Source organism: Elephas maximus, chromosome 22, assembly GCF_024166365.1.
Source record: "Elephas maximus indicus isolate mEleMax1 chromosome 22, mEleMax1 primary haplotype, whole genome shotgun sequence".
NCBI classification, from domain to species: Eukaryota; Metazoa; Chordata; class Mammalia; order Proboscidea; family Elephantidae; genus Elephas; species Elephas maximus.
In genome coordinates, this window is record NC_064840.1 from 22,291,011 (window position 1) to 22,576,064 (window position 285,054).

Below are 285,054 nucleotides of genomic sequence, written 5' to 3' on the forward strand. Positions count from 1 at the left end.
TATTCTGACCATAAGGCCATAAAAGTAGAAATAAATAACAGAAAAAGGAGGGAAAGGAAATCAAACACTTGGAAACTGAACGATACCATGTTCAAAAACGACTGGGTTATAGAACATACTAAGTATGGAATTAAGAAATTCACAGAATCCAATTGAGAATGAAAACACTTCCTCTCATAAAATTTGGGACACAGCTAAAGCAGTGCTCAGAAGTCAATTTATATCAATAAATGCACACATCCAAGAAGAAGAAAGGGCCAAAATCAAAGAATTATCCCTACACCTTGAACAAATAGAAAGAGAGCAACAAAAGAAATCCTCAGTCAACAGAAGAAACCAAATAATAAAAATTAGGGCAGACTTAAATGAAATAGAGAACAGAAAAACAATTGAAGGAGTTCATAAGACCAAAACCTTCTTCTTTGAAAAAATTAACAAAATTGATAAATTATTGGCCACACTGACAAAGGAAAAACAAGATGGGAGGCAAAAAACCCAAACAAAAAGTGAGATGGGCTCTATCAAAAGAGACACAACTGAAATTAAAAGAATCATGAAAAATTGTACTCTAACAAATTTGAAAACCTAGAAGAAATGGATGAATTTCTAGAAACACACTACCTAGCTAAACTAACACAGAGGTAGAAAAACTAAATAAACCTGTAACAAAAGAAGAGATTGAAAAGGTAATTTAAATACTCCCAACAACAACAACAACAAAAAGCCCTGGCCCTGGGCTGCTTCTCTGGAGAGTTCTACCAAACTTTCAGAGAAGAGTTAACACCACTACTACTAAAAGCACTTCAGAGCATAGAAAAGGATGGAATACTGCCAAACTCATTCTATGAAACCAGCATGACTCTGATACCAAAACCAGGTAAAGACACCACAAAAAAAGGAAAATTACAGACATAAAACCCTCATGAACTTAGACGCAAAAAACCTCAACAAAATTCTTGCCAAAAGAATTCAACAACATATCAAAAAAATAATTCACCCTGACCAAGTGGGATTCGTACTAGGTATGCCGGAATGGTTCAACATTAGAAAAACAGCTATTGTAATCCATCATGTAAATGAAAGACAAGAACCCCATGATCTTATCAACTGATGCAGAAAAGGCATTTGACAAAGTCCAACACCCATTCATGATAAAAAGCACTTGGCAAAATAGGATTAGAAGGGAAATTCCTCAACATAATAAAAGACGTTTATAAACAGCCAACATCATTCTAAATGGTGAGAGTCCCAAAGCATTCTCCTGGAGAATGGGAGCCAAACAAGGATGCCCTTTAAACCTCTCTTAATCAACATTGTGCTGGAGGTCCTAGCCAGAGGAATTAGGCTAGATAAACAAATAAATAAAGTGCATCCAGATTGGTAAGGAAGAAATAAAAGCATCTCTATTTGCAGATGATATGATCTTATACACAGAAAACTCCAAGGAATCCTCAAGAAAACTGCTGAAACTAATAGACGAGTTCAGCAGCATATCAGGATTCAAAACAAACATACAAAAAACAGTTGGATTCCTCTATACCGACAAAGAGAACATCAAAGAGGCAACCACCAAATCAATATCATTTACATTAACCCCCAAGAAGATAAAATACTTAGGAATAAATCTTACCAGAGACATTAAAGACCTATACAAAGAAAACTACAAGACACTACTGCAAGAAACAAAAAGAGACCTGCGGTGGTGGTTGTTGTTGTTAGGTGCTGTCCCGTTGGTTCCGACACATAGCGACCCTATGAACAGCAAAACAAAATGCTGTCTGGTCCTGCACCGTCCTTCTAATGGTTGTTTTGCTTGAGCTCATTGTTGCAGCCACTGTGTCAGTCCACCTCATTGAGGGTCTTCCTCTTTTCTACTGACCCTGTACTTTGCCAACAATGATGTCCTTCTCCAGGGACTGAATCCTCCTGACAACAAGTCCAAAGATGTAAGACGCAGCCTCACCATCCTCGCTTCTAAGAAGCATTCTGGTTGGACTTCTTCCAAGACAGATCTCTTCGTTCTTTTGGCAGTCCATGGTATATTCAATATTCTTCACCAACAGCATAATTCAAAGACGTCGATTCTTCTTCGGTCTTCCTTATTCATTGTCCAGCTTTCACATGCATATTGATGCGATTGAAAATACCAAGGCTTGGGTCAGGTGCACCTTAGTCTTCAAGGTGACATCTTTGCTTTTCAACACTTTAAAGAGGTCCTTTGGAGCAGATTTGCCCAATGCAATGCATTGTTTGATTTCTTGACTGCTGCATCCATGGCTGTTGATTGTGGATCTAAGTAAAAGGAAACCCTTGACAACTTCAATATTTTCTCCTTTTATCGTGATGTTGCTCATTGGTCCAGTTGTGAGGATTTTTGTTTTTTTTATTTTGAGGCGCGATCCATACCGAAGGCTGTGGTGTTTGATCTTCATTAGTAAGTGCTTCAAGTCCTCTTCACTTTCAGCAAGCAAGGTTGTATTACCTGCATAACACAGGTTGATAACGAGTCTTCCACCAATCCTGATGCCCCGTTCTTCTCCATATACTCCAGCTTCTCCGGTTATTTGCTCAGCATACAGGTTGAATAGGTAAGGTGAAAGAATACAACCCTGAAGCACACCTTTCCTGACTTTAAACCACTCAGTATCCCCTTGTTCTCTCCGAACAACTGCCTTTTGATCTATGTAAAGGTTCCTCATGAGCACAATTAAGTGTTCTGGAATTCCCATTCTTTGCAATGTTATCCATAGTTTGTTATGATCCACACAGTCAAATGCCTTTGCATAGTCAATAAAACACAGGTAAATACTGTTCTGGTATTGTCTGTTTGCAGCCAGGATCCCTCTGACATCAGCAATGATATCCCTGGTTCCACATCCTCTTTTGAAACCAGCCATGATTTCTGGTACTTCCCTGTCGATATACTGCTGCAGCCGTTTTTAAATGATCTTCGGCAAAATGTTGCTTGCTGTGATGTTAATGATATTGTTCTATAATTTCCACTTTGGGTTGGATCACGTTTCTTGGGAATAGGCATAAATATGGATCTCTTCCAGTTATTTGGCCAGGAAACAGTCTTCCACTGGTCACTAGACGAGTGAGCACCTCCAGCACAGCACTAGAAAGAGACCTACATAAGTGGAAAAACATATCTTGCTCATGGATAGGAAGACGTAACATTGTAAAAATGTCTATTCTAGCAAAAGCCATCTCTGTATACAATGCAATTCCAACCCAAATTTCAAGGGCTTTTTTTAGTGAGGTGGAGAAACAAATCACCAACTTCATATGGGAGGGAAAGAGGCCCCGGGATAAGTAAATCATTCCTGAAAAAGAAGAACAAAGTGGGAGGCCTTACACTACCTGATTTTAGAACCTATTATACAGCCACGGTAGTCAAAATAGCCTATTACTGGTATAACAACAGATACATAGACCAGTGGAACCGAATGGAGAATCCAGACATAAAACCATCTACCTAAGAGCAGCTGATGTTTGACAAAGGCCCAAAGTCAGTTAAATGGGGAAAATACAGCCTATTTAAATACGGTGCTGGCATAACTGGATATCCATCTGCAGAAAAATGAAAGAAGACCCATACCTCACACCATGGACGAACATGCCCACTTGGTCTGGTCCACCTGGCCCCTCAAGCTCACACTGACCAGGACAAACTTTCACCGCGGAGTAGAATTTTCTAGTCCTGCCTCAGCCTTTACACTCCTGACAGAAGGCAACAACTTCCTGCACTTCCAGGCCTCATCCCCTTCCACTGTAAAAGGAGCAGGTCATTCTAAACCATTGCCTCCAGCTTCCTAAAGACCTGAAACCCGTTGCTGTCCAGTCAATTCCAACTCATAGCGACCCTAAAGGACAGAGTAGAAATGCCCCATGGAGTTTCCAAGGAGCAGCTGGTGGATTTAAACTGCTGATCCTTTGGTTAGCAGCCAATCTCTTAAACACTGGGCCATCAGGGCTCCCCCAGGCACCTGGAAATTCAGCAGCACTCAGTGTGTGAGAACTAAGGGAGAGCCCACCCTGATGGGGTCTCAGTGGGAACTCAGAGAGTGGTCAGAGGGTATTTACAGGGACAAGTGTCAGCATAGCGCTGTATGAGGCAGGTCTTTCAAGGTCCAGAAATGGACCACATCTGTGAGATAACAGCACAAGTCTTGATAGTAAACTTTCATCTGATAAGCGAGCTGTTTCTCCAAATGGACAAGCATTTAGCTGGATAATTGGTGTTCAATACTTTAAGGAAAAATTTGGAAATTTGTGGTTAATTTGCTCATTATTCTTCATGGAACAAGTTGTTCTCTTTATTATCCAATCCACAAAGTTCTTTCCCGCCTGCAGGGGGCAACGTTGTCATAAAACTAAGGTTGCATTTCAGCTCCTGAGGGAAATGAGGCCTGAACTCACCTCCTTCAGGACAAGCTGTGGAACTGCAGCAAGAGGGGCAGAGGCTTCTTCCTTCTTCTGAGGGGACACTGGGGGTGGACGTGGGGCCTCACAGAGGGTCCCTTCCTTGCCATGTCCCTCCAGATGGGGCCACAGTGGCTACTCTGGAACCCACCCAGAGCAACACCATTCAAACTGGAGGGTACAACAAAGGGCAGGACCCTCAGCCTCAGACTCATGACTCCCCCAGCGGGACCCTTGGTGTGGGAGAGATGCCATCTTTGAAGACACCAGGCCATGTGTGTTTATTTCTGTAGACACTCAGTGGCCCTCAGGGCTCTTTATCAACTCTGATTCCAGCTGGAAAACCTGACCTCAGGGACTCAGGCTGTTGGGGCTGGAACCCTCAAACCCCACTTTGTCAAGAGACTGGTCGTCTTTACTCCTTAGAGAAGGGCCTCCTGGGAGGGATGAGGGAGGGGCTGATGCTGCAGACATGGTCCTCAAACTCCTTTGCTCCCCACCCTCTAAAAGAATTTTCAAACACTATGCACCCCCTTGTACATTTTGAGGATGACAACTAAACATTTCCAACAGTTTCTGAAATATTCACATCACCCTGACACATATTCAATGGAGGATGAATGTTATAACTATTTGATACCTTTTTTAAAAATTCTCTTTAGAAATTCTTTTCTGCATTGGAAACTTTACACTTCTCCTTCAATGTTGTTCTCATTCCACATTCCTACTGACTTTTATTTGGTCATATATATTTATAGAAGTCCCTAGGCGGTGCAAACAGTTAAGCACTTGGCTATTAACTAAAAGTCTGGCAGTTCAAATCCACCCAGAGTTCCCTCAGAAGAAAGGCCTGGCAATCTACTTCTGAAAGGCCACAGGCATTGAAAAACCTATGGAGAAGTTCTGCTCTGAAACACATGAAGTCGGAGTCGGAATCAACTCAACAACAACTGGTTGTTGTCGGTTGTAGGGATTTTTATACATGACAGTCTTTCATTCATTATGCGGTCATAGTACTCTCATTAAGATGTATATAAATTTAAATTGTAAAGTGGTTTTATTTACTAATACGGGTTAAAAGTTTTTCTTTCTTGTTGATTCTTATTATACTAATTATTAGTGTTCATCAGCACAGGATTTCCAAAACAGTGGGGAAATTCTTTTTTTTTTTTTTATTGTGCTTTAAATGAAAGTTTACAAATCAAGACAGTCTCTTGCACAAAAATTTATATACACCTTGTTATATACTCCTAGTTCCTCTCCCCCTAATGAGATAGCACACTCCTCCTCTCCACCGTCTGTTTTCGAGTCCATTCAGCAAGCTTCTGACCCTCTCTACCTTCCCATCTACGCTCCAGACAGGAGCTGCCCACATAGTCTCATGTGTCTACTTCAGCCAAGAAGTTCACTCCTCGCCAGTATCATTTTCTATCCTATAGTCCAGTCCAATCCCTGTCTGAAGAGTTGGCTTCGGGAATGGTTCCTGTCTTGGTCTAACAGAAGGTCCGGGGACCATGACTTCTGGGATCTTCTTAGTTTCAGTCAGCCCACTAAGTCTGGTCTTTTTATGAGAATTTGAGGTCTGCATCCCAGTGCTCTCCTGCTCCTGCAGGGGTTCTCTGTTGTGTTCCCTGTCAGGGTAGTCAATGGTTATAGCCGGGCACAATCCAGTTCTTTGGTCTCAGGCTAATGTAGTCTCTGATTTATGAGGCCCTTTCTGTCTCTTTTTTTCTGTCTCTTGGGCTCATAATTACCTTGTGTCTTTGGTGTTCTTCATTCTCCTTTGCTCCAGGTGGGTTGAGACCAATTGATGCATCTTAGATGGCCGCTTCCTAGCATTTAAGACCCCAGATGCCACTCACCAAAGTGGGATGCAGAATGTGTTCGTAATAGGTTTTATTATGCCAGTTGACCTAGATATCCCCTGAAACCATGGTCCCCCGACCTCCGCCCCTGCTACTCTGGCTTCAAAGCATTCGGTTTATTCAGGAAACTTCTTTGCTTTTGGTTTAGTCCAGTTGTGCTGACCTCTCCTGCATCATGTATCATCTTTCTCTTCACCTAAAATAGTTCTTGTCTACTATCTAATTAGTGAATACCCTTCACCCTCCCTCCCTCCTCACCCCCGTAACCATCAAAGAATATTTTCTTCTGTGTTTAAACTATTTCTTGAGTTCTTATAATAGTGGTCTCATACAATATTTGTCCTTTTGCAACTGACTAATTTCACTCAGCATAATGCCTTCCAGGTTCCTCCACGTTATGAAATGCTTCACGGATTCACCACTGTTCTTTATTGATGTGTAGTATTCCATTGTGTGAATGTACCATAATTTATTTATCCATTCATCCATTGATGGGCACCTTGGTTGCTTCCATGTTTTTGCTATTGTAAACAGTGCTGCAATGAACATGGTGTGCATATATCTGTTCGTGTAAAGGCTCTTATTTCTCTAGGATGTATTCCAAGGAGTAGGATTTTTGGATGGTATGACAGTGGGGAAATTCTTGAAGCAAGTCTTGTTAGTAAGCTTTGATAAGATAAGCAAGTTATTTGCCCAGAATAGTAAAAGGTTTATCTGAACAATTGGTTTCCAGAATGTTCCTAAAGCAGAGGGTGACATTATTTCTTGGTTTACACTCTTATTCTCCTGGGCAAGAATATTGTGGGATTAATAATTAAGTCCTGTTGACACAGCTGGTCTCAGTCCTCAGGACCAACAAATATTCATGACATGACGAAACGTGGCAATGAAAAACAAAATTTATTAAGTCCATAGGGGGATACAGACATGGACCCCTCCGCCTGCAAGAATAAGGGATATTGGGTTCCAGGACCCACTCTGCAGGAGCTTGTTTCCGTTTTGATAGATAGGACCATGTTGTGTTGTGTTCCCTGTCAGGGCAGTCAATGGTTATACCTGGGCACAATCCAGTTCTTTTGGTCTCAGGCTAATGTAGTCTCTGATTTATGAGGCCCTTTCTGTCTCTTGGGCTCATAATTACCTTGTATCTTTGGTGTTCTTCATTCTCCTTTGCTCCAGGTGGGTTGAGACCAATTGATGGATTGGGGTGGATTTCATGAGAGAACAGACTCCTCAGGTCTTGTGGACTTTTTTGAAAGCAGAATTGGAAGCTACCTGACTTTCAGAGGATTTGTGTGGTGGACATTGTGATCTGCCGCCAGACTCTGCTTCTGGAATGGACTTGTTGCCCCATCTGCTGGGTGAGTTGCTTGCAGACAGCTTGCCCTCATCTGTGAGCCCCCTCCAGGATGACCCTGCCAAGCCCATGCCCCTACCCCAGCTCTCTCTCAATGCCTGATCAATAGTGGTACAAAGCCCAGTCCCTTGGCCCCACTTGGGACAGCTCTGAAGGGCCATCCAATGACCAGAGCCCCAGTCAGTCGGCTGAGGCCTCCTTGAGCCTGCATCACAGCTCGGGTCCTCCTTCACCCCAACCATCCATCTGTGCCATCCCTTGCACAGTACGATCCCAAGATTCCCCCCATTAAGCCTCCTCCACTCTGACTCCCTCTCAGAGCCTGCTTCCCGGTGACCCATCTGCAGAGACGGGTTATCTAGTCTTTGTCATCTACTTTCTCAATTTCTGGGAAATACACCAAAAAGCTTTGATCAGAGCTTAGTAATTCAATCTGTCACGCCTTTACGAAGAGGCCCCTTGTACAAACTGATAGATTTTTTAAGGTTTGGAAAAACTGTTGTTGTTGTTAGTTGCCATTGAGTTGATTCCAATTCACGGCGCCCCCAGGTGTTACACAGTAGAACTGTGCTCCACAGGGCTTTCTTGGCTGTAATCTTAACGAAAGCATACCACCAGGCCTTTCTTCCATAGCAACACTGGCTGGGTTTAAACCACCAGCCTTTAGGTTAGCAGCTGAGCACAAGCCATTTGCACAACACAGAGGCCTTTGGGAAAATTAAAGTATCGGTAATGTCAGCGCAAACGGCCCTGGTGGCTCAGTGGTTAAGCTCTCGGCTGCTAAAGGAAAGGTCAGCGATCCGAACCTACAAGCCACTACTCCGAGCAAAGATGAGGCAATCTGCCCCAGTAAAGATAACAGCCTCAAAAACCGTATGAGGTAGTTCTACTCTGTCCTATAGGGTCACTATGAGTTGGATTCAACTCGATGGCAGTGGATTTTAATCTCAGTGCACCTTTACCAATATGACATTTTTTTTGATGTAGTGCTTTTATCTTATCTTGCGCTTTAAATATATTTCTTATAAAATATCTTGGGACTGCAGATTTGAATCATTCAATCTGTGGAAAACTCAAACCGTGTAATCTGATTGGTAAATCCAGTTCTCACTGTCAAAGCAAGTAGCCTCTTCAGACAATGCTTTTCAGAAACCTTCTGACCCCATGTCCAGACAAACACGTTAATGAGCATCTTGAGAAATATCATAAAACCAACGAAAATTAAGGGAGATATCTTTTAAGTCCAAATTAAGATGATATAGATCTTATGTAATAATTTATCTGTTTTTATAACTTTATAAATATGTGATATTTATCATTTAATATACAATATCTGATGAAATGAAACCATTCGCTGTCAGGTAGATTCCAACTCCTAGTGCTCCCTTGTGTGTCAGAGTAGAAATGTGCTCCACAAGGTTTTCAATGATTTTTCTGAAGTAGGTTGCCTGGCCTTTCTTCTAAGTCACCTCTGGGTAGATTCGAACCACCAACCTTTTGGTTAGCAGCTGAGCATGTTAACCGTTTGCACCACCCAGGAAACCCTGCACTGCAGTAGCTACTGCTACACCATGTATAATTGTAAATAAATGTGAGGACGTGTGCCCATCTCTGGTGTTAGGCTTTTAGGAACAATTAAATAAGAATAGAATATAAATCTCATTACTTTTGCTAGCCATCACGACGGAACACTTGCTATGCATGTAATATAGGAGAAGGGATCACCTACTAAGAACCCATCAGGTCAGAGATAAACAGAGCTGAGTGTTACCAGGCAGAGCACGTAGGAGCTCTGGCTGAGTACAAAGCCCAGCTCCATACCTGCCACAGGTAAGATGGAGGTGCACCCTTCTCAGGTGTAAATAGAAGACTTTTGGAACCAAAAACCAAACCCGTTGGACTCATGTGCCCCAGTGTGTGTCACAGCAGAACCGCGCTCCATAGGGTTTCAATGGCTGATTTCAGGAGTAGATTGCCAAGCCTTTTTTCTGAGGCGCCTCTGGGTGAACTTGAACCTCCAGCCTTTCAGCTAGCAGACAAGCTGGTTAACTGTTCACACCACTCTGTGACTCCAGACTTTTGGAAACAGCTGGGTAAACGGGATTCTGCTGTGTAAAGGCAAACCCACCTAGTCAGGTAAGGCAGAAGCGGCTTGGCACTGCTCACACCCATGCCCACTCCAGCGGCCATAGGCTCCCTGGGTGCATGCGGAGGGGAGCGAGGCCCTGCAGAGGACGAATCCCCAGTGCTGGGGATAACAGGTTTCCTGGAGTTCTAGGCTGGGTGGGTTTGGACCACCAAACTTTAGGTTAGCAGTGGAGCACAAACCATTTGTGCCACCCAGGGACTTTTGGGAAAATTAAGGTATTGGTAATGTCAGTGCAAGGAGTCCTGGTGGTTCAGTGGTTAAGGTCTCAGCTGCTAACCAAAATGTCGGTGGTTCAAACCCACCAGCCGCTATGTTGCTTTAAGTGTCAAATTTAAGGAAACTCCAAAAAACTCAGTCATCAACATAAATACTATTTAAATCAATATTTTTTTCATCAAAATTAGTACCAAAAATCCATGATGAACAAAATACCAAATAAAGTCAGAATAGGACCTGCACTTGCCAGGCTCACCTCCCTCACCTCACCCCAGGCCTGACCCTGGTTCCAGCGGTGAGGCAGCTTCAGTGAGGATACAGACTTGCAATCTGGCCCTGTATCCCCTTCCTGCTTCTACCCCTGAAGGCCTCGCTCTTCTGAGCTCCAGCCTTTTCTGTGCTGGAGTCTCCCTCTACTGCTGGTCTCAGCTGCCCCTACCGGACTCACCCTTCTACTGCAGTCCAGGGGCCTGGGTTGGGGGACCTAAGGGTAAAAAAAAAAAAAGGGGTAAAAAGGCTGAAATGCTCAAAATTACAGCCTCCATTTCGAACTGTGCTCACCCTGTGGAGGAAAACTGGGGAAAGGAGCTGGACCCCCAGGATCACCTGAGGAACCAGGGCCATCAGTGTTCCTGGGACCCCTCCAAGGGGTCTCAGGAGCTGTAGAGTCAGGCCTGGACTCTGAGAAATTCCAGAACCTGTGTCATATCCCCAAACCAATGCTTTGTTCCCTCTGCCTCAGACCTCCCAGGTCCCAGCAGAGAGAAGCACAAGATGAGAAGGATCAGCCAACTTGAATTTGGGCATGATGGGAAGGGAGAACTGGGGAGACCTAGGGATGGGAGAAAGGAGTTCGAGATGGCTGTAGGTAGAGACTCAAGCCTGAGGGATGAAAAGGCCATGGGGGAGAAAGGGGCTGGGGGCTGATCAGAAAGAGGACTAGGGTAGGAGTCTGACACGGGGATCAGCCCGGAACAGGCACACAAGACTGGACAGGGTCACATCCCTCTGCTCCAGGAGAGAAGGGCAAGAGAGGACCCAGAGGGCTCTGTAGAGAAGGATGGCCCCCAAGGAGGAAGTCTGCCAAGCAGATAGCTGGACTCAGACTCCTGGCCTGAATCCAGCCCTGGGCACATCTCAGGTGGGAAGGGTGGGCAGCTAGGCCTGGGTGGGCTGGAACTTCAGCTGCACCAGCTGGGGCAGCCCAGCTATCCAAAGCCCCAGGGTCCAGATAGACTCATATTTCCAACTTCGGTCCCATGGGAGGATGTGGTTGGTGGTCTGGGTCAGTATCTGCCCAGAGGTCATGCCAGGTGCAGGGGATGGGAGGGAAGCAGCTAGGAACAGCTTTGTTTAGGGACAGCCTCTTCTTCTCCCCAAGACATGGGGCTGTCCCTGGGGAAACCTTGGGTTCTGGGCCCTGGGCAGTGGAGTGTCACAGCAAACTTGAGGTGCTGGGGTGGGACCACTTTCAGCCTGGACCCCCCACAGCCCTAATTTGTGAGGAAGGCATGGGCCAAGCTCCCCATAGGGAGAAGCTGGGCTGGACCAGGGGCCTGCCCGGCTCCTCCCCACCCTGTATAACTACTGTCTGGGCTCCCATACCACATTCCTGTTCAATTACTTGCCCATCTCCCTACTAATTGTCAGCACTCCAAGGTCAGGCATATGAGGCTTTTATCTGTGTAATACAGTCCTCAGCACCAGGCCTAAAAATTGTGCAAACAATGTTTGTGGGATGGACAGATACAGCTGGATCTGTACAAGTTGGGTCTAACCATCGAATCATGATCACCATCATCAACTTCATTGTTTTCCTCCTCCCCCTTCTCTCATCATCATCACGGTCAAGAACTGGGAAGGGTCTGAGGTTTTATCTTACTTGCAAGCTAACAAGGCAACCTGCCACAGTTTCATGGATATTGGCAGAAGACATAAGACTCCTAGGTCAGAGACAAAAAACCCACTGTCGTATAGTCGTTTCCACTCATAACAACCCTTTAGGACAGAGTGCAACTGCCCCATAAGGTTTCCAAGGAACGGTTGGTGGATTCCAACTGCCAACCTTTTGTTTATCAGCCAGGCTCTTAATCACTACATCACCAGGGGTCAGAGAAAAAGGGGAGTTTATTACTCACAGCAATAGCAGTAGACAGAAGATCAGCATTTTCTTTCATCGGTTCCCCCAAGTCTTAATTCCAACAGCATTTTGCAAAAAGGGCCAGGTGACATCTGCATACCTGAGCTTAGATAGATAGATAGATCCAAACCCCAACTCATAGGGACACTATAGGACGGGGTAGAATTGCCCGACAGAGTTTCCAAGGAGCAGCCTGGCGGATTTGAACTTCCAACCACTTGGTTAGCAGCCGTAGCACTTAACCACTAAGCCACCAGGGTCTAGATAGATAACTGCCGTCAAGTCAACTCCAACTCATGATGACCTTAGGAATGAAATGCTGCCCGGTCCTGCATCATCCTTATGAGCGCCAGTACGTTTGAGTCTGTGGTTGTGGCTATTGTTCCCATTCATCTCACTGAAGGTCTCCCTCACCTTTGCTGGCCCTCTACTTCACCAAATACAATGTCATCCTCCAGCGATTGGTCCCTCCTAATGATGTGTTCAAAGCAAGCCAGTCAGACAGTGTTCTATTTTGATCCACAGGGTTTTCACTGGCTGATTTTCTAAAGGAGGTCACCAGGCCTTTCTTCCTAGTCTGTCTTAGTCTAGATAGACCAAGTTTCTGTTCAGACCAGGTTTCTACTGAAGCCTGTCCACCGTGGGTCACCCTGCATTCTTTGAAATACTGGTGTCATAGCTTCCAGAATTACAGCAACCCATGGGCCACCACTGGCAGATATGGGATGGACACTTGAGCTTAGGAAACCCAATTCTTTTATACTGCACTGTAAGCATGCACCACCTTTGGAATACACTACCTCTACCTTGTAGGCAGTTCGCTATACAAATATCCTTGAAAAGAGAGTCCAGAACAAAGGCAGTCAGTGCCTCTGCTCACAAGACATGCACACATGCAGAGCCCCATGGAAAATCATCTCCCAGCAACCATTATCTATGCAAATAAAATGAAGTCCCATGAAAATGACAGATTTCTACCAAATTTGGCAGGAAAGCTAGAGTCTGACTCAAAACTTGGACTAAGCAACTCTTCAAGGGACATCCCAGAAAATTCTATTCGATAGGCTCTGGATTGTCCCTGGAAACCCTGGTGGCGTAGTGGTTAAGTGCTATGGCTGCTAACCAAAGGATCGGCAGTTTGAATCCACCAGGTGCTCCTTGAAAACTCTGTGGGGCAGTTCTACTCTGTCCTTTAGGGTCGCTATGAGTCGGAATCGACTCGACGGCACTGGGTTTGGTTTTTTTTTGGGGGGGGGTTGTCCCTTTAGAATTTCTGAGACAGTACAATGAGATGATACCCAGCTACCACCACTGACTGCTGTCAGGGATCACAACAGAGGGTCCCAGACAGAGCTGAAGAAAAATGTAGAACAAAATTCTGACTCACAAAAAAAGACCAGATTTACTGGTCTGACAGAGGCTGGAGAAACCTCGAGAGTATGGCTCCCACACACTCTAACTCAGTAATGAAGTCACTTCTGAGGTTCACCATTCAGCAAAAGATTAGACAGGCCCATAAAACAAAACAGAAACCCTGGTGGCGTAGTGGTTAAAAGCTACGGCTGCTAACCAAAAGATTAGCATTTCGAATCCATCAGGTGCTCCTTGGAAACTCCGTGGGGCAGTTCTACTCTGTCCTATAGGGCCACTAGGAGTCGGAATTGACTCGACGGCAATGGGTTTGGTTTTCAAGGTTTATAAAACAATACGACATTAAATGAGCACACCAGCCCAGGGACAAGGACAAGAAGGCAGGAGAAGACATGAAAGCTGGTAATGGGGAACCCAAAGTTGAGAAGGGGAGAGGATTGACACTTCATGGGCTTGGCAACCAATATCACAAAACAGTATGTGTACTAATTGTTTAATGAGAAAGGAATTTGCTCTGTAAACCTTCATTGAAAGCACAACAAAAAAATAACATTTAAGAAATATTGCTCAGACAGAAAATCAAGAGCGCTAGGTGGGTTGCAGATCAGGAATCGAGCAGATGTATTAAAGATCTTGTGGCGGAAAAAGCATGTGGAAAACCAAGAGGACTCATAACCTGCTACTTCTTTCATGAGTAACTCTACGATGTGCTCCAACGTGAGGTGGCAGCAGGACTTAACAAGGGCTAATGATTTTCCTGGAATCCCAAGATTGCACAAACATTTAAGAGCTAGACTACTATTCAGATGGCTGGCAGTTCAAGTCTACCCAGAGGGACCTTGGAAGAAAGGCCTGACAATCTGCTTCTGAAAAATCAGCCATTGAAAACCCTATGGAATTCACTTCTACTCTGAAACACATGGGGTCGCTATGAGTTGGAATTAATTCAATGGTAAACGGTTTGGTTTAGGTTTTTTTGTTTTCGGTGATTTTCCTAGCCAAATGTAGTGAGCCAGCAGGTGGTAGTAATAATGACAGTAATAATGATGAAACAAGACTAATATCACCACAAAAGCGTGCAGCTTTTTATGTCCATGATCTCAGGATGCCACCAGCCTTCACCACAGTCTTACAAGGTAGCAGAGCAGGGGCCTTCATCACCAAGGTCTGGGACCCTGGGGATCTTCTCAGACATTTACACCTGTGCTATCAGAGGCATCAGAAAGGATGGAATGGGGGGAGGTAAGAGACACTATGATCCCAGGGGACAATCAAAGCAGAAGAAACCTTGACCCAATGAGAGTGGTGTCAGCGTCAACTAAATGTACTCCGGCCTAAATAAAAAAAAACGGAAAATAACAAATGTTGCCAGGCTGTAGAGAAATTGGAACTCTCATCCATTGCCAGTGGGAATGTAAAATGGTGCAGCCACTGTGGAAAACAGTTTGGCAGTTTCTCAAAAAGTTGAACATAGAGCTACCACAAGACTCAGCAATTCCACTCCTCACTATATACCCAAGAAAGTTGAAAGCAGTGACAGAAGCAGACAGGTTCTACAATGTTCACCGTAATACTATTCACAGTAGCCCAAAGGTGGAAACAGCCAAAATGTCCAACAGAGGAATGGATAAACAAAATGTGGTCCATTCATACAATGGAATACTGCTCAGCTATAAAAAAAGAAATGGAGTTCTTATACATGCCACAACACAGAAGAACTTTACAAACATTCCGACTCAGAGTGACCCTATAGCACAGAGTAGAACTGCCCCATAGGGTTTCCAGAGAGTGGCTGGTGAATTCCAACTGCTGACTTTTTGGTTAGAAGCCAAGTTCTTAACTGCTATGCCACCAGGGCTCAACATGGCTGTCAGTTTGTAGTACTGTGGTGGCTTGCATGTTGCTGTGATACTGAAAGCTTTGCTTGCATGTTGCTGTGACACTAGGAGCTTTGCCACTGGTATTTCAAATACTAGCAGGGTCACCCTTGGTGGCCAGGTTTCAGCTGAGCTTCCAGAAAGACAGACTAGGAAGAAGAACCTGGCAGTCTACTTCTGAAAAAGTTGGACAGTGAAAACTTTATGAATAGCAGCAGAACATTGTTTGATATAGTGCCAAAAGATAAGCCCCTCAGGTCAGAAGGCACTCAAAATACCACTGGGGAAAAGCTGCCTCCTCAAAGTAGAGTCAACCTTAATGACATGGATAGAATCAAGCTTTCAAGACCTTCATTGGCTGACGTGACTTGACTCGAAATGAGAAGAAAAAGCTGCAAACATCCATTAATAATCAGAACGTGGTATGTGAAAAGTATCAACCTAGGAAAATTGGAAGTTGTCAAAAATGAAGTGGACCACATAAAGATCAATATCCTAGGCATTAGTAAGCTGAAGTGGGCTGGTATTGGCCATTTTGAATCAGACAGTCATATGGTTTACTATGCCACGAATGACAAACTGAAGAGGAATGGCATCGCGTTCATCATCAAAAAGAACATTTCAAGATCTATCCTGAAGTGCAACGTTGTCAGTGATAGGATAATATCCACACACTTACAAGGAAGACCAGTTAATGCAACTATTACTCAAATATACCCACAAACAACTAATGCCAAAGATGAAGAAATTGAAGACTTTAACCAGCTTCTGCTGTCTGAAATTAATCAAACATGCAATCAATAAGCCCGAAAACAACCAAACCCATTGCTGTTGAGTCAAATCCGACTCATAGCAACCCTGTAGGACAGAGTAGAACTGTCCCATAAAGTTTCCAAGGAGCGCCTGGTGGATTCGAACTGCCGACCTTTTGATTAGCAGCTGTAGCACTTAACCACTACGCCACCAAGGCTTCCATGTAATCAATATGCATTGATAATTTGTGGTAATTAGAATGCGAAAGTTGGAAACAAAGAAGACAGATCGGTAGTTGGAAAATATGGCCTTGGTGAGAGAAGCGACAATGAAGATCGTGTGATAGAATTTTGCAAGACTAACTTATTCAATGCAAATACTTTTTTTCGACAACATAAATAGTAACTATACATGTGGGCCTTACCAGATGGAATACAGAGGAATCAAATCCACTACATCTCTGAAAAGTGACCATGTAGAAGCTCAATATCATTAGCCAGAACAAGGCCAAGGGCCGACTGCGGAACAGACCATCAATTGCTCATATGCAAGTTCAAGTTGAAGCTGAAGAAAATTAAAACAAGTCTGCAAGAATCAAAACACAACCTTGAGTATATCCCACCTGAATTTAGAGACCATCTCAAGAATAGATTTGAGGGATTGAACAATAATGACTGAAGACCAGATGAGTTGTGGAATGACATCAAGGACATCATACATGAAGAAAGCAAAAGGTCATTAAAAAGACAGAAAATACCAAAACGGAAGTCAGAAAAGACTCTGAAACTTGCTCTTGAACGTAGGGTAGCTAAAGCGAAAGAAAGAAATGATGAAGTAAAAGAGCTGAACACAAGACACAAAGAGCGGCTTGAGAAGACAAACTAAAGAATTATAATGAAATGTGCAAAGACCTGGAGTTAGAAAACCAAAAGTGAAGAACATGCTTGGCATTTCTCAAGCTGAAAGAACTGAAGAAAAAATTCAAGCCTCGAGTTGAAATATTGAAGGATTCTACAGGGAAAATGTTAAATGACACAGGAAGCATAAAAGAACAGAAGGAAAACAGAGTCACTGTACCAAAAAGAACTGGTCAATGTTCAACCATTTCATGAGGTAGTAAAACAGAGGGTCCCAGACAGTCAGGTGATGGTTGTCAGCCCCTGCCTTGTTCAGAGTGTGACCCCTGCTACAACCAGATACCTATAACTACACCAATCACCCCTGCCCTTCTAAGACTGTAGGACAGAGCCTGTACCACACACTTGATGACCATCTCCCTGGACACCTGAGCTGAATCCATGCCAGAAAAGTGAATGGGCTCCTAGGCTCATACATCTGCTAACAGCTCTAGCCATCTGGTGACAGGAGTTAGAGCTTCAAAGGTGAAAATAATCAAGCCACTTCACTCAAGCAGCCTATTTGGGCATATCAAAACAAAACAAAGCAAGAAGCTAGGATACAGTAAGCAAGCATAAAATAAACTAATACAATAAATTATAGATGGCTCCAAGGCAACAGTCAATATCAAATCACATAAAGAAGCATACCATCATCATTTCAACAAGCTTTCAAAACAAGGAACCAAGGGATCTTCTGGATGAAGGTGCCTTCCTGGAATTACCAGATGCAGAATATAAAAGATTAATATACAGAACAATTCAAGACATCAGGAAGGAGATCAGGCAAAACACAGAACAAGCCAAGGAACACATAGATCAAGCAGTTGAAGAAATTAAAAACGTTACTCAAGAAAACAACGAAAAATTTAATAAGCTGCAAGAATCCATACAGAGACAGAAATCAGAAATTCAGAATATTAACCATAAAATTACATAATTAGACAACTCGATAGAAAGTCAGAGGAGTAGAACTGAGCAAGTGGAAGGCAGAATTAGTGAGATTAAACATAAAACACTTGGCACCAATGTATTTGAAGAAAAATCAGATAAAAGAATTTTTTTTAAATGAAGAAATCCTAAGAATCATGTGGGACTGTATCAAAAGAAATAACCTATGAGTGATTATAGTACCAGCATAGGGAGGGATAACAGAAAATACAGAAAGAATTGTTGAAGATTTCCTGGCAGAAAACTTGCCGGATATCGTGAAAGATCAGAAGCTATCTAAGATACTACATTAGGTAAATCTCAAAAGAAAGTCACCAAGACATATTATAATCAAACTTGCCAAAACCAAAGATAAAGAGAGAATTTTAAGAGCAGCTAGGGATAAACGAAAGTCACCTACAAAGGAGAGTCAATAAGAATAAGCTCGGACTACTCAGCAGAAACCATGCGGACAAGAAGGCAATGGGGTGACTTATATAAAGCATTAAAGGAAAAAAATTGCAAGTCAAGAATCATATATCCAGGAAAACTCCCTCTTAAATATGAAGGTGAAATTAGGACATCTCCAGACAAACAGAGGATTAGGGAATTCATAAAAACTAAACCAAAACTCCAAGAAATACTAAAGGGAGTTCTCTGGTTAGAAAATCAATGTCAGATATCAACCCAAGACTATAACGCAGGACAGAAGAATCAGATATCAACCCAGATAGGTAAACCAAAAAATAAATCAAGATTTAAAAAATGCTCAAAACAGGGAAACAGCAATGTCATTATGTAAAAGAAGAAGACATTAAAACAATAGAGACTAAGAAATGTAGCCGTAGATCTTTCATATGGAGAGGAAGACATGGCAATATAAAGAAATAGAAGTTAGGTTTAAACTTAGAAAAATCAGGGTAGATATTAAGGTACCACAAAGAGACTAACGATCCTACTTATCAAAATAAAATACAAGAAAAAATAAAGGCTCAGCAGAAACAAAATTGACAACAACGAGTAAGAGGAAAAGACAATACATAAAGATAAACTAATCAGCACAAAATAGTAAGTGGGAAAAAGAAACTGTCAACAACACACAAAAAAAGACATCAGAATGACAGCACTAAACCTATCCATAATTACCCTGAATGTAAATGGACTAGATGCACTGATAAAAAGGCAGAGAGTGGCAGAATGGATTAAAAAAACACGGTCCATCTATATGCTGCCTACAAAAGACACACCTTAGACTGAGAGACACAAACTAAAACTCAAAGGATGGAAAAAAATATAGCAAGCAAACAACAATAAAAGAAGAGCAGGAGTGGCAATATTAATTTCTGACAAAATAGACTTTAAAGTTAAATCCACCACAAAAGACCAGGAAGGACACTATATAATGATTAAAGAGACAATATACCAGGAGGATATAAGTATATTAAAATATTTAGGTACCCAATTACAGGGCCATAAGATACATAAAAGAAGCTCTACCAGTATTGAAAAGTGAGATAGGCAGCTCCACAATTACAGTAGGAGACTTTAACACGCCACTTTCGGTGAAGGACAGAACATCCAGAAAGAAACTCAGTAAAGACTTGGAAGATCTAAATGCCACAATCAACCAACTTGACCTCATAGACATATACGGAACACTCCACCCAACAGCAAACAAGTATACTTTCTTTTCCAACACACATGGAACATTCTCTAGAATAGACCACGTATTATGTCACAAAGCAAGCCTTAGCAGAATCCAAAATATAGAAATATTACAAAGCATCTTCTCTGACATAAGGCCATAAAAGTAGAAATCAATAACAGAAAAAGCAGGGAAAAGAAATCAAACACTTGAAAACTGAACATACCCTGCTCGAAAACAACTGGGTTATAGGAGACATTAAGGATGGAATAAAGAAATTCATGGAATCCAGTGAGAATGAAAACACTTCCTATCAGAACCTTTGGGACACAGCTAAAGCAGTGCTCAGAGGTCTATTATATGTCAATAAATGCATACATACAAAAAGAAGGGCCAAAATCAAAGAATTATTCCTATAACTTGAACAAACAGAATGAGAGCAACAAAAGAAACCCTCAGGCACCAGAAGAAAGCAAGTAATAAATATTAGAGCAGAATTAAATAAAATAGAGGACAGAAAAACAATTGAAAGTGTTAACGATAACAAAAGCTGATTTTTTGAAAAAAATAACAAAATTGATAAATCATGGGCCAACCTCAAAAAAGAAAAACAGAAGAGGAAGCAAATAACCTGAATAAGAAATGAGATGGGCGATATCACAACGGACCCAACTGAAATGAAAAGAATCCTATCAGATTACTATGAAAAATTGTATTCTAACAAAGTTGAAAACCTAGAAGAAATGAATGAATTTCTAGAAACACACTACCTACCTAACCTAACACAAACAGAGGTAGAACAACTAAATAAACCCATATCCAAAGACGAGATTGAAAAAGTAATTTAAAAACTCCCAATAAAACAAAAAAAAAGCCCTGGCCCAGACAGCTTCACTGGAGGGTTCTACCAAACTTGCAGAGAAGAGTTAACACCACTACTACTAAAGGTATTTCAAAGCATAGAAAAGGGTGGAATACTCCCAAACTCATTCTATGAAGCCAGCATATCCCTGACACCAAAACGAGGTAAAGAAACCACAAAAAAAAGAAAATTACAGACTTGTATCCCTAATGAACTTAGATGCAAAAACTCTCAACAAAATTCTAGCTGAAAGAATTCAACAATTTATAAAAAAAATAATTCACCATGACCAAGTGGGATTCATACCAGGTATGCAGGGATGATTCAATATTAGAAAAACAATTAATGTAATGCATCATATAAATAAAAGACAAGAACCACATGATCTTATCGATTGATGCAGAGAAGGAATTTGACAAAGTTCAACGTCCATTCATGATAAAAACTCTCAGCAAAATAGGGATAGAAAGGAAATTCCTCAACATAATAAAGGGCATTTATATAAAACCAACAGCCAACATCATCCTAAATGGAGAGAGTCTGAAGCATTCCCCTTGAGATCGGGAACCAGACAAGGATAACCTTTATCACCACTCTTATCCAACATTGTGCTGGAGGTCCTAGCCAGCAAAATTAGGCTAGATAAAGAAATAAAGGGCATCCAGATTGGTAAGAAAGAAGTAAAGGTATCTCTACCTGCAGATGATATGATCTTATACACAGAAAACCCTAAGGAATCCTCAAGAAAACTACCGAAACTAATAGAAGGGTTCAGCAGAGTATCAGCACACAAGATAAACACACAAAAATCAGTTGGATTCCTCTACACCAACAAAGAGAACGTCGAAGAGGAAATCACCAAATCAATAGTATTTACAATAGCCCCCAAAAGATAAAATTCTTAGGAATAAATCTTACCACAGACATAAAAGACCTATACAAAAAAAACTACAAGACACTACTGCAAGAAACCAAAAGAGACCAACATAAGTGGAAAAACATACCTTGCTCATGAATAGGAAGACTTAACATTGTAAAAATGTCTATTCTACCAAAAGCCATCTGTAGATACAATGCAATTCCAATCCAAATTCCAACGACATTTTTTAATGAGATGGAGAAACAAATCACCAACTTCATATGGGAGAGAAAGAGGTCTTGGATAAGTAAAGCATTACTGAAAAAGAAGAACAAAGTGGGAGGCCTCACACTACCTGATTTTAGAACCTATTATACAGTCACAGTAGTCAAAACAGCCTGGTACTGGTACAACAGCAGATACATAGACCAATGGAACAGAATTGAGAATCCAGACATAAATCCATCCACATATGAACAGCAGATATTTGCCAAAAGCCCAAAATCAGCTAAACGGGAAAAAGACAGTCTATTTAACAAATGGTGCTGCTATAACTGGATATCCATCTGTAAAAAAAATGAAACAAGACCCATACCTCACTTCATGCACAAAAACTAACTCAAAATGGATCAAAGACCTAAATATAAAATCTAAAACGATAAAGGCCATGGAAGAAAAAATAGGGACAACACTAGGAGCCCTAACACCAAAAAAACCCACTGAGTCGAGTCAATTCTGACTCATAGCGATCCTATAGGTCTGAACAGGACTGCCGTATAGAGTTTCCAAGGGGCGCCTGGTGGATTCGAACTGCCAGCCTCTTGGTTAGCAGCTGTAGCACTTAACCACTACACCACCAGCGTTTTCAGGAGCCCTAATACGCGGCATAAACCATATACAAAACATTACTAACAATGCGCAAACACTGGAGGAGAAACTAGGTAACTGGGAGCTCCTAAAATTCAAACACCTATACTCATCCAAAGACTTCACCAAAAGAGTAAAAAGATTACCTACAGACTGGGAAAAAGTTTTCAGCTATGACATTTCCAGTCAGCATCAGATGTCCAAAATCTACATGATACTGCAAAAACTCAACTGCAAAAAGACAAATAACCTGATTAAAAAATAGGCAAAAGATATGAACAGGCACTTCACTAAAGAAAACATTCAGGTAGCTAACAGATACATGAGGAAATACTCATGATCATTAGCCATTAGAGAAATGCAAATCAAAACTACAATGAGATTCCATCTCACTCCGAAAAGGCTGGCATTAATCCCCAAAACACAAAATAATAAATGTTGGAGAGGTCATAGAGAGACGGAAACACTTACGCACTGCTGGTGGGAATGTAAAATGGTACAGCCACTTTGGAAATAGATTTGGCACTTCCTCAAATAGCTAGAAATAGAACTACCATATGATCCAGCAATCCCACTCCTTGGAATATATCCTACAGAAATAAGAGCCTTTACACGAACAGATATATGCACACCCATGTTCACTGTAGCACTGTTTACAATAGCAAAAACATGGAAGCAACCAAGGTGTCCATCAATGAATGAATGGATAAATAAATTATGGTATATTCACACAATGGAATACCACGCATCTATAAAAAACAACGATGAATCAGTGAAATATTTCATAACATGGAGGAATCTGAAAGGCATTATGCTGAGTGAAATTAGTCAGTTGCAAAAGGACAAATATTATAGGAGACCACTATTTAAGAACTCGAGAAATAGTTTAAACACAGAGGAAAATATTCTTTGATGGTTATGAGAGTGGGGAGGGAGGGAGGGAGAGGGGTATTCACTAATTAGATAGTAGACAAGAACTAATTTACGTGAAGGGAAAGACAACACACAATACAGGAGAGGTCAGCACAACTGGACTAAACCAAAAGCAAAGAAGTTTCCTCAATAAATCAAACGCTTTGAAAGCCAGAGTAGCAGGAGTGGGGCTTTGGGGACCATAGTTTCAGGGGACATCTAGGTCAATTGGCATAAAAAAAACTATTAGGAAAACATTCTGCATCCCACTTTGGAGAGTGGCGTCTCGGGTCTTAAACATTAGCAAGTGGCCATCTAAGATGCATCAATTGGTCTCAACCCACCTGGAGCAAATTAGAACGAAGAACACCAAAGACACAAGGTAATTATGAGCCCAAGAGACAGAAAGTGCCACATAAACCAGAGACTACATCACCCTGAGACCAGAAGAACTAGATGGTGCCCGGCTACAACCAATAACTGCCCTGACAGGGAACACAACAGAGAACTTCTGAAGGAGCAGGAGAGCAGAGGGATGCAGACCTCAAATTCTCGTAAAAAGAGCAAACTTACTGGTCTGACTGAGACTTAGAGGACCCCGGAGGTGATGGTCCCCAGACCTCCTGTTGGCCCAAGACAGGAACCATTCCCAAGGCCAACTCTTCAGAGAGGGATTGGACTATAGGACAGAAAATGATACTGGTAAGGAATGAGCTTCTTGGCTCAAGTAGACACATGAGACTGTGGGCAGTTCCTGTCTGGAGGGGAGATGAGAAGGCTGAGGGGGACAGAAGCTGGCTGAATGGACATGAAAACAGAGAGTAGAGCGAAGGGTGTGCTGTCTCATTAGGGAGAGAGCAACTAGGAGTGTATAGCAAGGCGTATGTAAATTTTTGTATGAGAGACTGACTTGACTTGTAAACTTTCACTTAAAGCACAATAAAAATTTAAAAAAAAAAGAGATTTTCCAGGATTATCCTACCTATTGTCATTACACCTCAGGGCTAAGTTGATGTGTCCTTGTGAGCTCAGCTTCAGCTGGGTCATGATCTCTATGCTCAAGGTCAGGGAATAATGACTCCAATATTGTTTCCTAAATGGACCACACTCTCCAAACAACCTTGGCCCTGCATTCGTCTTCTCTGTTTTCCCACCTGCAAAACCAGAACACTGGACCCAACCTAAAGTATTAGGAGGTCAGAAAGGGAGCCCACTAGGTGTCTTGCTTGGCGACAGTGGTGGTTCAGTGGTAGAATTCTTGTCTTCCTTGCAGGAGACCAGGGTTCAATTCCCAGCCCATGTACCTCATATGCAACAACCACCATCTGTCAGTGGAGATTTTCATGTGGCTAAGCTGCTGAACAGCTTTCAGGGGAGCTTCCACTCTATGACAGACTAGGAAGAAAGGCATGGTGATCTGGTTCCAAAAACCAGCCATTAAAAAAAATCCCATGGATCACAAAGCTCCAATCCCATTGTGCATGGGGTAGTCATGAGTCCAGCCAAACTGTCATTTCAATTAGTCCTCATTACCTCCCTGCCACAGAGGAACCATCTGCCCATTTTGCGATACGGAAATTGAGATCTAGAGAGGGCCAGCTGATTCCAAAGTTTATGATCTCACCAGGGCTCCTTGGATGAGGTGTGAGACTCACTCTCTGAGGAGCTCTTGCCTGGCTGAGAAGCTGAGAATCTAAGGACCAGGGGGGAACCTGCAGGCTTGGCAAACCAGCCTGGAATGTGGGGTGTGAGGGGGCCACCTGGGGGGCTGGTGAGAACAGAAGCCCGCAGCTAAGCCCCGGGTCACTGAACTCAGGCCCTTTGTGCACCCTGTTCCACCCGACTTCTGGCAGCTCTCCATTGCCCCCTCAGGGACCTGCAGCAAGCCGGTGGGCGGGCTGCAGCAAGGCAGTTGAGTCCTGGATTCCCACCACAGGGGAGCTGTTGGTAGATTCCCCCTGGGAGAGACCCCAGGGTTACAGCCATGGGCCCCGGAGTGAGCCGGGCACAGGGAGCGGAGACCAGAGCCACGCAGGCCAAAGGGGCCACGCAGGCTGGGGCGCACGGGACACCGCTGGTTCTCCTCTCCAAGCCCCAGGGATTTCTGACCCTGAGGGCGGATGAGGCCCGGGCCAGACCGGGGGGACCGCAGGCGGCACTGGCCGCTGCTGCTGCTGCTGCTGCTCCTGGGCCTGGGTCCCCTTGGCCTGCGGCCCCCGACTGCAACCCCGCGGAGCAGTGCCCCGGGCCCCCGAGCCCCGGCAGGGGGCAGTCGGTCCCGCTTGAGCAGTCTGTGGGGCAGGTAAGGGCCTGGAGTGTCGTGGAGGTGGGGGCCCACCGGCTTAGCCAGGGAGGGGTGATCAAGGATGGCGGCCGAACCGGGAAGAGCTGACCTGGGGAAGCTGCCTAGCTGGGAAGGGATGACCCGGGGAAACAGTGAGCCGGGAAGCCGTGACCGTGACCGAGGGCGGCAGCGGGGCTGAGAAGGAGTAACTGGCTGCGGGGGAGGGGGTTGGAGAGGAGGCGGGGGGTAGGCGGGGAAGCTGCCTGGCCAGAGAGGGATGGAAAGGAAGGGTCAGCTGGGAGAAGGGGCTGGGAGACCCTGTCTTTATTTAAAATATTCGTATTTTGTTCATCGCTGATATTTTTGCACTAATGCTTGATTTTTAAATACTGCGTTAAACTATTATTTATCTTGATTGCTGGGATTTGGCGCCCGCTTACTTTACAGCTGGAAACCCTGGTGGCGTAGTGGTTAAGTGCTATGGCTGCTAACCAAAAGGTCAGTAGTTTGAATCCACCAGGCGCTCCTTGGAAACTCTACGGAGCCATTCTACTCTGTCCTGAAAGGTCGCTATGAGTCGGAATCGACTCGACGGCAGTGGGTTTGGTTTTTGTTTTTTGTTTTTACTTTACATCTAGTGCCTCCGTCGCCTCGCCCTGGTCGGCGCTGTTCCGGGAGGCAGGGGCTGGAGGCCGGGGGGACGTCCGGGGTGGGGCCGCTGTAGCCCAGGGTGCCAGGCCCTGCTCTCGGTCAATGCCCACCCGTTTCCCCCAGCGCCGTGCCCTCAGGTGCAGGGCCACCTCCGAGCACCTGGCCGCCGGCTTCGCCTACACTGCTGGGCGATCTTTCGGGTCCCCGGGCCCACGCACTGAGCCAAGGCCGTCTCCTGGGCCCCAGGGGCAGGCGCCGTCCTGGGGAAGAGGGGCTGGGGAGGTCACGTTGCCCCTGACGAGCTGTGGGCCCAGAGCAGCCCGTTCCTCTGTGTGGCGCGTCGGGACCCTCTGATGACAATCCGCGACATGACAGCTGCGTGCCTGGCTGGCGCTCGTCATTCTAGGGGTTAGAGCCTCGTCACCGGCCCCGCAAGTCCGGTTCCGCTGCCTCCCCGAGGCTCAGAGAGGTGAGGCCACCTGCCCCAGGTCACACCGCTCGCGGGCGCAGGTCCGGAACCGGAGGAGAACGCTGTGACCGCACAGGGTATCCGGTGTTTTAACAAAACGACCCCAGAGAAGGAGGGTGCAGGGCCCCCGGGAAAGAGTAGGACTGTCGGCCCACCACCACCCCCTTCCGGGGGGCGCCGGTTCTTGGCTCAGCCGCTTAAGTCCTTACCGGGCCAGGCCAGGGGGGTACCGAGAGGGCGGAACCGAACCAAGAGACCACCGTGCGGCTGCAGAGACAGACACGTGATGCAGCAGTTAAGAGCTCAGCTGCTAACCAAAAGGTCTGCAGTTTGAATCCACCAGCCTCTCCTTGGAAACCCTATGCTACAGTTCTGCTTCGTCCTGTAGGGTCGCTGTAAGTCAGAGCCGGCTAGAAGGGAAAGGGTTGTTTTTGTTGTTGTTGTTGTTGTTTTTGTCGGGGAGGGGCGCTCAGCTCTGTGGGCGAGATGCCCCCCTGGGACTCACAGATCAGAGACTCTGACTAGTGATGGGGCTCCCAGGTGCCCTGAAAGAGACACCGTCTGAGTTGCGAGGCGGGCACGGGACGCTGGGCCAGCGAGGCAGGGAGCTGGTGGGGGAGGCGGGAGGAGGTTGGGCGGAAGGCAGAGGGTCCTGCGACCGGGCCTTTATCCTGGGGTCCACTATGTTTTCTTGTGGACATTTTGAAAAATACAGAACATTGTATTATAAAGCAAAAATTTAAATCTGGTGGAATCCCACCAGCCAGAGACACACCATTTAATATTTTCTGACAGGCTTTGAAATATACTTTAAAAAAAAAAAAATTGGGAGCGTCCGTATATTCAATATTGCCGGAGGGATTTAAGCAAAAGAATATCTGTTTTGGAAAAATGGCTGTGGACCTAAGGCGGGGTTAGAGGGGCCCAAGCCAGGGAGTCAGAGAGAGGCAGCTGCTGCGGTACAGGTAATGGGGCCTGGAGCAAAGCCTGGGCCTGGGGTGCGGAGGAGGGCAGGTATGCAGGGGACCCTGTACCAAGGGCTCCTATGACATTGGCAGGTAAATGTGAAGTGGAGGAAAGGACTTGGACTATCTATAGGAGTTTAAAATGTACGACTATTTTAGCTAGATGCATTGATTCATAAAATGTTTATGTATTTAAATTACGAAAATCCACTTCTAGGATTTATGGGGGGGCAGATCAAATATTATTTAGGGTGAGAAAAAAACGTAAATAACCTAAATATTTGCAGGAAGGTGTGATAAAATACAATATGGCACGTCTAAGGAATCTTACACAAACCTTCAAACTTAGGTTTCTGAAGCATCTGTAATAATATAGAAAAATCTATTTTTAAAAAGGATACAACATGGGATATACAGATGCTTTCAAATTTGTTTTAAAAGTACGTTTCAAAGCCTGTCACAAAATATTGAATGGTGTGTTTCTAGCTGGTGAAGTTCCACCTGACGTTAATTTTTGCTTTAATGTTCTGTATTTTTTTAAATGTCCACAAGAAAACGTATTTCATTTTTGACTTCTAAAATAATTTTTAATTTTGAAAATAGACAGTGGCAATGGCTGTACATCATAGTGACTATGAGTGATGTCACTGAGTTTTACTCTTCAAAATGGTTAAAATGGCAAGTTTCGTTACATATATTTTACCAAGAAAGTAATTGATATGAGAGTAACACGTGCTTGTTGTTAAAAGAAAATCTTAAGCACAGGAGTAATAATAAAAAAAAAATTATTTTTTACTTTTTTTGAGTAGATACAGTAAAAAGTGCATGTTTCCATTTACCGTAACCCCATGTCTTCCCCAGAGATGGTGACTGTTGGCAGGTTGTCTGTACACTTCCAGACCTTGTCCTATGTGTGTGTGCCCCCAAACATACACACACACACACACACAGAGTATATAGTTAGTGTTGAGATACTTTTTTTCGTAAATGGATTCATACTCTACGTATTCTCCTGCAACTGGCTTTTTAAATAATATGTTGTCAACATTTTCTATGTCAATCTATATGGTCCCACCACAATCTCATAACAGCTTTATAAGAGTTCAAATTTGAATGAGTCAGAATTTATTTAACCATTTCGTTGCTAATGGATGTTTAGGTTGTTTCCATTTAAAAATTCCATTTACGAGCGATGCTGCAGTGAGGATCTCTGCGTATGGTGTAAGTATATAAGATGTGCTTATAAAAAAAAAAAATTTTTTTTTTTTAATGTATTGCCATAGGTGAGATGCCTGAAAGCAGATTTGTTGGGTCGGAGGCAATACGCTTTTGGAATTTTCCTAGGTAGTATCCAATTACTTTCCCAAAAGGCTGTTCCGGTCTCCGCTCACTACAATGAATAATAGCGTCCTTTCCCCTGCATCCTTCCCAATCCTGTGATTCCGTTGGTCTGTTTTTATGTTGCCCACCTGATGAGCAAAAAATAGAATGTTTGTTGTTTTATTGTTTAGAATTTGAACATTGGTGAAACTTATTTTCCTTCCATATTTTTATTGACTAATTTTGTTTCTTCTGTGAATTGACTGGTCATAATTTTGGCCATGTTTTCCACTCAGTTGCATGTATTTTCTAACAGACTCATAGAAATTTTTGATATATTTTGGATATTAACCCCTCATCTAGTATATAAGTTGTGAATGTTTTTCCCTAGCCTATTTTTTTTTATTATATGCATTTGATTTATGAGATCTTTCGCCATAAAGCTGTTTTTAATTTCTATGTGTCGGATTGGTTTAGTGTTTTCTTTATGGTTTCTGTGATTCATGGTATGCTTTATGTCAATATGGTAAAATCATTTTTCTCTATTTTAATCTGGTTCTTTTGTTGTTTTGATTTTTTTTTTAATCCACCTAGAGTTTATTTTTGTGTAAGTAAGAATCTGACTGTATTTTCCAAATGGAGAGCTAATGGACACACATTTGTTAAAGATAAATGAAACTTTTTTCAAATACTAAATTATTGATTCGATTCATCATACTCTCTGTGGTTCCACTGATCTATTCCTGTCTCAATTCCATGCTGTTTTAATTACTTTAGCTTTATAACCTGTTTTGACATTTAATAAGGAAAGACCCACCATTATTACTCTTTTTCAAAATATTCACATCTATTCTCTGCCATTATTCTCACTTCTGGACTTTAGTTTACTTCACTAACTTTCAAAAATCATTCTTTTGGTGTCATGTGTGTGATTTTGTGGAATATATAGATATATAGATTATTTTGAGAAGAGCTGACATCTTTATGATGTTCGGGATTTCCATCCAGGAACATGGTACACCTCTCCATTCACTCGCCTTAGTCAGGTTGTTTTGTATTTTATTCTGGTAAATGTGGCAAATTTTTACCTGTACTAAGTTTATTCCTAGGATTTTTAACATCACTTTACGGCAGTTGTGACTTTTTCCCCCATTTCGTGTTCCAAATGGTTACTTCTGGTGTAGAAGGGAAACCTGTTGACTTTTATATGTTGCCCTTGTGTCCAGTCACTTTACTGAATTCTTGTTTTTGTTCCAATAGTTCTTCAGCTCACTCTCTTGGGCTTTTTTTAAAAGTAGACTATCACATCATCTGCAAAGAACAATTTTCTCTCTTTTTTCCTAATACTTATACCTCTTTTTTTTTTTTTTACTTCATCTTATTTCATCAGCTAGATTATTCAGAATACGTGTAATAAATAAAAATGAGAGGGGACAGCCTTGCCTTGTTTCTGATTCTTAAATGTTTTACCTTTAAGTGTGGAGGTTACTGTAAGTTTCTGGGAGATGCTCTTTGTTGAGTTAAAGATGTTTCCTTCATTTATTAGCTTACTAATAGCCTGAATGTTTACTTCCTTTAAATCAAAAATAAGTGATGCATTCCTATTACTATCACATTACATTTTGTTTCAAAAACCCTATGTGCATATCATAAACACAACGATAGCCAAATGGTCCTGCTGCTAAGGAGGAAAGCACTGGCCTCGACTGGATAGGTTATCTTTCAATTGAAATAAACTGTACAGCATTGGTGGTATAGTGGTGAGCACAACTACCTTCCAAGCAGTTCACCTGGGTTTGATTCACAGCCAGCACAGTGGGCTGACACTTGGAAACCCTGGTGGCGTAGTAGTTAAGAGCTATGGCAGCTAACCAAAAGATCGGCAGTTCAAATCTACCAGGCACTCCTTGGAAACTCTACAGGCGGTTCTGCTGTGTCCTATAGGGTAGCTATGAGTCAGAACTGACCCAAAGGCAAAAGGTTTGGTTTTGGTTTTTAAGTTGTTTTTAGCTGCCATCAAGTTGATGCCCAACTCCTGGTGACCTCAAGCACAACAGGATCAGATGGTTGTGATCCACAGGGTTTTCACTGGCTAATTTTTGGAAGTATGTTGCCAGGCCTTTCTCCCTAGTCTACCTTAGTCTGAAAAGCTCCACTGAAACCTGTTTAGCATCAGAGCAACAAGCAAGCCTCCACTGACAGAAAGGTGTTAGCTGCACATGAGGTGCATTGGCTGGGACTCAAACCTGGGGCTCCTGCATGGAAGATCTCCCATCGATCCACCACTTTCAGTGTTCTTGCCGCTGCTGCTGTTGTCATTAGTTGCTGTTGAGTCAGTTCCAACTCATAGCGACATAATGTATAACAGAACAAAACATTGCCCAGTCCTGCATCATCTCCATGATCTTTGCTATGTTTGAGCCCATTAACTATATTGGGAGATAAAAGCAGATTGGCAACAATGAGGATTCTTGCAGTCATAAACTCTTAGACTCTAATTGGGGTGTTTTCCTAATTATTTTAATGGTCTTCTTATGCTATGGTAGAATGTCTGGGAGAGGGTGAGTCAAAGAGGGCGAAGCATTCTAGGCTAACTCCAGAGGTGGAGAGACGTCTGCTAAAGTGAAGATACTGGAGGGGGGCAAGTTTGCAGGGAAATGTGATAAGTTTAGTTTGGGCCTGTTGGATTTGAGGTATCCGTAGGCTATTCAAGTAGAAGCATGTGAATTTAGAGCCAAGCAGAGAGGTCAAGGCTAAGTAGGGACCCGAGATGCCTTGGGCACTCGTCGTAGTGTGCGGTGTGGGTCAGATGTAGGGAGAACAGAAAGAGTACAGGGCAGCAGAATCCAGGGCAGTGGTCTAGAAGTCAACATGGGATGGGGGAAAAGGAAGTCAAAGGAGAAGGAGAGTGTGGGGTCTCAGACACCAAGGAGAAGAGCGTCTCTGGAATGAGTGGCCGACCATAGTGTTGCATCCTACAGAAAAGTCAGCTACATGGGGATGGGGAGGGACCTCAGCTTGACCATGATGGGGGCTTTGTTGACCTTGACTTGAGAGGTTTCAAGGAGAAATGGGAGTGAGAGTCGGGGGACACCCACAATGTCCCAGCACGTGAAGTAGTGCCTGAGCACTAAATGGGTGCTCAGTCGCCATTGTTGGATGGATGGATGGACGGGAGGACGGATGGATGGATGGATGGATGGATGGATGGATGGATGGATGGATGGATGGATGGATGGATGGATGGATGGATGGATGGATGGATGGATGGATGGATGGATGGATGGATGGATGGATGGATGGATGGATGGATGGATGGATGGATGGATGGATGGATGGATGGATGGATGGATGGATGGATGGATGGATGGATGGATGGATGGATGGATGGATGGATGGATGGATGGATGGATGGATGGATGGATGGATGGATGGATGGATGGATGGATGGATGGATGGATGGATGGATGGACGGACGGATGGATGGACAGATGGATGGATGGGTGGACAGATGAACGGATGGATGGACAGGTGGGTGGTGGATGGATAGATGAATAGACAGACGGATGGATGGATGGATGGATGTTTGGACAGAAACATGAGAGATCAGAGAAGGCTTCATGAAGGAGGTGAGACTGGGTTGAGTCTTGATAAATGGAGGCAATAGAGGGAGAACCATGATTTAGAAATGACCCAGTGTCCACAGGCCCAGGGAGGAAGACAGCCTGGCTGGACCATGGGAGCTTGTGGGGGAGGAGGACTGATACAGGAAAAGCTGAACAGGACAGAGCCCCAGCATGCTCCCACCCAAGAGAAATAGTCCATCAGGTGTTTGTGTGGAACACCTACTATGTGCAGTGACACCATCCACACTGAGGATTCAGCGGTGACTGGGGCAGACTTGGTGTCTGCCTCACAGAGGGGGTTGGGCGGGGAATCAAGGCCAAGGATGGGCAGAGGGTCAGGTGGGTCTTGCCCTCACCTCTGGGGCTGGCCACCTGCCTGTACTCCCCCACGCCCCCTCCTGCAGCCTGCATTGGTCATGCCCTGCAGGTTCCCACTCTGGCCTGGCCCCCGGGGGGCAGGCCCCAGGTGCTGGTCCCACCAGTTTTGGTCTGAACCTCAGCCATGGTGGTATGTCTTCGGCAGCGGGACACAGCTTACTGTCCTAGGTAAGTGGCTCTCATAACTTTTCCTAACCCCTCCCACCCCTCCTGTCTCCAGAAAGTCGTTTTTCACTCTCAAAGGCTTCTTGTCACCTGCCCTCCCTAGCCTAAGGGCCTATCCCTTTACCTTTCTCCATGGGCCTAGCGGAGGCGGGTTTGTCTTGGGGTTCCCAGCAGGAGAAGCCCCGATAGCAGGAACAACTCCTTCAGAGTCTGACAGCCAGGGCCAGCCTGGGCTGGGGAGCTTGGCCTCAAGAATGGGCATTTCTGCCCCCCTTCCAGAACAGACCCCATGTGGGGGCCAGAGGCTGGTCTGACCAGGGCACTGGGTGGCTTTAGAGACAGCCCTGAGCCCCTGAGTCTGGGCGGAGGTCTGGATGCTCACCAAGTCCAGGAGGGGCTGCACAGGAGGCCCAAGGGCAAGGCTGGGGCTGTGACCCCAGCTCCAGGGTGCCGGAGGTCAGCCCAAGGGGAGACCGATGGGGGGTGAGGAGGGGGCCTGGCCCCTTCTAGGTCAAGGCTGTCTGGGGCCGTGACTGGGCCGTGGGGACAGGGGCCACAGAGACAAAGTGAAACCAGGTGAGGTGACCAGACACTGTCCCTCCCAGTGCGGTGGTCAGAAATTAGCAGGGCTGGAAGCCAAGACTCACAGGTCCTACTGGGCAGAGACCCATTTGGCCCAGAGCCCTTTAGACTCTGATGCCAGATGTCTCCTCTGTCCGTTGGTTTTACCCCCTGCCACGGAGCAAATTAGGGGGGTTCAGTGAATTTCTGACTGTCAGGTAAATCAGGGGTAGTTGGGACTTCTGAGGTGGGTGTGGGGCAGCTGTGCCTCATAGTTTGTGGGTGAATCACAAGAACACATTCCAGTTGAAGGGTCCTGCAGTCAGCCCAGTGGGGAGAGGGTGAGATGGGCAAAGCCTAAGGAGCCCCTTGGGGCTTTGGCCAGGAGGAGCCCACCCTGCTCCCCAGGACAGCTGAGTGAACCACCTGGCTGGGAAAGAGCCTGGGCCCTGCGGGTGAGAAAAGGGCCCTCAAGCACCAGGTGGAGGCTTGGGGCTTCTACACATACCATGGGGCTGTCCCACCAGCCTGAGGGGAGCCCCAGTTCACAGGGCAAGACAGAGGGTGCCCCAAGAACGCAACAAGGAAGCATCTGGTTTTCAAGGAAGTTGTCAGCTTCTGTAACACCCCAACCTAGGGCTGGGGCTGAGGGCACAGGAGCACAGCCAGATTCCAAATTCAGACTCCAGAGATGGAGGTACAGCTGCCCTGGACACACAGGAAACTGAGACCACCAGAGGGGAAGGATTCGACAGGTCACTGGGAGGAGGTGACTCGGAAAGGGTTTCTAGGAGGGGCTGGGTACCTGCTCTCCGGGGTGCCCGAATGGAAAGAGGGGAGGGGAGGGGCAAACACAGCTCTGCTGTGAGCATCCCAGACCTATGGCTGGGGGCAACAGTGCTCCCAACAATGCTGAATCGTCCCTGCTCCTCACACCACTGCCTCTACCTACCAGGTCACCTCAAGGCTTCACCCTCAATCACTCTGTTCCCACCATCCTCTGAGGAGCTCCAAGCCAACAAGGCCACACTGGTCTGTCTCATAAATGACTTCTACCCGGGCACCGTGGTTGTGGCCTGGAAGGAAGACGGCAAAACCATCACCCAGGGAGTGCAGACCACCAAGCCCTCCAAACAGAGCAACAACAACTATGCTGCCAGCAGCTACTTGACCCTGACGCCTGCCCAGTGGAGGTCTCATAACAGCTATAGCTGCCAGGTCACGCATGAGGGGAGCACCGTGGAGAAGAAGGTGGCCCCTGCAGAGTGTGCTTAGGGCCCTGAGCATCCCTACTCAGGAGGACCCAGAGGAGCTGGACCCTGGGTACTGGGTCCCCCATCCAGACATCCATCCTCCAACTTTCTACTGTGTTCCTGATCCCCTTCTGTCATCAGCTCAGACCTGGGTGGACCCCACACCCTCCCGATTTCCACTTCTTCTCAATAAAGATCTGACGTTTATCATCTGATGTGTCCAACGTGCATCTGTGTCTGGTCGCGTCTCTGGGAAGGTTCTCCACTCCAGGGGCAGGGCAGTTCCTGTGTGGAAGCCCCATCCACCATAACCCCCATCAAATATGCAGGGAAGTGAGGGGAGCTCAGTGTGCTGGGGGAACCTTGACCACAGTAGGGATTGTCCCTGCCCTGCCTCCCAGTGCCACCCTGGGACTCTGTCCTTGTCCACCCAGAAAGAGGGACTGAGGGAGGGGCAGATGGAGGGGGCCAACCCTGAGTATTACATCAGGGAGAAATGAGGAGGTTTCCAGTCCTCCCGGGTGGGCTGGAGACAGGCCATGGAGGAAGAAACCCCTCGAGATGAGACCAGGGTCTGAGCGTGAGATGAGGTTCAATTTCTTGGTTTCATCAAGGGAACCAGGTGGACAGCATTTAGCTAGGAATAGTCCATGGTTTTCCCAACACCTGGGAGCATGGGAATTATTTGGAGAATTTCACATACACACCCATCTCTTAAAATCTCAGAATGTGTAGTAGCTAAGTAAAGGCACGAGTCCTGAGATAGGGAAACAGTTTAACGTTATGTAACCCAGCCTTCCCAAATCATGTTGACCCTCTCCCCACCATAAGAAGTCCCACTAACGCTCTGCCAGACAACGGTATCCAGAGACAATATCTGGGGGGAAATGGGGATGAAGCTAAGGCACACGCATGTCCTCTGTCTAGTTCTGATATGTGGGGTCAGGTCAGCTCAGCCTGGGGCTGGGAATGTCCATCATGAATTTTCAGTGAGTATCGTCAGTTTTGGGTATAGAATTAGAGGCAGTTTTATGGTTGTGGATTATTGATGATCACACAATTTGGGGAGTAGACATGGGTAAAACTGGGGTAAGTGAGAAAATGCAAGGTCCCAGGGACATAATAGGTTTGTGAAGATTTTCCCTGGAAGGGTGCATCAGTGAAATTCAGGATTAGAGTCAGGGTCAGGTCAAACTGGATCAGGGCAGGGGGGGAGTGTGGTGTCAGGGCTATAGCAAGGTCAGACTGCTACAGTGATGACTCCCCTGCCCCCTGCCCTCTGCCCTGACCCCCCACCCCGGGGTTATCCAGGTTTTTTTTCTTTTTTAATAAACTTTATTTTTTAGATCAGTTTTTAGGTTTATAGAAAAATTAGAAAGAACAGGAAATGCCCATATATCCCCCTAACAACTAGCTTGCATTAGTGTGGTACATTTGTTACTATTGATGATCATATACTGATACATTATTAGTAGCCAAAGTCCACAGTTTACATCAGGGTTCATTCTCTGTGTTGTACATTCCTATAGGTTTTGACAAACGCATAACGTCGTGTGTCCACCACTATATTATCATATAGAATAGTTTCACTTTTCTTAAAATGCCCTTAGATCCACCTGTCCATCCCTTCCTCCTCTGCCTAAATCGCTCAGCTTTGTTACCATATCTAGAGTTTTGCCTTTGTCAGAATGCCACGCGCATGGGATCATACAGTGCTCGCCTTTTTCAAACTGGTTTCTCTCACTTAGCAATACACGTTAAATGGTTCTCTGTATCTTTTCATGGCTTCACAACTGAATTGTTTTTATCACTGAGTGGTAATCCATTGCATAGATGGAACACAGCTTGTCTGTACATTCATCTATGGAAGGATGATTAAGGATAAATCTGCCATAAACATTCATGTGCCAGTTTTTGTGTGAACAGTTTTCAATTCATTTGGGTAAATACCTAGGAGCACAATTGCTGAATCATACAGTAAATCTGCACTGTTAGAAATTGCCAGACTGTCTTCCAACCGGCTTTTTGCATTCCCATCAGCAATGAGTGAGTGCCCTGTTGCTATACACCCTAGCCAGCTTTTTTTTTTTTTTGCTGTTGTCAGTGTTATGGATTTTAGCCATTGTAATAGATGTGTAGTGCTATCTCACTATTGTTTTGATTTGCAATTCACTAATGAATTCTTGAGCATCTTTTCCTATGCCTATTTGCTGTTTGTATATCTTCTTTGGTGAAATGTCTGCTTTGATCTTTTGTCCATGTTTTAATTGGGTCATTTGTTTACTTATTGTTGAGTTTTAAAGTTCTTTGTATGTCTTTGATACAAGTCCTTTCTCAGATATGTATTACACAAAGATTTTATCCTAGTCCGTAGCTTGTTTTTTCATTTTCTTAACAGTGTCTTTTGTAGAGTAGAAGTTTTTAATTTCAATGAAGTACAGCTTATCGGTATTTTCTTTTATTGATCATGCTTTTGGTGTTGTATCACAAACTCCTCATTGAATGCACCAGCTCCTAGATTTTCTCCTATGTCATCTTCTAGAATGTATATATTTAAAAAAAAAAAAAACCCATTGCCATCAAGTCAATTCTGACTCACAGTGAACCTATAGAATGTATATACTATTTAACATTTCAATCGGTGATCCACTTTGAGCTCATTTTTGTGAAAGGTGTAAGATCTGTGTCTAGATTCATTTTTTGCACATAGATGTCCAGTTGTTCTAGCGCCAGTTATTGAAAAGACTGAGCTCAGTCTCCCTCATTGTGCCCCAAACATCCAGGAATGTTGGGTGAACTCCATGCGCTGGGGGATCTGTGACCACACCATAGATTGTCCTCACCATTGCCACCCTGAGATTCTGTTCTTGTCCACCCAGGAAGGAGAGAGGCTGAGGGAGAGGACGGCTGGATGGGAGGACACTGAGTATCTCACTGGGGAGAAATGAGAAGCGTCCCAGGGGCCTTGAATGCACTGGAGACAGCCCATGGGAAGAAGGAGCCCCTTGAGGCAGAACCAGGATATGAACACAAGGCTCAATGTCCTGGTTTTATCAAGGATCTCAGACCCAAGAACATTTACCTGGTAAAGGGTCAGTGGTTTTCCATCATCAGGAGCATTGGAAATATTTGGGAAATTCCACATACCCGTGCATTTCATACGTTTTCACAATGTATATTAGTTAAATAAAAGCACTGACAAGTCCCACAATAGAGAAACAGTTTAATACAATCTTACCCACATGTCCCAAATCATTTCGCCACACTCCGCCCACCTTAGAAAGCCCCACTACTGTTCTGCTTCACCAAGAATTTTCAGGGACAATATTTGGGGGAAACTGGGGGTGAAGCTGAGGCACACATGCGCCCTCTGTTTACGATCAGCTGGGCATGGGGTCAGGTCAACTCAGCATGGGGCTGGGATCTCCATCACGAAGAGTCCTGGTGTGTAACATTAGGGACAAGTTTGTGGATGGAGCTTGGTGATGGTCATGCAGATTGGGGAGGGGACATGGGTGAAATTGGGGTATGTGAGAAAGTGCATGGTCCCAGGCACATAATGGCCCTCTGGTGATCGTCCTTCAGAGACGGTGTCAGAGTAAAATTCAGGATTAGAGTCAGGGTCAGGTCATCACAAGCCAGCTCAGGGGGGAGCGTGGTCTAAGGCTGCCGACGGGTCAGGCTTCCACTCTGACGCAGCCTCCCCTGCCTCCCAGACCCCGCTGTAGATTATATTGATTTTTCTTTTTTAAGAGACTCTAATTTTTAGAGCAGCTTCAGGTTTACAGAAAGAACAGACAGTTCCCATATATCCCCTCTAACAGCTAGCTAGCATTGCCTTACATTTGTTAATTTTGAGGACATTGATTGAAACATTATTACAGACTAAAATCTATAGCTTACATTAAGGTTCACTGTGCTGTACAGTCCTGTGGGTTTCAAAGAAGACATAATGCCAGGTGTCCAACATTACATTATCATACAGAAAAATGCCCGTTACCCATCTCTTCTTGAATCCTTGCCAAGCACTGATCCCTTTACTAGCTCTACAGTTTTGCTTTTTCCATAGTGTCTCATACTTGGAGTCTTACAGTATGTAGATTTTCAGAGTGGCCTCTTGCACTAAGCGAGATGCATTTAACGTCCCTCCATATCTTTTTGTGGCTTTATTGTTTGGTCCTTTTTCTCACTGAATAATATCCCATTGTGTGGATATACCACAGCTCGTGTATTCTTTCACCTATTGCGTCTGGTTCTTGGCAATTTTGGATACAACTGTTGTAAGTATTCGTTTACAGGTTTTTCTGTGCACATAGCTTTCAATTCATTTGGATAAATATCTAGAATCGCAGTTGCTGAGTCTTATGGTAAGCCTATGTTTAGCTTTGTAAGAAATTGCCGAACCATCTTCCAAAGTGACATTTTGCATTCCACATGGCCATGAGTGAGAGGTCTTATTGTTCCACAACCTCACCACCAATTGATGTTGTCAGTCGTATGGATTTTAGTCTTTTTTAGTAGGTGTGTAGTGACTTCTCATTGTTTTAATTTGCAATTTCCTAATAACATATGATGTGGGGCACCTTTTCATGTGCTTACTTGTCATCTACATATCTTCTTTGCTGAGGTGTCCATTTAGATCCTTAGCCCATTTTCTAATTTGTTCTTTGATGTTATTATGTTTTAAGAGTTCATGTTATATCTTGGATAAATGTCCTTTATCAGATCTGTGTTTTATAATGATTTTCTCCCAGTCCTCAGCTTACTAGTACCTTTCACATAGCAGAGTATTTAATTTCAGCGAAGTCCAAATTATCAATTTCTTTTTCTATGGATCATCCTTTTGGATTTGGATCTAAAACTTCGCCATTAAATGCTCCACTGCCTAGATTTTCTTCCATTCTCTTCTAGAAGTTTTATAGTTTTGCATTTAACTTTCAGATTGTTCATCCTTTTGAGTTCATTTTTGTGAAAGGTGTAAGGTCCGTGTCTGTTGTTGTTGTGTGTCATCCATTTGATCCCGACTCCTAGTGACCAAAAAAAAAAAAAAAATTTTTTTTTTTCCTAGTGACCCCATATAGAACTGCCTCATAGAGTTTCCGAGGCTGTAATCCCTACAGAAGCAGATCAGCAGGTCTTGTCTCCTACAGAGACACTGGTGGGTTTGAACACTTGACCTTTCAGTTAGCAGCCAAGCTCTTAACAATTGCACCACCAGGGTTTCATTTTTTGCATGTGTATGTCCAGTTCTTCCCACTCCACATGTACAAGGAACTATCCTTTCTCCATTGAATTCCCTTATTCCCTTGTCAAAGTTCAGTTGACTGTATTTGTGTGGGTGTTTTCTGGGCTCTCTATTCAGTTCCATTGACCTATTTGGCTGAGGCTATATTTTACTGATGATGTGACTGTCCATTCTTCAGAGACACTAGAAGCCACTTCAGGTTGCCTCTGGTTCTCCTTAAATCTCCTGAGTTCCCAGAGGACCTCAATGGTTTCTGCTCCTTAGGGTGAAAAGATGTTTCAGGCTCAACTTGGACCTTATCTGCTTCAGGCCTACAATCGGCCATTTATCCTGGGTGCCCTGATTCCATGTAGTAGGAGGTGGTTGTTTGATGTTTGATCAGGGTACTAGCTCACATCTCTCCTGAAAAAAAGATATTACCAGACCCTCCTAAAGGTGAAGTGATATTTTACCCTGCATGGTCACAGGGGATATTTCCTAGGTTTCCCTTAAAGAATGAAGCTAAAATCCTGGCCAGATCTACCCCAAAATGAGGATACACCCCACAGACTAGGGCTGAGATGCCTGAAGTCAGAGTTGGGGCTGTTAGATGCTTCCAATGGCCAGGGCAGCCCAAGGCAAACTGACCATCCCTGGGGAAATGGGGGTACACCTGTGGACACCCTCTGCCCTCACCCCATGCCTCATTAAGAGTTAGTTTTGGAAATCTGTATAGAAGAAACATCCTGTCCTCTTTCATGGAACTTCCCTCCTTAGCTGGGTAAATGCCCCCAAGACCTCATTCCTATTCCTGGTTGATGGTCAGTAGGAAATCCAGATCCAAGACATTGACTTCCTCCGAGAGCTTCACTTACCAAGAACGTGCTATACACATGGGGCCACTTGCCCTTTCTCTGCTGAGTGGGCAGGTGGGCATGTGGACTGACTGCTGAGCAGATGCCAGCCTGGGGTGGGGGCCAAGGCCTCCCCATCACAGCTGCAGGTGGGCTGGGTGTTGGGAGGGGACATCACAGGGAGGGTTTTTGTACGAGCCTATCTCACAGGGTAATGTATTCGGCAGAGGGACCCAGCTGACTGTCCTAGGTAAGTCTCTTCTCATCCTCTTCTTCTCCACTTCCCTGAAGTTTGGGCAATTTTCTGCTGTTTCTGATTTTTCTGTTTTTCTTGATCTTATCTCTGCCTATGATCAGGGTCTCTCTCAGGAGCCAGTAACAAGGGACCTCGGTCTCTTCCTCTATCTGTTCAGCCTCTCTTCTTGCATCCAGCTTCACCTCCGACCATCAGCCCTCCACCTCTTACCCCACAGGATTGAAGTGTACCTGATGACACTGGGCTTTGTCTTTTTCTCTCAGGGACCTGTTGGGTCCTAAGGTTTGCTCTCCTCCCCCATCTGGGCTTCTCTTATTCCCCTTTTGTCTTTGGGGTTCACTTGGGTCCCCTTTCTCACGGAGGCAAAGGGAACAAGAATTCCTTGAGAGAGTGACTGCCTGGGAGACTCCAGAAGGACCCAGAAAGCTCAGGGCCAAGGATGGGAATGACAGTCATAGGCTCAGGTTCAGATTCCACGGGATGGTGGGACTCAGAGCCCAGGGCCTTGGGACATAGCAGGAGGTGGAGCGGTACCCCCAGACATCATAAGGCTTCCCTGAACAGAGCCTTGAACCACTCAGGACTCAGGGTACCAGGCAGCAGAAAGGACAGAAGAGAGGCTCTGTACCACAGGTCCCAGTGAAGGTCATCCGGGATGGAGTGTGTTGGGGAAGGTGGACCCTAGTCACTCAAAAACGCAAGTCAGTGAAGGCATGGACAGAAGATTCCATGGAATGAAACCACAGATGTAATCAAAAAATCAGAAGGGACCCCCAAAACTGACTCTGAAGATTAAGGGAGACTCCAGGCAGACAGGCTTTCTCTGATCCTGAAACCCCTTCCTTTATGAAGACCCTTTGGGAGAGATAGATTTGGGTGAAAACAGACATCTCGGGGCATATGGCTCAGAAACTCCCAAGACCTACATCAGGTCAGAAACATTTCCAGAATGGACCCCACAGGAGAGTCAGAGAGTACACCTCACCCACTCAGGGATAGACAGACCCAAAACAGACACAGTCGGTATGTCAGAAGGAGGAAGGGAAGGGGTCAGGGTCAGACTTCCGTTGTGGCAGGAGGGGAGATGGGTCTCAGGAACGTAATGGGATGGTGCCAAGGCTCAGGGCCACCAGGTAAGATGAGAATTGTTTAAGGAAGAACTCACACCCACCTCCAGCTTAACTTGCATCCACAGGCTCATCATGGACCCAGCTCCTGAACCCAGATCTGCACCTGGGTCTGGGGAACCCATTTCTCATTCACACCCTGAGGTCAGTGTTCCCCCACTGTGAACACCAGGCCTCTGATCTCCTGCCCCTCTCCCACCCCTGCAGATCAGCCCAAGGCCTCGCCCTCAGTCACTCTGTTCCCGCCGTCTTCTGAAGAGCTCCAGGACAACAAGGCCACACTGGTGTGTCTCATAAGTGACTTCTACCCGGGCACCGTGGTTGTGGCCTGGAAGGAAGACGGCAAAACCATCACCCAGGGAGTGCAGACCACCAAGCCCTCCAAACAGAGCAACAACAAGTATGCTGCCAGCAGCTACTTGACCCTGACGCCTGCCCAGTGGAAGTCTCATAACAGCTACAGCTGCCAGGTCACGCATGAGGGGAGCACCGTGGAGAAGAAGGTGGCCCCTGCAGAGTGTGCTTAGGGCCCTGAACTCCCCTACCCAGGAGGGCCCAGAGGGGCTGGACTCTGGGTAGGGGTTCTCCCATCCACACACCCCTTCTCCATCTTCCACTGTGTCCCTAAACCCATGCCCTGCATCAGCTTAGACTTGATGGACCCCACAACCTCCCTATGTCCAGTTCTCAATAAATATCTGATGTTATCAACGGATGCGTACACTGCTTGCTTGTGTCTGGTCGCATCTGGGAAGTGTTCCCACTTCAGAAGCAGGGACAGTTCTTCCCTTCCTCCCACCCCCAAATATGCAGAGAACAGGGATGAGCTCCCTTTGCTCGGGGAACCGTGAACACAGCAGATGCAGCCCTAGTATGCAGTCTTTGTCACCCAAGAAGGAGAGGAGCTGAGGGACAGACAGTGAGACCCTGAGTACTGCATCAGGGAGAAAGGAGGAGGGTGCCAGGGGCCTTGAGTGCGCTAGAGACAGGTCATGGAAGGAAAGATCCCATTGAGCCAAGAACAAGTCTGAACATGAAATGAGGTTCAATGTCCTGGTTCTATCAAGGGACCCCCGTGGACAGCGTTTACCTAGGGAGGTGTCAGTGGTTTTCCCAACACCAGGGTGCACTGGAAACATTTGGAAAATTCCACATACTCATAAATCCCTGAAATTTTCACACCATGTCTTAGCTACATAAAGACACTGGTAAGTGTCGCAGTAGAGAAACAGCTTCATATTGTGTAACCCAACATATCCCAAATCACGTTGCCCCTTTTCCCCACTTAGGAGTTCCTCCTAACGCTCTGCTTGACAAAGGATTCCCAGGGACAATATTTGGGGAAACTGGGGATGAAGCTGAGGCACACGTGTGTCCTCTGTTTAAGATCAGCTGGGCTTGGAGTCAGGCCAGCTCAACATGGGGCTGGGATATCCATCAGGAAGAGTCTTGGTGTGTAACTTAGGGACAGATTTATGGATGGAGCTTGGTGTTGGTCATGCAGATTAGGGAGGGGACATGGGTGAAATTGGGGTAAGTGAGAAAGTGCATGGTCCCAGGCACATAATGGCCCTCTGGTGATTCTTCTTCAGAGGGGATGTCAGAGTAAAATTCAGGATTAGAGTCAGGATCAGGTCATCATAAGCCAGCTTTGGGGAGAGTGTGGTCTCAGGCTGCCGACGGGTCAGACTTCCACATTGACGCAGCCTCCACTGTCTCCCAGACCCCACTGTGGATTATATTGATCTTTTTTTTTAATAAACTTAAATTTTTAGAGCAGTTTCAGGTTTACAGAAAAATTGTACAGAAAGAACAGAGAGTTTCCCATATATCCCCTCTAACAGCTTTTTTTTTTTTTTTTTAACAGCTAGCTTGCATTTGTTAGTTTCGATGGACATTATTACTGACTAAAGTCTACAGCTTACATTAGGGTTCATTCTTTGTGTCGTACAGTACAGTCCTGTAGGTTTTGCAGAATGCATAATGTCAGGTGTCCAACATTACATTGTCATACGGAATAGCTTTACTTTTTTTAAAATGCCTTTCCATCCACCTATTCATTCTTTCCTCCTCTGCCTGAATCCCTGGGAACCACTCCCCTTTGTTGCTGTGTTTCGAGTTTTGCCTTTGCCAAAATGTCATGCACTTGGAATCAAACAGTGTGTGCCTTTTTCAGACTGGTTTCTTTCACATCCAATATGCATTTAATGTTTTTCCATGCCTTTTTGTGGCTTGACAACTCAATTCTTTTGATCACTGAGTGATAATCCATTGTATGGATGTAACACAGCTTGTTTACTAATTCACCTGCTGAAGGACGTCTTGTTGCTTCACCTGGATAAAGTTGCTATACATTCATGGGCTGGTTTTTGTGTGAACATAAGTTCTACTAAATTCATTTGGGTAAATAGCCAGGAGCACAACTGATGAATCGTATAGTAAACTTACATTTTACTTTGTAAGAAATTGTCACATGGCCCTTCAAGTGGCTTTTTCATTCCCTTCAGCAATGAATGTGAGCTCCTGTTGCTACACATCCTAGCCAGCATTTGGTGTTGTCAGTGTTAGGGATTTCAGCTGTTGTAATGGTTGTGTAGGGCTATCTCATTGTTGTTTGATTTTGCAGCTCCTTAATGGCATATACTTTGGGCCATCTTTTCATATGCTTATTTGTCATCTGTATATCTTCTTTGGTGAGGTGCCTGTTCAGATTCTTTGCCCATTTTTTAATTGGGTTGTTTATTTACTTATGCTTAGTTTTAAGAGTTTTTTTTTATATCTTGGTTAAAATTCCTTTATCAGATGTGTCTTTTGCAAAGATTTTATCTTAATCTGTGGCTTGTTTTTTTCATTCTCTTGACAGTATCTTTTGTAGAGGAGAAATTTTTAATTTCAGTGAATTACAACTTAACAGTGTTTTCATTTATGAATCATGCTTTCAGTGTTGCATCACGAACTCCTCATCGAATGCACCATCACCTAGATTTTCTCCTGTGTAACCTCCTAGAGTTGTATAGTATTTCATTTAACATTTAGATTGGTGGTCCATTTGGAGTTCGGTTTTGTGAAAGGTGCAAAATCTGTTTATTTTTGCACATGTTTGTCCAGTTGTTTCAGCACTGTTTCTTCAAAAGGTTATCATTTCTCTGTTGAATTCACCTACTCCTTTGTCAAAGGACAGTTGACAATACTTGTGTGGGTCTATTTCTGGACTATTTATTCTGTCCCATTCACCTACCTGGCTGAGATTCTATTTTATTGATGATATGAATGTCTCATTTTTTGAGACTGAGACCCTCTTTATGTATGTCCTGGGTCCTCCTGACCTCCTGAGACCCCAGAGGACTTTGATAGATTCCTGCTTTCTGTGGTGACAAGCTGTTCCAGACTCATTTTGTACCTTGCCTACTTCAGGCCAGAAATTGTCCATTTACCCTTGGTGCCCTGATTCTCTGTCATGGGAGATGGTATTTGGACACCACAATCAAGGTGCCAGCTCACATTTCACCTTTGACCAACACACTAAGACAGACACTCAAGACACTCAACCAATCTTCAGGCCGTATTATAGCCTTTGTAGTGACAGGGAATATTTTCTAGGTCTTTCTGGAGGAATGACACTGGCATTTCCTACTGGGAATACAGGCCAGGTCCTCCCTAAACAGAGGGCATGCCCAGAGGGATGGGGCTGAGATGCCAGAGTCACAGCTTCCAATGACCATCGCACCCCAAGACAACCTGCACATCCCTGGAGAGACTGGGGTAAACCTGTGGAAACCCTCTGCCCTCACCTCATGTCTCATCAAGGGTTAAAGTTATGTGAACTTAATATAGAGAGACATCCTGCTCTGTTCCATGGAGTTTCACTCCTCAGTGTGATTAAAAATAAAAAAAAATTTTTTTTTTTTTAAGTGCCCCCTAAAAACTCATTCCTATTCCCGAGTATTCGTCTATCGGACACCAACTTCCTCCAGGAGCCTCGTTTTCCAGGGTTGTGTTTGTGCACACAGAGTCACCTGCTTCATCTCTGTTGGGTGGGCAGGTGGGCATGTGGCCTCACTGCTGAGCAGATGCCAGCCTAGGATGGGGGCCAAGACTTCCCCATCACAGCTGCAGGTGGGTTGGGAGAGGGGAGGCTGGGACTGGGGCATCACAGAGAGGGTTTTTGTACGAGCCTATGTCACGGTGTTGGGTGTTCGGCGGAGGGACCCAGCTGACCATCCTAGGTGAGTCTCTTCCTATCCCCTGTTTCCCTGCTTCCCCAGTGTTCTGAGCAATTCTGTGCTATTTTGGCAATGTTCGGTGTTTTATCTCTGCCTAGGGTCAGAGACTCACTCAGAAGCTGGTCTCAGCAAACCCTGGCCTCTTCCCCTCCCTTTTCGGACCCCTGTTGTGCCTCCAGCTGTCACCAGCAGCCCTTCACTTCTGACCCCACAGGCAGACCTCATCCTTCTCTCTGAGGGGCATGCTGGGCCCTAAGATTTGTTCTGTCCTGTCTTCCCCCAATGGGCTTCTTTTAGTCCCCTCAGCCTGTGGAAGATCCTTGGGGTCCTTGTATCAGAGAAAAAATGGAATGAGTGGCCACTGAGAGGTGACCACCTAGAGACTCTAGAGGACCTGTAACTCTCAGGGTAGAGGCTGGGGACCATAAGTCAGAGGCTCAGGGCTGGGTTCCCCTGGACTATGGAACATATGGAATGTGACAGGAGGTGGAGGGATCCACCAACCAGCATGGGCCTGCCCTGCGCAGAGCCCCGAACCACCTCTGACTTGGTGGGAGACAGGACAGAGGAGAAGGCTTCAGACACCAAAACTGAGGGAGGGTTATCAGGGACAGCATATGAGGGGGGCAGTGAATCCTGGGTCTCTGCAGGAGACATTGGCTCAAACGCACAAGGCACTAAAGGAAAAGGCAACAGATGCCATGGAAAGAAATTACAGATATGGCCAAGAAGTCAGACGGGAACCCCCAAACTAACTCTGCAGTATAAGACAGACCCCAGACAGACTTCCCCTGATCTGCAAACTTCTTCTCTTATGAAACACCCTTCAGGAGAGACAGATTAGGGGAAAACAGCACATGCACCAGGGTCCACTGAGAACCTGCATCAGGTTACAAATGTTCCCAGAGCGGATCCCACAGGACAGCCAGAGAGTTTACATGACCCGCTCAGGGACAGACAGAACCCAGACAGATCTCGTCAGAATGTCTGGAAGACCCTGGGCAGGGGTCAGAGACAGACTTCTGGGTGGGGGAGGGGGGAGGCCATGGGAGATAGATTTGGGGAAGGTGATGAGAAGGTGTCTAGGCTCAGGGCCCCCAGGTGAGATGGGAGTGGTTTGAGCAAAACTCCACACCCACCTCTACACAGACGTGGATCCTCCAGCTCATCATGGACCCAGCTCCTGAACCCAGATCTGCACTTGGGTCTGGGGAACGCATATCTCACTCGCACTCTGAGGTCAAAGTCTCCCCACTGTGGACACCAGGCCTCTGATCTCCTGCCCCTCTCCCACCCCTGCAGATCAGCCCAAGGCCTTGCCCTCAGTCACTCTGTTCCCGCCGTCTTCTGAAGAGCTCCAGGACAACAAGGCCACACTGGTGTGTCTCATAAGTGACTTCCACCCAGGCACCGTGGTTGTGGCCTGGAAGGAAGATGGTAACGCCATCACCCAGGGAGTGCAGACCACCAAGCCCTTCAAACAGAGCAACAAGTATGCTGCCAGCAGCTACTTGACCCTGACGCCTGCCCAGTGGAAGTCTCATAACAGCTACAGCTGCCAGGTCACACACGAGGGGAGCACCGTGGAGAAGAAGGTGGCCCCTGCAGAGTGTGCTTAGGGACCTGAGCTTCCGTACCCAGGAGGGCCCAGAGGGGCTAGACTCTGGGTAGGGATTCTCCCATCCACACACCCCTTCTCCCACAACTCCCCACAGTGTCCCTACACCCCCACCCTGCGTCAGCTCAGACCTGGGTGGACCCTACAACCTCCCCGTGTCTATTTCTTCTCAGTAAAGATCTGACGTTATCATCCAATGTGTCCGATGATCATCTGTGTATGATTGCATCTCTGGGGAGGGTCCCCACTCTAGGGGAAGGGGAGCTCCTGGGTGGAACCCCCGTCTCCTGACGTCCTCCCCGCACAACACACAGGGAACCAGGATGAGCTCCATATTCTGAGGGAACCTTGACCACAGCAGGTACACAGTCCTGTCCACCCAGGAAGGAGAGGGACCAAGGAAGAGGAATGCAGTAGGGTTGAACCCTGAATATCACACTGGGGAGAAAATGAAGAGAGTCCCAGGGGCCCAGGAGGAGGCTGGAGACAGGCAATGGGAGGAAAGAGACCCTTGAGCTGAGACCAAGGTCTGAGCACGAGATTAGGTCCCACTTTCAGGTTCTGGATGAGGGGCCCAGGCAGGAGAGCATTTACTAGGGAAGAGGTCAGTGGCTGTGCCTCACCAGGGAGTCGTGGCAAGGTTGGGGAAATGCCACATAGACATGGGAATTTCTCAGATTTTCAGAACGCATATTAGCCAAGTAGAGCGACTGAAAGTTCTGCAGCAGTTTCACATTGTGTCACCCAGCTTTTCCCCGATACTGTTGGCCATCTTGTCCCCCTTAGAAAGTTCTAGAATATCCTGAAACACTGGTGTTCCATGGACACTCACTGGTGGGGGAGCCTGGAGTGAGGCTGAGGATCTGACTTTTATCATCCTACGCGTACAATGCCTGTCTATGTCTGGTCGCATCTGGGAAGTATCCCCACTCCAGGGGAAGGGGCAACTCTTGCCTTCCTCCCACACTCCAACATGCAGGGAACAAGGATGAGCTCCATGTGCTAGGGGAACCATGAGCACAGCAGGGATTGTCCCTGCCTGTGCAGACCTGCTTTGCAGTCTTTGTCACCCAAGAAGGAGAGGAGCTGAGGGACAGACAGTGAGACCCTGAGTACTGCATCAGGGAGAAAAGAGGAGGGTCTCAGGGGCCGTGAATGCTCTAGAGACAGGTTATGGAAGGAAGGAGTGCCACTGAGCCAAGACAAGGTCTGAGCACGAGACGAGGTTCAATTTCCTGGTTCCCTCAAGGGACTCAGGTGGACAGCATTTACCTGAGGAAGTGTCGGTGGTTTTCCCAACACCAGGGTGCACTGGAAATACCTGGAAAATTCCACATAGTCATGAATCCCTGAAATTTTCACACCATATCCTAGCTACATAAAGACACTGATAAGTGTTGCGGTAGAGAAACAGCTCATATTACGTAACCCAACACATCCCAAATCATGTTGCCCCTTTTCCCCCACTTAGGAGTTCCTCCTAATGCCCTGCTTCACAAAGCATTCCCCGGGGACAATATTTGGGGAAACTGGGGATGAAGCTGAGGTACACATGTGCCCTCTGTTTAAGATCAGCTGGGCATGGGGTCAGGTCAGCTCAGCAAGGGGCTGAGATCCCCATCATGAAGAGTCTTGATGTGTAACTTTAGGGACAGATTTATGGATGGAGCTTGGTGATGGTCATGCAGATTGAGGAAGGGACTTGGGTGAAATTGGGGTATGTGAGAAAGTGCATAGTCCCAGGCACATAATGGCCCTCTGGTGATTCTTCTTCAGAGGGGATGTCAGAGTAAAATTCAGGGTTAGAGTCAAGGGTGAGGTCATTCCAGGCCAGCTCAGGGAGGAGTGTGGTCTCAGGCTGCCAACGGGTCAGGCTTCCACATTGACGCAGCCTCCCCTGCCTCCCAGACCCCACTGTAGATTATATTGATTTTTCTTTTTTAGTAGACTTTAATTTTTAGAGCAGCTCCAGGTTTACAGAAAAATTGTGCAGAAAGAACAGAGAGTTTCCATATATCACCTCTAAGAGCTAGCTTGCATTATCTTACATTTGTTAATTTTGAGGACATTGATTGATGCGTTATTACTGACTAAAATCTATAGCTTACATTAAGGTTCACTGATTGTGCTGTACAGTCCTGTGGATTTCGAACAATGCGTATTGTCAGGTGTCTAACATTACATTATCATACAGAAAAATGCCCTATGCTCTACGGATTCACCCCTTACCCCTCTCTTCCTGAATCCTTGGCAACCACTCATCTTTTTCCTATATCTAGAGTTTTGCTTTTTCCATAATATCTTATGCTTGGAGCCATACAGTATGTAGATTTTCAGAGTGGCCTCTTGCACTAAGCAAGACACATTTAACATTCCTCCATATCTTTTTGTGGCTTTATTGTTCGATTCTTTTTATCACTGAATAATATCCCATCGTGTGGATATACCACAGCTCGTGTATTCTTTCACCTGTTGCTTCTGATTCTTGGCAATTTTGGATATAACTGTTGTAAGTATTCGTTTACAGGTTTTTCTGTGCACATAGCTTTCAATTCATTTGGATAAATATCTAGAATCGCAGGTGCTGAGTCTTATGGTAAGCCTATGTTTAGCTTTGTAAGAAATTGCCGAACCATCTTCCAAAGTGACTGTACCATTTTGCATTCCACATGGCCATGAGTGAGAGGTCTTGTTGTTCCACAACCTCACCACCAATTGATGTTGTCACTCTTATGGATTTTAGTCTTTTCAGTAGGTGTGTAGTGGCATCTCATTGTTTTAATTTGCAATTTCCTAATAACATATGATGTGGGGCACCTTTTCATATGCTTACTTGTCATCTACATATCTTCTTTGCTGAGGTGTCCATTTAGATCCTTAGCCCATTTTCTAATTTGTTATTTGATGTTATTTGGTGTTACGAGTTCATGTTATATCTTGGATAAATGTCCTTTATCAGATCTGTGTTTTATAATGATTTTCTCCCAGTCTTCAGCTTATCTTTTCATTCACTTACTAGTACCTTTCACATAGAAGAGTATTTAATTTCAGCGAAGTCCGAATTATCAATTTCTTTTTCTATGGATCATCCTTTTGGATTTGGATCTAAAACTTCACCATCAAATGCTCCACTGCCTAGATTTTCTTCCATTCTCTTCTAGAAGTTTTATAGTTTTGCATTTAACTTTCAGATTGTTCATCCTTTTGAGTTCATTTTTGTGAAAGGTGTAAGGTCCGTGTCTGTTGTTGTTGTGTGTCATCCATTTGATCCCGACTCCTAGTGACCCCATAGGACACAGTAGAACTGCCTCATAGAGTTTCCTAGGCTGTAATCCCTACAGAAGCAGATCGGCAGTTCTTGTCTTCTGCAGAGACACGGGTGGGTTGAAACACCTGACCTTTCAGTTAGCAGCCAAGCTCTTAACAATTGCACCACCAGGGTTTCATTTTTTGCATGTGTATGTCCAGTTCTTCCCACTCCACATGTACAAGGAACTATCCTTTCTCCACTGAATTCCCTTATTCCCTTGTCAAAGTTCAGTTGACTGTATTTGTGTGGGTGTTTTCTGGGCTCTCTATTCAGTTCCATTGACCTATTTGGCTGAGGCTATATTTTACTGATGATGTGACTGTCCATTCTTCAGAGACACTAGAAGCCACTTCAGGTTGCCTCTGGTTCTCCTTAAATCTCCTGAGTTCCCAGAGGACCTCAATGGTTTCTGCTCCTTAGGGTGAAAAGATGTTTCAGGCTCAACTTGGACCTTATCTGCTTCAGGCCTACAATCGGCCATTTATCCTGGGTGCCCTGATTCCATGTAGTAGGAGGTGGTTGTTTGATGTTTGATCAGGGTACTAGCTCACATCTCTCCTGAAAAAAAGATATTATCAGACCCTCCTGAAGGTGAAGTGATATTTTACCCTGCGTGGTCACAGGGGATATTTCCTAGGTTTCCCTTAAGGAATGAAGCTAGAATCCTGGCCAGATCTACCCCAAAATGAGGATACACCCCACAGACTAGGGCTGAGATGCCTGAAGTCAGAGTTGGGACTGTCAGATGCTTCCAATGGCCAGGGCAGCCCAAGGCAAACTGACCATCTCTGGGATGTACACCCTCTGCCCTCACCCCATGTCTCATCGAGTTAGTTTTGAAAATCTATATAGAAGAAACATCCTGTCCCCTTTCATGGAACTTCCCTCCTTAGCTGGGTAAATGCCCCCAAGACCTCATTCCTATTCCTGGTTGATGGTCAGTGGGAAAACCAGATCCAAGACATTGACTTCCTCCGAGAGCTTCACTTACCAGGAACGTGCTGTGCACATGGGGCCACTTGCCCTTTCTCTGCTGAGTGGGCGGCTGGGCGTGTGGACTGACTGCTGAGCAGATGCCAGCCTGGGGTAGGGGCCAAGGCTTCCCCCATCACAGCTGCAGGTGGGCTGGGTGTTGGGAGGGGACATCACAGGGAGGGTTTTTGTACGAGCCTATCTCAGAATGTATTGTGTTCGGTGGACGGACCCTGCTGACTGTCCTAGGTAAGTCTCTTCTCATCCCCTTCTTCTCTACTTCCCCGAAGTTTGACCAATATTCTGCTGTTTTTGATTTTTTCTTTTTTTTCTTGATCTTATCTCTGCCTGTCATCAGAGTCTCTCTCAGGAGCCAGTCATAAGGGACCACTTTCAGAACACATATTAGCCAAGGACAGTGACTGAAAGTTCTGCAGTACAAAAACAGTTTCACGTTGTGTCACTCAGCATTTCCCAGATCATGTTTACCATCTTGTCCACCATATGAAGTTCTAGCATATTCTGAAACACTGGTGTTCCATGGACACTGGTGAGCAGTGTGAGGTGAGGCTGAGACACAGAGGCACCCTCTGTATAGGACCGGTCCGATGTGGGGTCAGGTCAGGCTCTGGGTTAATCCTCACATAGTGCTGGGATCTGGGTCATGAAGAGTCCTGGCATCTAAATCAGGTTAATGCAGAGTTATGGGCAAGTTTATGAATGGAGCTTGGGGATGGTCACAAAGCATGAGGGGAAGACAAGGATGAAATTGGAGGAAATGAAAAAGTGAGCCATCCCAGGCCCACTATGGGCCCCTGATGATGTCACTTAAGGATGCTCCAGAGCAGACTCAAGATCTGGGTCAGAGCTGGTCAGACGGGGCCAGGGCAGGGGAGTGTGGCTTTGGGGCTACAAGCAACATCATGTTTCCACAGTGACACAGCCCCCCCGCCAGACACCACTGAGATTATATAGAGTTTTCTTTTTTAACAAACTTTATTATTTAAACCAGTTTTAGGTTTACAGAAAAGGTGTGCAGAAAGAACAAAGAGTTCCCATATATCCCCTCTAACAGCTAGCTTTCATTATTATGGTACATTTGTTACTATTGGTGAACATATATTCATTCATTATTAGTAACCAAAGTCCACAGTTTACATTAGGTTCCCTCTTTGTGTTGTACAGCTCTACGGGTTTTGACAAATAATATCATGCATCCATCATTGGAATTGTTTTACTGCCATAAAAATGACCTGTGCTAGACCTACATCATCCTGAGACCAGAAGAACTAGTTGGTGCCCGGCCACAATCGATGACTGCCCTGACAGGGAGCACAACAGAGAACTCCTGAGGGAACAGGAGATCAGTGGCATGCAGACCCCAAATTCTCATAAAAAGACCATACTTAATGATCTGACTGAGACTAGAGGAATTCCGGTGGCCATGGTCCCCAGACCTTCTGTTGGCACAGGACAGGAACCATCCCCAAAGACAACTCATCAGACATGAAAGGGACTGGTCAGCGGGTTGGAGAGAGATGCTGATGAAGAGTGAGCTAATTATATCAGGTGGACACTTGAGATTGTGTTGGCAACTCTTGTCTGGAGAGGGGATGGGAAGATAGAGAGAGAGGGAAGCTGGCAAAATTGTCACGAAAGGAGAGACTGAAAGGGCTGACTCAATCGGGGGAGAGCAAGTGGGAGTACGGAGTAAGATGTATGTAAACTTATATGTGACAGACTGATTGGATTTGTAAACGTTCACTTGAAACTTAATAAAAGTTAATTAAAAAAAAAAGGAGAATGAAGAACACCAAGGTCACACGATAACTATGAGCCCAAGAGACAGAAAGGGCCACATGAACCAGAGACTTACATTATCCTGAGACCAGAACAACTAAGTGGTGCCCGGCCACAACCGATGACTGCCCTGACAGGAAGCACAACAGAGAACCCCTGAGGGAGCAGGAGATCAGTGGGATGCAGACCCCAAATTCTCATAAAAAGACCAGACTTAATGGTCTGACTGAGACTAGAAGAATCCTGGTGGTCATGGTCCCCAAACCTTCTGCTGGCCCAGGACACGAACCATTCCCAAAGACAACTCATCAGACATGGAAGGGACTGGACAATGGGTTGGAGAGAGATGCTGATGAAGAGTGAGCTACTTGTATCAGGTGGACACTTGAGACTGTGTCGGCATCTCCTGTCTGGAGGGGAGACAGGAGGGTAGAGAGGGTTAGAAACTGGCAAGATTGTCACGAAAGGAGAGACTGGAAGGAGGGAGCGGGCTCACTCATTGGGGGAGAGTAAGTGGGAGTACGGAGTAAGGTGTATATAAGCTTATATGTGACAGACTGACTTGATTTGTAAACTTTCATTTAAAGCACAATAAAAACTATTTAAAAAAAAAAAATGACCTGTGCTGCATTTATTCACTAACCCCTTTGCCTGAATCCTTGGCAACCACTCATCTTTTTTCCTATCTCTATAGTTTCACCTTTTCCAGAATACAGTCATAACCTGCATAACTTCCATTCAGGCAATGTCTGACTGCAAATATGTTCATGGTCCAATAAAGTTATAATAACCAAAAAAAAACAAACCTAGTGCCGTCCAGTCGATTCCGACTCATAGGGTCACTATGAGTCGGAATCGACTCGAAGGCAGTGGGTTTGGTTTGGTTTTTGGTTAGTAACCCTATAAAAAAAAAAAAAAAACTAGTGCCATCGACTATAGGACAGAGTAAAACTGCCCCACAGAGTTTCCAAGGAGCCCCTGCTAAATTCGAACTGCCGACCCTTTGGTTAGCAGCCGTAGCACTTAACCACACGCCACCAGGGTTTCCGTAAAGTTATAATAGAATTCAGAAATCACAGTCAGAGAAAAGGATGTAGCAGATATAACCTGAAATGAAAGAAAAAAAATCTCCATGCTGTTATAGGATTGGCTCCACTGAAAGCTACAAGGCCAACAAAAATGGGAGAGGCACCTAGATCAGATATGGAGAAACTGCTAATGGATTGAAGACCAAACACAAAAGCAAATCTGTCTCAGGACTTTGACGGTCACTGCCAAGGCACGAAACTTGTTCGAGATGCTTAAAAAAAAAAAAGGACCAGACTACGACATCGAGTTTAGTGCTAGCCCTGGGTGGTTCATGCACTTCAAACATTCTCTATCCCATAGGGTTGCTATGAGTTGGAATCGACTCGACGGCAGTAGGTAGTGGGTTGGGTTAATGTGAAAGTGAGTGGTGAGTCTGCTAGTGCTCATGCAAAGGCAGCCTCAGAATTTGGTGAAACCTTAGATAAATTAGGTGTTTGCACATTCAAATCACATAATATCCTATCTCACAGAAGGTATTGTGGATATTAAGTGAGGCTTGACTGTACTTAGATTCATTTAGCTTTTTCACAATGGGTTCTTAGCCATATGCATTTGGGTTCCTCCATATCTTTCCAGAGGAGCTTTGGTGGTACATACAGTTAAGTGTTCACCTGATAAGAGCAGTTCCTAGAGAGAAAAGCCTAGAGATCTGCTTCCATAAGGATTACACAATAGAAAAACCTTAGGGCAGTTGTACTCTGTCACATGGCATCACTATGAGATGAAATCATCTTGATGCCACCCAATAGCATGTTTTTCAATAGCTTGTTAGCTCATTCTTGTTATCACTGAGTAATACTCCATTCTATGGATATACCACAGCTTGTTGCTTTTTTCACCTATTGAAGGATATCTTGGTTGCTTCCAATTTTTGGCAATTATGGATAAATCTGCTATAAACATTCACTTGCAGGTTTTTGTGTGAACATAAGCTTTCAATTCATTTGTGTAAATACCTAGGAGAGCAATTCCTGGATCATAAGTTAAGACCAAAAAGGATGTCAGAAGGGGCTCTGAAGCTTGCTCTTGAACACTGAGTAGCTAAAGCAAAAGGAAGAAATGATGAAGTGGAAGAACTGAACAGAAGATTTCAAAGTTCAGCTGGAGTCAGGGCCAAGATGCCGGAGTAGTCAGATGCTTCCTGTGGTCCCTCTTACAACAAAGACTCAAAAAAAACAAGTGAACTGATTATATATGACAATCTAGGAGCCTTAAACATAGAAGGCAAAGTTGAGGAATCAGACTGAGTGTCAGGGCATGGAAGAGACAGTTCAGAAGCAGCGAGGACTTGCCGGACTTGACTTGGTAGGAACTAGCATCCTGCAGGCTGGATCTGCTGGTGTAAGCGCAGTGAGACAAACAGTGGTGTTCAGGACACGTTTTCCACATCAGGAGAGACTGAGAGGCAGAGAGTCCACTCAGAGGTCCAGAATCACCGAAAAAGATAAGGACATGTGTCTAATCTACCGCACAGACCAAAACACACCCCTTTAGGGAAAAAAACTCTCTCCCACTTTCCTAACCCCTCCCTGCTCTGCACCCGGTCCTGAGCTAGCTTCAGTGATAGCCACTTTCCCTGGGTTGGAATTAGGACCTGTCATGCCCCATGAGCCATTCTCCCAGCCTTGGAGAAGGAACAAATTAACAAACAGAGAAAAAATAACCTGCCTGCTCTCCTAAACTGGGAACTCAGGGCAGACACAGCTCCTTTGCCTAGACACAGGCATAAGGGATCAATGGACTTTGAATGCCTTTCGCCCCTGCATACACCCATGTGGACCTGTTTCAACAGCATAGGCCCTCATTAGCACAGTACAACAGGATATACACCTGAAGTCTAACTTCAACTGTTTCAGCTATATGCTGGAGAGGCAAATTCATGACATTTGATACCACTCTGCCTATTAAGCAGGGTTCTTACCTACCCACAGCAGGGGCCTGAGGACTGGTGCCTCCACCCATGGCACAAAGCCACTGGCAACTGGGGTCCAATGATAAATTGTGCCTCCCAGTCCTTACAGCCAACAGCATTGGGTGCCCATAGTCTGGCTGCAAAACTCATCCACCTACCCACTCTAGGGAACAGGGACATGCTTTCCTTGCAGACACTCAGGGGCAGTTGTCAGCCTCCTGCTTTTCTCAGTGGGTGACCTCCTACTGCAGCCAGATACCTGTGCCTACACCAACCACCCCTGCTTGTCTAAGACTGTAGGTGAGAGCCTGCACCACACACTTCGTGACTGACCAGCTGGACACCTGAACTGAATCCATACAAGAAAAAGTAAACAGACTCCTGGACTCATATACCTAGTAACAGCTCTAACCACCTGGTGACAGGATGTTAGAGCTTCAAAGACAGAAATAATCAAGCTACCTCACTCAGGCGGCCTATATGGGCATATGAAAACAAAACAAAACAAGAAGCTAGAACACAGCAAGCAAACATAAATAAATATAATAACTTATTTATGGCACAGAGACCACAGTCAATATCAAATCACATAAAGGGGCAGACCATGATGGCTTCATCAAGCTCCCAAAACAAAGAATCAAGAAATCTTCCAGATGAAGGTAACTTCCTGGAATTACCAGAGGTAGAATACAAAACATTAATATACAGAACTCTTCAAGAGATCAGGAAGGAGATCATGTGAAACTCAGAACAAGCCAAGCAACACACAGACAAGGCATTAGAGGGACTTAAGAAGATTACAGAAGAGCATACAGACAAATTTAAGAGGCCGCAAGAATACATAGACAGACATCAAACAGAAATCCAGAAGCTTAACAATAAAATTTCAGAATTACAAAACTCAATAGAAAGTCATAGGAGTAAAATTGAGGAAATGGAAGTCAGAATTAGTGAGATAGAAGGTAAAGCACTAGACACCAGACACCAAAGTATTTGACGAAAAATCAGATAAAAGAATTTTAAAAATGAAGAAACCCTAAGAATTATGTGGAACTCTATTAAGAGGAATAACCTATGTGTGATTGGAGTACCAGAAGAGGGGAGGATAAAAGAAAATGCAGAGAGAATTGTTGAGGATTTATTGGCAGAAAACTTCCCTGATATCATGAAAGATAAGACGATATCTATCCAGGGCCTTCATCGAAACCCACACAATGTACACCCCAAAAGAAATTCACCAAGACATATTATAATCAAACTTGCCAAAACCAAAGATAAAGAGAGAATTTTAAGAGCAGCTAGGGATAAAAGTTACCTACAAAGGAGAGTCAGTAAGACTAAGCTTGGACTACTCAGCAGAAACATGCAGGCAACAAAGCAATGGGATGACATATATAAAGCCTTGAAGGAAAAAAATTGCCAGCCAAGAATTATATATCCAACAAAACTTTCTCTCAAATATGAAGGCGAAATTAGGACAGTTCCAGATAGACAGAAGTTTAGGGAATTTGCAAATATCAAACCAAAATTACAAGAAATATTAAAGGAAGTCCTCTGGTTAGAAAATCAATAACATCAGATTACAACCCAAGATTCAAACACAGGACAGAACAACCAGATATCAACCCACATAGAAAAATCACACACATACACAAAAAGTCAAAGCTCAAACACTCAAAACAGGGAAACAGAGATGTCATTATGTAAAAGATGACAACATTGAATCAAAACAGAAGGACTAAAAAATGTAGTCATAGGTCTTTCATATGGAGAGGCAGTCAAGATTTGTTTAAACTTAGAAAATTAGGGGTAAATATTAAGATAACCACAAAGGAAACTAACAATCCTACACATCAAGAAAAAAAAAAATACAAAAGGAACACAATGAAAAAAAGGAAGAGAAATATATATATATAAAGAAAAATGACTCAGTACAGAAAATTAAGTGGAAAAAAGAAGCTGTCAACAACACACACCAAAAAAAAAGACATCAAAATGACAGCAATAAACTCATACCTATCCATAATTATGCTGAATGTAAATGAACTAAATGCACCAATAAAGAGACAGAGAGTGGAAGAATGGATTAAAAAACATTATCTATACGCTGCCTACCAGAGACACACCCTTAGACTTAAAGCCACAAAAAACTAAAACTCAGAGGATGAAAAAAACATATATCAAGCAAACAACAATCAAAAAAGAGCAAGAATGGCACTATTAATTTCTGACAAAATAGGCTTTAAAGTAAAATCCACCACAAAGGATAAGAAATTGAAAAAATAATTTAAAAACTCCCAACAAATAAAAGCCCTGGCCCTGACATCTTCACTGGAGAATTCTACCAAACTTTCAGAAAAGAGTTAACACCACTACTACTAAAAGTATTTCAGAGCATAGAAAAGGATGGAATACTCCCAAACTCATTCTATGAAGCCAGTATGACCCTGATACCAAAACTAAACCCATTCCTAAAGCCAACTCTTCAGACAAAGATTAGACTGGACTATAAGACATAAAATGATACTGGTGAGGAGTGTGATTCTTAGCCCAAGTAGACACATAAGACTATGTGGTCAGCTCTTGTCTGGAGGTGAGATGAGAAGGCAAAGGGGGACAGGAGCTGGATGAATGGACACGGGAAATACAGAGTGGAGAGGAGGAGTGTGCTGTCACATTATAGGGAGAGCAACTTGGGTCACATAACAATGTGGGTATACGTTTTTGTATGAGAAACTGACTCAAATTGTAAACCCTCACTTAAAGCACAATTAAAAAAAAAAAAAAGAAGAAAAGCTCAGCTCGAGAAGACAAAATAAAGTATTATAATGACAGGTGCAAAGACCTAGAGATAGAAAAGCAAAAGGGAAGAACACGCTTGGCATTTCTCAAGCTGAAAGAACTGAAGAAAAATTCAAGCCCCGATTTGCGATATTGAAGGATTCTACGAGGAAAATAATAAATGATGCAGGAAGCATCAAAAGAAGATGGAAAGAATGTACAGTCACTATACCAAAAGAAATCGGTCTATGCTCTATGATTTCAAGAGGTAGCATAAGATCAGGAACCAATGGTACTGAAGGAAAGAACCCAAGCTGCACTGGAGGCATCAGCAAAAAACAAGGCTCCAGGAATTGACAGGACATCAATTGAGATGTTTCAAGAAACAGATGCAGCACTGGAAGCGCTCACTCTTCTATGCCATGAAATTTGGAACACAGCTACCTGGCCAACCTACTGAAAGAGGTCTGTATTTATGCCTATTCCACATAAATATGGTGATCCAACTGAATGCAGAAATTATCGAACAATATTATTAATACCACACACAAGAAAAATTTTGCTGAAGATCATTCAAAAGTGACTGCAGCAGTATATTGACAGGGAACTGCCAGAAATTCAAAGCAGATTCGTAAGATAGACGATGTGGAACCAGGGATATCATTGCTGATATCAGAGGGACCCTGGCTGAAAGCAGAGCATACCAGAAAGATGTTTACCTGTGTTTTATTGACTATGCAAAGGCATTAGACTGTGTGGATCATAATAAATTATGGATAACATTGCAAAGAATGGGAATTCCAGAACACTTAATTGTGCTCAGGAGAACCTGTACATAGATCAAGAGGCAGTCGTTCAAACAGAACAAGGGGATACTGCGTGGTTTGAAGTCAGGAAAGGTGTGTGTCAGGGTTGTATCTTTTCACCATACCTATTAAATCTGTATGCGGAGCAAATAATCCAAGAAACTGGACTATATGAAGAACGGGCATCAGGGCTGGAGGAAGATTCATTCGATAACCCATGATATGCAGAAGACACAACCTTCCTTGCTGAAAGTGAAGAGAACTTGAAGCACTTAGTGATTAAGATCAAAGACCACAGCCTTCAGTATGGATTACACCTCAACATAAAGAAAACAAAAATCCTCACAACTGGATCAATAAGTAACATCATGACAACGGAGGAAAGATTGAAGTTGTCAAGGATTTCATTTTACTTGGATTCACAGTCAACACCCATGGAAGTAGCAGTCAAGAAATCAAAAGACAAACTGCATTAAGCAAATCCACCACAAAAGATCCGTTTAAAGTGCTGAAAAGCAAAGATGTCACCTTGAAGACTGAGGTGTGCCTGACCCAATCCAAGGTGTTTTCAATCACCGCATATGCATGCAAAAGCTGGACAACGAAAGAAGACCAAAGAAGGTCTTCAGGGTGATGGTGAAGAATATCGAATATACCATGGACTGCAAAAAGAACAAACAAATCTGTCTTGGAAGAAGTACAACCAGAATGCTCCTTAGAAGCAAGGATAGTGAGACTACATCTCACATACTTTGGACATATTATCAGGAGGGATCAGTCCCTGGAGAAGGACACCATGCTTGGTAAAGTAAGGGCTGGCAAAAAAAAGGAAGTCCCTCAACAAAACGGACTGACACAGTGGCTGCAAGAATGGGCTCAAGCATAACCATGGTTGTGAGAAAGGCACAGGACCAGGCAGTGTTTCGTTCTGTTTACATAAGATGGGTATGAGTCGTAATGAATTTGACGGCACCTAACAACGACAACAACAACATAGTAAGCCTATGATTAGTTTTGTAAGAACCTGCCAAACTGTCTTCCAAAATGGCTACACCATTTTGCATTCCCACCAGTGACGAACGAGAGTTCTTATTGCTCCACATCCTAGCCAGCACTTGATGTTTTCAGTGTTTTGGATTTTATCCCTTTTAACCGGTGTATAGTAGTATCTCGATGAGCCTTGGTGGCGCAGTGGTTAAAGTGCAGTGCTGCTCTGCTGCTAGCCGAAATGTAGGCAGTTTGATCCAGCACTCTGTAGGAGAGAGATGTGGCAGCCTGCTTCCATAAAGATTACAGCCTTGGAAACCTTATGGAGCAGCTCTACTCTGTCCTATAGGGTCACTGTGAGTCGGACTCAACTCGACAGTAGTGTTAGTAGTGTCTCATTGCTGTTTTAGTTTGCAATTCCCTAAAGACATATGAAAGGAGCCCTGGTGGCACAAAGGTTAAATTCTTAGATGCTCACTGAAAGGTTGGCAGTTCGAACCCACCCGGCAGCTCCGTGGGAGAAAGTTCTGGTGATCTGCTTATAAGATTATAGCCAAGAAAACTCTATGGGCAATTCTACTCTGTCACTTGGGCTTGCTATGACTCGAAATCGACTACCAGACTAACCCCACTGCCACAGAGTCAATTCCTACTAATAGAGACCCCATAGAGTTTCCGAGGCTATAAATCTCTATGAAAGGAAACTGCCACATCTTTCTCCCACGGAACTGCTGGTGGTTTCGAACCACTGACTTTTTGGTTAGCAGTCAATAGCTTTAACCACTGTGCCACCAGGGTTTCTTGGGAATCGATTAGATGGCACCTAATAACAACAATGGCATATGATGTTGAGCATCTTTTCATGTGCTTACTGTCATGTGTATATTTTCTTTGATAAGGTGTCTGTTCAGACATTTTGCCCATTTTGTAACCGGATTTTTTTTTTATATTGTTGAGTTTTAAGACTTCTTTTTATACTTTGATACAAGGCCTTTATCACATATATGTGTTGCAAAGATTTTCTCCTAGTCTGAGGCTTGTCTTCTCATTCTTTGAACAGTAGTTTTCCCAGAGCAGAAGTTTTTCATTTCAATGAAGTCCATCTTATCAATTTTTTCTTTTATGGATCATGTTTCTACTGTTCTATCTTAAACTCAACACCAAACACACCATCACCTAGATTTTCCCCTATGTTATCTTCTAGAATTTGTATAATTTAATTTAGCATTTAGGTCAGTGATTCATTATAGTTCACTTTTGTGTAAGGTCTGTGTCCAGATTCATTTTTTCCATGTGGATGTCCAGTTGTTCTGGCACCATTTGTTGAAAGAACTATCTTTTCTGCATTGATTTTCCTTACTCCTTTGTGTGGGTCTATTTATGGGCTTTCTATTCTGTTCCATTGACATATTTGGCTTAGGTTATATTTTATTGATGATGTGAATGCTCCATCTCTTCAGGCAGCTCTGAGTCCTCCCGAAACCTTCCAAGATCCCAGAGGACCTCCATGGGTCCCTGTTTTCTAGGATGACCAGACATCCAGATTTATCTTGTCCCTTGCCTGCTTCAGGCCTGGAATCAGCCATTTACCCTCAATGCCATGAGTCCACATAGTGAGAGGTGGTATTTGGAGACCACAATTGGGATGCTAGTTCACATCTCTTCTTCGAACAGACATTACCAGACCTACCCATATTTTAGCCTGAGTGGACACAGGAAATATTTCCAGATCTCCCTGGAGAAATGAGGCTGGCATTTCCTTATTGGGACCACTGTCCAGGTCCACCCCAAACAGAAGACACACTCAGAGAGATGAGACTGAGATGCTTGGAGTCAGAGTTGGGATTGTTGGATGCTTCCCAAGGCCAGTGAACCCCAAGGTTCCTGGGGGAATTGGGGAACTCCTACAGATGCCCTCTGCTGTCACCCCATGTCTCAAAAAAAAAAAAATTTTTTTTTTAGGGTTAATTTTGTCAAATCGATATAGAAGAAGTATGTTGTTTCCTCCCATGGAACTTCACTTCTTACTGTGATAAACACGCTTCAATGAACTCTTCCTATTCACGGGCAATGGTGAATGGGAAAACCAGATCTAAAACACCAGCTTCCTTCAGAAGCCTTGCTATGCACACAGGGTCACCTGCCCAGTCTCAACTGGGTGGACATGTGGCCTCACTGCTGAGCAGATGACAGCATGGAGTAGGGGTCCAGTCATCCCCATCACAGCTGCTGGTGGGCCTGGCGGGGATGTAGTGGGAACATCACAGAGGGGGGTTTTGTATAAACCCACATCACAGTGTTAGGTGTTCAGCAGAAGGACCCAATTGACCATCCTAGGTGAGTTTTTTCTTCCTGCCTGTTTCCTTGATTCCCCAATGTTTTAGGCAATTTTCTGGTGTTTTTGCTCTATTTCTGTGTTTTATCTGTGCCTGGGGTCAGATATTCACCCAGAAGCTGATCTCAGCAAACTCTGGCCTCTTCTCCTCTCTTTCAGGCCCCTCTCTGAGCCTCCAGCTCATCACTATCAGTCCTTTGTCTCTAATCCACAGGTGACTCTCAACCTCGTCCTTCTCTCTCAGGTGCCTGTTGGGTCCTAAGATTTGTTCTGTGCTGTTCTTCTCCATTTGGGCTCCTCTTGTTCCCTTTTTGTGTATGAGAGTCACTTGGGGTCCTGGTCACAATGGAAAGAGGGATCAAGAAGCCACTGAGAGGCTGACCACCTATGAAACTTGAGGGATTGGGAATGCTCAGGGCCAAGGCTGGGAACAACAGGTCAGAGAATCCAACTGGGTTCCCTGGACTGTAAGATTCAGGGTACAGGGCCTGGGGACATGGCAGGTACTGGAAGGTACCATGACTACTGTGGAGCTTCCCTCCACAGAGCCCTGAGCCTCCTGGAATGTAGGGAGGCAGGCAGGAGGGAGGACAGAGGAGAAGGTTCTGGACCCTGGACTGAGGGAGGATCATCAGGGACAGGGTATGAGGTGGATGGAGAACCTGGTTCTCTGCAGAAGACACTCACTTGAACACTTGAGTCTCTGAGGGTATAGACAGCAGATTCCATGGTGTGAAACCACAGATATAACCAAGTAGTCACAGGGAACTTCCAAAACTGACTCTGTAGAATAAGAAAGGCCCCAGGCTGACAGACTTACTCAGATCAGCAAACCCCTTGCCCTGTTTAAAAAAAAAAAAAAACACCTTGAGGATAGACAGATTTATTGAAAACAGATTCCACAAAGCACACAGCCTAGAGCCCCCGGAGAACCTGCATCAGGTCAGAAATGTCCCCAGAGTGGACCCTACAGGAGAGTCAGAGAGTTCACATTACTGTTACCACCATTTCTTGAGTTAGAGCTGTCTGCTACAAACAGCCAATTCTTGAGAAAGGGGTGAGGTGGGTAGCAAGAGCTTTATTATATAAAAGACAGAAGGGAATGATCTCCTCCTAAACCTGTTTCCCCGAACTGGAGGCCAGCTGGAGGCTTTATAGGAAAGAGGACATGGGTTTTAGGAACTTGTGGAATGTCCATTCTCCTTCTGTGTGGTCAGAGTGGTCACACCTCAGACATGTTGATATTTCCATGTTTTTATCCCATCAGCCCAGGGGGCAACTGGCACCATCCTGGTTTCTGGTCACAAGACGGGTACATTGTCCTTTCTGACAGACTTAGGTTGATATCACTTGTTTTTCCATGGTCCTAGAGGAAACATTGGTTAACTTTTAACTTTTAGAGGAACTAAACAGAAAAATCATACTTGGAGATGGAGACAGGCTAGGAAAGGGAAAGTGGTACAGGTTCTGGTCAAGATATGGCTGAGCAACCTGTTCCATTGCCTCTTTGGGGACAGACAGACACCCAGAAAAGCCCCATCGGGGTGTCAGGAGGAGGCAGGACAGAGGTCAGGTTCAGACTTTGGGGAAGGAAGATGGATTTCAGGAAGGTGATGGGCAGCTGTCCAGGCTCAGGGCCCCCAGGTGAGATTGGAGTTGTCTGAGAAACACCCAGACCCACCTCCAGCCTGATGTGCACCCTCAGGCTCATCACAGTCCTAGCTCTTGGACCCTGGTCTGCACCTGGGTCTGGGGAATCTGTAAACTACTCACACACTGAGGTCAGGGTCTGCCCACTGTGGATGCCAGGCCTCTGACCTCTTGCCCCTCCGCCACCCCTACAGGTCAACCCAAGGCCTTGTCCTCTGTCACTCTGTTCCCACCATCCTTTGAGGAGCTCCAAGCCAACAAGGCCACACTGGTTTGTCTCATAAACGACTTCTACCTGGGTACCATGATGGTGACCAGAAGGAAGATGAAACACCCAATTAAAAGAAGCTCTGCCCCAGATGGCTTCAATGGAGAATTCTACCAAACATTCAGAGAAGGCCTTAAACTAGTGCTACTCACGCTATTTCAGAACAATAGAAAAGGAAGGAATACTTCCAAATTCATTCTATGAAGCCAACATAACCCTGATACCAAAATCAGGCAAAGACACCACAAAAAAAGAAAATTACAGACCAATATCTCTCATGAATATAGATGCAAAAATTCTCAACAAAATTCTAGCCAGTAGAATTCGGCATCATATTTAAAAAAATAATACACCACAACCAACTGGGATTCATAGCAGCTGTGCAAGGATGGTTCAAAACTTCAAAATCAATCGATGTAATCCACCACACAAATAAAATAAAAGAAACACATGATCATCTCAATCAATGCAGAAAAGGCATTCAACAAAGTCCAACACCCATTCCTGATTAAAAACTCTCAATAAAATAGGTCTAGAAGGGAAATTCCTCAAGAAAATAAAGGACACCTCTACAAAACCAAAAGCCAACATCATTCATAATGGAGAGAGGCTGAAAACTTTCCCCTTGAGAAAAGGAACACGTCAAGGACAGCCTTTATCATCACTGCTATTTAACATTGTGCTGGAAGTCCTAGGTAGAGCAATAAGGCAAAAAAAGAAATAAAGGGCATCCAAATTGGTAATGAAAAAGTAAAACTGCCCATTTGCAGATGATATGATACTTGTAATGGATTGAATTGTGTTCCCCAAAAATATGTGCCAGCTTGGTTAGGCCATGTGTGGTAGTCCTCCATTTTGTGATTTTCCTATGTGTTATAAATCATAATCTCTGCCTGTGGTTAAAAAGAATTGGGGTGGGATGTAACACACTTACCAGGTCACATCCCTGATCCAATATAAAGGGAGTTTTGCTAGGGTGTGGCCTGCATCACCTTTTATCTCTCAAGAGATAAAAGGAAAGGGAAGCAAGCAGAGAATTGGGGACCTCATACCACCAAGAAAGCAGCACCAGGAGGAGAGCACATCCTTTGGACCTGAGGTTCCTGCGCTGAGATGTTCCCAGACCAAGGGAAGGCTGATGGCAAGGACCTTCCTCCAGAGCCAACAGAGATAGAAAGTCTTACCCTGGAACCGGTGCCCTGAATCCGGGCTTCTAGCCTACTGGACTGTGAGATAATAAACGTCTCTTTGTTAAAGCCATCCACTTGTGGTATTTCTGTTACAGCAGCACTAGATGACTAAGACAATACTATAAACAGAAAACCCAAAAGATTCCATAAGAAAACTACTGGAAATAATAGATTCAGCAGAGTAGCAGGATACAAGATAAACATACAAAATCAGTTGGATTCCTACACAACAATAAAGAGAATGATAAAAAGGAAATAACGAAAACAATACCATTTATAATAAAAATAGCCCCTAAAAAATGAAATACTTAGGAATAAATCTAACCAGGGATGTAAAAGACCTATACAAAGAAAACTACAAAACACTACTGCATTTTATTGATTAATCAGTAGATAAGAACTGCTTTAGGTGAAGGGAAAGACAACACTCAATACATGGAAGGTCAGCTCAATTGGACTGGACCAAAAGCAAAGAAGTTTCCGGGATAAAATGAATGCTTCAAAGGTCAGCGGAGCAAGTGCGGGGGTCTGGGGAACATGGTTTGCGGGGACTTCTAAGTCAATTGGCAAAATAATTCTATTATGAAATCATTCTGCATCCCACTTTGAAATGTGGTGTCTGGGGTCTTAAATGCTAACAAGCGGCCATCTAAGACGCAGCAATTGGTCTCAACCCACCTGGAGCAAAGGAAAATGAAGAACACCAAGGCCACACGACAACTAAGAGCCCAAGAGACAGAAAGGACCACATGAACCAGAGACCTACATCATCCTGAGACCAGAAGAACTAGTTGGTGCCCGGCCACAATCGATGACTGCCCTGACAGGGAGCACAGCAGAGGACCCCTGAGGGAGCAGGAGGTCAGTGGGATGCAGACCCCAAATTCGCATAAAAAGACCAAACTTAATGGTCTGACTGAGACTGGAGGAATCCCGGCGGCCATGCTCCCCAGACCTTCTGTTGACACAGGACAGGAACCATCCCCGAAGACAACTCATTAGACATGAAAGGGACTGGTCAGCGGGTGGGAGAGAGATGCTGATGAAGAGTGAGCTAATTATATCAGGTGGACACTTGAGAGTGTGTTGGCAACTCTTGTCTGGAGGGGGGATGGGAGGATAGAGAGAGAGGGAAGCCGGCAAAATTGTCAAGAAAGGAGAGACTGAAAGGGCTGACTCAAGAGGGGGAGAGCAAGTGGGAGTAGGGAGTGAGATGTATGTAAACTTATATGTGACAGACTGATTGGGTTTGTAAACGTTCACTTGAAGTTTAATAAAAGTTATTAAAAAAAAAAAAAAAACACTACTGCAGAAACCAAAAGAGACCTACATAAATGGAAAAACATGCCATGCTCATGGACAGGTAAGCTTAACATTGTGAAAACATCAGTTCTACCCAAAGCAATCTACATATACAATGCAATCCCGATCCAAAAACCAACATTCTTTAAAGAGCTGGAAAAACTAATCATTAAGTTTTTATGGAATGGAAAGAGGCTCCAGATAAGTAAAGCACTATTGAAGAAGAAGAATAAAGTAGGAGGACTTGAACTACCTGACCTCAGAAGCTATTATACAGGTACGGTAGTCAAAACAGCCTGATACTGGTACAATGACAGGCACATTGACCAATGGAACAGAGTTGAGAACCCAGATGTAAAACTATCCACCTACCATCACCTGATCTTTGACAAAAGCCCAAAGTCGATCAAATGAGGAAAAGACTATCTTTTTAACAAATGTGACTGGCAAAACTGGATGTCCATCTGCAAAAAATAAAACAGGACCCATACTTCACCTCATACACAAAAACTAATTCAAAATGGATCAAAGACTTAAATATAAAACTAAACAGTATAAAAATAATAGAAGAAATAATAGGGTCAATGCTAGAGACACTAATACATGGCATTAACAGGATATGAACTGTAACAATACACAAACACCAGAAGATAAGCTAGGTAACTGGAATCTTCTAAAAATTAAACATGTATGTTCATCAAAAGACCTCACCAAAAGAGTAAAAAGAGAACCTACACAACTGGGAAAAAAATTTGGGCTATGACAAATTGGACAAAGGTCTAATCTTTAAAATTTGTAGGAAAATCCAGCACCTCTATGACAAAAAGACAAGCAATCCAATTAAAAAATGGGCAAAGGATATGAACAGACACTTCACCAAAGAAGACATTCAAACAGCTAACAGATACATGCGGAAATGTTCAAGATCACTGCCATTAGAGAAATGCAAAACAAAACCATGATGAGATACCATCTCATCCTGACATTATTGGCACAAAGCAAAAAAAACAGAAAATAATAAATTTTAGAGAGGCTGTGGGGAAATTGGAACTCTTATGCACTGTTGGTGGGAATGCAAAATGGTACAACCATTTTGGAAAACAATATGGCACGTCCTTAAAAAGCTAGAAATAGAAAAACCATATGATCCAGCAATCCCACTCCTAGGAATATATGCTACAGAAATAAGAGCGTAGACATATGCACACCCATGTTCATTGCAGCATTGTTCACAGTTGCAAAAAGATGGAAACAACCTAGGTACCCTCAACAGATGAATGGATAAACAAACTATGGTACATACACACAATGGAGTACTACTAAGGATAAAGAACAATGATGAATCTGCAAAGCATCTCACAACATGGATGAATCTTGAGGGCATTATGCTGAGTGAAATAAGTCAATCACAAAAGGACAAATATCGTATGAGACTACTACTATAAAAATTCATGAAAAGATATACACTCATAAAAGAACAATCTTTGATGGTTACAAGGGAGGAGAGAGATGGGATGGAAAAACACTAAATAGACATAGATAAGTGGTAACTTTGAAAAAGATTAAGACAGTACACAATGCTGGGAAAGCCAGCACAACTTGTCCAAGGCAAGGTCTCGGAATCCCTAGACACATCCAAACTCCCTAAAGGACCAAATTGCTGGGCTGAGGACTGCGGGGACCATGGTCCCAGGGAACACCTAGTTCAACTGGCATAATATAGTTCATACAGAAAATGTTCTAAATTCTACTTTGGTGAGTAGTTTCAGGTATTAAAAGCTGTGAGTGGCCAACTAAGATAGTCCACTGGTCTCACGCTATCTGGAGCAAGAGAGAATGCAGAAAAACACAAGGGAAAGATTAGCCCAGAGGACTAATGGACCACAAGCACCACAGCCTCCATCGGACTGAGTCCAACACAACTAGATGGTACTGGGCTACCACCACCAGCTGCTCTGACAGGGATCACAACAGACGGCCCTGGATAGAGTTGGAGAAAAATGTAGAACAAAATTCTAACTCACAAAAAAAACAAAAGACCAGACTTACTAGTCTGACAAGGAGTGGAGAAACAGAGAGTATGGCCCCCAGACACCCTCATAGCTCAGTAATATAGCCACTCCTGAGGTTCACCCTTCAGCCAAAGATTAGACAGGTCCATAAAAAAAAAAAAAAAACGAGTAAATGGGCACACCAGCCCATGGGCAAGGACAAGAAGCCAGGAGGCGATAGGAAAGATGAAAACGTGAAGAACCCAAGGTGAGACAGGGAGAGTGTTGACATGTTGCAGGGTTGTTACCTATGTCATAAATCAATATGTGTATTAATTGTTTAATGAGAAACAAATTTGCACTTCATCTAAAGTACAATAAAAAAAATTTTTTTTTTTTTTTCAGGAAAAGAAAGCAGATGGCACACCTATCACCCATGGTGTGGAGACCACCAAGCCCTCCAAAAAGAGCAAAAAGTATGTACCCAGCAGCCACTTGACCCTGGTGTCAGACAAATGGAGGTCTCATAACAGCCACAAGCTCCTAGGTCACCCACGAGAGGAGCACTGTCAAGAAGAAGGTGATCCCTGCAGAGTGTGCTTAGCGCCCTGAGCTCCTCCACCCATAAGGGCCAGTGAGAACTGGACCCTGGGTAGTGGGCTCCCCACTTCCTCCTAGTCATCCCAAGTCTTTCTCCCTGAACCAAATAAACCCTCAGTAAACATCCTCATTGTCCATCAGAAAGCCTGCTCTGCTCACATTTATTTGTATGCTTTTCATCTTCATTTGGATCATTCTGAAAAGTGAACAGAATCCTTTTGGCCTTGTAGATAAGCCGTCTAGGAGAGGAGGTGGTCATGTATCCTTAAGGCAGAATTCATTGTCAGCCTTGAAATTCCCAGAGAACAATCCAGAAGAGGAGAATGGGGTCCACAGCAGGAACCCATGCCCCACAGAGTTTCCTACTATTGTGTGGAATTCACCCACCTCTAGCCATCCTGGGGAAAAACACTTTTGTCCTTGTGGCCTCCACTGTGCAGTCAGAGCCTTTTCCTTGGAATCCTAGGCCCTCTCGGTCTGGGACAGCATCCCTTTCTCAAGATGTCCCTTGGTCCCCTAGATATAGGACACCACCTAGAAACACCCCTCCTAGAAATCTCCCATCCTTAATTCCCAGAGCACCCTCCCATTCTGCCTCCCTAGGGACACTGCCCCTGCTCTGCCCCCCGCAAGCCCATCCCCCTAACATTTGCCCACAGGACCCTCACTCTCCAGAACCCAGACCACTTGCTCCCACTCTGCCCCTGAGTGCCCTTCGTCCCACAGGTATCACCAGTATCCCACCTATATTTAAGGCCTTTGAGAGACAGGGCCAGCTCTGCTCTCTCCTCTGACCCCTCAGTGTCAGCCCAACACCAACAGCACCACAAGTGCCTAACATCCAGTGGTCCATGGGGCACTGAGCTGGACCCTGTTAGTTCAATACCAAGGATCAGATGTTTGGATTGAACCAAGGACTTCTCTGTAGCTGATCCATCTTTGTGCGGGTCAGCCCTGGATCTGAGAACCACGTAGATTGTTATCAAAAAGCTAGCACAGGGTGGGAGATGGGGACCAAAAAAAAGACCCAAAACAAACCCACTGCCATTGAGTTAATTCCAACTCATAGCAACCCTATAGGACAGAGTAGAACTGCCCGATAGAGTTTCCACAGAGCGCCTGGTGGATTCGAACTGCCGACCTCTTGGTTAGCAGCCCTAGCACTTAACCACTACACCACCAGGGTTTCTGGAGATGGGAACAATGACACTCAAACATGTACACAGACACCCACATATTCACGAACATAAATGCAATGCACACACACAATACACACACGCAGGAGTCCCGAGGTGGTGCAAACAGTCAATATGCTCGATTGCCAATGGAAAGGTTGAAGCATCGAGTCCACCCAGAGGCACCTCAGAAGAAAGACCTCGTGATCTACTTCATAAACATCAGCCATAGAAAACCCTGTGGAGCACGGTTGTGCTCTGGCACACGTGGGGGCACCATGAGTTGGAGTGGACTTGAGGGTCAAAAAAAAAACAAACCAATTGCTGTTGAGTTGATTCCAACTCATAGTGATCCTATCAGACAGAGTAGAACTGCCCAAAGTGTTTCCAAAGAGGGCCTGGTAGATTTGAACTGCTGACCTTTTGGTTAGCAGCCGTAGCTGTTAACCACTATGCCACCAGGATTATCTCTTGAGGGCAAACAAACATAAACATACGCCTGCCATTTACAAATATGGGCCATGGCTGGCCATCTCACTGAGAGAATCAAGAAAGCTCTCGGAAGAAGGTGCTGCTCTAAGGGTCTAGAGTGGAACAGGAGCAAAGGAAGTCATGGGCCACCAGGGCCAGCCCAGAGCAGAGGGGAAGGGCTGAGGTTTCCCTGCTCTCCAAAGCAGGGGGAGACAGGAGGAGGCTTGCTGTTGGGAGTCTCCTGAGAAGTGAGAACATCTCAGGCCAGCACCAGTGTTCTCAGAGAGAGCCTGTGTGCCCAGGGCCCGGCACTGCACGTGGGCCCAATGCCATGTGCATTGTGTGGCCTTACTGTGTGGGCATCTTGTGTGTACCTTGGCTGGTGCATGCGTGTATACGGGATGCCACTGCATGTGGGAGCGTGTGTCAGCCAGGAGCAGTGCAAGGGGACTACACAAGCACCCATTCTTAAGGCTGCTAGTGGAGATTGCACTGGGAGCGCAGCCCACCTCCCACACTCTGAGGCCCCTTTTCAGCCATTCTAGCTCTAATTTGGGGGCAGTGGTGGTTCAGTGGTTGAATTCTCCCCTTTCTTATAGGAGAGTTCAATTCCTGACCAATGCACCTCACGTACAGCCACTACTCATCTGTCGGTGGAGACTTACATGTTGCTATGATGCTGAACAGGTTTCGGCAGAGCTTCCAGACTGAGATGAACTAGGAAGAAAGGCCTGGTGATCTACTTCTGAAAAACAGCCAGCGAAAGCCCTAAGGAGCACAACAGTCCAATCTGCAACTCCTCAGAGGAATGGCACAGGACCGGGCAGCAATTCCGCCCATTGTGCATGAGGTCGCCATGAGTCAGGGGCCAACAACAGGGCAGCTAACAACAACAACACCTCTAATTCCTCACACTCACCCTTCAGAGAGGCAGTTAACTCAGTGCAGCTTGGGAGAAGGAGCCCAAACAGTGGCCCCCCACTTCGCCTTCAGGACAGCCGCTCAGAGACAGGGTTGGTGGCGCTAAGGACACTGCCTAGGTTCTGGGCACCTAGTGGAAAATGCGGTGCTCCCCTCTCCCACTCCCTACCCTACTCCTCGCCCTGCAAAGCCATCCTGTGCTGAGGATGTGGCGAACTTCCAGGGCCCTCCCAGCTGCCCCCTCTGAAAAGAGGTCCTGCCTCCATCAGCTCTGCAGCATCAACAGGCATCCGCTTCTTTCACACCGATATTCCAGAGATGAGCTGAGCCGGGGCACACAGCTTTTCCAGGGTTGGGAGTTAGGGAAATCAGATGTGGCACTTGGACATTCTGTCCAACCCACAGCCCCATTGAGGATGGATGAATCCTACCTGGCTTAGGAAGGCGGGCTTCAGGTGAGCAGGGCCCACATCCCTTACCACCCTTGGCCTAAGCAGTCTTTCGTGTGTGCCAAGATCCCTGGACTCTAGGTCCCTACACAGCTGCAGGTGGGCTGGGTCAGTGGTGGGGTTGGGGGAGAAAACATCAGGAAGGAGTTTGTGTGCGAGCCTCTCACTTTGTGCTGTGTTCAGCAGAGGGACCCAGCTGACCGTCCTAGGTTAGTCCCTTTCTCTCCCTCCTCTTTAGGTTGAAGTTAGGGTGAATTTTTCTCTCCTTTATGTCCTGTCTGGGGTCTAGACCTTTCTGGGGCTCTGGGACCGTTGTCCCCTCCAGCCTGACCCCAGCTTTCCCCTCTTCTCAGGCACCTGGTCAGGGCAGGATGGGGAGACCCTGGTGACCCCTCCCTGTGCCCCCTTGGGCCTCACTGTGCACCTGGGCTCTCTCCAAGGCATGTTCTGCTCTGGACGTTGGGATGTTTGGGGATCTCAGGGTCCTTGGGGACTGGAGAACACTGGGCCAGACTCAGAGGGGCCCAGCGAGGGGGATGCTGGAATAGGTAAGCCAGTACAGCTGCTTTAAATACAGGGACAGGAGGCCTTATTCAGGGATGTGGGGAAGATGGAGGACAGCAGCTAAGAGTATGGGATGAGCGAAAAGATTCTACAAGAGGATGCTCCAGGGTGCTGGTCCCTTGTCTCCTCCAGGATAGGTGACGTCTGAGTCAGGCAGGGCTCAGCACAGACTCAGCCCCATAGAGAACCTCCCCACCCCACCACAAGCTATGAGACCCCACAGCAGATGCTCGAGATGAGGACTCATGACCCGAAGCAGGTGACGGGGACAGGTCCCTCCAAGCAGACACATGCCCTCAGACAGATACAGCCCCCAATGTAACTACACAGGGCAGGCCAGTCCCTTAGAACAGATGCAGCCCCAGGCTTAGAACAGAAAACTCACCTCAAGCTGAGAGCTTAGCTCTATAGACCCCTCGAACCCAGCCCCAGGTGGACACCCCCACACACACACATACACACCAGGACCACCTGAGGGGTTTCTCCACAGGACATGGGGCGGGGGCTGCAGGGAGAGCTGGGGAAAATGGACCAGGGAGGCAAGGAACACTCCCAGAAAGAGAGGAGAACCTGAAACCAGGACAAATAGACGCCCTGCTTGATCAGACCCCAGAGAGGGACAATCTGCGAAATCTCAAGAGAGAGATGCCCCAAGGCAGAGAGACTCCCCAAGGAAAAATGAGATCCCAGGGCTGATCCCAATGATGGGTAGGAGTGGGGGAACAAATGGTGGGTGGGGGTAATAAGGACGTATGAACCTAGATGAGAGGTTGAGCCCAAAGAGGGGGTCCAAGTTTCCCCAGGAGCCAGGTGCTGAGGGCTGTCCTAACAGGAATTGAGTGACCCCTCCACCACCATTACCACCACTGACCTGTCCCTCAGGCTTGGCATGGTCCCTGCCCCAGGGCCCTGCTCTGCGCCTGGTTTCAGGGAGCCCATATTCCACTCACACCCTGAGATCAGGGTCCCCCCTCTGTGGACACAAGGCCTCTGACCTCCTGCCCCTCCCCCACCCCTGCAGGTCAGCCCAAAGCCTTGCCTTCCGTCACTCTGTTCCCGCAGTCCTCTGAGGAGCTCCAAGCCAACAAGGCCACACTGGTGTGTCTCAGGAATGACATCTACTCGGGCCCCGTGACTGTGATCCGGAAGGAAGACGGTACAACCATCACCTAGGGCATGGAGGCCACCAAGCCCTCCAAACAGAGCAATAACAAGTATGCAGCCAGCAGCTACCTGACCCTGATGCCCACCCAGTGGAAGTCTCATAACAGCTACTGCTACCAGGTCACAAACGAGGGGAGCACAGTGGAGAAGAATGTGGCCCCTGCAGAATGTGCTTAGGACCTGACCTCCTCCACAGGGCGGTTCTGTACTCGGGGTAGGGGCCTCCCCTTGCCACCCCACCCCCTCCCCCACCACCCAGTCATTCTGAGTCCTTCTCCCTGAACCTAATAAAATTCTCAATAAACATCAATTTTTTTTTTTTTTTGTCCATCAGAAAGCCTGTTCCTGCTCACTATTACTAGCTCCTCTTCAATCTGCTCCTCCCCTGGACCTGGGGGTGAGTGGACTCCTGGGTGCCCAGTGGGAAAGTGGCCCCACGGAGGAGGTCCTCAGTCTCCCTGGGCAGCCCCGGGATCAGGCCAGGACACAGGAGTGGGGGGCAATGGGTCCCTGGAGCACACAGGGTAGGGGGCCAGCCAACCGTCCTGTGGGGGTGGGAATGAGGGACAGTGGGTCAGGGCAAGTCACAGAGCACACAGAGTGGGGGCCAGCCAGCCATCCTGGGTGAGTCCCTCCCTGGGCTCCGGCATGAGTTGCCCTGGCTGCCATAACACATCACCATAAACATAGTGGCTTGAAGCAACACACATTTATTATCTTACAGTTTCGGAGATCAGAAGTCTGAAATGCATCATCCGGGGCTAAATCCAGGTGTTGCAGGGCCTCACTCCTTCAGTGGCTCCAGGGAGTCCCACTTCCTGGCTGGTTCAGTTCTCAGAGCCTACCCAGTTCCTGGGCTGGAAGCCCAACTCCATCCTCAAAGCCAGCAGCACAGCATCTTCCCCAGCTCTCTCTGACCTGCTGCCATCCCACAGCTCCTCTGTCTCTGACTCTCCACCTCACTTTTTCCCTTGAAAGTGTTTTGTTTTCTTTCCGTGAGCCCTGATGTTTTTAATTGCATTTTAACTTCTTCTTTTTTTTTGTAAATATATAGATATAACATATTTGCCAATTTAACATTTTTCATGTGTACTATTTAGTGACATCAATTACATCAATTATGTTGTGCAATTTATCTGTTTCCAAATTTCCCACCACCTGTAATCAGAATCTCTCGGCGGTCACAGCCACCCCTGTGGAAAGACTCTCTGATGACCCTCATTTTGCAGATGGAGACACTGCAACTGAGAGACCCTAAGTGACCACCCAGGATCACAAGGAGTTGGCCCTAGCCCATGGACTCTAGACCTCAGCCCCACATCAGGCCACCAGCCAGCCCTGCCCTTGTTGCCCACCTCTCAGGCCTCTTCCTTTCTGTGAAGGTTAAGGTTGTGGATCAACTTGGCTGGGTCATGATTCTCAATGGTTTGGCAGTTACGCAATGAAGTTGTTTGGCAACTGTGTAATGATATAACTTGACAGTTATGTAATGATGTAGTTATCTTCCATTTTGTGATAATGGAATCACCTATGTGATGTGATCTGATGTGATCAGCCAACCAGTTGTAATGGGATCTTCCTTGGGGGTATGGCCTGCATCCAATATATATGAACGTTCTGGCAAATTTCACTGGCTTTTCCTCACTCTGGATCCTGCATCTGGCTCATCATCATCTGACCTCCAGTTCTTGGGACTTGAGCCAGCAGCCTGCTGCCTTACCTTCCAATCTTGAATTCGTCAGCTCCTGCAGCTACATAAGTCAGGAGGAGCCTCCACCTGACACCTAACCCACGGACTTGGGACTTATAGGCCTCTACAACCACACTAGCCATTTCCTTGAGACAAATCTCTCTCTCTCTCTCTCTATGTGTATGTGTATATAAATATATACACATATGTATATGTGCGTGTGTATGTGTATGCATGCTTCACTGGTTTCACTTCTCTAGAGAACCCCCCCTAAGATACCTCCTCACCTGTGCTCCAGCTCTTGAGAGTTCAGAGCCCATCAGGTCCTAAGCCTTCCCCACTCAAGATCACAGCTTAGGGGGCAGAACTGCTGGGGCCCACACGGGGCCGAGGGGAACAGGGGCCCCAGGGGACTGCTGAGTTCCTAATGTCCCTTCTCCTTCCTCTGGGTCAAAAGCCAGAGTCAGGATACTTGGGGGCGGTACATGAGCCCTTTCCCTGGAGATCCCTCTCAGTCCTGTTCAGAGAACTGAGGATGGCCGCAGGGCTCATTGTGGCCCCTTCCCAGGGGGGACTGTCTCTGGCAGAGGCCTCCTTCACCCAGTCCCACCTTCTGGTCCCAGCCACCCCCCCAGGACCCAGGAATTCTCAGCATCATCTTCAGTCTGGGACTGCTCTTCTGAGAGAAAAACCCACAGGCTCTGGGCCTGGGGGCCTGGGAAAGGGAGAGCCATGGTTCTCACAGGGGCCTGGCACCAAGCATGCAGCAGGTGTCCGATGGTGACTGTCAAATGGCTGGGAGCTGGCCAGGACAGGACCCCTATACTGCAGGAATCCCAGACTCGGTTTCCCTCCCTTCCCTCCTGAACCCCTCTCAGTCCACATTCCCACCCGAGAAACCTTCTGCATCTCTGTGTCCCCCAGGAGTTCCTGACACCCAGGGATATAAGGGGAACGGGTGTGCAGCCAAAGACCCCTGACTTCTGAGACCCTCAGACCCACAGAATAGACAGATGTCCTGAGGCAGACGTGCCCCAGAGTCCACACATGGGCGTGCTGTGCCTTCTTGGGCCCCTCACTGAGCCTCTCCACCCCACCTTCCATGAAGCCTCAGCGGCACCCCATGTCCTTGCAGTCCCCCTAATCAGAGTCTGCCCCAGCTCCTTCCCACTGACCCCTGGGGAGCTGAGGCTGTTGCTGGGGCTGGAACCGCGGCCACCCTCCTGTCACCCCAGCGCCATCCAGGTCCTGCCCATCAGTCCCCCCGCCCCGTCACCCCAGCTCTGTCCAGGTCCTCCCCATCAGCCTCCTGGCAGCAGAGGCTCCCCAATGCCCGTGCACCCAGCCTGCAGCTCTGGCCATCATGGCCAACCCGGCCCCACAGCAGCAATGATGATGGACCCTGCCTCAGGATGCAGGCCCGTGGTCAGGACTGCTGAGGCACCAGACCCCTCCATCAGACGGTCCCTTGATCTCAATGTCTTAGCGTGAGGGCCAGCATCCTCCCATGGCCTTGATGGGGCCAAACGTGTGTCCTACAGGGAGCACTCGCCCAGGAAGTGGTAAGATACTGGACTTGGAGACAGCCCACATGGGACCAACAGATCCTTGAGGATTTCACTTCCTGCTGGAAAGAAAACAGGGAACTGCGTGTGTGACCCCAACCTCTAGGAGCTGCATGGGGAGCACCCCCTAGCCCAGGCACAGGGTACTCCAGCAGGATCTTTGACCTCTGACCTCCCTTAGGTAGCGAGGACCCCCAGGAACTCCAGGTAGAGCATCGGTCCCTGTACCCCCTCCTAGGCACCCCTCCCAGTACACCTTCCCCCGTCATGTGGGCTACTCCACTCTCCTGTCCCCAACCCACACGTAGCAGCCCCCCCCATTGTGAATCTTCAGTTTCTGCCTCTACCAAAGGCACTCTGTCCCCTCTGCCCATAAACTCACTCCTCTCCCATCCCAGAGCCCTGATGTGGGTGCCACAAGCCCTTGAGGGGCTGCATGTTGTCCCCTCTCCAGCAGTGTCTCTGAGGGCTCCACGACCCACGTACCCATTGTGCCTCAAGCCCCCCAAAAAATAAAACCAGGTGTCAAGTTGACTTTAACTCATGGCAACCCATGTGTCAGAGTAGAACTGTGCTCCACAAGGTTTTCAGTGGCTGTACAGAGTTTTCAATGGCTGATCTTTCAGGCCTTTCTTCCGAGGTGCCTCTGGGTAGACTCAACCGCCAACCTTTCAGTTAGCAGCCAAGCAGTTAACTATTTGCTCCACCCAGGTACTGCTGATGAGGTGGGAGGCTTTCTTCTTTTTGATTCTCACAGTGACCCTGAGACCTTAAGTTCTCACTGGCCCTTTCCACAGAGGGGACACTGACAAAAGATACACTAGGGCTGCCCAGCCTAAACCCAGCACAGGTGGGTCCAATCTGTGCTGGAGCCATGGTCTACAGCAAACGGGTGGGGAGTGGCGACAGGGGCAGGTCTCCCAGGAGCCTCCTAGGTACAGACAGGGCATTCAGGGTGGGGAGAGCCCCTGTCCCCTGTCTAGCAGCTCAGTGTAGCCCCGGACACCTCCCTCCTGCCAGGCTTCCCTCTTGCTTAAGAGGGGCTAAGACTTAGCCGGCTGAGCAGGGGCTGTGTCTTCCTTCTCAGCCAGAAAGCAGAGCTCAGAATAATCTCAGGCGCCTGCTGGGGGCGGAGGGAGGGGGCAGGGGAGGAAGTGGCTGTTTGGAGCCCCGGGGGAGGTGCAGGGGTTCCTAACTGAGTGAGCTGCATGACAAGGTGGCTCTCTCATCTCTCCAGCCCTTTACCCTCCTATCCACACCATGAGCTGAGCTGGGTGACAACTTGGCTCTCCCATCTCACCCAGCTCCTACCCGCCACCCCCAGCCCCACCCCTACCAAGAGCTGAGCTGGGTGGCAACTTGGCTCTCCCATTTCACCCTGCCCTTCCTTCCTCTACCACCCCACCCCCACCAGGAGCAAAAAAGACACAGTACAGGAAATGGGCTGCAGAAGCCTGAGCAGAGGTTCCAGCCCAGAGTCACATTCTGAGGTCCAGATTTAGAAAGACTGTCCCCTTCAATGTAATCCCCACACAAGGGCCTGGAAAACAACAGTCCTGAGAACACGCAGGGTGTTGTACTTGCAGGGCCTCCTTCCAGCAGCAATTGGGCATCATGTAGAGAGGACACGGGAGCCGGCAAGTGAAAAGTAGGCAGGACCCAGAGAAGGAAGAGGTTTTAAAAATATGTGTACATCAAGTTTTTTGAGGTATGTCAAAAATAATCAAAGCATTACAAGTTAGGTTTTTACTTAGAAAAATAGGGGTAAATATTAAGGTAACCACAAAGAGGTATAACAACTCCATAACTCAAAATAAAAAACGAGAAAAACAAAACGACTCAGCAAACATAAAGTCAAATACTACGAAAATGAGGAACACACAATTTACAAAGAAAAACGTCTCAGCACCAAAAAATAAGTGGAAAAATGAAATTGTCAACAACACACATAAAAAGGCATCAAAATGACAGAACTAAACACATAAAAATTATCTATAATTACGCCGAATGTAAATGGACTAAACGCACCAATAAAGAGACAGAGAGTCTCAGACTGGATAAAGAAGCACGACCCGTCTATATGCTGCCTACAAGAGACACACCTTAGACTTAGAGACACAAACAAACTAAAACTCAAAGGATGGAAAAAGATATATCAAGCAAACAATAAGCAAAAAAGAGCAAGAGTAGCAATATTAATTTCTGACAAAATAGACTTTAAAGTTAAATCCACCACAAAGGATAAAGAAGGACACTACATAATGATAAAAGGGACAATTGACCAGGAAGATATAACCATATTAAATATTTATGCACCCAATGACAGGGCTGCAAGATACATAAAACAAACTTTAGCAGAACTGAAAAGTGAGATAGACACCTCCACAATTGTAGTAGGAGACTTCAACACACCACTTTCGGAGAAGGACAGGACATCGGTAAGAAGCTCAATAGAGATATGGAAGACTTAATTGCTACAATCAACCAACTTGACCTCACTGACTTATACAGAACACTCCACCCAACTGCTGCAAAGTATACTTTTTTTTCTAGCGCACATGGAACATTCTATAGAATAGACCACATGTTAGGTCATAAAACAAACCTTTGCAGAATCCAAAACATCGAAATATTACAAAGCACCTTCTCAGACCACAAGGCCATAAAAGTGGAAATCAATAACAGAAAAATTAGGGAAAAGAAATCAAATACTTGCAAACTGAACAATACCCTCCTGAAAAAAGACTGGGTTATAGAAGACATTAAGGAGGGAATAAAGAAATTCATAGAATGCAACAAGAATGAAAATACTTCCTATCAAAACCTCTGGGACACAGCAAAAGCAGTGCTCAGAGGTCAATTTATATCAATAAATGCACACATACAAAAAGAAGAAAGAGCCAAAAGCAGAGAACTGTCCCTACAACTTGAACAAATAGAAACTGAGCAACAAAAGAATCCATCAGGCACCAGAGTAAAACAAATAAGAAAAATTAGAGCTGAACTAAATGAATTAGAGAACAGAAAAACAATTGAAAGAATTAACAAAGCCAAAAGCTGGTTCTTTGAAAAAATTAACAAAATTGATAAACCATTGGCCAGACTGACTAAAGAAATACAGGAAAGGAAACAAATAACCCGAATAAGAAACGAGTTGGGCCACATCACAACAGACCCAACTGAAATTAAAAGAATCATATCAGATTATTACAAAAAATTGTACTCTAACAAATTGCAAACCTAGAAGAAATGGATGAATCCCTAGGAAAACACTACCTACCTAAACTACCACAATCAGAAGTAGAACAACTAAATAGACCCATAACAAAAAAAGAGATGGAAACTGTATTCAAAAAACTCCCAACAAAAAAAAGCCCTCGCCCGGATGGCTTTACTGCAGAGTTCTACCAAACTTTCAGAGAACAGTTAACACTACTACTACTAAAGGTATTTCAAAGCATAGAAAATGACAGAATACTGCCTAACTGAAGCCACCATATCCCTGATACCAAAACCAGGTAAAGACATCACAAAAAAAGAAAATTACAGACCTATATCCCTCATGAACATAGATGCAAAAATCCTCAACAAAATTCTAGCCAATAGAATTCAACAACATATCAAAAAAATAATCCACCACCATCAAGTGGGATTTATACCAGGCATGCAAGGCTGGTTTAATATTAGAAAAACCATTAATGTAATCCACCATATAAATAAAACAAAAGACAAAAACCACATGATCTTATCAATTGATGCAGAAAAGGCATTTGACAAAGTCCAACACCCATTTATGATAAAAACTCTCAGCAAAATAGGAATTGAAGGAAAACTCCTCAACATAATAAAGGGCATCTATACAAAGCCAACAGCCAGCATCACTCTAAATGGAGAGAGCCTGAAAGCATTTCCCTTGAGAACGGGAACCAGACAAGGATGCCCTTTATCACCGCTCTTATTCAACATTGTGCTAGATGTCCTAGCCAGAGCAATTAGGCTAGAAAAAGAAATAAAGGGCATCCGGATTGGCAAGGAGGAAGTAAAATTATCTCTATTTGCAGATGACATGATCTTATACACAGAAAACCCTAAGGAATCCTCCAGAATACTACTGAAACTAATAGAAGAGTTTGGCAGAGTCTCAGGTTATAAGATAAACATACAAAAATCACTTGGATTCCTCTACACCAACAAAAAGAACATCTAAGAGGAAATAACCAAATCAATACCATTCACAGTAGCCCCCAAGAAGGTAAAATACTTAGGAATAAATCTTACCAAAGATGTAAAAGACCTATATAAAGAAAACTACAAAGTACTACTACAAGAAACTAAAAAGGACCTACTTAAGTGGAAAAACATACCTTGCTCATGGATAGGAAGACTTAACATAGTAAAAATGTCTATTCTACCAAAAGCCATCTATACATACAATGCACTTCCGATCCAAATTCCAATGACATTTTTTAATGTGTTGGAGAAACAAATCATCAACTTCATATGGAAGGGGAAGAAGCCTCGGATAAGTAAAGCATTACTGAAAAAGAAGAACAAAGTGGGAGGCCTCACTCTACCTGATTTTAGAACCTATTATACAGCCACAGTAGTCAAAACAGCCTGGTACTGGTACAACAACAGGCACATAGACCAATGGAACAGAATTGAGAACCCAGATATACATCCATCCACATATGAGCAGCTGATATTTGACAAAGGACCAGTGTCAGTTAATTGGGGAAAAGATAGTCTTTTAACAAATGGTGCTGGCATAACTCTGTATCCATTTGCAAAAAAATGAAACAGGACCCATACCTCACACCAAGCAAAAAAACTAACTCCAAGTGGATCAAAGACCTAAACATAAAGACTAAAACGATAAAGATCATGGAAGAAAAAATAGGGACAACGTTAGGAGCCCTAATACAAGGCATAAACAGAATACAAAACATTACCAAAAACGACGAAGAGAAACCAGATAACTGGGAGCTCTTAAAAATCAAACACCTATGCTCATCTAAAGATTTCACCAAAAGAGTAAAAAGACCACCTACAAATTGGGAAAGAATTTTCAGCTATGACATCTCCGACCAGCGCCTGATCTCTAAAATCTACATGATTCTGTTAAAACTCAACCACAACACTTGAGACTGTGTTGGCATCTCCTGTCTGGAAGGGGGATGGGAGGATAGAGAGAGTTAGAAGCTGGCAAAATCGTCACGAAAGGAGAGACTGGAAGGGCTGACTCATTAGGGGGAGAGCAAGTGGGAGTACGGAGTAAGGTGTTTATAAACTTATATGTGACAGACTGACTTGATTTGTAAACGTTCACTTGAAGCTCAATAAAAGTTAATAAAAAAAAAAAAAAACTCAACCACAAAAAGACAAACAACCCAATCAAGAAGTGGGCAAAGGATATGAACACACACTTCACTAAAGAAGATATTCAGGCAGCTAACAGATACATGAGAAAATGCTCTCAACCATTAGCCATTAGAGAAATGCAAATTAAAACTACAATGAGATTCCATCTCACTCCAACAAGGCTGGCATTAATCCAAAAAACACAAAATAATAAATGCTGGAGAGGCTGCGGAGAGATTGGAACTCTTATACACTGCTGGTGGGAATGTAAAATGGTACAACCACTTTGGAAATCTATCTGGCATTATCTTAAACAGTTAGAAATAGAACTACCATACAACCCAGAAATCCCACTCCTTGGAATATACTCTAGAGAAATAAAAGCCTTCACAAGAACAGATACATGCACACCCATGTCTATTGCAGCTCTGTTTACAATAGCAAAAAGCTGGAAGCAACCAAGGTGTCCATCAACGGATGAATGGGTGAATAAATTGTGGTATATTCACACAATGGAATACTACGCATCGATAAAGAACAGTGACGAATCCGTGAAACATTTCATAACATGGAGGAACCTGGAAGGCATTATGCTGAGCGAAATTAGTCAGAGGCAAAAGGACAAATATTGTATAAGACCACTATTATAAGATCTTGAGAAATAGTATAAACTGAGCAGAACACATACTTTTGTGGTTACGAGGGGGGGAGGGAGGGAGGGTGGGAGAGGGTTATTTAGTGATTAGTTAGTAGATAAGAACTACTTTAGGTGAAGGGAAGGGCAATACTCAATACACGGAAGGTCAGCTCAACTGGACTGGAACAAAAGCAAAGAAGTTTCCTCAATAAACTGAATGCTTCAAAGGTCAGCAGAGCAAGGGCAGGGGTTTGGGGACTATGGCTTAAGGGGACTTCTAAGTCGATTGGCAAAATAATTCTGTTATGAAAACATTCTGCATCCCACTTTGAAATGTGGCATCTGGGGTCTTAAATGCTAACAAGCGGCCATCTAAGATGCATCAATTGGTCTCAACCCACCTGGAGCAAAGGAGAATGAAGAACACCAAGGTCACATGATAACTATGAGCCCAAGAGACAGAAAGAGCCACATGAACCAGAGACTTACATCATCCTGAGACCAGAAAAACTAGATATTGCCTGGCCACAACCGATGACTGCCCTGACAGGGAGCACAACAGAGAACCCCTGAGGGAGCAGGAGATCAGTGGGATGCAGACCCCAAATTCTCATAAAAAGACCAGACTTAATGGTCTGACTGAGACTAGAAGAATCCTGGCGGTCATGGTCCCCAAACCTTCTGTTGGCCTAGGACAGGAACCATTCCCGAAGACAACTCATCAGACATGGAAGGGACTGAACAATGGGTAGGAGAGAGATGCTGATGAAGAGTGAGCTACTTGTATCAGGTGGGCACTTGAGACTGTGTTGGCATCTCCTGTCTGGAGGGGAGATAGGAGGGTAGAAAGGGCTAGAAACTGGCAAAATTGTCACGAAAGGAGAGACTGGAAGGGCTGACTCATTACGGGGAGAGTAAGTGGGAGTATGGAGTAAGGTATATATAAGCTTATATGTGACAGACTGACTTGATTTGTAAATGTTCACTTAAAGCTCAATAAAAATTATTAAAAAAAAATCAAAGCACAAATTGATGAAAACACAGAGTTTATTTGAGTAGTTCACCTGTGTACGTACAGGGAAACCCTCCTATTCAGAGACATAGAAGGTTCCATCTTAGGTTGGTTACAAAGAGTTTTAAAGAGAAAGAAGTAAATACAGAGTAGAATATTAACTGTTGTCTCACCTTCAGTAATTAAATCATGCTGTCTTTCCTTTCTGAGATTGCCTGGCTGTCTCTGTGGCCTGGTTGAGATATCTCGATTACTCAGGAAACTCCAAAGGATTAGAACTGTCTTCTCAAGAAACAAGGCAAAGACTAGTCTACTTTTGGATGAAGTTAAATTCTTTGCACCAAGTGAATTTTAATGGATTCGTGGTTGTCACAGTTCTTATCCCAGAGGGGGTTTGCGATTTTGTGATCACTGCATCTCCACCCTGTCTCTTGTCAGCAGTCTGGGAGCATTCCACATTTGTCAGTGACTTTTATGACTTTCCTATTGAGAAATGGAGTTTTACTTCTTGTAAAATACAGATTTCTGGGTTCCATGGGGATTGAGGTGACCCACTCAAACTATCACCCTGAGATGATCTTTGGACCTTGAAGACTTCCTAAAAGTCACCTTCAAGTTAAACAATGGTCTAGATAAATTACTAAAGGCTGTTTTGCCTTAGGCATTTTGCTCTTTTGAAGGATTATCTACATGTAATCAGTTTCTAGAAACAGACTAGAAGCTGTGTTTTAGGGTAAATTGTTATTATACAAACACTATTCTGGCCGTTTCCATGGCAATGTATGTAAGATGGGATTTGAGAATCTTTGGAAGTTCTTCCCTCTTTGGAACATTTTTGATTTCCAGGTCCAAATGTTACCCTGATTTGCGAATTGTATATTAAATAAATTTCAATCGATTTCTATTATTGGCTTAACATGATTTTGGGGTTTTTTTATCTTAGTTTTTTGGGGGTTTTTTATTTTATTTATTTTGTTGTTGTTGAGAATGTACACAGCAAAACATACACCAATTCAACACTTTCTACATGTACTATTTAGTGACATTTATTACATTCTTTGAGTTGTGCAACGATTCTCACTCTCCTTTTCTGAGTTGCCCCTCCCCAATTAACACAAATTCACTGCCCCGTAAGATTCCTATCTAATCATTAGTGTTGCTGCTGTCAATTTGATCCCAAGTAGATAGTTATTAAAAGAGCATAATGCTTCCTCAACAAAATATTAGCAAACAGAATCCAAAGGCATATTAAAAGAGTCATACACCATGACCAAGTGGGATTTATTCCAGGAATCCAGGGATGGTTCAACATTAAAAAAATCAATCAACGTAATACACGCAAATCAATAGAACAAGGACAACATGATCATCTCAATGGATGCAGAAAAAGCATTTGATAAACTCCAAAGCCCTTTCGTGATGAAAACCCTAAAGAAGTTTGGAATAGAAGGGAAATTCCTCAATATGATTCAGGGCTATAGAAGAGCCAATGGTCAACATTATATTTAACGGAGAAAGGCTGAGAGCTTTCCCCCTTGAAACTGGGAGCAAGACAAGAGTGTCTGCTGTCACCATTTCTACTCAATATTGTATTAGAAGTCCTGCCCAGAACAATAAGACAAGAAAAAGAAATAAAGGGTATACAGATAGGAAAAGAAGTAAAATTATCTTTATTTGCAGATGATATGATTCTATATATAGAAAATACGAAGAGTGTACATGAGAAAACTTCTAAAGCTAATAGAGGAATTTAGCAAAGTTGCAGGTTAGAAGGTCAAAAAAATCAGTTGGGTTTCTATACACCAGCAATGAGAAATCTGAAAGGAAAACTAGGGAAACAATTTCATTTACAATTTCATCTAAGAGAATAAAATACCTAGAAATAAATCTAACCAGGGACATGAGGGACTTATACAATGAAGACTATAAAACACTGCCGAAAGAGATTAAAAACCCAAACCAAACCCGTTGCAGCTGACTTGACTCCAACTCATAGGAACCCTATAGGACAGAATAGAACTGCCCCATAGGGTTCCAAAGAGCAGCTGGTGAGTTCGAACTGCTGACCTTTTGCTTAGCAGCCAAGCTCTTAACCACTTAGCCACCAGGGCTCCAAAAAAGAGGACTTAAATAAGTGGAAAGATATTCTGTGTTCATGTATTGAAAGACTTAATATTGCTAAGATGACAATACTACCCAAAGTGATCTATAGATTCAACACAATCCCTATCAAAATTCTAACAGCCTTCTTTACGGAAATAGAAAAACCAATCTTCAATTTTATATGGAATGAGAAGAGGCCCCAAACAACCAAAACCATGTTGAAATAGAGTTTAAGACTTAGTGTTTTACAGCTACAGTAGTCAAAAAAGCCTGATACAGGTATAACAATAGACACATAGACTAACAGGATTGAGAGTCCAGGAAAAAACCCACACATCTATGGTTAACTGATTTTTGATGAGGGTGCTAAGTCCATCTGATGGGGAAAGAAGAGTTTCTTGAAAAAATGGTGCCGGGAAAACTGGATTTCCACATGCAGAAAATTGAAATAGAATCTATGCTTCACACCATACAAAAAAACAAGTTCAAAATGGATTAAGAACCTAAATGTGCAAACTAAAACCATAAAATTCTTAGAAGAACAAGCAGGCTTAACGCTGTCAGGCCTAGCTTTCAACAACGGATTATCTAATATAATAACAAAAGCACAAACAGCAAAAAACACAATAAATAAATGGGACCTCATAAAAAACCAAAACTTTTGTTCATCAAAAGACTTTACCAAAAAAGTGAAAAAACAAGCTACTGACTGGGGAGGATATCTTCGGAAACAATATACTCAACAAGAATCTAATAACCAAAATATACATAGAGCTTTGACAACTTAACAACAGAAAGACAACTCAATTATAAAATGGGCAAAGGTCTTGAACAGACATTTCACCAAAGAAGACATTCAAATGGCCACCAAACACATGAAAAGATGCTCAGTATCATTAGCCATCAGAGAGATGCAAATCAAAGCCACAATGAGATACCGTTTCGCTCCCACTAGGATGGCTAAGATTTAAGAAAATAATAATAATAACAAAATAACAAATGTTATCATGGATGTGGGGAAATTGGAACCCATACCCATTGCTGATGGGAATGCAAAATAGTACAGTCCTTGTGGAAAACAGTGTGGAGCAGTTCCTCAAAAAATAAAAATAGAACTACCTACCATATCACCCAGCAACTGCACTCCTAGGTATATACCCAAAAGACTTGAAAGCAGAGACTGAAAAAGAGACTTGTACACCAATGTCCATTGCAGCACTATTCACAATAGCCAAAAGGTGGAAACAACCTAAATGCCCATCAACAGATGAATGGATAAACAAAATGTGGTACATACATACAATGGAACACTACTCAGATAGTAGGAGAAATTAAGTCTTGATACATGCTAGAGTATGCTGAGCTAAATAAGCCAATCACAAAAGGACAAATACTGTATGACCTCACTTATATAAAAAGACAAGTATGTAGAGACCAAAGTTTACTAGTGGTTACCCAGGCTGGGAGGGAAGGGGAAAAAGGGAGTTAACAGTGATGGAAAAATTACATTGATTAAGGGTATGGTTGCACAGCCAATTATTGTAACTGCTGTCAATAAGTTGAACGAATTGGCAAAAGTTGTGTGATAGATGTATTTACAACAACAGCAAGTAAAGAGTAGCTACTGAGGCTGCTTATATACAACCAAACACCTCATGGAATTTATTCCTTGGTTTGGAGGTTTAGGGTCATGGTTTCATATGACATCCCAGTTAATTGGCCTAATAATGTGTTTAGTGCTTCTATTTTACCTCCTATTTCATTGCATAGTGTCTGGGGTCTTGAAAGCTTGCAAGCAGCCATTCAATCACAACTGTTGGTGTCTATTCACCAGGAGCAACAGAGGAAGCAGGGAACTCAGGAATAGGAGGAGAATATGGAATGTGTGGTTAATTGCTTCCATGAAAAACTGCCTCCTTCGCTATGAGACCAGAAGAACTGAATGATGCCTGGCTACCATTTCGGAACATTCTATTCAAAGATTTCATAGAGGAGAGGTGAGGCTAAGATGGTGGAGTAGTCAGATGCTTCCCATGGTCCTCCTTACAATGAAGACCCCAAAAAAAGCAAATCGATTATATACTACAATACAGGAGCCCTGAACACCAAAGGCAAAGTTGAGCAATCACACTGAGTGGCAGGGGGAGGGAGAGATGGCTCAGAAGCAGTGAGGAGTTGCCAGACCTGACCTGGCAGGAACCAGCACCCTGCAGGCCACATAGGCTGTGCGTGGTGATGCAAACAGTGGCACTCGGGATGCTTTTTCCACATCAGGAGAGACCGAGCAGTGGAGAGTCTGCTCACACCTCCAGAACCAGTGAAAAGTGGCACTTAGTCAGCAAAAAATAAGGGCATATGTCTAACCTACCACGCGGATCAAAAAACACCCCTTTGGGAAAAACCCCTCTCCTATTTACCTGACCCATTCCCGCTCTGCGCCAGGTCTCAGGCTGTCTTCAGAGATTGCTATGTCCCCTGGGCCAGAAGTAAGACCCATCATGTGCCCTGAGCCATTCTCCTGGACTTGGAGAGGGAACAAATTAACAAACAGGAAAAAAAAATCTGCCAGGTCCCCTAAGCCAGGAACTCAGGGCAGGCATAGCTCCTTTGCCTAGGCACAGGCATAAGGGGTCCATGGACTTTGAACACTTTTCACCCCTGCATAGGCCTGTGTGGGCCAATTTCAGCAGCATATGTCCTCATTAGCACAATACGACAGGGTATATACCTGAAGCCTAACTTCAACGGTATCACCTACATGACAGAGAAGCAGGTTTGTGACATTTGACACTGCTCTGCCTAAGCAGGGTCCTCACGTACCCACAGCAGGGGCCTGAGAACTGGTGGCTCCACCCACATCACCTAACCACCAGCAAAAGAGGTCCAAGAATAAGCGGTGCCTCCCACTCCTTACAGCTAACAGCATTGGGTGCCCACAGTCTGGCTGCAAAACCCACCCACCTATGTGCTGTAGGGAACAGGAACATGCCTTCCTCGCAGACACTCAAGGGCTGCTTTCAGTCCCCGGCCTTGCTCAGCACATGACCCTCTACTGCAGCCAGATACCTGTATCTACACCAATCACCCCTGACCATCTAAGACTGTAGGTGAGAGGCTGCACCACACACTTGGTGACTGACAACCTGGACACCTGAGCTGAATCCATACAAGAAAAGTAAATGGACTCCTGGGCTCACATACCTAGTAACAAATCTAACCACCAGGTGACAGGTTGTTAGAGCTTCAAAGGCACCAATAATCAAACTAGCCCACACAAACAGCCTGTTTGGGCATTTCAAAACAAAACAAAACAAGAAGCTAGAAGACAGTAAGCAAACATAAAATAAATAAATACAATAACTTATTGATGGCCTGGAGACAACAGTCAATATCAAATCGCATAAAGAGGCAGACCGTGATGGCTTCAGGCAAGCTCCCAAAACAAACAATCAAGAATAAAAGAAATTCCTGGAATTACCAGAGGTAGAATACAAAAGATTAATGTACAGAGTTCTTCAAGAGATCAGGAAGGAAACAAGACTAAGGGAAACACCAGCCCAGGGGCAAGGACTAGAAGGCAGGAGGCAACAGGAAAGCTGGTAATAGGGACCCAAGGTTGAGAAGAAAGAGTGCTGACATGTCATGGGGTTGTTAACCAATGTCATAAAACAATATGGTACTAGTTTAATGAGAAGCTAGTTTTTTCTGTAAACCTTCATCTAAATTATAATAAAAAATAATAATAATCAAATTAAAAAAAAAGAAAAAGAGATCAGGCAAAATGCAGAACAAGCCAAGCAACACACAGACAAAGCAATGGAGGAACTTAAGAAGATTATAGAAGAGGACAATGACAAATTTAACAAGCCTCAAGAATACATAGAGAGACAGCAAACAGAAATCCAGAAGATTAACAATAAAATTTCAGAATTAGACAACTCAATAAAAAGTTATACGTGCAGAATTGAGGAAATAGAAGTCAGAATTAGTGAGATTGAAGTAAAGCACTTGACACCAACATATTTGAGGAAAAACCAGATAAAAGAATTTTTAAAAATGAAGAAACCCTAATAATTATATGTGACTCTATCAAGGGGCATAACCTACGAATGATTGGAGCACCAGAATAAGGAGCAGGGGGGATAACAGAAAACAGAATTGTTGAAGATCTGTTGGCAGAAAACTCCCCTGATATCGTGAAAGACAGAAAGATACCTATCCAAGATGCTCATCAAACCCTACACAAGATAGATCCCTAAAGAAAGTCACAAAGGCATATTATAATCAAACTTGCCAAAACCAAAGATAAAGAGAGAATTTTAAGAGCAGCTAGGGATAAACGAAAAGTCATCTGCAAAGGAGAGTCAATAAGACTAAGCTCAGACTACTCAGCAGAAGCATGTAAGCAAGTTGGCAATGGGATGACATATATAAAGCCTTGGAGAAAAATAATTGCCAGCCAAGAATTATATAACCAGCAAAACTGTCTCTCAAATATGATGGGGAAACTAGGGCATTTCCACAAAGACAGAAGTTTAGGGAATTTGCAAAAACCAAACCAAAATAACAAGAAATACTAAAGGGAGTTCCCCAGTTAGAAAATCAATAACATCAGATAACGACCCAAGACTAGTTAGTACACAGGACAGAGCAATCAGATATCAACCCAGATAAGGAAGTCACAAAAATAAAAGCTAAAACACTGAAAATAGGGAAACAGGTGTCACTATGTAAAAGACGGCAACATTAAAACAAAAAAGAGGGATTAAAAAATGTAGTCATAGATCTTTCATATGAAGAGGAAGTCAAGGCAATACAAAGAAATAAAAGATTGGTTTAAACTTTGAAAAATAAGGGTAAATATTAAAGTAACCACAAAGGAAACTAACAATCCTATACATCAAAATAGAAAACATGAAAAACACACTCAGCAAATACAAAATCAACAAGAGTGGAAAAGGTGAAAAAACAAAGATTCCATAGAAGAATCTTGATCAAAAGGAAGAAAATGCAGAACAAAATTTCAAATTCTCATAGATACCAGGCTTTCTGGAGCCATGAAGGGTGAATGAACCCCTGAAGCAATTGCCCTGATATAATCTTTAAACCTTAAACAAAAATATCCCGTGAAGTCATCTTAAAACCAAACAACAGTTTAGCTTAACTAGTAAAGAATGTCTGCCTTGAGCATTAAGCTATTTTAAGAGCTATCTATATGGAATCAAACTGACAACAGCAACTCAAAATATTAGATAGGAACCTTAGGTGGCAGTGAGTTTATGTTAATAAGGGAGGGTCAACTCAGAAAAGGAGGGTGAGAATGGTGGCATAACTCGAAGAATGTAATCAATGTCATTAAACTGTACATGTAGAAACTGTTGAATTGGTGTATGTTTTGCTGTGTATATTCTCATCATTGACAACAAAATAAATAAAATTTAGGGAAAAAAAGAACTGAGGGAAAAGGCACATTTTTTTTATTTGAACTTTAGATGAAGGTTTACAGAACTAACTAGTTTATGGTGAAATTGTTAGTACACACATTGTTGTATGACATTGGTTAACAACCCCATGACATGTCAACACTCTCCCTTCTCAACCCTGGGTTCCCTATTACCAGCTTTCCTGTTCCCTCCTACTTTCCAGTGCCTACCCCAGGGCTGGAGTGCCCCGTTAGTCTTGTTTTTTTCCATGGGCCTGTTCGATCTTTGGCTGAAGGGTGAACCTCAGGAGTGACCTTATTACTGAGCTCAAAGGATGTCCAGGTCCACACTCTCAGGGTTTCTCCAGTCTCTGTCAGGACAGCAAGTCTGCTCTTTCTTTTTGAGTTAGAATTTTGTCATACATTTTTTTCCAACTCTGTCCGGGACCCTCTATTGTGATCCCTGTCAGAGCAGTCAGTGGTGGTAGCCAGACACCATCTCGTTGTACTGGACTCAGTCTGGTAGATGACGTGGTGGATGTGGTCCATTAGTCCTTTGGACAAATCTTTCTTTTGTGTCTTTAGTTTTCTTCATTATTCCTTCCTCCTGAAGGGGTGAGACCAGTGGAGCATCCTGGACGGTCACTCACAGGCTTTTAAGACCCCAGATGCTACTCATGAAAGTAGAATGTAGAACATTTTCTTTATAAACTCTGTTATATCAGCTGAGCTAGATGTTCCCTGAGACCATGTTCCCCACATCCCTCAGCCCAGCAATTCGGTCCCAGTATTGTGTACTGTCATACCCTTCACCAAAGTTACTGCTTACTTATTGTCTATTGTTTTTCAATCCCCACCCCTCCACACCCTCATAACCATCAAAGATTGTTTCTTTTTGTATGTAAAGCTTTTCATGAGTTTTTACAGTACTCGACTCATACAACATTTATCCTTTTGTGATTGACTTGTTTCACTCAGTATAATGCCCTCCAGACGCATCCATGTTACGTGATGCTTCACAGATTCATTGCTGTTCTTTACTGGTGCGTAATACTCCATTGTGTGTATGTACCACAGTTTGTTTATCCATTCACCTGTTGACGGACATCTAGGTTGTTTCCCTCTAGGAAAAGGTACATTTTTTACTAGCTTGTTTTTATTATTTAAAACCAAACAACAGCTAAGCTATTTTGATCAAGGATTCCATAGAAGAACCTTGATCAAAAGGAGAAAAATGCAGAACAGAATTTCAAATTCTCAATAGCTAACATACTGTTTGCTTTTAAGAAGACTTCAGGAGACTATTGAAAGATTATCTCAGGTCAATAGTCTCAGGAATGATTTTTGTTTTAACACTATGTAGTAAGAGGAACCCATCAATTTGGGGCCTTTATTCTTTAAATAATACTTTACTGTGCGTGAACATTCTCATTATTTCCATTCTGGTTGTCCCATTTTTATTAATCTAGTTTCCCTGCATCCTTACTTTCTCATTTTTGTTTTAAAGTAATTGTTGATTGTTTGCTCTCATATAGATGATTTTTAAAGGAACACAGTACTCTTAGGTGATATTCTTTATTTTATAAGCTAATCTGTTATTTAGCTACAAGGTGATCTCAGGAATTTGTTTCAGCTCAAGGTTTAAAGAGTGTGTCAGGGCAATAGTCTCAGGGCATCCTCCAGTCTCAATCAGTCCAGTAACTCTGTTCTTCTGTTTGTTTGTTTAAGGAATTTGAGGTTCTGTTCCACATTTTTCTCTCATTCTATCAGGGTCCATCTGTTGTGGCCCTCAGTTTCCTTTCTTATTAATAGTTATACAGCACATACAATGAAGTACAGCCATTGAAAAGGCAGAGCATGACGCATGCACGCTGTAGGACCAGGACAGTCTGGAGCATTTTCTAGGGCATGGAGTCCTTGCAGCTGCCTCGCTGGAGACCTGCTAGTCTTGTGCTCCCTCCGCATGCCAGGATGGGGTTCCATGATCCAAAAGGATGCACGGGCTCTGATCTTGCATCAGCCACCCTCTGTCTCCCAACAGAGTGTGCTCAAGGAATGGCCACTAAGTCCTCATTTCTCTCCTCCGCCCCATCTCCGTAAACCCGTGGGCTCCTTCAGTACCCCAATGAGCACCGAGCACCGATGGAGTCCAGGCAGGTTGTGTTTCCCAAAGATGCTTTTTGTGCAAAGTTCCTGAGAGGCCCCTGTGCCAGGGAGACTTGTGAGGACTGGAGCAGAAGGACACCCTCGTGTCAGGGTGATTGGGGGCACCTATGATTCTATGTGGTCGTCTCAAGTGCAGATGTGCCACGGGACATAGTGACCAGATGGACAGTAAGGGGACGAGGATCACACTTTGGATCATTCTTCTGAAAAATCAACTGGCCACTGTGACCCATTAAAGAAAAATTCTGACAATAAGTAAATTCTGCAGTGTGTATTTGGTTGGGGTCGCCATGAGTCAGAATCGACCCCATCGCACAAAACAACCACAGTTTGGTTCCCAAAGATTCAGGAATCAGGCAGCACAGTTCCTAGTACACCCAGGAGGTGCTCCTCCAACATAAAAAGGCTGTGAGTTTACATAGAAAACAAGAGGCTGAGGAAAAGGCAAAACCAAGCATTTCTCATATGTTTTGAACACTATTTTTATTATACCATTGGGTCAAGGTATACATAATGTGGAAAAATTTAAACTTATCTATTTGAAAGGGTCTGTTTAATATCAAAGCTAAATCTTCTAAGCACATAGGCAGATTAAAATGTGTGCACTGGTAAAATCATTTGCACACACCCACTAGGTCAAAAAAAAAAAAGGTCAAAGGAGGTAGGAATTTCAAATGGGGCCGCGTGAAACCAGCCAGGCTTCCTAGCTCCAGCAAGTCTGGGGGATGAAGTACAGGTTTAACAGACCTCATCAGACCTGCTCCTGTTGGCCAGCAATTTCACTAGGGATGGCCTCCCTCCAGCCTCTGGGCCCAGGGCTGCTCTAAGGGGTGACCATGCATCCTGATTTTCCCCAACATTCCCAGTTGCGCCCCTTGTCCTGACATAGTTATTAACAGCACCCCTTCCACTCCCAGAATGCCCCGGTTTAGACAATCAGTTTTGGCCACCCAAGACCAAGCGTTTGCTGAATGACTGAATGATGCCCCTTACGGAGGGTGTAAGAGAAGCCGAGGCCCAACCCCCAGGTCAGAGGCCCAGGCACAGCCCTGAGTGGTTCTGAGGGCCCCGCCTGGACAGAGATGCCACAATGGGGCCATTGGCTGCCAGGGCAGCCTCACCATGGTGCCGTCCAGAGTTCCCATGGGGTCCCGTCTATGTGGGCCCCGCCCGGAGCCCTGGGAACAAGCTCACACAGCAAGGCCCCAAGCAGCAGGAGTGTGGCCCTGACACCATCTGCTGTGTTGCGAGCAGGGAGGCCTGTGGCCCAGCATGGATGAAGCCCAGTGTGGATGTTGCCCGTGGCCCATCGTGGATAAGGCCCAGCAAGGACACTGCCCAGTGCAGCCACACACTCGATCTGTCTGCACTGAGACCCACTATGTGTCGGAACTCAGGGTGGTAAGAGAGGCAAGGTCTAGCTTGAGGCGCTCACAATGGGGGGACAGAAATAAATCTCACAGACAATGAGTGATGTCACATAGGGAGAGGATAGAGTAATGGGAGGTGGGAGGCCACATCCATGCTGCAGGGGCAGTGGGGGCCTTGGAGAAGCCCTGGGCTGGGGTCAGGTCCCTGCACCTGTCAGTTGGTGGCTCTAGCTCAGCCTCAGTTTTCTCTGTGCAGCTGGGTTGGTAATAATGGACCCTCATTCCCTGGAAGAAGAAAGGGGACGATTAGGTGGAAATGGACATTTTGCAAACAGCAGAGACCTCTGCCCACTTCATGACCATTGTTGTTGCTGTTGCCATTGGACTGCTCTGACCCTGCAGCCCCAGGCTAGCACCCTGCCCCCGGCTGGCTCCCCTGGGTCCTGAGCCTTCACCCACTGCAGCTGGCCAGATGAAACCAAGAGTTCCTGATGCCCAAAATAGCAGGGGAAACTCTGCCTACCCCAGCCCCAGCAGCAGGTGCCTCTCTCTCCCCAGTGTGGGGATGGGGTGGGGAGCTCCTGTTCTAGAAGTTTCTACCACCCAGCTGGAGAACGGGCCATGTCCCTACACCCAGGCTGCTCGAGCCTCCATGCCCAGGCCTGAGCCACAGATCACAAAGGATAGTCAGAGTGCATCTTCTGTTCCAGAACCTTCTGTACATGTAGGTCCTGCCTGTCCCCAGGGCAAGGGTCTGCACTGACCATGGACACAGCCAGGCACTCGAAGCTCAGAGGAGACACAGGATGCAGGGCTGGCCAGGAGCAGGCATAGGACCCCGTGGGCAACCGCCACCTGCTGTCCCAGGCCCAGGACTCTTCAGGAGTGTTGGGCCAAGGACAGGGATGGGGATACAATGTGGACCCTTACAATCCCTGCCCTGGGAACCCGGGGCCTGGGAAATAATAAGGAGCCCAGAGCATGGCTGTCCCCCAGGGCACAGGACCTCAGACCAATCAGTAACCCACTCATCCACCCATCTGTCCAGCTGTCCAGCCAGCCAGCCATCAATTCATCCATCTGTCCATCAATCCATCCACCCAACCCTCTGCCCTCTGTCCACGAACACTCTCTGAAGCCTCCTGGGGCCCAGCCTGTGGGGGTCATCAACCGTTTATGTCCAGCCGAGGTCTGGAATGGGCCTGCTGGTCCCCCAAGGGCTGAGGGGGCTGCAGGCAGCAGGGACCCCTCCTTGCTCAGTCTTCTAGGGCAGGTCTGGGTGCTGAGGACAAAGGAGAATGAGATGTATGGGGATGGCCAGCATGGTGAGGCCCAATGTCCCACCCAGGGTGACCAGGCCTGGTACAGGCCCTACGAGTGCAGCCCATCCACCCCTGATCCAAGCTCCAGGTGATCCCCTTCCCTTTCCCACCCTCTTCCATCAGGACCAGTGTAGCAGAGAGGCTGGTGCCCCGGTTTTCAGGACCATCTGGGCCAACCTCTGACCTCTGGGGAGTGCTGGGCTTCCACTGGGAGCAGGGAGAGGGCCCAAGCATCTAGTCACATGTTAGAGGGAGGGCCTGTCCCCCCAGATGGCAAATTTCTTCCATGATGGGGCTGTACCATTTCAATCTCTGGGGCCCTGGCTCGGGGAACCAAGAACTGTGGAAGAGGGCTGGGGTCCCACAGGTCAGCAGAGTGCTCCAGGGGCCAGACAATACCCACTGGTTGGGGGGGCAGAAGGTGCCAGAGTGAGGCCCAGGGGTGTGCCCCAAGAGGACATCCTGGAGAGCCAGGGTGGATGGCGGACCAGGCCACAAACAGGGGCAAGGGCTTGAGTGTAGATGCACGGCCCAGCCAACAGGCCCAAGTCTCTGAGCCCCAGAGCCCAGCAGAGGGGCCAGGGTGGGGCTTAGAGGAGGCAAGGCCAAGGGTAGAGGCCCTGCAGGCCTGGCTCAGCCAGATCTGTGATTCCGAAGGGCAGCTGGGCCCTGTGTTGAGATCTATTAAGCAGCTTTATCGTCCTCATACTATCCCTGGGTGGTGCACAGGGGTAACGTACTCAGCTGCCTGGTGAAAGGTTGGAGGCTCAAGTCCACCCAAAGGTGCCTCAGAAGAAAGGCCTGGTGATCTATGTCCAAAAAATCAGCCATTGAAAACCCTACGGAGCACAGTTCTACTCTGACATACATGAGGTTGCCATGGGTTGACGTCAAAGGCAACTAGTTCAGGTACCATTTATACAACACAGACAAGCATTACCTGGCTGAGCTTCTCACAGGTTCTATGAGGCTAACAGCCAGGGTCCTTGTCCCATCACACAGGTAGGAGAACAGGCTCACAATAGTTAACACCCCAAACAGCAAGGCAGAACCAGCTCCCCGGCCCCATCCGATGGACAGGCACTGAGGCCAGGAGAGGCAGGGGCCTGCCGAGCTCACCCAGCGTGCCCTGTATGGGGCACCACCCTCTACCAGACGCCTGGCACCCTCTCAGATTCCACAGCCCTGACCCCATTCAGAGGCGACATCAGGCAGGGCCAGGACTATGGACTCCCGTGGTCGCCGCTCCACACACAGCCAGGATGAGGGAGGGACAGGTCCTCCAGAGGAGACTGTGCTGTGGGGGCCAGAGCCCCGCTGGAGGGCATGTGCCAAGGCCAGGCTGGGGATGGGAGCCCAGACCCCAGGGTCAGACTGGCAGGGCCCCCACCTTGATAGCCCTTATCAGTCCCTGACCCCAGACAATTCACTTTCCTGTGTAGGCCTCAGTTTCCTTACCTACACAACAGCCTCCCCCACAGGGTGGCTTGGGGATTAAATGAAAGGATGCCTGCCACCGGTATGGCCCAGGGCTACCCTCACCAACCCTCATTGCTGTCATCTCCTGGGTCCTTGCCAGGGTGTGCCTCGGACATGCTGTGTGACCCTGGGCAAGTTCCTTCCCTCTTCTGGGCCACGGCCTCCCTGTCTGCTCAAGGAGGGGCAGAGTGAGGGCCCCCAGGGTCAGCGGGAAACCTAGGATTCCTGGATGAAGGGATGGACAGGAGGCCTGGGGGACAGTAAGGCCCAAGGTGGGACTGAGGTGGGGGCAGGCTGGGGAGGGGAATGGAAAGAGTCACTTCCCCCAGCTTCTGGTGCCCTGCCTGCAGCTGGCCACCCCTGGGAATCCCCAAGCTGAAGTTAATCCCACGTTGGCTGAAATCAGAACTCAGGGTGACAAAAAGGGGAGAACTAAGGGGAAGTGAAACCGAGCCGGTGGGCAGCAGAGCATGGGATGGCAACAAACAGGGCCAGGTGTGGAGCGGCCAGGATGTTTGCAAAGTTCACAGGTGGGTCAGCAGCCCCCTCGCCCACCCCAGCCCCAGCCCCTGACCTCAGGCCTGAGGCAGCCCCCAGGCTGCATCCTCCAGGCCTTCCTGAGCTCCATCCTGGCCCTGGAATCCTGAAGCTTGACTTCCAGGGTCTCAGAATGGGCAGCTAGTTGTTGGCTCCCTCTGTCTGCAGAGCTGGCCTTGAGGAGGGGCATGGCCAGGGCCACAGAGCAGGAAGGACCATGTGGAGGGACCAGCTGCCCCAGGCCCTTCCCAAAGCAGCCACATGCAGGAATGAGCAGATGAGTGAACAGAAGCAGTGACTTCCCAAGACCCAGGACCCTGAGGGGCTTGGGGGTATGGTGAGACGTGGTCCCACCTTCTAGAGGGGATTTAGGCCCTGAATCCTGGGCCTGGAAATGCCTCCCCTTTGATCCTTTGACCCTGTACATCACAAATTCATCAAAAGACATCTCCGGCACAGCCGATTATTTTAAGTGCTGTCAATAAGTTGTATACCTGTAAAAAGGTGAACTGGCAAAAGTTGTGTGATGGATATCCTTATGACAACAACAACAAAAAAGATTAGCTGCTGAGGCTGCTTATGTACAACGGAACACCTCATGGAATTTCGTTCCTTGGTTTGGAGGTTTAGGGTCATGGTTTCATGGGACATCCCAGTTAATTGGCCTAATATCATGTTTAGTGCTTCTGTTCCCCCTCCTAGTTCTTTGCATAGTGCCTGGGGTCTTGAAAGCTCGCAAGCAGCCACGGAAGGCGTAACAATTTGTCTCTATTGGCCTGGAATAACAGAGGAAGAAGGGGAGTCAGGAATAGGAGAATACGGAATGTGTGGTGAATTGCCTCCATGAACAACTGCCTCCTTCGCTATGAGGCTAGAAGAACTGGATAGAGCCTGGCTACCATTTTGGAACATTTCAGTCAAAGATTCTATAGAAGAATCCTGATCAAAAGGGGAAAAATGTAGAACAAAATTCCAAATTCTCATGGAATCCAGGCTTTCTGGAGCCATGAAGGGTGCATGAACCCCTGAAACTATTGCCCTGAGATCATCTTTAAAGCTTAAACCAAAAATATCCCCTGAAGTCTTCTTAAAGTCAAACGGTAGCTTAGCTTAACTAGTAAAGAACTTCTGCCTTGAGCATTGTGCTCTTTTTCGAACTATCTATACGGGATCTGGAGCCCTGGTGGCTTAGTGGTTAAGAGCTCAGTTGCTAACCAAAAAGTTGGCAGTTCAAATCCACCAGCCACTCCTTAGAAACTCTATGGGACAGTTCTGGTCCTCCTAGAGAGCTGCTGTGAGTCAGAATTGACTTGATAGCAATGGGTTTGTTTGTTTTCCAGTATATAGGATCCAACAGACAATAGCAACCTAAAAGATTAGATAGGAATCTTAGGGAACAGTGAGTTTATGTTAATGGGAGAGGAACAACTCAGAAAAGGAGGGTAAGAATGGTTGCACACTTGAAGAATGTAATCAATGTCATTGAATTTCACATGTAAAAACTGTTTAAAAATTAAATTTTTTTTTAAAAAAAAAGGATACCATCAGGCCAATGCACAGGAACATACGGTCAGGGTGCACCCTTAGGTACATTTTTTTCAATACAAAAAGCAAAGCTGAGACCCAAAATTGATGAATTCCTCTGAGTACATAGGAAAGTCACAAAGCTCACTGGCCAATATGGAACACATCCAGAGAGAGATGAACAAGGAGACAGGGTGGAGAAACTGGGATCACAAAATCGCAAACTCCCCCTCTGTAATGAAACAACCTTTAACCAAGAAATCTCTGTAAAGTTTACTTTGTGCAAAGAACTTAACTTCACACAAAAGTAGACTAGCCTTTGCCCTTGTTTCCAGAGAAGACAGTTCTAATCCTTCAGAGTTTTGTGAGTAATAGACGTTATCTCTGCCAGGTCACAAAGTCAGCCTGGCAATTTCAGGAAGGAAAGAAGGCATGATTTAATTATGTGAAGGTTAGACAACAGTTAATATTCTGTTCTGTATTTACTCCTTTCTCTTTAAAACTTTGTAACCAACCTAAGATGGAACCTTCTGTGTCTGAACCATAGGGTTTTCCTGTACGTACACAGATGAACTGCTCAAATAAACCCTAGAGGATTTCATTTCTTTGTGCTTCGATTATTTTTGACGGTTTATAGCAGTGAAACACTACAGGCAGCCTAAATGTCCACAGCCACAAACTGCATGGATGATGTGACATGAACAGACATCCCTGGGGAGGACGGGCATCAAATGAAGATGAGCAGGTGAGCAAGACAATGTCTGATCTGAGCCCACCCTTGTGGAAAGGACATGACTGAGGCAGAGAAGAGTCTGGAAGTATCCTTGCCAACATGCTAGCAGGGGTTGTCCCTGGTAGTGAGGTCAGAAGTCTTCTTTATTGTCTTCTTTACGCTTTTCAATATTTCCTGATTTCTCAAAAAGTATGTGTCACTTTTATAACCAGAAAACAAAATGATAAACTGATTTGTTACGATAAATGACCATATAAAACGGTGTAGTAGAAGATTTGAATAATACCTGAAAAGGCTGGTGTGTAGTGCCATCCCCAAAGAGATCACAAGACAAGTTATGGATCCCTGTCTCTGTATCCATAACCATATCTACCTCTGTATCCATATCCATAGCCACAAACTGGAGCAACCTGTGGGTGCTGGAGCTAAAGGTAATTTCCTTTTCATTTTACACATTTGACTTTCCTAACTTTTCTACAGTGATTACACATTTATCATGTAATTGTGAGAAATAGATGTTTGTAACCCTATTCTGGGAGTCCAGTGCTGTGACCTAGAGTCCAAAGCAGCAGGATCCCAACAGCCACCTCTCCAGCCTGCATGCCTCCCACCTCAACTCCCTCTCCCAGAACCATCCATTAACGAAAGAAAAGCTGCTGCCCCCACCCCCCTCCCCCGAGTGGTGTGGCCCCTTTCCATGTCTCCAGGCTCTAGTACCCAGCCCAGTGCCTGGTGTCTTCAAGACTTGCAATAAATAGAAAGAGAGAATGAATTAATGAATGAATGAAGAGATGGGTGGATGGATGAATGTGTGGATGGATGGGAGGATGCGTAGGCAGGTGGTTGGGGGCATGGATAAGTCGGCAAGTACGTGGGGTAGACGAATGGGTAGGTGGATGGTTGATGGACAGATGAGTGAGTGGACAGACAGGCGCATGGATAGATGGGATGTTGTGTGGGTAACTGGACAAGTGGATGAATGGATAGTTGAGTAGATAGGTGGGTAGATGTATGAACGCATGGGTGTGTGAGTGGATGATTGATGGATGAATGGGTTAATGGGGGAGTGGGTGATTGGTGGATGAATGGGAGAGTGGGTGGATGACTGATAGACGGTAAGTGGGTGAGTGGATGATGGATGGATGGATGGATGGATGGATGGATGGATGGATGGATGGATGGATGGATGGATGGATGGATGGATGGATGGATGGATGGATGGATGGATGGATGGATGGATGGATGGATGGATGGATGGATGGATGGATGGATGGATGGATGGATGGATGGATGGATGGATGGGTAATCGTATGGGTGGGTAAACCCTAATCACACGAAGCACAGACAGAACTTTGGTGCCTGGCAGTTCTGACACCCAATACTTGAGTTCAGATCTCAGCTCTGATCCTAAATTAAGTGTGACCTTGGGCCATTTCCTTAATGCCTCTGAGCCTTGTCCCCCCACCAGGCAAAGAGGATGTTGCCTTCCCTGCCAACCTCACAAACTCCTGGGAAGGACACTGAAAGTAACGCATGCATAAAGGTGCTTTAGAGACCCTAGAGAGCTTCTTGAGGGTGATCTTAGTGTTGGAAGGACCTTGGAGGCCATCCAGCCAACTCCCACAGGGTTTGATCACAGCTCAGCGGTAAGAGCCTGAGCTTTGCACCCAGACAGTCTTGGATTCAACTCTTGGCTCCACCACTTGTCCAGTGTGCAACCTTGGGTAGGTGACTGCCCTCTCTGTGTCCCCTCTGTGACATGCAGGTGATCATGGTGGCAGTTACCCCCTGGGACTGTGCCAGCATCCCGTGGAATATCAGTGGAAAGCAGGTGTGCAATGATGGGGTGGGGGAAGCATAGTTCCCATTATAGATCTGAGGGTCTGCCTTCTTGGGCCACAAAGGAGAGGCCCAATCCCCACCTCCCTGCAGGAGGGTGCCCTGGAGGCCACAGGTCAGAGAAGTATTCAAGGATGTCTAGCCCAGGGGTTCACCAAACCCTGAAATGTATGTAACTGAGCATTGCTTTGAGCAGAAAGAAACCTTGACCCCTAGAGTGTTAGCCTCACTGACCTAATCCAAGAACCTCACTTAAGAAACTGAGACTCAAGGGAACTTGTTGGTCCAGGGGTCAACAAGAAATTAACTCCCAGTCCAGTGGGGAGACCCTCTCCACTCAGGAGCAGGGGCCTATCTGGGAATGAATGGCCTAAGAGAAGGTTACTACCACCTGGCAGCAGCATACACAAGGCAGAAGTTGCAGGAGGTGGGGAATCAGCATAGAGCAGTGGGTTTATAGGGGAATATCAACTTTCTTTTTAAACTTCCCTTTAAAGGTTGTTACAAGAAAGATTCAAGAATAAATTAAAATTGGGGGAGAAGGAGGTAGTGACTGGTGGTGAAAACATCTCACCCATTCACCCAGGGGACCTTCAGATCTGGACTTAATGACCCTGTGCTGACAAAAACACACCAGAAGAGAGGCCAGAACGGCGGGACTCAGAGTTTGCCAAACACACGTGTGATGTGGAGCCACCACGGGAGCAGAAGTGGCTCATCCAAGAAGGGAAGAGCCAGATCCGGGAGGGATTTCTCCTGTCTTTGAGGCCACCCTGGCAGAGAGGTTCAGGATGCCTCCAGGGCCCCCAACTCCAGGCCCAAGTGGAGGCTGCAAGGACACAGGTGTCAGCCCAGCGTGAAGAAGAGCCACCATGTGTATCTGCTGACTTCCTTTTAGACACAGTTTACTGGTCTTGAGTTGAGAAACAATTACTGCTCACTAAAGAAAAAAAAAAAATTTTTTTCTTTAAGAAAAAAATTTTTTTTTTTTCTTTATAAACAACGTGCAAAGTACAGAAAAACAAACAGGAGAAAAAGTCATCTCTCGTCCTTCCACCCAAAACTGCCACTGCCGATTGTGGTATATTCCCTTCTGTTTTAACTGTAAACTAACAACCGGAAAAGGAAGAAATAAAACGCATCTGTGAGTTTAAAAACTAATAATAAAACTGCCATCACATGTCCACCTCCCAGGCTAATGAGGTCAGGATCTTAAAGCCCTTGAATGCTGAGTTAATCATCTCTTTACTTTTTCTTGTATTTTTGCCACCTCTGTTGTTGTTTGCTGCCACCAAATTAGCTCCTGACTTATGGCAACCCCATGCACAAAGACACAAAACACTCTCTGGTCCTGCACCGTCCCCATGATCGATTGTGATTGGATTATCACGATCCATGAGGTTTTCATTGGCTGACTTTTGGAAGTAGATCACTGGGCCTTTCTTGCTAGTCTATCTTGGTCTGGAAGCTCCTTTGAAACCTGTTCAGCGTCATAGTAACACACAAGACTCCACTGATAGATGGGTGGTGGCCGCTCATAGGGACATTGGCCAGGAACCAAACCTGGGTCTCCTGCATGGAAGGCGAGAATTCTACCACTGAAGCACCATTGCCCGCTATCATCTGTGCCTTAAACAGACTGCTCCTGAGCTCCATGCAAGTGGAATTAGACTGTGTATTCCTCCATGACTTGTTCTCTCTGTCACGTTCGTCTTTGATAGTCACATGTGTGGATAGATTGCTCGTTCTCCTGCCCATGAGAAGCCCACTGGGCCCAGGCCACCACTGACATGTCCAGTCTGCAGCAGACAGACACAATACAGCTTGTGGTTCTGCCCGAAGATCTAGGCTTCCTCCATCCCTGTACATATCCAGGGCACCGATGGGGAGCTCTCCAGAGCCTGTCATTGTGCTAACACAACATTTCTCTTGCTTTCAAAAATGGAGATAGCTTCATTTTTTCCTGTTTATGAAAAGCAATACGAAGATTCCTTTAAAAATATGACAGTACACAGTACTGGGGAAGCCAGCACAACTTGTGCAAGGCAAGGTCATGAAAGCTCCATAGACACATCCAAACTCCCTGAGGGACTGAATTGCTGGGATGGAGGCAGTAGTGACCATGGTCTCAGGGAATATCTAGCTCAATGGGCATAACATAGTTTATAAAGAAAATGTTTTACTTCTATTTTTGGTGAGTAGCATCTGGGGTCTTAAAAGCCTGTGAGTAGCCATCTAAGGTATTCCACTGGTCTCACACCTCCAGGAGTGAGGGAGAATGAAGAAAACTAAAGACACAAGGGAAAGATTAGTCCAAAGGACTAACGGACCACAACTACCATGGCCCTCGCCAGTCTGAGTTTCGTTCAACTAGATGGTGCCAGGCTACCACCGACTGCTCTGATGGAGATCACAATAAAGGGTCCTGGAGAGAGCTGGAGAAAAATGCAGAACAAAATTCTGACTCAAAAAAAAATACCACACTTACTGGCCTGACAGACACTGGAGAAACCCCAAGAGTATGGCCCCCAGACACGCTTATACCTCAGGAAAAAAAGTCACTCCTGAGGTTCACCTTCAGCCAAAGATTAGACAGGCCCATAAAACAAAACAAGACTAAAGGTGTACACCAGCCCAGGGGCAAGGACTAGGAGGCAGGAGGGGCCAGGAAAGCTGGCAATAGGGAACCCAAGGTTGAGAAGGGAGAATGTTGACATGTTGTGGGGTTGTTAACCCATGTCATAAAGCAATATGTGTACTGACTGTTTAATGGGAGGATAGTTTGTTCTGTAAACCTTCATCTAAAGTGCGATAAAAAAAAATTAAAATGAACATTGATTTACCATGAAAAAAATATTCTTTTAAAAATACTACAGAACTTGGGCACCAGGGCTCATTGTGGTCATGTGGTCATCCATACAATGGAGTATCACTCAGCCACGTCAAGAGAAATGAAGTCCTCAATGGGATACCACGCATCAGTAAAGAACAGTGACGAATCTGTGAAACATTTCATAACATGGAGGAATCTGGAAGGCATTATGCTGAGTGAAATTAGTCAGTTGCGAAAGGACAAATATTGTACATGAACTATCTGGGATAGACAAATGCACAGGGACAAAAGTTTATTAGAGGTTACTGTGGACTGGGAGAAGAGGGGAGTGGGGAATGAATTATTGCTTAGTGGGCACAGGGCTTCTGCGTGGGGTGATGAAAAGTTATGGAAACACATAGTGGTGATGCTTGCACGACATGGTGAATGGGATTAATATCCCACCGGGTCGTACATTTAAAAGTGGTTGAAGTGGCAATTTTATGTTGTGCCTATTGTACTATAATGGAGGGGGTGAAAAGAAAGAAAGAGAGAATAATTATAAGAAAAGTCTAAGGCACTAAAAACTCTGGCCCAGAGATCCTTGCTGGTTAGACTGGGTGTGTGTCCCTCCAGACTTTGTCTCGCATTTTCACACAGACAGAGGGACAAGCAGACAGAGATTGTTACCCTTGTAGCATAACAGCACAGACACACAGATGTAAACACACGCTTGTGAACACTGACTCTGACAGCACCCAGGCTGCTCTGGGGGCTGGGGAGGTGTGCACCTTGCGTTGGGGTCAGTGAGCTTGGGGCTGGGGTCTATGGGGTCTGTGGGGCTTCTGGAGGGCTGGAGGGACCCTGCTGGTGGCCACCGTCCCCATAATCAGGGCCCAGGGCGGGGGGTCTGGCTCACCAGCGCCTTAGGCTCTGAAGCCATCTGGCTTTTCTGGGTCAGCCACCCCTGATGCAGGGGTGGTGAAGGGGCTCTGGCCCTGCACCTCCAGCAGCCAGGGCTTGGTGCCCCCACCCACTGAGGGTCAGAGCTGGGCTGTCAGATCCATCAGAGGTCCCTGCCGCCCAGCCCTACTACCCATCCCAACTGCCCCAGGAGCCAGAATGGGGCTAGGGGTGCCACAGGGTCACTGGGGAAACCTGGAGAGGGCCTTAGAGATTGGTCCCCAACCAGTCAGCTGACTCAGGAGGAAACTGAGGCCCAGAGAGGGTAAAGGGCTTGCTGGGGTCACTCTGAACCCAGCCACAGACTCAGGTCCAGTGCCCTTCCCCAAGTGGCACCGTCACCTGTTGGGCACATATGAGGGGCCACAGGAATGGTCTAAGGGAGCAGACAGCACACAAGAGACCATAGGAGGCACTGGAGTGGTATGAGGGAGCAAACAGCACACGAGGAGCCACGGGAATGGTCTGAGGGGAGACACTGCCTCTCCTGCTGCTTTTCCCGGCCCCACCCACCCTGCCCCACTGCCAACCAGCCTGGCTGGGGAGGCTGTGTCTCCACACTCCACACTCCAGACTCAGTTCCTTTCTGACTGGGCCCAGGCCCCATCCCAAGTTCTCCCCCAGTACAGGAGCCTCAGGATCAGGGGACTCAAGGAGCTCATCCTAGAAGGCAGTGTGGCGAAGGTCAGAGGGTGTCATCACCTACATGGACACTCAGGCACCCATGCAGTGACATCACCACCCTCACCTGACCTTCTCCTTCCTGAGCATCACACGGATGTGTCCCGGCTCCATTCCTAGTCTCCCTTGTACAGTGCACTGCCTCTTGCACACACACACTCACACACAAATGCACTCCTACATTCCACACAAAGTCACACACATTCACTCTCACACACGCTCCACACAAAGTCACACACATTACACTTACACACATTCAACTCATACACTCACACACATTCACACTCACACACATTACACACAAAGTCACACACATTACACTTATACACATTCACACTCATACACTCACACACACATTCACACTCACACACATTACACACAAAGTCACACACTACACTTACACATTCCACACTCATACACTCACACACACCTTCACACACAGTCACACACATTACACTTACACACATTCACACTCATAAATTCACACTCACACAGACTCCACACAGTCACACACATTCACACTCACACACACACCACACAGTCACACACATTACACTTACACACATTCACACTCTCACAGACTCCACACAAAGTCACACACATTCACAGTCACACACACACACTCCACACAGTCACACACATTCACACTCACACAATCACACTCATACACTCACACACATTCAAACTCACACATACTCCACACAAAATTACATTCACACTCTCACACACACTTACACACACATTCACACACACACACTTCACACAAAGTCACACACATCCACACTCACCCATACACTCACAAGGAATCCTGGTGGCACAATGGTTAAGCACTTGGTTGCTAACAGAAAGGTCAGTGGTTTAAACCCACCATTGGCTCTGTGGGAGGAAGACCTGGTGATCTGCTCCCATGAAGATGACAGCCTAGGGAGCCCTATGGGGCAGTTCTACTCTGTCCTACAGGATCACTATGAGTTAGAATTGACTCGACGGTACAGAACAACAATAACACGTACACATACAAACTCACACATGCACTCACACACTCACATTCACCCACACACACTCACTCACACGCTTGAATGCACTCGCGCATGCGCACACACACGGGTGATCCAACAGTGCCCTCTTGTGGCTGCTGTTGTCACTTCTATTTTTTTTTTTTTTATCATATCAGTCATAACTTCAGGAATGTTAAGTGCAAATCCGGGGGGTGGCGGGGAGGTCCGCAGATAATTACTTCCTTTCATAGGGAGGGATGCAACCTGGCCGAGGTCACCAGGAGGTAAGTGGTGGAGCCCTGGCCTCCCTATTCCTAGGCCGATGCTCTTGCTCCCTCTACCTTCGCTTCCCCCCATGTGACCTGAGGGCTCAGCTTCCAATAATCCCACTCCCAAGGCCCTGCCAGAGCCCAGAGGCTGGGGCAGAGGAGCTGGAAGGCTCTTATAGCACCACCCCCACATGTACAGTGTGAAAGGACCGCCCCAGGAGGAAAAAACCTACCTCGGGGATCCCAGGACGGGTTTCCCCTGTGCCAGATGGGACAGGGATGCACACAGCTGAGGTCGTGCTTCTGGGGGAAGAAGGGCACAAGGGAGAGGAGCAAACACGGTCATCTGTGTTTTACTCTCTTGATAAACACATCTGAAGAGAAGTTACAACAGCCTAGCATTTGTTACCTCTGCATGGTGGGTGCATTGGTGTTTGTGTCAATGTTCTTGGTATTTTCATGTATCTGTAAAGCCAGCCCATTCAATCCACATGGGCTCACTGATCAGCTCCAATGGCTGGGGTGCTGCTTTAGGCCCTGGGGAAACAGAAATGGCCTCAGAGATCAAGTCCTGACCCTTCTGGAGTGAAGTTCCAGTGGGTGAGACAAGCTGTGAACAAACAACACATTCTACTATAATGTGTGATGTGATGAGTTCTTCACCAAAAGGGAGAGGTTAAGGGGAGAGAGAGTGACAATCACTGGTTTAGAATGATGGTCAAGAAAAGCCACCCCAACCCTGAATGAAGTGAGGGGCCAGTTGTGGAGGCTTCTGGAGAAGGAGGGCACCAGTGGAAGGAACAGCAGGTGCAAAGGCCCCGAGGTGAGAATGTGCCCGACAAGTGAGAGGAACAGCAAAGACGCCAATGTGGCCCAAGCCGAGGAAAGAGGAGAGTAGGAAGAGGGGAGGAAGGGAGGAACCAGGCCATCCTTGAGGCCTTGCAGACTACAATGAGCACTTTGCATTTTATTCCAAGTTTTCAAATGTAATAACAAACATCACGTTGGGCATACCGTACAGGTCTCCACACGTCTCTGTGACTAGGTGAACCAGCCCCATTAAAATAGAGATGGTGTGATGGCTTCCCAGCCATATTAATAGACAGTTCTGCACTGGCCATCCTGGTGGATGGATATTTGGGCTGTTTCTGGTTGTCCTCGTTCACAAGCACAGGCTCAGTGAACCCCTGCACAGCCCCCATGCACAGGAGCACTTCTCTAGAGCACACACTGAATGTGGAACTGCAGGGACACAGGGCGTTCACGTTTACCATGAGGGGCAGGCCACTCTCCAGAGCAGCTGGGCAGCCAGCCATGGTCCCATTCTTTTGTCCCGACCATTCCTTGGAAACCTTATTGCTCCATGTTGCCATCCCTAACCTGTGTACATGCCGTCTTGGCATTAATGAGAAACCCAAGTAAAGGCCCTACAACAGGGCCTAGCACACAGCAACCCCCGCGGTCCCAGAGCCCCACCCACCATCCTGGTCCCACCCTGCCGCTAACTCAGATGACCCTTGGATCTGAGCCTCAGTTTCCCCGTGGTGTCACTCCGTGGTCCCTAAGCCCTGCCCGCATCCTAGTTTCCATTCTTTCCCTACTTCAGTGTGATCCTGGGCTCTGAGCCTGTTTCCCCATAGTGTCACTTGGTTGTCCTTGAGCCCCACCCTCCTGTCCTGGGCCCCACTCCTCTGGGTCTTCGAGGGCAGGAGCCCATTTTGCACTCCCAGTGAGGGGACAGCGGCCCCTGGAGGCTGAAGTGGGTATGGCGGGTCCCGGAGACTGACAGAGGCAGGACCCCCCATGGAGAACAGGCGCCCCGCCCCCTCCACTGCCTTCGGAGCCTCTCCCCAGTGCACCCCCGGGCCCTCACTCAGAGCTGAAGGTGGGCCTGGAATGTGCCCATAGGGAGACCCCCCCCCCCTCAGATCGCCGCCTGGGTTGGGGACAGAGAGGGTCCTGGTGCGGTCATCGCAGGCCCCCCAGACTCCAGCCCAGCTCCCTTCTTGTCCTCCTGTCCTTGGCCCCAGGCTTCTTGCATTTATAATAAGGGTCCTCCCTGACCCGGGGCAGGATGAAAGAAAGTGAAACTGAGTGTGGGGCTCTGATAGGTGTGAGGGGGTGCTTAAGGGTCGTTGGACCCCGAACTAGGGTGGGGGAAAGGTGAGTCCTTGTCTGGGGGTGTGTGCATGTGAGTGTGCGAAAGAGACTGGTGCCTGAGGGTGTGAATATGTGTAGCTGGGTGTCTGTGTATGTGTGAGTGTGCCCAGGTACTAGGAGTGGTGCCTGAGTGTGTGTGTGACAGAGAGAGAGCAGTGCCTCAGTGTGTATGTGTAGCTGGGTGTGTGTGAATGTCCCTGGGCACTAGGGGTGGTGCCTGAGTGTGTGTGCATGCGAGTATGTGTATGTATGTTGCCTGAGTATGTGAGTGTCTGCTGGGTGTCCGTGACTGCCTGGACGCAGGGTGGTGCAGGAGGACGTATGACAGTGGCCGAGGCACTTGGCACTGCACTGTGGAGCTCAGCATGCTTTGAGATCCACTCTCCCCCTGGCCTCTACCCCGAGATACAGGCATCTCTTCGGTTTTAACCTGTCGCAGTGTCCATGTTGCTGACCACCCTCCTCTCCAACTCTCCACCCTCGGTTGTCCACAACTGTAGGCATTGTAGTTGGTCCCATGCCACTCTAGAGGGCCCCTCCCACTGGATGGAAATTCCATATGTGCATGGGCTGACTTTAAAGAAATATGCCAGGTGGGTGTAACTTGAGGACAACTCAGTGTTGGACTTGTAGGTTCTGGAGTTGCTACGGACCACTCTGACTAAGGACAGTGGACCGCATGGCGCTAGAGCTCGGGAGTGAGGCCAGAGCTGGGAATTGGGAGTCTCGGAGGTAACCAGCCATTTTCAAGCATCAGAAGGTATCAGAAAAGCTGGGTGGTGTCAGCTTTCAGAGTCTCCAGAGGATTGATTCAGGAACTGTTGTTAGGTGCCAAGTACATTCCAACTCCTAGCAACTCCATGTGACAGAGTAGAACTACCCCACAGGGTTTTCTTGGCTGCAATCTTCACAGCAGCAGATTGCCAGGTCTTTCTCCCACGGAGTCTCTGGGTGGGTTTGGAGCTGCCGATCTTTGGGTTACTAGCCGAGTGCTTAACCGTGGTGCCACCAAGACCCCTGATTCCAGAGCAGGTCTGTGCGTTTCACCAACAAACTCAGGTGAGCCTTGAGTGGGCCATTCTCAGGCCCAAGAATTGCTGGTGTCCTTGGGCTCTCCCGCCCAGAGAAGTGTCCACTCACGTCACACCACTCTCTCTACCCACCCTCACTCATCCATGGAGGATCTGGGGAGGGCTCTGGGCTCAGGGCTCCTCCTTGAGCCTCTCGCTTTCACCCCGCTGGGACGGCTGTGGTCTAACTCCCTTGCCTGGGACCCGAAGGGCTGTGGCCTAACTCCCTTGCCTGGGACCCAAAGGGCTGTAGTCTAACTCCCTTGCCTGGGACAGACCAAAAGTTCCATTCTGAGCACCACAGTCGAGCCCTCCAGGAGTGATTGAAGACATTAGGCTACTGATCTTTGTATCCCCGTTGCTCACACTCCTCGTCTCTCTCCACTGGAACTCAGGCAAGGAAGGGGAGGAGTGGTGTTAGCTATCAACCTCCTAAAACGCCAACGTCCTCCTTAGCATTGTTATTCCTCAGGCAGGGGAACACTAGTAAGGAAGAAAGTCTACTTCTCTTGGGCTCTGCCACCATCATGCTCTGTGGTCTGGAGCAAGTGCCTCTCTCCTCTTTTTTCCCTATTTGTGACCTGGGAAGTTGGGAAGGATCATTCCTATGGTACCTTCAGCTTTAACAATCTAGTTTATCACAGAACTAGCCACAGAGGGGAGCCCTTGTGGTGCAGCGGTTAAGAGCTCAGCTCCTAACCAGAAGCTCGGCAGTTCAAATCTACCCACTGCTCCTTGGAAACCCTATGGGGCAGTTCTACTCTGCCCTATAGGGTCGCTATGAACCAGAACCAACGGCAATGGGCTTGGTTTTTTTGTTTTTAACCATAGAAGAATTCCCCTGGACTCAGCAACTCATGGCAGGAAGGCGACCCCTTGTGGACATTGTAATTCTCCGCTGTAGAAATGGGAAATCAATGTACCCATCACTGATTTGGTAGAATTCTCACTTCCCCTGCAGGAGGCTTGGGTTTGATTCCTGGCCGATGCACCTTATGGGCAGCCACAAGCTGTCCGTCAGTGGAGGCTTTTGTTTCTATGATGCTGAACATGTTTACACAGAGCTTCCAGACTAAGACAGACCAGGAAGAAAGACCTGGCAATCTACTTCCAAAAAATCAGCCAGTGAAAGCCCTATGAATCAATTCCGACTCATAGCAACCGGGTGGATTAACTGGTAAGCACGGTGTACATACAGTAAGCACGGTACACACGAGCTTAATTGTGCACTACAGTTTAGTAAGTAAGCACAATTAAGCCCATGCGTATCTTGGTTATTGGGTAATCCATCCCTGGGATCATAACAGTCCTATTATACCAATCAGTCATGGGGATGGCCCAGGAACAGGCAGCGCTTTGTTCCCTTGCGCTTCGGGTCACCATAGATAGACAGATATAGAGATAGATATAAAAATAGAGATACAGATATATACATATATATATGTATATGACTATTAAGAGATTTAGTTCAAGGAATTGTGGGGGCTGGAAAGTCCAAAATCTGTAGGGCAGACAAGCAGACTGGAAACTTTTGAGAAGGAACTAAAGCTGCAGTCCACAGTGTCTTAGTTACCTAGTTACCTAGTGCTGCTATAACAAAAATACCACAAGTGGATGGCTTTAACAAGGAGAAATTTATTTCCTCACAGTCTAGTATGTCCAAATTCAGGACAGCAGCTCCAGCGGAAGGTTGCCTCTGCCGGTTCTGGAGGAAGGTCCTTGTCATCAATCTTCCCATGGACTAGGAGCTTCTCCACGAAGAAACCCTGGGCCTAAAGGACGCACTCTGCTCCCAGTGCTGCTTTCTCGGTGGTATGAGGTCCCCCTGTCTCTCTGCTCTCTTTTAAATCTCAAAAGAGTTTGACTCAGGACACAATCCAATCTTGTAAATTGAGTCCTGCCTCATTAACATAACTTCTGCCTATCCCATCTCATCAACATCATAGAGGTAGGATTTACAACACATAGGAAAATCACATCAGATAACAAAATGGTGGCCAATCACACAATACTGGGAATCATGGCCTAGCCGAATTGATACATATATTTTAGGGGGACACAATTCAGTCCTAGGATTTCTTCTTCCTCAAGGAAACCTCAGTTTTGCTTTTAAGGCTTTTCAACTGATCGGATGAGCCCCACCCAGATTATGAAGGATAATCTTCTTTACTTAAAGTCATCTGATGATAGACGTTAACCATTAACTGTATCTAGAACATACCTTCACAGCAACAGCTAGACTAGTGTTTAATCTAATAAAAATAAAAATTTTTAAAACCCCAAAAAAAAAAAAAACCAAACCCACCGCCGTCGAGTCGATTCCGATTCATAGTGACTCTAAAAACAGTTGCTATCATGTCAACTCTGACTCATGGTGACCCCAAGCGTGTCAAAGTAGACCTGTGCTTCGTAGGGTTTTCAGTGGCTGATATTTTGGAACCAGATCACCTAGATTACTGTTAATTTAATAACACTTAGTGTTTGAATGTCCCTGGGTGGTGCAAACAGTTAAGTGCTTGGCTGCTTACCAAAAGGTTGGCACTTCAAGTCCACCCAGAGGCACTTCAGAAAAAAAGCCTGGTGATCTGCTTCCAAAAACTCAACCACTGATAACCCTATGGAGCAAGTTCTACTCTGATATATCTGGGGTCACTATAAATCTGAATTGACTTGACAGCAACTAGTTAGTGTTTAATGTAATAGTCTTTAATACTATAGCAAGCCAAGTTGACACATAAAACTAACCATCACAATATACCTTCTTTATTCATACTTACCCTCCAGTATCTAAATCATGCTTTCACCTAACATGATGCCAGCTACCCTTGTGTTTTAGTCTGGGTTCTCTACAGGATCAAAACCAGTGAAGTGTATATAGATCTACACAGAGAGATTTACTTCAAGGAAATGGCCCACACAATTGTGGAGGCTGTCAAGTCCCAAATCCATGGGTCAGGCAGCAGGCTTAATGCTTCTCCTCATTCACATGGTTGCAGGGGCTGATGAACCCAAAATCTGCAGGTCAGGAGGCAGGCTCCTGGCTCACAGGGCTGAGGGAGCTGGCTAATCCTCGATCCGAAGGTCAGGTGGCAACGAGATGAATTCAGGATCATTTGATCTATAGGGAGGCGACTTTTACCAAAACTTCCATATATATTGGATGTAGGTTGCACCCCCAAAGAAAGTCCCCTTACGTCAGATCACAAAATGGAGGGTAATTACTTAATTCTGAGAATCACAGCCCAGCCAAGTTGACACATAACGTTACCCATCTCGACTTTTATAGCCAAAAACATGCTATCCCTCTCCTCAAAGGAAGGCTCAAGTTCCATGTCACTTCATCCACATTTAAGCGATGCTTATTCCTCTCCCAGCTGATTCATACTCCCCCTCTGATGTCCTGTAACTTAGATACCAAAATAGAAAGTTACCCACTATTAACACATCTTATGTTAGATTGCAGGGAAATGGGAAGGGGGGAGGAAAAAAATGGTTACTATAATATAAATATATTTCTATAAAAACAAGGAAGGGATATTCATAATTATTACAGTCCTCTTTTCTGTGACTGTTCACGTGGTTGTAGCTGGTATTTATTACTTCCACTACCAGTTACCATGGAGTTCATGCCGCCTTGTGGCAACCCCATATGTGCCAGAGTAGAAATGTGCTCTACAGGATTTTCAATGGCTCATCACTCAGAAATGAAAATTTTAATAAATTAAAATGCCAGGGTTTTCTTCTGAGGCACCTCTGGGTAGCCTCAAACAGCCAAGTTTTCGGTTAGCAGCTGAGTGTATTAACCATTGGCATTATTTAGGGCTCCATTACTTCCACTACCCACCTCATATTCCCTTTGCCCTCAGCAAGCACCTCAGCACCTCAGTAGCACAACGCAATCCCCTTGACGATTAGGTTTGATCCTGCATCCCTGATGTTCTTTGAAGGAAGAGCTGTGTGTGGCAGGGGCAGCCTCAGCTTCGAGCTTAGTGGAATCAGTACTGTGTCCCTGGTGGAAAACTCCCCCCCTTGGGAACTAAGACCTCTAAACCAGCAGAACCCAAAGTTGCAGGGACGGGAAGCAAAATTTTGCTGGTGGATTCCCACACCCACCAAGCCTGGCTAGGAAAGAAATAGCGCCCATAATGGTTTTCTGGTTGTGTGTTTCTGATTGATTCGATTTCTAGAACAACTGCATTGTGCTCAGAGAACATGATCTGTGGTTCAGCATTTCCACATTCACTGACCCTTCTGTGTGCTTGAAAAAAAATGCGTGTCCTGCACTCAGAGCACACTCTGTTCCGTGAGTGGCCGTGGGGTTGGTTGGTAATTGTCTTGTTCAGCCTTCTCCAGCCTTTCTGATTTATGGCCTGCATATTCCATTCATTACAGACTGAGGTGTGTAAAAACCTGGTGGTACCATCCCAGCAAGTAGGAGGCAGCCCAGAGCTGGGCTTCCTGAGACCCCACAAGCTCACCCAGGCCCAAAGGCAGAGAGGGGAAAGGGACCATTCTTACACATCTCCTCCCTCTCTGTGGCCCCCTGGCCACTCTGGTCCCGAGGTCTGGCTTCGGGACCGTAGGACCTCTGAGGCACAGAGGGAAGCAAGAGACCCCTGGTCTGCTACTGGGGAGAGGCCCGAGGGAGACAGTTCCTGGGCCCCCGACAGGCTCTGAGCACCTGCGTGAGTGTTCAGCCCACTGGGCCCAGCTGGGCGCATGGCTCCCTCTAGTGGCCACATGACCTCACCACCCACAGTACCACCCCTGGGGTTTCCAACAAGGACTGTTTCCCCAACCTGTTCTTCTCAGTCTCAGGTTCTGGTCAGGTCTTTTCCTTTTATTCCCCTTTCTCCACATGCTATGGGGCAGTGGCCTCCTGCCAGCCTTCTCACTGTCAGTGCCTAAGAACACAAAATATAATCGTGAAATGGACTCCAAATCACCGGCGTTTTCCACTCTACTCTTCTAGGAGCCTGGCTTCCCTGAAATTCCTGCTGATCCCCACCCCAGTCAACAGGGAAGAGAACAAGGGCCAGGCAGAGTTCAGCCACTGCAAGGACTCACCCAAGGCCTGGGGTGACCTGATCAGGACTGGATCTGGAGGACAAGGGCTCAGATGCACACATAGCTAGGGCACTTGTGAAATAATTTTTTAGGAAATACATAGTATGCCAGACACTGAGATGATGTGAAGTGTAACCAGAAGGCAGGAGAAGGAGAGGGTTGGGATCCTCCCTCCCTTCTCGTCCTCCACTATGCGCTGACCATCCCTGGTCAATGGCTCATGGCACTCAGGACGCTGCCCAGGCCTGGGGGGGAGGGATGTGGAGTGGGAAATGGGCCTTCTCAAGATAGCTGACCCAGACACGATAAATGGATCCTGATAGAAAGGGAGAGAAATGTGGAATATAGCCTCAAATTCTTACGAAATCCAGACTTATTGGGCCAGTTGAGACTAGAGGTATCCCCAGTTGTTGCCCTGAGATACTCTTTAAACTTTGAACGGAAACTATCCCCTGAAGTTATCTTTTAGCTAAACAGCAAGTTAGCTCATAAAATAAAGAATATCACCTGTGAAGTATTGCACTCCTTAAAAAAAATCACCTATACGAGGCCAAACGGTCAACAATTACTCTAAAGCAAAGACAAGAAGGTTGGGGCTGGGGGAAGGGGGATGCAGGGAGACCAGGTTATTGGAAATGGAACCAGAATGGAAGTAATGAGAACGTTGTCACAAGGTGAAGAACGTAACCAATGTCACTGAAACATATGTATAGAAATTGTTGAATGGGAACCTATTTGCTGTGTACACTTTCACCAAAAATACAATATTATAAAAATAAAAAGAACAGCTGACACAGGAACAGAGCTACCCTGCTCCCACTTCTGTTCACCCATGCTCTCCTGAAGAGGAAGGGACCCCTCTCTGTGGGTGGGAGCAGGCTGTCCCCAAGAATGTCCTTCCCAGAACCACAGGAGGTCAGTGTGGCTGGAGCAGTGCTGGGGATAGGAGTGGTCAGAAGAGGGCCTGGAGCCTGAGGGGTCAAGTCAGGTAGGGCCTAAAGACCCCATGACACTTAGACTCACATGAGAGCCAATGACCGTGTGTGAGTAAGGGAGTGACCTGTCAGACTGGCAGGTTAGGAAGATCACTCTGGGCGCCCAGGGCAAAGGGAGCCAGGTCCAAGGAGGGCAGCCAGAGAAGGGATGCAGGGAGCCCACATGGGGTGGTAGCAGCCTTGACCAAGGTGGGAGAAATTGGCAAGAGAAGGTGGGGAAGGAGAGCTATATTAAGGACCAGGACTTGGGGGTCAGTAAATGAGAAGGTACAGGAGGCAACAGCACCCCAATTCCTGGCTTGAAGCCAGTGACAGTGGAGAAAGGACAGAAACTAGAAAGTGAGCTGAGGTCACAGCTTACTGACACAGCAAATGCTGGTGCAGGCCCACTCGCAGCCCAGAGGGGTATGGTAAGTAGGCCCCTACAGCCCAGGGTGCTGGGGTGGACACTGAAGCCTGCAGCCCCTCTCCAGGCTCAGAGTGGAGCAGGAAAAGCCGACAGGCAGAGGGAGGCCCCCTGGGAAACTCGGACAGGCCTCCAGTAAGAGGGAACTGCTTTTGGCCTTCAATTCAGACTTCCATTTGTAAGGCCCAGATCCAAGTTCCACCAGCCCCAAAGGAGGGATTGTACCCCCTGGCACCCCCCACTACAAACCCAGCTTTGAGGGTTCTCATAGTCCTGGTAGAAGATCAGTCCAGGACCACATGCAGTGCCGCTCCCTCTTCTGAGAGATGAGAGGTGGAAAGCACATGACAGTGGGCTCCCTCTTTCCGCTCCGGAAGCTGGATACCTCGGGTGAGGTACAGAGGAGGAATCTCAGCAGCTTCCAGATATCTCCCTGAGAAGGCCGGCCTGGCCTTGGACGGTGGCACGGGGAGGCCGGATATAAGGCAGAGGACCCTTCTTGGTTTGGGGAGACCACACCCAAGTCGTGTAGATGCTTACCAACCACCACCAGAGGGCATCCCAGACCACAGACAGGGAGAACCAGAAAGGCGGCAGCAGGCTTCGGAAGGCTAGTGACCACAGCAGGATGCAGAGAGGCAGCAAGGGAAGGAGGAGGCAAACAAGGAGGGGGGTCTCCAGCTGCGACCCCACCAGCATTCTGACGACTGTACAAGTGTTTGTCCTCCAAGGTGCAGGAGGGATGTGTCTTAGGCTGGGTTCTCTAGAGAAGAAAACCAGTAAAGCGTATAAATAGAGATTTATATCAAGGAAATGGCTCACACGGCTGTAGAGGCTGTAACATACCAAGTTCATGGGTCAGGAAAGAGGCTTGTCCTGATTCATGTAGCCACAGGGGCTGGCGAACCCAAGATCAGTAGGCCGGAGAGCAGAGCTGTTGCTCACAGGCTTCGAATATCGATGGGTCCCAAGATCAGCAGGCAAGACCGCGGGTAAGTTGCTAGCTCAAGTACCAAGAACTGGAGGTCAAATGGACAAAATGTGTCATCTTTTGTTAAAATCATCCTCTGCTGAGGTCACATTTTGGTGAGCATTCACGTAAGACACAAGTATCTTCACTTCTTTGGCCCATTCAGAGAAGTCTATCCACATACCTCTTCCCCAAACCTCCTTGTCTCCAATTTTCCAATGTTCCTTCCAAGTCCCTGACCATCCAGCCAAACCATTGGGCACAGCCCATGAATCAGTATACAAGCACACATCTGGCCATTTCTCCTTCCAGCCAAAGTGAACAACCTAATGCACTGCTCAAAGTTCTGCCCATTGAGAGGATTTCCCTTCACCATTGTCCTTCAGGGAGGTCCCAGAAAGGGGCTGTACTGCTGTCACTGCCCACTTTCAAGTGGTGCCTGCACATCACACAGAAACATCTATGAGCCAAGCACAAGTTTTCTCTTCTTCAGTCTTCTTCAGTCAACTGATCACAAGGCCATAGGTGCAGACTGGGAGATGGAAGGTAACGCAACAGGAGTGGAGACCATGGGTATTTGGGCAACTTCCTCGTGCAACTGACTTGTGCCTTCAGGTCCTGCTCAGGCCCCATCTCATATATACCACTTCCATTTAATGATGGAGTGCTGCCATGCACATCCAACTTTAGGGCTCTGTGGAAAAGATAACACTCAGTGCATGGTGAGCAGCTCAGGCTGCATGGTGACTTGGAGACCCAAGGTTAAGCGTTCAGTCTCTACCAAGGCCCAGTAACAAGGCAAAAGCTGTTTCTCAAAAGGAGAGTAGTTATCTGCAGAGGTTGGCATGGCTTTGCTCCAAAATCCTAAGGGTCTGAGCTGTGATTCACCAATGGGGCCTGCCAAAGATTCCAGAGAGCATCTCTATCTGCCACTGACACTTCAAGCACCATTCGATCAGCCGCATCATGTGGCCCAAGTAGCAGAGTGGCTTGTACAGCAGCCTGAACCTGTTGCAGTGCCTTCTCTTGGTGTGGGCCCCACTCAAAACTAGCAGCTTTTCGAGTCACTTGATAAACAGGACAGAGTAGCACACCGAAATGAGGAATAGGTCCAATCAGCATAATGTCATCAATGTAACGGACCAGCGTGACACCTTGTGAAAGGGAAAAGCGATCAAGGTTCCTGCAGACTAAACTGACATATGGATGGAGAGCTGATGTAGCTCTGAGGTAGGCAAATGAAGGTGTATTGCTGGCCTTGCCAGCTAAAGGCAAACTGCTTCTGATCGTCCTTCAAAACAGGTATGGAGAAAAAGGCATTAGCCAGATCAATAGCTGCATATCTGGTAACAGGAGATGTATTAATTTGCTCAAGCAATGAGACTACATCTGGAACAGCAGCTGCAATTAGTCACCACCTGGGTAAGTTTTCAATAATCCACTGTTATTCTCCAAGATCCATCTGTTTTTTCCATAGGGGATGTGGTGGGAATGACCATTCCTGCATCCTTCAAGTCCTTGATGGTGGCAGTAATCTCCACAATCCCTCCAGGAATGCAGTATTGCTTTTGGTTTACCATTTTCCTAAGTAGGGGCAGTTCTATCGGCTTCCACTTGGCTTTTCCTACCATAATAGCCCTTACTCCACTTGTCAGGGATCCAAGGTGGGGGTTCTTCCAGTTGCTGAGTATATCTATTCCATTTATGCATTCTGGAACTGGGGAAATCACTACAGGTTGGGTTCAGAGACCCACTGGACCTACTGTGAGACAAACATGAGCTAAGACTCCATTAATAACCTGACCTCCATGTGCCCCCACTCTGACTAGCGGGCCACAGTGATGTTTTGCGTATCCTGGAATTAGTGCCAGTTCAGAGCCAGTATTTGGTAATCCCCCAAAAGTCTGATTATTTCCTTTTTCCCAGTGAACAGCCACTCTCGTAAAAGGGCGATAGATCCCTTTGGGGAGGCTGGGAGAAAGGGCAGCAGTATAAATTTTTGGCAGTGTATTGGAGTCCTTCCTCAAGGGGAACAAGCCTCTCCTTCAATCAAGGGGTTGTAGTCTGTAAACTCGCTCAAGCTTGGGAATTGATTAAGGGACCATGACTGTCTAGTCTGGCGATCCGAGTCAGGCTGCTGTTCACTTGACCTAGAATTCATCCGCTTGTACAGATCAAGTAAATATTTAGTAGATTTCCATCTATTTCACTCCTAGGGACACCATGACTAAGTAGACAATGCCATAAGTCCATAGGAGTCAGACTGTTCTGATTACTTCTTTGACTTTGCTGTCCATTATGGTAACCACACCCACCTTGTCTTTGTCAATTGAGTGCCACCACTTGGCCCCTACCACCAGAAGCTCCAGTCAGCCCCATTGTAATTAGATGTCTTAATTCAGTTAGGGTAGTTCCCACTGTCAAATCTGACTTACATAAAATAGCAATCACAGCAGTCTTAAAAGATACTGGAGATCCCTTCACAAATTTGTTCCTCACCATTATGGTAAAAGGTGTGTCCTCTGGGCATTCCATCTGTGGGTCTGTGGGTCTAACCTGATAAATTCACTCTAGCATGCCAATTTCCTTAAGCCTTTGGATACCTTCTTCTACAATATACCAAGGCAGGTCTGGTACTTCAACTAGATTTAGTGTAGGTCACCGCATAATCCATGCTTCAGCAGCCTAACCAAAAAAACTATTAAATCCTTTCCTAACTTCTCGAGCTGAAACACTGAGTGAAGAATCTGTGCTTAGTGAGCCCATATCAATAAACTCAGACCGATGCATCTTTATGTTCCTTGCACCATTATCTCACACCCTTAACAGCCATTCTCACACATATTTCCCAGGTTTCTGTTTGCACATATTAGAAAATTCAAGCAGTTCTTTTGGAGTGTACCATACCTCCTCCTGGGTTACATTTTGTAATTTACCTTTTGGGGCTCACTGGGACTTTAGTCTAGTTATAGGTCTAGAAGCCAAAATCAGTAGGGAAATGTTTTGAGAACATTCAGCATTGTCTTGTAAGGCTTCTGCCTTTATAATGTCCCAGGCAATGACTCAGACAAAGGCACTTTAGATACAGTTGGGTTAATCTCATTAGATGGGAGTGGAGGGGCTAATGGTTCTGTTGGTAGGAGTGATTCACTGGAATTTAGGGGCTCAGTGTCTCCAGCTTCCTGATTATCTGCCCACATGTCCCCATCCCAGCTTTCAGGATCCCAGTTCTTCCCAATCGATGCCCTCACTTTAACTTCTGACCCCTCTCGAGTTTAGCAGCTGAGTTGGTGTTGTAATTCAGCCACTCTTACACTAAGGCTCTGGGTTTGGTTTATGGCAATATCAGCTGCTACTATAAGAAATAAGGTTTTCTTTCAAGGCACAAGTGGAAACTTTGAGGTCCTTTATGCAGTGCTCGAGCTTTGACTCTGAAGCCCTAAGCTCATCTCTTTCTTTCACTAGTTTGTCTAGTGAAAGCAGGACCAACCAACGAGCTTCCTTATACTTCTCATTATGACAAAATTGTAGAAAGGTATCATACATGCAATCACCCAGAGCCTCGTCTTTCACCAATACCTGATCCACTGGTGGTGATATTTTGTGTATTTGCATTGCCGCCTTATGCCATGGATCAGCAGTGCCCTCATTACTACTGGAAGCAGACTCATCGTCTTTAAGACTAACCAGACTTTAAAACCAATTTAGAAAATTCATCCTTACAATTTTGTTTCTCTAGAACCACTCTCAGTACCAAATGTCTTAGGCTGGGTTCTCTAGAGAAGCAAAACCAGAAAATCATATAAATATACATACAGAGATTTATATCAAGGAAATGGCTCACACAGTCATAGAGGTTGTAACGTCCCAAGTCTGTGGGTCAGGAAAGAGGCTTCTCCTGATTCACGTAGCCGCAGGGGCTGGTGAACCCAAGATCAGCAGGCCAGACAGCAGGGCTGTTGCTCACAGGCTGTGAATATCAACGAATGCCAAGATCGGCAGGCAAGACCACAGGTAAGGTGCTAGCTCAAGTCCCAAGAACTAGAAGTCAGACAAACAGGAGCCAGCTGCAGGATCTCCAATGAGCAAAAGCCCCACAGCCCTGACTGAACATCTGCCCACAGTTGATGCAGGCCACACACCCAAGAAAACTCTCCTTCAACTGACTGGCTGCTCACAGCAGATGCCATCATAGGGGTGATCAAGTATCAAATCTCAACAGGGAAGTGATCACAACATTACACAACTGCCAAAACACTGAAAATCATGGCCCAGCCAAGTTGACACACAATCTTAACCATCACACCATCACACCCACCTTGGTCACCACCACACACCCCAATTCCACTCACTAGTTTGGCTTTCTAGATTTTCAGGTGCTGGAGGTCAGGGAGTTTTCCTCCCATCAGAAAAGTGTCTCTCCTTCCACTCCCCTGTAAATCAATGCATCCACCTTGGGTAATGTGTGTGAATGTCCACTTGCCCCCAAGAGCCGAGCAACTCTGAGGGGACCAAGGCGATCTGGCTTTTACCATTTGCTGCCTCTGAGAAGTCCTGGCAGCACCCCAGCAGGGCTCCAGCATGGCACCAGGACTGTTTCCTTCCCTAGGGCTGCTGGGCTGATCAAGACAGTTCCAGCACTTGCCTCCTCTGGGACTGCAGGATGCACAGGAGATGCCTGCCACTTGAAGCTGTCTCTCCCAAACAGACCAGATCACCCTGGCTCGGACGGGTCTCCCCAGTGTGGAGTTGGAACTACTATACACCTGCAGTCAGGTCCCTCCCAAAGTGGCACTGGCAGGCTCTTCTTTCTCCTCTCCTGAAACAGCCCCCCACAGCTTATTCTGGCTACTTCTGTGGAAACGGGGCTGCCATGGATTCAACTGTGCCTCCCAAAAATAAGTGTCAACTTGGTTAGGCCATGATTCCCAGTATTGTGTGGTTGTCCTCCATTTTGGGATTTTCCTATGTGTTATAAATCGTCATCTCTGCCTGTGGTTAAAGAGGATTAGGGTGGGATGTAATACCCTTGCTCAGGTCACATCCCTGATCCAATGTAAAGGGAGTTTCCCTGGGGTGTGGCCTGCACCACCTTTTACCTTACAAGAGATAAAAGGGAAGCAAGCAAAGAGTAGGAGGCTTCATACCACCGAGAAAGCAGTGTCAGGAGCAGAAGCATCCTTTGGACCCAGGATTCCTGTTTGGAGAAGGTCCTAGTCCAGGGGAAGATTGATGACAAGGACCTTCCTCCAGAGCTGACAGAGAGAGGAAGCCTTCCCCTGGAGCTGACGCCCTGAATTTGGACTTACAGCCTACTAGACTGTGAGAAAATAAATTTCACTTTGTTAAAGCCATCCACTTGTGATATTTCTGTCATAGCAGCTCTAGAGGACTAAGACAGGCATCCAGAGCAAGAGACTTGGGCACGGAGGCCCTGCAGGGTGGAGCACTATCCTTTGTCAGCGCTGGCCCCTAACATCCCTGAAGGTTTATAATGCAAGACCAGGCTCTGCAGCAACTGCCTGACCCTAGATTGTTCCTGGAAGGCAGGACCACTGTAAGGGAGGGTGTCAGCAACAACTGCGACACCCTTGGCCACCTATCTCCACTGTTAGGAATATATACAAGGGAAATACCCCAAGTATTTCTGAAGAACACTTGGCCCTCACCACTCTAGCTCCTTGATATTCAAAGTGTGGTCTACGGACCAGCAGCATCAGTACAACCTGAGAACAGTTAGAAATACAGTCTCGGGCCCCAGCGCAGGCCCCTTGGTCAGAACCTGCGATTTAACCAGATCTCCCGGCAAAGCCTAGTTTGAGAAGCACAGGTTCAGCACAGTGGTTCTCCACCCAGGCTGCACATTTAGAACCACCTGGAGGTGCTTTTAAAATCCGGACACCCAGGTCACACACCAGGGCAGTAAGATCAAAATCTCAGGGTAGGATCCAGGCAGCAGCATTTGAAGCGTTCCCAGGCGGCCCCTGTGTGAGGTCCCCATGTGCAGCCATGTTGAGGACCAGCCCTGGTTCAGTAGAAAAAGAATTGGCTGAGCCCCAGCTCTGCCACTAAATTGCTGCACACCTTGGGCAAGTCATCAACTGCTCTGGGCCTCAGTTTCTGTACCTGCAACAGAAGTGGCCAGGAGTGACCAACTCCTCAAGCCCTTGGAGCTGTGACAGAGCATCCCCTCTCTCCCTGGAGATGTTGGCAGTGTCCAGCTGTGGGGTGGGGGAGGGGAGACCGGCCTGGACGAGGGGAATGGGAAGGGGTACGAGACCACCTTGCCAGAGTAAAAGCTTCCATGAGTTCTGCCTAAATCTTGGACTGTCTTTTAAGGAGTCACAGTGATAGCCCCAAAACAGCTTATCTCCCGTCTCCCACCATCCCAGTCATGGTCAATGTTTCCCGATGTTTCCTCAGGCTGCTATGTTACTGTGACATCTCTAAGACACAAAGGCACATAATGAATGTATTATCAGGACTACATGCTTACTTGTTTACCTCCACCTCTCTTCAAGTGACAAGTTCACTCACGGAGGATGGGACAGATCCATATCTGAACATTGGTGGCACAGTGGTTAAGTGCTCAGCTGCCAACTGAAAGGTCAGCAATTCAAACCCACCAGTTGTCTCATGGGAGAAAGATGTGGCAGTCTGCTTCCATAAAGATCACAGCCTTGGAAACCATGTGGGGCAGTTCTACTCTGTCCTATAGGATCACTATGAGTTGGATTCAACTCGATGGCAATGGGTTTGGTTTTTTAGGGTTTTATATTTAGCAGTATCTTCTAAAAAATAAAGCACAGTGGAATGTTCTAAGTTATGTTGAAAGAACTCTGGGAGTAAGAAAAACTAAATCAAATATTTCAGAGTGCTAATAGTGCAATAATTAACTGCACCTCACAGTTTGCCAAGCACATCTGCCTCACTCCATAGGAGCCCTACAAGGCTATAAGGGGGGCATTGTTCCCCCCTTGTTACGCCAAGGACACTGAAGTCAGAGGCCAAAGACATGGAGAGTGGGCTCAGGGCAGAGCCCAGCGCTGACCCCAAATGTGACGAGATCTCTGGTCTACCCAAAAATGATACTCCAGATGTAGTTAGAGATAGTGGAAAAAATGAGCATGATCTTTTGGGCTAAATGACTTAATATACATTAAAATATTAAGATGATAATAAACGATGCCTTACTCTTAAAAAACAATGTCAATGACAAGAGGACTTCTTACATAAGAAAAATAATTACAGACAGAATCAGAAAACAAAATCCAACAATTTGCTGTTTATAACTTACAGATATACAGGAAAATATGTACTCAAATTCAAAAAGTAAAACGCTGAACTAAATTCTATCATGCAAATGCAAATTCAAGAAAAGCAAGGAGCTTCAATTATGACATTTGGAAAAGTGAAGCTTAGGCTAGAAGCATTGAAAGAGGCAAAGAGGGCACTAAAAGGCACAGTTTTTCAATATAACACTATTAACTATATATGCCCCAAATATTAGTTTTATTGACAATTTATATACCCTATTTCTTAAAAAGGGTTTGAGAAAACTACATGACTAACACAGCAACATATATAAGAGAAATAGAGAAACCATAAAGAAGAAAACAGAAAATCAGATTATAATTAGAACAGGTAAACTCGTGTTTATAACCGTTTGGGGGTCACACAGCCCTTTCGAAATCTGATGAATGCTACAGAGGCCTCTCCCAGAAAAATCCATTCACACATATACCGCCATAGCTTTGTGAAATCCCTGGGGGCCCACCAGCCCCTAAAGCCCCTGCATGCTATGGACTTCTAAGTAGTCCATGAACCCCAGGCTAAGAACTCTGAAGTAAATAAAAGAGAAAGTATGGGTTTGAATAAAATGATCAAAAAATTGATTTAACAAATAGAACTGATGAAGTAAAAGTACATTTCTTGAGAGTACATAAATGCTTTGTGAAAATTGATATTATACTCAGGTTCAAAGAAATTCTAAGGACACTCAGAAATGTTGCACACTACAGTGCAATAAGAAATAAACAGCAATTACACAAGCATTCATCACCTGGAAATATTAAAAAAAAAAAAGTAGCAATAACATTTGGGCCAAAAGGAAATTTCTAATAACAAAAAAATTCCACATCCAAACTTCATGAAGTGCCAACAAAGCTATCAGAGAAAATTACAAACCCAAGTACCGATATTCACTAGAAGTAACAAAAATATTAATTATATCTAAATAATTAATCTTACAATTGTAAAGTATTAAGCCACAACACCAAAAAAGAGCCAACTACATATAATTTGGCAAAACAATCAGATCAGTAAACAAATCAAGAGTGGGAGATTCACAGCACTCAACATTTAAGTAAACCACCATCATAGAACAGAAAAAAATATAAAACAAACCACCACATTCAAGGAAGATTAAAACAATACTAAGGACAATCTCTTTTAACTTTATACCGTTTGAGACTCTAAATAAAAGAATTACAAAAATACATCATTAAACACTGAAAGAAGTTGAGCAGGCTCCTCATAAAGAATAGAGCTCCACTCATACTTCCAACAAAAAAGCACTTGGTCTTACCACGTTCACGTGAGAATCCGTTAACCCTTTAGAACCCATTCTCCATTGAGTCGAGTCGATTCCGACTCATAGTGACCGTACAGGACAGAGCAGACCTGTCCCATAGGGTTTCCAAGGCTGTAATCTTGACGGAAGCAGACTGCCACATCTTTTCCCCCCAGAGTAGCTGGTGCGTTTGAACCACTTATCTTTCAGTTAGCAGCCAAGCACTTTAACCACTGCACCAGCAAGGCTCCTAACCCTTCAGAACAGGGATCTAACTCCCATGTTTCATAAACTGTCAAAAAGAAAGGAGGAGGACAGAGAGCCTGAGGAGAAGAAAAAAGTACATATTGCCAAAATGTGAACACAGTGACAGTTACGAGAACCTGGAGATGGAAAAGTTTCTGGCAGACGGTGGCATGAACTCCATGGGCACGTTCAGAGGGCAGTCAACTGGATTGGCTGAACCAAGTGTGTGCGCAGAGTAGCCCCTGAAGGTTAGTTTTAAGGAGAATGGCAATTTATATAAAATGACGCTTTACGAAACCAATCTGGTTAGGGTGTGCAGGAAGAGTCAGAAGGGAGACCATGTGACAGGCCTGACCAAGGCTGACGGGGAAGGGGGCAGTAGGGTAGACTTAAAGAGGTAGATCTGCCAGGGCCCATGCTGGGAAGGTGTCTCAGCATTCATTCTTCTAGTTGCCATCAGTCCGACTCATACCCCACACGTGACACAAACCCCATATGTGTCAGAGTAGAACTGTGCTCCATAGGATTTTCAATGGCTGACCTTCCAGAAGTAGACTGCCAGGCCTTTCTTTCAAGGCACCTCTGGGTAGACTCAAACCACCAACCTAGCAGCCAGGCACAGTAACCACTGCATCACCCAGGGGCTCCATTCTCTCTTCACTCCTGATAAATTACTGAAGGCCACTGGGGCAGGCCACCCACAATGCTCTGGAGGCCTGAACTGCTGGCTGAATGTTTCACATGCTCACAGAGAAGAGCTGGATGAGGAGTGGCTTATGTACTTAGTACCAGGACTCCTATTAAGATCTCCCTCCCTGTCCACCAGACCCAACATTTACAAAGGTCTGGCCCTAAAAGGACCCCCGTGGTCATGGCCCCCAGACATTTTGTTGGCCCAAGACAGGAACCACTCCCAAAGCCAACTCTTCAGACAGGGATTGGACTGGACAATGGGATAGAAAAAGATGCTGGTGAAGAACGAGCTTCTTGGACCAAGTAGACACTTGAGACTATGTTGGCATCTCCTATCTGGAAGGGAGATGAGAGGGCAGAGGGGGTCAGAAGCTGGCAGAATTGACACGAAAAGAGAGAGTGGAGGGAAGAAGCGGGCTGTCTTATTAGGGGGAGAGCAATTAGGAGTATACAGCAAGGAAACCCTGGTGGTGTGGTGGTTAAGTGCTACGGCTGCTAACCAGAAGGTCGGCAGTTCAAGTCTACCAGGCGCTCCTTGGAAACTTTATGGGGCAGTTCTACTCTGTCCTATAGGGTCGCTATGAGTCAGAATCAACTCGACAGCAGTGGGTTTGGTTTGGTTTAGCAAGGTGTACATAAATTTTTGTACAAGAGACTGACTTGATTTGTAAACTTTCACTTAAAGCATAATAAAAATTAAAAAAAAAAAAAAACTCCTGGCCTATCAAGCCCCACTTACTAAGTAGCCATTACGATTTTCCCATGATTATTCATCAAAACTGTACATCACTGCTAAGCTGAGCTTCTGATCAGCTGAAATAACCAATGTTACCACCATGGGCTCATGTAATTCCAGCCATGCACTTTTGAAAAACTTGAAAATAGCTTATAGACTGCTCCCTCCTTGCGCTAGCTCCGTGGAGCCCAGTGGGAACCAGCACTAGAGACCTGTGTGGCTGCGCTAAGGCCTGAGTGCCCAAAACAGACACTTATCAATCAGCCACAGAGTCACTACCCAAGCCAACTCCTGGGGGCAGGGGTGGGGCAGGGAGCTGAGACAGCCTAGCTATGTTATAACATCATGATCCCCTGGGGAGCCTTCAGAATATAGCAAGTTTTGGCCCAGCTCCAGGGATACAGATGGGATTGGTCTAGGTGGGACCCAGGATTGGCACTTTTTAAATGACCTCCAAGTATACTCTAGTGTGCCATGGAGAGGACAGGGATGTACAAGAATGTGGCATCAGAAGGACATATCCATCTGGGCAACGTCAGGAGGATATCCATATACAGATGGGGCCACGGGGACACATGGACCGCTGCCCCTTGCTGACCCGGTACAGGCCTAAGAGGGTGAGGGAAGGCCTGACTTAACAAAGGGCCTGCTGCAAATTCGTCATTTTAGGAACAGCATGGGGCCACCCCACCAGTCTGAGGGCAGCATCTCTGAGTGGGGACCACTCAGGGTCTCCACTCTCAGCCACCATCTGGGACCACTCAAATTGCAAAGCACTTTCACATGTGGCCTCGATCTGCACAGAAGCCTCTCACCAGGCCTTGGAGGTGCACAACCAGGCCCCATGACCCCCTCTCACAGGTGGGGAAGCAGAGTCCCAGGGGGCTATGGGTGGTGCTTGCTCAAGGTCACACAGGCAGGATAGGGCCAAACTAGGATTTGAACCCAGATCTTGTGACTCCAGAACCACAGCCTTCTCCACCCTGCTCCACACACCCTCAGCATTAGGGGACAAAGAAAGGAGGATGCACAGCACAGACTGGAAGGGAACCCTACTGGTATCCCAGGTTCACTGAGTCTTGTGGGGCCTTATTCCAGGGAACAGTAATGCCTACTCTCCAGGCTGACTTAGAGCCAGCAGCCTCTCCTCCCTGTGGGAGTCTCTGACAGAAGCCACCCTCTCTTTAACACAGAAAAGAGGGCCCACCACCCTCACTCCCAACCCCAAAACCCATCCTTCCAGACCCCTCTTTTCTCTATTAGCCTGTTGTGATTGTCCCCAACAATGCCTGACCCAGGCAGAAGAATCCATTTTGCCTGCTGATGAATCTGCTTTTGAATTCGTTTTTCTTTGGGTGATTTGAGCTACGAGCACAGTTTCTGACTTCAGAAACTGCCACGCTGAGGGTTAATGTTAAAGAGTTAATCTGACATTTTCATGGGTGTAACTCATCTTTCTCCTTTTAATGTTTATTCTTCTTCTTCTGGATTCTGGAATAAGCAAATAGAGGAAAAAACTGTATCTTACGGGCTTACGAGTCAAACAGGAGAACGAGAACACCTCCATTTCCTCCGCCTGCCTAGCACCGCACCCTCCCTTCCACTCTGATATCTGCTGAGTGTCGAGCTCCTTACCAGGTGCCACAAGGGCTCTCTTGCTACTGTGGATATTCAGGGGCGCTGGGACTGGAGGGCCTCTGTTCAGTGCTACCATCAGGAGGCAGGTGGGGTCTAACAGACAAAGCAATATGGACACAGACTCTGCCCAGTAAAGGTTGGCATGCTTTGCTACCAGCTCTTCCTGTTACGATTTTTCCCCGGCATGGATTTTCTGGTGCCGGATAAGGTGTGAGCTGCCCCGGAAGGACTTGCCGCACATATTGCACTCATAAGGTTTCTCCCTGGTGTGGGTTTTATAGTGCTCAATGAGAGCTGACCGGTGCCGGAAAGCTTTCCCACACTCATTACAGGTATAGGGCTTCTTCCCAGTGTGGATCCTCTGGTGCTGGATGAGGGCCGAACTGTGGCAGAAGGCCTTGCCACACTGGCCACACTCGTAGGGCTTCTCCCCTGTGTGGATCCGCTGGTGCTCGATGAGTGAGGAGCTCTGGCTAAAGGCTTTCCCACACTTGTGACACTTGTAGGGCTTCTCACCCGTATGCGTCTTGCGGTGCTCAATGAGGTTGGAGCTCTGGCTGAAGGCTTTCCCACACTCCTCACACTTGTAGGGTTTCTTCCCAGTGTGGATCCTCTGGTGCCGGATGAGGTGGGACCTGTGACAGAAGGCTTTCCCACAAAGCTCACACTCATGCGGCTTCTTCAAGGTGTGGATTTTCCGGTGCTGGCTCAGGCCTGAACTTTGGTTGAAGGCCTTCCCACACTCCATGCACTGGTATGGCTTCTCTCCAGTATGAATTCGCTCGTGCTTCCGGAGACTTGCACTCCTGCTAAAATCCTTCCCACACACCCTGCACTCATAGGGCCTCTTGCCAGTGTGGGTCTTCTGATGCTGTGTGAGGGCGGAGCTCTGGCGAAAGGCCTTGCCACACTCCTGGCACTCATAGGGCTTCTCCCCAGTGTGGACGACCTGATGTCTAAGCAGATGAGAGCTCTGGCTGAAGGCCTTCCCACACTCAAAGCACTCGTAGGGCTTCTCCCCTGTGTGGATCACTAGGTGTCTCAGCAGATGCGAGCTCTGGCTGAAGGCCTTGCCACACTCCCGGCATGCATAGGGCTTGGCTGGCTGTACCACTCTGTGAGGGTTGTTAAGCACCACGTCCCCCCAGCCTGCTTTCTGGCCATCACACTTGCTGGAGTCTTCTCCACCATGGACTATCTGACACATACTGAGGTCTGGCTTCTGGAGGAAGGTTTGGCCAAATAGCTCATCATCCTGGGGTCTGGTGGTTGAGGGCACATTCCGATGTTGAACAGGGCTAGAGCACAGACTGAAATTTCCCCCATAATCACCACACTCACTGCCCTGTTCCCCAAGAGGGATCTCCTTGTAGATGACAGCCATGTGCTCCAAACTTCTGTCCTGAAGAAAAGGATTCCCCAGCTCCTCCCCTGGGAAAAGTTCTCTCTGCATCTCTAACCTGTCCGCAAACACAAAGGTCTCAGCAAACTTGGTTCCTGGGGAGACTTCCATTGTGAACTGAGGATCACCCCAATTATAGTGATCCTTCAAAAATGTTCTTCTCTGCAACACCGTTACTGTTCTCGCACCTGAAAGGAAAAAAAAGGACATGGTCGTGTCAGCAAGTAAAATGCCTACTGTGTGCCTCCTCTCTGGGCTAGAATCTGTAGTGGTAACAGCAAAATAAATATGTGACACAGCTTGTCTTTGAGATGATCCCAACCAAATCAGAGACAAGGTTGCTGTACTAGAAGCAATTATAAGAAAGACAGATAGACCACTATGCCAGCTGCAGTCAAGTCGACCCTGGCTCATGACAGCCCCACGTGCCAGAGTAGACCTGTGTCCCACAGGATTTTCGATGGATGATTTTTTGAAAGTAGATCGCCAGGCCTTTCTTCCAAGGTGTCTCTGGGTGAGTTCAAACTGCCAACTTTTGGTTAGCACCCTAGCACACTAACCATTTACACCCCTCAAAGTCTCCAGACAGACACAATCTGTGTCTACATTGTGATATCCAGATTATACAGGCTGAAGGTGCTTAGGAAGTAAAGCCCCAAGGAAAGCTAAAATAGCAAGTGGGGTCACTATGGCAAAGAGACAAGACACCAGCTTACTGGAGGATTTGGGGATGGGGGTGCTGATGGGAAAGAGAAAATACTTCCCTCCTACACTAGGTTAAGGAGTCCTGATGACACAGTGGTTAAGCACTCAGCTGCTAACCAAAAGGTAGGCAGTTCAAATCTACTAGCTGCTCTGCAGGAGAAAGATGTAGCAGTCTGCTTCCTTAAAGAGTATAGCCTTGGAAACCCTATGGGATAGTTTTACTCTGCCCTATCAGGTCACTATGAGCCAGAATCAACTCGAAGGCAATGGGTAAGTGGGTGGGTATACTAGGTTAATTGTACCATTTCCAACCAGTGCCCAAGCCAGGATCTTGGGAGTCAAGACTATACCTTCTCACTCCCTGTCCATTTCCTGAGGCTTCACTGAGGGGTCTCAGCCTCCCTGTGCCACTGCCACTCCACAGCTCAGGCCTTACTGCTACTCCCCAGGATTATTTCAATGTCACCTCCTAACTGGCCACCTACCTCCAGCTTCTAGAGTCCCTGGGAGGTGCAAATGGTGAAGACGCTTGGCTGTTAGCCAAAAGGCTCATGGTTCAAGTCCACTCAGAAGCATCTCAGAAGAAAGGCCTGGCAATCTACTTCCAAAAAACCAGCCATTGAAAACCCTGTGGAGCACAGGTCTACTCTGGCACACACGGAGTTGCCATGAGTTGGAGTTGATTCCACGGCAGCTGCTAACTCCAGCTTTTCCTCCTTCCTCCAGTCCATTGTCTCTATTGACCAAGAAAAAAAAAAAAAACAAGCCTGTTGAGTTGATTCTGACACATGGCAACCCCATGTGTTACACGGTAGAAATGCTTCACAGAGTCTTCTTAGCTGTAAACTTTACAGAAGCAGATCACCAGGCCTTTCTTCCGTGGTACCACTGGGTGGGTTTGAACCATCAACCTTCAGGTTAGCAGCCAAAAGCAAACCGCCTGTGCCACCTAGGACCCAAAACACGAATCTGATCATGTAGTTCCCCTTCTTAGGATCTTGCAACAGTTTCCTGATGCCTACAAAACAGAGCCCCACTCCTTCACAAAGCCTTTATGCTGGCCTCCCAGTCCCTCTCCTACCTGTCCCTCACACCCCTAGCCTTACAACTCAACCATTCCTCTGGCTGCTGTCTCCAGTCTCTGTGCCTAACAGAGGATTGCAGGACTCCTGCTCTCAGACTGCCCCTTGCTCATCCTCAGAGACTCAGTTCAAACATCCCCTTCCCTGAACCCTGATTATGAGGCTCTCAGGCAGGGCTCACCATGCCTCCTCAGTGGCCCATGACACTCGGCACACGCCCATGACAGCACTCACCCTGGATGGCAAACATCAGTCTACACGACCCTCCCCACCATTGTGCTCCTTCCTCTTGGAACCCCTAGCATCCAGCACAACGGCACCACCCTTAGACACACTTTTGCTGAAAAAAATAAGTGATCAAATGGAGAAAAAGCTGCATGGTTTTATGCTAGAACTACCAAATTTTTTCCTCTCCCCAAAATTCTTTATTCCTTGCACCAAAGTTTAAGGCATAAACATACTGAATTAATCATAATAGTCACAACGAAACTCATTCCTACTAGAAATGATTTTGTAAAAATAATTTTCCAGCCAGTAGAAAGGTCAGATGTGAAAAAAGCACAGAACTAAAATGTCCTCAAAATTCTTTGATCACTTCAACTCCTCCAACCTTCCCATCTCTTCAGTAACCCATGAACTCCAATCCTTCCAGTTCTCTCAACACCACTTTTCAACCTCAAGTCCAACAACCCTCCATTTTCACCCAGGCTCCCCTCCTTCCCTGCCGAGCTTGTTGTCATTAGCTGCCTTTGAGTCAACCCCTGACTCATGGCAACCCTACGCACAACAGAACAAAGCACTGTCCGGTCCTGCGCCATATTAACAATTGGTTGTGGACCAGACTATTTCAGTCCACGGGGTTCTCATGGGCTGATTTTCGGAAGCAGATTGCCAGGCATTTCTTCCTGCCTGTCTTAGTCTGGAGGCTCTGCTGAAATCTGTTCAGCATCATAGCAGTACACAAGCCTCCAATGACAGACTGGGGTGGCTGCACTTGAGGCGGATAGGCCCAAAACCTGTTGATGTCCAGTAGATTCCGACTCATAGCGACCCTATACGCCAGAGTAGAACTGCCCCATAGGGTTTCCAAGGAACGGCTGGTAGATTTGAACTGCTGACCTTTTGGTTAGCAGCTGAGCTCCTAACCACTGCGCCCACCAGGGCTCCATGATAGACACATAGTAGGTCCTTACTAAATGTGTGAGATTAGGCCCTATATACAGAGAGTCTAACTATAGGCATCTCTTCAGCTAACTCTCTGACCAGCATCAGGTTACTCACCTCCTCGCCCTGCTGCAACCAGCCACTAGCTCCCAACCTTGTCAACTCCTCCTAAGATGCCAGATGTTGTCAATGAAAATCATGATTAGGTCTGACACCCCCACAAATTTCCAGTCTCCGACTTCAGCTGAGACTGCCCACTTGGCTCCGGCATCCAACGACCTCCTGATTGCCAAACCCAGGCCTCTCTTCTCAGTCCTTCTCTTCCCAATCCATCTGGCACTGCTCACCAATAACCTTCTCAAAACCCTTCACGCCAGAGAGTGCAAATTGGCAGCCTGGGGGATCTTGCCACAGACACATTTTGTTTGACTCTCAAACAGCTGAGCTTGTTGTTTTACTTTGCTGCCAATATTTAAAACTCAGTAGTTATCTTTCTCTTAGAAACAGGGAGATGTGACAATACGGGCCCACCCAACAACAACGATGGGGGGCTGGGTGCCCCCTTACTAATCCATCTTGTCTGCCCCTGTAGGCTTTGAGTCTGCTCCCACCCCTCCCCGCTTGATGCCTCGGATTCTGACACTTTTTCCCGAGATTTTCATGCCCTGTGATCCCTCCTTTGAGTATGTGTGGAACGCAACTCTCCCTCCACCCACCTGTTAAATCAGGAGTTTCCAAGGTTCCCTCCGGAGAGGTTTTACATTCCCCGCATGGACTACCTAAACGATGACTTCTCCACTCTGGATAAAAAGTTGGCAATCTTTAACCTGTGCCCCACGATTTTTTTTTTTGTTTTTAAGGTTTGAACCGGAAATCCCAGAGGTCTGAAACTCATGCTTCCCACCCCTCCCGGGCCTCCCGCGGCTCCGCCCACCCCAGGCCCGGCCGACCCCCCGCATGTTTCCCGGTGGAGGTCCGCAGACCTGCACGCGCCCGCCGGGGGGCGACGCTGGGGCCCCTGCAAGCGCCCACCGCCTGGGACGCCCGCACCGGGGCCACGGGGGACCGGTGGTGGGGCGACTCGGAGGTCCAGGAGCCCCGAGCAGGTAACGGACGCGGGGCCGCTCACCTCCGCGGGGCGGGGCCGCTCACCTTGCGGGCGGGGCGGCAGGCGGCGGGGCGGGGCCGCACCCCAGCGGATCCAACCCGCTGCGGATGGGTCTCGCCGGCGCGGGTGTGACGCGCGCGCCCCGCGGCCCAGCGCCCGGCCCGGCCCGCCCCAGGCACTTCCGGGGCCGCGCTACGCCGCGCGGAGGCCCCATCTCGGTGGTCCCGGCCGCCGGCGTCGGCGCGTAGCAGCCCGGCTGCCCAGCAGGGACCGGGCTCTGGAAGCTCCGTGCCGGTAGTGGGCCCGGCTGCCCCCAGAATTCTGCAGGAGGAAATTAAGGCGGGAGAGGCGGGCCGGCCCAGAGCCGCCAGAGACCAAGGGGAGGAGCGGAGAGGGGAAGCAGAGCTGTCAAATCTGTCACCCTGTGTGGACCCAAACAAATAAACCAAAAAAAAACCAAACCGGCTGCGGTCGAGTCGATTCTGACTCATAGTGACCGCATAAGACAGTAAAATTACCTCATAGTTTCCAAGGAGCGCCTGGTGGATTCGAACTGCTGACCTTGGTTAGCAGCCGTAGCTCTTAACCACTACTCCACCAGGCATGAGAACTCATTCCCCTTGAAATGGCAGCTCTGGCCCTGCCTGCCTTGCCCCACAGAAACAGGCCCGGGAGGGTGGGGCCAGCAGGTGGCTGAGAATGTAGGCCTGACCTTCCCAAGACCCTGGACCCCTCCCAAGAATGTGCAACTGAGAGCTGAGGTCCAGACATGGGGAAGAGGGAAGAGGGATGTGTTCTTGAACTCCACCCTCACCCTACTCGCAGAGGTTCTACCCTGCTTTTGATGGCAAGTCTTGTCCCTCTATCCAGTTCCCCTGCTGGACCCACTGGGACAGTGTCTTCTGGGATGAGGTTAAGGGACCCTCCACAGAAGGGAGGCCCCCCTACCTTCTCCCAGCCCCCAGCCCGGGCCTTTAGGTCTCTAGCCCCAAACCCAACTCACACCTGCTTCCCTGTCCCCTGAAGGCTGAGCCTGACTTGGACTTGGACAGAGACCCCAAGGAGTAGGCAGGGCTGCTCCTCCCCAAGCCAACCTGGGCTCCATGGAGACCCATCCCAGCCACCCCAACCAGTGAACGTTGGACCACAGCCAGCCATGCAGAACTGAGAGTGGCAAGGGCTGGTTCCTCTTTCTCCCCTTCCAACTCCCCGGCTCACAGGAAGGCCAGGCCACCAGTCTGAGCCTCCTGGGCGCCAGGGGGAGGCTGGGCCCCACCCCAAGGGTCTGGCGTGCTTCCTCTTCTACAACAATCCCCACAACCCTTCCCCTCCCCAGCCTCTCCTGTGCGCGCGCGCGCGCACACACACACACACACACGCAAGACCCCAGACTGACCACAGTCACTTTCCCAGCTGGGACTTCATGCTCCTCACAATAGCTGTGATTGACAGGTTGAATTAAAAAAAAAAAAAATTTTTTTTTATTTTTTTATTTTACAGAGAAGGGAAAGCAAGGCTCAGAGAAAGTTTGAGACTGGCCGGAGGTTCGGGCAGAGTGGGAGGCAGACAAGAGCACTCCTCCACGCTCCATCCCTAGGGGCTGGTGCCATAGGCCACAGAGCAGTAGTAATCTGCGTCATCCTCGGGCTGCACAGGGCTGATGGTCAGGATGCAGGCATTGTGGGCCATATCCCTGGTTGCTGAGAAGCGGGCTGGGACATCTTCAGGCCGGTGCTGTTCATCCTCTGAGCGGTAGTAAAGGAGGAACCGGGGGGCGCTACCTGCCCGCTGCTGGTACCAGGATACACCGTAGCTCCTGATGGCAGGGTGGGGGGTGCTGAGCATGCAGGCAAGCTGGGCCGTCTGGCCTGGGAAGACCAGCAGTGCATCTGGCTGGGCTAGACCTGGCTGGGAGGCTGACAGAGACAGACTGGCTCAGGCCCAGCCCAAGCCCCTTCCCTGTTGCCCCAAAGTCCTATTCGCAGAAGTTTCATAGCCCAGTGCCGTGGGATGAGCACTGGATGAGGTGCAGGAAGCTCAGTTCTGTGCGACCTAGCACACCCTCTCTGGACCTCAGTCCCCCTCTGAGAGTAAGGGGCTTAGAGTCAGTGACCCCTAAGTCCCTGTTAGTGCCATGTCCCAAGGATCCATGTTTGGCTGAGGGCCTAGTACTTGGAGAGTAGGACTGGGGGCCCCAGGTCCTCCTGCTGTCCACCCCCTTGCCCTGCAGACTCCTGCCCCCTCAGTCACATTGCTTCTTTCAAACCCTGACTACAAACCAACTACCCCAGGAAGCCTCCTAGGCTGCACCACCCCTCAGGTCAGCCTCAAGCAAGTGGCCACTGAAGACCTTCTCAGGTTTGATTGCCTCTGAGGCCCTGTGGGTAGTGACCAGCTTCCCTGTAAAGAACTGAGACCCCAAAGGGTCAAAGCCTGAAGGGAGTCTTGCGATCTGGTCATTCACAAGTGGGGAAACCGAGTCCCTGCCTTGCCCCAGCTCAGGGCAGACCCCCCTGGGGCTGGGTCTACCCTCTTCCTCAGTGCCCTTCCCACAACTGTTCACACTGTCCTAATCCATTTGCTTCCTTGCAGGATTTTTCTGAAGACACTGCAGTCTCCTGCCCCACTCCCAGGTGAACGAGGCCCCCAAGTGCTCACCTGCCAGGAGTGCCCCGACGAGGAGGACCAGGCATCGGGTGGCCATGGGCAGAGGCAGGGGGCAGATGGGCGTCATTCTGCTGGGCCCTGCTCCAGCTGCTGCAGGGTACTGCTGGGAAACCAGCGGACCACAACAAGACATGCAAATCAGCCTATTGATGTCAGGATCCTTGTCTCAAAAAGCCTTCTGCGAACAAGAGTCAGAAGTCTCCATGAGCAGTTATAGCAGGGGCTTGGAACTGGCTTTTTCCTGAGGTGTACAGTGGAGATAGATGGGTGGGTGGGTGGATGGGTGGATACATGCACAGATAGCTGCCATCAAGTCAACTCCAACTCGCGGCAACCTCATGTACAACAGAATGAAATGTTGCCTGGTCCTGTGTCATCCTCACGGTTGCCAGCATGTTCAAGGCAACTGTTGTGGCTATTGTGCCAATCCATCTCACTGAGGGTCTCTTTCACCCCTGGCCTTCAACTTCACTAAACGTGACGTCCTACTCAAGCAGTTGATTCTCCTGATATGTCCAAAGCAAGTGTGTCAAACAGTGTCCTCTTGTGATTCGTAGGGTTTTCATAGACTAATTCTTAGAAATAGATCTTCAGGCCTTTCTTCCTGCTCTTAGTCTGGAAGCTCTACCGAAACCTGTCCATCATGGGTGACCCTACTGGTATTTGAAATATCGATGGCATAGCTTCCAGTATCATAGCAACACACAAGCCACCACACTACAACAAACAGACAAAATAGTGGTTGCATACAGTAGAGTACACTGACCTTAAGTGTACAGCTTGATGATTTTATGTGTGTGCACAGCCCAGCAACACCCACTGGATCAAGACTGAGAACATTTCCATCATCCTAGAGGGCCCCTTCATGCATCTTCCCAGCCAGTAACAGCCTTGACCTGCAAGGGCAACCATCGTTCTGACTTTTATTAGTGTACATTCATTTTGCCTGACCTAGGACTTCAAATTCCCCACGTGTCTGTCAGTTTGTCGTACTGAGGGGGCCTGCGTGTTGCTGTGATGCTGGAAGCTATGCCACCAGTATTCAGATAACAGCAGGGTCACCCATGGAGGACAGATTTCAGCTGAGCTTCCAGACTAAGACAGGCTAGGCAGAAGGACCTGGCAGTCTACTTCTGAAAGGCATTAGCCAGTGAAAACCTTATGAATAGCAGTGGAACACTGTCTGATATAGTGCTGGAAGATGAGCTCCTCAAGTTGGAAGGCACTCAAAAGATGACTGGGGAAGAGCTGCCTCCTCAAAGTAGAGTCGACCTTAATGACGTGGATGGAGTAAAGCTTTTGGGACCTTCATTTGCTGATGTGGCATGACTCAAAATGAGAAGAAACACCTGCAAACATCCATTAATAATTGGAACCTGGAATGTACGAAGTATGAATCTAGGAAAATTAGAAATCGTCAAAAATGAAATGGAACGCATAAACATCGATCTCCTAGGCATTAGTGAGCTGAAATGGATTGGTACTGGCCATTTTGAATCGGACAATCATATAGTCTACTATGCTGGGAATGACAACTTAAAGAGGAATGGTGTTGCATTCATCGTCAGAAAGAACGTCTCAAGATCTATCCTGAAGTACAACGTTTTCAGTGATAGGATAATATCCATACGCCTACAAGGAAGACCAGTTAATAAGACTATTATTCAAATTTATGCACCAACCACTAGGGCCAAAGATGAAGAAATTGAAGATTTTCATCAGCTGCTGCAGTCTGAAATTGATGAAACATGCAATCAAGATGCATTGATAAATAAGAGATATAAGTAAATGAGATAATCAAAACTGAGATTTTAAAAATAGAATATTGTGAATCACTTAGCCAATAAATTTGAAAACTTATACAAAACAATTTCCTAGAAAAATTAAACTTGCCGAAACTGGCTCAAGAAGACACACAAAACCAACTGGACCCGGTGACAGACAAGAGATGGGGAATGAAGGTGAAGGAGGACGACTTCTATCTATGTCTTTAACTCGTTGGATTTATGGATGTGAGTTCTATTGATTTGGAAGGGGAAAACTAAAAAAAAAAAAAAAAAAGAGAGAAGCAGAGCAGGCTGGAAAAAAAAAAGATGCATTGATAATTACTGGCAATTGGAATGCGAAAGCTGAAAACAAAGAAGAAGGATCAGTAGTTGGAAAATATGGCCTTGGTGATAGAAACAATGCCAGAGATCGAATGATAGAATTTTGCAAGGCCAACAACTTCTTCATTGCAAATACCTTCTTTCACCAACATAATCAGTGACTATACACATGGACCTCGCCAGATGGAACACACAGAAATCAAATTGACTACATCTGTGGAAAGAGACAATGGAAAAGCTCAATACCATCAGTCAGAACAAAGCCAGGGGCCGACTGTGGAACAGACCATCAATTGCTCATATGCAAGTTCAAGCTGAAACTGAAAAAAATCAGCCAGTCCACGAGAGCCAAAATATGACCTTGAGTATATCCCGCCTGAATTTAGAGACCATCTGAAGAATAGATTTGACACATTGAACACTAATGACCGAAGACCAGATGAGTTGTGGAATGACATCAAGGACATCATCCATGAAGAAAGCAAGAGGTCATTGAAAAGACAGGAAAGAAAGAAAACACCAAGATGGATGTCAAAAGAGACTCTGAAACTTGCTCTCGGACGTCAAGCAGCTAAAGCAAAAGGAAGAATTGATGAAGTAAAAGAACTAAACAGAAGATTTCAAAAGGTGTCTCCAGAAGACAAAGTAAAGTATTACAATGACATGTGCAAAGAGCTGGAGATGGAAAACCAAAAGGGAAGAACATGCTTGGCGTTTCTCAAGGTGAAAGAACTGAAGAAAAAATTCAAGCCTCGAGTTGCAATAGTGAAGGATTCTATGGGGAAAATATTAAACAATGCAGGAAGCATCAAAAGAAGACGGAAGGAATACACAGAGTCATTATACCAAAAAGAATTAGTTGATGTTCAACCATTTCAAGAGGTGGCATATGATCAGGAACCGATGGTACTGAAGGAAGAAGTCCAAGCTGCTCTGAAGGCATTGGTGAAAAACAAGGCTCCAGGAATTGATGGAATATCAATTGAGATGTTTCAAAAAACAGATGCAGCACTGGAGGTGCTCACTCGTCTATGCCAAGAAATATGGAAGGCAGCTTCCTAGCCAACTGACTGGAAGAGATCCGTATTTATGCCTATTCCCAAGAAAGGTGATCCAACCGAATGTGGAAATTATAGAACAATATCATTAATGTCACATGCAAGCACAATTTTGCTGAAGATCATTCAAAAACGGCTGCAGCAGTATATCGACAGGAAACTGCCAGAAATTCAGGCTGGTTTCAGAAAAGGACGTGGAACCAGGGATATCATTGCTGATGTCAGATGGATCCTGGTTGAAAGCAGAGAATACCAGAAGGATGTTTACCTGTGTTTTATTGAGTATGCAAAGGCATTCGACTGTGTGGATCATAACAAACTATGGATAACATTGCGAAGAATGGGAATTCCAGAATAACTTAATTGTGCTCATGAGGAACCTTTACATAGGTCAAGAGGCAGCTATTCAGATAGAACAAGGGGATACTGATTGGTTTACAGTCAGGAAAGGTGTGCGTCAGGGTTGTATTCTTTCACCATACCTATTTAATCTGTATGCTGAGCAAATAATCCGAGAAGCTGGACTATATGAAGAAGAACGGGGCATCAGGATTGGAGGAAGACTCATTAACAACCTGTGTTATGCACATGACACGACCGTGCTTGCTGAAAGTGGAGAGGACTTGAAGCACTTACTAATGAAGATCAAAGACCACAGCCTTCAGTATGGATTGCACCTCAACATAAAACAAAAACCCTCACAACTGGACCAATGAGCAACATCATGATAAATGGAGAAAAGACTGAAGTTGTCAAGGATTTCATTTTACTTGGATCCACAATCAACACCCATGGAAGCAGCAGTCAAGAAATCAAAAGATGCATTGCATTGGGTAAATCTGCTGCAAAGGACCTCTTTAAAGTGTGGAAGAGCAAAGATGTCACCTTGAAGACTAAGGTGCGCCTGACCCAAGCCATGGTATTTTCAATTGCATCATATGCATGTGAAAGCTGGACAATGAATAAGGAAAACCAAAGAAGAATTGATGCCTTTGAATTGTGGTGTCGGCAAAGAATATTGAATATACCATGGACTGCCAAAAGAACAAACAGATCTGTCTTAGAAGAAGTACAACCAGAATGCTCCTTAGAAGCAAGAATGGCGAGACTGCGTCTCACATACTTTGGACATGTTGTCAGGAGGGATCAGTCCCTAGAGAAGGACATTGTGCTTGGCAGAGTACAGGGTCAGCAGAAAAGAGGAAGACCCTCAACGAGGTGGATTGACACAGTGGCTGCAGCAACGAGCTCAAGCATAACAATGACTGTAAGGATGGCTCAAGACTGGGCAGTGTTTCGTTCTGGTGTGCACAGGGTTGCTATGAGTAGGAACCGACTCAATGGCACCTAACAACAACAACAGGACTTCAAATAAAGTGGAATGATATGGTGTGCCCTCTTTGATGTCTGGCATTATGAGTGGGACTCATGTGTGCAGCAATATTTAATTCATTCCCATTGCTGGGTGTCGTCCATCGTGTGAATGTACCTCAATTTGTCTATTTGTTCTTCTGTTGTTAGACAATGCGGGTCTTCCCAGTTTTGGGTGGTTACAAAGAAAACTGTTGTGAACCTTCCTGCCAATGTCTTTTGGTGTGTCCATATTCTCACTTCTGCTGGATAGACACTGTTATGGATTGAAATGTGTCCCCCGAAATATATGTTGGATTCCTGACGCCCGTGCCTGTGGATGTCATCCCATTTGGGAATAGGGTTTTATTTATTAATGAGGTTCTACCAGTTTATCAGTGTAGAGTCATCATTTGTGAGTCATAAAAAGAGCAGATTAGACATTAGAAAGCACAATCAGGAAAAAAAAGGATGTCACATGAAGATTGGCAGGGAACCAAGGATTGCCAACCTCTAGAAGCTGAAATAGACAAAGAAGGACCTTCCCTTAAAGCCACACACTCTGAATTTGGACTCCTCAACTGTGAGAAAATAAATGCCAGTTCTCTGAAGCCACCCACATATGGCATTTGTCACAGCAGCACTAGGAGACTAAGAAGCCCAGGAGGCAAATTGCTGGGTCATAGGGAATGTGTGCATTTAGCTTCAGTACAGACCACCATCCGTGCTCCCCCCAGCAGTATGAGAAAGATCCAGGGGCCCCAGCGGTGTGAGAGAGGTACAGAGTATGAGGGTCAGCACTTATTACCGGACAGAATTTTGAATTAATAGGTGAGCCACGGTGGTTTTCAACTTGGTTTTGAATCCTAGCTCCTCCTCTTCCTGACTGCATGATTTTAGCTAAGTTACTCCTCCTCTCCGTGCCTTGGTTTCCTCATGTGGAAAATGAAGATAAGCATAGTGTGAACCCGAGGGTTGTTGTCAAGATGCAAAGAGAAGATCTATTGCTCAAGAGGACAGTTGTGGTCCAGTGGTAAAATTCTCACTTCCCATGCAGGAGACCCAGGTTCAAGTCCTGGACAAGGTGCCCCATGCAAAGCCACTACCCATCTCTCAGTGGAGGCTTGCATATTGCTGTGATGTTAAACAGGTTTCAGCAGAGCTTAAGATGTGCTAGGAAGAAAGGCCTGGCAATCTACTTCCAAAAAATCCACCAATGAAAATCCTATGGAACTCTTGACAGCAGCTATTTGCTCAGAATCAGGCACAGTGCACTCTTAGGAACACATAACCTCAAGAGGTCCCTCCTTCAGAGGGAGGTGAAGAAGCCCTCCACACAAGTCCCACTCTGCTTCTCACAGCTCCTTAGGGCATCCCTTGACACTCAAAATAAAATACCAGTGTTCAGAGAGGCTTAGCAAGATGAAAGACTAGTCCTAGGAGTGGGGCTGAAGACGAGCCACTGGAAAAGACAGTGATGGCTGTCAGAGTTGAAGCTCACTGTCTGGAGTGGCCATTCCTCCCAGAGTCTGGCGAGGTGGTTACAGTCCTTCCAGCTCAGAGTCTCTGATCTGTGTTATGCAGAGCACTGGTTCCCAGATATAGTGATGTCCCAGGCAGAAAGTGCTCTGAGTTTAAATAAGTTTGGAAGATGCTACCTGTTTCCACCAGCACTGATGCAATGAGCTGTTGAGTCTGAACATTTACTATATGCTGAGCACCGAAATGGCACTTTAATGCATGCACTTTAAAGCAACCCTGCTAAGTAGTGATTCTCACCTCATTTTACAAGTGGAAACACTGAGGCCTTTCAAAGGAAAGTGCTTGTCCAGGGTACAGTGCGACACTGGTGGAACTGCCTGAAGGTCCCAGTCTTCCCTCTGCCTCCAAGTCCAAAGCACTGCCTGTGGAGGGCAGGACAGACAGCCATGCCTGACTAGGGGTGGGGAGGGGTAGCAATTTCTAAAACCTGGGAGCTGAGCAAAAGTATGGGGGAATCCTGCTCTGGGCCCTACTGGCCCCCAGCCTGGTGGTGAGCCCTGGGGCACTGGGCACCAGACATGGATACCAAACACCCCAGCTTCTGGATGCAGGGGCCTGGCTGGAGCAGCCTGCTGGGAGCCAAGGGGAGGGACAGGGAGAGAGAGACAGAGACAGAGGGAGGTGATAAGTGGGAAGGAAAGAGGTAGGACATGGAGGGAGAGAAAAAGTCAAAGAAAGGATGAACGCCGGGGAGAACAAAAAGAGACAAAGAGAACAAGGACAAGGCAGATGAGGGGAAAGAGAGGAAGAGACAGATGAGTATGAGAGACAGGGAAAGAGGACAAGAGATAGGGCAAGGAGGTAAGAGGGAGGGAGTCAGTGAGAGAAACAACTAACAAGGAGTTACTGATGACCTGTCACGAGCCGGGGCGGTGGGGGCCAGCAACAGAGGCAGAAAGGGGGCAATGCAAAAGGTGGCAGGTGCAATGGAAAACAGATTGGTAGTTTCTTATAAAGTTATACATACACCGATTGTTAGCCGCTGGCGAGTCAGTCCCCAAGTCATGGTGACCCCATGCATAACATAAAAAAATGCTGCCTGGCTCTGCACCATTCCTATAACCAGCTGCAACTCAGACTGTTGTTATCCACAGGGTTTTCACCAGCTGATTTGAGGATATAGATTGGCAGTGCTGTCTTCCAAGTCCGTCTTAGTCTGGAAGCTCAGCTAAAACCTGTTCATCATAGCAATACACAAAAACAGATGGGTAGTGGCTTGCCATGTGGTACATTGGCCAAGAATTGAACATGGGTCTTCTGCATGGAAGATGAGAATTCCACCACCAAACCACCAATGTCCTTAAACGTATACTTACTATATGAGTGTCCTGTGCCTGACATAACAAAGTACCACAGAATAGATCGCTTAAAACAACAGAAATTTATTCTGTCACCTTTCTGGAAGCCAGAAGTCTGAAAACAAGGTGTCAACAGGGCCAACGCTCTCTCTGAAGGCTCTAGGGAAGGATCCTTCCTTACCTCTTCTATCCTGTGGCGGCCCCAGGCTTGCCTTGGCTTGTGATAGCGTAACTCCAGTCTGCCTTTATCTTCACGTGGCTGCCTTCTCCCTGTGTCTCTCCAGTTGTCTCTCCTACTCTTACAAGGATGCCAGGCACACTGGACTAGGGCCCACTGCTAACTGACCAATCTACTCTAGTATGACCTCATGTTAACTAATTACATCTGCAAAGACTCTACTTCCAAATAAGATATTGAAATATGGTGGGAGTGGCATCAGAACCTAACATCAGGGGGGCTAATGACCAGGATCAGCCCAAAGCTGGCCCTTCTGAGGTGGAGGTCAGACATACCTCCACTCTCCAACCTTCTTAACAATTCTGACACCAGCTGTTTTCCCCACAGCACTCTCTACTTCTCTGCTGGGCTCAATTATCTGTTGCAATGGCCATACAGAACACACCGTTGATTCCACCTCATAGCAACCCTATAGGACTGAGTAGAACTGTCCCATACAGTTTCACAGACCATACTTACAATTAAGTGGTTTATTAAGGAAGTAACAGGGAACACCTTGGGATCAGGATCAGGAAGCATGCAGGAAAATTCTGGAAGGCTCCCTCGAAGAGAAGAGCACATCCCGCCTTTTCAGTGCAGGACAGCTCTCTCAGCTCTTCTTAGCTGTTCAAGCAAACAGGCCCTTCTCTCTGACCTGCACACCCCTTCTCAGCCCCCAGGACAGGCCTCTCTGCCTTCAGACCCTCCACTGCTAACTGACCAAGCTCATGGCCAGTGGAGCAGTTTTGTTCAGGTCTCTTAGCTGCATTAATACAGCAGGTTTCTACTATGATTCTGCCATAAGGTCTCTTCTGGGCCTGCTGCCACCAGCTTTGCTGTCGGGCCCCTTCCAAGTGTCTTGCTGTCTTCAGCGTTACAGCCCTTGACCCTTATTACAGCTCTTTTAATGGGTTCCATGCCTGCTCTCTCTTTGCTTCTCTCTTCTTGCCTCTCTTGCCTTTTCTCCTTTGTTTCCTTCTTCCTTCTCTTTCTGTCTGCCAACCTCTGTGGGGCTGCCTGCATATATAAGCAAACTTCCTTGTCAATTTCAAAGCATGGCCTCCCACCAGAGCCACGAACTGACCAATCCCCTCTCAGTAGGCCATAGACACTTCATTTGCATAGTAGGCTGCAAGACACTTCATCTGCATAGTCTATAGTCACTTTATTTGCATGGTATATTGACCATTTCCTGCAAGGTGCATTTGAGTCACAGGGCAAGTTGCAGCCCAGGACGGGATAAAAAGTATCAAACCAGCTTACCCAGGAAATGTCAGTCAACCTGGACGAAAGTAACAAACCCCCTGAGGTGGAAAACTAGGGCAAAGGTAACTCTTCAGGGCTTAGGGGGAAATCTCTCAAGCTGTTTTTTTCAAAGAACCAAGGCAAAAGGCCACATAAAGGAACTCATTTTTACCACAGGCATTCACAGGTACCAGGGGTTAGGATTTCAATATATTTTGGGGGATACAGTTCTTCAAACCATATCACTAAAAAAAAAAAAAAAACCCAAACCCATTGCTGTCAGGTTAATTCCAATTCATGGGGACCCCACGTGTACAGAGTAGAAGTGCTCCATAGGCTTTTCATGGCTGTGACCTTTTGGATGTAGATCAGCAGACCTTTCTGCCAAGATACCTGTGGGTGGGTTTGAACTGCCAACCTTTTGGTTAGTAACCCAGCATTTAACTGTTTGCACCACCCAGGGACTCCATAACATTTACCATACAATCCAGCAATCTGACTTGCAGGTACTTACCCAGACAAATTATATTCACACAAAAACTGTAGGCCATTGTCTCTATTGGCTTTATCCATAATTACCAAAAACTGGAAACAACCCAAACGTCCCTCAACCGGTGAAAGGAGAAACAAACTGTGGTACATCCAGACAGTGGAGTTCCCCTCAGCAATAAAAAGGAGCCAGCTATCGATACACACATGGAAGAATCTCAGAGGCATTGTGCTGGGGGAAGACGCCTGTATACGTGACATTCTGGAAAAGGCAGTGGAAGAGCAGTGGTTGCTATGGGCTGGGTACAGGGCAGGGCTTGACTACAAAGGGGCACAGGGAACTTTGGAGTGATGGAAATGCTCTGTATCCTGATTGTCGTGGTGGTTACATGAGATTGTCAAAACTCATACAACTGTACACTAAAAAGGATGACTTTTACTGTATGTAAATCATACCTCAGTAGCCGTGGCGGGGGAAGTGGCACAGTGGTTAAGTGCTTGGCTGCTAACCAAAAGGCCGGTGGTTTGAATCCACCAGACACTCTGCGGAAGAAAGATTTATAGCCTTGGAAACCCTATGGGGCAGTTCCACCCTGTCCTACAGGGTCGCAGTGAGTCGGAATCAACTCGACATCAACTAACAACAACGAACTTGACTGAAAACCCTATGGGTTGGAAACCTAATTTGTCATGTAAACTTTCACTAAAAATGTTACTGAGGGCCCCTTCCTCGGTTGAACCCAACCGGATTTGCACCGCCCAATATTATTGAGGCAGCCTGGAGTCACACAAGCAAATTTATTTTGCCAGCAGCGGCGCTCCTTGGAAACTCTATGGGGCAGTTCTACTCTGTCATATGGGGTTGCTCTGAGTCAGAATCAACTCGACGGCACTGGGTCTGGGTTTAGTAAAGGAGACAGTAAGGGCTAGAACCTTCAGAGAGACTGTCTCTCCGATTTGCCTAAAAGCCAAGTATTTAAGGGTTTCAACAAGGAGGGGTCTTGGTATTTATTCATGAGGTTCTGGAGCGGGGAAAGGATGGAGATTTCGGAGAAGGGGTTGGGTTATGCAAATGCAGGTGCGCAGGCAGGATTTCTTCAAGATGGAAGTCCTTTGGTTCCCCTTGACATAACTCATTACGGGATGTGACGCAGGCTCACTGGTTCCCTTTGTCACATTGCCCCCTTTGGTGGGCACAGGAAGGACAAAGAGTGGTCGCTCTTAACTTCTTTTGCACACACTGCACCTGTAGAGTCCTGCAAGATCTACATTAACAGTTTATTCGAAACATCTTAGAACATTTCAGTTTGTACCACCCCACAGCTGGAACATTTCACCCTACAGGGCCTGTGTGTGTTCTGTTCTAACCTCCAGGAGGTGGGTCAGGCTTATTCCATTCTCTGTCTTACTTGACTTTCCCCCTCCCAGCCTATGTGCCCGGGGAGCAGGGGGGCAGGCAACTGGCCTTGCTCCAGCCTAGTCTTGTCTCAAAAACACAATGAATTAATTAAAAAAAAAAAAAAATCCTATGGATCATAGAGGTCCAATCCCATTGTGCATGGGGTCATCACAAGTCAGGAGACTCAACAACAGTTAACAATAACCTTGACTGAAAAAAGGGCAGAAGAAAAGAGGGTGAGGGAACTGGAAGTGAGGAAGGCAGAGAGGGAGGGGACACGAAGTGAGCATGGGGTGGGGGCCATGCTAGTAGAGGCACTGAGGCTGGAGAGGACCCCATGCTACCATCGTGGCCCATCACAGCCTTCTACCAACTCGGTCTGGAAGCTGGAAGTCTGAAATTAAGGTGTCAGCGGGGCCCTGCTCTCTTTGAAGGCTCTAGGGAAGAATCCTTCCTTAGTCTGGGCTCTCCCAGGACCTATGCCCCCAAGACCCTACACCTGGTCCAGGTCCTGGGCTGGGCTATCTGAGGCTAAGCTCACCCCAGGAGACCCTCTCTGGCTCTCATTCGTGGAAAGATGTGGTCTAGGGCGCTCATCAGGGCATTCCTGGCCCCACTACAGCCTGACCAGAGCGCCACCATGGGGACTCTCCCTCCAGCACCAAGCCTGTTACCAGGATACTGGGGGGAAGGCATATCCTCCCTGGATGTCTTGGTGACTCCCACTGCCTTGGACACCAGTGTGGAGCCAGTGGGTGGGTGCTCAGTCTTCCAGAGGGAGGAAGAGACGGCTGGGGAAGAAGAGGCCAAGTTGGGGCTTAGCTGCTAAGACCTTTCTAGGCTGGGGCAGCTGAGCCCCAGAAGGGGCTGATCAGGGGCCTGGACTGGGCCACCTACCCCTCGGGCCCTTCTTTAGTGGTGGTGTCTGGGGTTGGAAGATCAGAGGTCCCACATCTGTCTCCGCCCCCTGTAGCCATGTTTATCACTGTAATGTTTGGAGGTTAAGTGGGGCCTCCTCTCCTTCAGCCCTGGGTGAGGGTGGGAGGCAGTAGTGAGAAGGGGGTCCAGACGGGGAAAGGGGTAGGGGAGTTGGGGAAATGGCCCTGTTGGCTGGGTCCTGGGTAATTCATGAAGGACCCCTGCCCTGACCTGCCATAAGCAAGGTTAAACTACACAACATCTCAGCCAAAGGTCTTGTCACAGGTACAGATTCCAGCCCCTCAGGCAGCGCTGGTGAAGGGAGAGTACATCTTGGGAGATGGCAGTTTCAGCAGGGTTTGCTTGGGACATAGTCCCAATCCTGTAGCCTGAGTCCCAGTTCTGGGGACTCCCTCCCCCCACAGCTGGCTGCTGGGAGCTGGTGAACCCCTGGTGCAGCCTGGTGACTCTCACAGCCCACCTGAGGCAGAGGAGCAGTGTCCCCACAGATGGTGAGGGGACAGGATGGGTGCTGGGAGGAAGAGCTGAGGGCCTCAGGCAGAGGGGCCAGACCTGCCTGCCTCCCTCCTTGTCTCACAGCGAACCTCACCCTCTTGGCTGAGGATGGACACCTGGTAAGCCTGGGCCAAGGGCTGGAAGAGGGGCTCTCCCAGTCCCCGCCACGGGTAGCTCCCTGCTCCGGAAGTGTGAGACCTATGTCCTCGTTAGGATTCTCAGTAAGTGGGGCCCCAAGATCCCCACTATAACAGGAGAGTACACTGAGACTGGTGGAGTCTTAGGCCACCCTCAGCCAGTACCCTAGCCTGGACCCCAGCCTGGTCCTGGAAACAGGTCCAGAGTGAGGGATGGGGAGGTAGGGCATCAGGCCAAGGGTAGTCATCCCGCCACAGGAGGGGAGGGTGGGGTTCCTACCAGCTATAAGTCCCTACTGGAGAACCTGGACAACACGTGTCCAGAGCTGGCAGGTGAGTGTCAGGGTAGAGCCCACTGGGGTGGGGGGTGGGAGGAGCACCCTGTGGAGGGGGGCACCCTGTCCCTGGCCCCCACAGGTAGGGCATCTTGGGCCTTGCAGAGGAGCTGCACTGGCTATTGGGCCTTCCCTCCGTGGACAACAGCTAGAAGAGAACAGGCACTTGGCACCGCCACCAGGAACAAGGTCCCCCTTCCAGGCCCTGGAGTTGCCAAAGCGGGCCCAGGAGCCTAGTATAGAGGAGACCTTGACGCCAGGAGGCACATTCACACCCAGCAGTGGGACCCCTTCTGGGGGATGGACACACTTGTGCTGAGAGGCAGACCCTCAATGCCAATCCCTAACCCCACACGCACACGTACCCTGTGCCTGGAGCCATGTCCCCAGTAACCAGCCATGAGGGCAGGAATGTGGTCTGTCTGTCTGCTTGCTGCACCATCCACACCTGGGGATGTGGGGCAGGGCCTGGCTCACAGCAATTACTCAGGGAGGAGCAGGGAGTGGGCGCCACCACAGCAGCAGCACAGCACATGTGCTGCTGGGTCGACACCCACCTCTGCACTGAATGTGAAGGCCCTGCTCCTCTATTCTGCAGTCCCCGTGACCTGCCACCCCATGGCCAAGTGGCTGAGCTGGACTCGGAGCCAGGAGACGGGTGTGCTCAGGCCCAGATAAACAGTGGCCAGTGGGAGTTCTCTTGCAGAACCTGGAATCGCTGAGACACTGCGTCAGCAGAGGGGGAAGGTTACAGGGACACTGGGCAAGAGGCCACCTGGGACCCAGAGGCAGAAACATTCAGGGCGGGGGGGCAGACATTCCTCAAGAGCAGACAACAGGCCCTGTCGGGATCCCGGTGCCAGAGACAGATGCCCTTGCGATCGCCTGCGAATGACTCACCGCCCTCTGGGCTGCCCTTGGCACTCTGTCCTCTGCTGCCCACAGTGGTGCTTCCCCACCCACCCACCCCCAGGATGCCCGCTTGAAGAGGGGCATGCCACACCACAGTGAGACAGCCATCTGACAGACCACAGGAGCCAGCAGCAGTGGTCTAAAATTAGCTCTTTTAATTGCACATTTGTGTCTCAGGTCTTCTGTGGGGGTAGAACCCCTTCCTCACTCCAACTTCCAGCTACATGGGTACAATCTGGCATTGTGGTCCGTTGTTGGTGAGGGGTGGGTAGGTGCAGGGCTCTGGCCAGGCTGTGAGTCCACAGTGGCTTCTTCAGGGCAGAGAGCTCAGGCCTTTGCAGAAAGGGGCAGCACAGGTGTGGTCAGCTGGCAGGCACAGGAGAGGGTTCCTCCCACCTAGTCAGGCCCCTAGCTCACCGTGGTTGTACTTGCACTGCTTCATGGCCTCGTTGAAGCCCTCACACAGAGACAAGTCACTCTGAGTGGTCGAGCAGTCCAGGAACTGCCTGATCTCATAGGCACATGGCCCCAGTGAGAGAGGCTCCGGAACAGTGCGGGCAGGGGCCTGGGGATGGCAGGAGAGGTGGCAGAGTCAGCTTGAGGGTGGGGGCCACCTGCCCCTCCCCACACCCCCAGCCTAGGTGCCCCAAAGGTCCCGAGCAGGCTGAGCAGGTGAGGGGGAGGGGCAGCGGGGAGAAGGCTGTAAAAAAGCCCAGTACTCTGCTATACCCTCAGGATGTGAGCTCCACCCCCACAAGTTCTAGCACCTTCCTGGCTCTGCAACACTGATCCTCATAACTCCCAGAACCTCTGACTTAGCTGCTAAGCCGCATTTGGCTTAGGACTGTGGGGAGGGTAGGGGTGGGGTGTCTGGAGGGGACTGGCCAGCAAGGAACAGGCTTAAGGTCACTGGCTGCCCTTTGCCCTTGAACCAAAGGGCTGCAGTACCAGACTTGGGTATGGGGAGAGAAGAGACTCTGAACGTTAACATCCCTCCTACTCTACTGGGGTAAGGTGATTTTGGGCAGTCTCTGACTCCTTGGGCCTCAGTTTCCCCAACTTTAGGGTTGGATGGTCTTTACCCCTGGAAGTTCAGGGACTGGGGGCGGGGGGGGATGGGAACCTGATGGGGAGATCTACAGTGAGGACTAGGGCCCTCCGTGGGTAAATTTCTAGGCCTGAGGCAGTTCTGGACACTCCTGCCGCTCCCTGCTATGCGGCCTTGGGAGGCCTCTGCCTCAGTTTCCCTAGGGCTCCAAAGCTTACCTGCTGGGCAGCGGGCTGGGCGGGCTCCGAGCTTCCCCCACTGAAGGCTCCGGTCAGGGCGCTGCCCACGACGTGCCCCACAGCCGAGCCCACAGCTACCCCAGCGGCGGTGGACGCCATCTGGGCCATGAGGCCCGGCTGGCCCGAAGCGGCGGGGGCCGGGGCAGCGGCCGAAGGCGGCGGGGCCGCCGGCAGGTGGGGGGAGGGCGCGGCGGGGCGGCTGCAACAGGGAGCAGAGTGACCGCAGGCCGGACCCCTGACTCCTGCGGGTCCTGGAAGCGTCCCCTGCCCACCCTGGCGGGGTGGCTGCCCACCGCTTAGGCACGTGGTGGCTGCGCCTCCGACCCTCCCACCGCCAAGATGGCGCAGCAGCCAAGGTCACACTGCGGACGCCCTGGAGGGTGTCCGTGCTCCCCTGGCCCTCTCCCCACGGAACCCCTGTACCCTCACCTGGCTGACCGGGAGGCCACACTGCGGCTCCCCCGAGGCATCGCGGCGGCGGCCGGATGCGGGCAGCCTGACTCCGAGACGCCGGCGGCGACGCTTCTGTCTCGCGGGCAAACACGCCAGCACTTGTCACAGCGGCGGGGGCGGGGCTTCTGGGACACGCCTCCAGCTCGGGACGTGACCACGGGCGCCCCACCCCCCACCCACCCCCACCCTTGTCCCTCGACCTCTCCTTTCCAGCGTCCCCCGCTGTGAACGCCTGCCTCTGCTGGGAACCGGACCCTGCGCGCGGGGCCCAGATGTATGGGTCTTGGGGGCGATGTCGCAAAGCGCTGAAGGCTTAAGCAGGGGCGACAGGACCAGTCCTCCCATTGGAAGGACAGGGAGTGGAGTAGAGTAGGGGGCTATCTAGAGGGGACAGGGAACGAAGGTCTGAGGTCAGGCAGGCGGACAAGAGGTGCGAGGCCGGATCCCGCTCCCTCCCACTCGACGAGGTTTGCTGACCACGGCATTGCCTGGGTCTCGGGGGGACATAGCGGGGACCTGGGGACCTGCAGAGGGCCAGTGACGGTCGCCAGAAGCACTGCCAGTAGGTGTCCCGGCCCGCTTCGACCCTTTCCTTGGGCAGCGCCTGCCCGGGGCTCACGAGGCCTCCCGCGCGCCGCTCCACCCACGGACCCCAGGACCAACCCACCTGGGTCCCCGGCTCGCGGACGCGGTGCTGGCAACGTTTCCGCTTTTTCCACTACGAAGGCCCTAGAGACCCTAGATGCGCTGGCTTGGCTCCAGTCGAACAGAGCACAGGTGTGGATCCTGCCGCCTCAATATTTCAGCACCTCTGTTCTGGGCGGAGGAGGCGCCGGGTTAGGGAAGAATCGGACGCTTCCTTGCCCTCCGGGAGCTCGTGGTGTTTTTGTGCCTTTTCCAGGTGACTTTGCAGTTGTCATATTATTACCCCTGGGAGGGGCTGATTTCTTTATTTCCCCCTTGATAAGGTCGCTATGAGTCGAAAAATCGACTGGACAGCCGTTGGCTTGGTTTTGGTTCATCTTTGTGTCTGATGGTCCCCAGGTGGCAGAAACGGTTTTCACTAGTTACTAAAGGTTGGTGATTCGAACCCACCCAGTGGCACCGTGGAAGAAAGGACTGGCAATTCGTTCTGTAAAGATTACAACCAAGAAAACCCTGTGAGGCACAGTTCTATTCTGCAATACATGAGGCTACCTTTACAGGAACAGATTTATTACTGTGTCCAGTGTGCCCATGGGATGCTGTGTGCAGTGAGATTACGGGTGGAAAGAGGAGTGGCTGTGCACCTTTGAGAGTGGGGTGGCATCTTGGTTAGAGCAGCTGCGCTCTGGGTCCCCTGCCAGAGGGTTGTGGGTGTGGGGGAGGAGTTGTTGTCAGGTGTTGTAGAGTCCATTTCCACTCATAGTGACCCCATGTGATGGAGTGGAACTGCCCCGTAGGATTTTCTAGACTGTAATCCTTACAGAAAGTAGATTGCCAGGCCTCTCTCCAGTGGAGCCCCTGGGTGGATTCCAACCACCAACCTTTCAGTTACCAGCCAAGGGCACCACCTGCCTCCTTAGGGGCAGGAGAGTGAAATTTCCAGGAGCAAAAGCATTTCCTGGGGCGGGGGCGGGGAGGAGGTGGTGCTGGTCACAAACAGGGAGAGGAGACCCCTCTGGAGAAGCAAAGGCAGCTGCTGGGTTCAGCGCTGTCTGGCGCTGGTCTCCTGGTTCTGCTGCTGTTGGTTCTCTGCTGCACTGGTCCTCTGCCACTGTCGGAACTCTATCCATTCAGTTTCAAAACTGCTTCCACATTTTAAGTATCTGTTAAAGGAGCACCCCACTCTTTCAGTACCACATTCTGTCTTAGTCACCTAGTGCTGCTGTAACAGTAATACCACAAGTGGATGGGTTTAACAACAACAAAAAAAAATTATTCTCTCACAGTCTAGTAGGTTACAAGTCCAAATTCAGGGTGTCATCTCCAGGGCAAGGCTTTCTCTCCGGCTCTGGAGGAAGGTCCTTGTCCTCAATCTTCCCACGGTCGAGGAGCTTCTTAGGTGCTGGGACCTCAGGTCCAAAGGACACACTCTGCTCCTGCTGCTGCTTTCCTGGTGGTATGAGGTGTCCCAACTCTCTGCTTGTGTCCCTTTCCTTTTATCCCACCCCAGGGAAACTCCCTTTACATTGGATCAGGGAGGTGACCTGAGTAAGGATGGTGTTACAATCCCACCCTAATTCTCTTTAGCATAAAATTAAAATCACAAAATGGAGAACGGCCACACAATACTGGGAATCATGGCTTAACCAAGTTGACACTGATTTTTGGGGGGACACAACTCAATCCATGACACAGATGCTCAGACTGGATGGTGGTTCGGGGGTAGAATTCTCGTCTTCCATGCTAGAGACACGGAAGCCAGATTCATTGTGAGGTGTTGTGCCTGTGCTCTTTCTGGCTCCCCTGGTTCAAGTCCCTGTCTGATCTTCTGGGACACAACCTAGACAGAGAGAACAGCGGTCTCATCTGGTTTGTATATGTAGTTTATTTTCTGCTTTTCCCTGCTTTACTTTATGGAGTTTTCTTAAATCTTAGCTGTTATGTCCCTAACATTCCCACCTGAGAGATTTGACACTCGTGATACTTTATGGGTTATGGGGCGGAGGTCTCTTCTTCTGGAGCTACTTCCTGCTGTCTAGGGGCGTCGGTCTGCCTGAGTGAGTAGAAATCTCTCTCTACTGTCCTTAACCCTAAGTACTCTCTTTGACTAACAGGTTTCCATCCCTGCAGCATCATCATTTTAATCTGAAACATGGTGCACTCAAGATGACACAAATTTAACAAGCATGTTAAACAGACAGGGCCAAAATATTAAAAGAAACAGAATTGCCACAGCCAGTCCTATCAGGAACAAAAACCATGTGACCAACAGGAGGTATGCCTTAATTTGGTTCTACATGTCACCTGCCAGGTTTTTTTTGTGCATCCCCTAGCCATTTGGCTCTGTTTAAGAGCTTTTGTATTCTGACTTCTACTTTTCTGGAGGGGTTAATGTAAAGACAACAGGAGGTGTTGGCTATTGCACAAACCCCTCCTCGTTTGGCCAGAAGATAGTCTAAGGCTAGTCGATGGTCTAGGACTTGGTTGGCCAGAGAGTCCAATGCAGTGTGTAAAGCTGTTAACCCTTGTCCTGCGTCCTCAGCGTTTTGCTCTATGAGTGAAGAGGCATTTTGTATAGTGTAGGCATTGTAAGCAACTCCTGCTAGTCCTCCTAGGGCAGTTACTAAAGCAGTAATTCCTAGAGCAGCTAATCCTAATCTTCTTTTTCTTTTTTCTGGCATCAGGGCATCTGGGGGAGTGGTAATTAGACCTTGGTAGATTTTTATTGTGCCTTCAGGGGGAATAACCCACCCCAGAGAGCATCTTCCCTTGATGGCGGATCGGTCTATGCAGTTTAGAGCCCAGGTATTTCCTGTTCGGTCACGGCAGGCAAACCACACTCCAGTGGGAGTACATACCAGGGTGGAGTTGGCCTGCTCCATCCAAGTTTGTAAGTCAGGGCTATCAATACAGGGGGCAACGTTTTGCCCCCCTCCCAGCGGCCCCCAGGAGGCAGTGGTCCAATTTCGTGCCTTTTCTAAGGACTTCTCTCCATTATGTGTTCCATCTATATTGTCTGCCCACATGTATTTAATATAGTGGTCAACCATCCAAACCTCTCTGTTGGTACAAGTTTTTACTCCTCTAGTACCATTGAAAAACTGATAGGCAAATGCCTGTGTTTCATTACAATTATAGGTAAAAGTTCCTGCAGGATGGCATATTTTTGTCCATTTAGTTTGTCGCCAGGCTGTTACACAAGGGGTTTTGCCACCATAGGTTGGGAACCCACCCTTCGTGCCAGTAGGGCCTATATCTTTTTCCCATACTAGTATGCGGAAAGGCTGTAGCTCTGGGAGGGCCACAGTGTGGTTTGCAAAGGGTTGGAAGCATACTGGCTGGTTAGTAAAGTCAAAAAGCTTTATCTCTGTGATAGTAGAGTTTCGCGTAAAGTTTCCAGTTGTACAGTTCTGGAAGGTGGTGGAAGTAAAGGTTTTGTAACTTATAACTGTACGGGGGGAGCAACCATAGCAAGTTTGGTTCCAGTCAGGGTTAATTGTTTCTTTTTGGGGACCGCAGTCTCCACCAGTAGTCTTTGAATAGATTGTAATGATTCTTGGCCTCGCTGGGTGCCATAGCACCTTGATTACAGCTAACTTGGTTCCATGGGTTCCCTTCTGTGCAGGAGTGAGGAGGGATACATTTGTAAGGGGAATAAATCTGTATAGTCTGGGGGTGCCACTATCAGGAGTTGCATGACAAATCCAACAGTCACTCAGGTTCTCCCCAATGGCCATTGCCTGTGAAAGCTGAACTAAATAATTTTGATGGCTATTTGTAAGGTGGATTATAGGGATCAAAAGGGCAAGAGTGAAAAAACTCATAATACCTGGGAGGGGCATATTTAGTGAGTTGGGTTAGCAGTAGGGCAAACACACTGCTCCAGTGAAGGGCAACTGATAGCACAAGATTAAAACAAGAATTAAGAGGCAACTTAAAGCAAAAATAATGCCCAACAGCAGGATAATGTTTTCAGTACTCATCTGGTGGTTGCTTCTGCCATTTAAAAAGGAGCTTCAGGTCTTCGACTGGCTCACAAGAATACTGGTTCATCTCGGCATCTGCTGGGGCGTCTTGTTCCTGTAAACCATAAATTTTTATTCTGGATTTGTGGATCCAGGGGGTTACTCACTGCACATTCTTTCTACTTTGCCAGAGCCCTGGGGTCTCCAGGAGGAGTGGAGTTTATGTTACTCACAGGGCTTTTGATAACTTTTGAGTTATTTGAGCCACAAAAGAGGGACCATTGTCTCTTCGTAAAGACCTGGGCAGGCCAAACCTGGGGATGATTTCTTTTGATAATGCCTTACAGACCTCTCCTGCCCTTTCTGTTTAAGTGGGATAGGCCTCAACCCATCCAGTAAAGGTATCTATAAACACTAAGAGGTACTTGTATCCTTGATTGAGTGGCATCATGGTAAAATCTATTTGCCAGTCCTCCCCAGGATAAGTTCCCCCGCGTTGTATTGGCTCTAAAAGGGGAGGAATGGGGTGTGTGTTTGGATGGTTTCTCAAACAGGTTTCAGAGACTCTAGTAACCTGTTTGATCACTAGAGCAAGCTCAGAATTTAGTATTAAGGGTTTTAAAAGTTTTAGGAGGCTATCCCTGCCATAATGAGTGCTTTGATGCACAGCTTTTGCAAGTTTTCAGAGCTGACCCTTTGGTACCAAAATTCTACCTTGTTCTGAGGTACACCACCCAGAGGGGTTGTAACCAAGTTTATAGGTAGCTGTTATGTTTGTTGCTATATCTAAATGTTCCCGGTCGTACTTTGGCATGGTTACTACTTCAGGGAAGAGGGGGAGCTCTAGGATTGGTTCATGTCTCTTTGCAGCAGCTTTTGCTTCTTGATCGGCCTTGGCATTTCCAGATACAACTTTATCCCCTCCTTTCTGGTGTCCCTTACAATCACCACTAACTCTTTGGGCTGAAGCATGGCATCTAGGAGCCTTAGTATGAGACCCTTACATTTAATGGGTGAGTTGTTTGAGGTTAGCATTCCTCTTTCTTTCCAGATAGCTGCATGGGCATGGAGAACGAAGAAGGCGTACTTAGAATCTAGGAACAAGTTTAACCTTTTTCCTTTCCCTAGCTCCGGCACTCTAATCAGGGCAACTACTTGCGCCTTTTGGGCGGAGGTACCTGGCGGCAAGGGACCCGATTCAACGGGGCCTAAGTTACTAACTACTGCATGCCCCGCTCTTCGCATTCCCTGTTCTATGTAACTGCTCCCGTCTATAAACCATTCTTCTTCTGGGTTTTCTAAAGGGATGTCCTTTAAGTCTGGTCTGGACGAGTAAACTTCACTGATTGACTGAGCTCAGTCATGTAGGGAGCTGTTATGACCGGGGGTAGGTATTAAAAGTAGCTGGATTCACAGTATTACATACTTTTAAAGTAATTTCAGGGTGTCCAATAGTAATGCCTGGTATTGTAAAATGCGGCCCGCCAGTCATCCACTTGTCTCCTTTTGTTTCTAGGATGGCCTGCACCTGATGGGGAGTTAAGACTTCGGTGGCTTGTCCTAGGGAGAGTTTGGAGACTTCTTCAACCATAATGGTGGTGGCTGCTGCCGCCCTCAAGCATGCGGGCCATCTTCTTGCCACGCTGTCAAGTTGCTTTGAAAGGTAGGTTGATGGTTGGAATACCGGTCCCAATATTTGTCCCAATACTCCTAACACTATTCCCTTTTTTTCAGAGATGTAAAGTTTAAAGGGCTTTTCAAGGTTTGGTATTCCTAAAGCTGAGGCAGTGGCTACTGCCTCTTTAAGCATTTTAAAAACCTTATTTCCATCAGGATCTCATTCAAGGGGTAGGGTGTCTTCTCCCCTTAGAGCTTCATACAGTGGTTTTGCTATGACCCCGCAGTTTGGGGTCCAAATGCAGCAGAACCCTGTCATCCCCGAAAATCCCCTCAGTTGCTTCCTTGTATTAGGCACAGGGATGTTGAGGATGGTTTCCTTCCAAGAGGGATCTAACATTCTCTTTCCTTCAGTTATAACAAAGCCCAGATATTTAACCTCTGGAAGTGAGATCTGTGCTTTCTTAGGTGAGACTTGGTATCCCTGTTGGTCCAGGAATTTAAGAGTAGTTATAGTGTCCTTTTTGGAATCATATGGGGTAAGGCTAGCAATTAGGAGATCATCAACGTGTTGAATAACGCTGCTGTTTTGTAACTGAGGTTCCCTTAACTCTTGTCCCAGTGCATTTCCGAACAAATGAGGACTATCCCTGAAGCCGGGGGGGGGGGGGGGGTGTCAAGCAAAGCCGTGTAGTAGCCCCCCTGCCCCCCGCCACAGGATCATGCCATTCAAAGGCAAAAATGAACTGCGGGTCCTGGGTCCTGGTATTGGAATGCAAAAGAATGCATCTTTAAGGTCCAAGACTGTGAAAACTGTCTCCTCCCCAGGGATTTCGGATATCAGAGTGTAATGATTGGGAACTATGGGATGAATGGGGATTACGGCCTCATTAACTGCCCTTAAACCTTGCACAAATCTATAAGTTCCGTCTGGTTTCTTTACAGCCAAAATAGGGGTGTTACAGGGAGATTTGAATGGGACTAGAATCCCATGAGAAAGGAAGTGGTTTACCAGTGGGGCTATTCCCTCCAAGGCCTGTTTGCTCAACAGGTATTGCCTTTTTCAGGGATAGGGCACACCTCGTCTCAGTTTTATTTGTATGGGACTGATGTTGACTGCTAAGTCAGGGCTGCTAACATCCCACACTCGTATGCCTACCTCTCGAGAAAACGGAAGGGGCTTCCCATTCTCTTGGTCACAGAGGGTTCCTACCATCATCATTAAAGGGCTTATGGCAGCCAAAGTATCTGGGTTGTCCCATGAGACCCTAGCTTCCAACCAACAGAGGAGATCTCGAATCCCAGCAACAGGGCAAGAAATTTTGGAATGAAGAAAAACGAGTGGTATCCTTGCCAATTCCCCACTCGACATTTCAAGGGTTCGGTAAAGCACTGGGATTGTGGCATCCCATCAACTCCAACGACCGAACTTCTTCTTTGGGAAAGCGGGCCCAACCGGAGTGGCAGGACAGAGAAGGCAGCCCCGGTATCCAATAGAAATAACATGATCTTACCTTCTACCTCAATAGGCACCCAAGGATCATGGTTGGTGATGATGACCTCGCCAGCGGACTGGGCAGCTGGATCCTCTGGGCGCCATCAGCAGCTCAGTGGCTGCTTTTCCACTGCCAGCATGGGGGCCTGGGTTTCGGGTTATTCCGTCTCCTTTCTTTAGGGAGGTGGGGGCACTCACCTTTCCAGTGGCCCTCCTCCTTGCAGTGGCACACTGATCTTTGCCGAGTCCAGGTCTTTGTCCTGCCCCCGATTTCCTGGGTGTCCTCGGGGGTTTTGACTCAATGGCACTCAGAAATTTAGCCTGTTGCGCCACCAGGATTCAGGTCTGCTTCTCCACCCTCCGGTCCTTTCAGACCTCTCCCTCCTCTCTCTTTTGTTCTTCCCCTAAGTCTCTATCGCTATAAACTTTTGTGGCTTCCTCAGCCAGTTCGGAGACTGGGGTCTCAGGGTCCATCTCTAATTTTTGCAATTTTCTCCTTATGTCTGGTGCTGATTATATAATAAAGGTATGGGCCAACACTATCTTCCCCTCCGGGGTGGCTACATCAGCGTTAGTGTATCTTTTTATACAGTCTAGTAACCGGCTTAGAAACACAGCCGGGTTTTCATTTCTATCTTGTGTAACTTCTTTAATTTTATTATAATTCCTTTTTCCATTCCTCTGATTAAACAGGTAGTCATGTGTTGAAGATATCCTCGCCCTGCCGTGGAGTTGGGGCTCCACTGGGTTCACTAGTAGGGATGGCCTCTTCCCCTGTGGGTAGGTTGGGATTTGCCTTGTGCATCTCGTCCGCTACTTTCCACACTCGAGCTAAAATCCTAGCCTTTTCTTCTTCATTGCAGCAGCGGGCTAAAATAACCATGAGGTCCCTCAATGAGAGAGAAAAGCTTATGGTTAGCTTTGTAAACTCTTCCTGGAACATCTGAGGGTTTTCTGAATAGGACCCTAATTGCTGTTTACACTGTACAATGTCCTGGAGGGAGAAAGGGACACGGACTCGGATGGCTCCCCCTTCCCCATTTGGCACCTCCTTTAGGGGACACTGCAGTCCCAGGGGGGTCTCCTGACTGATCTTCCAGGTGGGGGTACAACTTGTTCCCTAAGCCCCACAGGGGATGGGGCATATGGAGGAGGGGCCGATGGTCCAGGAGTCAGCGCGGGTGTTCCCTGGGGGGGTTTCGACTCAGCCCCTCCCTTTGGCGGTTCTTCAAGCTGGGGTACGGCAGCTTGTCCATTTCCTCCAGTTCTTTTTGGAGGAGGTATCAAGCGAACCTCCAATGGATCCTCTGTGTTTTCACTACTCTTTTGCACTAATACTGTAAAAGGGCACTTATCAGGATCTCTTAGCCCACACCTCTCTCTTAGCGCTTTGTCTTGATACAAGGCCATGAACGCCTGTACATATGGGACTTTTTCATTCTTTCCCTATTTTCAACAAAAGAGGCTTAAGCGTAGGATGGTATTATAATAAAGAGAGCCCGAGGCTGGCCAGACCTCTTGGTCCACTAGCTTATAGGTAGGCCAGTCCTGGATGCAAAACTTAATAAGTTTTCTTTTACTTGGTCCGTCCAATTTGAAAGGGGCCCATTTGTTAATCAGGCAACCGAGAGATGTATTTTCTGGAATGCTTTAGCCAGCCCCCATTGTAAATTTTGTGCCCAGTGATTAGCCGAGGGGTGGTGGATGGATGGAATCCTCAAGCACAGATGTCCTGGTACATCTCTGCTCGTTTCTTATCCGACCGCCCTCGATCCAGGAGGATAAATAAAAGACCCCTGGAAGACAAGTCTCTCAAGGTGAAAGGGGAGGTCTGGGTCTGGGTCTTCATGAAATCGTCCCAGATGGTTAAAACCCTTTCACAGTCGTTCAGTTTCACCCATGTCCTGGTGTTGCTTAACCTCAGGCACCCTTCTTCCCGCACGTGGTGGCGCAATATCAGATGTTGTACTAGACAAGAGAAACTATGGAAGAGACTCCCGGGGTAGGAATCGAGATCCAGAAAACAAGTCCTGTGGGAAAGACAGCAGGGTGAGTCCCCGCAGTGAAGGAGAGAGATCGTTTTAAGAAATGGGAGGTAACGTTCAGGGAACAGTCAGCAGTATAAAAAAAGTAAGAACTATGAAGCTAGGCAGAACAAAGACAAACGCGGTCCTAGGTGACCGCCAGACTAAAATACGCCACTAGGTGGCGCCAACGCCCAGGAGTTACGGGACTTTTCCCCAGGATTTCACCAGAAGACCAGCGGGCCTCCTGCCCAAAGTTCTCCAAGTTTGCCCGAAACGGGGCCGCCAATCGCCTTCCGCGCGGCAAGAAACAGACAAATTCAGCAGGACACAAGAAGGGCAAAAGAGAGAGACAGAGGGAAGGCAACGATAAAGGCGATTCCTGTCTCCGGCTCGGCGGAAACAGCCAGGCCCTCCACTTACCCCGGGAGGAGGCGAGGAGACACCCCCGGCGGCCGCTCGCCTGGTCCCGCGAAGAAGCGGATCATCTGCCCATCGCCCGCGCCGGGGCCCAGACAAAGACGTCCTCCTGGCTGTCTCCCCAAAGTCTGTTCCCGGATTTACCCAGGTTCTGGCCAGTCCTAGAGAAAGGATTCTTCCAGGAGGCTCGGATGAGACTATAAAAGAATAGCCTTTATTGGGAAAGCAGTGCGCGGTGGGCAGCCCGCGGAGGTTAAACACTCGAGAGGCTAAAAAGCCCCAAATGGCGGGCGGGCTGAGCAGCTAGATGGGAGGCGAAGGCCGAAGGGGCTCTCCTGGCCAATCGGGGTTGCTGTCTCAGCCTTATTTCCTTCTGGAGGCCTTAAGGCCTACGTGTCCGCCTCCTCTCCTGACACTGTGGGTGCCGCTATTTCCAAGATGGTTCCCGCCGCGGAGGCTTCTGAGACTCCTGCCAGGATTCATTATGAGGTGTCGTGCCTTTGCTCTTTCCGGCTCCCCTGGTTCGAGTCCCTGTCTGATTTTCTGGGCCGCAACCTAGACGGAGAGAACAGCCGTTTCATCTGTTTTGTACATGTAGTTTATTTTCTGCTTTTCCCTGTTTTACTTTATAAAAAAACCCAGATTATGGGGTTTTCTAAGTCTTACTGTTCTGTCCCTAACACTCCCTCCTCTCTCTCTCCCTTGGCCCAGCCTGGGTGCCTACCCCTTGCAGCAGCTCTCAAGATCTGCCCACTAAGGTGGAGCCACTGCCTGGATGTTGGCACTACACAGACCACCCACAATGGAGCAGGTGGCCTGGGGAGGGGATGAGGCCCCAGGGCCATCACAGGGGTGCAAGCAGCATTGGGCCGCCCAGACTGGAGGTTCCCTTCCAGCAGAGTCTGTGTGGACATCACCCCCTCCTTTGATTCTCACCTCCTGTCCCTCTGATTGCAGGACGCTGGCCCTGAGACCATGGGAGTAAAAGGGGCATGTTGGGGGTGGGGCTCTGACTCAGACACCCCTCCAGCACCACTCCCTTTTCCCCACCCCAAACACATGCAGCCTTCTGCTTCCAGTACCCACACCCAGCTGACCAGCTAGAGGGCCTCCGGACTCTTCCTCCACTTGCCTGTTGGTATAGAAAAGCCTGACCTGGCTTCTCCTTCGTAGGGCCTCAGTTTCCCCATCTGTGAGTTGTCTGTGGTTCTACTGTTCCAAGCTGGGGGGCTTGGCCAGTCCACTCCACATGCCTCAGTTTCCGCTGGGACACATTTTGATACCTCTTTCCTCAGCCCTGTGGAACTTTATCCTTCCCCTGTAAGAGAGGCTGGACAGGGGCTACTGTGCCATCTTTCAGATGGGTCAGTCTAGGCTCTGAGCAGTAGGGAAACCTGCCTGTGGGGGTGACCACATGTCACAGGCTGACCTCTAGCCTGAGGTCAGAGGTCAGGCCACCAGAGAGATCCCCTGGAAGCGATTCCAAAGGTGGGGGTATGGATGGAGAAGGTAAAACCCGACTCTTCTCGGTTCCCAGCAAATCTAAAGCTTTGGATGCCCCCGGTACAGCGGGGAAACAGGCCCAGAGCCGCACAGGCTGGCCAGGGCCTCCCAGCACCGGGCCTCCGACTCCAGGGACCCCCTGCCAGGACAGGACCCTGTCCTGGACCCCTCCCGGCCTGCCTGCCGGTGCCATCCGCCTCCCCCACTCCAGACACCGCAGCTACCGCTGCCGGGCAAGTTCAGAACAAAAGGCGGCGAAGCCGGGGCGGGGCCGGCAGCCGGGGCGGGGCAGGGCACGGGCTATAAGGGGCGGTGGCAGCGGGGCCCAGCAGGCCCAGCAGCCCCGGGGTGGATGGCTCCGGCTTCTGGCCTCCGCGGCGCGGCCCCGCGCGCCCTGCTCTTCCCGCTGCTATTGCTGCTGCTGCTGCCGCCGTCGCCGCCGCCGCTGCTGGCCCGCGCCTCGCGGCCGCCGGTGAGTGCCCGCTCTCGCCGCACTTCGCCCAGGGGCAGAGCCGGACCCACCGGGGCCGGGGCACCCGCGGGGCCGTTACCCGAAAAGTTGGCTGGGTTCCCGGGGGCGTTAGAGTGAGCAAGTCTGGTAGGTGTGCAAGTGGTGCCCGCGCGGTCTCTAGGGCTGGTGAGCCTGGACTTCGTGCCGTGCTGCACTCAGCTCCCCTCTTAGCGTGGGGAGCGGGGGCGTTTGGGGGGCAGGTAGCGGAAGGCGTGGTTTCAGTGCCCTATTCATTACAGGGACAAAGCAGGTCTCAGCGGATGTCGTCTCCCGTGTGGCCGCCGGGGAGTCACCGGCAGGTGTGCAGTGGGATGGGAAGCTAGAGAGGGCTGGTGTGGGGGGAGGGGCTGGTGGGGGAAACAGGGCCTGAGAGTGACTGTTACTGTGAGGGGGTCCGAAAGAAGGGGGACTGACAGTGGGTGGTTGAGACCCTCAGAGAGTAAGCAGGAGAGTAGAGAAAGGGAAAGGAGAGAAAAGGTGTGATTGGGTGAGGAGAAACAAGTTCAGGTGAGAGAGGATACCCGCAGAGGGAGAAGCGGAAGGTGTGGATGACAGCCAGTGTGGACCTGGGGCCAGAGCCTGGGCAGGCCCCTGGGTGCTCTGCCCACTGAACCCACAGCGAGGGCAAGGTCCAGCCAGCTCCGGCAGAAGTGGGAGTGTGGGATTGAGGGGGGGGGTGCTGGTGATAAGCAGGAGTCCTGTGGTCTGGTCTGGTGAGGGAGCCTGACCAGGTAGGACCCTTCGTCCAGCCACACTTGCTCTGTTCTGGCCATGAGAGCAGAAAGGGGCTGGGGTGGGCCAGGGGAGAGGCACCTCTGTTGGGAGGCCATCTCTTCCCCACCCCCTCCCAGTCCCCAAGACCTTGGGGCAGAGCTTAAGAGTCACTCTGGGTGTGGTTGAACACCCTGAATCAGGAATTGAAGAGAGCTGTGTTTGAGTTATATGACCTCTTCCTCCTGGGAATCTCACCCTCTTGGGCTGCAAACTGGCGAACAGCAGTGCCTATAGCCTGGCCCAAAGAAGACCCTCGGCACTTGTGTAGGGCCAGTGCAGGGATGGAGGGGGGGGACCCGGGCCAGCCTGAGACCGAGTCTGACCCTGGCTGTTGGCTGTTGGCTGTTGGCTGTTGGCCCACAGACACACAGGGAGCATTTAGGATCACTCCAATGTGTTTATCCCAAGGCTGGCCTCAGCAGGGCAGGAGGGCTCTGCAAATATTTATCCCTCCTGGTTCACAGCTTTCAGAGGTGATGAGAGCCCACAGCTCGGTGAGGGTGGGACGCTGCTGCCCTCCCACCCACAGACAGCAGGGGAGGGACAGGGAGGTGAAGATGGGGCCACAGCACAGGGGACAAAATGGACTGAGAAGCTTGGCAGTGCTAACTCCCCACTGCTGTGTGACTAGGGCAGGTTCCTTGACCTCTCTGAGCCTCAGAGGTGGGTGATGCTGCATAGAACAGAGTGATGGTGCTGCTCTGCCTTCCTCACCTCAGGGCCACTCCTGTACCCTCTTGCTGAAGCCAAGACATCCACTTGAACCAGTTGCTGTCAAGTCGACTCCAACTGGTGTTTTTTTTTTTTTTTTTTCCCCTCATAAGTAGATTGACAGGCCTTTCTTCTGAGGCACCTTTGGGTGGACTTGAACCTCTGTCTCAATTTCCTAATGCTGTCGTAACACAAATACCATAAGTGGATGGCTTTAAAGAACAGAGGTTTATTTTCTCACAGTTTAGGAGGCCGGAAGTCCAAATTCAGGGCACTGGCTCTAGGGGAAGTCTCTCTGTTGGCTCTGAGGGAAGGTCTTTGTCTCTTTCAGCATCTGTGTCCCCAGAGTTCTTAGTTCCTTGTCAGTCCTGATGTGGCATCTGTCTTCCCCAGTTTGTGCTCACTTCTCTGTGCCTGTGCTACTCTTTTTGTCACTCAGAAGTGATTAGGGTTAGAATACACCCTATGCTGGCATGGCCGCATTAACAAAACAGAGAAACCCTATTTCCAAATAGGATCACACCCACAGGTGTAGGGGTCAGGACTCCAACACGTATTTTTGGGAGACGATTCAATCCATAACAACCTCCAACCTTCCGGTTAGCAGCCATTGAACTGACAGCAAACTGAGGCCTGAGAAGACACAACTAGCCTAGGGGGTCCTCCCTCATCTCCCCTGTACCAGGCGCTTCCCAGTTCCTGAATTGGAAGCTGACCCAGGGGCTGACCCTGAGTCTCTGAAATCTTCCAGGAGCCTGAGTCAGCCAAGAAATCCCTCGAGTGCCACAGCTGTGGTTGGGTGCCCTCCAGCAGGAGCCTGACTGACCGAGCTGGGCACCAACCACAGGGCAGGCCAAGAGAGGCTGCCGGCCGGCCAAGGAGGCAAAGGGAATGCACTGGAAGGAGAAACGCCCCTCAGGAATGTGGAGTTTGGCTGTCTTTGGAAGCCAGGAGCGGAAGAGTGGGGGAGCTCTGGAATCTAGGCCCTGCCTGACTCACTGTGTGACCCTGGGGCAGTCCTTGACCTCACCAGGCTCTGTTTCCTCCTCTGGGAATTGGGGTGATGTCTGTTCACCAACCCCCTAGGGCTGTAGATGAAGCCCAGCACAGACACCCCACTGCAGCCCCGCAGACCTGGGAGGACTGAGCACCACCATCTGAGGCAGCTAAGGCAGTCTAGGCTCAGAGCCAGAGAGGAGTCAAACAGGTGGAGCATGGGCGGCCAGGGAGCATGTGTCCCATCCCAGCAACGGGAAAACTGAGGCACAGTAAATGATGGGTTCCAAAAACAACACTACTGGCAAGGCCTTCATCCTATGGCACCCCCCCCCCGCCCCGCCCCGCTCACTTGTCTCCCAGATCACTGAGCTGTGACACAGAGGGCTGGCAAGAGGCCTCGAGCTTGCAGCAACCCACCGCACTTGTCACCTTCTCTAGCTTCCACCGTCCCCTGAAGAGGCATTGCAAAAGCGCCCTTCTAGCTGTGACTTTGTTTCCCGCCTTGGGGAGACGTGCCTTGGACAACTGGAAGTGAGGTAGTGGTGGGAGCTGGAGAGAATTTAGTGACAGCAGATTTGGGGGTGTATTTTGTATCAGAAGCTGCCGCAGGCATTATGGAAGAATGCTCTTTAAGCCCTTACCACAGTCCTGTCCTCATTTGACAGGTAGGGAAGTCAGGGCTGAGCAAGGGCAATGACTTGCCCAGGGTCACTCTGTTTGGGATCACTATGGTGTAGAACCAGGCCTTCCGAGCCTCAGACCTGGCTCTTCCTGCTCCAACCATGCTGCCATTCAGGGCCTGGGAGTGGACATGGCACCTCATGGGGAAATGAGAGGAGGGGACAAAGGCAGGTGTGGGCTGTGCATGTCCATTCCATGCTTGCCCTCCGTGGCTGGCTGATCCGGGGAGTAGGAAGGTTCTACCCACGGGTATACACAGAGCTGGCAGGCTGGCAGGGAGGCATTGTACACTGAAGGGCAGTGTGGGGAAGGGTAGGGAAGAGGCCCTTGTGCCTTGTCCCACAGACCTGTGAGTGGGGCATGGTAGTCCACTGCCTCGTGTGAGACCTCAGCAGTTTGCCCGCCTCACTGGGTGGTGGTGAGGTTCAATGAGCTAGCCTGTAAAGTATCTGGGCAACCCCAAAAAACTCAAACCCATTGCCATCGAGCTGATTCTGACTCATAGCGACCCTATAGGACAGAGTAGAACTGTCCCATAGAGTTTCCAAGGAGCGCCTGGTGGATTCAAACTGCCCAATCTTTTGGTTAGCAGCCATAGCTCTTAACCACTACACCACCAGGGTTTCCACCTGGGAAATAGGTGCTTAATAATTTCCCATTCCTTGTCTTCTGCCACCTCAAGACTAGTCTGCTCCCCTCCAGGGGAAGGGTTACCAACTCCCTGTAAAGCAGAGCTGGGGTAGCAGGCAGGAGGGTGAGTGGTAGGCACAGATGCCTGCCACCTGCCAGCTGTGACCTGGGCAAGTTGCTTGTGACTGTGGAGTTAGCTAGAGCGTGAGAGTGCATGCTACCCACAAGGCTGTGAGCAGGGCCTAGCCTAGATACACAGGAGCTGCAAAGGTGGTCTGTGCTTATTAACGGTGAACCTGTCATCGCTGGCATCCAGGACCCTGGGAGGCTGGGCTCAGCTAGGTAACCACGCAACAGGTAAGCACTGAAAGTGGGTGGCGGTGGGGAGCCTGGTCCCTGGCCTCACAGTCCAGTGTCCTTGGGGCTGGGATGTAGAGCTGGGAGGGCTAGGGCCAGCTGCTCAGAGCCCTGGGCGCCTGGGTCTGGGAGAGTCGCCAGGGCCGAGGGTGAGGCGGAACCTGAGTGGCCCAGTTCAGCGCCCCAAATAAGGCCGTGGGGAGGCAGCAGACGCCAGACAGGCACCAAGTCCCAGTTAACAGCAGGCTTCACCCTCTCCTTCAGCACAGCAGTTGCGGGAAGCCAACCGGGCTTTGGAGCAGTGCCTTGAGCAAAGACTTTGTCTCCACCCTGGAGCTCTGGAGTCCTCACTCCATCCCCCATGCCCTCACAGGGTCACATCACAGAGGTCTCCGGACCCCTCTGAGCGTGACCTCCACCTGGGAAACTCACTGCAGGTGGGAGGATGCAGCCCCTGGTCAGAGTCTCCATCTGTAGTCCTGAGGCTCCAGCATCAGGGTAGCTGTGAATGGGCTAATGCCCAGCCATGAAGGGGTGGGCACGCCACCTTGCAGGCCCTGGCCTGGGCGGGGCAGAACAGCCTCTGCCGGAAATCAGACCCCGTTCACCAGGTGCCCAGGACTTTCCACGCATTACCTTGTTTCTTCTCGTCAGCCCTGTGAGAAGTGTTATGTCCCCATTTACCAAGGTGAGCAGACCAAGGCTGCACCACGGGGCCCCAGTCCCTCCTCACTGGGTGGCAGTGGGCATCATGGGGAGGAAGCACAGCAAAGCTGATCACATAACTGAGGAGGGCAAAGTGGGGTCACCCCAGTGCAACTGAGCTTTGTGGACATAGAAGAGGAACTGCTGGGGGAGGGGCGGGGGGAGCAGGAGGAGCTGGTCAACCAGCACCTTCCTGTCTGGAGATGGCTCCTTGGAAGTTTTTTGGGGTCTATTCCTATGTGTGTGAGAACACAGGCCTCACAATCCCCCCCATCCTTCCATCCTCACCAGGCCCCCAGTGGCTAGAGTAGGTGACAGGCAGCCCAGGGCCTTCTGAGAGCAGCTGGGTGCCTTGGAACAAGGCGTCAGGAAACCAGGGGGTGAGCCACTGTCGGCCGCAGGCATGCCCTGTGTCTTGTCCCCAGTTTGCCCAGCAGTGGGTAGGTTGAACATATCGTGCAGACAGGATAGGTCTAGTGGATCGCAGGCCTGACTGGGCCCTTTCGTCATCTCTCCTGCCCAGGACACCCACCGCCACCAACCTGTGAGAAGGGGACCACAACGCTGGCATGCAGCTCTTCCCGGTAGCCTGGCACCTGCCTCTGCCACCCAGGAGTATTCCTGGCCCAAAAGTGGCCCCAGACGGCCCCGCTGTGGTGTGCCTGATCCACCTGATGAGCCAAGCACCCGCAACCGCCAAAAGCGGTTTGTGCTGTCGGGCGGGCGCTGGGAGAAGACGGACCTCACGTACAGGTAGGCCCAGGGCCTCGACCTGTGTGCTGGTGCATGAGCCTACCGCCCTCACACCTGGTCTAGACCTAGCGGTTCACAGACCTGTGTGTCCCTGATCCACACACCATCCACGTCCCGACACCCTCACACACACTGACACCTTCCCATCGCAGGGTCTTCGTGCCTCTGCCAATATGGAGAGTCTCAGCAAGAGCCCAGTCACCCTGTTGACATGCTGGGGTGTGTGTCTCGTCACCCCGCAGCCTCTCCTGGGCACCTGCTGAGTGGCAGGCCCTGGACTGCATGCGGATGAGGCAGACACACCTCATGCTTCCAGGAAGGCAGGCACTAAGCACATCATTGGGCAAATCCACCATCACGGTCTGGGACCCATGCCATGGAGGGTCTGGGAGGCCCTGGAGGATAACATGTGAGCTGAGACTTAATGTCCTCTGGGCAGGAGGTGTGTGTGGGGGAGGAGTAAGGTGCAGTCTGGTGTTACCTAGCATTGGCGTTGAGACTATGGGGGCTGCAGAAATGTCGTAGGTGGGGAATGGGGCACCAAGAAGTGGTGTCAGCGGCCAGAGTCTCCCTGCAGGGAGCGGCACAATCAGGTCTAGAACTTGGGGCTTGGAACTCCCGGTCCTACGGACACCTGTATACACAAAGCCACACAGAGATGTGCACACCTGAGCCCAGAGCACACCTGGTCCAAGTTCTGTGTGTGGACATGCATGTCCAAACACACAAGCACCCACATGTGCCCCACCCAGCATCCAAGGGCAACTCCTGGCCAAATGGCCCAGGCCCTCCTCCTCCCACAGGATCCTCCGGTTCCCGTGGCAGCTGGTGCAAGAGAAGGTGCGGCAGACGGTGGCCGAGGCCCTGCAGGTGTGGAGCAAGGTGACGCCACTCACCTTCACCGAGGTGCATGAGGGCCGCGCTGACATCATGATCGACTTCACCAGGTGACCTGGCGGCCCGGGACGCCTCCAGGAGCAAGCCCTGCAGACACTGACTCTGCCCCCTACCCACCCGCAGATATTGGCATGGGGACAACCTGCCGTTTGATGGGCCTGGGGGCATCCTGGCCCATGCCTTCTTCCCTAAGACCCACCGAGAAGGGGACGTCCACTTCGACTATGACGAGACCTGGACAGTTGGGGACAACCAGGGTATGGGCTGGGGGACCCATTTTCCAAATGGGACACCTGCACAGACAACGGGGTGGGTCCCCAGGCTGGGTCTGGAGCTGGGTGTTGTGAAGCAAGAGGCTGGAGTGATGCACTGTCCCTCTTTCTAGGCACAGACCTCCTGCAGGTGGCAGCCCATGAATTTGGCCACGTGCTGGGGCTGCAGCACACAACGGCAGCCAAGGCCCTCATGTCCCCTTTCTATACCTTTCGTTACCCACCGAGTCTCAGCCCAGATGACCGAAGGGGCATCCAGCACCTATATGGCCGGCCCTGGTCAACCCCCGCCTCTAGTGCCCCAGCCCCAGGCCCTCAGGCTGGTGTGGACACCAACGACATTGCTCCCCTGGAGGTGAGGCTCGGACGGTGAGAGAAGGGAGGTGACGCCCTGCTACTTGGCTCCTAGCTCTGGGCTTTGGTGCCCTGGCCCCTGTGGCTCCAGTGTGACCCTTTCTTGGCCCTCTCCCCACAGCCGGAAGCCCCACCAGATGCCTGTGAGGCCTCCTTCGATGCAGCCTCCACCATCCGGGGCGAGCTTTTTTTCTTCAAGGGGGGCTTCGTGTGGCGGCTTCGTGGAGGCCGGCTGCAGCCTGGCTACCCCGCACTGGCCTCTCACCACTGGCAGGGGCTGCCCAGCCCCGTGGATGCCGCCTTTGAGGATGCCCAGGGCCACATCTGGTTCTTCCAAGGTGAGTAGGGGTGGGGGGCACCGGGCTTGGGAAGCTTCTCTGGGCCAGGAATGTCACTGCCAAGGGGAGGGACAGACAGACAGGTCTCCAGGGACACAGTAGGCAGGGAGAGGCTGACCTGAAGCCTCAGGGCCAAGGGCAGGTGGAGCACTCTCTGGGCACAGCTGGGGGACTCCCAGAGGACACAGCTTTCGAGATGGGAATAGCCTAGAAGCTGCTTGCATAGTGAGCTGGGGGTTAGCGTGTTAACCCTCACAGCTGCCCCGTGGGAGGGTGTGTCTGATTATTACCCCCATTGTGCAGATGAAGGAGCCCCTGGGAGGGGCAAAGGATTAAGCACTCAGCTGCTAGCTGAAAGGTTGGTGGTTCGAGTCTATCCAGAGACATCTTGGAAGAAAGGTCTGGTGATCTACTTCCGAAAAATCAGCCCCTGAAAACCCCACGGAGCAGTTCTACTCTGACACACCTGGGGTTGCCACGAGCCGAAGTCAACTCGATGGCAACTGGTTTTGTGCCCATGAGGCCTCTGGCGCTCAGACAGGTAAGTGACTCACCCAAGGACAGGCCTCCAAAGGCAGAGCGGGGATTTGATCCAGGTCTGTTTCACCCTGGAGCCTGTGGTTTTGACTCGAAGAGATGAGAGCCCAGCACGTTCCAGGTGGCAGGGCCACAAACAAAGCCCAGCAAGGAGTGCTCATAGGACTTGGGGTAGCCAGGAGCTTCTGGGGCACGGCGGGCTGGGGCAGGGCCCAGGGAGCAGTCAGGAGCCCAGTGGTGAGCTGGACCTGTTACTCTAGCTACACATCAAAGGGGAAGCACTGGAGCCCTGCTGGCCTCTGCTAATTCAAGTAGCCTTGCTCAGGTGGTACAATGCGGAGTCTCCACCACCCCAGTTGGCATTACTGGCACACATGTTTTGCAGACAAGGAAACTGAGGCTGGACAAGTCCATGGTGGTGGGGCAGGGGGTTTGTGGTTTGGCTGCTCTGTTGCAGACTCCTCTCCCCGCAGGCACTCAGTACTGGGTGTACAATGGTGAGAAGCCAGTCCTGGGCCCTGCACCCCTCTCTGATCTGGGCCTGGTGGGGTCCCCAGTCCACGCCGCTTTGGTCTGGGGCCCCGAGAAGAATAAGATCTACTTCTTCCATGGTGGGGACTATTGGCGCTTCCACTCCAGCACCAACCGAGTAGACAGCCCTGTGCCCCGCCGGGCCACTGACTGGCGAGGGGTGCCCTCAGAGATCGACGCAGCTTTCCAGGATGCTGATGGTGCGTGGGGGGGGGCAGCTGGCAGTGGTGGGTGCCCTCCGCCTGTCCCAGGGGGCCTTCATCTCAGGTCCCTGTTCCAATACCTTCCCCTCCTCAGAGACCAAGGCCAAAGAGCTGCCAGGACTTGCCTGGTCCCTCAGTCATAATGGTAAAATAGTTAACACTGCACACTGGGCAGGCAGGGCCCCAGCCAGCAGAACTTCTTAGATGCATGGTCTCTCAAAATTGTCAGCACAACCCTCTGAGGTAAGACCTGTTATTGGCCCAGTTCCCAGACAAGCAACCAGAGGTTCAAGCAGTGAGGTCCCTAACTGGGGCCACCCAAGTGGAAGCCAGCACCCCCACCTGGCAGTCCCTGCTCCTAACCACTCTACCACCCAGCCTCCTGTGAGGACTAAGGATGAGAGCCAGGCTGGGCTCTCGGTCCTGTGCTCTGCCCACCCTTTGACTCTGTGTCCCCCCATCTTGGGGTTTGCTGGTGAGCTGTCCTGCATGGCCTCTGGCTCCAGCATCGCCCACCTTGCCTCAGGACCCTGTCTCTAATCGGGTGGTGGGGGGTGTAGCCATAGAGAGTGACATGGAGGTTGGGGATGTCAAGGGAGCAGGACGTGCTTTCCTGAGAGGTAGGGATTGGGGCTCTGAGGCTCCAGAAGTCTGTCAGGTAAGCAGCAGCTGGACTCAGACTGAGAGGGCTCCCCGGAGGGAAGGGAACCAAAGTAGAACAGGTAGGGGCTCCCCTCTCTCGGGCCTGGAGGCTTCAAGGAACCAACAGTGGCTGAGGCTGCCCTCCTGGCCCTCCCCTTGGTGCGAGCCCAGGTGTGGACCCAGTGTCCACATACCTAGTTCTGACTGCCTTCTCTCTGCAGGCTACGCCTACTTCCTGCAGGGCCACCTCTACTGGAAGTTTGACCCTGTGAAGGTGAAGGTCTTGGAAGGCTTTCCCCGCCTTGTGGGCCCTGACTTCTTTGGCTGTGCCAAGGCTGCTAACACCTTCCACTGACCGCGGCCTGCATTCTCTCAGGGCTCTGACCCCTGCCAGGCCTCAGACATCAGCCATAGACCTACCACCAGCTCTGCAGCAGTGGCCCCAGGCAGATGATGGGCTGTGTCTCCTCAGGGATGGTGGGGGTGTTGCCACCATAACAGCAGGGTGGGCCAGGCAGGCCATGGACACCTGCCAGCAATAGTCCCAGACAGGGCAGGGGAGGCTTTGGCATTACCTAAGGTGTGCAGGTCATGGTCAGACCCAGCTGCCCCTCAGAGACAGGACTTTGACAGGGCCAGAGGAGCCGGAATGTCCTGGCACTCCCTGCAGCAGGGTTCCTGCGGGGGCTAGCACTGGAGCAGCGGTGCCAGGGCCTACGGCATTCTGCCCTGGCTGGGTGAGACTGGGCCGTGGGTAGGGTCTTCTCCTGAGAAGCTGGCTCTGGGTCTGGCTGCCTTCCAGTTGGTGATCCTGGAGTTCTGCTCCCTGGGATCCAGGCCAAAAGGACCAGAGTGAGCTGGGGAGGGGGAGGTGCTTCCTGCTGGACACCCCTGGCCCTGGAGGCCCCAACATACCTCATTCCTGTCCCAGATGGATGCTCCTACAGCCCTCGTCCAGTGCCATTTCCCTGGGACCCCCAAAGCCCTGTAAATGTGTTGTGTACAGTGTGTACAGAGCCTTTTTTACTGAAGGACTGTCATTAAACACACTCGTTTTCTACCTGCCTGTCTGGTGTCTCTCTGTGGCAGCATGGCTAGGCAGGGAAAGAGTTGGCCTTGGTGCAGGAGGCCTTGCTCCCTCACTGTGAGGCAAGGCTGCAGCCTGCCTGCCCCAAGCCTCTGGTCCCAGGTACTGGGTTTAGTGTTCAGGGCGCCTCCTGTTTATCCTCCATCATGCCTCGCCTGTCAAGTGGACTCCCACCCAAGGTGACACCATGTGTGTCAGAATAGAACTGTTCCATCGGGTTTTAAATGGCTGCTTTTTTGGAGGTAGGTTACCAGGCCTTTCTCTGAGACACTTCTGGGTGGACCTGAACCTCCAAACTTTCACGTTTACTGTTTGCACCACTTGGGGACTCCTGACACCTGTAGTGGCTTTCTAATTGGCTCCCTGCTTCCAAGCTTGCCCCCTCTGTCCTCCACGAAATAGCCATTTTATGAGATCATGCCCCACCTTGCCCCTATTTTAAAATGCTTTGCTTTCCCACTGCTGTCAGGACACAGAACAAGGCTCAGGGGGACCACGGCCCACCCTCCTGACTCTCCAGCATCTCCAGCCCACGCTGCCCAGCCCCACATGTGTCTTCTTCATAGCACTTACCACAGCAGCAAGGCCACTAGGATGGAACCAGATGCTGCTATCAGGCCATTTCAGCCTAGTAGATCGTTCCGAGGGATACAGCCAATACTCTGATGCCACTCAGCAGGGCTGTCTGGTTTCACTCACCTATACCCGCTGGGCTTATTGTAGTCACACACCAGAGTGGAGGCAGGAACAGAGGTGTCCCTCCTATGTACGAAATTTTAAAATTAGGGTGCCTGATACTTCTGAGGGGGGCTGGCTCAGGTTTAAGCCCAACTCCATCTTGTATCTTTTCAGACTCTCGCTTGTCCTGCTTTTTTCCTTAGCAACAGTTAAACTTTGTGTAGGCTACTGAAATACCAAATGTTTTTCTCAAACTATAATTAACCTTTAGAAGCAACTTGTCTAGTTTCACATAATTGTATTTAGGTAATCAGGCTTATTAAAATACTTGAAATTTGTCCTCTCAGGAAACGAGATTAATGAACATGTTTCCAAGACTCCAGGAGTCTTCTAGTCATGGCTCTCTGATCTTGCAACTGTCTTAGCCACATTTTGATTTTTCTGTTTTTTATAAAGTTTGAGTACATACTGCCTTCTTATAAGCCAGAGCTAGGCTACCAGTGTCAAAAGTACACGTGAAACTAGGGGGAGGGAGCTAACAAACCCCATTGGGTAAAATGTTCTCCAAAGAACTTTCCCTTAAGCAAGTTAATCTTTACCACCTGTTCTCAAAACAAAACCCACATCTAGCCTTTGAACAAATCAGAAAAGTTTCCCCATTTCCAGATATCCCACCCTCAACTGTTTTACCTCACTAAGCATCAATCGGAAACCCTGGTGGTGTAGTGGTTAAGTGCTACAGTTGCTAACCAACCAATTCGGCAGTTCGAATCCACCAGGCGCTCCTTGGAAACTATGGGGCAGTTCTACTCTGTCCTATAGGGTCACTATGAGTCGGAATCGACTCAACCGCAATGGGTTTTTTTAAGCACCAATCAGAGTATTATGTTGCTAGTTCCTGGTTTAACAATATAAATATTGCATGGATGCCTGTAACTCTTCGAGGCTTTAGATTTCACTCTGTGAAATCTAATGTTTCCCCAGTTTAAAATGTATCCCCCCCCGCGCCGTATCTGTCAGTTTGTCATACTGTGGGGGCTCACGTGTTGCTGTGATGCTGGTAGCTCTGCCACTGGTATTCAAATACCAGCAGGGTCATCCATGGTGGACAGGTTTCAGCTGAGCTTCCAAACTAAGACAAACTAGGAAGTTCGGCGATCTACTTCTGAAAAAAATTAGCCAGTAAAAACCTTATGTATAGCAGTGGAATATTGTCTGATATAGGGTCAGAAGATGAGCCCACAGGTTAGAAGGCACTCAAAATACGACTGCGGAAGAGCTGCCTCCTCAAAGTAGAGTCAGCCTTAATGACAAGGATAGAGTCAAGCTTCTAGGGCCTTCACTCAGTGATGTGACATGACTCAGTGAGAAGAAACAGCTGTAAACACCCATTAATAATTGGAATGTGGAATGTATGAAGTATGAATCTACAAAAATTGGAAGTCATCAAAAATGAAATGGAACACATAAACATTGATATCCGAGGCATTAGTGAGCTGAAATGGACTGGTACTGGCCATTTTGAATTGGTCTACTGTGCCAAGAATGACGAATTGAAGAGGAATGGAGTTGCATTCATCATCAAAAGAACATTTCAAGATCCTGGAGTACAACGCTGTTTAAAGTCAGGAAAGGTGTGCGTCAGGGTTGTATCCTTTCACCATACTTATTCAATCTGTATGCTGAGCAAATAATCCAAGAAGCTGGAGTATATGAAGAAGAACGTGGCATCAGGACTGGAGGAAGGCTCATTAACAACCTTCGACACGCAGGTAACACAACCCTGCTGAAAGTGAAGAGGACATGAAGCACTGATGATCAAAGACCACAGCCTTCAGTATGGATTGCACCTCAACCTAAAGAAAACAATCATCCTCACAACTGTACCAACAAGCAACGTCATGATAAAGAGAAGAAAGACTAAAGTTTTAAAGGATTTCATTTTACTTGGATCCACAATCAACACCCATGGAAGCAGCAGTCAAGAAATGTAAGGATGCATTCCATTGGGCAAATCTGCTGCAAAAGACCTCTTTAAAGTGTTAAAAAGTAAAGATGTCACTTTAAGGACTAAGGTGAGCCTGACCCAAGCCATGGTGTTTTCAATTGCCTCATATGCATGTGAAAGCTGGACAGTGAATAAGGAAGGCCGGAAGCATCAATGCCTTTGAATTATGGTGTTGGCGAAGAATATTGCATATACCACGGACTGCCAAAAAGAACAAGCAAATCTATCCTGGAAGAAGTACAGTCAGAATGCTCCTTAGAAGCAAGGATGGCAAGTCTTAGTCTCACATACTTGGACATGTTATCAGGAGGGATCTGTCCCTGCAGAAGAACATCATGCTTGTTAAAGTGGAGGGTCATCGAAAAAGAAGAAGGTTCTCAACAAGACAGACTGACCCAGCGGCTGCAACAACGCACTTAAGCATAACGATGATGTATGGTGCACGACCAGGCAGTGTTTTGTTCTTTTGTACATCGGGTTGCTATGAGTCAGCACTGACTCCACCACACCGAGCAACAACAAAACTGTACCTTGCCTTTAATAAACCTCTTTACTTTTACATTAACAGTATGTACAGTTTTTACTCTTTGACACTCCCCTCCCACACTCATCTGATACACCAGCCAAACCAAATGCAGCTACATTCAGGCCCCTAGGCCTTTGCTCATGCCAATCCCCACTTCACTGTTGTCATTTTACCCACCCCCACAGCCGCAGAACCAGTTGGGTGTGGACCTGGCACATTTGTTTTCATGAACCCTCTTAGTTGCTCGGCAGCACTGTACTTCAGGGTGGGGAAACTGAGGCTGGCCTAGATTCAAAAAGTACTGCCAGGTTTCCAGATATAGTCCTTTCCTCCTCCTGGCCTTCAGGTCCCCCTTCATTCCTCCTCCACTGGGCAGAGTTCCAGTCCTTCCTGTGAGACTTGGAAGCCACCGCCTGAGTCAGGCCCTCAGCTGCTATTTTCTGTCGGCTAGAAGCTTTTCAATGCACCAGGACTTTGGGAGGCAACCAGAAGAAAAACGGGTCACGGTTCCTTTAAGGAGCCGGAGGGGAGCGCGCCCCGATCTTTTGTCTGGGCGGTGGCGCGCGCGTCTGCGTCAACGCCCGCGCATGCGCATGGAGAGCGGCCTAGGCGGCGACGGAGGCTGACAAGTCCACAGCGACGCGAGCACCAAATCTGGCCCAGCCTTCGCCTCCCGGCCTCGGTTCTCCGCGGCGCGGCGCGGCTAGTCCCGGCCCCGCCTCAGCCCTCCCGACCTTTCGCAGCCCGGCCCCGGCCGCCCGCTTCCGCCGCCGCAATGATGATGATGGCGCTGAGCAAGACCTTCGGGCAGAAGCCCGTCAAGTTCCAGCTGGAGGACGACGGCGAGTTCTACATGATCGGCTCCGAGGTACCCGCGGCGCGTCCTCGCCCCACCCCGCCCCGCAGGAGGCCCGGGGCGGGTCTGCGCGCGGGGGGCGGCCGTCTCCATTCATCGCGACGGGCGCGCGCGCGTGGCCGGGGCGAGGCCTTTCGGGGGTGTGGTCTGCCCAGGCTCCGCCCCGGGCTCTCGGCGTTCTGGGTTGGCGTTCGGTTTCCGCGTGGTCCGGGGCTCACCCCGCGTCATGGCTTAGGTCCTGCGAGGTGCCAGGGGACCGCCTAAGCTGGTCCAGCGCCAGCAAAGACGCAAATAAAAGGGGTGTTGTGGGTTGTTTTTTGTGGCTAGTCCCTGCGGTGCATGAAGGGGTCACAATGTTGCCCTTAAGTCTTTTGAGATGTTGACAATCTCATGTGCACCCCGCCCCCATTGTTCCGTCTAAGATCCTGAAATCGCGGGTTGGAAACCTGGGGCTTAGTGAGGGCTCCTGCCGGTTTGTGTTCGTTGCCGCGGAGGTGGGCCAAACCTACTGCCGTCAGTCGATTCCGACTCATAGCGACTCTGTAGGAGGGACATCTCTCAGCACTTCCGAAGCAATTGACGTTTTGGAGATTTGTGAACGGACTGACCTGAATTATTAAGGGGAGAAGGTTCTGTTCTTTAATCCTCAATTCGAAGCGACAGTACTGTGAGCCAGCTGGCGAACTGGCTTTAGGAAAATCCTACAACCGCCCCATCTAACGGGGGTTTGTACTACGTTAAGTTTTGCCAAATTGCCTCGTATTAGTCTTTTCTCACCTAAAGTCAGTACCCAACTAATATATATTTCTTTTTTTAATTGATGGGTGTAAATAAAGTTTACACGTGCACATGTCACACCGTTGAGTTTCTTATGTGACAAGGTAAGTGCCAATCTTGGAGTGCGAACACAACCACAAAATGCCAAGGGTCTCTTCTCTGTTGTAGCAGGTTTCAGTGTCATACTCCAACATCTCATTCATGCTTTTTTTAAAGTGTCTTTCCTTTTCTTCACCACTGAGCATAGCATGAAAGAATCAAACCTGTGATTGTCACGCTGAGGCTGTCAGGACCCCTCATGACTCCCACCTTGTCTTAGTCTGTGAGGCCGGTGTTGTCGCTTACCTCAGAACTTTAATGTTTCACCAGTTTTTATAAAACAGGAGAGCGGGATGCAATAAATTCTTCATGTTATCACATAAGTGCTGCTGTTCAAAGAAGGCTTAGCTGCGGACATGTTGCCAATTTCTGTCCATCTTCCCCTGCTCAGAAGGGGCCTCACCAGCTGGTCGGCACCCACCTACATTCAGGGCTCAAAAAGGAGTTTCCGAATGTGCCGTGGTGCAAGCTGTTTAAGGATAAATCTTTACCTGACCTAATGGTAAATTAGAGGGTTAGCTTTTCGCTTACCCTCTACGAGATGGAGTGGCACAGTAGCTGCAACGATGGGCTCAAGCATAACGATTATGAGGATGGCGCAGGACCAGGCAGTGTTTCGTTCTGTTGTACATAGGGTTGCTATGAGTCAGAACTGACTTGACAGCACCTAATAACAACAATGCCCTTGACTTGGAGTGGGTGGTCCTCTTGAGAAGAAAGCTTCCCATGATTCGGTGGCGTAAAGTAATTGGGAAGAAGCAGCAGCCAGGTGGGAAGACCATTGGAGGCCTAGTTCCAGCCTCCTCCGCCTACATCATTTTTGTCACCTATATAGTGAGCATGGTCTCGAAGACCTTCCATGTGACACACTTTAGGTTTCTCGAAAGCTAACAGCAGCCTTTTCTTTCAGCCTGTTTGCTCCTGGCCCAGCTTGTTGAGTGAGAGTGATTTCATGAGGGTCCCTTTGTGCCTGGTCCAGTCTGTAGAGCCCCAAGTGGGAGAGGCCTACACCTGTTCTTTTGGGCCAGGCTTAACAAGCATCAGCCATTTGGCATTCAAGGGAGGATTCAAGAGCAGAATGCTATCTGTGGATACTCAGTAGCTCTGGTGACTGTTGGATAGATGGCCCTTGGACCCCTTGCCCTTGGAAACAGACTCTGTGTTCAGAGAGGCAGGCCAGCCATGGTCACATCCCACCCCACCCCCAACGCCCTGTGCGGTACCCCGTGGAGCTGCCTTGGGTGGCATCTGCAGTTGCTGTGAGTGCGTGTCCTTATTCTCCCGCCATCTACAGGCAGCTATAGTCACCAGGCCAGGTCACAAAGCTGAGAGGACCCTGAGAAATCACTAAGCCTAGTACCTTCATTTGACATTTGGGACACCTGGGTTCATAGAGGGCCAGGGCTGATTCAGGGAAAACCCAGGAGGACAGTCGCCTGAAGGGGTCTTGGGAGGGGCTGAGGAGTCCCAGAGTCCCGAGGGACCTCCAGGGTAGTAATGGGGGACACTGTGGTCAGTTTCTTTTCAAAAACCTCATGGGAATTCTGTGCTTACCCTTGGGTGGCACCAGCACACACAGGCCAGGAGGTTCAGTGGTTGGCATCTGTGCTTTCTATCTGAAGCAGGAGGGGCTCATGCTACACAGAGACTCTGGTTGATGCTTATACACATCTTTACTCGTGAAATGTGGAGAAACTCGTTTTCACTTAATAAATATACTATGCTGGGTGGGTAAAGTGGGAAAAGTCATAGCAGTGATCTTTTGTGGGACTGAGTTCAACGGTGCTGAAAATTTGACCGAGGAGTCGAGGGACCCAGAAAGGGAAAGCAATCAGGGTCTCCAAGGAAGCCAGCACCTGGCCCACAGGCCACTGGTCATGGGGCGGGGGTGGGGGGCTCTGAGTGATAACTTTTGAGAGGTCAGTGAGACAATGGGGTTTCTTCATAAAAAGTTGAGGGTTGGGTTTCTTTTCCTGAAGGAAGTTATGCCTTCGGTTATAGGCACAAACAAACTGAAGCTGTTGTTTGGGGAAATTATAATTTATGTAGCAGTCTAGTGATTGCTGCTAAGTGCTTTTTAACTCTTAGGAAAATTCCTTTGGTATCCCTGATTTGAGTTTTGTTGTTAAACTAAGTAACGTGGGCTGCAGGGGAAATTATTCTATATGTGTCTGAAATTAAGAGACCTTTCTGGTATTCATTACCAAAACCAAACCAAACCCACTGCCATCAAGTTGATTCCGACTCATAGCGACCCTATAGGGCAGAGTAGAACTGCCCCACAGAGTTCCCAAGAAGTGCCTGGCAGATTCAAACTGCTGACCTTTTGGTTGGCAGCCGTAGCACTTAACCACTACACCACCAGAGTGTTTATTGTATTGTAAAAATATCAAAGTCTTGTTCTTAAGATAAAGGGAGGTCACAGAGGCCTTACATTTCTGGAGAGAGAAATGAGATCTTTATTCCAAATTAGAAACTTGGCAAGTGTCATGGTGAGCTTGGGGTGCCTGGCTCCTGGGGAAACTGCAGCTCCGCCAGCACCTGGTCAGGCCTTTCGAACTTGGTCCTATTGGCAGAAGGCAGATGTTGTCCTGCCTCATGGGACAGATGTGGGCCAGATGTTCACAGCGGTTGAACCCTTGATGTTAGTGGAATGGGTTTTATCACTGCCACAAGGCTGGCACCTGGGGGCCGGCCTCGGGCCAGCCCCCCGTCACTGTGCCCAGTGGAGCTCCTCCGGCACCAGGACCTCCCTTCTGCGTCAAGACACGACCTTCATAATGACCCTTCTTGCTTTACTCACAGGTGGGAAACTACCTCCGTATGTTCCGAGGTTCTCTGTACAAGAGATACCCCTCACTCTGGAGGAGGCTAGCCACTGTGGAAGAGAGGAAGAAAATAGTTGCATCGTCACATGGTAAAAAAACAAAACCTAACACTAAGGGTGCGTCTTCACGAGGGTTTGTAAACCTGTTTCAAAACCACTCGCTTATGTCATCAAGATAAAACGTTTTCACCCCAGAGTGTCTTCACTGTGGCCTTGCTTAGTCTAACGCTGCCAGGGTGTCCCCGGGCAGTGCTGCCCTGCCAGCCACCATCGGAGCTGGTGAGAAAGCACTCAGTGAGAAGACTGTGGCCGTGTGCAGTTCTTTCCAGAAGGGTCTGCGGGGGCAGGGGGCGGGGTGGGGCCAGAAGCAGGTGCCGTGAAGACATGATGGTCTCAAAACGTTTTAGGAATGCTGTGATGCTCTGCCATCTGTGTGGTGTGTCAACATCGTCATCCTCCATGCCACCCGAGCAGTGGGTGGTGACCCCACCGCCCACTCCCCTGGGACCTCACCGCTTGCTTTCCAGAGCACTCCATTCTGTAGCACTCCACTGTGGGCAGCAGTGCTCATGCCCGTGTGCATGTCTGGGGTTGCCAGGGTAGGGCGTGTGCTGCTTGGTGGTGAGCTGCTCACCACTTGTAAAACAAGTATGCCTCGGGCCATGGCAGCTCTGTACAGGGTGGAGGGGTACTTTTCCAACACACTGGGGTGTCCCTCAGGAGAGACCCCCCGGTACAGATGGGCATGACTGCAGAGCAGTATTTGACAGGTGGTAAGGCTGCCCCCACTCAGCAGAGGCGCCTTGTAGAGAGCTGCCCAGCCTCTCGGGTAAAGGCTTGCCCCAAAGCTCTGTGTGTGTGTGTGCGTGTGTGTATGTGTGTGTGCTTGCGTGTGCATGCATGTATGCATGGCTAAGCAGTCTGTGCGATTTGGTGCCATCTGTAGGTGCTGCTGTGGTCTTGTCCACTGTGGGCAAGGTAGTGGTTCTTTTAATCCAGGGGCCAGAGCTACTTTTTCATCTGCTGTTCTAACCATTGCACTGACACCCTTAAACAAGCATCCCTGTCCGTTCCCCCAGTGGAGCGCTACCCACTAACTCAGCGAGGCCCTGCTTTGCTTTCCTCTCTGCATGCTCAGAGTGATGTCCTAGTGATGACAGTTCCACCTTATACTTGGAGACACCTCCCTGTACCCAAGTCATTTCTCCAGGGAGCCAGGCTGGGCTGTGCAGAGGTGGCGGCTCCTGACAGAGGTCGCCTGCAGAGCTGTGGGGGAGGTCCTCTATAACCTGTCCTGCTTTCAAATAGCACGCCTCAACTGGGACTAGGAACCCGTGCTTGGTGTGGAGCAGCTCTTTCAAACTCCCTGGTCTCTTGTTTTAAAAGAAAGTATTTTCCATCTTTCATCCCATTCCTCCACTCTGCTTCGTGTTGTGGATCTCAGTAGTGTCAAACCTCTGTGCACTTGTCATCTCACCCTGGGCCACCTTCTCCCAAGAGGCCCAGAGGCACATGTTCTGGAGTCTGGGGTCCCTGCTGCTGTGCTGTGTGGTCGTTGCTGGTGCGGCTGCCCTGTACTGCCCTCTGCCCCAGAGCCAGAGCGTCTGGGACACAGCAGCCCAAATGAACCCAAGGGGTCATCACCAGTAGGACTTGGACGTAAAGACCTCAGGCCCCACGGCCCTTTTGGAAGAAGCCGGCGCTAGGCAGCAGTGGGTTTGACACCTTGCTCACCCCACACCCTGCATGTAAGGACCCATGATTTGCTGTGTCCACCGCTGGCTGCTGCCCAACCTCCCCTCCACCGCCCCCCACAAGCTGACTAAAGCAGCATCTCTCGGTTACAGATCACGGCTACACAACACTGGCCACCAGTGTGACCCTGCTGAAGGCTTCTGAGGTAGAGGAGATCCTGGATGGCAATGACGAGAAGTACAAGGCTGTCTCTATCAGCACGGAGCCCCCTACTTACCTCAGGTACGGCTCCTGGATGAGGCACAACTGGTGTCCACACTGTCCTTTCCATACTCAGGAACCCGCTGGGGTCCAATACTTTTCAACACTTCACCCACTATGTGCACAGATCATTTTAGACGGGTTTCTAAGTGTCTTCTGTGTCTTTGGAATTTATGAGAAATGTAAGCCTAGTCCTGGTGCTGGTGAGTCACTGGGAATGCTTTGATGGTTCAGTTAACTCATCAGAAAATATAGTGGCCCAGGTAGACTCGCAAAAGAAACGAACAATAGATTTGAATGCATAAAGACGGAGAGCCTTTAAAGAGCATCTGTGATAAAATCAAAAGGCAAATGATGAATTGGGAAGTTGCTGTGTTATATTGAGCGTCTGTTCAGTTAGATATAGAAAAAAAACTTGGTTACCCCAGTAGATCAGTGGGTGGAGTAAACAAACACAAGGAAGAAGGTTTGACCCCAGGTGGTGTTTGAAAAATTCATAGTAAAAAAATTCAGCAGCGAATAAAGGACAGAGCTCTATGGCTCTGTGTGTTGTGTACCCTTTATAAAGCTTTGACATCAGAAAGTGTCGTGTAATCTGACCAGTAATTCCACACACACGTGTTCTCTGCAGCTTGTGGAAAACATGGGGCCTCTGAGCATCCAACCTCAGGGAATGGCAACATCGGTGAAGACACAGCCCCTTGACAAACTAGGCTGTGACCCTCATGTTCTCACCAGGTAGATGCTGCACTGACCCAAAACCTGGGTCCTCTGAGATGAGCCAAATGCAGAATTGTGCCTACCTACATTGTACTCACTACTCTTAAGAAAATAAGTATTTATATGCACAAAACCCAGGGAGCACTAAGCCAAAAAAAAAAAAAAAGATTCTTGCTTAGAGAAATGTGGTTATGGAAAATCATTTCTTTCCAGATTTTCTCTCAACTTTGCTCTTGGATTGTTTCTATGGTTCCAAAAAAAGCAAAAGGTGGCAGGCATCCAGACGTGTGCTCTGCAGATTCTGTCCTCGAGGGATGCGGTGAGAACACAGGGTGGCTGGCCCCACCACCCCCAGCAAGCCCCTGTGCGTGTAGGGGAGCTTTCAAGTCCGAACAGTCAGCTAGGAGCCTCTGGGCTGTCAGCACCTTAGTAGGGACGGCGTCACATAAGAAGCAGCTGAGGAAGTGGAGTCCTGTTCTGCTGAGGGTGGAGCAGCAGCACCAGGTTGAGGTCGAGGGGAACAGGGAGCACTGTCCCACGGCTCAGTCAGCCCAACAGGGGGCCAGTGACCAGAACACCACTGCCAGGCAATTGGGGCACAGGCGGAAGGTCTCGCAGTAGAAGGAAGGTCACATCACGTGACTCAGGTTCTCTGTCCTGTGTCCAGCTACGTGTGTGCGTCACACGTGCTTTCCATGTCTGACGTAGTTAGTATTGTCTACTGGAAATGGCTGCCAGGCAAGCGGAGGCTGAGCAGCCTAGACTGGACACGAGAGACAGTCACTGAGGTGGAGACAATCACAGGAGGAGAACCAATGAGGAAAGAGGGTGGCCCAACTGTACCGGAATCTACCCAAGGACGTTGTGAAGAATTTGTATTCCTGGCCCTGCTGCAGGGCGCGGTCACCTGGTCTGAGTGAAGCTCAGGACTTGACTCCTTAAAATTTAGCACTCTCAAGGAGTTTGCGCAGCCAGGATTGGGAACCACAGCCTAGGCAGGCTGTGATGAGGACCTGGTTTTGCTGTCCCAGCTCTTAGTCCCTACCCAGATAAGCTCCTGGTTCCCTGTTTTCCTAGGTCTCTGGTCACAAGATCAAAACCAGGCCTGTGTCCAGAAGACGTGATAGAATGCTCCCTGCCCAACCTACAGGTGGGTGGTCTCGGGCCTCCCATTTGAGTTACAGGTGGCCCCCACCATCGGAGAGGAAAGGGCAAGAGAGCTAGCGCCTAGGCAGGTCTCTGCTGCTGCCAGGGACTCCATTGGCCTGTATCACTCTCTGAGCTGTGACAGTTAATAGTGGGGACATTGTGCAGGTGTGGGGATAGGAGGATGAACTAAGCAGTCACTGACCTTGTGCTGCTCACAGTCTCTCCAGGGAGGACAGACCCAAGGGTGATGAAGGAACCTAGCACAGAAGCCGTCTAGAATAGCTTCAGGTGTTTTTCTAGTCGTAAGAAAAAAAAAAAAAACCTGTTGCCATCAAGTCAATTCCAACTCATAGCGACCCTATAGGACAAAGTAGAGCTGCCCTGTATGGTTTCCAAGAAGCGCCTGGTGGATTCGAACTGCCGACCTTTTTTGTTAGCAGCCGTAGCTCTTAACCACTACACCACCAGGGTTTCCAGAGCAACCTGTAATTTTAAGAAAAGAGTGATCCCTTTATGGAGCATGGGTTATGTAAATGCCTTTGAGCATCACTTTCTAGAAGGCGTTACCACTGCCTCTTCTCACCTCTGCTGGCCTGGAAGCTCAGAGGCCAGGAGCCCTGCCCAGCCCATCTCAGGATGGTCCTCATGTCTAAAACAGCAGCGTGTACACGTCCCTCCCTGCTTCAGACCTTCAGGGACACCCGCCAAGTTCAGCCCGTTTATCATGTGGCGTGGGAGACCCTGTAGCTGGCCCTTTCTATCTCAGCCTCAGCCCTGCTGTGTCCTGACTAAGCTGGGTTCCCTGTGCCTGCGACTCCTGTCCTTCCTTGGCCCTCCCCATGAACTCCTGCTTGGCATTAATGCTCGTGTGAGTCCACTTTTCTGAAGCATTCCACAGAGGAGAAGGCCACTCCTCTGCAGCCATCTTCGTACTTCAGCGTATTACACGGGGCTGTGGGTTAGCGTCTGACCTGTGTGCTGGGCTGGGCTGGGCTGGGCTGCTCCGCTGTGTTGGGCGCATAGGAGCCCCGTCGCTGAGGAGCTTGGAGCCTGGTAGGTGTGCGCCAGTGGGATGAACACCCACACTGAGTCAGGTGTGCAGAGGCCCCCGAGGGCCTGGAGACTGACAGGTGGGAGCCGGGGGGGTTGCGGGGTGGATGCCCACACTAAGTTTGGTGTGCAGAGGCCTGCAGGGTCCTGAAGACTGACAGGTGGGAGTCAGGAAGATGGACGCCCACATTGAGTTGGGTGCTCAGAGGAGCCAAGCAGGGTGCAGCAGTGTCACCTGACCCTGCATCAATGAAGGGTCAATGGTACTGGGTACGTACTGGGTGCTCACTCTGACGGGGGCGGGGGGGTGGCTTCCCATGTCTTCCCAGGGAGCAAAAAGCCAAAAGGAACAGCCAGTGGGTGCCCACCCTGCCCAACAGCTCCCACCATCTGGATGCCGTGCCATGCTCCACCACCATCAACAGGAACCGCATGGGCCGTGACAAGAAGAGGACCTTCCCTCTCTGGTGAGTGTGCCATCTGGCCAGGCAGCGCTGTGCCACTTCTCCACCAATGCCGCCTCAGTTTCCGAACATGGTTTTATGTCCTCTTCAGAAAGGCATGGTGCTCTGACCGGGTGTTCTCAAAAAGCTGCCTGCCTCGCCCTTGAAATGCTTTCCTTTAGCATAGCCTTGGGCTTTCTCCAGCGTCACTGGCTCTGCCTGCTTTTTGTCTTTTGCTGGTTTCTCCTCCTCTCTCCAGCACCTGAAGTAGAGTTCTCTGGGACACAGTTGAGCCCTTTTCTCTGTCCTTGGTTTTTCTCAAGCTGTCCACAGCCAGTCTCGTGGTTTTAAATGCCCCCCAGTTGAGCTTGACCTTATCAGTGTCCTGGGACTGCTGTAACAAATTACCACAAACTCTCTGGCTTAAACAACAAATTTATTCCCTCACACTCTGGAGGTCAGAAGTCTGAAATCAGTTTCACTGGGCTAAAATCAAGGTGTCAGCAGGGCTTTGCTCCCTCCCAGGGCTCCAGGGGAGAATCTGTTCCTTGCCTTTTCCAGCTTCTGGGTGCTGCTAGCATTCCTGGTCTTGTGGCTGCATTGCTCCCATCTCTTGTCTTCTGTATAAGATCTCTCTTTGCTGCTGTCTTATTGGGACATGTGTGATGGCATTCAGGGCCCACCTGGATAATCTGGGATAGTCTCTTCATCACAGAATTCTTAGTCATGGCTATGAAGCACCACTCTGTTCTTTAGCCACCTGCAGTGCCATTCACAGGTTCCAGAGATGAGGACATAGATATCTTTTGGGAGCTCCTTTTCAGCCTACCATACCCACATTCATTTTCTGGCCCAGACCTCTCCCCTGTTCACCATCCTCACATACCCAGGTGGATACCCAAGTGTCCGTGTGACGTCTCTCTTGCCTGCAGACTTCCCCGTCTCAAGAGATGGCAGTCCATGCTTCTGGTTGCTCAGGCCAAAATTACTGAGCTCTTACTCAACACCTACCTTTTTGTTACACCACAAATCCAGTCTTAGCAAGTTCGTGCTGCTCAGCCTTCTGTGTATCTGGCTGCTCAGTGTCACCCCCACTCCCACCACTTTGTCCGGCTTCGCACACTTCTTGCTGTTCTCCTGGCACTCCCTTCGCCACCCATGGTCCATTCTCAGCCCTGCAGCCAGCACGAGCCTCTTAGACACTGGGCAGATGGCATCCCTTCTCCTCCATGCGGAGTTCTTCCAGAAGCGTGCCTTGCCCGAAGGGGTGCAGAGTCCCCTGGGGCTGCAAACCGTGCCTGTTCCACTGCTGCGGCTCTTGGCCCTCTCCTGTACTTCGGGCATCTCAGTCTCTTAACGCCTCACACACGCCCAGAGGTATCTGGTCAGTCCTCCCCCTTGCCATTTGTTCCGCCTTAAGCTGTCTTCCTGGCTTGCCCCTTCTTCCCTTCTGCCTCTATTCGAAGGTCGTTTCCTTGCCGCTCAGTCTCCAGCACTCTGCTCTCTCCCAGGTTCATGCTTCCCCACAACACTCGTGTCTGATGTGTGGCGTGCCCTCTTGCGCGTTTGTTGTCTGTTTCCCACACTTTCAAGGGCAGCTCTCCACCCTTCGTATTCGGCAGGCACTCTTAGGTTTACCCCTGCCCTCCCACACCTCCTAACCAACCTGCCACCTCCAATCTTCCCTCTTGTCTTCCTGAAATACAGTTGTGGTCCATCATTTCCTCATTCAGGATCCTTCCTGAAATACAGATGTGGCCCGTCATTTCCTCATTCAGAGTCCATCTGGGTCTCCCTCAGGGTGGAGCCAGGTCTGCAGCCGGAGATGAGCCCTGCGTGGCTTTCCAGCAGCATCCACAATGCTCTCTGGGTTATCTGGCCTCCTCCTCTGTGGTCAGTTTGCTGTATCCTCAGCAGCTCCTCTGTTTTCCTTCCTTTTGGCCTTTGCTAAGCAATTTCCTTTACTGGGAATACCCTTTCCCCTTCTTGGCTTTCTGTGAAAGTCTGGCCTACTTTTGGGCTAAATACCCCTGCCTTCTGAGTGGACCTAGATCCACTCCCACTGCCCACATCAGCAGCAGCTTCTCTGTCCCGCATGTGCTGTGGAGCAGCCTGTTGCAGTGGCGCTCATCAGAGACAGGCTGATGGTGGTCACTGCGGCTGTCCCGCCCCGTTAGATGTGGCTGGGCCCTGCTGAGCATGTCTCTGACAAGTGGGCTGTCTTGCAGCCAGGTCTGTGGGGACTCGTGGCATAGGTTTTGGTGCAGAGAGGAAGCCTGAAAATACCCATCCCAGGAGCCCTGGGCAGCAGCACCACAGGGCCCCTTGCTGAGTGTCATTGCCATCTCACTTCCAGCTTTGACGACCACGACCCCGCTGTCATCCATGAGAATGCGTCCCAGCCTGAGGTGCTGGTTCCCATCCGACTGGACATGGAGATCGATGGGCAGAAGCTGCGGGATGCCTTCACATGGAACATGAATGGTATGTGGGAGCTTGGTCTGCAGGCCTGGACCTGGCCACCGTGGCATTGCATGCAGATAGGTCCTTCTCCCACCAGCAACCTGCCAGGTGGTTCTGGACTCTGAATGTGACTTTCAGAGCACTGTGGCCTAGCTTTGCAGGGTGCGGACTCTGTGTTTAAATCCCGGTTCTACCCATTTCTGATGGGCTAGGCACATGAACCTTAGTTTTCTTCCTCACCGTGTAGCACTGTTGAGGAGTGGCCAGCTGCTAGTCCACATAGCTCGGATGATGACAGTGGTGCTGACCAGACCCAGGCTCAGCCACATCGGCCCCTGCTCTTCTTTCATGCTCCACAGACACGGCTTTACACCTCTCTGCCACCCTCGGCGGGAGAGCCTTCCCTCACCCTCAGCGTTCTTGCCTTTGCATATCTTCCTTCTTTAGGTCTGGGGTCGGGTGCCGTCTTCCAGCCCTTCCTGGGCTCCCAGAGTCCGAGTATAACTGCCTACAGATGCAGAGCAGAAAGGTTACAGGCTGCAGGTTCTGAACAGTGTAGAGGGCTTATGCCAGCTGGGAAGGAGGATTGTGTGGGGTTTTTACTTTCCTTTCTTACCGAATTTTTCAGACTTGCACAGTCAAAAAATAGTGAATATCCTTTTTAAATGATTAAAAGCTTAAAATCACCATAATCTCACCACCCCAACAATATTTTCAGTTTTGCATTTTCCCTGCCAACCGCTTCTTCATGCAAATGTATTGAATGTTGTAACCACGGTACAAGTATAATTTTATTGTATTTTTCTTCATTTAAGTATTGTCCTGCAGTATTTTCCAGTAAGTTGAGGTCTCTTAACACTCCCCTCATATTAGATATATCTTTTTTACACAAATAACATATTTGCTTACTGCATTTTTTCTCCAGCAGGGGATTTCCTGAGGGAGGAATGTATATGTTTGTTGAGATGTGGTGGCATCGGGCTTTGTGGAGGGACTAGAGCTTCATCTGGCCATCCCCAGCACTTTGTGTCATAGCATGGCGAAGTTCATGAGGGAGGCCAGGCTTTGTTATGTTATACTGCGTCCTCTTTGGGAAGGCTGTGGGGATTTCAGTACTGTGTGTAATCCTATTTCTCCTGACCAGCATTTCGCTGGTCTTTCCTCACAGGAGTCCTACAAGCCATTCTTGAGGAATCAGAATGGTGTCATTCTGCAAATTCTTCCGTAGCCCAGGGTGGTATTCAGAGTGTCTGGAGCCATGATTCTTAACAGGCATTTAAGAGGGTGCACCCCCGACATGGTAGTTAAAAGAGCGTGTTCAGAATTACCATTGATTTGCTGTGGTTTTAGTCATATCTGATTTACTTTGAAATTTCAAATAACCTTAAAGGAGGGCATATCACAAAGGAGAAAGGGACTAAAAAATATGAAACAGCCTCAGTTAAACACATGAATGTGTCCTCCAGACAGTCTTTCCTTACTAGGATTTGTCTCAAGCTTTTTGGTAGGCTTTGGTTTGCAGTGGGTTCGAGCTTCTCTTTGGAAAGCACTGGAAATGTAGCTTATCCGAGTTGCTAGTGAAATGTGGTGTCATCTGCCTTCACAGTCACATGAACTAGGAAAGTGTTAAAATTCTCCAGAAAGGATGAGTTGCCTAACATGAACAGGTGCCTCCATAGACAACATCTTTGCCCAAAAGGGGGACAAGCGAGAGGGCCATGTGCTACCTCAGGAAAACGTTTGATTCTCTTCCAGCACACAGGCAAAAAGGTGATCATGGCCTCCCAGGGGTCTACACCTCAGGATGTTGTTTCAGAAGGCACGATTTTAGAGATTTCCGTCCATGTGCTTACCTTGGATGCTTAAATAAACCAAAATGACGCATTCAGGAAGCTGAGTGTACCCACAAACAGCGTAACCCAAAGAAATCCGTGCTGGGTGTGATCGTTAAGGTTGTGTGTCAACTTGACTGGACTGTGATTCTCAGTGATTTGACAGTTATGATGTAGTTTGGCATTCGTATAATAATGTGATCACCTCCATGCTGGGATGTGCTGTGAGTAGCCAGTCATTTGAAAGAGAATTTCCTTTGGGGTGTAGCCTGCATCCAATATAGGTGGACTTTCTGGCCAGGCTCGTGGGCTTTTGCTTGCTCTGGATTCTGCAGCTGGCTGCTGTTCATCTGACCTCCACTTCTGGGGAGTTGAGCTAGCACCTTCCCTGCCGATCTTAGGGTTCATCAGCCTCCACAGTCTGTGAGCCAGCAACCCACCAGCTTACCTGCTGATCTTGGAATTCAGCCTCCACAGTCTGTGAGCCAGGGGCCTATTGTCTGACCTGGTGATCTTGGGTTAGCCAGCCCCTGCAGCTACTTGAGTCAGGAGAAGCCTCCAGCCTGACCCATGGACTTGGGACTTTCCAACCTCTACAACTGCGTGAGCCGTTTCCTTGATATAAATCTCTTTCTCTGTATATACATACACAGAAACCCTGGTGGTATAGTGGTTAAGTGCTATGGCTGCTAATCAAAAGGTCAGCAGTTCAAATCCAGCAGGCACCCCTTGGGAACTCTATGGGGTAGTTCTACTCTGTCCTGTAGGGTTGCTATGAGTCAGAATCGACTCAACAGCAATGGGTTTGGTTTTTTTTTGTTTTATGTGTATAGATGCTTCACTAGTTTTACTTCTCTACAGAACTCAGCCCAAAACATTTGGTACTGAGAGTAATTCTAGAGAAACAATATTATACAGATGAGTTTTCTAAATTGATCTCAAGTCTGGTTGGTCTTAAAAGTGTTGATGACTCTGCTTCCACTACTAAAGGGAGCACTGGTTATCCGTGGCATGAGGTGGCAACAGAAATATGCAAAACACCACCACCAATAGATCAGGTATTGGTGAGAGGTGAGGCTCTGGGTGATGGCTTGCTTGACACCTTTCTACAATTGTTTCATAATGAGAGGTATAAGGAACATGGTTGGTTGCTCCTACTTTCACTGAACAAAGTGGTGAAAGAAAGAAATGAGCTCAGGGCTTCAGAGTCAAAGCTCAAGCACCTCATAAACGATCTCAAAGTTTCCACGTGTGCTTTGAAAGAAAGCCATATTTCTTGAAGTAACAGAGCTGATATTGTCGAAAGCCAAACCCAGAGACTTATTGTAAGAGTGACTGGATTACAACATCAACTGAATTCCTAGTCTTGAGTGGTGTCTGAAGTTAAAGTGAGGGCATTGATTGGGAAGAAATGGGATCTTGAAACATGGGATGGGGACATATGGGCAGGTAATCAGGAAGCTAGGGTAACTGAGACCCTAAACTGAGCCCCTAAATTTCATTGAATCACTCCTGCCAACAGAACCAACCCTCTCACTCCCATCTGAAGAGATTACTCCATCTTTGTCTGCTAAGCTACCTTTCCAGTAAAACCATTAGCCCCTCAACCCCCATCTCACGGAATTAACCAGGCTTGTGTCTGAAGGGAAACCCTGATGGCGTAGTACTAAAGAGCTACAGCTGCTAACTGAAAGGTCGGCAGTTCAGATCCACCAGGTGCTCCTTGGAAACCATATGGGCAGCTCTACTCTGTCCTGTAGGGTAGCTATGAGTCAAAATTAACTTGACAGCAATGGTTTTTTGTTTTTTTTGGGGGGGGGCGGGTGTTTGTGTTTGAAGAGCTTTTGTCTGAGTCATTGCCTGAGCCAGATGCCTTACGAGACATTGCTAAATGTTCTAAAAACACATCTGTACCACTCGTTTTGGCTTCCAGACCTATAACTAGACTTAAGTCCCAGCGAGCCTCAAAAGGTAAAGTACAAAGCGTGACACAGGAGGAGGCATGCTACACTCCAAAAGAACTGCTTGACTTTTCAAATATGTACAAACAGAAACCTGGGGAATATATATGAGAATGACTGTTATGGCTGTGGGATAGTGGTGCAAGGAGCATAAAGATGGATCAGTCTGAGTTTATTGATATGGGCTCACTAAGCACAGATTCTTCATTCAGTGTTCCAGCTTGAGAGGGTAGAAAAGGATCTAATAGTTCAGTTGTGTCACTGAAGCATGGATTATATGGTGGCCTACACTAAATCAAGTTGAAGTACCAGACCTGCCTTGCTGTACTGTAGAAAGTATCCAGAGGCCTAGGGAAATCGTTAGAGTGAATTTATCAGGATAGATCCACAGACCCAGACATGGAGAGCCCAAAGGACACACCTTTTACCACAATGGTGAGGAACAAATTTGTGAAGAGAGCCCCAGCATCTTTGAAGACTGCTATGATTGCTATTTTATATAAGTCAGACGTGACAGTGGGAACTGCTGTAACTGAATTGAGACATCTAACTGCAGTGGGGCTGACTAGAGCTTGTGGTGGAAGGGGCCAACTGGCAACAATCCTCAAAGACCGAGTGAGGTGTGGTTACCATCATGGACAGTAGAGTCAGAGCAGTAATCAGAATAATCTGAGTCATGTGGATATAGCATTGACTACTGAGTCATGGTGTACCTAGAAGTGAAATAGGAAATTTAAATGTTTACTTGATTCGTACGAGTAAAAGAATTCTAGGTCAAGTGAACACCAGTCTACCTCAAATTGCCAGAATTGTCACGGTCCCTCAATTAATTCCCAGACGTAAGTGAGTTTAAAGACTCACAACCCCTTGAATGAAGGGGAGGCTGGGTCCCTTTGAGAAAGGACCTCATTATACTGCCAAAAATTTATACTGTTAATCCTTCCCCAGCCTTCACCAAAGGGATCTATGGCCTCTTACGAGAGCATCTGTTACTTGGGGAAAAGGAAATAATCAGACTTTTGGAGATTACTGGATACTGGCTCTGGACTTACATTAATTCCAGGAGACCCAAAATGTCACTGTGGCCCATCAGTCAGAGTGGGGGCATATGGTGGTCAGGTTACTAATGAAATCTTAGCTCATGTCAGTCTCACCGTAGGTCCAGTGGGTCCCTCAGCCCATCCTGTAGTGATTTCCCCAGTTCCAAAATGCATCATGGGAGTAGATATACTCAGCACCTGACAGAACCCCCACATTGGATCCCTGAGAAGTGGAGTAAGGGCTATTTTCGTAGAGAAAGCCAAGCAGAAACCATTAGAACTGCCCCCTACTTAGGAAAATAGTAAACCAAAAGTAATACCACATTCCTGGAGGAATTGCAGAGATTACTGCCACCATCAAGGACTTGAAGGATGCAGGGCTGGTGATTCCTGCTACATCCCCATCCAACTTGCCTATTTGGCCTATGCAAAAAAGAGATAGATCTTGCAGAATGACATTGAGTTATCTTGTTTTATCTAAAACTTAGCCAGATGGTGGCTCCAGTTGCAGCTGCTGTTCCAGATGCAGTTTCATTGCTTGAGTAAATTAATACATCTTCTGGTACCTGGTATGCAGCTATTGATCTCGCTAATGCCTTTTTCTCCATTCCTGTTTTGAAGGACCACCAGACGCAGTTTGCCTTCAGCTGGCAAGGGCATCGGTACACCTTCAGTGTTCTACCTCAGGGGTATATCAACTCTCTAGCTCTGTGTCGTAATTTAGTCCACAGGGAACTTGATCACCTTTCTCTTCCACAAGATGTCACACTGATCTATTACATTAATGACATTCTATTGATTGGACCTTGTGAGGAAGAACTGTCAACAACTCTGGACTTACTGGTAAAACATTTGCATACTAACCCATTGTTAACCCATTGCCTTCAAGTCGATTTTGACTCATAGTGACCCTATAGGTGAGAGTAGAACTGCCCCATGAGGTTTTCAAGGAGCGCCTGGTGGATCCAAACTGCCAGCGTTTTGGTTAGCAGCCATAGCTCTTAACCGCTACGCCACCAGCATCTCCCTTTGCATGCTGGTGGGTGGGGAATTAATCCAACAAAATTTCAGGCACCTTCCACCTCACTGAAATTTCTAAGGGTCCAGTGGTGTGAAGTATGTGGAGATATTTCTCCTAAAGTGAAGGATAAGTTATTGCATCTGGCCTCTCCAACAACTAAAAAGGAGGCACAATGCCTAGTGGACCTCTCTGGATTTTGAAGGCAACATGGCCCTCATTTGGGTGTACTACTCTGGCCTGTTTATCAAGTGACTTGAAAAGCTGCTAGTTTTGAGTGGGGCCAAGAACAAGAGAAGGCTCTGCAACTGGTTCAGGCTGCTGTGCAAGCTGCCCTGCCACTTGGGCCATATGATCTGGCTGACCTAACGGTGCTTGAATTGTCAATGGCAGAGATGCTGTTTGGAGTCTTTGGCAGGCCCCTGTTGGTGAATCACAGCGCTGACCCGTAGGATTTTACAACAGCCCTGCCATCCTCTGCAGATAACTACTTTCTCTTTGAGAAGTAGCTTTTGGCTTGTTACTGGGCCTTAGTAGAGACCGAACGCTTAACCATGGGCCACCAAGTCACCATGCAGCCTGAGCTGCCCGTCATGAACTGGGTACTGTCTGACCCACAGAGATATAAAGTTGGATGTACACAGCAGCAGTCATAAAGGGAGGTAAAGTTTCACTTGAAGTCGTAAACATCAATGCCAATAGACCATTATAAGTCACATATACAAGCGATACACTCAAAACACTGTAAATGTGTTGTAATGGAATTCTATAAAATGTTCGGCAATGGAGAAATGAGAAACAGGAAACAAACAGAAAAGTAATGAAACGACAGACTTAAGCCCTAACATGTCAATAATTATATTAATGTAAATGACCTCAATACACCAGTTATAATAAAAAATTAACAGTAGATTAGAAAACATGACCCAACTATGTTATCTACAAGGTAAGTATTTATTTTCTCTAACTATCCATTATCTCTGAAGAAACTCAATTCAAATGACATAAACCCCAAAAACCCAGTGCCGTCCAGTCAATTCCGACTCATGGAGACCCCATAGGACAGAGTAGAACTGCCTCATAGAGTTTCCAAGGAGCGCCTGGTGGATTCGAACTGCTGACCCTTTGGTTAGCAGCCACAGCACTTAACCACTATACCACGTAGGAAAGATAAAGTAAAAGGTTGGAAAAAAGACATATCGTGGAAACATTAATCAAAGGAAAGCAGGAGTAGCTGTTTTAATAGAAGAAAAAGTAGACTACAGAACAGGGAACATTACCAGAGACAGAGAGGGACATTAAATAATGATAGTCAGTCCACTAGGAAGACGTATCATTCCTAAATGTCTGTGTACCAAGCAACAGAGCTGGAGAATATGCGAAGCAAAAACTGAAAGAAGAAATAGACATATTCACAGATATATTGGCAATTTCAGCACCCCTCCTCTCTCAATAATTGATGAAAAACTAGACAGAAAATTTGCAGCAGTACAGAAGAATGCAACTCCACCAATCAACAGAACCTGTGCAACATTTATAGAATGCTATTGAATTCAGGGGAATACACATTCTTTTCAAATAGCCTTGGAACATACACCATATAGACCATATTCTGGGCTAGAAAACAAACCTCAACAAATTTAAAAGAATCAAAATCATACAGTATGTGCCCTAACCACAGCGGAATCAAATACTTGAAAACTTAACTATACTTGGAATATACTAAAAATACTTGGAAATTGAGCTATACTTCTAAATAAATAAATATACTTCTGAATAAAGAGTGAGTCTCAAGGGAAATAAGCACATGGACCCAAATGAAAATGAAAATATAACAAATCAAACTTTGACACACAGCTAATGCAGTGCTGGGAGGAAAATTTATAGCACTAAATGCATGCCTTAGAAAAGAAGAAAAGTCTTAGTTATCTAAGTTCCAAGCTCAAGAACCTAGAGAAAGAGCAAAATACACCCGCAGCAGCAGAAGTAGGGACATAATAAAAAGAGATCAGTGAAATTGAAAACAGTAGAGAAAATTCATGAAACACAGAACTAATTTTATGGAAAGAGCAATTAAACTGACAAACCTCTAACAAGACAGATAAAAAGGAGAGAAAAAAAATTTCAGTGTCATGAATGAAATGGGATATTACTACAGACCCTGCAGATTAAGTAAAAGATAATAAGGTAATACTACAAACAAGTCTACACACACGAAGTTGACGACAAAAAGGATTGATTTCTTGGAAAACAAACTGCCACATCTTATTCAATATCAGGTAGATAATTTGAATTTAGCAGTAACCTGTACAGATTTAATCTGTAATTTGAAAACTCTGAAAAAGGAAATCTCCAGGCCCAGATGGAGCCTACCAAAATGTTTAAAGAAGAATTAACACCAATTCTACACACTCTATTCCAGAAAATAGAGTAGAAAGGAACAGTTCCCAATTCATGTTATGAAACTGGTATTACTAAGATATCAAAACTAAACAAAGACCGTACAAAAAAGGAAAACTACAGACCAATATCCTTCATGAGTATAAATATAAAAATCTTTAAGTATTAGCTAATTCACCAATATATAAAAAGAATTATACATCATGACCAGGGACGCAAGGCTGGTTCAGTATGCAAAAATAAAAAAATCACTGTAATCTACCATATGAGCAGACTAAATAAGAAAAACCACATCATTAATCAAGCAGAAAAAGCATTTGAAAAAATTCAATGCAAATTCATGATAAAAACCTGAAGAAAAATAGGAATAGAAGCGGAACTTCCTCAACTTGTTGTAAAAAGCCAAACCAAACCGTTTGCTCTCAAGTCAGTTCTGACTCACAGCAACGCTATAGGACAGAGAACTGCCCCATAGGGTTTCCAAGGAGCGGCTGGTGAATTTGAACTACTGACCCTTTGGTTAGCAGCCAAGCTCTTAACCACTATGCCATCGGGACTCGAAACTTGGTAAAGAGCATCTACAAAAAACCTGCAGCTAGCGTTATACTTAATGGTGGAAGACTGAATGCTTTCCCTCTAAGATTGGGAAGAAGGCAAGGATGTCTGCTCTCACCACTCTTACTCAACATAATACTGGAAGTTCTCGCAGTACAATAAGGCAAGAAAAGTAAATAAAAGGCATACAGATTGGAAAGGAAGAAATAACACTATCTCTCTTTGCAGATGACATGATTGTCTACGTAGATAATTCAAGGTATTATCTACAAAAAAATTTTAAAAACACCTGGAACCAATAACTGAATTCATCAAGTTCACAGGATGTTAAGATAAACATACAAAAATCAATTGTATTTCCATATACTAGCAATGAATACATGGACAATGAAATTTAAAATGCAGTACCATTTACAATCACTGAAAAAAATGTGTAAATAATCAAAATGTGCAGGATTTGTAGATTGAAAAGTATAAAACACTGATGAGAGAAATCAAAGTAGATCTAAGTAAATGGAGAGATGTGCTATGTTCATAAATTAGAAGACTCAACATAGTAATGATGTCGGTTCTCCTCAGATAGATACACGTACTTGATGGAATTTTATCAAAATCCCAGCAGAATGCTGTATTTTTATGCAAATAACATACACCTTCTACATTTGTTTGCCAGCTGCTCCCTCCCCCACAAGGTATTTTTGTAAATGCACTATGCTATTTTTTTTTTTTTAGCAACATGTAAAAAAAAATTGGCGTAAAGGTGCTTATGAAAATACCTCCCTGGGGGAGGGAGCGGTTGGCAAACAAATGTAGAAGGTGCATGTTCTTTGTGTAAAAATAGGTATTTTGTAGATAATAAACAGGATCATCCTAAAATTTATATGGAAAAGCAAAGGAACTAGAACAGCTAAAATAAGTTGAAAGAACTTATAGACACATAGATCAGTGAAACAGAACTAAGAGCTATGGCATGGTGGGAGTAGCGTCAGAAGCTGTCTAACTTCAGGGGGGATGATGTGAATCAAGGGCTGCCGAAGGCAGGCCCCTGTGAGGTAGAGGTCAGACATACCTCCACTCTCCAACCTTTTTAACACTGACACCAGCCATCCTCCCCACAGCGCACTCTACTTTTCTGCTGGGTTTGATAATCCACTGCGGTGGCCACACAGAACTCACAGACCATACTTCGAGTTAAGTGGTTTATTAAGTAAGTAACAGGTTACATCTCAGCATCAGGATCAACAGGCTACCACTCGGGATCAGGATGAGGAAGCACACAAAGTCTGGAAGGCGCCCTGGAGGCGGAGAACACACCTCCCTTCTTCAGTGCAGGACGTTCTCTCAGCTCCTCTGGGCCGGGCAAGCAAACAGGCCCTTCTCTCTGCCAGGCACACCCCCTCTCAGCCCTGCAGGCCTCCTCTCGACTCCCTTAGGAGAGGCTTTCCTGCCGTCGGCCTCTCCACTGCTAACTGATACAGCTCATAGCCAATGCAGCAGTTTTGTTCAGCTCTCTTAGCTGCATTCTTAGCAGCAGGTTTGTGCCATCACCATCCTCTCTTTTATAGGGCCCCTTCTAGGATTCTTGCTGTGTTCAGTCTTAGAGGCTTTGACCCTTGTTACAGCCCTTTTAGGAGGTTCCTTGTTGGCTACGTATATAAGCAAACTCTTCTCTGTTTCAAAGCATAGCCCTCCCACCATGGTCACAAATTTACCAGTCCCCTCTAAAAAAAAAAAAAAAAAAAAATTTTTTTTTTCTCTGTAGGCCACAGACACTTCATTTGCTTAAGTATATTGAGCAGTCCCTGGAAGGTGCATACCAATCACAGGGTAGGCTGCAGCCCAGGGCCAGAAAAAAAGTATCAAATCTCAGGCTCTTTACAGCTTCCCCAGGAAATGTCAGTGAACCTGGATAAAACTAACAAGCCCTCTGGGGTTGAAAACTAAGGCAAAGGTAATTCCTCAGGGCTTGGGGGAAATATCACTCAAGCTGCGTTTCCAAAGAACCAAGGCAAAGGGCGGCCACATAAAGGAACTCATTTCATCACAAGGATCCAGAAATAGACCCACACAGATATGCCCAACTGACTATTGACAAATGTGTGAAAGCAACTGAATGGAACAAATACAGCCCTTTTAAAAATGGGGTTGAAACAATTGGACATCCGTAGGCAAAAAAAAAAAAGAATCTTGATTAAAGCTTGTACTTTATACAAAAACAAATGCAAAGTGGATCACAGACTTAAATGAAAAACACAAAACTATAAAACTTTTAGAAAAAAAAAACTGTGAGATCCAGGGCTAGGCAAAGAATTCTTAGATTTAACACCAAAAGCACAGTCCATAAAAGGAAAAATTGACAGTTTGGACTTCATCAAAATTAAAATTTTGCTCCGTGAAAGCCCCTCTTAAACAGGTAAAAAGACAAGCTAAAGAGTAGGAGAAAATAATTTGGACGCTACAGTTCTGACAAAGGACTAGTAAATAGAATATGTAAAGAGCTTGCAAAATGCAACAATAAAACAGCAAACAATCACGTTAGAATATGGGCAAAAGACATGAAGAGACATTTCACCAAAAAAGAAATGCAGGTGGCAAGTAAGCATATGAAAAGATATTCAACAGTGTTAGCCGTTAGGAAAATGCAAATTAAAACCACTGTGAGATATTCCACATCTATAAGGTGACATCACCAAGTGCAGGTGGGGATGCAGAGAATCTGGACTACTTGCATATTGCTGGTGAGAATGGGTCATAGATTGAATTGTGTCCCCCAAAAAATATGTGTCAACTTGGTTAGGCCATGATTCCCAATATTTTGTGGTTGTTGTCTATTTTGTGATTTTCCTGTGTTTTAAATCATGATCTCTGCCTGTGGTTAAAGAAGATTAGAGTAGGGTGTAATGTAACACCCTTGCTCAGGTCACATCCCTGATACAGTGTAAAGGAGTTTCCCTAGGGTATGGCCTGCACCACCTTCTTTCTTACAAGAAATGAAAGGGAAGCAAGCAGAGAGTGGGGGACTTCATACTACCAAGAAGGCAGTGCCAGGAACAGAGCGTGTCCCTTGGACCTGGGGTTCCTGGATGGAGAAGCTTCCAGTCCAGGGAAAGATCGATGACAAGGACCTTCCTCCAGAGCTGAGAGAGAAAGCCTTCCCCTCGTGCTGACACCCCGAATTTGGATTTGTAGCTGTAAAAAGAATACATTTCTCATTGTTAAAGCCATCCACTTGTGGTAATTATAGCAGTACTAGGTAACTAAGAATTTTGGTACGGTGCTGCTCTAACAGATACCTAAAATGTGGAAGCGGTTTCTAAACTCTGAATGGATAGAGGACTCAGAAGGAAGTAAGGAGAACTGTTAACACAGATGATGACAAATAGCAGCAGAGGACTGGCAGCAGCAGAACCAGGAGACCAGGGCCAGACAGCGCTGGAGCTGACCCACAGAGTGAGAGAGCTGAGTGCCTGTATGCAGGAGACTTCCTGGCAGGGTGGGGTGCCTCCAGGCACTTACTTGTGGAGCTACAGAACTTTGAAACACTTGCCCCAGCAGGGCAGATGCTGGTGGTGAGGCCCAAAGAGCTGAGAGGCTAAGAAACTAGGAAGGAGAAGCTGAAGAGACAAGGAACACAGGAAGCCAAGCTGCCTCAGTCTCAAAGGTATGGCCTCAACCTCTGGATTTCAAAGGGTGGAGCCATGGCCTCTGGTGTTCCTATGGGTGGAGTCTTCACTCAGATGGACTAGGAGAATAGCGAGTCTAAAGCTGAGGGAGCAGAGTTGCTGTCCCAGTGGGCCTGGAAGGTGGAGCTGAAGCCCAGGGCCAAAGAGCCTCTCTCTACTCAGAATCCAGAGAGTGTGGCCAATATCTAGAGTCTGGAGGGCAAGGCTATGGTGTAAATCCTCAGAGAACAGAGGATTATTTTCAAAGCCTTGAGGGCCAATGTAATGTGTTCTGCTGACTTGCTTGGTGCCTGCTATGCCTTCTTTCCCTCTACCTCTAGTTTCTCCTATTTGTAATGGAAATGTCTGGCTTGTGTCTCTTAAGCCATTGTACTTTGGAAACAGATAACTTGTATTCTAGATTTCACAGATGAAGAGGAATTTTTGAATTTTGGACTTGGAGTTGATTTAAGAGTTTTGCTATGATATGATGGGGTGAATGTATCTTACATGTAGCAAGGACATGAATTTTGGGGGGGTCAAAGGGTAGAGTGTCATGGATTGAAACCCCAAATCATGTATCAACTTGGTTAGGCCATAATTCCCAGTATCGTTGTTGTCCCCCATTTTGTGATTTTCCTGTGTGTTGTAAATCATAATCTCTGCCTGTGGTTAAAGAGGATTAGGGTGGGGTGTAATGTAACACCCTTGTTCAGGTTACATCCCTGATCCAATGTAAAGGGAGTTTGCCTTTTATCTTACAAGAAAAGGAAGCAGAGAGTGGGGGACTTCATATGACCAAGAAAGCAATGCCAGGAACAGATCCAGTGTTCCTGCATGGAGAAGTTCCTAGTCTAGGGCAAGATTGATGATAGAGACCTTCCTCCAGAGCTGATAGAGAGAAAATGCCTTCCCCTGGTACTGACACTCTGAATTTGGATTAGTAGCCTACTAGACTGTAAGAGAATAAATTTCTCTTTGTTAAAGCCATCCATTTGTGGTATTTCTGTTACAGCAGCACTAGGTAACTAAGACAGGATGTAAAATGGTTCAGCTGCTGTGGAATACAGTTTGGTGGTATCTTTTAAAAATTAAGCGTGAAACTACCATACAGTCCAGCAGTTGCACTTCTGGACATTTATCCTAGAGAAATAGAGACTCGTGTTCACAAAAACTTGTACATGAATGTTTACGGCGGCTTTATTCATAATGGCCAAAAATGAGAAACAACCCAGATGTCTTTCAGTGGGTGAAGGGTTACATAAACAGTGATATAGCCATACTGTGGAATACTGCTCAGCGATAAGAAGAGATGAACTGTTGATACTTCCAACAACCTGGGTGAATCTCGAGGGGATTACACTGAGTCAAAAGAGCCAATTCCAAAATGTTACTACTGTAGGAGCCCATTTATATAATATTCTTGAAATGATGAAAGTACAGAAATGGGGAAGATAAGTGGTTGCCAAGAATTAAGGAGAGTGTGGGCATGAAGAGAAGTGGTCATAGCTATAGAAGGGCAACAGGAGGGTTCCTCGTGGTGATGGAGTGCTGTGTATCTTGACTGTATCAATGTCAATATCCTGGTGGTGATATTATTCCATTGTTTTGCAAGGTGTTACCATTAGGGAAAACCGGGTAAAGGGTACAGGGATCTTTCTGGTAAAAATTTATTGTAATCAAATATTTATAACATAAAATTGTCCATTTTAATCGTTTTTAAGTGTACAATTCAGTGACATTAATTACAGTCACAATGTTGTGCAACTGTCACCATTCTCTTTTTACAAAACTTTTTTATCATCCCAAACGTGTAAGTGGAATCATACAATATTTGTGTTTTTGTGACTTCTTTCACTCAGCTTGATGTTTCCAAGTTTCATCCGTGTCATAGCACGTGTCGAGATTTCATTTCTCTTCATGGCTGAGTAGTATTCTGTTGTATATATGGACCACATTTTGTTTAGCCATTCGTCTGTTGATGGACATTTAGGCTGTTTCCATCTTTTGGCTACTGTGAACAGTGCTGCAGCGAACATTGGTTTACACGTATCTCTTTGTGTTCCTGCTTTCAATTCTTTTGGGTATATACCTAGAAGCAGACTTGCTGGATGGTGTAGTAATTCTATGTTTAATTTTTTGTGGAACCGCTAGACTGTTTTCCACAGTAGCTGTACCGTTTTACAATCCCACCAGCAATGGATGAGGCTTCCAGTTTCTCCATGTCCTCACCTACCTGTTGCTTTCTTTTTTTTTAATCATAGCCATCCTAGTGGGCATGAAGCGATACCTCACTGTGGTTTCAATTTGCATTTCCCTAATGGCTAATAATGTTGAGGATCTTTTCATGTGCTTGTTGGTCATTTGTATAACCTCTTTGGTGAGATGTCTTTTCAAGTCCTTTGCCCATTTCTGGATTGGATTGTTTGATTTTTGTTGTTAAGTTGTAGAAGTTCTTTATATACAGGTAGTCCCCTGACTTAGGGCATATTTGAGTATGACGAACCACACCTGCGGCTATCCTTTTTTTTTTTTTTTTTAATACATATTATCGTTAGTAATGGAGCCCTGGTGGCACAGTGGTTAAGAGCTTGGCTGCTAACCAAAAAAGTCGGCAGTTCCAATCCATCAGCTGCTCCTTGGAAACCATATGAGGCAGTTGTATTCTGTTCTATATGGTCACTATGAGTCGAAATCGAGTTGATGGCAACTTTTTTTATCATTAGTAATATGTACCATATATAGTCCTGCAGCTCATTATTTGCTGGTGTTATTATTCCCATGCCAACCCCAAAGACAAAGATTGGGTTTGTAAAGATACTGATAATAAAAAGAAATAATAATGGAGGTGGGGAGGTGGGGTCGGGAGCTCAGCTTCCAGTGGCAGAGCAGGGGAAGGGGCGGCAGGTGCCACGTCCAGCTGTGAAGGTAGCAAGAAGAAGCCCCTGAAACAGCCCAAGAAGCAGAGCAGGGAAATGGACAAGGAAAATAAGGCTTTCAAGCAGAAACAAAAAGAAAAGAAGAAACTTGAGGAGCTAAAAGCGAGAGGCCATGGGGAAGGGCCCCCTGGCCACAGGTGGAATTAAGAAATCTGGCAAAAAATAAGCTGTACTTTGTGGCTGAGGCGATGGTAACCCTTGATTCCGTTCCTGTTTAAATATCTGGATTCCCTCCTATAACATCTGTTGCCAGCTGTAGTTAGAATGAAGTGTTGTCTTGGAGCCTGTTGTACATTTAAGAATATACTTTTGTAAAAAGGAAGAAATCATAGAATGGTTCATCTCTTTAGTTCTTCTCACTCAGCCATTCCTATCTGTGCGATCAGAGTAAACCCAGTCCAGAATCCTGCCAGAGTCTGCTCTTTGGCCTTTATTACGCCCTAAATTCTGTACCTCCTAGAATTAAACCATCTCATTTGAAATAAAAAAAAGAAAGAAAGAATGATAAAAACTAAAACAATGAGGTATTCAACTTACGTTAGAACCGACTTAGAAAAGAATTGTCAGAACAGAACCCTGTCATAAGTTGAGGACTACCTGTATTCTGGATATTAAACCCTTCTCAGATATATGATTTGCAGATTTTTTTTCCCAGTCTGTTATGTTTTCACTTTCTTGATAGAGTCCTTTGATGCACAGAAATTTTTCATTTTGCTGAAATCCAATTTATCTATTTTGTCTTTTGCTGCTCGTACTTTTGATGTCATATCTAAGAATCCATTGCCAAAAACAAGGTCCTGACACACTTTGACCAAAGGAAGTGATGCCACTAAAAAGCACACAAGAAAAAAGGATGTTTGTGGTAAAGAATATGACATACATAATTTTGCAACAATAACTAAAAAATGAGTATATGATCACATATATATGTGCATGGGCATATATGTGTATGGGTAGGTACAGGTATGTACATATGTGTGCAGAGATAGAAGTATCTATTTGTATGTGTACATATAGATATGTGTGTGCTTGCACACATAATCATAGAGAACACAACTGCAGATATTTCTCAGACATAACCAAACACCTCATGAAAATGCTTTTCTGGGTTTGAAGGCTTAAGATCTTAGTTTCATGGGACAACTCAGTCAATTGGCATAATATAGTTAATGAAATTCATGTTCAGCATCCTAGAAAGATAAGTAGCATCTGGGGTTTTAAAAGCTTGCAAGCAGCGGTCCGAGATAGAACTCTTGGTCTCTACTCATCAGGAACAAACGAGAAAAGAAAACGAATGTCTCAGAGAAGAAACTAGTTTACAGGGCTAATAACCTACACTGGCCACAGCCTCATCCACTGAGACCAGAAGAACTAGATGGTGCCCAGCTACCACTACTGACCATTCCGAGCAGGGCCACAATAGATGGACCCTGATAGAATAGGAGAAAAATACAAAACAGAACTCAATTTCTTAAAAAGCCCAAACTTACTGGACCATTTGAGAGTAGAGAGCCCCCTGACACTATCACCCTGAGATACTCTTTAAACCTTGAACCAAAGCTATCCTGAGGTTACCTTTTAGCAAAATAACAGATTGGGACACAAAATAAAGTATATTACCCTTGAGTATGGTGCTCCATTAAAAAAAATCTATGTGAGACCAAAAGGTCAACAGTTACTGTACGGCAAAGGTAAGAAGATAACGGGGCAAGGAAACTAGAGTACTGAAAAAGAAACAACCAGAACGCAATTAAAAAGAATGGTGACACGTTGTGAAAAATGTAACTAATGTCACTGAACAATTTGTATAGAAGTTGTCAAATGAGAACCTAATTTGCTGTGTAAACTTCCACCAAAAACACAATATTATTGAAATAAATAAATAAAAGGGCCTGAAGCATTACTCCTATGTTTTTTGTAAGAGTTTTGTGGTTTTAGCTCTTATATTTAAGCCATTGATCCATTTTGAGTTAACTTTTGTATATGGTTTAAGATATGAGACCAAATTCATTCTTTCACATGTGGATATTCAGTTGTCCCAGCACCATTTATTGAAGAGACTATTCTTTCCCCATTCAGTGGACTTGGCACCCTGGTCAGAAATTAATTGGCCATATACATAGTTTTATTCTGGACTCTCAATTCCATTCTATTGGCCTATATGTCTATCTTTATACCAGTACCATACTCTTTTAATTACTGTAGCTTTATAGTACATTTTTAAATTAGGGAGTGTGAGTCCTGCTTTTTTCTTCTGTTTCAAAATTGCTTTGGCTATTAACACCCTTTGCCATTCCATACGAATTTGAAGATCGGCTTTTCCATTTCTGCAAAAAAAAAGGCTGTTGGAATTTTGATAGGGATTGTATTGAATATGTCAGAAACCCTGGTGGCATAATGGTTAAGCGCTACAGTTGCTAACCAAAAGGTTGGTACTTTGAATCCACCAGGCACCCCTTAGAAACCCTATGGGGCAGTTCTGCTCTGTCCTATAGGGTCGTTATGAGTTGGAATTGACTCGACAGCACCAGGTCTGGTATTGAATATATAGATCGCTTTGGGTAGTATTAGTTGGGTAGTATTGACATCTTAACGACATTAAGTCTTCCAGTCCATAGAAGACACGTCTTTCCATGTCCCCCTTACTTCTTTCAGAAACCCTAGTGGCGTAGAGATTAAGTGCTACGGCTGCTAACCAAAAAGGTCAGCGGTTCGAATCCACCAAACGCTCCTTAGAAACTCTATGGGGCAGTTCTACTCTGTCCTGTAGGGTCGCTATGAGTCGGAATCAACTCGACAGCAACGGGTTGGGGTTATTTCTTTTAGCAGTGTTTTACAGTTTTCAGTGTATAAGTCTTTTCACTCCCTAGTTAAATTTATTTCTAGGTATTTTATTCCTTCAGATGTTTTTATAAATGGATTAGTTTTCCTGATTTTCTTTTTAAATCATTCATTGCTAGTATATAGAAACACGACTCATTTTTGCATGTCAATCTTGTACCCTGTGACGTTGTTGAGTTCATTTATTAGCTGTAGTAACTTTCTTGTGGATTCTTTGGGGTTTGTGTTTTTTTTTTTTTTTTGGTGCAGATTCATGTCATCAATGAATAGAGGTAGTTATCTAGTTTTTGATGCCTTTTATTTCTTTTTCTTGCCTAATTGCTCTGGCTAGGACTTCCAGTACAATGTTGAGTAGCAGTGGTGAGAGTGAGCATCCTTGTCGTGTTTGTGATCTTAGGTAGAGAGCTTTCAGTCCTTCTCCATAGAGTATGATGTTAGTGTCGATTTTTTGTGAATATCCTTTATCATGTTGAATCATTTCCCTTCTATCCCTGGTTTGCTGCATGGTTTTATCATGAAAGAGTGTTAGATTTTGTAAATGCCTTTTCTGCATCAATTGAAATGATAATGTGTTTTTTTTCCTTCGGCCTATTAACATAGGAAGATCCTTGGACCACACACATAATTCGTGCTTGACAACTAACCTTAAAGATTGGTGGTTTGAACCCACCCAGTGGCACTGTGGAAGAAATGCCGGGCAATCTGCTTCTGATAAGATTACAGCCAAGAAAACCCTGTGGAGCAGTTCTACTCTGTAACACATGGGATCACCATGAGTTGGGATCAGCTTGATGGAAACGGGCTTGGTTTTTTGGTTTATTAATGTGATATATTGCATTGATTGGTTTTCTTATGTTGAACCACACCTGCACTCCTTGGGTCAGTCCCACGTGTTTCTCTTTATTATTTCTTACAATCGCAAGTGAATCTACAATTAGCTCAAAATAAAAGGTTTAATTTTTAAAAAATGGTCTGGGCCGTGCGCCCGGGTGTTAACGTGAACACTTCTGCCTCTTGCTGTAATCTCCACAATAAGCCACGCTCACTTGCTGTGTGAGTTGCCGACTCTTACCTGGCCGCATGTCATGTGGCCCACCCAGGATGGTGCTGTGAAGACGGCTGGTCTCCAGCCTTCTTTTCAGATAGTGAGGGAATAGTGGGGTCAGATTCCTGTCAGAGCCAAACCTGGATCTTGTTGATGGCATCAGGAAGGAGGCTGGCATTTGTTTTGGTGGAATTGCTTCACCAGCTAGTAGATTGTCTCAAGGACCATTGTAACAGGTTGTCACTTTCACAAATTCAGCACCCAGGACCTCGCCATGGCAGTGTGTTCCCACAGTTGATAAAGGTCAGGGTGGTCCTCAGGCAGATGCTTCCCAGGCTGGCTGGTTTTCCAGGTGCTATTTGAAGCTCGAGTTTTATGGAGTTTTGTTTGTTTTAGCCATCTGTGTTATAACAGGCCACCGCCCATCCGTTCGTTTCCCATTTTGTGGTAGCTTGCATGTTGCTGTGATGCTGGAAGCTATGCCACCAGTACTTCAAATACCGGGAGGGTCACTCATGGTGGACAGATTTCGGCAGAGCTTCCAGGCTAAGAGTGACTAGGAGAAAAGGCCTAGAGATCTGTTTCCGAAAATCAGCCAGTGAAACCTTATGGATCACAAGAGAACATTGTCTGACTCACTTGCTTTGGGCATGTCATCAGGAGAGATCAGTTATTAGAAGAGGACATTGCGTTGGGTGAAGTAGAGGGCCAACAAGGGCGAGGGAGACCCTCGGTAAGATGGATTGGCACAAGAGCTGCACTGATAGATTCAAACATGCCAGTGAGAGTGAGAATGATGTAGGACGGGGCAGCATTTTGTTCTCTTGTGTGTGAAATCACCGTGAGTTGGAGCTGACTCAGTGGCAGCTAACAACATTATAATAAGAAGGAGGTTAAGAGACGTAGGTGCCTGGGAGCTTGAACTCTGGGTGGGAGAGCTGGTGACATGCTGGAGAGTGTGCTGAGCGCCAGAGCCAACAATGAGCACCCACGGTACGAGCGGGACCCCGCGGTGCTGCCCCCCAGGCCTGTGCAGTGGACAGGAGATGTCACAGTTGATTGCAGCACTGTGTCATACATGCTAGTGCAGAGCAGAGGACACAGCACATGTCTCTAGAGGAGCAGGCAAGGGAAGGTGTCACTGAAGCCAGGTCATAGAGGAAGACCAATTCGGGCACTGGTGTTTCTATGAGAAGTTGGCTGGGAGGGTGCTAGGTAGCCAGCCCGTGCCCTCGGCAGGTGCCTTGACCTCTTGACACAGAAGAAGAGATATGAGTGGAGGATGGTAAGGACAAGTGTCATGTCCCCAACCCCATCCACAAGGGCCACCCCCATGTCCCCAGTCTTCATGGCCGTCAAGAAAGGTGGGGGCATCTAGGTACCCAGGACCCAAGCATCAGCCAGCCGCCCCATCTTCTGATTGCAGAGAAGCTGATGACCCCCGAGATGTTCTCGGAGATCCTCTGTGATGACCTGGACTTAAACCCGCTGACGTTTGTGCCCGCCATTGCCTCAGCGATCCGGCAGCAGATCGAATCCTACCCCACAGACAGCATCCTGGAGGACCAATCAGACCAGCGTGTCATCATCAAGGTAGGTGCCCCACCTCCACACTGGGCACCGGGGATAAACCAAGGCCTTGGCACCGTCCATCTCTGGGGTCGGTACTGCAGGGCAGGGCTTTGGGAAGCCTTCTTGGAGGCAGTACCCCCCACCAGGCAGGGCAAGCAGGGTATTCGGCAGCTTCTGTGAGTCAGGTATCGCTGCTGGGCACTCTCAGAGCAGACATTCCAGGGGCACTGCTGTGGGTCAGGCACTAAGCAGAGCCCGGCGGTACAAGGGAGGTAGAGAAGCTGACACAGGTTAAGAGTAGCCAAGCGCCACTTGGGACCAGCGTCACCACACTTGCCCTGCACAGTGGGGTCAGTGTCTCCATGCTTGCCCAGCACAGTGGGGATGGGGACATAGTCTCCATGCTCACCCTGCATGTGCTCCCTGTACTGTCTCCGTAAACCCTCCATAGTCCTGTGAGGTGATAAAGGAGGGGCACTTGGTGACACTGAGCTGAGTCCTGCCTGGCCATCATGGTCACATAAAGATCGGGGTTCCTGGATGAGGGAGTGGCAAGAACAAAGACTTTGAGGCAGGAGGAGCTCCATGTGTGGAAGGACAGGCAAGAGGGCATGGCCATTGCAGTGAGCAAGTTGGGCAGGCATCGGGGAGGTGGACTCAGGCTGCCCTCTCTTTGCAGCTCCAGGAGGTTCATGGGGTCAGGCCCATTTTGCCGGTGGGGAAATTACAGCCGGAAGGATGGCTTTGCTCAGGTCTTAGCTGGTGTCTGGCAGGCCTGAGCAGCTGCCCTCGTGTACTCCTGGCCTCTCTGGGTGGGTGCACATCAGACACACTAACCTTCGTATGTGGCCCTAGCTGAACATCCACGTGGGCAACATTTCCCTGGTGGACCAGTTTGAGTGGGACATGTCGGAGAAGGAGAATTCACCTGAGAAGTTTGCCCTGAAGCTGTGCTCGGAGCTGGGGCTGGGCGGGGAGTTTGTCACCACCATCGCCTACAGCATCCGGGGACAGCTGAGCTGGCACCAGAAGACCTACGCCTTCAGGTAGGACACACAGCCCCCCCGAAGTCCTCTGCAGAGCATCTCAGGGAGACTTCTTTCATCATGTGAGTCGAGTACCTGGAGGGCTTTCTTGGGCTTTTTAATCTGGTCATGCCTTAGCAGCCATGTGTTCCATCAGAAAAGAGACGCATGGGCCCAGACAAGCTCCTCTTGCTTCATGACCACCCCCTACCCCCACCAGAGACCTGGGCTCAACCTGGCTCCAAGTCCTGGGTCGCGGTGGGCTGCATTGCGAGAAGCTTGGAGTGGGGTGGCCAGCAGAGTCAGAGCTCTGTCACCATGAGCTCAAACCCCTCACCTCTGCTTAGCTCCCAAGTCTTGTCCATCTGCCCCTCCTGGCTTTACCCCTGCGGCCCTCTGTCCCCCTCCACCCCCACCGCCACCCTGGCTCCTGGTCTGGTGTCCATAGCAACTGAGTAGCGGTTCTCTGAGCTTTCATACAAACTGTTAACCCAACATAGTTCTTCCATGGAGGGCCCTGCCATCTGTCTTAGGCACAGCCTCTCCCAGTAGCTACATTTTCCTCATCTTGCCCTCACCTTTCCCTTCATTTGCTGGGTCAGAGAATGTCTGGGGAGCACCCCTGCGGGGCTTGGCCTGGATGGAGTGCTGGGGAAGAGACAGGCCACCTGGGTCCTGTGCTCAGCCCTGCTGAGAAGGCAGGAGTGTGAATAGGACCTCGTGGCCCCGTGTCCTCTGTGCTGGGGGGCTGTGCCGGGGGTGGGGGCTCCTCAGGGGGAGCCTTGCCTTTCTGTTCCTTTTAGGGGGCCGAGCACACAAGTGCTAACCATGGTGGAGCCCGCCACCTGGTCAGGACATGGAGCAGGGAGCTTGCTCAGGGCTGCTGCTCAGAAAGCCCAGCCCTGTCCTCCAAGCTCTCACTCGTGTTAGGAGTGGGTAGGGGGGAAGTGCTGAGCATCCCTGCATCAAAACAGGATGTTAGGATTCATTCTGCTTATTCAACTATCACCACCCACATGTGGTCATAGTTAGGGGCAGGCCCTGCAGCTTAGAGTGACAAATGAGAAGCCAGGACCCAGGTCCCTTCACTGGCACGATGGTTAATGTGCTTGCTAGTACATCTGTGACTCATCTGGTTTTCCCAGAAACCCCGTAAGACAGTGCTTCTGCTGCCTGTAAGTCTGACCAGGAGAGAAGGAATGACTGTGCCCACAGAGCGGTGGCTCTGCCCACAGTGGCTGAGCACCCTGGCTCTGGGCTGAGGTGGATATCCAGGGTCTCCCATGGCATCCCACCTGAGGGACCAGGCTGAGGAGTGGGTGTCTGCTGGCACTGCTTCCGGCAGGCGAGCAAGGTGTTATCTGTTCCCCATGTACCGATGCCATGTTTGACAGGCCCAAGAGCCTGTTGGGGGCGACCCTGCCCCCAGGAGTCACCCGGAAACCCTTTGAGACCGTAGCATTGCACAGGTCCTGAGGATGATCCTGACACTGGTCACGTCACCCCGGACGGAGATCGAATCATAGCCCAGACTCGGGGCTCGCAGATGCAGACGGTATGTCTTGCTCCCAGCAGCTAAACGCAGAGTATTGACATTCAGCCAGGCCACGTGATGGCCACCAGCACCAGTCAGGGCTCCAGAAGCAGAGCCACCGAGGCCACTTGCAGGGTCCTTCCTGCACCCTTCCCTTGATCACCAGTCTGGGCAGCACCCCCTGCTCCAACCCTAGGACGCCTGGCCAGCTGCCTTGGCCCGTGCCTGTTCCAGGGCAGCTGGCATGATGCCCCTTGGCTCCCAAGCCACCTCCCCCTGTGCCCTCATCGGCTAGCAGGTCAGAACTTACAGGCAGATTCTTCCCTTATCTTGGTGGCTGGTTAATGAATTCTAGCCACATGGAGCTGGGAGCCACGGAGCCCCATCCCACCATAGTGGTGGTGCTGAGTGTACAGGTTTCAGGTCTTTGGATGAAAGCAGGGCTGCCTGCTGGGGACTGGGCACACATGTTGCTCCCTGTCAGGACCAGGGAGGCAGGAGGGCTGTGGCCTGCCCGGGGCCAAGGCAGGCATACCATCACATTTGGGCATCAGGAGGGCTACCTGCACCCCTAACTGGCCAGGCCTCATGAGCAGAGCTCTGCATCTTGGCCTAGCATGTTCTGTGTGCTGCATCTGGTCTGAGCAGCCAGGATGCTCAACTGGGAGTGTGCCGGAAGGTGTAGGGGGAAGGCCAGAGGCCAACTCATACCAGGTGTCACACCGTCCGAGGGACAACTGTGGCCACTGTGGCAAGTGAGGGGCGGAAGGTGACCCCTGACCACCCACACTTATCCCAGAGCACCACCCACCTCTCCCCAGAGATGTCAGTCCCATGGGTTACGGGGCCCCTGCTCAAGGACCCCCAGCAGAGGGGAGAGCCACCCAGCCCACGGAGGACCTGGACCAGGAGCCCTGGCCTGGCCTTTGTGCTACATGTGAACCTTGACAACTCCTGCGCCACTCGACTCCTTCATGAAGTTCTAAGTCCGGGACTCTGTCACCATGCTGGAGGACTCAGTTCTGCCAATGGTCCTGTCTGTCCTACCCCAGTCCTAAACTCAGCCCCTGCTGCAGCACCCTCCTTAGGATGGGGACCACTGTCCACAGTAGGCTGGGGTGAGCTGCTGGTCACAGGATGTGTGTGACAGGCAAGGTGCCCACGGATGGGGATCAGGGCCAAGGCCAGCTGCTGCCCAGCACTTAGCAATGGGGGCACAGGGGTGGATGTGGAGAGGGCCAAGAAGTGGCTTTGGGTGAGTGTAATGGGGAGAAAACGGGAATTCCACAAACTGGGAACACAGGGCAAACTGGCTGGGACCCCAATCCCCAAGAGGACGGAGCTGGACCAGCTGACATGGACATCTGGGAGCAGGGCCGTGGAGACAGTGACAAAAGGGGGCAGGGCACAGCCCGGGGCTGAGGTGGACAAAGGCGTGTCGGAGGTTCCCAGAACTGTGAGTCTGCTGTTTGCTCCTCCTGTGTAGAATTTTATCCGGTAAAGTCTGCTGGCCCCTCTTGAGCTGTGCACCCAAAAGAGACAGACATGTGGGGCAGCTACCAACATGTAGTGACAGTGGACAGCATGAGAGGCCATGAAAATGGTAGCTGGTTCTGCCAGGCAGGAGCAGGGAGGAGTGGGTGCTGGCTGGAGGAATGGGGCAGGTGTTCGGAGAGACAGGCAGGTGGCCCATCTCTGGGTGCTGACTGTGAATCAGGCAGTGAATGTTTGCCCTCGGGGCTCCTCACACCAGCAGCCCTGCCAGGAGCATGTGCTGTGGGGGTGCTGGCAGGGGTAAAGGGTCAGTGCTACGGGGACGGGGAGGCACCTTATATTCTGGATACTAGACACAAGTTACGTGAGTTCCCAAAATCTTCTCCCATTCTGGGCATCTGGGCCTGAACGAGGGCCAGAGACAGTGGCACTAGTACAGTCTCAGGGATGGGGACACCAGGGTCACATTTGCACAGGACAAGTGTGGGCCGCAGACGTTAGTCCTGACATTCTGTGCACTAGCCCTGCCTGACATCACAGTGAGTGGGTTTTATAACAGCTTAGGAAAAGCTGTAGTTAGTACGCCCTACATGCAGCCGTTTGAAGTGTACAGTTCAGTGGTTTTTAGTATATTCATAGATTGTACAGCCATCACCACGCTCTAGTTTTAGCACATGGTCATCACCCAAAACAGAACCTGTGTCCGTCAGCAGTCACTCCGTCCCCCACGTCCTCCAGCCAGCAACCACTGATCTCGTTCTATCTCTATGGATTTGCCTGTTCTGGACGTTTCCTATGAATGGAACTATGCAGTATGTGGTCTTTTGTGTCTGGTTGCATTCACTTAGCATGTTTTCAAGGTTCACACATGTTGCAGGATGTATCAGAACTTCATTCCTTTTTATGGCTGAGTAGTATGCATTTTAGGGATGGACCACAGTGTATCCATTCTCAGTTGATGGACATTTGGGGTGGTTTCCACCTTTTGGCTTTTGTGAATAGTGGTGCTGTAAACATTAGTGTACAGGTTTTTCTGGGAATGTATGTTTTCATTTATCTTGGAGTGGAATTTCTGGGTCATATGGTATGTTTTGGTCTATTTTTATCCTTTTGAGGAACTTCCTGTTTTCCAAAGTGAGTGCACCATTTCACATTCCCACCAGCAGGTACAAGGGCTCCGGTTTTTCCATATCCTTGTCAACACTTGCTATTGTGTATTTTTTGATTCTAGCCATTTTTTTACTGTATAGGAAGTATTATCCTTTTTTTTTTTTTTTTTGCATTTCCCAAATGACTAATGACAACATGGGGATGTTTTCACTTGTTTATTGGCCATTTGTATATTTTCTCTGGAGAGATGTCTATTCAGGTTTTGCCCATTTTTTAATTGGGTTGTGTCTCTTTGTTGAGTTTTCGGAGTTCTTTATATATTCTGGATTGTTGTGTGTCAAGTTGATTCCAACTCAAAGTGACCCTATGTGACAGAGTAGAACTGCCCCAGAGGTTTCCCAGGCTATAATCTTTATGGGAGCAGATTGCCAGGTCTTTTCTTCCAAGGAGCAGCTGGTGGTTTGAACCACCGACCTTTCGGTTAGCAGCCAAGCACTTAGTGCTCTACCAGGGCTCCTTATATTCTGGATACTAGACACTTACAAGTTACATGATTTCCCGAAATTTTCCCCCATCCTGTGGATCGTCTTTCACTTTCTTGGTGATGCGTTTTGAAGCACAAAAGTTTTTAAATATTGATAAAGTCCAATTCTATTTTTTTTGTTTGTTTCTTGTGCTTTTAGTGATATATGTAGGAAATCATTGTCAAATCCAAGGCACGAAAATTTACACCTATGTTTTCCTCTAAGAGTTTTATCATTTTAGCTCTTACATTTAGGCGTTTGATCTGTTCGAGTTAATTTTTGTATATGGTATGAGGTGGGGTGCGACTTCATTCTCGTCCATGTGGAGATCTAGTTGTTTGGGCACCATTTGTTGAGAAAATAGTTCTTCCTCCATTGAATGGACTTGGCACTCTTGTTGGAGGGGTCGTCTAGTTTTCCTCTCCTCTCCTCCCAGTTGTGTGGCTGCAGGCAGGCCATTTCCCCTCCACTCTATTCTCATTTGTGTTAGCTGGCCTGCATCCAGTGCCTGCTGCATCCAGTGGTGTCATGGAAGCAAGATCCCATTGAACATGAACCTCACGGTACCCCACAGGCCTCAGTCCCTTCCTGGTCCAGGCGTATGTCCCCACCTGGACACTGGGGGGCTGTTGCAACGGCCCACAGATCAGAATCCCCTCCAAGGTGGGGACGAAGGGCAGCTCCCACAGCCCCCAGGGCCTCTGGAGCTCTGGAGCCCTGGCTGCGTTTGCTGCTTCCCCGCAGCCCAAGTCAGTCTCCATGTTGGCTCCAGGCCCACTCAACGCGGTCAGGTCAAGCGGTTCTTCCTTTACAAGCAGCGCACTGGATTGGGATCTTTCCAGAGTTGAGGAGGTAAACAAGGGGCCTCAGGCACCACTCGTGAGCTCTTGTTTACACAGGACGAAAACATGTTTTGCCCCTCAGTGTAACTGTGGCTCCTTTCATGTCTCCCTCCTGGAAGGCAGCCGGCGCCTGGGTGATTGATGATGGTCTGGGGCTGGGTGGTTCCTGGATTTCCAAACCCCAGGCACTGGCTGGAGAGTCACTGTCAGGAGATGCTGAGGAAGGACCTGCCCTGGTGTCCAGGGTGGGTGAGTGGTGGGGCCCAGCCACACATCTCTCAATCACCAGCATGGGCTCAGTATATGGGCCTCGTGGGCATGGACTCAACAGGCTGAGCTTCAGGAGCAGGAGGCGAGGCCACTTCCACAGGGGGGACACAAGGTCAGCCAAGGCTGGCCCAAGAGCAGAGGGCCCAGTACAGCGGGCATACCTAGGGGAACCAGCTGCAGGGGCTGTGTGAGAAAGTTCCAGGCACCTCAGAAATAGTCTCAGTGGGTGGATGTTGGTTACTTAGAGTAGCCTTCCAGCAGTCCTCACAGCAGCAGATATCATTCCCATTTCACAGATGACAAGCTAGAACCACCAGATTGCCTGACTAGAGGCTGTCTACCCTCCTTCCCCTAGAGCTCCCCCTTCCTACAGAGTGGGCAGACATCGGCTGAGCACAGCGATAGTGTGGGGCAGTTCTCCAGGACTGGGCCTCAGGAGACAAGAGGAAAGAGCCTCATGGGCGTGTCGGGGGAATCATGGGAGGATCATGGTTAGGGTCATGTTGAGGCTTGCTGCCAGGCCAGGGGCTAGGCAAGATCTGACCGGGAAGGCGCCAAGCCCTAGAGCTCCTCTTTACCCTTGAGGTGGGGCTGACAGTGGGCCCCTGGGTCCTCCTGGAACCCCCCATGCATCTGGAAGACAACCACCTAACACCCTCCTCCCCACCCTAGTGCTCCCAGGCCTGCTTTGTCCTTCCGCCCCGACACTGGGCATCTAGACCATCCTGGGAGCACAGTCCACTAGCAGGGGCATGCTCAGGTATCCTTCAGGTGTGAACCACTGGGTCTCTGAGGGACCACAGGGCAGGGTGGGATCAGGAACGAAGTTTCCAGCCCAGCTCTGCTCACCAGCTGTCTGACCAAGCAAGTAACCAGACCTTTCTGGGACTTAGCTTGGCCCTGTGAAGTGGGCTGAGGGGCCACAATACAGAACACTCAGGAGTGGGTAGTCCAGCTCCCCTCTGTGCCTGGAGGGCATCAGTACCTCAGAGGGCCAGGGGACTCCACCATTCTCTTTCCTGTTCCTCTGGCCTGTGAGCCCTGATGGGTCCTGGCCCTGGACTCTGAGCAAGGTGGTCAGCTCTCCTTCCCTGTCTAGGTGGGCACTGCTTCTTGGCTGTGATCCACCAAGCACCATAGTGGCCCAGCCAACCTGCCATCTCAGTGGAACCCCCCCAGTGAGTGTCCCCTCGCAACTTGGCTGAGAGATGCCGGGTGGCTGACACAAGGGCCTGTTGGGAGTGTGTTCTGCAGAGAGGCCTGTGGGCTGCCGGGGTGGCAGTGTTAGAGCCAGGAGATGGAGCCCAGCCAAGCCTTCTTCCCGGCCATGGAACGCTGATGGGCAGTGTTCCATCTGTAGGGCGGGCACTGTGGTTTGGGGCCCCACCAGTGCTGTTCGGTGAACTGGTCACTGCTCTCCCCACCCCTTTTCCTACAGTGAGAACCCCCTGCCTACGGTGGAGATCGCCATCCGTAATACCGGCGATGCTGACCAGTGGTGCCCACTGCTGGAGACCTTGACGGACGCCGAGATGGAGAAGAAGATCCGCGACCAGGACAGGAACACAAGGTACCCTCCAGCCCCTACAGATGCTCTATCCACAGGCGGGGGGGCAGGGCCATCTTCCTCCTCCCAGGGCCTGTGGTTTCAGGGAGGGGACCCGGGTGCCAGAGGCAGGCCCCTGGGTGACAAGGCCCTCAGGTTGGTGCTGACCACAGCCCAGAGCTGGGCCTCAGGCCCTGGAGAGCTTACAGGGCTGAGGGCAGGAGAGCAAGCTACTTCTGGGCCAGGCAGCAGACGATCAAGGCAGAGGGGGAGCCCAGGTGACCTGCTGGTGGACTCCAGTCCCTGTTGCCTGCACTCAGCTGCCCTACAGGCCTGGGGTAGGCCACCCGGCTGGTAGCTGCCCTGCCTCACTGCCCTCTCCCCCCAGGCGGATGCGGCGTCTCGCCAATACTGCCCCAGCCTGGTAACCACCTCACCATGGGCACCCACTGGAACAGCTCAGAAGATCATACCACCTCTCCTCCAGCACCTTCTAGCAAGGAGACGCAGAGACAGCTGTGTCGTGCCAGGTGGCACAGGTGGGGGCTTTCCAGCTGCCCTTGGCACACATTCCATTGCTGAGCCTTACTCCGCCACCCACTCTGGCCTCTGGGGTCAGGAAGAGGCCTCATTTTGAGTTGTGTTTAGTTTTTCTATAGGAAGCCCAGGCAGGGCTAGCAAAACTTTTTAAATAAAAGGTAACGGGTCATATTTGCTTTCTCCAACTGGTGACATAAAAATAAGAATGGGAAGTGCCGCGGCCTGCCACTGGGCCTGGCTGGGGGATTTGGGGCCTGGCTGACAGGAGACTTCCCTCTACGGCCACCCAAGCCCCAGAGCCCTTGAGGTCACTGGACAGCTGAGCCCAGCGGCCTGCAGAGGCAGGAGATGGGCAGTGGGGCTGGTCCATGCAGGAAGTGGGGGAACCCAGAGGGCAGGAAGCACCTCAGGTAGGCGGTGCCCTCATGCCCCTTCCCCACAAAGTGGCTCTGCTTGACTGAATGAAGTAGCAAGCAGCCCTGCGTGCTGGACCCTAGTGGTCAGCCCCCCAGGCTAAGAACAGGGCACAGGTGGGGTCCCATTGGGCTGTGCCAGGGTTCCACCCCAGCAGGGTGATGCCAGCCTTACCACAGCACATGTAAGAGGTTGACAGAGCCCTCCACCCTGCCTGGCACTGTGGTCCAGGCCAGCTGCTGCTCCTCTGCCCCGGGCTGGCTGTGAGGAGTGACACTGGCAGGACACTGGCCCCTGGGGTGCGTGCAGTATGGAGAGACGGTGGGAAGGCCCTGGGCCCCCCTCCCTCACTCTCTCTCCCATGGCCCCCACACCCTTGTCTGAAACATGAAGTGGCCCACCCTACAGGATGGAGGTAGGCACATGAGGACAAGCCACCTACGTGGGTCTCCTTGCCTAGTTGAGCCCTACGTGGTGAACTGCACATGTACCCCAGTCTTACGAGATAATACGGGGCAGGTGCCACTCCGGTGCTGCTGGTCACCCAGGAATAAACTGTCAGGCCAACTGCTCAAGGGCAACAGGAAAGCTGGCCGACACACTGGGTGCCCACTTCACAGATGAGAAACCTGAGCTGTAGAGAGCAGGCAAGGGCCCACACAAGGTCCTTAGCTAAAAGTGGCAGCAGTAGACCTTTGCTGCCCAGAGTCTGCCTCACTTATCACAAGGCTCTGCTAAGGTGGAAGCTTCTCCAGGCTTAGGTGCCACAGGGAGAGTGAAGGACCCCATGAGGCCTCAGCCAAGTCCCTTAGCCACTCAGCCTCAGTGGCACCAGCTGGGTAATGGGGAGAACGCCCCTCGACACGGTTGGGGTTGCTGGTGAGAGGTGGGAATGCCGGGTGAAGTGCCACAGGCAGGGGACACCCATACACTGCCCTGAGCCCTGGCTGCCGTAGTCTGGCAAGCTCAGTGGCCAGCAGGGAACCTGCCCAAGGCCCCATTGAGGCCCTGAGCTCAGCTGGACCACTGCAGGCAGCCCCAGCCTTTGGGGCCTTCCACCCCACTGCCTGTGGCTGGGCTCAGAGGGCAGCCAGGTTTAGTATGAGTAGAGCTGTACCTTGGGCCTGGCCCGGGACGTGCCCCACAAACAGGACAGAGGAAGCCAATGCGTGGCCGAGAGGCTGCAGGTCACTGTTTATTCAGGTCAATCCCAGGCACTAGCATCTCCAGGATGAGTCTGAGCTGGGTGTGCAGGTAGGGTGGAGGCTTGCCAGGGATGGCCCCAGGCTGGCATGAGATCATTGCTCTGGGGGTGGCGGCTGGGGTCCCGGCTGCTCCTCTGGTAGGGGCAAGTAGTTGGGATCCTCCTCTGGGGCATCCAGTAGCAGCTTCCTGTGGGGGGCTCATGCTGAGCTTAGGCCTGTACTCATCCCCAAGGGGTAAGAAGGTTGAGGCAGGTAGGAAGGGCAGTGTATCCAGCACTCACAGGAATCTGGGAGTCAGCAGCACCCTCTTGCCTCCAGGCTGGTTGGGGAACACATCTTCCAAGTAGTAGTAGATGTGGCCCACGGCAGCCCCTGGGGGAAGAAGCCAGGACTGCTGAGATCACCCTGCAGGACTCCAAGCCTGCAGGTGCAGGGTCAGAGCAGCTTCACATGGAAGCCCACCTTCTGGGCAGGCCCGGGAACACAGACTGAGCCAACCCAGGCTGGGACAGGGCTGTCCATGAAGGACCTAGGGAGGGGAGGGCCTGAGGAGCTGCAAGCACACACAGGACTGTCCACAGAGCTGGGGCTATGAAGTAAGCACCCTGGACCACTAACCTCCCTCCCCCCATGGACAGGTCAGCAGGCCAGCTAGAAGATGAAGCTGAGGGGTGGCTTGTTCCAGGGGCTGCAAAAACAGGAGCTAGGAAGACAGATTCTGGGGGGCACCTTGGGTCCTCAGGTCCTAGGCAGTGTGAAGTCTCGGCCACCCCGTGGGGTAGGGGAATAGCTCACCCATCAGGTCCACGAGGACTGAGTTGCCCAGCAGCATCGAGAAGCCCATGAGTGCCCAAGGCAGGAAGGGTGCCTGGAAAGTAAGGAGCCCGAAGAAGTTGACCCTGACGCGCGGGTTGCGACGGCTCCACACATACACTAGCATGGCCATGAGGGCCTGGCCCAGGAAGAACAGGCTGCCCAGGAACCCCAGCAGCTGCACCAGAGTCAAGGGGCCTTGGAGGCCACTCCTGGGCCTCAGCCCTGCCCAGGGCCCCTGGGTGGGGGGCCTTCCATCTTCCTAGGGGTGTAGGGATGGGAAGCCTAAGCAGAACCCCAAGGCAGAAGCCTCAGCCTGGTCCCTCACATGTCCCTTGCCCTCATCCAGTGAACAAGGCTCACCCCTCTGACTTCCCAGATAAAACCTCCCCCTGGCCTCCCTCCCCTCACCAGCCCTATGAGCTATTCCCTCATCAGAATCAAGGCCACACTTCGTGGCCAGCAGATCCCATGCCATCTGCCCTGCCCAGCTCTCCACTCATCTCGGCCTCCACCCCCACCCGAGTCCCTCCTGGTCCTGGCCGACTGGCATTCAGAGCCCAGACCCTGAGCCCCGGCTCACTCTCCCGCGTATCGCCCTGTGGTATTCTGCGCACAGCCATGGCTCGGGGGAGCTAAGCAGGACACATGGTGGCCACTCCACGCATCCTAGTTTGGGGGTAGGACTTTCCCTTCCCTGGCGCCCGGCGGGGCGCTCGGGTCGGGCTCAAGGGCTAAAGCACACCAGAACCGGGGAGCCCGGAAGGATACGGTCATGAGGACGCCCCCGAAGAGAAGCATGAAGACAAAGTCGGCCGTGCGGCCGCGGAACGAGCCCTCCTCCAGCAAGCGGCAGTAACGGAACCTGGGCCTCGGTATAGGAAGCGCAGCGGGCGGGCCTCAGTTTCCCCGTGCCCACGCGCCCCGCCCTGCCCTGCCCGGTCCGCACTTAGGATACACGAAGAGCATGTTGAAGAAGAAGTTGAATCCCAGGTGCCCGAAGAAAAAGAAACTGGTGACTAGCCGCCAGACCTGCGGGGGGGGCGGTCAAGAGCCACAGATCGGATGGACGTGGGCGTCCGCGGGGGCGGGGGCGGGCGTGCGGGGGCGGGGCGTGCGGGGCGGGGCGTGCGGGGGCGGGGCGGGCAGGGGTGGGCGGGGCGGGCAGGAGCAGGGGCGGGCAGGAGCAGGGGCGGGCAGGAGCAGGGGCGGGCAGGAGCAGGGGCGGGCAGGAGCAGGGGCGGGGCGGGGCGGGGCGGGGCCTCACCTGGAACTTCCTGAACACGAGGTGCGGGTTGAAGTAGAGCTGGAAGGGGCTGAGGAAATCCAGCTGCTGCAGAACCAGGACGTGTCAGCGACGGCCCCGACCTACGCCAGCCGGGGTCGTCGCCAAGGCCACGGTCGCCCCGCCTGCCTGGGCGGTAATCAAGGAAGGCGACCCTCAACCCGCTCGCCTGAGCCGTAAGCATGGCGGCCCTCCTCTGGCCGCCCGGGCCGTAACCATGGCGACGATCACCCCGCCGCCCTCCCACCCCAGCTGGCTCACCACGGCGGCGGTGGTGAGCACGCAGGCCGCCGTGTAGGCTCGCGTCACCGCCGGCACCTGCAGGAACTCGGCCGCCAGACCCTGCCACGCCATGGCTCCTTCTCAGGCACGCGTGAGCGGAGCTGCAGCCCACTCTTTAACTCTCCTCCGAGCTCCGCCTCAATCCGGCTTTCAGCCTATCCATGTCGGATGCGCAGCTAGAAGGCGGGGCCCTAGGCCTGGTAGCCAATGGAAGGAGGGAGCGAGTCGCCGGGGTGGGGCAGGGGGTGTGGACGGATTTTACACTGCTGGCCAATTAGCAGGCTCCGCAGTTGAGCACGTGGCGGTTGTTGTGCCGGCAGCGCGGGAGAACCCGTGGCCAATGACGAGCTGGTCACTTAGCGGCTTCCCAGGGCAGGGCCAATAACCAGGACCCACGGGGCTGCCTAGGGGGCGGAGCTAAGATCTGCGCTGTTAGTACAGAAAAGATAGAGGCGGGGTCCATGCTGGCTGGGAGGGGCGGGGCAACAGGGAGGCGAAGTCGGGTAGGGCGGGGCTGCACCAGCACCTCCTAGTCCCCTACCCCGCAGGTAATGCTCCCTTCTACGACCCGGGGCGATCTCGCGTGACCCTCAGCTCAGTGACCCTCAGGCCAGGAGGCGTTCAAGAGCGTGCCCACATGCCCGCTCCAGCATGTCGAGGCCGCGGGAGGAGGGGGCCCGGCTGGGTAGCGCCCCATTCATTCGTTCACGAACTCAGTAAACGTGCATTGAGAGTCCACTGTGTGCGGGCGGTGTTCCAGATGCCGGGCAGATGGTGGCACCCACAGACGCTGTCCCTTACGGTCAGGAGGGTGCGCTGGCGAACACAGTGCCAGGTGAGCGAAAGAGGGCCGCGTGGTGGGCGCCTCTGTGAGGAGGTTATTATTATTATTTTTAGAAATGCAAATTTTATCCCAGTTTAAGACCATCTTTTTTATTGTGAAAATATACATAACAAAACATAAGACATCTCAACAATTTCTACACGTACAATAAATTAATTACATTCTTCATGTTATGCAACCATTTTTGCTCTCCTTTTCCAAACCATTCTACTACTATTAACATAAACTCAGTACCTCCTAAGCACCGTCTCCATCCCTCTCCTTTCCACCTCTGGTAACCACTAATCTTTAGTTTCTATATATCTGCTTATTTCATATAAGTGAGATCATACAGTATCTGTCCTTTTGGGACTGATTTATTTCACTCAGCATAATGTTTTTCAGCTTCATCCATGTCGTGGCCTGCATCAATACTTCATTTCTCTTTATGGCTGTGTAGTATTCCATTGTGTGTGTACCACATTTTGTTAATCCTTTCATTTGAGGAGGTGACATTTGATTGGTTGCCGTGTGGGCATGGGCCAAAGACTGCAAACCAGCCAGAGGACAATCAGTGAGCAGGGGAGGCTGCAAGGGGCAGTGGGCTCAGACTGGAAACAGCTAGAAGGGCAATAAGGGGCGAGGTGTGGCTTTTGCCCATGCACTGGACAGAGGTGTGGGAGAGAAGTCAAGGTTGACCCAGTGACCTGAGCCACAGAGTGATGGCCAATGGTGGCCTCTAGAACACTTCGAGATGAAGAGCCCAGTTCTGGCTTTGCTGAGACTGAGACATCTGTGTGATAGCCCCTGAAGAAATCTGAGTGTGTCATTGGGGAAGGTTGGGGCAGGTGGTCCAAATGTAGGCATTTGTAGTGTTGTGGGCATTTGCATGAGAGGCCCTAGGGGTGAAGAGAAGGGGCCTAGCCTGGGTCAGTGTTGCCCCATTAGGGTCTGTGCCCTGGAGCAGTCAAGCCACCGAAATGTACTCTAAGTCGGAAAGGGTGAGAAAGTTTATTTAGGATATGTTTCCCACCGGTAATCCGACAGTAACCCCGACTGTCTCTATGAAGTCCCAAGAAGCAATTTTACATCAGAGCTTATATAGAATTTTTACAAGGGTTAGAAGTGTCTTTGTAGCCCACAGATGGCATGGCCGGAGGAGTTATTCATTTCAAGATAGTGACAGGAGACTCTATCAGACTAAAGAGATACATGACTGGACATCTCCTTATCAGGCTAAAGATATACATGTCAGACACCTGGGCTGTAATCTCCATGGTGAGGGGGTGGGGGTGTAAGTGACAGGTAGCTGGACAAAGCAAAACAAAATTATTTGCAACAGGTCAAAGCAAAGAACAGAGTCATTAGCATTAAATCCAAACAAAGTCATTAACAAAGGTGTGTGAAGGAGGAGGCAGTCAGAGGAAGGAGAAGTTATGGGTTCATTTTTTATGGCGTTAGTTATGTCAAGCTCTCAGTTGCCCATTTTGAAAAGGAGAAAACATGTTGGGGAATATTAGGGTCACATCAGGGAGAGAAGACAGACCCAGTGAGGTGAGGCAGCCAAGAGCCCTGGGTCCAGGGGCTGAAGCAGGAGGGAGCTCCAGGGTCTCAGGGAGATTCAGGTTGGGAAGACTGTGGGAATACAACCACACCTAGAGTGGATAGCAGCAGGCATGGGGGTAGGTCTGGACGCCAGAGCGGGCACTTGCAAGGTGAGCAGAAGCCAGTGGAAGCAAGGATCAGGTTTCCTATTGCCAGGGAAGGGGAGGTATTCCTGCCTCCAGACACTTGGCAGGCACTGGCCCGCCCTCCACTGGGGTCAGGCTGGGGCTAATGGGGGGGGGGGCTTCCATTTTGAACAGGCCTCAGCTCCCCTTTGATGGGGCTTGATAAGGCAGGCGCCTGGGATGAGGGCTCTAGAAACTGATAGGCACATTCCTAGGAGGCTGGAGCTGGGCAGAGGAGGGGGCTGTGGCTGGGTCCTACTGCAGAGATGCCCGTTGGGGGGCGGGGATCCCAGATGGGGAATCCGAGGCCCGGTGGGGAGCAGGGCCCAGGTAGGCCACTGGGGAGACACTGGGTTCACCTCTCCTGGGACCCTCCTGACAGCTATTTCTGGAGAGGAGCCCCACACATCACAGGTTCCCTGGGCCTAGGGACAGGCAGGGCATTCTGCCATCTGTCCGAAGAAGCAGGATGGTGAGACATTCTGTCTCCCATGTGGGAGGCTGTGGACTAAGGAGATGAAGACCTCCCCCAGTGGGCTTGCTTTGCACCGAGCCAGAGCCCCAAGATGCCCAGGTACCCTGTCCACATTCTTCCAATGCCTCTGGTAGGACAACCCCTTCGAGCCCACCAAACCTGCCCTCCTCCCACAGGCCTCCTGCACTAGGAGAGACTCCACGGGTCCCCGGTTACAATCCAGAAATCTGGGTCATCCCTGCCCCTCCCTCCTCCTTAGCCTCTCATCCCCAAGTGCATTGGATGCCTCTACACAACTTTCCAGTCCTTTCTCTCCTCTCCAGCTTGCCTGACCACCACCACCTCTTCTGTAGGCCTCAGCTTCTCTTGCTGGGAACTGCCCAGCTCTCTGATTCATTCATTCATTTATTCATACTATCCTCTTCCAACCTAAATGTTTTGTTTAAAGAAGGGAGGAAGGGAGGGTGGTGGGAATGCCCCCGTTCCACGAAGCCCTCCCTGATCTGCCCCAGGAGAGACCAGCAGGAGACCATGGAGTGGGCTTACCAGACCACGGAGCAAGAAAGTTGAGCACCTGACATGCCTGTGGGGACTTCTTGTTGTTCTTAGATGCCATCGAGTTGTACATAGCAACTCAATGTACAACAGGAAGATACACTGCCCGGTCCTGCGCCATCATTACAATCATCGTTAGGCTTAAGCCCATGGTTGCAGTCACTGTGTCAGTCCATCTCATTGAGTGTCTTCCTCTTTATCGCTGACCCTCTACTTTACCAAGCATGATGTCCTTCTCCAGGGACTGATCCCTCCTGACAACATGTCCAAAGTACGTGAGATGTAGCCTTGCCACGCTTGCTTCTAAGGAGCATTCTGGTTGTCCTTCCAAAGCAGGGTCTTATTGAAGAGCTTACCTGAGTAGGGCAGAGGCCTCGAACCAGAGAGAGGTGTGCCTGTGGACACCCCTGAAAAGACAGTGTCCTGATGGAAGAACTGTACCCTGAGTGTTCCCGAGCCTGAACTGTAACTGCTATGTCCCTAATAAACCCCATAATCGTGAGTATTGTCTGTGAGTTCTGTGTGTCCATTGCAATGAATTATCGAACCCAGCAGAGAAGTGGAGAGTGCCATGGGAGGGACGGTTGGTGTCAGAATTGGTAAAGATGGTAGACAGAGGAGACATGTCTGACCTCTGCCTCACAGGAATCAGTGTTGGGCTGTTGATCTTAATTCTCCTTTCTTCTAGTGAAGAAAGAGGTCAGACATTGCCTGCATGCCATTTTTACAGTGCAGCTGTTTGGAGAAAGAAGGGGACAAGAGTGGAAGCAGGAGTCCAAGTGGGTAGAGGAAGCCAGTGGGTCAAGGAGGTTGAAGCCAGGACTAGTGAGCGCTTGGCAGGTGGGTGAGACAGGAGGGCCAGGTGATGCCCAGGTGCCTAGCTTGCCTAACAGGGTAGACAGTGAGCCTTCCCCTATGCAGAGACATGGGTGAGGGCCAAGTCTGGGAGGAGGACCATCAGTTGGTTTTGGACGGGCCCAGTTTGGGGTGCTATAGGGCCATGGCTGCCCTAGTGAAGCCCTCCCTGGCCAGTTGGATGGATCCTCTGAGCTCCTACCCCTTTGCTCTCTTGTCACGGCCACACAAGTACTGCCTTTGTCAACATGCCACCCTCCCCATTCCCTGTGCTGGTTGTGGTGCTAGCCGTGGGCAGAGGCTCAGCAAACATTCAGACAAGTGAAGACAGAAACTGGGACCCCAGGGTTGGAGCTGCAAGTCTGTGGCTGGCAGCGGGGCCTGGCCACTCCCTGCCCACTCTGGGCCTTAGTCTCTCTGTCTGCGAAATAGGCAGGTTGAAAGAATTAATCTCTAGAGCCTCCTCCAGATCAAAGGTTCTGCTGTACACTATAGTGGGAGGCAGAGATGTATGGACAGGGGCACATGATTTATGGGCAGGGGACAGGCCTGGCTGGCTCCCCCGTCAAGGCCAGCATCTCCCACCAATGAGTGAATGCTGGTAATTGAGAATAAAGGAAGAACCGACTCTGCAGGGCTCCGCAAGTCCTCTCCCTCAGGCCTGTTTCCTGCTCGAGTCCTCCTGGCCTGTGATCAGGGACTTCTGCGGAGGCCTGAGGGTGTGGGAGGGGAGGAGGGACCCACAGGAACTCTCTCCCTCTGGCCACGGTTCTGGGTGCCTCCTGGGAGACTTGGGGGCCCTAGGCAAGTAGGTCACATGGTGGGGGGGCAAGGCCCAGGGGCAGAGTACTCCTGACCAGGACAGAGGTGGGTGAAAGAGAAGGCATGCTGGGCAGGGACAATGGCTTGAGCAAAGTGTGACTGCAGAAAAAAAACCAGTGTGCTCGTGGGTGAGGCCCTTGGGTACTACAAATGGTTTGCACTCAGCTACTAACTAACTGAAAGGTTGGCATTTCAAATCCACCCAGTAGTGCTGCAGGAGAAGGCTTGGTGATTTGCTTCCATAAAGATTATATCCAAGAAAGCTGTGCGGAGCAGTTCTACTCTCTAGCACATGGGGTCGCCATGAGTCGGAGTTGACTCCATGGCAACATGTTTCGTTTTTTGGGTTTCTTCACGGGTGAGGAGCCCCGGTGGCAGTTCGAATCCACCAGCCACTCCTTTGGAAACCCTATGGGGCAGTTCTTTGTCCTATAGGGTTGCTATGAATTGATTCAACAGCAACAGTGTTCATGGGTGAGCCCAGGGCTGGAACCAGTTGTGACCAGGATGACAGATGCTCCATGCCAGCCTACACCTCGGTCAATACATGGACTCTCTTCACCCTCATCGCCATCTTACGAGAGGCAGGCTGGGAAATACCAGCACAGAGAGGTTAGGTCATCTGCCTGAGGACGCACAGTTAAAGAGGTCCGAAGCTGACTGGTGGTGACTGGAGGCGTTGCGGGAGTTGGGTGGGGGGGGGGCATTAAGATCTCATTGAGCACCGAGCACCAAGCACCAGGGAGAGTCACCAGGGGATGAAGATGCTGTCAGCCACATGCCTGCCCACAGAGAGTGTCAACGACTGGCCTCCATGCTGATTCATAATGGCAGGAGGAAATGGTCCCTGCTCAGCCCCCACTGTGGGACAGGCCTGAGCACATTTCCCAGCTGTCATGACCCTCAGCAATTGCCCCTAATTCCACTTCCTGGTGTGGCTGCTGCCTGAATGTCAAACCACCTCTGGCCCAGAACCACCCAGAGCATCTGGTGCTCGTCTGGATGGGCCTCCTCTCCCTCCTCAGCTGTCTTCTGGTCCAGGAGGGCTGGGCGGTGTTTGGGTGAAGCAGATTATTTGCTTGGCAGGGTTGGCCAAGGGGCAGGGAGTTCATGGAGACCCAAGGACTGGCGAGACACAGTGAAAAGACCTTGTGGCCTTGAAGTCACCTGAGCCGCCTGTCTGTATACCCTGGAGGCCCCTGTCCAGACAAATGACTCAGAGCCACAGGTGGGCCGAAGAGGAGGCTTGGAAAGGCCCTGGTTTCCCTCCACCTCCCACCAGGCTAGTACCCACTGATGTCCCTCTTAAGCAGCCCAGGCTGGCTCATACACATACATGGGTTTGGGCACCCCATGCCAGGGGCTTGTCCAGGCACTATGGGGAAAGCTCACTACCAGAGGGAACTAGAGCCCAGGTGTCCTTTTCCTCCCATGTGATACCACACTTCCTGCCTCCACACTCTGCTCAAGACATTCTCCCCACCCTTCCCTTCTCCAGATTGGGGCTGAAGCTTGTAAAACTAAAGAAAGGAGCCTCTTGGTGGTGCAAATGGTTAAGTACTCAGCTGCTGACCAAAAGTTTAGAGTTCACCCAGAAGTTCCTTGGAAGAAAGCCCTGGCAATCTAATTGCGAAAAATCAGCCGTTGAAAACCCCATGGAGAGCTGTTCTACTCCAACACACATGGGGACGCCAGGAGTCCAAGTCTACTCAACCGAAACTGCTTGTTTTTTTTAAAGAAAGCAAATGCAAAATGAAATGCAAAAGCGAATATTTATTTAGAATGAGAAAGCAAACAACAAATTCATAAATGCTGACAAATACTACCCCAGAAAAAAAAAATCCTGGTCAGAGCCTTGACTGATGGCTCACCCGGCCGGGCTAGGTTGGAGGTTGGTAGAAGGACCAGCATGTACTAACCAGCTTCCTGTGTGCCCCTCTGTACAGCTGAGGAAACTGAGGCTGGGGGCTGGAGGGGGCTTGCATGAAGTAGTGAGAGTGGGTCCAGGAAGGGACAGGCTCCCACCTTGCAAACCTAGACTCCACGGCCTAGCTTCTCTGGGCCTACTTCCCCCTCCTGTGGGCCTTGCTGGGAGGGGTCTCTCCCTCCCCAGGAATGCTGGCATCAGTGCTTCAGACCCCAGCTTAACCGTCACCCCCACCCCACAGCCCCGCCCTTCCCCTCCAGATGTGCGCACAGCTGGCCCAGGCCATGGTGTATTTTTAGAGCAGCCAACCACAGGACATTCTTTCCTTCTAAATAAGAAGGCTTCAAATCTTGCATCTGCAACCAGCCCCATTGTTCAGTCCTCGAATATCAAAGGGAGGTGGGAGGGGCAGAGTTTTTTTTTTTTTTTTTTCTGAGCCATTAAGTTGGAAATGAGACCCAGAACCTGAGTGAATGCCAGCCCCAGGAGGAGGAGGAAGAGGAGGACCAGGAGAAGGAGGAGGAGGAGGACCAGGAGGAGGAGCGGAAGTTGGATTGGATTTTGGGGGCAGTAAAAAAAAAAAATTTTTTTTTTTTTTTTCCGTAGGAGCTGCCCCAGGGCCTTGCCCTAGGCTGCCCCAGGTGGGACTTCCTGCTAGGCTGTAGCCCCAGTATCACCCACCCAAAGTGAGAGCTGTCTGGGTCCCTGCCCTCCGGATGTCCAATCCAGTGAGAGTGGACAGACATACGCAGGGGCCCGAGGGCACAGCACTGGTGAGGTAGACAGATCAGCTGTTATGTTTCCATTTCAAGGCCAGCAAAGCCAGGCTCAGGGAGAGGAAGTGGCTGTTCAGAATCACAGGAGCCTGGGGCTGTCCTGCTGTGTGTGGCGTGGTGGTGGCTCACTGCTCAACTGGCAGCCTGATAACCCAGGTCAGTGGCAGGGAGACGAATCTGGAGTCTACAGGGAGCCTCTAGACTTTAGGCCTCGCCCTGCAGAGGTTCCTGGTGTGGGGAAAGGGTGCTGGTCCGCATGGGAGGAATGGAAGGCCACAGGGAGGAGGGCCTCAAAAGACAGCAAAGCAGCAATCTCATTCTAGAAACTAGAGTTCTCAACTCCAGGTAAGGAAACAGAGAGGCCAAGAGGCTGGCCCACAGCGGCTCAGCCTGTCCAGGGCCCGCCCACCACTCCCCACAGAGATAGATGGGCCTGCTAGGCTGAGCTGGAGGAGAGGCCAGGGTCTTGGGGTCAAGCCAGAGCAACCAGACCCCTATCCCACGCCCAGGGAGGAGGAGTCTGGCCCACCTGGCACAGATGTGTGGGAGGTGCAGAGGCCCTGAAATCGCCCAGGGCGCTGTGGCAGAGCAGTACCTGGGCCCGGGGCCACCGCCAGGACTCGTGTGCCCAGGGCTGAGGGGGTGGCGGCGACGAGGCAGAAAGGGACAATGCCCCCGAAGAAGCGGCGCCCCACATGAGGTCGGCCCCTTTGTTTCGCTACCACACCAAGCCTTCAGGAAAGGCAGACACTCGGGATCCTGCGGCCGGGCTCTGTCGCCCCCACGCGACTGAAGTGGGTCTCCGCGGTGTCCAGGCCATGCGATAAGGCCTGCAGGCGGGCTGAATGGGAAGCCCGAGGGTTTCTGATTGGGGGTTGCAGGGCTGAGAGGGACTGAATGGTGACGGAGAAGGGGGCTGAATGGGGTACCTGATGCAGAGGCGTAGCGAGCGGGCCGGGGAAGCAGAGGGAGGCATTTGCCCCTGGGAGCAAGTCCAAGGGAGCGCCACAGAAGACGCGGAATGAAAGACCGAGTGGCCACAAACATGAAAGGCGCGTGACTGAGGTGACGGGACAAAAGGAAGAAGGCACTTCGGCTGACCTGTCGCTATCAACATCTATTCATCCTAAAATTGGTGGCGAAGGGTGGGGGCGGCGCAATTTAGAGATTGGCTCCGGCTGCTCTTACCGTCCCTTCGCCCCTGCCCTGACCGCCGCCCTGAGGGGAGCCGCATGGGGAGGACTGAATGGGGGGCTGGGGCAGGGGAGTGGGCAGGCTGAATGGGGGGCCCAAGGCTGGGAAGTCTTGATTAAGAGGCCGAATCCCTAGGAATTCCATCATAGGCGAGGCCCCAGTCCCTAGGCCTGACCAAGGGCGGGAGCATTTCTGGGGCGCGCCAGTTCCCAGTCGGCCCACCGCTGTCCCGTGGGTGGGAGTCCACATTGCCCACCCGCCTCGCCATATCGGTCTTTTTTTGGGTGTGGCTTTCCTGCTGTGTGTGGGGGGGCCACCCTGCCTGCTCTGGACCTCAGTTTCCCATCAGCAGAGCAAAAGGGTGGGCTCCTGCGAGGTGGGGTAGAGCATCACCACCCATGACTGGTCCTAGGCCATGCAGTCCCTGAGCAGCTAGCTGGTGGCCATGGGCAGGCTGCCCCCTCCCTATCTAATCGCCTGAAAATACTAGGAGAGACTCAAACGCCAGAAGCCGAGGGCTGGAGGAGTCAATGAAGTAGAGAAAATACATTTTCTCCAGTGTTTTAATATTAGAGAGACGATATTCTGTCGTTTGTTTTAGTATAGCTGTATAAAAAAAAAAAAAAGCTGTGATTAATCTCTAGTTTTTACAAAATGGCGCAGGTTCTGTTCAAGATACGGCTGAGCAGCCTGTTCCACTCTTAACATAACAAACACCGTAATATCTTACAACATGTTTTCTCCTATTCAAAGTGGGTGATTGAGAGCTTGACATAACTAATGCCATAATGATGCTCTAAACTTTTTTTTTATTGCACCAGCTGCACCGATGTCTTCCAAAGGGGTGCGGAGCTCTCTCAGCTCCTATGGCCTTGGTCTCTCTTCTCTTTTTGTTCTCTTGAGAAATGGCCTTCAGCCTACAGGGTGGCAGAAAGGCTGTCTGGCATTTTTAATCTACAACTTTCTTTCTTGCTCCCTATCTCAGCCAGAGTGGACTTGGCAAAACAGTTCCACTAGCCGAGAAATTCTTATGTGAGTTTTTTCAGTCTCTCACAAACATACTGATTAGAGTCCAGATGTCTGACAGGCATATCTTTAGTTTAATAAAGAGTTTCTTGTAGTTGTCTTGTGATGTTTATACCATCTGTGGACTACATGCTCAAAAACATTAGGTAACCCTGACCTTCCCTCTATAAAACTCTCCCGCTAGCTCTTTAGAATTAGAATTTGGGAGAAATTTAACCCCCTCTGTCTCTTGAATACCAGTATTCAATAAAGCCCTCTTGCTGCTTACCTCCTCCTGTCTCAGTATTGGCTTTGCAGCAGGCGGCTCGAATCTGTGATTGCCGTTAACATCAAGAGTGTTCTTTCAACCTGTCCAGCTTGATGGCACTGCTGGGGAGAGGCCGGCAGGTCCCCAGCCCCAGGGTTGCCGGACCCCCACCCCTGGGTCGGCCAGGCAGCAGCAGACAACCGCAGGCTGGGCAGGCGGAGAAAGACCAGCCCCAGCAGGGCAGAAGGCGGGACACGGGCACACACTAGACCTCTCTGAGTCCCTGGGCCCCTGTAGAAGAGGCTGAAGCCCTCCACGCTGGGGTGTTGACTGAAATTCCCACCTGGAGCCAAAGAAGGCACATGTGACCACCGGGCTGCCATAAATACTGACAGCCACAACTTCCACATTTTCAAGGTTAAACTCCTGGTTAATGTTTGCCAAGGGGAAACCTCAAACTTCCTGGCTTAATCATTAGCTGGTAGTAAGGCGGCACATAGGGGCCCTGACTCCACCAAGGGGGCAGGGGTTGAGGTTAGGGCATCCAGGTAGCATTTCAGGGAGAACAAGGGACAACTAGATATTATCATATCAGTGGTCAATGGTGGAGTCCAGACTGGCAGTCTGGGACTCAGAATGTTAAACCCAGTTCTGAATTTGGTCCTTAATCACCCCCTTGCACACTCTCAAGGAAACCCTGGTGGCTTAGTGGTTAAGAGCTATTGGCTGCTAACTAAAAGGTTGGTAGTTCAAATCCAGCATGCACTCCTTGGAAACCCTATGAAGCAGTTCTACTCTGTCCTACAGGGTCGCTACGAAGCTGAAATCAACTTGATGGCAATGGGTTTGGTTTTTTGGGTTTTGCACACTCACAAGCTTTTACTGCATATGCACGTATGCACATAAAGTGTGGTTTTGTGTTTCCAAAGTGAACATACAGTATTGTGTCCACATCTTTCTGCAGCGCTGATTCACCCATGCACTGTTCCTCAACTACAGTGCTTCTCACTGGTGAGTGGTATTCTATTGTATACCACATTTATGTCTCCATTTTCCCCACGATTAACATTTGGGCTGTTTTGTTTTCTCATATTACAAACAATACTGCATTTGTGAACCAAAGTTCTTGAGCCTGGGCTTAAGAGTTTCTCCGAGGCAAACCCAGGAGTGGAACTGCTGGTATCCCTAGGCCAGAAGTATGAGCAACTTCAACTTTACTAAAAAAAAAAACCCAAATCCATAGCCTTCAAGTCAATTCCGACTCATGGCAATCCCATGTGTAAAGAGTAGAACTGCTCCATAGTTTTTGAGGCTGTGACCTTTCAGAAGCAGGTCGGAAGCCTTTCTTCTGAGGCACCTGAGGGAGGGGATCAAACAACCAATCTTTGTGGTTTGTAGTCCAGCGTTTAGCTGTTTGTGCCACTCAGGACTCCTTCAACTTTGGTAAAAAAAAAAACCAAACCCAGTGCCATCGAGTTGGTTCCAACTCATAGCGACCCCATAGGACCCTATAGGACAGAGTAAAACTGCCCCATAGAGTTTCCAAGGAGCGTCCTGGCAGATTCGAACTGCCGAAACAACATGCTGTTCTGGACTGAGTTTGCTTTTCCTGAGGTATAATGCAAGTGAGCATCTTTTCATTCGTTTTTTTTGTTTGTTTGTTTGTTTGTTTTGGCTGCTTCCATTTCCTTGGAAACCCTGGCGGCGTAGTGGTTAAGTGCTACGGCTGCTAACCAAAGGATTGGCAGTTTGAAACTGCCAGGCGCTCCTTGGAAACTCTATGGGGCAGTTCTGCTCTGTCCTATAGGGTCGCTATGAATTGGAATCGACTCTACGGCAATGGGTTTTCCATTTCCTCTGAAAAGAAAATTCCCTGCTCATAGCCTTTGCCAATTTTTTTTTTCCTTATTGATAATGTAGAAATTCTTTATTCTGAATACTAACCCTGCATTGGTCATAAGTTTATAGCCACCTTCTCCCAGTCAGTAGCTTTTAGTTTTGCCTTTTTATGTTGTCTTTTTACACAGACTTTATTTTAATGAGATTAAATCCTCCTAAGAAACCTGTGTGGTTTGTGCCTTTATCATCTTGTTTAGGAAATCCTTATTTATCCTGAAGTTATAAAAATGTTCTATGCTTTTTTCTAAAACATTTAAAGTTTGCTTTTTGCATAGGTTTATATGCACTTAGAATAATTTTTGTGTATGGTGTGAACTGTATTTTTTCCCCACATAGATAATCACTTGTCCCAGCACCATTTATTAGTCCATGTTTCCTCACTGATCTTCAATATCTCTCAGCCATGTGTCAAGTTTCCATAAATGGGCAGGTTTCATGGTTTTGTCGGTTTCATTGGTCTTTTTGTATATCCTGGAGCCCTGGTGGCACAGTGGTTAAAGCGCTCAGCTGCTAACCAAAAGGCTGGTGGTTCGAACCCACCAGTCGCTCTGCAGGAGAAAGATGTGGTTGTCTGATTCCGGAAAGATTTACAGCCTTGGAAACCCTGTGGGGCAGTTCTACTCTGTCCAATAGGGTCACTAGAAGTTGAAGTTGACTCGACAGCAGTGGATTTTTTTTTTTTGTTTGGGGTCAATAGCACACTACCTTAATTATTACAGTTTTGAATAAACCTTAATATCTATCAGGACTAGCCCCTTCTTCCATCTTGTTCTTCAAAATTATCTTGGTTATTTTCTGTCCTTGGTCTTCAATGTACATTTTAGAATCAGCTTGTTACATTCCACAAGAACAACCTGCTGGGAATTTGTCATCCTATTGAACCTATGTATTAATGTAGACAGAATTAGTATCTTTATTACGTTGACACTTTTAATCTATGAACATAATATATTTCCATTGATTTAGGTCCTCCTTTAATGTCTTCCAGTAGTTTTATAATTTTACTTATAAAGATTATGCGTATGTTGTTAAAATGATAAGTACTTTCTTTTTTGTTCTGTTGTGTTATCCTTTGCAAATTACATTTTGATCTTATATATTGATTTTCTATCCAGCAACCTTAGTCTAGTCTTATGAATTCTAATGGGTTGCTTATAAATTCTTTTGGTTTTCTATTAGACAATCATATTGTCTAGAATGACAGTTTTCTTTCCTTTCCAACTTTTATGCCATACAGTTCCTTTTCAGCTTTTACTATGCTGACTAGACTCATTAGAACAAGACTGAATAGAAGCTGTGGGAAGAAGTCATCCCTGCCCCAACCCTTTGGTCATTGAAACATGGAGCTGAAATTGTCCTGAAGAATTCATCTGGACAGACACCAGAATGGATCCTTGAGTATACCTACAGTTCATGCTTAGTTTGGTTTAATTTTTCCTTGTCTGAATTTTCCGTAATTTCCAGAAAACTCTGTTCATTTTCAAGGGCGGGAAAAAAAGCAATTAAAAAAAAATAAACCTATTTAAATGTTAGCAGTTGAAACTAACAATATGCTAATGGCAACAAATAACAAAATTAAGAGCAAACTGAGTTTACTCCAAGAATTTGTTCACTCCAAGAATTCATGGATGGTTTACCATTTTTTAGAAAATCTACTGATTTAATTGATCTCATAAACAGATTAGAGGAAAACCATATAATTATCTCAATAAATGCCAAAACAGCATGCAATCAAATACCCATTCATGATAACTGCTAATATTTTGTTGTATTTTTCTTTAAAAATGCATGGTGTTTCAAGAACTACTGCCTCCTTTGTCTGAGACCAGAAGAACTGGATGGTGCCAGACTACCAATAATGAATGTTTTGATCAAGGACTCAACAGATGGGTCCTGATCAAAAGAGGGGGAACATGGAACAGAATTTCAAATTTCTTATAGAATCCAGACTTACTGGACCCATTGAGGCTGGAGGAACCTCTGAATATTTTGCCCTGAGAGAAATTTTGTACCTTGAACTGAAACTATACCCTGAAGTCATCTTCAAACTAAACAAGAGTTCAGCAGTTTGCCTTGAGCATTGTGCTCTTTTAAAGAATTATTTATATCAGATCAAACTGACAACAGTAACCCTAAAGCACAGACTGGTAGTTTATAAGGCAGTGAGTCTTCAGTCAATGATGGTGAAACAATACGGAGAGAGAGAGTGAGAATGTAGCTGACGTCATTAAACTGTACATGCAGAAATTGTTGAATGGGTGTGTGATCTGCTACGTATATTTTCACCAAAAATAAACATTAAAAAAAAAATGCATGACAAAGGCCCAAAGGCTGTTAAATGGGGAAAAGACAGTCTCTTTAACAAATGGTGCTGGCGTAACTGGGTATCCATCTGCAAAAAAATGAAACAAGACCCATACCTAACACCATGCACAAAAACTAACTCACAATGGAGCAACGGCCTAAATATAAAATCTAAAATGAGAAAGATCATGGAAGAAAAAATAGGGACAATGCTAGGAGCCCTAATACATGGCATAAACAGTATACAAAGCATTACCAACAATGCACAAACACCAGAAGAGAAACTAGATAACTGGGAGCTCCTAAAAATCAAACACTTATGCTCATCCAAAGACTTCACCAAAAGAAAAAAAAGACTACCTACGGACTGGGAAAAAGCTTTTGGCTATGACAAATCCAATCAGTGTCTGATTTCTAAAATCTACATGATACTGCAAAAACTCAACAACAAAAATACAAAAACCCAATTAAAAAAACGGGCAAAGGATATGAACAGGCACTTCACCAAAGATGACATTCAGGTGGTTAACAGATACATGAAGGAATGTTCACAATCCTTAGCCATCAGAGAAATGCAAATCAACACTACAATGAGGTACCACCTCACCCCAACGACGCTGGCATTAACCCAAAAAACACGAAATAATAAATGTTGGAGAGGTTGTGGAGAGACTGGAACTTATACACTGCTGGTGGGAAGGTAAAATGGTACGGCCACTTTGGAAATTGATTTGGCCTTGCCTTAAAAAGCTTGAAATAAAACTACCATACGATCCAGCAATCCCACTCCTTGGAATATATCCTAGAAAAATAGGAGCCCTCACACAAACAGATAGATGCACACCCATGTTCACTGCAGCACTGTTTACAACAGCAAAAAGATGGAAGCAAACAAGGTGACCATCAAGGGATGAATGGATAAATAAATTATGGTATATTCACACAATGGAATATTACCCATGATAAAGAACAAAGATAAATCCATGAAACATCTCTTAACATGGAGGAATCGGAAGGCATTATGCTGAGTGAAATAAGTCTGCTGAAAAAGGACAAATATTATAAGAACTCAAAAAGAAGTTTAAACACAGAAGAAAATATTCTTTGATGGTTACTAGGGTGGGGAGGGAGGGAGAGGGGTACTTACTAATTAGATAGAAGACAAGAAATATTTTAGTTGAAGGGAAAGACAACACACAATACAGGAGAGATCACAACTGGACTAAACCAAAAGCTAAGAATTTTCCTGAATACAACCAAATGCTTCGAAGGCCAGAGTAGCATGGACGGGGGTCTGGGGACCACGGTTTTGGAGGACATCTAGGTCAACTGGCATAACAGAATGTATTAAGAAAATGTTCTGCATCCCACTATGGTGAGTGGCATCTGGGGTCTCTAACACTAGCAAGTGGCCATCTAAGATACATCAATTGGTCTCAACCCACCTGGAGCAATGGAGAATGAAGAACACCAAAGACACAAGGTAAATATGAGCCCAAAAGACAGAAAGGGTCACATAAACCAGAGACTCCATCAGCCTGAGACCGGAGACGATGCCCGGCTACCACCAATGACTGCCTTGACAGAGAACACAACAGAATCCCTGATGGAGCAGAATAGTGGGAAAAAGACCTCAAATTCTCATAAAAAGACCAGACTTAATGGTCTGACTGGAGACTGGAGGGACCTCAGAGGTCATGGCCCCTGGACCCTCTGTTAGCCCAAGACTGGAACCATTTCTGAAGCCAACTATTCAGACAGGGATTGGACTGGACTATAAGACAGAAAATGATACTGGTAAAGAGTGAGCTTTTTGGCTCAAGTAGACACAGGAGACTATGTGGGCAGGCCTGTCTGGAGGCCAGATGACAAGGCAGAGGGGCACAGAAGCTGCTTGAATGGACACGGGGTATACAAGGTGGAGAGGAGTGTACTGTCACATTAGGGGGAGAGCAGCTAGGGTTACACAACAAAGTGTGTTTAAGTTTTTATGTGAGAGACTGACTTGAATTGTTAACTTTCATTTAAAACACAATAAATTAAAAAAAAGAAAAACACACGTTTTTAGAAATTATGGAAATTTCGAAAACCCTAATACCCACTACCGTACAGTTTATTCTGACTCATAGCAACCCTATGGCACAGAGTAGGACTGCCCCATAGGGTTTCCAAGGCTGTAAATTTTTATGGAAGCAGACTGCCACATCTTTCTCGGGCTGGAACGGCTGGATTTGAACAGCTCACCTTAAGGTTAGCAGCCGAGCGCTTTAGCCACTGCGCCACCAGGCTTCCTATGGAAAGTTCAGACAAGCAAAAATAAAACAAATGCCAAACAGGAGCAAGATGCACTGCAGGATCTATTCGGTCGTGTCCTATCTGTCTGCTCAGATGACTTACTAAGGCACCCTCAGCTGTGTTTCTATGACCACAGATAGCATTTCCGGCAAATCTGGGTTTCATTTTGGCCTTTGTCCGACTCCTGGATTCCACGCAGGGCCTGAGGAGCCCTGAGAAAGATAAATCCGACTGGACGGGTCCTGTGGTTCCTCACCTCCATACAGTCCCCTGGCGGCAACCGGAGACCGGCTCTGCCCAGGACCGACAGATGAGAGCGCTTCAGAGACTAGTGGGTCCGCCTTTCGGCCCCGGCTGGTCCGGCCCCTCCCCTGGGGGAAGGGTGGGGGCACCTGGGGACGGAGGCGGGGAGCAAGGACTTTCCATGCCCAGAGGCGCCGGATGGGGAGGTGTGGGGTTTCGGGGGGAGGCAGAGCGCTGGATGGGTGTTAGAAGACCCCGGGCAGGGAGGCTGGGGACGTGCGGGGGCATGCCTGGGGGGCTAGGCAGGGACCCGCAGGGATTCCCTCTGGAGGCGGCAGCGAAATAGGGGGACGAGGGGTCGGAAAGCTGCTTTCGAGAGGACCGTTGGGACCGCTGCAGGGGACTGGCGCGGATGACCGCAGACCAGAGCCCCTTCCGGTCTGCATGGCCAGTAAAGAGTGGCGTTTCAGCCTGAGAGCCACAGAAAGAACGAGACCGAGGGTGAGCAGGTGCCGCCCCCACGACCACCGACTCAGGTGACCCGCCCGCGGTTTCCTCACTCTCCCCACGCCTGCACTTGCGTGAGTAAACCGGCCTAGGTGAGCTTTGCGTTAGCCTTCCGCTCAGTAGAGCGCCCCCCTCCCCAGCACCTACTGCGCTTGCGCATCCACTTCCTCCCCTGAGCTGATTTGCGCCTTTCAAACTTCCAATGCGCTTGCGCTGCTTTCTCCCTCTCCCCTCGAATCTCGAAAGTGTGGCTTCGCCCTGCCCTCCGCGCGCATGCGCCCCACCCTTTCGCCGTAGGCGGGCTAACTGAGCTTGGCCGGCGGGTGTCGCAGCTCAGCAAGCTGGTGGCCAGGAAGGCCTGCTGGGCCCCGGGGCCTCTCGACTCCTACCTGGCCCTCTGAAGGCGTCACACGTATACAAATACCGTGTGCTTGTATGTAGTGGAGTTAGGTGCTGGGCTCAGATGAGCACAAGCAGGTGAGCACGCCTAGGGCTGGCTCGTGGGCCAAGGCCAAATTACAGGAGCTCACACGTCTGCAGATCGGCGGCAGCCGGGACGAGCGTCCCACGCGCTGCCCGCGTTGCCCTCGGGTCCTCCTGCCGCCAGACACCCCCCAGCACTGCGATCCTGTCCTGCCGCCTCCTCCTACGACTGTTTCCGGCCCACTCTCCTCAGCCTTCATCTCCTCCATGCCTCCTTTAAGCTCCAGCCTTGGCATCCTGCTTGACAGGGAATGGGGACTGCCGGAGAAAGAGAAAGCCCTTATTGTCCATCTTTGGGTTCCTCGCTGCCCCCGCTTCACCCCCCACCTGACACCTGGACTGATTTCGCGCAGATACCTGCCTGGCACTTTCCCTCACCTTCAAACATCACCTTTTCAGGGCATCTTCCCTGACCCCCCTTTTAAAATAGCACCACTGTCTCCAAACACTCCTTGTCACCTTTCCTGCTTTATGTCTCCCAGTAGCAACACCTAACATAGTATATATTTTGCTTGTTCAGTTTGTTATTGCCTATCTTCCCCCGTGGGGTCCTGCATTTTGTCTTTCCGTTCGATGCTCTATGCCTAGCACACAGTACATTTATTGTCCATAGTGGAGAGGCAGTAAACATTTATTCACTAAATTAATCATCATTACCATGGCCAGGCACAGTACTAGGCAGTTTGGCTGCCTGAGCTCCTTGAATTAAATGATTCTCTGCTGTCTTGGAGATGGGCTATGTGCTCACCTGTCATGAGACACCAGGCTGCTCCTTCTGGAGAATCCGGTTCTCACCTCTATGCAGCCCCAGTGGAGCTGAAATAGGGTGGGTGGAATCAGACTCCTGAGGTCTCAGCTGGCTTCCGTAAAGGGTGTGTGGTCCGGTCACCAGCTGGGGTGTTAGGTTGCCTGCAGCATGGAGGGGCAGAGCTGCAGGAACCAGGTCCCAGGACAGGACAGGTGACTTACCTGCCCTGCCTCACTCCATCCTCCACCTAGTGGGCAAGTGAGCTGCTGTCAACAGGTTCATTTCCTGCCAACTGGGTCCCCACCAAAATAAGTCTGCCCTATTAGCTCTGGCAGAAAACTCAGGAAGACTGTAATTGGCTGCTTTGGATCACATGCCCACCCCTAGACCAATCATGTGGCCAGGAGGATGGAGTCCTCAGATGGCCAATCCTGGGTCAGCTGATCACCTTTATGTGAACACCAATCAAAACCAAACCCATTGCATTGTTTGCTTCCTACTCATAGTGACCCTATAGGACAGAGTAGAACTCCCCCACAGGGTTTCCAAGGAGTGGCTGCTGGATTAGAAATGCTGATCTTTTGGTTAGCAGCTGAGTTCTTAACCACTGCGCCACCAGGGCTCCTATGGGAACACAAAACCCACTGCCATTGAGTCGATTCTGACTCATAGCAACCCTATAGGACAGAGTAGAACTGCTTCATAGAATTTCCAAGGAGCGCCTGGCAGATTTGAACTGCTGACCTTTTGGTTAGCAGCCATAGCTCTTAGCCACTATGCCGCCAGGGTTTCCATGGGAACACGGGGGTTGCAATTGCAAGTGGGAGAGAATTTCCCTTAAAGGTAAGTGTGGTGTGGTAGCACGAGATGGAGGATGGGGGCATGTCCTGGGCGGGAACGATGGTAGCCACCCAGCCTCTAAAGAAAGGATGGAATAAGTAGATTTAGAAAGGGAGGTCCAAGCTGGCTGCACTCGTTTATTCATTCAACAAGTGCTCCAGTGCCCACTCAGTGTAGCCCCACAGGCTGGAGAAGAGTCCTTGGTGGCAGGGTGTACCTCCCCTGAGCCATCATACATCACAGCCTGTGCACACAGGCCATACCTCCCCTGGGCCATCACAGCTCCTACACACACAGCACCCTCAGGCTCGGTCTCCTCTGGGCCATCAAAGCCCCCACACACAGGCCTTTTTTGGGTTTGGAGGTCCCCCTGCTCCCTGAATGGCCACTCTTGTGGGCTTCCGACCAAGATTGAGGAGGCTGGCCCTGGTTCAGCTCCCCAGACAGGCCCTCCCAGCAGAGTGGCCTGGTGGGCACTGGGCTGTCAGTCGACACTTGAGCTGGCCTGGGCAGGGAGAATGACCAAGCAGCTGAACCCGCTGCCCTGCCTTGCACCTTGTTGGAAGACCTGAGACCAGCTGATGTGAACATTTCATCTCTGACCGAGGGAAGGAGTCCTGGTGTTCCCCGTGCACAGTCCATCCTGTCCTGTTGGCTTCCATTCACTAGGGTGATGTGGAAGCTGTGGGGGTGGTGATGGTGGTGAGGCTTGGAGTCCAAACCACCTGGGTGTAGCTGTGACCTGTGGCTGAGGCCATGGGCAAGTTATTTCATCTCCCCAGGCCTAATTCCCAGTCTTAACAATGGACAAAGTAATCTAGCACAATAAATCATCAAATTCTTGAAGGTTAAGAATCAAGATCAGCACAAAGCTGATCCCTACAAAGTAGACATCAGACATACCTGCACTCTCCAACTTCTTCACCATTTCTGACATCTGCTGTTCCCCCCACATCACTCCCTACTTCTCTGCTGGTTCGATAATTCATTGCAATGGCCACACAGAACTCACAGACCATACTCACAGTTATGTGGTTTATTAGAGAGGTAACAGGCTACAATCAAGATCAGGATCAATTTGGAAGTAACAGGAACACTCAGGATCAGGGTCAGGAAGCACATAGGTGAGGTTTGGAAGGCTCCCCTGAGGTGGAGAGTGGATCCGTCCCTTCTTCAGTATAGAACAGCTTCCAACCAAGACAGCTCTCTCATCTGATCTCTGGGCCATGCTAGCAGGCCCCTCTCAGCCATAAAAGCAGGCCCTTCTCAGCCATACAAGAAGGCCCTTCTTTCAGCTGTGCAAGCAGGCCCTTCTCTCAGCCGTGTATGCCCCCTCTCAAGCATGCAGGCCTCTCTGCCTTCAGCCCCCCAGCCATTGGCTTTTCCATTGCTAACTGGCCCAGCTCATAGCCAGAGTATCAACTTGCTCAGCTGCTGCTCTCCTAGCAGCAGCTTTCTGTCCTCACTGCTGTCTCTGTCTCAGGGACTCTTCCAGGCTTGTCATTGCCAACTGTGTTGCAGAGCCCCTTCCTGTCTTCAGTATTACAGCCCTAGACCTATATTACAGCTCTTCTAGAAGATTCCTCTAGCAGAAGCCCTGGGTCAAAACCACTCCACTCCAGGCTCTTTTTGGTCTTGAAGTTCTCTCCTTGCCTTTTCTCTAAAATCCTCTGTAGGTTTGGCTGCTTATATAAGCAAACTCCTTGTCAATTTCAAAGCATGGCCCTCCCAGCAGTACCACGAATCGTCCAATCTCTTCATGGACCACAAGTCATTCAATCCTACTGGGTGGATTTTCAAACCACCCTGGTGATGCAATGGTTAAGCACTTGGATGCTAACCAGAGGTTGGCAGTTTGAATATACCCGCCGCTCTGCAGGGGAAAGGACCAGGTGATCTGCTCCTGTAAAGATTACAGCCTAGAAAACCCTGTGGGGGCAGTTTTACTTTGTTATATAGGGTCCCTATGAGTAAGAATCGACTCCATGGCACACAACAACAACAACATTTGAATAGTTGTGGCCCAGCCAATTATTTTGGGTGAGTCACAAGTCCATGAGATGTCAATCAAGTCAGGTCTTAGATAGAAGTAAGATTTTCGGCTGTCGGAGACCTGGTCCTTCCCTGGGCAAAAGTAACAAACCCTCTGGAGTAAAAAGCACCATGAGAGGTCCCCCAAGTAGTTTCCACAAAGAACTAGGGCAAAAGTAACTCCTTAGAGTTTAAGGAAAAAAATCTTCCAAGCTGTTTTTCCAAAGAACCAAGGCAAAAGGCCACATAAAGGAACTTATTTCACCACAAATGTGTATCCATCAGAGTGCTTATGAGAGCTTGTCTCAGTCAGGGTCCCAAGGAAACAGATGGCACACTCAGGAGAAGTCAAGCAGGTTTAGATACTGAAGAACAATTTGCAAAGCATTGAGTGGGGCATAGAGAACACCAAACCAGTTGCCGTCGAGTTGATCCCGACTCATTGTGACCCCGTGAGTTATAGTAGAGCTGTCTGAGTTTTTCAGAAGTAGGTCACCAGGACTTCTGGTTTCTAGTTCCGCATCTGCCAACAGTGCTATTTGAACTTAATGAACAAACAAACCTGTTGCTAATGAACCAACTCTGACTCATGGTGACCTCATGTTTGTGGAGTAGAGCTGCTCCATAGGGTTTTCAGTGGCTGTGATCTTCCAGAAGTAGATAGTCAGGCTTTCTTCCAGGGTGCCAGTCTTAGTTATCTAGTGGTGCTATAAGAGAAATACAGTAAGTGGATGGCTTTAACAAACAGAAATTTATTCTCTCACAGTTTAGGGGGCTAGAAGTCCAAATTCAGGGAGCCAGCTCCCGGAGAATGCTTTCTCTCTCTGTCAGTTCTGAGGAAGCTCCCTGTCATTAATCTTTCCCTCGTCTAGGAGCTTCTCAGCGCAGGGACCCTGGTATCAAAGGATGCACTCTGCTACTAGCACTTCTTTCTTGGTGGCATGAGGTCCCTCTCCTCTCTGCTTGAGTCTCTCTTTTATATCTCAAAAGAGATTGACTCAAGATACAACCTAATCCTGTAGATTGTGTCCTGCCTCATTAACATAACTGCCTCTAATCCTGACTTGTTAACATCATAGAGGTTAGGATTTGCAACACGTGAGATAATCACATCAGATCACAAAATGGTGGACAACCACGCAATACTGGGAATCATGGCCTAGCCAAATTGATACATACTTTGGAGGGGCACAATTCAGTCCATGACAGTGCATCTGGGTGGATTTGAACCATGAACCTTTTGTTTAGTAGCTGAGTGCTTAACTGTTTGCACTACCCAGGGACTCCTTATTTGACCTTAAGCAAGTATTTTTCCCCCAGACCTTATGTATCCCCCCTGTATCTAACTGATGCAGTTCTTGGGTTGCAGACAACAGAAAGTTCCTCTGACTAACTTAATAAAAACTTGTAATAACTGAAAGGATATTGGGGAGGCTCAGAATGAAAGAAAGTGTTTAAAAGCCATGGCTTGAGAAGGTCAGGAATCAAGGCAGTGCTAAAGATCTCAATGGCCAGAGCTTTTGGACTTTCCTTCCAGGGAGGAATTGTCTTCAGTGTACTCAGATCCAACCACATTCTGTCTTCAACTATCAACATTCAAGATTCAGAATCCAGGAAGACAGGCTTGTACTGGTCCAACCTGTGAAAGGATGGGAGTGAAGCAATGCTGGGTGGAAAAAACAAACGGCTACCACAGTCTACCCCCTTTGCTACCCACCCAGCATACATCAACTCCTTTCTCCCATATATTCAGTTCCACAAGTGCCCCCAGCTAACATTATTCAATCATCCCATATACAACAGGGTTATGTATCACCCCTACCTGAGTGAGACCACTCAGAGCATTGTCTTGCCATAGCCACCAGGGGCAATATAAGGGATGTATTCTTCCTGAGCACAGAATTACCAGATGATGACCATTCTTCAGGCAGCTGTGCAGTTAACCTCTTTGATATTCTGCAATCTACACACTTAACGGGTAAATCTGACACTCCTAGAACTTCAGTCCTTCCCATTACATCATTTTCCACTCCAGGGCACTCTGTTAAAATTTGATGAGTTAGCAAGCATTTATTGAGCACCTGCTGTTTCCTGGGCTCTCACACTGCTGTGTTGTGATGAGGAAATGGATAGGTTCATTGATGCACCAAGGTCCTCTAAGAAATTAAAATATCTCAATCTCCTGAAGCAATAAACTACCCCTACCCTCTCCCAGCTTTCTGACAGGACCCTCCCCCTGCCCACCAAGGGGGACCATGACTGGTGCATAAATCAGTGACCACCTGGGCTCCTTCCCTTTTGGCGTTTGGTGATTGAGAGAGTGAGCTGGCAGGTACTGCTGATGGGGGGCTATTGCCTGATGACCTGCAGGGGGAGTGTCTTCACAGCAGCCCGGTGCCTACAGGTAGCTGGGAGGCACGGGGGTGTGGCAGGCTGCCTGGTGTCCACCTCACCACCCCCTCTGCTGCAGAGTTCCTTCCCCTGGATGCCCTACCTGCCCATGTCCTGCATCTTCACCTTCATCCTCAGCTTTGGCATCAGCCCCAGCGAGTGGGCAGAAGGGCTCTGGGCTCGGGCCTTGATGAAGGCACGGTGGGCATGTGGGTGGGTAATGAGTTAGTGTGTATATACTATCACCAACGGGCCCCCCAGCCCACCTGTGCTGAGGCCTCTAGAAGGGTGGCTGGGTCTGGTCCCCACCTGCTGTCCCTGCCCCTTTTCCAGCAGGAGTGACGGAGGTCCTGGCCACTGAGCTGTTTGACCAGACAACCCAACCTGCTGCCTACGTGGTCTATGGGGTGCTCCTGTGGACCATGCTTTTCTCGGTGGGGCTAGGCTTCCCCTTCATCATGGTAGGCCCAGCCCTGCCTTATCGTTCATCCATGTCAGCAGAGAACCCTAGCCAGGGACATAGCGAGGATAACGAGCACCTAGGGGCAGTCTGTAAATTGCACCCCCCCCCCCCATTTCAAGATGAATAGACATTGATAGCAGCAACGTGTCAACTGAAATGCCTATCCTCCTCTTGTCTGGCTGCCTCAGTCAGGCACCTTTCATATTTGTGGCACCCTGGAATGTCATTCCACATCTCATCTGGTACCCCTTTGGACTTGTACCTGGGGCAAACGTCCCCCTTTGCCTCACCTAGCTAGGCCTCTGACCCCAGCTGGGAGGCCCCATCCAGGGAGACCAAGACGGGTGGGGATGGGTTGTACCTGAGCAAGGTGGGACTAGCCCCTCATCATGACCTGGCACTGGACCTTCAGGATGGGGGCTGGCTGGGGCCACACCCATTCTGGGATCTCTTTCAACCCACAGGAGGGCTGGTCACGCTTTGTCTATGTCCCTTTCCTTCTTGTCTGTGTCTACGGGGCCGTCTATGTAGGCTTGTTCCTTCCTGAGGCCAAAGGCAAGACCTTCCTGGAGATCTCTGAGGAATTGCACAGACCCAACTTCCCAGGCCCGACTCAGGGGTCCAGGTGAAGGGGCCCTCAGAGCTCTAGCCCCACAGCCCACCCCAGCCCAGGGTGGCCAAGCCCAACACAGGTGCTGCCCATTCCTTTGCTTCCTTCTGCCTGTGGCCCTCTCCATTTGCTCACTCCTGCTTTAGTTTGTTTAACGAGCATTTATTGAGTGCCTACTGTGTGCAGGCATGGTGCCAGATGCTTAGCAGTCAGTGGTGAACAAGAGAAATGGATCCCAGGTACTCCCCATTTAGAGGCAATCAACTGACAGGAAACACACAGTCACCCCAATATAGGCATAACTACAAACTCGGGAAGATGCATTGGAGAAAGATGCAGGTTGTGAGGGTGTGCATGTTGGGGGAGCCTGATGTTGTCTGTGGATTTCTGAGGAATTGACTTTTTGAAAATCAACTTTGTCAAGGTATAATTTACATACAGTAAAATTTATCAATTTTAAATATATCTTTGATGACTTTTGACAAATATCTGCACCCATGAATCCACCACCATTATCAAGATAGAAAATTCACATCACCCCAGAAGATCACTCTGCAGGGGCACACCCAGCCCAAGATTTTTAATAAGAATTTGATATACATATGGAATCATACAGTATGTATGTTTTTGTGTCTAGTTTCTTTTGCTCAGGATAAAGTTTTTGAGATTCATGCATGTTTGTCTTAGGCTGGGTTCTCTACAGAAGCAAAACCAGTAAAGCATATAAATAAATACAGAGAGATTTATATCAAGGAGATGGGTCACGTGGTTGTAGAGCCTGCAGTGTTCCAAGTCCATAATCAGGCTGGAGGCTTCTGATTCACGTAGCCACGAAAGCTGGCACACCCAGGATTGGCAGGTCAGACAGCAGGGCTCTTGCTCAGGCTGCAAAGACTGATGAATCACAAGACTGGCAGACAAGACTACAGGTAAGCTGCTAGCTCAAATCCCAAGAACCAGAGGTCAGACAAACAGGAGCCAACTGAAGGATCCAAAGGGAGCAAAAGCCCACAAGTCTTGCCAGAATGGCCACTTATATTCAATGCAGGCCACACACCCAAGGAAACTCCCTTTCAACTGGCTACTCACAGCAGATCCCATCATGGAGGTGATCACATTATACCAGTCTCATCATGGAAGTCATCCCATCATCATATAACTGCCAAACTACATCATAACTGCTAAACCACTGAGAATCATGGCCCAGCCAAGCTGACACACACAACCCTAACGATCACAATGTGGCTCCATGTATTAGTACATATTTCTTTGTGTTGCTGAGTAGTAAGTTCTTTGCATGAATATACCATAAGTTTACTCATTTAAATGTTGATGGCATTTTGATTGTTTCTAATTCTTGGCCTTCATGCATAAAACTGCTACAAAAATAGACATTTCATTTCTTTTGGGTAAATGCATCACTGTGTTTAATAATAAATATCTAACTGTATAAGAAACTATTTTTCAAAGTGGTTGTGCCATTTTACATTCCCACTAGCAATGTATGAGATTTCCAAGTGCTCCAAACCCTCACCACCACTTGGTATTGTCAGTTTTTTTTTTTAATTTTAGCCTTTCATTGTGTTTTTTTCCTGGTAACACTGAGCATCTTTTCATGTGCTCAGTATGGCCATTCACATATTTTCTTTTTATTTATTTATATTGAACTTTAGATTAAGGTTTACAGAACAAACTAGTTTCTCATCAAACAGTACACACATTGTTGTATGACATCATCATCAAAAAGAACATTTCAAGATCTATCCTGAAGTACAACACTGTCAGTGATAGGATAATATCCCTATGCCTACAAGAAAGACCAGTTAATACAATTATTCAAATTTACACACGAATTACTAAGGCCAAAGATGAAGAAATTGAAGATTTTTCCAACTTCTGCAGTCTGAAATTGATCAAACATGCATTCAAGATGGGTTTATAATTACTGGGAATTAGGATGCAGAAGTTGGAAACAAAGAAGGAGGATTGGTAGTTGGAAAACACACCTTTGGTGATAAAAAAAACAACGCTGGAGATCTCATGATAGAATTTTGTAAGACCAATGACTTCTTCATTGCAAATACTTTTTCACCAACATAAATGGCGACTATACCCATGGGCCTCACCAGATGGAACACACAGGAATCAAATCGGCTACATCTGTGGAAAAAGGCAATGGAAAAGCTCAATATCATCAGTCAAAACAAGGTAAGAGGCTGTCTGTGGAACAGATCATCACTTGCACGTGTGCAAGTTCAAGTTGGAGTTGAAGAGCGTTAGAACAAGCCCACGAGAGCCAAAGTATGACCTTGAGTATATCTCACCTGAATTTAGAGACCATCTCAAGAACAGGTTTGACGTGTTGAACACAAATGACCAAAGACCAGACGAGTTGTGGAATGACAACAAGGACATCATACATGAAGAAAGCAAGAGGTCATTAAAAGGGCAAGAAAGAAAGAAACAACCAAAATGGATGTCCGAAGAGACTCCAAAAGTTGTTCTTGAACATGGAGTAACTAAAGCGAAAGGAAGAAATGATGAAGTAAAGGCGCTGAACAAGATTTAAAAGGGCAGCTGGAGAAGACAAAGGAAAGTATTATAATGACATGTGCAAAGACCTGGAGTTAGAAAACCAAAAAGAAAGAATACATTCGGTATTTCTCAACCACTGAAGAAAAAATTAAAGCCTTGAGTTGCAGTATTGAAGGATTCTACAGGAAAAATATTAAATGATGCAGGAAGCATCAAAAGAAGGTGGAAGAAATACACAGAGTCAGCGTACCAAAAAGAATTGGTGAATGTTCAACCATTTCAGGAGGTAGCATATTATCAAAAACTCATGGTATTGAAGGAAGAGGTCCAAGCTGCACTGAAGTCCTTGGTGAAAAACAAGGCTCCAGGAATTGACAGAATATCAATTGAGATGTTTCAACAAACTAATGCAGAGCTGGAAGCACTTACTTATCAGTGCCAAGAAATTTGGAAGACAGCTACCTGGTCAACCAACTGGAAGCAATCCAACAGAATGGGGAAATTATTGAACAGCATCACACGCACAAGTAAAATTTTGCTGAAGATCATTCAAAAGCAGTCGCAGCAGTACGTACGACAGGGAACTGTCAGAAATTCAAGCCTGATTCAGAAGAGGCTGTGGGACAAGAGATATCACTGCTGATGTCAGATGGATCCTGGCTGAAAGCAGAGAACACCACGAAGATGTTTACCTGTGTTTTATTGACTATGTAAAGACATTCGGCTGTGTGGATCCTAACAAATTATGGATAACATTGTAAAGAATGGGGATTCCAGAACACTTAATTGTGCTCGTGAGGAACCTGTACATAGATCAAGAGGCAGTTGTTCAAATAGAACAAGGGGGTTACTGCATGCTTTAAAGTTAAGAAAGGTGTGCTTCAGTGTTGTATTCTTTCACCATACCTATTCAATCTGTATGCTGAGCAAATAATCTGAGAAACTGGACTATATGAAAAAGAATGCAGCATCAGGATTGGTGGAAGACTCATTAACAACCTGCAATATGCAGATGACACAACCTTGCTTGCTGAAAGTGAAGAGGTCTTTGAAGCACTTACTGATGAAGATCAAAGACCACAGCCTTCAGTATGGATTACACCTCAATATAAAGAAAACAGAAATCCTCACAAATGGACCAATAACCAACATCATGATAGGTGGAGAAAATATTGAAGTTGCGAAGGATTTCATTTTACTTGAATCCACAGTTAACACCCCTGGAAGCAGCAGTCAAGAAATGAAATGATGTATTGCATTGGGCAAATCTTCTTCAAAAGACTTCTTTAAAGTACTGAAAAGCAAAGATGTCACTTTGAGGACTAAGGTGCACCTAACCCAAGCCATGGTGTTTTCAATTGCCTCATATGCATGTGAAAGTTGGACAATGAGTAAGGAAGACTGAAGAAGAATTGATGCCTTGAATTACGGTGTTGGCGAAGAATATTGAATAGACCCCCAAAAGAACAAATCTGTCTTGGAAGAAGTAAAGCCAATGCTCGTTAGAAGAAAGGCTGGTGAGCCTTCATCTCACATACTTTGGGCATGTTATCAGGAGGGAACAGTCCCTGGAGAAGGACATCATGCTTGGTAAACTAGAGGGTCAGTGAAAAAGAGGAAGACCCTTGTCTTAGTTATCTGGTACTGCTGTAACAGAAATACAAGAAGTGAATGGCTTTAACAGAGAGATTTATTTTCTCACAGTCTAATAGGCTAGAAGTCCGAATTCAGGGTGTCGGCTCCAGGGGAAGGCTTTCTCTCTCTGTAGGCTCTGGAGGAAGGACCTTATCATCAATCTTTCCCTGGACTAGGAGATTCTCTACACAGGAACCCCGGATCCAAATGATGTGCTCTGCTCCCGTCACTGCTTTTTTGGTGGTATGATGCCCCCCCTTCTCTCCTTGCTTCCGTTTCCTTTTATCTCTTGTAAGGTAAAAGGTGGTGCAGGCCACACCCCAGGGAAACTCCTTTACATTGGATCAGGGATGTGACCTGAGCAAGGGTGTTACACCCCACCCTAATCCCCTTGAACCACAGGCAGGGATTATGATTTATAACATGTAGGAAAATCACAAAATGGAGGACAACCACACAATACTGGGAATCGTGGCCTAACCACGTTGACACATGTTTTGGGGGAACACAACTCAATCCATGACAACCCTCAATGAGATGGATTGACACAGTGGCTGCAACAACGGACTCAAGCATAACAACGATTGTGAGGACGGTGAAGGACCAGGCAGTGTTTCATTACACTTTCTCCCTTTTTGAACAGGAATATCTGTAGTGGTTACTGTATGCCTGTCCCACCTTGTATATTGCATGTGTGGGGCGTATACCACGTCTTATTTGTTCAGGTTGAGAGGGACAATACTTGAGGAGCTGTACCTGAAGAACCAGGCTGGAGGAGCCTTACCTACACTTAGACATGATTTGGATGTTGAAATCCTGGGCTTTGAGCTAATGCTATAATGTAATACAGCATTTGGGGGCCTTAAAAGAGGGTGAGTGCATTTTGTATGTGAGAAGAAAATGAATCATTGGGGGCCCAGTGGGCAGACTGTGGTAGCCAGCCTCCAAGATGATCCCTAGTCATCCTCACCTCCTATCTTCATGTCTTTGTGTATTCCTCTCCCACTCTGAGTGGGGCTGATCGGTGTGACCAGTGTCCTATGACAGAGGTGATATTGTATAACTTTGAAGGCTGGGTCATAAAAACATTGCAGCTTCCCCCTTGCTCTTTTCAATTGCTTACTCAGGGAAGCCAGCTGCCATGTCATGACGACATTCAAGATGACCAACTTCAACCTGTCAGCTGTGTGGATCAGCCACCTCAAAACCTTCAGCCCCAGGCAACCCTGCAGGTGACTGCAGCACTGGCCGACAGCTTGTCTACAATGTCGTGAGAGAGTGCCGAACAAGAGTCACCCAGCTCTGCCTCTCCCAGACTCCCACAGAAACTAACAGGTAGGTTGTTTTTGCTAGCTGCTGTTGAGTCAGCTTGACTCATGGTGACCGTATGTATGACAGAATGGAACGTTGTCTGGTCCTGCACCATGCTCGTAATCACTTTATTTTTATTTGAGCCCATTTTTGCAGCTAATGTACCAATCCATCTTATGAAGGGTTTCCCTCATTTTCTCTGACCCTGACGTATCAAACATGATGGGCTTTTCGAGCGACTGGTCTTTCCTGATGACGTGTCCAAAGTAAGCAAGACTTTGCTTCTAAGGCGCATTCTAATTTGTTTGTGCACAGACGGTTAAGCGCTCGGCTGCTAATGGAAAGAATTGGCAATATGCTTCCGTAGCGATCACAGCCTAGAAAACCCTATGGGGCGGTTCTACTCTGTCACATGAGGTTGCCATGAGTCGAAATTGACTTGATGGCACCTAACGACAACAAGATAAGGTAAATGGTTATTTTTGTTTTGAGACACTAAGTTCTGAGGTAATTTTTTACAAATCGATAGATTACTAATATAATTGCTTCTTCACTTTCAATTTTATGACTTTTGGAACCTCGAAAGACTTCCAAAGGTTTTGGCCCCCAGGAAGGCACTCTGAGGAAGGGCCAACAGTTGGGGCCCATCAGTGGGAGGGGTACATGGGGGTGCGGGCTCAGCTCTAGTTCATCTGTCAGTACAGGGGGCTGAGAAGAGGGGTGCCCAATGGTATGGGTGTGGGCAGGGAGGGGACTGTTATAGGGGGCTCTGGGAATCATGGGGTACCCCTGGGTAGGAGGGCACAAGCTCTGCTGCCGGAAAAGTTCAGCTGCTTCAGACAGACAGTGAGAGGCTGCCACTGCCACAGTCTCAGATCTGGACCCCGATGACTGGTCTGGCTTCCGTCCCCCTTCTCTATGGCCCTTGAGCATTCCGCCTATGTCCCCAAAGGCCTTTCCAACACTCACCTGCCCAGATACACTCGATGGCCCCCCCGGTGCTCACAGAAGAGCACGGCCTCCCTGCACTGGAGTCAGAGGCTCCCACCATCAGGCTCCCTCCTATCTGTTCGACTGTACATCTCGCTGCACAGCACCCCCACTGACCATACCGCTGCCAAGCCAGGCAGGGCTACCTGCAGGTACCCTCCAAGCCCCACTCCAGAGCCACCTCCTTCAAGGGGCTTGTTCCAGCCCTTGAGTGAAAGGACTCCTTCCTCAAAGGCCCTTCCTGTGTATCCTTGATAATGCTGTCTGGGTGAGGACCTTTGTCCTGTCCCCCGTAATCTGTCCCTCTGCCTGGGGCCTGGCAGGAGGGAGCCAATCCCGAATGTGGCCTCACAAATAGGACTTTTCTTGAGCTCAGAGGCTCCCTATTCCCTTAACAGTCACCCTTGTGGGGTTCCAGCCAAGGTTGGGGAGGCTGGCCCTGGTCCCAGCTTCTCAGACAGGCCCTCCCAGTCGACGGGCCTGGTGGGCACTGGGCTGTCAGGGAGAGCGGCCCAACAGCTGAGCCCACTGCCCTCCTTCACACCCTGTTGGGAGGCCCAGGACCAGCCCCATGTTGATGTCCCCTCTCTGGCCAAGCGAAGGTGTCCAGGCCTCACTTCTCAGTCCCTCCTGACCATTCACCTGGAGAGGCAGAGGTAGGGTGGGCTTTGGGTTCAGACAGCCTGGTCCAGCCCTGACCCAGCTCTCCTATTTCCATATCCTTGAACAAGGCACTTCACTGCTCTTGGCCTTGGGGCCTCCCACCTGTTCTTGGAATGATGTGTGCAGCACATTTCCTCTGAGGGTGATGGAGACAGTGCCTGGGAAGGGCTTGTGTGGCGCCAGGCACCCAGGAGGCGTGCCTTACGTTCAGGGGGAAGAGAGGGGTGGAGGCTTAGTCCCCATCTGCCCTGCTTAGAGACTGCTGGGCAAGCCTCCAAGCCCAGAGGACAGCTGGACTGGCTCACAGAGCTCCTGATCCCCCCCACCCCCCGCCCTGCCGCAAGCCTCTTGTGCCCTATGTCCACACATACACAGGAATTCATCAAAGGCTTGGTTGGGGACAGTGTGGGTGGGATGGTGAGCCTCATCAGGTCTGCATCCCATGGGAGCTGCACTCCATCCCAGCTCACCACACACACAAAGACAGCAGCAGTCAAAGCCCATAAGGAACTGTGGAAAACAGGGCGGTAGCATGAGCTCAGTGTCAGCTGGGAAGGTAGCACGGACTGCTTCTGAAAGCAGGGTGATGTAGGGCAGCTAGGGCCCTCGGTGGCACAAGCGGTTTGTGATCGGCTGCTAACCTTAAAAGTTGGCTGTTCGAACTCACCAGCTGCTCTGAGGGAGAAAGACCTGGTGATTTGCTTCCATAAATATTACAGCCTAGGAAACCCTAAGGGGCAGTTCTACTTTGTCACATGGGGTTTCGATGAGTCAGAACAATGGGTTTGGTTTTTTTGGTAGGACAGTTGCTGCTTAACTTCCAGATGAATAAGTCCACTACTGCTTTGCTGTCATCTGTGGGCCACTTCCATGCATGTGTTCTGATTTTATGTGTTTGTTGGTTCAGTAATAAACTCAGCAAGTTCTATACTTGGGAACAGGTGTGCTCCTTTGGTTCTGGGTTTCTTGTTCCCCACAGTACCTGCTTTGGCTTCTCGGGGGCACTGTGTCCACCTGGAGCAGTGTGCTGAATCCTTTGCTCTTTCCTGGCGGGAGGGGGGTGGGGAGGTTGTGCTAGGAGCCCGAGTAGGGGAGCTCACCATCTACGGCACACGTGGTTACAGATGTCCAGGGCTGGTGGGACCCTGACCATGCCAACAGGAGGAAGGAGCCGAGGGGCAGAGCTGGGCCAGGTATCCCGAGCAGAGGAGACAGCATGTGTGGAGCCAAGCACAGGGAAGAGGCTGGTCGCTCTTCAGAGGGAGTGAGGGCCTGGACCAAGGTTGGGCAGGAAGCCGGAGTGACAGGAAGCAGGCCCCTGAAGGCCACAGAACAGAGCTTTGATTAACCCCAAGCTGTGGGAAGTTGCACGCTCCAGGGTGGGTGCATTGGGGAGGAGAGGTGCTCCAAAGGAGGCTGTGGCAGGGCCAGTGCAAGGGACCTTACGGCAGCTCTGCCTAAAGATGATGGCGCCTGGGATTTGCAAACGGGGATAAACGAATGGGATGAGCTACATCTCGGAGACTGGCAAGAGATCTGCGTGAGTATTCTAGCCAGACAGAACTGAGCTTCTGTTAATACAGAGGAAGGGGACAGGTGTCGGGCAGGTCAGCATCCACATTTGCCAGTGCTGCACTGTGAGTCAGTCCTGTTGCCTGTTGGACAGGTGTCGAGCCCCCAGAGATGCCAGGTGTATGGTTTGTCTACTATACCCATGACAAATTACCACAAACTCAGCACCCATTTATCATTGCATGCTTTACTATACAGTCTGACATCCCTCATGCCATGCTGCGTCCTCTGCTGAGGCTTCATGTGGCCCCAGTCCAGGCGTCTGGTCAGCAGCTCAGAGAGAATCCGTTTCCAAGCCCATTCCGGCCTTTGGCAGAATCCAGTTCCTTGCAGTTGCGTGCCTGAGGTCCTTGGCCTCCTCACCTGCAAAGCCAGCGATGGCTCTCCTATTGTGAGTCCCACTTCCCGTCTTGGTATTCCTGACTCCGGAGAAAGTTCTCTCCTTTTAAGAATGCATGTGGTTAGACTGGCCCCACCCAGCCAATCCGGGATAATCTCCCTATTTTAAGGGCTATAGCCCTAATGACATCTGCAAAGTCCCTTTTGCCATGTAACATAACATATTCACAGGGGCTAGGGTGTGGACCTCTGGGAGGACCATTCTGCCTACCCCCTTGGGTGATGGGTCAGGAGGCTGGCATATAGTGGTGGCCAAAGAGATAGTCCCCATCCTTAAGGTGTTTCCTGCTTGGACAGAAATCATTAGCCCACAAGTAGAAATAGGGTATGGGAAAAGGACATCCAGAATGTACCTTGGAAGCGAGGATGGCGAGACTTCGTCTCTGGTACTTTGGACATGTTATTGGGAGGGTCCAGTCCCTGAAGAAGGACACCATGCTTGGTAAAGCAGAGGGTGAGCAAAAAAGAGGAAGGCCCTCAATGAGATGGAGTGACACAGTGGCTGCAACAATAAGCTCAAACATAACAACGATTGTGAGGATGGTGCAGGACCGGGCAGTATTTCATTCTGTTGTACATAGGGTTGCTATGAGTTGGAATCGACTTGACGGCACCTAACAACAACACAACTAGGGTGACAGCTTGTCCTAACAATCTTGTGGGATGGCCAGTCGGGGTGACACGGAAGGGAGGAGGGAGGGAGGCCAAGAAAGTAACTAAATGTATTAGACATCACAGTTCCCAGAGGGTACCCATCACGTCATGCAAAGCCATCGGGATCAGGACCACACGCAGCACAACTGCAATGGGGAGAGCAAGAGAGAGGTTGAGGAACTGTGGACAGCTGCCTTTACTGGGGTTTCAGGGTGGGGTCGAACAGCTGCTTTAGTCTGTGGTTGGTTATTCTTTTAAAGCTGGTACCTAGGGGGAAAGTGGCACAAGTTCCCGAGGGGACCACCAAAGCGGACCAAATGGTGTTGACTTCAGTGCACCGGGCGGCCTGGAACTGGGCAAAGGGCAGGACCCACTGTATAAGCTGAGCCCCAGAGTCTGAGCTCAGAATGTTGGGAGCATAAACCAAAAACCAAACCAAACCCATTGCCGTGGAGTCGATTCTGACTCATAGCATAAAGGACAGGCACTGGGTACATTATCTGACCTGGGCAGCCAAGTGCTCCAGGCAGTTCCCAGAGGAACCAACAGCCAAGTCGAGGTCTGGAAGATGGGCTGGAGTCACACAAGGAAAAGGGCAGGCAAACAGCCAGGAGCTCAGCACTGTAGAGCAGTGTGTCCCGGCACAGAAAACAAGGGGGGCCGTGCAAGATGGGGGCAGCTGGCAGGGACCACTGGCACCAGAGGACACTATTGTCATCCCAGTGGCGATACACACGGGGACACTGAGGCTCAGAGAGGTTAGCCAAGTGTCCAAGCTAGTAGGAGGTGGGGGTGGGAGTGCCCTTCTGAAAATCGGTTGAGGGAGGGTCAGAGTAAATGACAAATAGCACAGGGATTGTCCCAGCCAGGGAGAGCTCCCTCATGCTGCAGGGTCACCCTGAAAACCACAGTGGCTCACCGCAGCATGGCTGCCATGATTGACAGGGGTGCTTTTCAGTCGACGAGGCTCCTCCCTATCATCCACCTCCACCATCACAGAGAACAGGGCCAGCTAGGCCTGGGTCTTGAACCTTCTGCCTGGAGTTGCTCATATCCCTTCTGCACACTTGTCATTGGCAAAGCAAGTCACATGGCCAGATCTGCTGCCAGGAGGCGGGGACATAGAGCCCTCCCACCCGGAGGAGCAGTCCAGGCAAAAGTGATGACTGCTAGTTTAGATGACAGTGGTGGTGGTAGGAGGGTGGTTGGGGATGGGGATAGAAGTGAGGGCTTCACAAGGGGACCGTTAAGGGTTTGGGAGGAAAACTCTTGCATTTGGGCTTGGATGTACTGAGCAGGAGACACTGGACCTCAGAGGACAGCCCCGGGCTGGGGCCAGGACTAGGACTGCATGGGTGTGACAGGGTGACGGCGCCCAGAAAAGACTGTGGGGCCAGAATGAGTCAGAGGCATAAGTGGTTCCGGGTCAAAATGGCCCAGGGATGGAGGTGGCCCCTTGGCCACAGGCTCTGCCCAGTAGTGGCAGGGCCTACAGGCTCAGAGGGTCCTGGGCATGACCCTACTCCAGGTGCTGCCTTCTCTTAAGTGCCCAGCTATCTCCAACCACCCATCCATTCCACACCTCCTTACGTGCGCCTGCACCCACCGGGCGCTCCCTGTGAGCAGGAGAGACATGGAAAGTCTCCCCAGGACACTGCGCTGACCCCTTTCCCACCTCACACACATGCACGCGCAGGGCAGTAGCACTTGGGAACGTGCAGACCCAAGACTCGGGGCTCGGCGCGCGTTGGAATGGGCTCGGACCTCACGCACCCGCCGTGGCCCCCGCGGGCAAAGGGCCCCCTGTCCCGCTAACAGCCTCCCTCCAGCCACCGGCACACCGACATCGCTCAGTACACACTGGAAACTGGGTGGAGGGACTAACACCGACCCGAAGCCTAAGGTAGTACGCCGGCTCCGGCGGCATGCGGGACGCGTGGGGCAAATGGCGGACCGTACGGGGCACGGAGCTCCTCCGCTGTGAGGCTACCAGGGGCGGGGCCTCCGGGTGACGTCACGGGAGGCGGGACCGCGGGACCTCAGGGGAGGGACCTCCGCCGGGGGACGTCACGGAGGCGGGGCTACGAGCTCGCTGGGGCGGGGCCAGGCGTCGGTCACGTAGCTCAGGTTCTAGGGCTGTGGCCACCGCGTGTGTCGCTCCGTCAGTCTGGTCCATCCCGCCGTCTCTCTGCCATCATGCCGATGTTCGTCGTGAATACCAACGTGCCCCGCGCCTCCGTGCCCGACGGGCTTCTCTCCGAGCTCACCCAGCAGCTGGCGCAGGCCACTGGCAAGCCGACCCAGGTGTGCCGAGTGGGGGTGGGAGGGGGTGAGCCCGGCGGCGGGTTGCCAGGTGTGCCGAGTGGGGGTGGGAGGAGGTGATCCCGGCGGGGGGTTGCGGACCCAGGATGAGGTTGCGGGGGGCCGGGGGCGGGCAGAGCACGGTGATCGGGGCCCCTAGCGGCCCAGCCGCTGATCTCCTCCCCTCCCGGCAGTACATCGCGGTGCACGTGGTCCCGGAACAGCTCATGGTCTTCGGCGGCTCCAGCGAGCCGTGCGCGCTCTGCAGCCTGCACAGTATCGGCAAGATCGGCGGCGCGCAGAACCGCACCTACAGCAAGCTGCTGTGCGGCCTGCTGGCCGAGCGTCTGCGCATCAGCCCCGACAGGTGCGGGGGATCTGGGGAGGGCCGGGTGGGCCGGGGGAGGGCCGGGTGGGCCGGGGGGCCCGGGGATGGGCCGGGGGGCCCGGGGCAGGGCCGGGGGTCCGGGAGGGCCAGGGGCGCAGCGCTGAGCCCGCCTTCCACCCCACAGGATTTACATCAACTATTACGACATGAACGCGGCCAACGTGGGCTGGAACAGCTCCACCTTCGCCTGAGCGCTGCGCGGGCCCGCCTTGGTCTGCAGTGGCCATGCCCTCCCCGCCCCCGGCCAGCCCACTTCCTAGTCAGAAGAAATAAACTGTTCAGAGATCACGCTGCTTCGCTTGATTGGCTTGGGGAGAAATCTGGTAGGGCCTGGACAGTGAGTGGAGGACCAAGCTTGAGGGGCGGAGCTCTCCCGAAGTGGCAGTGGGGGCAGGGCCAGGCTGACCCTTGAACCAGGGAGCCCTTGTGCGCAACCCCAGCAGAAGCCCCACATCTTTTCAATTCCAGGGTGTTGTTGGGAGTGGGGAGAAGAACCTGGGGCCACAGAGCCAGGAATGCAACTCAGATCTTGAGCCTCCTGGCCAAGGTTTGCATCTGGCTGTCTGGGTAGGCCCAGGACTGTGGGCAGGAACCCAGAGTTGAATGGCCTCCCATTGCACGGCCACCGCGGGAGGTGCTGTGCAGGGATGGAGCTGTGCTGGCTAGAAGAGGGCATCAGGGGCTGGAGGTCAGCTGGGCCTGGACCTTCCAGATGGAGAGAGAAAGGGCGTGGAGCCTCATTTTCTCCATCTGGACAACCCTTTTCTTCCTGCTGGAACTTTGGGACAGCCTTCAAGTGTGTGGGTGGGAAAGATGTGCAGAATATGTCCCTCCTGGGTTATATCTCCTCCACACACTCAGCTGGTGCTGCACTCCACCCTCCTCTGGGCATGCAAGCCTCCACAGCACTTCCCGAGAAAAGCCTGGCGTTTCCGTTGATGCCATTCATATTTGTGGTAAAATGCCCTCTGGGGGCAAGCCCACCCCACCCCATAGGAAAATGAAGGTGCTGGCCCTAAGGGCACAGTCAGTGTCCAGGCCAGCATGACTATACCTGGACAATCCTTGTGGGCCTTGACCCGACGAGTGCTTACCCAGCAGAAGCTCACTCAAGCGGGCAGGCCACCCGCACTCTGGGTGTTCCCCATCAGGGCCTGCAGCCATGGCACCTGGGTGTTAACCTATAGTGAAGGACCGACTCAACCCTCTGTGCCCTTGTGGGAGAAGACAGGTCCAGCAGCTTTCACAGAGAGGAGCTCCCCTCACCAAGTGCACCCCATTCCAGGTGTGCTTTACCTCACTGAACCCCACTGTCCCTGGGTTGGCTGGGACCCATTACTCTTCCTCATCCCCGATCTGGCAAGACCATCCAGGAAATTTAGGTGCATGTGCTTTTGGGAATAGGCTCTGGGTAAATGGGTGCTGGGCCTTTGGAGTGGTGGTCTGTTTCTGACATGGGAATGAGGCGCTGGCTGTAGTGGGGGCACTCCTGAGTGTGTAAAGAGGCTGCAGGTGAGGCTGGGGGCCTGTGCTCCCTCACCTGTGGCACTTTGTGTGAACACCTGCCAGGTGGGGGGGCTCTGGTTGGTCAGCTCAGAGCCAAGGACAAATCTCGTCTTGCAACTCAGAACAATTTGACCCCATGGACCCCAGTCTCTTGGCAGTTTCCACATGGGACTAAGCTTCCCTTTCTTTCAGTGCGGCATGTGGGGTGCATACCTGGCCTTCTCAGCAGCCTCTGCCCTTCTGGCCCATGGCCTGCTTGCTAATCAGGGTCTGGGGAGCCCTTCTGGCCCAGTTCCTGCCGCCACACTCAGAAGGGAGTGGGGACAGCTGGGTAGCATTTGGGAAGGAAGGAGAATCAGAGCTCAGGCATGTCTGGAGAGGTGTTGCTCCCATGAGCCCTTACCCCCAGCCACTCAAGGCCTGAGACTACTTTGCCTAACCCACCCCCCGCCCCAGTTCCCAATATAGAACCTCTTTCCTCACTGGGCCTGTCTGGTTCCCCTCCCCACCGCCACATCACAGCGGTCCTGCTGTACCTTCAGCGCCTGCCTGCCTTTTTTTCAGGGTGACCCATCTCCCCACCTCCAGCCCCTGCTCAGGCAGGCCTGCTGTTATCCTTCAGCTCTGGAGCCTGCCCCGCACACCATCACCAAGGAGCAGGGCTGCAGGTCTCTAGTCCAACTCCTTCATTTCACAGATGAAGACATGCCCAGGCCCCACACACAACTGCAGACAGTTAGGGCCCTGCTCGGTGTTTCCTCTGAGCAGGTGGGTCTTCCCAGCTGAAGCAAGGAGGCAGGCCTTGTGGGCTGGTCCTCTGCTGTGTGTAGGGGTGGGAGAGCTCACAGGAACTGGGAGAGCAGGGTGGCCCTTGGCCACCATTGAGCAGAGAGTGTCAGCTGGGTTTTCACAGGCAGTATGGCTACTTGGACTCCAGGGAGAAGGGGCATCTTTTCAGCCGGGGACTACCTCTCTCTGGCCCTGCCCACCATATCCTCTGCACGCTGCATCCCCACCGCAGGCCATGCCCTGTCCCCTCTGCCCTGCTTCCCATGGTCCACCAGGCTTCGAGACGGCAGCAGAAACTCATCTCCCGGTGGTGCCTCCCATCAGACCTGGCAATGTTAAACAGATAAACACATGCTACCTACTCACCCTTGTTGCTCCTGGCATACTGTGCCATCTGCTGACAGAGACCCCAGCCTCCAGGACTGCCCTGAGCTTCCCCTGAACTGGCCCTGTTGGTGGCAGCCAGGCCTACGGTCCTCACAGGCCATTGGAACCAGCATGGCTCTGGCAGGCCTCACCCAGCTCTGTGTGCACTTCCTCCAGCCGGCCTGCCCACCCTGTCGGCCCTCTGTGAGCTGCTGGTACCTGAGCTTTCTCCCGTGTCTTTCCAGGAGCCTGTGGACATGGAGAGATGGCTATGTTCAGCCTGCAACCTCATGCTGGTCCACTCTGGAGGGCCATCATCCAGCATTGGCCTCCCACTCCCTTCACCTCTTCCCACCCCAGGCACATCTTCATTGCAGAGACCCTTCTGCCCCTCCCCAGCTTGCAACCTGACTCCTGTCCCTCAGAGAGCCTGATCCCATCATGCATCTGTCAGGAGATCTGGAGTCAAGTCCTTGCTCCACTCCCCTCTCCTGGCCTCAGTTTCTCCCATCTGTGAAATGAAGAGATTCACAAATGTCCCTCCTAATCCAATATGTTGAGTGTGAACACAGTCCCTCAGCAGTGGCAGGAATGCTGGGTGGTCTCATGCCCTTACAGGCACAATCAATCCGTAGGCAGGCCAGCAGTGGTGAGCAAGCCTGTGGCTTTACTCATATCTTGATAAATTGTGAAATCCCTCTCCCTCCTTCCTTGGTGGAGCACTGTTCTTGACCTATGCCACCCTGACTGACAGCAGGTGATGGGCAGATATGAGGGGACTCATTGGTTACCCTCTTAGCCTGCAGAGAGGCCAGAGGGGCGCCTGGGTGGCACATTGCCCTCAATGGGGCTTCGAGCAGACCTGTGGGGAAACAGCCGAAACTTGTTCATGGTGAACCCCCTCGGCCCCACAATGAAGGGTCTACCAACACCTTGAGCTGTCAGGCAATGGGGCCACTCTGCTTCCAAAGCCGTAGCTAAAAACAGTGCAGGGCAGACCCTGAGGATCAGTTACTGGGAACAGGTCAGCTGATTCAGGAGCTTAGAAAGTTTCCAATGTTTCTGGACCATTGATGTCTTCCTTGATCCTTCATCCCACTGGAGAGAGGAGTGTTGGCCTTGTTAAACTGTTTCTGTAAAGCATCCCCCATCTCAGGCCCCCTTCCCACCTGAGACCACCCCTCACCCCAGGCCTCTACGGGTAAATCCCAGGGCCAAGAAGCAATGGCCCAGCTGAGAAACAGACACCATGTGCACCCACCAGCTGCTGGCCCAGGATATGGAACTCTGGTTTCCCAAAGGCCCCTCCCTGGTAAATAAGCAGGCATACCTCACATTTGTGTTTGAAGTCCAGAAACAGAGACAAAGATTATCAGTCAGAAATGGGCTCTCCTCCTTCGCTCCTGGAGCCTTAGCCCCGTCAGGGATGGTGGGGATTGCACTCAATATTCTCATACCAACAGTCCAAAAGCTACAAACGACATGCCCTTCCCTCCTAGCAACTTCTGCCCTTCCCTCTCCCTTCCTTTTCCCTTCCCTCCTGGCAACCGATTTCTGGTGTACCTAGTTTTATTCTTTTCTCTCTCTTTTTTTTTTATTTGATAAAATTGTAATAAAAACAATCAGAGACTCAAAGCTCTAGAGTTTTGAGCACATAGATAAGAATATCAGCATCAGATAATTTTTTTTAAGAGGAATTCTGGGCTCTTGAAACCATAGAGAACATCTCTGCTTCCTATCAGGCAAGCAAAGTCTCATACAATGTCTTCTCATTCTGTTTTTCCTTTAAGCCTTTACAGACAATTCCTTAGATCATGTAGGAGATGGATCTGCATTGCTGCTAGAAATGGTGTGGAAATTGTGTGGTTTAGCACACGGCACTAATAGCGAAATATCTTGCAGCAGCCATGGGAATAAGACCTGGCCTCTAGGTTGTACGTTCTGTCTAGGTGAACCTTCTCGTACAGGTCAGCGGAGATATATTCTTAGAGGGGCACCTACATTTATGGGATTAGAAAGTTCTAGTCTTTTTCTAATTACCTCCCCCTTCCTGGCAAGCCTCAATAACTTCAATTCAGTGGTGCTCAGAAGAGCCATAGAATTCTACCGTTAGAATTGATGGCAGTCGCTTCTCATGACCCAGGGAAAACTAAGTTTCTAGGTATCATCCTTTGCATAAGTATCTCCTCCACAATGTTGGCCTAAACCTTTGGCACATGGTCTCACTGGTCTCTGTTAGAATATAGTCTACAATGATATCTGATTTAGTACCAAGCCAAAATCAAACCCACAGCCCTTAAGTCATTCTGACTCAAATGATCCAGTGGACAGAGCAGAACTGCCCCACAAGGTCTCCAAGGCCACAAATCCCTACAGAAGCAGACTGCCACATCCCTCTCCCTTAGTTCCAACTGCTGACCTTCCAGTCAGCAACCAAGTGCCTAAACCACTGTGCCACTAGGGCTACTTGATTTAGTACAGTCACATATTTATTTTGCAATATAAACTTGATTACCTCGTGGTGTGCTTTTTTTTTTTTAACACACTGCATAAAATTTATTTTAAGATGGGTAATAGACCTAAAGGGGAGCCCTGATGGCACAGTGGCCAAGCACTTGGCTGCTAACCAAAAGGTGGTTCAAACCCACCAACCGCTCTGCAGGAGAAAAGTGTGGCAGTCCGCTTCCGAAAAGACCCACAGCCCTGCAAACCCCATGGGGCAGCTCTACCCCATGAGCAACCCTCATAGGGTTGCTATGAGTCAACGACAATTGTTTGTTTTTTCAGTCTCTCATACAAAAATTTATATACACGTTGCTATATACTCCTAGTAGCTCTCCCTCCAATGAGGCAGCACACTCTTTCCCTCCACTCTCTCTATTCGTCTCTATTCTGCCGGCTCCTCTCCCCCTCTGCCCTCTCATCTCTCCTCCAGACAGGAGCTGCCAACATAGCCTCATGTGTCTTCACCAGTATCATTTTCTATCCCACACTCCAGTCCAATCCCTGTCTGAAGATTTGGCTTTGGGAATGGTTCCTGTCTTGGGCTAACAGAAGGTCTGGGGACCATGACCTCCGGGTTTCATCTAGCCTCAGCCAGACCATTAAGTCTGGTCTTTTTATGAGAATTGGGGGTCTGCATCCCACTGCTCTCCTGCTCCCTCAGGGGTTCTCTGTTGGTTCCCTGTCAGGGCAGTCATCAGTTGTAGCTGGGCACCATTTAGTTCTTCTGGTCTCAGGCTGATGTAGTCTCTGGTTTATGTGGCCCTTTCTGTCTCCTGGGCTCATAATTAGCTCGTGTCTTTGGTGTTCTTCATTCTCCTTTGATTCAGGTGGGTTGAGACCAATTGATGCATCTTAGATGGCCCCTTGCTAGCATTTAAGACTCCAGGCGCCACTCTCCAAAGTGGGAGGCAGAATGTTTTCTTAATAAATTTTATTATGCCAATTGATTGAAATGTCCTCTGAAACCATGATCCCCAAACCCCCGCCCCTGCTACACTGGCCTTGAAGTGTTCAGTTTATTCAGGAAATTTCTTTGCTTTTGGTTTTGTTCAGTTGTGCTGATCTCTCCTATATTGCGTGTTGTCTTTCCCTTCACCAAAAATACTTCTTATCTACTATCTAATAAGTGAAAACCCCTCTCCCTCCCTCCCTCCCCATTCTCGTAACCATCAAAGAATATTTTCTTCTGTATTTAAACTATTTCTGAGTTCTTATAATAGTGGTCTCCTACAATATTTGTCCTTTTGCAACTAATTTCACTCAGCATAATGCCTTCCAGATTCCTCCATGTTATGAAATGTTTCATGGATTCATCATTGTTCTTTACTGATGCATACTATTCCATTGTATGAATATACCACAATTTATTTATCCATTCATCTATTGATGGGCACCTTGGTTCCTTCCATCTTTTTGCTATTGTAAACAGTGCTGCAATGAACATGGGTGTGCATATATCTGTTAGGGTAAAGGCTCTTATTTCCTTAGCATATATTCAAAGGAGTGGGACTGCTAGATCGTATGGTAGTTCTATTTCTAGCTTTTTAAGGAAACACCAAATCGATTTCCAAAGTGGTTGTACCATTTTACATTCCCACTAGCAGTGTATAAGTGTTCCAGTCTCTCCACAACCTCTCCAACATTTATTAATTTTGTTTTTTTTTTTAAATTAATGCCAGTCTTGTTGGAGTGACATGGGATCTCATTGTAGTTCTGATTTGCATTTCTCTCTTTTTTTTTTAATGGCTAATGATCATGGGCATTTCCTCATGTATCTGTTAGCTACCTGAATGTCTTCTTTAGTGAAGTGTCTGTTCATATCCTTTGTCCATTTTTTAATTGGGTTGTGTTTTTGTAGTTGAGTTTTTGCATATCATGTAGATTTTAGACATCAGGCGTTGATCGGAAATGTCATAGCTAAAAACTTTTTCCCAGTCTGTAGGTAATCTTTTTATTCTTTTGGTGAAGTCTTTGGATGAGCACAGATGTTTGATTTTTAGGAGCTCCCAGTTGTCTAGTATTTCTTCTGCATTGTTAGTAATGTTTCGTAGACTGTTTATGCCATGCATTTGGGCTCCTAGCATTGTCCCTATTTTTTCTTCCATGATCTTTATCGTTTTAGATCCTATTTTTAGGTATTTGATCAATTTTGAATTAGTTTTTGTGCATGGTGTGAAGTATGGGTCTTGTTTCATTTTTTAGCAGATGGATATCCAGTTATGCCAGCACCATTTGCTAAAGAGACTGTCTTTTCCCCATTTAACTGACTTTGGGCCTTTGTCAAAAATCAGCTGCTCATATGTGGATGGATTTATGTCTGGATTCTCAATTCTGTTCCATTGGTTTATGTATCTGCTGTTGTACCAGTACCAGGCTGTTTTGACTACTGTGGTGGTATAATAGGTTCTAAAATCAGGTAGTGTGAGGCCTCCCACTTTGTTCTTCTTTTTCAGTAATGCTTTACTTATCCAGGGCCTCTTTCCCTTCCATATGAAGGTGGTGGTTTGTTTCTCCATCTCATTAAAAAATGTCGTTAGAATTTGGATTGGAACTGCATTGTATCTATAGATTAATTTTGGTAGAATACACTTTTTTACAATGTTAAATCTTCCTATCCATGAGCAAGGTATGTTTTTCCAATTATGTGGGTCTCTTTTGGTTTCTTGCAGTAGTGTCTTGTAGTTTTCTTTGTATAGGTCTTTTACATCTCTGGTAAGATTTATTCCTAAGTATTTTATCTTCTTGGGTGCTACTGTAAATGGTATTGATTTGGTGATTTCCTCTTTGATGTTCTTTTTGTTGGTGTAGAGAAGCCAGCTGATTTTTGTATGTTTATCCTGATCCTTTGCCGAACTCTTCTATTAGTCTCAGTAGTTTTCTTGAGAATTCCTTAGGGTTTTCTGTGTATAAGATCATGTCATCTGCAAATAGAGATACTTTTACTTCTTCCTTTTCAATCTGGATGCCCTTTATTTCTTTATCTAGCCTAATTGCTCTGGCTAGGACCTCTAGCACAATGTTGAATAAGAGTGGTGATAAAGGGCATCCTTGTCTGGTTCCATTCTCAAGGGCAGTGCTTTCAGGCTCTCTCCATTTAGGCTGATGTTGGCTGTTGGCTTTGTATAAATGCCCTTTATTCTGTTGAGGAATTTTCCTTCTATTCCTATTTTGCTGGGAGTTTTTATCATGAATGGGTGTTGAAGTTTGTCAAATGCCTTTTCTGCATCAATTGATCGGATCATGTGATTCTTGTCTTTTGTTTTATTTATATGATCCAAAATCAAACCAAACCCAGTACTGTCGGGACGATTCCCACTCATAGCGACCCTATAGGACAAAGTAGAACTGCTTCATAGAGTTTCCAAGAAGTGCCTGGTGGATTCGAACTGCAGACCCTTTGGTTAGCAGCCGTAGCACTTAACCTCTCTACCACCAGGGTTTGCCTATTTATATGATGATTACATTATTTGTTTTTCTAATGTTGAGCCATCCCTGCATACCTGGTATGAATCCCACTTGGTCATGGTGAATTATTTTTTTTTGATATGTTGTTGGATTCTATTGGTTAGAATTTTGTTGAGGATTTTTGCATCTAAGTTCATGAGGGATATAGGCGTGTAATTTTCTTTTTTTGTGGTGCCTTTACCTGGTTTTTGTTTCAGGGATATGGTGGCTTCATAGATTGAGTTTGGGAGTATTCCGTGCTTTTCTATGCTCTGAAATACCTTTAATAGTAGTGGTGTTAACTCTTCTCTGAGAGTTTGGTAGAACTCTGCAATGAAGCCATCCGGACCAGGGCTTTTTTTTGTTGGGAGTTTTTGATTACCTTTTCAATCTCTTCTTTTGTTATGGGTCTATTTAGTTGTTCCACCTCTCTTTGTGTTAGTTTCGGTAGGTAGTGTGTTTCTAGGAATTCATCTATTTCTTCTAGGTTTTTCAAAATTTTTAGAGTACAATTTTTCATAGTAATCTGATATGATTCTTTTAATTTCAGTTGGGTCTGTTGTGATATCACCCATCTCATTTCTTATTTGGGTTATTTGCTTCCTCTCCTGTTATTTTTTTGTCAGTTTAGCCAAAGGTTTATCAACTTTGTTGATTTTTTCAAAGAACCAGCTTTTGTTCTTGTTAACTCTTTCAATTGTTTTCCTGTTTTCTATTTAATTCTGCTCTAATTTTTATTATTTGTTTTCTTCTGGTGCCTGAGGGTTTCTTTTGTTGCTCTCTTTCTATTTGTTCAAGTTGTAGGGATAATTCTTTGATTTGGGCCCTTTCTTCTTTTTGTATATGTGCATTTATTGATATAAATTAATCTCTGAGCACTGCTTTAGCTGTGTCCCAAAGGTTTTGATAGGAAGTGTTTTCATTCTCATTGGATTCTATGAAATTCTTTATTCTATCTTTAATGTCTTCTATAACCCAGTTGTTTCTGAGCAGAGTATTGTTCAGTTTCCAAGTGTTTGACTTCTTTTCCCTGCTTTTTCTGTTATTGATTTCTACTTTTATGGCTTTATGGTCAGAGGAGATGCTTTGTAATATTTTGATATTTTGGATTCTGCTAAGTCTTGCTTTATGAGCTAATATGTGGTCTATTCTAGAGAATGTTCCATGCGCAGTGGAAAAGAAAGTATACTCAGCTGCTGTTGGATGGAGTGTTCTGTATATGTCTATGATTGTGGCATTTAGCTCTCCCGTGTCTTTATTGAACTTTTTTCTGAATGTTCTGTCCTTCACTGAAAGTGGTGTGTTGAAGTCTACTATAATTGTGCAGCTATCTCACTTTTCAGTGCTGTTAGAGTTTGTTTTATGTATCTTGCATCCCTGTCATTGGGTGCATAAATATTTAATATGACTATATCCTCCTGGTGTATTGTCCCTTTAATCATTATGTAGTTTCCTTCCTTATTCTTTGTGGTGGATTTAACTTTAAATTCTATTTTGTCAGAAACTAATATTGCCACTCCTACTCTTTTCTGAATGTTGTTTGCTTGATAAATTTTTTTCCCTCCCTTGAGTTTTAGTTTCTTTGTGTCTCTAAGTCTAAGGTGCCTGTTGTAGGCAGCATATAGACGGATCGTGTTTTTTATCCATTCTGCCACTCTCTGTCTCTTTATTGGTGCATTTAGCCCATTTACATTCAGCGTAATTATGAGTTTAGTGCTGTCATTTTGATGTCTTTTTTGTGTGTTGTTGACAGTTTCTTTTTCTTACTTAATTTTTTTTGTGCTGAGTAGTTTATATATTGTCTTTTCCTCTGCTCAGTCTCTATTTTTTCTTATATTTTATTTTGATGAGTAGGATTGTTAGTCTCCTTTGTGATTACCTTAATATTTACCCATATTTTTCTAAGTTTAAACCTAACTTTTCTTTGTTTTATTGCCTTGCCTTCCTCTCCATATCAAAGATCTGTGACTATATTTCTTAGTCCCTCTTTATTCTAATGTTGTCTTCTTTTACATAATGACATTGCTCTTTCCCTGTTTTGAGCGTTTTTTTAACCTTGATTTATTTTTGTGATTTCCCTATCTGGGTTGACATCTGATTGCTCTGTCCAATGTTCTGGTCTTGGGTTGATATCTGATATTATTGATTTTCTAACTGAAGAACTCCTTTTAGTACTTCTTGTAGTTTTGGTTTGGTTTTTATGAATTCCCTAAACTTCTGTTTATCTGGAAATATCCTAGTTTCACCTTCATACTTGAGAGACAGTTTTGCTGGATATATGATTTTTGGTTGGCAATTTTTTTCCTTCAGTGCTTTATATAAATCATCTCATTCCCTTCTTGGCTGCATGGTTTCTGCCGAGTAGTCCAAGCTTATTCTTATTGGCTGTCCTTTGTAGGTGACTTTTCATTTATCCCTAGCTGCTCTTAAAATTCTCTCTTTATCTTTGGTTTTGGCAAGTTTGATTATAATATGTCTTGGTGACTTTCTTTTATGATCTACCTTATGTGGAGTTTGATGAGCATCTTGGGTAGATATCTTCTCATCTTTCATGATCTCAGGGAAGTTTTCTCCCAACAAATCGTCAACAATTCTCTCTGTATTTTCTGTTATTCCTCCCTGTTCTGGTACTCCAGTCACTCGTAGGTTATTTCTTTTGATAGAGTTCCACATGATTCTTAGGGTTTCTTCATTTTTTTAAATTCTTTTATCTGATTTTTCTCCAAATATACTGGTGGCAAGTGCTTTTTCTTCAGTCTCACCACTTTTGCCTTCCACTTGTTCAATCCTTCTCCTCTGACTTTCTATTGAGTTGTCTAATTCTGTAATTTTATTTTTTATCTCCTGAATTTCTGATTGCTGTCTCTCTATGGATTCTTGCAGCTTATTACATTTTTCATTATGTTCTTGAATAATCTTTTCGATTTCTTCAGCTGCTTTATCTGTGTGTTCCTTGACTTGTTCTGTGTATTGCCTGATCTCCTTCCTAATCTCTTTCCTGATGTTTTGAAGAGTTCTGTATATCAATCTTTTGTATTGCACATCTGGCAATTCCAAGAATGCACTTTCATCTGGAAGATCCCCTCATTCTTTGTTTTAATAGCTTTTTGAAGCGATCATGGTCTGTTTCTTTATGTGATCTGATATTGACTGTTGTCTCTGAGCGATTTACAAGTTATTGTATTAGTTTATTTTATGTTTGCTTACTGTATCCTAGCTTCTTGCTTTGTTTTGTTTTGATATGCCCAAATAGGTTGCTTGAGTGAGCTATCTTGATTATTTTCGTCTTTGATGCTCTAATGTCCTGTCACCAGGTGGCTAGAGCTGTTATCAGGTATATGAGCCTAGAAGTCTATTCCCTTTTCTTGTATGGATTCAGGTCAGGCGTCCAGGTAGTTGGTCATCAAGTTTGTGGTACAGGCTCTGTCCTACAGTCTTAGAGGAGCAGCGGTGAATGGTTTAGGTACTGGTATCTGGTTGCAGCAGGGTGTCATGGTCTGAACAAGGCAGGGGGCTGACAACCATCCCCCGAGTGACTGTGAGGAAAGCACGTCCCTATTCCCTACAGTGCACAGGTGGGTGGGTTCTGCAAATGGACTATGGGCAACCAATGCTTTTGGTTGTAAGGAGTGGGAAGTACCAGTTATCCTTGGATTCCTCTCGTGGGTGACTGGGTGACCTTAGTGGAGCCACCAGTCCTTGGGCCGCTGATGTGGGTAGGTGAGGGCCCTGTTTAATAGGGAAAGCAGTGTCAAACATCAAACATCCACCTCTTCACCACACAGCTGAAATAGTTGCACTCTGCCAACAAGGGCCTGTTCTCCTGAAATAGGCTCACACATGTCCATGCAGGGGGGAAAGTTATTCAAAGTCCATAGACCGTGTATGCCTGGACAGGAGTTGCTTCTGTCCTGAACTCCCCAGCTTAGTGGAGCTGGCAAATTATCTTTTCCCCCAATTATGAATTTATTCCTTCTCCAAGGCTGGGAGAATGGCTCAGAGCACTCAGCAGGACCTATCTCAGGCCCAGGGAAATCGACGCCACTGAAGCCAGCTTGGAGTTGGGGCGGGGGGGGGACATGGTAAAATAAAATCAAGTACTTAGCTTTTGCTGAGAGGGCTGTTCTTCTCTGGTTCTGGAGGTGTGAGTAGGCTGTGGGGCTGGCTGTTTCTCCCTGAGGAAACTGGCTGAATACTACCACCAGCCCACTGCATTCACTCCTGGGAATGGTGCCTGGGGGATCCTGGCAATTCAGGCCAGCAACTTCTCTCTGCTTATGAACACTCTTTCCCTCTCTCTGCCACTCAATCCATTTTCTAACTTTGCCTTTGATGTTCATGGCTCCTAGCTTGTCATATATATGTTTGTTTCACTTGTTTTTTCAGGTCTTTGTTGTAAGAGTGACCTCTGGAACTGTCTGACTACTCTGCCATCTTGGCTCCGACTCCTTTTTTCTCTTTTTAAAAGTTTCTATTGGTTTCCATTTTGAATAGGTAATACGTTTGCATGGCACAAATTTAAAGTGTGCCAATGGGTCCCAGAGGGAGTTCTCCTTCCTGTCACCTCCCTCCACAGGGCAGCTCTCTGCCCGCCCCCCCCAATTCAGTCTCACACTTTCCAGAGCATCTTATGAATACACACACACACACACACACACACAAGCAAATCTATGTAACTTTCCTCCCTTCTACTTTTTTTCATAAGTGGTAACATATTCTACACCTGTTCTGCACCTTGCTTTTTTGACTCTCTAGTATTTCCTTGCTGCAATGGGTCATGATTCCATCGACCAGCTCCTATCTATGGACATCTAGGCTGTTTCCAACCCTCATCTCTTAACTTGGCTTTATTGAATTTCACACATGTGTATCTTGTAGGGTAAGTTCCTAGAAATAGAATTGCTCAGTCAAAAGCAATGCTGTTGTCATGTAGACAGATGCCCTCTGAGAGGTGAAATGTGTGGCCCCAATCAATGGGCACGGAGGCACTCTCTACCCAACTTTTACTTTGGCCTGTCTGATGGGTGACAGTGGTTTTCTCTCAAACCAAAAGGTTTTCGTTTTCTCTTATTAATGAGGCTGAGTACATTTTTCTATGGTGAATGGCCATTGCCTTTTCTGTGAACTGTCTAGTCAAATCCTCAAGCCTATTTTCTCACTGGATGGTTGGTTTTGTTTGTTTTTAAATAGCTCTTTACATATTAGAGAAAGCACCCATTTGCTGTGAGCGGCCAGTATTTCCCCATTTGCCACCTGTCTTCTGACCGTAGTATGCCCTTGAGATGCACTTATCCACAGTCCTTCAGGATGCACAGCACCCTTAGGCTCCTCCTCCATGGTTATCAAATGATTTTCCATGTTTTCTCCCAGCACTTAAATGTGGTTGTTTTTACATTTACTTTTTTGCCATGTATGGAATTTGCCCTGTATCAAGTATGAAAGGAGCCCTGGTGGTGCAACGGTTAAGCGCTTGGCTGTTAAACAAAAGGTTGGTGGTTCAAACTACCCAGTGGTTCTGCAGAAGAAAGACCTGGTGATCTACTTCTGTAAAGTTTGCAGCCTAGAAAACCTTATGGGGCAGTTCTACTCTGTCACACAGAGTCACTATGAGTCAAAAATTGACTCAGTGGCACCCCAAAACAACATCAGGTACAAGGTATGGATCCATCTTTTATTTTAGCTGCTACCCTTACCCGACTGATGAAATGCCCCCTTTATCCCATATTAAATCCCCTTGTGTCCGTGGGTCTACCTCTTAACCTGTTTTCCTGATCCGTCACCCTGAAGTTACTTGCACCAAAGGGAGCTTGTTCACAGACTGCTCAGCACTTTCTGGGGAAGCTGTAGCCACACCTCTTTGAGGGCCCACCCCCATCCAGAATCTCCCTACTCCCCTGTTTCCCCCACTGTCTGCCTCCCCATCCTCCAAACACCCACCCTTTGGGCTTGCTCTCAGAGGCTTTGCCAGCTGTGTTCATCAGGGAGCTTACAAGACCACAGAGACCTCAAATGTCTTGCCTCATCACATAGATGAGCCACTCGCTTGCCACATTGGTGTAGATGGTAGCAGAAGAAGAGCAGCAACAAATTCCAAAGTTTTCTGCCCACTCTGACTCAGCACCTGTCGTGGGTGCTGAGTTCATTCTCTTCCACCAGCGACTCTGCTTAGTAGGGAAGCCACCTGGACACCATCTGCAGCTGCTCCTGTAATAGCTACGCTTGGCCCTCCAACATGAAAGGAACGTCAAGGTGTCTCAAAACTTCCTGAAGTTCATCCTGACAAGGTAGAAAGGTAGAGTCATGACCTCCACCAGATAGTAAGGCAGAGGCCCTCCTAGTGTTTCTCCAGGAGGAAGCTCGACTCCCCAGATAGACCTCCTTTTTTCCCAGGTCAGAGGATCATATTCTTGCATATAAAATAAGCTTATTTCCTTCACGTTCAGATGAAAGTGAAAAGGCCCTTTGGATTTAACTCGTTTTGTCTATTCTTTTCTGAAAACCCAGACTTTAACTCCAACCCGGAATCCAGAGGGAAGGGGCAGGAACAGACCCATTCTAGCAAGCACTCAGCTTTGGAGAAGAGTGTGGAGAATCTGCCTGTGCAGAGTGTGGAGCTTGTGATGCCTGGGGGGCGGTGTTCCTGAGCGCCCTTTTTTGGGAGTTGGACTGAAGAGAAAAAACACGAAGAAGCCACCGGATGAGGTGGAAGGAGCTTCCCCTCCATCCCCTCCAATCAGGTAGTGTAATGGATGACCCCTGACTCTTTCAGGCTCATTTTGTCAAGAACAAACAAGGCAATAATTCCTTTAAAAAGGAGGCAATGACACTGAGCCTTTGAACTCCATTCATCCCTAGAGCTCCTTTGCAAGCTGTGTGCTGAGAAGGTTCTAGAAAGCAGCTCTGTTCCAGGAATGCAGCTCTCAGGAATGGGGTGATTCATTTTGTGAATTACTACCAGTTACAACAAAAACACAGCCACAAAGGAGAAAAAAAAAAAGCTAGCCTCTAGAAACCCTCTTTCGTCATATCAAAGGAGAGAAGGACTGTCTTTGTGTTGACATTAAGGTTGCTAGGGATCATGAGCTGATAAAAAATTCAGAGGAAGACCCAAAGGGTGTGGACTTACATGAGTTCAACATTTGAACCTACGTATGTACAGTAACTACAAGAACCTATTTACCAGACAAATATCTTTAAAATATATGCATTGAGTATCGATTCAGAAGCAGACATTTCTCAGAGTGAAATGAATATGCCTTTACAATACCATGCAAAGTATGACTTCATACATACAAAGAAAAGAAGATGTAGGGTAAAAAAGTAAAGGAGGAACCAACATAAGCATATGTGGAACCAATGAATCAGAACCAATGGAGACCAGTTCGACTGGATAAATGCCCAGCCCTGGGCTGGGGCACTTATGTATGGACTCTTGAATACAGAATTTATATCACCTAGGACAGAATTGGACCAAGTCAAGATGGTCTCGAGTTATTCCCAAATGACAATCTGTAACACCATACGAACCTATCTGAGTCAATGTTTTGATGGTACAATTGAAATTCCCCTTGTTGTCAATGAGATACCACTATTCTTAGAAGCTGAAAAGCACATAAGAAACATACTTGGGAAGGATTTCCAATATGCTGGGTACCATTTGCCATTCAAGGCCATATTTTCCAACTACTGATCCTTCTTCTTCGTTTCCAACTTTCACATGCCAATTGCCAGTAATTATCAATACATCTTGATTGCATGTTCGATCAATTTCAGACTGCAGCAGCTGATAAAAATCTTCTATTTCTTCATCTTTGGCCCTAGTGTTTGGTGCATAAATTTGAATAATAGTCATATTAACTGGTCTTCCTTGTAGATGCATGGATATTATCCTATCACCGACAGTGTTGTATTTCAGGATAGACCTTGAAACAATCTTTTTGATGATGAATGCAACACCATTCCTCTTCAAGTTGTCATTCCCAGCATAGTAGACTGTATGATTGTCTGATTCAAAATGGCCAATACCAATCCATTTCAGCTCACTAATGCCTAGGATATTGATGTTTATGCATTCCATTTCATTTTTGACGATTTCCAATTCTCCTAGATTCATGCTTCGTACATTCCAGGTTCCAATTATTAATGGATGTTTGCAGCTGTTTCTTCTCATTTTGAGTTGTGCCACATCACGAATGAAGGTCCCAAAACCTTTACTCCATCCTCTTACTAGTGAAGATCAAAGACCACAGCCTTCAGTATGGATCGCACCTCAACAAAAAGAAAACAAAAATCCTCACAACTGGACCAATCAGCAACATCATGATAAATGGAGAAAAGATTGAAGTTGTAAAGGAATTCATTTTACTTGGATCTACAATCAACAGCCATGGAAGGAGCAGTCAAGAAAAAAGACACATTGCACTGGGTAAATCTGCTGCAAAAAAACCTCTTTAAAGTATTGAAGAGCAAGACTAAGGTGTGCCTGACCCAAGCATCGTGTGCATGTGAAAGGTGGACAATGAATAAGGAAGACCGAAGAATTGACGCCTTTGAATTGTGGTGTTGGCAAAGAATATTGAATACACCATGGACCGCCAAAAGAATGAACCAATCTGTCTTGGAAGAAGTGGGGCCAGAATGCTCCTTAGAAGCAAGGATGGTGAGACTGCGTCTTACATACTTTGGACATGTTATCAGGAGGGATGAGTCCCCGGAGAAGGACATCATGCTTGGCAGAGTACAGGGTCAGCGGAAAAGAGGAAGACCCTCAACTAGGTGGGTTGACACAGTGGCTGCAACAATGAGCTCCAGCATAACATCCCGAACTGGGCAATGCTGAGAGGCTCAGAGAATTCGGTTAAATTTAAAGATGGGAGATCAGCAACAAATCCTGAAGACCTTTTGAGGTGTGTTGGGGACAGCACAGTCGCTGCCAGTGGGGTCAGGAAGGCTCACCCTCTGGGTAAGTCCTCAGAGACGGTTCAGCTATAAGGAGGCCGATGAGAGGAGCACAGAGCTCATGAGAAGAGAGGGGGTGACAGGCGGCTGGCCATCTCCTGGGTGGGTCAAGGACTGTCTCAACAGTGGGTGCTGGCGACAGACCCAGAATTGACTGGTTTTAGTCTCTCACCATGGGAGACCCCAAACATTTGGGCAAGAAAGCAAAGAGAAAGTCAAAGGGGGAAAGGCCCTGGAATCCAACAAAAATGGCTCCTCTGTGTGGTGGAGAGGAGGGATGGGACCAACCTAGGAGCCAGCTCCACAGCCAGGGCCTCAACTGTGTTGTCAGGACAGCACTGCCGGAAGAACGGCTGCAGAGGCCTCTTCCACCACTGAAAACCATGTTGCAGAAACAAATGCCCCTTGAGGCTGGGAACACCCTGTGTGGGGCCTGTCACGTCTTGAGGAACCACCAGGTTATCATCACTATTTCCACGCCTCAGTTCAGGGACCTGAGGGGCTGGGGCTCCAGGCAGGACAGTGACCTACAGGGAGGAGAGACTCTCAGGACTGGAGGACACCCTGCCTACCTTGCACAGAAAAGTGGGATGTCCTGCCACTGGGTGAGCAAGTCCTGGGTGCTCAGAGAGACACGGAACATGCTGGAAGGATTAAGACCCAAGGCCAGTGCTACCCCTAGGGCTAGTGACTAAAATCTGTGAGAAGGCAGGAGGAGCTCGATGCTCTCAGAGAGGAGCCCGATGCTCTCAGAGAGGAGCCATCTGCCCCACCCCAACAAGGTGATCCAGGCTAAAGCTGACCTCCCACCTGGCTGAATTCACAGAGCTGCTGGGCACACTGAGCCAGCCCTAGGAGGGGCTCTCTCTCCTGATGTCCAGGCAGCAGGAGGGCTGTGTAGTGAATGCTGGGGACATCCATCTGCTTTGTCCTAGTAACACTGAATTGTTTCAAAGAGGAGCACATGGTAGGCTAGCAAAAGGTGCTGCCATGTGGGGAGAAGGAAACCATTCTAGGAGCGACCTAGCCTCCTCCCTCCACCTGGGAGAGGAAGTTAATGGTCTGGACTTTGACAGACTTTGGGGCTCTCTTTGAACGTGTTGCCCTTAAGATAAAAAAAAAAAAAAAAAAAACCCAGTGCCGTCAAGTCGCTATGAGCCCTTAAGACTTTCCATTTTTATTTCTTTGGACTTTAACCTAAAAAGGCAAGGGGATTTAAATTTTGATTTGAATATTTGGACCTAGGATCTTTATGTGAGAGGGTATTTCTGTGTTGACTTTTTCTGTTATTTTCTTTGCAGAGCCTCTGAGCCAAATGTGGACTTTGAGGTTGGACCTAATTTAGGATGGGAAACAGAGTAGGAGAGAATTCTCGGTTTGGGGTTCACCATGGCCTTGGAAGTAACACTGGGTTCTGGCCCATTCCAAGGCCTTGGCGGAGGGAATTTAAACTGCCCATTGGTCCCCAAAGGTCCCCTAAGCAGGCGGGTGGGGCAGCCTCCCCTTCATCAAGGGCAGCCTTGCCTGGAGACCTTAGGAATAGTTGAGGATGCCTGGGGGACACTTTTACGCACCATCC

General features: G+C 48.2%; 9 protein-coding genes, 1 long non-coding RNA gene, 2 pseudogenes and 3 gene segments (V, D, J or C); 10 read left to right on the forward strand and 5 right to left on the reverse strand.

The window, feature by feature from the left end:
- The first annotated feature begins 24,916 nt into the window (after window positions 1-24,916).
- On the forward strand, window positions 24,917-35,021 carry LOC126066029 (immunoglobulin lambda constant 6-like). The segment is given in 3 exon segments: window positions 24,917-25,426; window positions 32,867-32,985; window positions 34,499-35,021. Coding segments are annotated over 3 exon segments (621 nt in total).
- Window positions 35,022-40,913: 5,892 nt separating this feature from the next.
- Window positions 40,914-42,968, forward strand: LOC126066084 (immunoglobulin lambda constant 6-like). The segment is given in 3 exon segments: window positions 40,914-40,949; window positions 41,085-41,124; window positions 42,465-42,968. Coding segments are annotated over 3 exon segments (396 nt in total).
- A 2,982-nt stretch (window positions 42,969-45,950) lies between these two features.
- Window positions 45,951-48,099, forward strand: LOC126066085 (immunoglobulin lambda constant 7-like). The segment is given in 3 exon segments: window positions 45,951-46,019; window positions 46,414-46,483; window positions 47,783-48,099. Coding segments are annotated over 3 exon segments (456 nt in total).
- A 22,601-nt stretch (window positions 48,100-70,700) lies between these two features.
- On the forward strand, window positions 70,701-76,012 carry LOC126066086 (immunoglobulin lambda constant 1-like; annotated as a pseudogene).
- A 39,038-nt stretch (window positions 76,013-115,050) lies between these two features.
- On the reverse strand, window positions 115,051-138,492 carry ZNF70 (zinc finger protein 70). 8 transcript variants are annotated; one of them, XM_049866838.1, is made up of 3 exons: window positions 138,377-138,492; window positions 135,464-135,714; window positions 115,051-134,461 (listed from the first exon to the last, which is right to left on the reverse strand). In XM_049866838.1, the coding sequence occupies exon 3, from the start codon at window positions 134,382-134,384 to the stop codon at window positions 133,038-133,040; it is 1,347 nt and encodes a 448-aa protein (XP_049722795.1). In that variant the 5' UTR covers window positions 134,385-134,461; window positions 135,464-135,714; window positions 138,377-138,492; the 3' UTR covers window positions 115,051-133,037. The 8 variants fall into 8 exon arrangements, with proteins under 8 accessions (XP_049722795.1, XP_049722793.1, XP_049722799.1 ...); XM_049866836.1 differs by having other exon boundaries at window positions 138,354-138,492; XM_049866842.1 differs by lacking the exon at window positions 138,377-138,492 and adding an exon at window positions 138,208-138,285.
- Window positions 138,245-145,834, forward strand: LOC126066035 (uncharacterized). Its single transcript, XR_007514992.1, has 3 exons — window positions 138,245-138,330; window positions 139,833-140,126; window positions 140,925-145,834. It is a non-coding gene; the product is annotated as an uncharacterized LOC126066035 (long non-coding RNA).
- On the reverse strand, window positions 139,926-141,071 carry LOC126066031 (pre-B lymphocyte protein 3-like). Its single transcript, XM_049866851.1, has 2 exons — window positions 140,991-141,071; window positions 139,926-140,248 (listed from the first exon to the last, which is right to left on the reverse strand). Exons 1-2 carry the CDS (start codon window positions 141,064-141,066, stop codon window positions 139,926-139,928), a joined length of 399 nt encoding a protein of 132 aa, XP_049722808.1. The 5' UTR covers window positions 141,067-141,071.
- A 6,846-nt stretch (window positions 145,835-152,680) lies between the features above and the next one.
- On the forward strand, window positions 152,681-154,289 carry C22H22orf15 (chromosome 22 C22orf15 homolog). The gene is given in 6 exon segments (XM_049866902.1): window positions 152,681-152,705; window positions 153,049-153,135; window positions 153,224-153,295; window positions 153,298-153,360; window positions 153,535-153,609; window positions 154,210-154,289. Coding segments are annotated over 6 exon segments (402 nt in total).
- Window positions 154,290-154,637: 348 nt separating this feature from the next.
- CHCHD10 (coiled-coil-helix-coiled-coil-helix domain containing 10) lies at window positions 154,638-156,368 on the reverse strand. The gene is made up of 4 exons (XM_049866850.1): window positions 156,240-156,368; window positions 155,790-156,009; window positions 154,941-155,088; window positions 154,638-154,856 (listed from the first exon to the last, which is right to left on the reverse strand). The coding sequence occupies exons 1-4, from the start codon at window positions 156,278-156,280 to the stop codon at window positions 154,837-154,839; spliced, it is 429 nt and encodes a 142-aa protein (XP_049722807.1). The 5' UTR covers window positions 156,281-156,368; the 3' UTR covers window positions 154,638-154,836.
- Window positions 156,369-157,018: 650 nt separating this feature from the next.
- On the reverse strand, window positions 157,019-166,960 carry LOC126066024 (uncharacterized). Of its 2 annotated transcripts, XM_049866826.1 has the most exons (3): window positions 166,433-166,960; window positions 164,005-166,015; window positions 157,019-160,988 (listed from the first exon to the last, which is right to left on the reverse strand). In XM_049866826.1, the coding sequence occupies exon 3, from the start codon at window positions 160,748-160,750 to the stop codon at window positions 159,209-159,211; it is 1,542 nt and encodes a 513-aa protein (XP_049722783.1). In that variant the 5' UTR covers window positions 160,751-160,988; window positions 164,005-166,015; window positions 166,433-166,960; the 3' UTR covers window positions 157,019-159,208. The 2 variants fall into 2 exon arrangements, with proteins under 2 accessions (XP_049722783.1, XP_049722784.1); XM_049866827.1 differs by lacking the exon at window positions 164,005-166,015.
- A 1,289-nt stretch (window positions 166,961-168,249) lies between these two features.
- Window positions 168,250-178,882, forward strand: MMP11 (matrix metallopeptidase 11). 8 transcript variants are annotated; one of them, XR_007514989.1, is made up of 9 exons: window positions 168,250-168,404; window positions 168,683-168,742; window positions 173,824-174,053; window positions 174,857-175,000; window positions 175,074-175,207; window positions 175,336-175,577; window positions 175,698-175,914; window positions 176,218-176,455; window positions 176,925-177,003. XR_007514989.1 is itself a non-coding variant. In XM_049866828.1 (9 exons), exons 1-9 carry the CDS (start codon window positions 168,285-168,287, stop codon window positions 178,180-178,182), a joined length of 1,539 nt encoding a protein of 512 aa, XP_049722785.1. In that variant the 5' UTR covers window positions 168,250-168,284; the 3' UTR covers window positions 178,183-178,882. The 8 variants fall into 8 exon arrangements, 7 of the variants coding, with proteins under 7 accessions (XP_049722785.1, XP_049722791.1, XP_049722792.1 ...); XM_049866828.1 differs by lacking the exon at window positions 176,218-176,455 and adding an exon at window positions 178,049-178,882 and having other exon boundaries at window positions 176,925-177,182; XM_049866834.1 differs by lacking the exon at window positions 176,218-176,455 and adding an exon at window positions 177,280-178,133 and having other exon boundaries at window positions 176,925-177,182.
- A 3,832-nt stretch (window positions 178,883-182,714) lies between these two features.
- Window positions 182,715-224,404, forward strand: SMARCB1 (SWI/SNF related, matrix associated, actin dependent regulator of chromatin, subfamily b, member 1). Of its 2 annotated transcripts, none has more exons than XM_049866845.1 (9): window positions 182,715-182,994; window positions 186,664-186,802; window positions 188,533-188,662; window positions 191,890-192,027; window positions 194,360-194,487; window positions 215,186-215,352; window positions 216,187-216,377; window positions 223,569-223,700; window positions 224,065-224,404. In XM_049866845.1, exons 1-9 carry the CDS (start codon window positions 182,902-182,904, stop codon window positions 224,102-224,104), a joined length of 1,158 nt encoding a protein of 385 aa, XP_049722802.1. In that variant the 5' UTR covers window positions 182,715-182,901; the 3' UTR covers window positions 224,105-224,404. The 2 variants fall into 2 exon arrangements, with proteins under 2 accessions (XP_049722802.1, XP_049722803.1); XM_049866846.1 differs by having other exon boundaries at window positions 186,664-186,775.
- On the forward strand, window positions 201,250-212,047 carry LOC126065649 (translation machinery-associated protein 7-like; annotated as a pseudogene).
- Window positions 224,405-225,771: 1,367 nt separating the features above from the next.
- Window positions 225,772-228,324, reverse strand: DERL3 (derlin 3). 2 transcript variants are annotated; one of them, XM_049866848.1, is made up of 7 exons: window positions 228,195-228,324; window positions 227,916-227,978; window positions 227,607-227,680; window positions 227,420-227,513; window positions 226,631-226,826; window positions 226,117-226,207; window positions 225,772-226,022 (listed from the first exon to the last, which is right to left on the reverse strand). In XM_049866848.1, exons 1-7 carry the CDS (start codon window positions 228,285-228,287, stop codon window positions 225,929-225,931), a joined length of 705 nt encoding a protein of 234 aa, XP_049722805.1. In that variant the 5' UTR covers window positions 228,288-228,324; the 3' UTR covers window positions 225,772-225,928. The 2 variants fall into 2 exon arrangements, with proteins under 2 accessions (XP_049722805.1, XP_049722804.1); XM_049866847.1 differs by having other exon boundaries at window positions 227,916-227,981.
- A 36,979-nt stretch (window positions 228,325-265,303) lies between these two features.
- Window positions 265,304-266,195, forward strand: MIF (macrophage migration inhibitory factor). Its single transcript, XM_049866852.1, has 3 exons — window positions 265,304-265,522; window positions 265,714-265,886; window positions 266,032-266,195. The coding sequence occupies exons 1-3, from the start codon at window positions 265,415-265,417 to the stop codon at window positions 266,096-266,098; spliced, it is 348 nt and encodes a 115-aa protein (XP_049722809.1). The 5' UTR covers window positions 265,304-265,414; the 3' UTR covers window positions 266,099-266,195.
- Window positions 266,196-285,054: the final 18,859 nt, after the last annotated feature.

Excerpts from the sequence above, each read along its gene's own strand:
- ZNF70 (XM_049866837.1), bottom strand. The coding sequence starts at position 134,384 with ATGGAAGTCTCCCCAGGAACCAAGTTTGCTGAGACCTTTGTGTTTGCG.
- LOC126066031 (XM_049866851.1), bottom strand. The coding sequence starts at position 141,066 with ATGACGCCCATCTGCCCCCTGCCTCTGCCCATGGCCACCCGATGCCTG. Across the intron at positions 140,249-140,990 it reads CGTCGGGGCACTCCTGGCAG|CCTCCCAGCCAGGTCTAGCC; the intron begins GTGAGCACTTGG and ends TGTCTCTGTCAG.
- CHCHD10 (XM_049866850.1), bottom strand. The coding sequence starts at position 156,280 with ATGCCTCGGGGGAGCCGCAGTGTGGCCTCCCGGTCAGCCAG. Across the intron at positions 156,010-156,239 it reads GTGGCCTCCCGGTCAGCCAG|CCGCCCCGCCGCGCCCTCCC; the intron begins GTGAGGGTACAG and ends TCCCTGTTGCAG. Across the intron at positions 155,089-155,789 it reads CCCAGCCCGCTGCCCAGCAG|GCCCCTGCCCGCACTGTTCC; the intron begins GTAAGCTTTGGA and ends TGCCATCCCCAG.
- LOC126066024 (XM_049866827.1), bottom strand. The coding sequence starts at position 160,750 with ATGCCCCTCCCAGGTATTATGAGTTTTTTCACTCTTGCCCTTTTGATC.
- MMP11 (XM_049866828.1), top strand. The coding sequence starts at position 168,285 with ATGGCTCCGGCTTCTGGCCTCCGCGGCGCGGCCCCGCGCGCCCTGCTC. Across the intron at positions 168,743-173,823 it reads CGCCGGGGAGTCACCGGCAG|GACACCCACCGCCACCAACC; the intron begins GTGTGCAGTGGG and ends TCTCCTGCCCAG. Across the intron at positions 177,183-178,048 it reads AGCTTTCCAGGATGCTGATG|GCTACGCCTACTTCCTGCAG; the intron begins GTGCGTGGGGGG and ends TTCTCTCTGCAG.
- SMARCB1 (XM_049866845.1), top strand. The coding sequence starts at position 182,902 with ATGATGATGATGGCGCTGAGCAAGACCTTCGGGCAGAAGCCCGTCAAG. Across the intron at positions 194,488-215,185 it reads CTTCACATGGAACATGAATG|AGAAGCTGATGACCCCCGAG; the intron begins GTATGTGGGAGC and ends TTCTGATTGCAG. Across the intron at positions 223,701-224,064 it reads GACCAGGACAGGAACACAAG|GCGGATGCGGCGTCTCGCCA; the intron begins GTACCCTCCAGC and ends CTCTCCCCCCAG.
- DERL3 (XM_049866847.1), bottom strand. The coding sequence starts at position 228,287 with ATGGCGTGGCAGGGTCTGGCGGCCGAGTTCCTGCAGGTGCCGGCGGTG. Across the intron at positions 226,827-227,419 it reads TCGGGGGCGTCCTCATGACC|CTGCTGGGGTTCCTGGGCAG; the intron begins GTATCCTTCCGG and ends ACTCTGGTGCAG. Across the intron at positions 226,208-226,630 it reads AGTCCTCGTGGACCTGATGG|GGGCTGCCGTGGGCCACATC; the intron begins GTGAGCTATTCC and ends TTCTTCCCCCAG.
- MIF (XM_049866852.1), top strand. The coding sequence starts at position 265,415 with ATGCCGATGTTCGTCGTGAATACCAACGTGCCCCGCGCCTCCGTGCCC. Across the intron at positions 265,523-265,713 it reads CCACTGGCAAGCCGACCCAG|TACATCGCGGTGCACGTGGT; the intron begins GTGTGCCGAGTG and ends CCCTCCCGGCAG. Across the intron at positions 265,887-266,031 it reads CTGCGCATCAGCCCCGACAG|GATTTACATCAACTATTACG; the intron begins GTGCGGGGGATC and ends TCCACCCCACAG.